Below are 288,358 nucleotides of genomic sequence, written 5' to 3' on the forward strand. Positions count from 1 at the left end.
AACAGACTGGTGTGCTAGCCGACAATCACTTTGGACAATATACAGTGTTCTAATCAGATCTAAAATCGACTATGGTCATTTTATATATAGCTCAGCATCATTGTCATGAAAGAAAAAGATTGACATAATTCAGTAACAGGCATTAAGAATATGTTGCAATGCATTTAGATCATCACCAGTAGTATCATTACAAGTGGAAATGGGGGAATTACCATTAGAGTTTAGAAGAATGCAATTAAGAATGCTATACTGGACTTCAGTAAAAGGACATGGAAACAGTCACCCAGTAAAGAAAGTACTGGAGAAATGTTGGGAATATGAGTATTCAAAGTTGGAGAACTACGGAGGGATTGCTGCTAAAGTAGCACAGTGAATGGGTATAATTGATGTGGATGTTTGTCCAATGGCAACGCCTATTATACCAACTTGGTTATTTCCAATTCCTTCAGTCAATCTCCAGTTGAAGAACGTAATTATGGATAAACAAAGATGTATTTCGAAGCAGCTGGCAGTGATGCAATTCTTAGAACAGAAATACAATCAAAAGTGAGTTTGCAAATATATACTGATGGATCAAAAGATCCAGATACTGGGCGAACCGCTTCAGCAGTGGTCATTCCCCAGTTTAAATATAAAAGAAATAAAAGGATAACAAATCATTTATCTGTTTACGCAGCAGAAATGTATGCTCTTTACTCCATCTCAGTAGGTGGCAGAAATGCACAACAAGTTTGTTTGCCAACCGCCACAAAACCGAAAGAAGAAGAAGAAGAAGACGCAAATATAATATAGTAGATCAGAAATTAAAGCAATAACTAAAAAGAAAATAATGCAAAAGTGCCAATACTATTGGGATAATGAGGAAATGAGAAGACATTTATATTCAGTACAACCATTGGTCGGTAGAGGAAGGATACCAGGGGAAGAAGGAAAGAAGAATGTATTATATCAAGACACAGATCGGCCATATATGGTTAAATGAAACAATGCATTTAATAGGAAAACATCCAACAGGGTTATGCAGCTGGTGTGGGGTTAAGGAGTCAGGGGAGTCAATGTAATAGTACAGTGCAAAGAATATGCAGAAGAAAGAAACAAATTAGTAGAATAATTACAGAAGAAAGGAGAACAAATAACATTAAAGAACATTTTGAATCCAACAATAGGAAGTAATATACAGTTTCTTAAAAGTTCAAATCTGATTGAAAGAATATAGCCCCCCCTCCTAAACCCATTTTATCTCTCTCTCTGAAATATGAGGGGCTCGGAGCTAAAAATGGAGGAGCTGAACACACAGCGCCATTGGAAGCTTTTAGGCCTGAATAGAATGGGGAAGTATATATGTAGGAAAGTCTCTGATCCATAATTTCAAAATATTAATTGGGAAGAAACCTTTAAAATTACAAGACGATATTATGTGACCTGTAAGATTTGTGAGCTCTACAAAAATGTTCTGGTGTGATTTAGAATATTTGATTAAGATGAATACGGGTATTGATATGCATTTAAGGAAAGAGGATGTTTTGTTTTATTTTGATTGTAAAATTGAACATAAAGCATGATATATTCTAAATGTATTATTAATTTATGTAACATTTTTATTAATAAATGTAAATGGTCGTCACAGAAACCAAACTTCACACACTTCAAAATATAAGTAAAATATACCTTAAATATGTTAACAGGAGTAAAAAAAACAAAAAAAACATTTAAGCGCTAAAGAGTATTAACTTTTATAAAGCCTTGAATATTCCCTTTTGAATCTTAATATTATATGCATTGTATATTTTATAATTTATAGCCTTTTGAATTCTGTATATTGTCGATATACCTTTTTTGTTTTTGTTTATTTCTTATGCTTTCAGTTGGTTTGACTGTCATTTTATATTGATTAAAGCAAAAAAATAAATAAAAAAAAAATAAAAAAAGAGAGAGACAGAAAAAAGAACTGAACGGAGAAATCTCTGATCCAGCAGTAGATGGCAGTAATGCACTGTATAACAATGTGAACCGCCAATAAAATAAGAAGAAGAAGAAGAAGAAGAAGAAGAAGGCCATCATGAAAACGTGCTTTGTTTTCGCCACACTGCTAGAAAATATACTGAATCAGAAACATAATTACACAAGAACGTGTCTATAATTTGATGCGGGAGCTTTAAGCAGCTCGTATTGCAATCATGGACGAACAGCTCACTGTGAGTTTCCCTTGATAAAGTCTTGAACATGTGTTAGTTTGGCCCTTTTCATAGCGAAATGCATTGGTGTTTGGAAATATGAGCTAAACATGCTGCAGCTGATTTACCTGTTGAACTTTTCCTCTTACAGAGTGGCTACAGTGAGCCTTGTGGTCAGTGTGCTGTTGTTGACTGGGGAGTGTCAGATGGGGGTCATTTTTTCTGCAAGAACTGTCACAATGTGATCGAGGTTGGTCGATAGACACACATGATTAGATCTCATGACTTAGTGCTATGTTTACACGCTTAACCTCACAGATCTGACAGATCGTGAAGTTTATTATCAGTGTTGGGTAGATAACTTCTCAAATGTAACCATCTGGTACTCATCATCTACTGATAACAAATTGCACAATTAAGATTGTAATAATCAGTTAAAGGGATATTTGACCGAAAAATGAAAATGCCAATCCAGATGTGTGTCTTTTTTTTTTTTTTTTTTTGTAGAACACAAATGACGATTGTTTTAGAAGAATATCTCAGCTCTGTAGGTCCTTACTATGCAAGTGAATGGTGACCAGAACTTTGAAGATCCAAAAATCGCAAAGGTAGCATAAAAGTAATCCATATGACTCTTCTGAAGCAATCACTTTGGGTGAGAAACAGATCAATGTTTAAATCAATTTATTTATATTTATGTTTTCAAAATGTGAAAGTGGAGATTAATAGTAAAAAAAAAAGGACTTGTATATTGATCAGTTTCTCACCCACACCTATCATATCACTTAACTACTGGAGTCATATGGATTACTTTTATGCTGCCTTTGTGATTTTTGGATCTAAAGAATGTCTGGTCACCATTCACTTGCATTGTATGGACCTACAGAGCTGAAATATTCTTTAAAACTCTTCGTTTGTGTTCAGCAGAAGAAAAAGTCATTCACATCTGGGATGGCATGAGGGTGAGTAAATGATGAGAGAATTGTCATTTTTGGGTGAACTATCACTTTAACTTAATCTTTTATTTTACACTGTTTAGGTAATTTAATTACTCTTGTTGCATGTTTTGATATAAACTTGTTTTAAGATAAACAATTGTGAACATGAAATGAAACTTATTTACTATTTTGTCAGTCCCCAAGTCCATCTTGGCGATTGTTTTGAAAGTCATGTAGTTGCTGTAATCTGATCACACATATTTAAATATGTCATTTAATCTAGTAACAAATTCTTGATTTTTGTAATCTGATTGCATAATCCAGATTACTTCCCATCACTTCTATTATATTTTCTCTTCTGGACAAATGATGCAATTTTTCATAGAAAACAAGGGAAGTGGATGATAATTCCGCCCAACACATACGCGGCAAGATCTCAAGGATATCTAAACCGAAGAAGAGTGGAACGGGTCAGTCAAAAGCACTTTATATTACATATGTGGTGCAAGTGTTTTTTTGTTTTTTTTGTTGTAGTTGACCCATGGACATTTTTCTTTTAACATTTAGGATAAAATTTAAATGAATGTAGGGACAGAAAATGTTTACAGTGCATTTACTGGTCACTCACATTTATTTATTTTTTTGTTTACCGTTTTAAACACTTTTGCCTTTACTAATTCCTTTAAAATTGTCCTGTGGTGTGAAAAATTATTTTAGTACAGATATTCCATGTAGTATCTCACTTAATATGAGGTAAATCAATCTTTTTGCATACCCAACTAACAATTTTTGATTCCCAGTCTGTTGGAAACCTTTCTGCAATCATACTGCAACATAACATCTAAAATCCATCTGCAAGCATATTTTATCTGGATTTGATGTATTGCTGAAGAGAATCAGCAAAATGCTGTTAAAATTAGTTTTAGATGGAGTGTACTACAGTATGACATGTTAAAGGACATGTAAAATTCCCAAAAGTATTTTATGTCAGCTACCTGATTTATAAAACCCTTCTCTTTCTGTGATCTGATGGTTTCTTGTGTATGTTTTCAGAAGGAGCACGAGAGTGGGTGGTATGTGAGGGATTTCAATTCATCCTGAAACACCAGGCTGATGCTTTGGTTAATCTTGGGGTTTGCACACAGTTCAAGGTCAGTAACAATAGCTTCTTTATGATGGGTGTAGCTGTTTATTAGGTGTTACAGACCCCATTTACACCTGGTATTAAGATGCATATCGGATGATCCAATCACAAGCGGTCGTAGTTAAATGCAGGTTTAAACAGATTGCAAGACATTTTGTGATCGAATCACAAAAAACTCATTCGGAGATGGTCAAAAATGCATGTGACCACATAGCTTTTGAGGTGTAAACGTTTATCCATACTGAATGCTTGCTGGACAGCAGTGAAGCATCACCTGTTAATCTACTGCTGTGCTAAAACAAGAATTTAAACTGTTTCTGTTACAAGTGGCTTTAAAATGAAATAACCAGCTGATTGCAAAAAATTGAAAAAGGGGATACATGCACAAGAACTTTCACATCAGAAGATCACATTAAACTCTAATGATGATGCGTGTGAGAGCAGCACTGCAGCTTGCATCTGGATTGAGGAGAGGATGAACACACAGATCACAGTCCAGACGCACTCCAAACTTTCCAAACAGCTTCAGGTGATGTAGAACATATGAGGGAATTTTATAAAATACAAAATAAGTAAATACAGAAGCACTCTCGTTGTGAAATAAAGCGGAGCTGGAGCTGCCGTTCCACTTAAGCAAAACTTACGCATAACATTTTTAATTCATTCCTTTATTAAAGTTCAAATAATATGGAAGGATGTCATGTTAAAAAGAAACTCCAATACTGGTATTATTCTGTGCGGTCAGCGCCTCTTTGAGTCGCGTGAAGTGACCAGATCTAAGGAAAGATTGAAACTGCACCCGTCTGATGCACTGTCTGGCGCGTGGACGCTCATCCCTCGCACCCGCACTTGCTGCAGCTAGATTATAACGTGATGGCTCACGGCATAGTGAATCATAATACATGTGTGTTGCAGTGTTCTTATCGTGAAGAAATTCTGCGATACGCAGCTCTATTAAGAAGAGAGTTTGTTTTTCGTGAGTTAAAGAAGGATTGAAGTGACAAAATTGAGAGTATATAAAGTCCCATTTTCCCAAATAAATAACTAAAACCCCTTTAAAACAACATACATTTACTTCAGGAGCTATAATGCAGAACTAAATATTGAATGTTTAATATATTATAAAATATTTTTAAATATCTTTACATTTACCTGAAAAGCAACATATAAGATATTTAGACTTGCTTTCAGACTATATATCTTGAATGCAAGTATATTTTGTCTTTACTGCACTGGCAAAAGTGTGAACTAGGTATAGACATTCATCAATAATTTGGTATTTGAATATTTAAGCTAATTAAAAAATGAATACTCGAATATTCTATTATTTAAATGAAGGTAAAACAAAGTAACAAGTAATAAGTAATTTAAAAAAAAAAAATTGTCATGATGTTGCATTTAAAAAGAAAAGAAAAAGCTAAAATACATCCAAAACAAGCTTGTATGTCCTGTGTTTTTTGTTGAAAACATTTAAATAAGTAATGGGTGAAAACCGAAAAGAACAGAATTAATGTATTTAAGCTTGTGCAAAGCAAAGAAAAATGAACGAATAAAGTAGACTGATACAATTAACGTACAGGACTAATATAAATACTTGAGTTATGTTTGTATCATGTTTTTGTTGAGAAAAAAAAGCATATCCACGTGCTCAGTAAACTATATTCATTTATACACACCAGTTTAAATGATGGAATGTCCCTCCGCTAGCAAAGTATTTCTCGGATGCCATGTTTGTTTACAGTAGCGTTGTGGGATTAGGTTGCTGTGGGGAAGCTGCTTTCTGACCAGCTGCACATATATGTATAAAGTGTACACCGCTTATCCAGTACATTTAAGCAGGAACCCAGCCACATTCTCATAATAACCTGCTTTTTTGGTGTCTAAATGTACTGACAGAAAGGTAGAATCTTGTTTTTAATGATTTTTAGACATTTCTAAATGGAAAACAAGACCAAATACTTGATAAAAAAAATACCCCCCCATTCAGTGAATGTCGTTTAGATATATTTTTAAAAGGTGATTTTGTCCTCTATTGTTATTAAGCACGTTTAATAAAACCTTTAACTCGAGGCACAAGCTGAATGATCGGTTTAGAACTAATGATTAATCGTTAAAATAATCGCCCAAATAGTTGAATAATCATTCTGATTATCATAAGATTAGTCGATTATCCAGATAATCGTTAGTTGCTGTCCTAATGCAGTAACACACCGATGTATGCCAGAAACCCTTGCCTTGAAATCCGATCACAAGTGATCACAGGAGACTCATATATGCGACAAGGTGTAATCAGTGCTGTGTCTCGCCTGACCACGTGATCATATCAACCGTAACGCATTTTAAAGGAATAGTTCACCCATTTACTTGCCCTCATGCCATCCTAGTTATGTATGACTTTATTCGCCAACAAAGAAATATCACTTTAGTACCAGGTGTAAACAGGGTCATGTATTTCTTTTATAGACAGAGGTTCTGTGGAATTTCTGGAAGCGATATCTGCAGAACACAAGGCAAGCTTACACCAAAAATCCAATGGACACTCCAAAGATTACAGTGGTAAGTGAGCAAGTGTTTTGACTTTAGAACAAAAAAAGGGGCAACTCTCTTTCCATTGTCTTTTGAATTAATTGCAACCTTTGATTACCAGACATGAGCTTTAGTCTCTACTTCAAACCACCCAATGTGATTTTGAAACAAATAGATGGACTTTTGAAATGTGCACAGTTTAGAATGATCACCCTCAGTCACTCTCTCCCTTTCTCTAGTTTTCTGTCCTGTCTTTCCACCATCTTCCTACCTTCACCACAATGTCTCTTCCTCCAGGATCTGACCTCAGAGAGTGAGCCAGAGTCTATGGCTGCAAGTGAAAAGTCATTCCAGAGCAGGGTTACATCAGAGGCTGAAGCGATATCCGCCTCTGGTACAAACGTCACCACCTCCTTCCTTTTGTCAGCTGGCACATTTCCACCTTATTTGAAATATTAATTGAACTACATTTTGTTAGGTGACTAAACATGTTTTTCTGTTACAGGCAGCACCACTGATAGACGGGTATGTTCAGGCTCTCTGGATGCTTTGTCATACAAGAGGGAAAGTAGAAGCCGCAAACTTATGACCATGCCGCGGACACTGGCCCTGTGCTATCTGGCTTTGCTGTGGGTCAGAGAGGCCATCACTCTAGCTGACTTACTGAGGTTTGGAAGACAAGTGCTATTTACTACATAGATATGTTTAACCTTTTCGTCTCTTAAAGGGATGGTACACACACAAATGAGGATCCTGTCATTTGCTCACACTCATGTTGTTCCAAACTGTAATTAGTTTTTCTTCCATGGTACAAACAAGATGTTCTTGAGCTTTATACTCTGTATATTTGTTCTGGAATACTGATTTAGCAGTCTGTGATTTTTCTTTTGCAGGATGGTGTCAGAGAGACATGTTCCTTACTTGAACCTTCATGAAGATTTTCCCGCAGAGATGCGACTATTTGGAAGAGATACCCAGATCTTTCGAGTTGAAGTGAGCAACAAGCAGCCTGTGCACATTTGAGCGCATTTCTTTAGTCAAGAACTACTGCATCATGTTGTGAGGTGGATCAGTTGTGTTTCTGATACCTGTTACTTCTGCTCGTCTTTCACAGTCTCTTCCCTCGTACTCAGTGGTCCATCGAGAAGCTGTTTATCTGGCTACATTCATGAATTTGCCGTCTTTCCCAGCTGTTTCTCAGGACTGTCTTCTACAGCCGACTCTGCTCACTGTCCGCTATCTGCTGGAGTCAAACCTCCCTGGTGGGTATTTTTTCAAAGCTAATGGAGAGGTTGAGGCTTATGATGTCAAATAGGATTTAGATTTTTAATGAATTTGCCCAACATCTATAATCCTCTCTCACTGGTTGTTTTATATGCACTGACACTCACACTGCAAAAAAACATTTCTTAATCAGTTTTTTGGCTTGTTTTCCAGCAAAAATATCTAAATATTCTTAAAATAAGATACAATTACTTAAGCAAAAGATATTAAAGGAAAAGTTCACCCAAAAATGAAAATTCCCTCTTGCCAAACACAAAGATTCAAAAAGCACATAAAGGTAGCATAAAAGTAATCCATATGACTCCAGTGGTTAATTGGTTTTGGGTTAGAACAGACCAAAAGTGACTCGGTTTTCACTATAAATGTCATCTGATGTCTCCTTGGCGGTCATGATTTCAAGCTCGACTTACTAGCGCTCTGCACATGCATCAAGCTCAAGGAAATGTAATTGAGCTTTAAATCATGATCGTGCCTTGAGACTGCAATGGCAACATTTGCAGTGATAAAGGAGTTATATTTTGGTCCAAAACCGATTGTATCGCTTTCAGAAGACATTATTTGTAGAATTTATAGGATTGCTTTGCACATCACTCATATCACTGTGATTTGGATATGTGTGTTGTTTGTTTATTGTATAGGACTTACTTAATTTGATTACTTAAACTGGTGTAATGTTTTGTGGAAATGTTGGAACCGGACATTCTCATTCTCTTCTTCTTCTGTGTTTGTCTCTCTCTGATCCCACTCAGATTCCCTTCATGTTTGGGCCTGTAAGGTTATCGATCAGGCTGCTATGGGAATAGACTCATTCCTGACCTTTAACCCTGTCGGACAGAAGCCTCGTCTCATATGCTATGACATTCTGGCAGTAGCTGTTATCATTGTCACTATGAAGCTTCTTTTCAAGTTGGATGATCAGGAGGAGTGGTATGTCACTTCAAAGGCCAGAAATTTTTATAATTTGTATCTGGGGACTTTTCATTGTCTTAAAATTCTTCAAGTGCCACTTTTTTTTAAATTTATGTTCACTCGCTTTCTTGTAATGTTCCTACGGTTTAAATTTTATGTTGCATATATTTCCTTTTCTCTGTTTAATGTCTTAAGGAGGTTATCTGATGCAGTCTTGAAGAAGAAAAAGAAGAAAGGTAGTTGTGACGTCCTTTTAAGGATCAATCAATAGTTTTTTACTTTGATGCATATCATTTTTGTTAATTGTAATTTTTAGCTCACGACATGCTCTCATTTGGTTTTTACAGTCTTCAATTTGAGAAAGTGGTTTAATACTGTGCAGCCTGCCATAGAGCAAGCCAAACAGAAGAGGGAACGAGCAGAAGCCCGGTAAGACTCAAGCCTGAAGTCCTCTGACCTGTTCACTTCCAGAAGTTGTGCTACATATGCATACCCGTCACTTTGACGGACTGGTTTGTAAATTTCCTTTAATGATTCAATAGTATATGTCATTGTTTTAATTTACCCCAAAATTAAACAGATGTATGGTATGCCATAAGAACTTATGTGGAAAAAGCATTTTTAGTCTTTAGTTGTGAAAGGGCAGTGATGTGGATTTTTGGCTTTTTTATTTTATTTTTTTATATCATGAAAAAAATTATGACTATGACATTTTATATTACTTTGCTCCTTGCACATATTGTAGCAGTGCTGAGGTGAAATGTCCACTGTGACACTCAGAGCATGTTACATTTTCTCTTCGTTCAGAATCAACAAAACCTACCTCCCTGCCCTAAACATAACCGATAATGTCATCAAATGCAAATGTAATCTATACAATACCATAGCTGAAGCAACCGTGTCATTTTGTGGTGCTTCTATGACCCTTTTGTCTCATGTTTCGACTCAGGAAGTGTGCTTCAGGACTTGTGCCCTGTAGGTAGTGCAATGCTCTATCAGTTGAGTTACTGAGCAATTTGATCACATTTAGTACAGTCTTATAAATGCAGTTGGCAATGTTAAACGAATAGTTCACTCAAAATTTAAAATTCTCTCATTTACTCGCCCTCATGCCATCCCAGATGTGTATGAATTTCTTTCTTCTGCTGAACACAAAGATTTTTTCCTCCAGTGGTTAATGCATATCTTCAGAAGCTAAATGAATGGTGTGGGTGAGAAACAAATCAACTATTTAAGTCCTTTTGTTACTATAAATTCTCCTCCCTGCCCATTAGTTGGCGATATGCACAAAGTATATGAATTGCCAAAAACAAAAGAAGAATGTGAAAGTGGAGATTTATAGTAAAAAGAGGACTTAAATATTGATCTATTTCTCACCCACACCTATCGTATTGCTTATGAAGATATATATGTAACAAATGAAGTCATATGGATTACTTTTATGCTGCCTTTATATGCTTTTTGGACCTTCAAAGTTCTTGCCACCAGGTCCATGTATGAACCTATAGAGCTGAAATATTCTTCTCAAATCTTTGTTTGTTTTCAGTAGATGAAAAAGTCATAAACATCTGTGATGGCATGAGGGTGAGGAAATGAGAGAATACACATTTTTGGGTGAACTATCCCTTTAAAAATGTATCGCCTTGGGGGCATGTGTAGCTCACCAAGTATTGATACTGACTACCACCCCTGGAGTCACAAGTTCGAATCCAGGTTTGTGAGGAGTGGCTCCAGCCAGGTCTCCTAAGCAACCAAAATGGCCCGGTTGCTAGGGAGGGTAGGGTCACATGCTCGTGGTCGCCATTAGGGGTTCTCGCTCTCAAAGGGCATGTGGTAAGTTGTGCGTGGGTCGTGGAGAGTAGCATGAGCCTCCACATGCTGGGAGTCTACGTGGTGTCAGGCACAACGAGCCACGTGATAAGATGCTCGGATTGACGGTCTCAGAAGTGGAGGCAACTGAGACTTGTCCTCTGCCACCTGGATTGAGGTGTGTAACCGCACCACCACAAGGAACTACTAAGTAGTTGGAATTGGGCATTCCAAATTGGGAGAAAAGGGGATAAAAAGAAAAGATATGTATTATTTAAAAAGATGTATCTCCTTACAAGTCATGCACTACAGTAAAAGAGTTTTGATGTCATTCAGTAGCTTTGTGTGAGGAACAGGGCAATAAGTGTTTATGAGCTGATCATCTTCCCTTCTACTTGCGATTTAGAAAGGAAATTAAAGTTTTGGTTTTAGCGCTGGAAACTGCCGTGAATCTTATCATGAGCCACAGAAACTTATTTCACAAAAATAAAGGTATCGTAACGCAACTGAGAATAGCTAGTAGAAAATATCACATTAACTTTTACTGGAATATATACTATCAATTTATTTTTCTGTGTTTTTCAAAATGACAAATTCTGTAAATGATCAAATATTTGGTTAACTCAGCATCTCTTGCTCTGTCTTCTGCTGAAGATGTGAAGGTTCACTGTGTTGAATGTGAAGTGTCCTGCTCTTTTCAGACGACAGTGGAAAGCCGGCAAGCCTCTCATTCCATCTCTGAAAAACAAGAGTGTGGTCCTCAAAAAGAGACGTAAGCAGATCTGCTCAGTCAAACACTTTAATTATATAATTTTCTGGTAACAGTTATTAATAAGGTTGCCTGTTGACATGAACTAGCAATGAATAATATATTTTTACAGCATATTAATGTTGTGTAATGTAAATTAAAAAAAAAAGTATTTGTTCTTTATTTCTTAAGTTCATAATGCATATGCAATGTTAGTAACATACAACATTAAGTTTTAAAAAATTTATTAGTATATGTTGAATTTAACATTCAGCAAGATTAATGAAATGCTGAAAAGTATTGTTGATTGTAAGTTAATGTTAACTTATGTAGTTAGCTAGTGTTAACCAATAAAATCTTATTGTAAAATGTTACCCAGAATCTCAATATAACCAATGCTATCTCCAGGTGTGGTTGAACATTTGCAGCACAGATTTCAGAAATTAACTGACTCTGCACCGAAGCAATCGCCTTCCACCACAGACACCATCTCCAGCTTTCACTTCCACTGGGGCAAAGAGGAGTTTTCCGATGGACCCAGTATGCATCACCATCGGTTGAATTGTACCTTTAAGAAAGAAGGGGTCAAGTGCCTCGTCAACCGAAAATACTGGCATGCTGATCTTAAACCCTGCCCACCAAAGTGAGCCTTGTACATACACCAGTAATCTCACAGTGCCCAAATATCAGTCCAATAAGTGACCTGTCACTTGGTTAAATCACAAACTGTACAAAAATGTATAATCCTCCTTTTTTATGATTTGGAATAGCATCATGAATCACTGGTGAAGAAAAGTAATAATTTTTCCCACTGACCCAAAATCCAGCTTTCTTTTGACAATTTTTCAAGTTTTCTAGCTGAAGTTAATTTGGCCTATTATTAATTTCTCATAAAAAGAGTTGTTTAGAGACTTTCCTACTACATAGGGAAGGATATTACTGGTCTCTTGGCATTAAAAGATTGGAAGAATTATTTTGTAAATTATCTTTGTAAATATCACAAAAGGATACATGTTATATGTTAAAGGATATACTTATATGTTGTGGAGTGAAATTAAAGGAACATTGTTGCTGTAATCCAACCAGTACATGAATTGGATGGTTCACCCAAAAATGAAAATTCTCTCATTAACTTGCCCTCATGCCATCCCAGATGTGTATGACTGAATTTATGCAGAACACACATTTTTGTTTTAGAAGAATATCTCAGCTCTGTAGGCCCATACAATGCACTTGAATGGTGGCCAGAACTTTTGAAGGTTCAAAAAGCACATAAAGGCAGCATAAATGCATAATAACCCATACGACTCCAGTGGTTAAATCCATATGTTCAGAAGCTAAATTAAAGGTGTGGGTGAGAAACAGATCAATATTTTTTGTTTATTATAAATTCTCCTTGCCCAGTAGGTGTCAATATGCACAAGGAATGTGAATCGCCAAAAACAAAAGTGATGAAGATATGGATTATTTATAGATTAATACTACTGGAGTTTTATGGTTTACTTTTATGCTGCCTTTATGTGCTTTCTGGCCCTTATTCACTTTCATTGTATGAACCTACTGAGCTGAGAGATTTTTCCAAAAAAATCTTCGTTTGTGTTCTGCAGAAGAAAATCACACATCTTGATTGGCATGTGGGTGAGTTAATGATGAGAGAATTTCCATTTTTGGATGAACTATCCCTTTAACTACATGAAGCGGAAGCCTTGCATATTGCATATTCAACGTGGTCTGGTTTAGATGTTTTTCTATCTTACATAGATTTCTTCTTCTTGTTTTTCGAGGATGGACAATCACAAATTGTCCATGTTGACATCTGTCTAATTTGGCTAGCCTCTACCAAGAGACAGGTGAATTTGCGCCACAATACCATTGAATTTTAGTGGATGCAACATGGACCCAACACAAAAGAAAGGGGAAGAGTTTTCTCCCTTTTAAAAATGTATAAGCCTATTTTTTTTTTTCCTGCACACAATGCACAGTTTTATAGTTATTTGAATTTAGCTTTTTTTTTGTTTTTTGCCTGCTCTACACAGTCTAATCATAATAGATTGCATTTTGGGTCAGTGGAGTCCAGGGCACTATTGAAGATTCTACCTTATTTGGCACTCCCAAACAGCACAAGATTAAGTATGGATCTCTTTTTCTCACATAGGTTTTGTGGCGATCATTACTCAGAAATCGAGCCCAGCTTGCCCAGGATGTATGTGTGGCTGTTGGATTTCTTCTCATTTCTGCTGGGAGTCACTCAAGCTCAAGTGCACCAAGAGGTCCTCAATGTGGAGCGCCGCTTCCTGAAAAGATATCAGCCAAGTGACTATCTCCCCATGAAAATGTTCCCATAAAATGTAATGTCTCAAATTTACATTTGAGAGTATTTTGATTCATTCAAGTGGATTGATTCTTGCCAGTGGCAAGATCTGTGATTGTATGATCTTTGTAAGGTTTAAATAACTTGACATGATAAAATGTGTTTTTGCTAATTTACATTTTAGTCATAATGAACATGTTGGTTTAAAGCCTTAAGATAAAGCGGTCTTCTAATTTGACTTGCTTGCTGCTGTGAAACATCCACCTACCAACATTGCCACCGACAGTATGTCAAATACAATAATGTTGGCCGAAAGTGAAAATCTGTACATCAGTTTCCAAGATCTTGTTTTCCCCCCATCAAAATAACAGCACTGTGCAAAACATTTTTCTGATCTGTATGATGTTGTGATCGTAACAGCAGCTGTTTTGAGTCATTTGATGTAGCCAGGGAAATAAACGGCACCATAGTTTTAAAATTGTGAATTGGTGATATTTCCTACAATTTGTCTGACACAATTTTCATCTGAAATTAGATTTGAAATGAACTGGCTTTATTTTGATCAAAAGTGTGTTATTTCCTGTGCACATTTTGATTTAAGAAAATCCAGTTGAGTAATGGTTTTAGTAACAAGGTGAACCAACAGGTGGTGTTGGTTCATTTAAGATTTCTGATAGATTCCTTTATTTTAACAATGAGGTTCTGTCTTCTTTGCAAATAAGAGTAAACTTGATATTTGGGGAACATTTGAAAATTGTTTCACGAAATATCCCACTACTTCAGCTGTGCATTTCTGCTGTTTTAAGGTTGCTTATTTGTCTTTTGGGCATCTTTGTTCTTATAACCTTTGTCTTGAAGAAATCAGGTGTGAAGCTGTGTACAAAGATATCAGTCTGGTCTCACTATTGTGATTGATGTGGAATGAAACTTAGATATAGCACATCAAAATTATATAGCACATAAAATAGCACATAAAAATTATGTAGCACATAAAAATGATTGGACTCTTGATAATATGTCAATTACTTGATAAGCCATTTTCCCCCTTTAAGTCCAAAAAATGGCTAATGCAGGAGAAGATCTGCTAAAATCTGCTTACATTGTGACTAAAACTAATAATAGATATGCATACTTCCAACTGTCCTTTTTTTATTATTTACAGCTGCCTGCTTTTCTCAGATTGATGTAATTCATTGATCCCCAAAAGGCAATTGATCACAAAGGTTTTTATAAAACTACTCATCTTATGTAAATATCACCCATTGTTTTATGAAGAAGAAAAAATAATAATTTGATAAGTCTCAAAAATAAAAAAATCTTAATACTGTTGTGAGGCTGAACAAAGGAAAAAGTGGCAACAGATGTTGTCATCTGACGACAAGGGATTATAAGAGTGTGCATTGTTATACCTGGAATGGCTATGTTTGTATTTGTTTTGCATCTGTTTCAAATCAAATCTCTTTATTGTTATTCAACCATATACACAAGTGCAACAGTGGGTGAAAGTCTTGGGTGCGGTTCCAAGTAACATAGCAATATGACAATTACAATAAACATCTGATTTATACATAACACAGTTTACACTTCTTGTTACACAACACAGTATACTCCTAATAATATACAGTATACACAAAATAAGACTGTATACAATAAAAAATGATATACAGTTGGCACAAAATAAGAAGACTGTATACAATAAAAATACACTGTACCTCCTCCCATGTAATCAGTGGAAATAAATATGTGTGTTGTGTTGACATTCAGCTGTCGGTTGATAATCAGCTGCCAGTGTGTTATTAAGAGAAGTATAAAATGTGAGTCCAGTCTGAGGCTAATAAAATGCAGTGCTGATATATGTATCATGAGCGATCAAGAGTTCAAAAGTCTGATTGCTTGAGGGAAGAAGCTGTCATGTAGTCGGCTGGTGCGGTCCTGATGCTGCGATACCGCCTGCCTGATGGTAGTAGTGAGAGCAGCACATGGCTCAAGTGGCTGGAGTCTCTGATGATCCTCTGAGTTTTTTCACACACCGCCTGTTATAGATGTCCTGGAGGGAGGGAAGCTCACCTCCGATGATGTGTCTGGCAGTTCACACCAACCTTTGCATGGCTTTGCTTTTGAGGGCGGTCCTGTTGCCATACCAGGCGGTGATGCAGCCAGTCAGGATGCTCTCTACAGTGCTGGTGTACAACCATGTGAGTATGTGGTGGTTCATTCCAAACTTCCTCAGGCATCTCAGGATCTTCACAATAGCCTCAGTGTGGAAGAACCATGTGACTTCCTCAGTGATGTGGACACAAGGAACTTGTGATGGGGCTGTGTTCTCTGTCTTTTCTCCTGAAGTCCAAGATGGTTTGACCATCTAAAGATCATTTCTTTGTTTAAACCTAAGAAATTTTTACCCACACTTTTTGTTTGTTTCATAGATCAAAATCAAACAAAATTATTGCCATTACCAGGCTAATCTTAATTCACAAAAAAGAAACCCATGCGACTTTCAAATTATACTCTAAAAAACATAAAACAATAAAGTCTATGGTGAGAAGTACACAAAATAAGTATAATGTCATCGATAATACAATAAGCCCATCACACACTTCTCAAGCAAAGAGATAAATGTAAGTTACATATGGATGACACAAGAACATTTTAAAAGCCTCAGACACATGCAATGTTATTTTTATTTTTACCGCTTGGGATGTTTAGGTCATTTTAGGCCTGTTTTAGAGTTAAAAGAAGTGAAAAGCTACATATATGATCATATTTATGCAATGTCAGGCTGTTTTGGGTTGCTGCTAGGGCATTGCTAAATGTATTCTTCAGGCTTAAATAAAAACATATAAAAAAACAATTATATGCGATGATTTGATCTCTAGATATGTGTGGGGATGTTTGTATTCAGAAATAAATATATTTTAAAATATAAACCATGATTCTGTATTAGTTTTAAACAGACGTAATTCTGGTGCAAGTATTCCAATTTCCATCTTTTTTAACAAAAAATATATGAAGGGTAAACAGTATGTCCACTGTAAAAGAATAGTGCCACCACTTACATATAGGTGGCGCTCTTTCCAGATGACATTCTGCTTTAAAAGCTTGTGTTCAGTGTGAAGAATAAGACTATGTCAATGTTGATGTTTATAATCCTCTGGGTCTTTTTTGACCCAAACTGAAAAGTTGGTAGGAATTGTATCAGAAACTGTCATGAAAATGTCATTAAACTGTTAATCCTTGAAATACAATACAGAAAGTAAAACATTGGTGGCACACATTGGCACAGCAGGGTAGGAGTGTGTGTGTGTGTGTGTGTGTGTGTGTGTAGAGAGAGAGAGCCAGAGGTTAGGGCAAGAGGGAAATTGGGACAGAGAGAGCCTGTGTGTTGTCTTGGGTGTTTCTCTGGCACTTTTCCTAAAGCCCAACCAGCTGACTTTGTGTGCATGTAAACACTGGCCACATGCTTCCTGTTTGAAAAGCCCTGCCCTACTGTGATGTGTGTCATAGACATGTACAAACATATAAAAACAGAAATAAAATAAATATCCCAGGGCATGCAGGTTAACAATTTACCCAGCAAGCTTTTTAGGATTGTTTTCCCCTCTCACATGTAGAGGGCTATCCTCAGAACTTTCCTGGCGTGGTTTCTGTTTGACTTGGACTCGTCCAAACAGACAGCACTATTTTGAGCTGGTGGAAATTTTGTTGGAAACAACACTACGGCTTTAACGGTACATGGTGCCAAATGGAAAACACTCAATGTGGGTAGTGCACTGCAAGCATTATCAGCACGAGGCTTTAACCTCGACTATCTCACCTAGGGGTTGTGTACACAGAGATACGCAAACACACTAGGTACACTAGACAGCAAAGTCTCCATCATGATTTCATTGTAAACAATTTACGTCACAATACTATCTTTTGTTTTTATCCCACATATTTCCTCTCCTTCCCCCACCACTGTTTGTCTGTGTCAGTCTTTGTCTCTCAGCTGTGTTGTGTTCATGAGCAGTAAGGAAGTATTTCCTGCTGTAATGCTGAACTCTTTCTTGTTTTGTTTGATAGATAGAGACAGACAGATAAATGACAGACATGTCAAGTCTGAAAATGCTTCCAACCCTTCACTTGTTTCATAATGTAAAATTGTATTTTAAAAAGAAATCTTCAAAAAAAGAGAAGTTACAATGGACAGAGTGCCAAGTCCTGTCTTAATTTTTGAACAAAGCAGCTATAATTTAAATATATGACTGTGACACATATTTAATGTTTTTCTTTTTGCAGCCTTCTTAAAAGATATATGAGCTGCCAGTGGGAAACCATCTCAAATATAAATGTCTGTATGCTATTGAAATGGTTTATGGCTGTCTAGTCATAATAAAGTATTGTATTTAAAGAGATTGATCAATTATCACTGGTCAGGCAATGAGAATTCTAGTGAATTCTAATAAATGTGGATAGCAATGTTGTCATTACTCAACCAAAGGAGGAGTAGTTGACATGTTCTGCCACAAAGTCTTTCTAGCACAGTGTTTCCCAACCGTTTTTCTGCCACGGCACACTTTTTACAACTAAAATATTCTACGGCATACCACTATCCCACATAGGCTAACCATCGTCAATATTTTCAAGAACTTGTCCATGTTCTCTGTCCGTCTTAGCATGCGTGTTTACTTGTAATGTTTGAAATTTGGCTATGCAAAAAAAAAAAAACAAAAGTCACATAGGTATGCTGTGTGAGGTCACAGGTGGCAGGAGCGCTAAATGGGTAATGTAAAAACAACAAACTTGCTTATTTTCTAATTTGTAGATTTGTTCTTGCAATGCCACAACAAATTATAGGGATGCAAACTCACAAGGTGGCGAAAAAGGTAAGACAATCACTGGTCCACAAAACCTTTTTCTGGGGGTATATTTTTTTAAAGAATAAGCTAAAAGCACCAGTTCCAGCTATTTTAGTGATTCAAGTTTATTCAAGTTTACAATTGTGCAGAATTAGCTGCAAAATAAAGAGTATTCTGGTGAGGTTTGCTTCTGTTTCACAAATTAGTTAAATTTTATTAACTGATTTGTTCAGTTCACCCTTCTGGAAATGTCACTAGGTGGCGATGAGCAACTGAGCGTCTTATGTACTATGATTGAGTCATTGAATCATTTTGAGTCATTCATGACTGAAATCTACCAAGAGACTTTATAGTGTTCAAGCATTAAAAGAAAAAAGCAGATCTCTAGTCTTCCTTCATTCTGAGCATTATTTTTCATCCAAAAAGACAACAATAATAGTCTAATAATAGTGAGTTTCAAAAACATCCTTACCTTCTCCTTTATTAAAACTTGCATGGCTACAAATCTACTGACTTGAGTATAAGAATTATAAACCCAAACAGATCTACGGTATCATTTTCCTACAGTAGCCTATTTAAACTGCTGAATATTGCTTTAATCAGAAAATATCACAATAATAGACAAATAATAATCATTTTGAGTTTCAATAATTTTCTTTCATCATTGTAAAGCACAATTCACATGAGTTGAGTCGAGGCGTCAACGGTCCGTTCAACGACAGCGGCAAGCACGGCATTGCCCTCCACATGACAAGAGTTGCAGAAAGCATCACAGAGGTGTGATTTTACAAGTTTGCCATGTAAAAACGCAGGAGGTGTGCACAATAAACATTGAAAACCTGTATTTGGAAGAGAGAAAATAGCTTGCAGTTGATAGCAGAAAGTAATAAAAGTACTTGTTTATGTTTAGGTCTAAGCGTTTTCTTGGTGAATTTAAATTAGTTCAACAACTGGGGTCTCTGATATTAAACGATAAGGTAATATTTAATGAAAAGAAATTATGAGATATTCAAAGTCTCTTCACAAATTTGGACAGTTTTAAAAAATTTCTTGTTGCTTAGTACTCTCAAAGACATTATTGGTGAAGCAAAAACATATGTGTGAAAAACACGTTGGTGTATTCTGCAGCACCGACGCGAGTCTCGTGAAAGACCTTTAACGTGTATAAATATCAATCACTTTTGCACATCAATCATTGTTCTTGACAATCACAAAAGTGACTGATTATGGTTTCAAAATGGCAAATTTCTCCAAAAGGTGAGGAGTTTAGATTTAATAATTTTTTTTTCATGCATTTATTTATTTTGTGGAATTTGATAATTTTCCACGGCACACCTGACCATCTTTGCTGCGGCACAGTGGTTGGGAATCAAGTCAGTCCACTGGCGGCCATCTTTGGAATGCTCTCGGACAGATATTTTAATATGTAAGCAAGTGGCATAAACGTGCAGCTCCTATCTCCTTGAATGGGGAAAGACCAAAATCTCCAGAACAGTTGGTCAATATCATGATCAACACATTTCAAATAAGCAGTAAAATCTGACAACACTGGTATCATAAATTGTGATACCTTCATTATCTCAGATTACACTTAAACCTTTTTTTCGTGTGTGACTTGTGAGCTAATGCGCATGCATGTTCTCAAGTTGATTGACTTTCGATGTCTGTACCTAAAAGGTGATTAGCTCTTTTACCTGTAAAGCGTCCACATTGCCAGCGACACGCAGTGACAAAACAACCTAATCTCATTCATTTTAAATGAGAGCTGGTGACTTCTGGCAACACGTGGGTGTGTGTCCAGTGATGTGACAAAGTTGAGAAATGTGTTACTTTATGCAACTGAAAAGCGACATTCAGGAGCGACAGCCAATACGAGAGAAGATGGCAGAGCTCACGTGATCCTAATATTTTAATAATAATATTCATTGTAAAGAAACAGTGCTGTTTAGACTATCCATACACACCACTAGCGACCTGCTGCGACAAAGTAGCTGGTAGTGTGAATGCAGCTTAAGACGGGACTTCCTTTCTACATCCGTTGACCGTTCTGATTTCTCCCATTAATTTGAACAGAGGTGGCCCGTCTCTGCTAAATAGTCTCTGATCTGCCACATTGTGCCGACTCACTGTTAGACATTTTTGCATTGGCTTCATTGCTTGCTTTTCCCCTCTAACATTAGGCTAAATTGGTTAGGTTTAGGGAGTATAGTTTATAAAATATGCATTCCTCATTACTACTGTACAGTATATTACAGCTTTTACAACTGAAAACCACTCACTTCACAACTCACTTTTGGTGCCCCTATGTGGACATTTCACCCGGAAAATGGAGCTCACATGTGACCACACGCCCAACAACAAATACATTTTATTTCTTTTCTGCAACAATTATTTGCCAAAATTAAACATGAAACCGGAATATGTATCTTGTTGCTATATTTCTAGACAATGCATTTTTCAGACAGGATATGGGAATTGTCAAGATAGACAGTAAGTGTTTGTTCCAAATTCCCACACTTTAGATTATTTGGCTCTTTCTGTTTTTTCTTTTCCAAATATTTTAAAATGTATTAATTATTTTCATATAGGTAGAATTACAATAACAGCATTATATTATCTCATTAACATTTACATCATTCAAAAAAGTTGCTTCATGTGCTTAATCAGTTGATTTCAAATGGTTTGCAAACTCTTTTTGTATTTGCTATGCAGTGTGAGTAACTTTTGTTGTTCCATATTTATACTTGTGTAATTGTGAACAAAATACTGTGAATATTGTGAATTCTTTATCCTGCTTCACCAAGCTCTGTGAGTTGCTTGGGTGAGGAGGCAAGATGCTCTTACAGTCTGAACTCATGTGCCAGTGACAGTGGATGGGTCTTTGTAATTTAATTACTAAAAATGTTAAGTGATTTACTATATAAGTTCTGCACTGGAATAAGACAAACAAAGAAAAAATCTTAATTTATGATATTTAAAAAAGACTTGCAAAGTTCACAGAATTTTCTAACAGCCTAGATGGAAAAGATTTGGGAAAAACATGTTGCATCATAGTGATTAAAAGTAGGCCTGCCCTTTCTTGGATGACCTAATTCTTAGAACCCAACCTATCTGAGCATAAGTCATTCAGTTCAAACATGCTAAAGCACCACATTGGTTCCCCTTTTTCAAAGTTCTGCCCATGCTGCCACTGTGTTTTTTTCATCAGCAACCAAAAGTGGATAGCACATCTGTCACCCAGCCCTCCACATAGCTTGTGTGTTTGCACACCCTGTTTTCTCTCTCTTTACACACACAGAGACACACAATCTGTCTCCCCCACAAGGCCTCTTGAAAGATTCCACGTTCTCTGAGTTCAAAAAGCTCATACCACACATAAGGAGAAGCTCTGCTTGGCCGAAAACACAAGCTATGATGATGACTCTAAAAAGATGGTTGAAGTTCTTTACTGACATCTAAGATTGCAAAGTTTGATGACTTCAGGTCTGATTAAGGTTTAAAGATTTATATGATGTGGTATTTTCTCAGCTCCATTTAAAAGTATCTGTGTGTAAAGAAATCAAGGGTTAGGTTGGGTGTAAGACCTCCACAGTGCTGAAGATCTTTAAATTCATTTGATTTTGGTTTTGGAAGGTCCTCGTTAAATATCTTTTGACTTAATTGTGGAAATTTGCCATTATAGCAAGACCTTACCTTCCACACCCCTCAGAGCAGCCAACTGGCTTTATTCATTAGCAATTTAACATTAATTGCTGCTCATTGCTTATAAAAGTGATCAAAAGAGCACAATAATGCAGTGCAGAACAAAAGGAAGAACATTCAAAGTTACTGTTTAAAAGTTTTGCTGTCACTAAATGAAACCCTAAAAACATATGTAGTAATGTCTTGTGAAGCCTAAATGTCACTCAGATGTTATGATAACCATGTAGATTGTAAACAATATATAATACTTTGCATGAATTGTGTCAGTGACTGAGACAAAATGATTTATCCCACTTAAAGTACATTTTCACTATAAATAAATTACATTTCCACTACCTAATAATATAAATATCAATGTTGGATGTAATCCAATTACAAAGTAATTATTTCCTGTAATGTAATTTATTTTTAGTCAAAAGAGAAGTGTAATAAATTATATTTTAAATTCTTGTAATCAGATTACAGTTACTGACTTTCAATTAATCAAAATAGAGTTATGCTTCTTTCTAATATATAATTTATGTATAATACAGGAATTTTGGCCCCATAACGAGTCATTGTGAAGGAGAAATGCGAGGTGATGAGTGTATGACTTGTGTGTAACAATGAACAAGAAATATACACATTGTTATGAATTTGTTGAGCAGAAAAGGGTTTTAGAAAGTAACTTAAAAGTAAAGTAATTAGTAATACGATTACTTTCCAATGATTTAATTTATAAAGTAATCTGATTACAATTTTAGATAAATAATTAGTCATCTTTAGAAGATAACTATTTTAAAACACTGATAAATATAGATAATAAAATAATACATTATTAGAACATGTTGGCTTAAAAACCACAGTTCACTTCAGCACCAGTTAGCAATAAAGAAAAGATATTGGAATCTTTTAGACAGATTGTTTGTATTATATGCAGGAAGCAGTTTTCAAAAATGTTTCCCTAAATAAATACTTTTTAAATGTATGTGCTTTTAATATTTCTCACCTTCTTTAACAATTAATTAAGCCTGTTTCTTTTTGTTCCATCAACACAGGAGCTCTGTTCTTTTTCAGCCTCAACACTGTTTTAATGTTTGTAGCTTGTTCTAAATGGTGAAATTGTCCTTATTCACACCAAGTGCAGACCCTTGTCTTTTCTCTTTATACTGTATGTGACTCATACAAACCCTTTCCAAAAGATTACAAAAGAACCGAAAAATCTCTTGTCTGTATTGTAATTAGAATGTTAAAATGATGACACACACCCAGATGCTGCCTTTTAAACCAACCTCCTGCAGTAGCTTTAAAAGAGCAATAAAAGGTATTTTTCTGATTAAGGGAGTAGCCAATATTTTACAATTAATGTCCAGTTAGTAGTGAATTTGCACTGTGGAATCAGATTAGTGAGAAACTTGCAGTTTGTATTATCAGACATAATGACTGAAGCTCCTTAGTGTATCTTTATACAATAATAAATAATAAACTATTGATCTTTAGAAGAATATTAATGGAATATTCAGGGTTCAATACAAGTTAAGCTCAATCGACAGCATTTGTAGCATAATGCTGATTACAATTTTTTTTCTCAACAAAACAATCAAGGTTACAGTGAGGCACTTAAAATGAAAGTGTATGGGGCCATTTTATGGAGGGTTTAAATGTGAAAATGTGAAGCTTATAATTTTTATGAAACCACACACATTTATTCTTCTGTTAAAACTCATGCATTATTTGAACTCTAAAGTTTAAATAGTCATTTTAACAGTCATTTTAGGGGTTTTGGGTTTACATCAAGGCAAGGAGGCTTTAACATTGGCTATAACTTTACATAGAAAAGGTTAGTGAGTGATTTTATCACACTAAAATCATATTAACACATATTGTTCATGTCTTGTGGCTATAATTTTGAAATAATGAGTACTTTAACATTTACAGATTGGCCCCATTAACTTCCATTGTAAGTTCCTCACTGGAAAACAGATTTTTGCTCTTTTTGGGACAAATCAAAATGCCACATTTCTGTTGATTGAGCTTGAACCCAGAATATTCCTTTAATTGCCTTTGTTCCCATTATTTCTTATTTTATGAATATCAACCCATGAAATTATTTTATGTCTTTAATGTTTTTTGTGATTAATGTAAAAATAACATTTTGTAGGAAAAACAGATGTCTAATCTGCCTCAACTATTCAAAAGAAATCACAGACAAAGAAATATGATGTTTTCTGTCTTTTTCAGAGAATATCTGAATCTCTAAGGTGGAGGGAGGGACTGTTGATGCCTTTTGTCTACTCAGCTCTGCTATCCCAGACAGACCTACAAAAAACAAATCACAAATCCTCCAGTGGGGACACACAATTAGGACATTTATCCTTTCCATTGAAATGTGCTGAACATCTTAACCTGTTCTCACTGTTCTTTTTAGTGCAGGTAATTTTTATTATTAAAACACATTGAGCTTATTGTGAGTTAACTTGAGAGAATCGCATAAAGTGTAGCTCCAACAAAGAGATGCAGCATACTCGTTGGCTCCGCCCTGGGATTCTTTCAGACAAAACTGTTCACTGAGGTCCCTGAGTTCATTTTAGCTCAGTGAAACCCGCAAGTCTGTGTACCCACGTGATGTGGAAGATGCAACGATAACAACTGCAGTTTATAAAAGACATAAAATGATTTAAAAAAAAATTTGAACATGGTTGTCATATATAATATGTATAATTTTAACAATATTTTTTTATAGTTTTCTAAAAAGATAATTATATATGCAGGTTCATTATTTTAATCTATTGCTCTTGTTCTTACTGTTTTTATTGTTATTAGTAATACAGATTGTGTGTCTTGCATAAGCAGTATTTTTTCGTCATCTCACAATGTCCCCGTTTCCTCTTTGTGCAACAGTCGTAAGAGGACACTAAACATTTATAAACGTCCATCTTAAAATACGAACGTAATATAGACTACTTGTCTATATACTTGTCAATAAAAAAACAAGCAGTAAGCTTTTTACAACGCGCAATATTCTTGCGGTAAGTTATCGCTGTTTTTCTTTATTAAATTTTTGTTTTGTTTCCGTACCATACAGGCGTTGGCTCACTAATTTCCTGTGTGCGCTCGTCTGCGCATGCCACACGCTCAGACGCGCGCGAGTATCTCACGATTCCGCTCGTTCGCAGCACCGACCTTTCCCCCCGTTCTCGAGCACCGAGTTCACCGGGTTTACACTGACACCGCTGACTCCTCTGTAACGCCCCCCAACAGCCACGCACCCCGTTTCCGCCAATCGCAGAGCGATCACGTACTGATCACGCGCTATCTACGTACCCATTGGTCCATTCCCGTTACACCTTTGTTTTTGATTGGTGACACGTTACCACCGCCAGAGCGCTCTGAATTTTGTTTTTTTGTTTTTTTTCTTCTGTTTCTGTTTCTGTTTTTTTGTTTTTTTTTTGCGCCCCTGATTCACTCAGCTGAGGTTGGACCTTGCTGTAAAAAAGTGGTTAGACTTATGTGTCCAGGGTTTGCTGAACGGTCGTATCACAGCTGTCTTCCCGTTGCTGACTTTTGCATCGCTTTTTAGAGATTTACGCATGCTGAATTTTGCTTCAGACTCTCACCCGGTAAGTTTGTTTTCATTGACCTAATAGTTTATTAATTGTTACTTTTTTCTTCTTTTTGCGCATTGACCCACTTATAACGTATGCTCTTTGTGTTACAAAGTTGCGCCACAAAGTACATATTTCTTGCTCATTGTTGTAGTTATTGTACATAACTGTTGACCTATATCAGTATTTAGTATGTAATTGCCTAATGTACTTCATATTAACAGCTCCTAACTCTTGCAAGAAGCCACTTCTGTGTAAAATCTTATGTTTTATTGAATTATTAAAAGACATAATGAGCGATTTGCCGCAATCATTGTGCATTTCTCTCCTGTGCTCATTGTTGGTGAGCTGCAGAGCTACTTTAGGTTCAAACTATTGTCATAGGTTTTTTTTTTACGCGTTTGCGTCCTTTGCCCCATGGTTACATTCTCGTTTCACGTTTTGGCTAAACACAAGTACTCCTCATTAATGTATACATTTGATGGAATTATACTATTGTGTTATACATTGATTTGTTGTGTTATAACAACGTTAAGTACCCTTTAACAGTGCATTTTGCTTGGTGTAGTTGGCCTGTGCACGAGGCTTCATTATGTGAAAAACATGAACCTTAATGGAATATTTCTTGATTTGGTCAACCACCTATAGGTGATACTCATTGCATGGCATACTCACATGGCGCTTCGGTTGGGTGCACGTCACTCTTATATCTATATTTGGCGATGGGAGGTTCCCAGCAGCTCACGGTTAGGGGCTGTGTGGGTGTAGTCGCCCAACACTGATGCCCCTTTCTCTGCTCATGAATGGCAGCAGCTATTTACAGTTCAGAACAGTGCTAAGCCGTTTACGCTTTGATATTACGTCATGCAATCACATTGGGCATATTTTCTTATAATGGCTCTTGATATATACTTAGACTGTTTGAGATGTTATTGTGATCATAACGGGCCAGTTCTGCAGCTCATTTCCCACTGCGGCATCAACATTATAAATGTAAATTTTATCATCTTTTTATTTACTATAGTTCAATCTAGTGGACATCTGTGAGGTGATGATGGAGAGGAACAAGCATGACAGCCATATGTCCTGTTCATCCACTCTGGAATACAATGATCTGGAGGCTGCAGAGGCTTTGGTATGTATGAGCTCTTGGGTCCAAAGGACGCACAAGCCTCGCCCACTGACACCCTCCTCAGACTCCTGTGATTCCCTCGCATTGCAACCTGAAGTCACCGAGTCCCCTAAAGACCTGGTGTCTCTCTCATCACTGGTGAGTGACTGAATAAAATAATAAAATTAAAAAGTACTGTTTGACTGTACTGATCCTGATGTTTGATACTGTATCCTCATTGCAAAAGAGTGCAACATTTGGATTCCAGAAGTAAAAATCCCATTCATTTTCTCCATAGGCGAATAGATTTTTAATAACTTTTAAAGACAAACCTACTATGACTTCCGAGGTATATTCCTCTGTTGAAGCCATCTGTCCAAATTTATTCAACTTTATTGTTTGAAAATCATGTTTGATAAAACTAGATTATCTGTGATCCAGCAGAGAAAGATCCACCAATCAGAGAATCACGGCCAACAAAGTGCGCCAAATGAGCTCTGCAGCAAAAGCCCACTCCCATGACGCACTGTGAATGATGCAATTTAGTCCTTCTATAACATATGTGTTCTCCCTATCGGCCAATATGGGCTAGGACTGGGCAATATGTAAAAATATTTGATCGATAATCGCCTTAAAAAAATATTGCGATATACAATTATATCGTCAACTCATCACGCACGTTTCAGTCAATGACAACAGGTCAAAAATTACTAATAGTCTACATATTAAGAACTAAAGACAATTAGAAATGTAAAGATAATGTAATAAAGCCTAATAAAGCCTTATTGTTTACAAAAATGTGCTAGTGCAATAAGTGGTGTCAGAAAGCCGGCAAACTGTTGTCTTAGATTTGACAAATTAGACGATTAACAAAAGCATGACACAAAACCATAATGAATACATAAATGTTCTTGGCTATACAGTTATTATAATGAAGTAAGTTAATAACATACCTGTAATAATGTTTGCTATAAATGTTTGCTGCAAAGCAGTGAGTGTAAATTATCTCTCAGTCCATTCAGCTCATTGATGGCTTAAAGCCACAGCCGTCTACGAGAGCCCTTGAAATAATTAAAAAAAACGGTATCTGATAAAAGTTTAATGTTTGCAAATGGTTTCAGCCACCACTTCCGTGTGTGACTTAAGAGGTGACGTTGCCAAAAGATTGGTCTATAGTTTTATATTTTTCCAGCTTTTTAAATTCAATTACATAATTCTCAATGCTTCATAAGATAGTAGTTTGAGCCCTCATGAAAGACGGTCTTGTACCTTTGACTTTTTGTCTGATTTTCAAATTAAAGTTTGTAATCTTGTGATTCACTTTGGAACTGGTTGGTTGGGTTCATAGCTTAGAACTCTTTTATGAATATTTTTCTCTAATCCCTATGGAAAAAATGTATGGGAAAAATACTTTCAGGGCCTAGACAGCTGAAAAATGGTGAGTGATCCTGTGCTAAGAGAGCATTGCAAACAAACAAATAAGTAAATAATTTCAATAAAAAAAAGGCTTTGGGTCTTGGGGATCCTACGGAAGTGAAAGCTATCATGGTATACATCGTTTTGAAAGAGGAAGTGAAAAGTCACCAAAGCCAATTCTCTTCTCTCCCACCAGTGCATGACCCCTCCCCACAGCCCGATCTTTGCGGAAACTTCAGGCACAGCAATTCTCAGTACCTCAGTGGCAGGCTCAAGTCTCAAACCAGTCTTGTCACAGTCCAGACTATGCCCAGCCTTGACCAACAGGGCGACGTGTCAAGTCAGCCTGCATCCCAGTACCACAGTCATGTTCAACTCATCTCCACCGCAGACCACAGAAAAGCCCTCATTCCGTAGAGCCACCAGTGTTATACGGCACACCGCCGACAGATCTGTGGACCACAACATTCCATCACTGACCACAGAGCAAGAGAAGCCATGTTCTTCGGAAATCCCTCAACAGCACACAGAGCCCAGTGCCGACCCCCCAGCAGAACTGCAAATCTGCAATAGACCACGTGACACTGCAGATACTGAGAGAACTGCCCCTTCCCCTGACTCCACCAGCCCTGTTATACCCATATCTCAGGCTATTCCACAGTCTCCCATAGCAAGCTCCCCAGTGCTATGTCAAGTGTTTCCTGTTAATGGGCAGACTGGAATCATCTCTGCATTTGTTCAGACCCCGGTTCAGATGCAGGCCTCTGGGTCAAATAATATTCTTTCACAGGCTTCCACCCTCTCTCAACCTCTTCTGGTGAGCTCAACCGTGGCACAGGGCACTGTGATGTTTGTTGTCCCCCAGTCCCAGGCCCCCACCTGTCAACAAAGTGTTGTTACCCTTGGGAACACTAAGCTACTGCCGCTGGCTCCTGCGCCAGTCTACGTGCCCTCAGGTCAGAGTGGGGGAGTGACACAGTCAGATTTTTCTCGCCGGCGGAACTATGTCTGCAACTTCCAAGGGTGTAAGAAGACTTACTTTAAAAGTTCCCACCTGAAGGCTCATCTAAGAACACATACAGGTTTGTATTAATCTGATAGGACCCTTAAAGGTGGAGTAAGTAATTTTAATCCAATACACTTTTTGTCAAATTCCATGAAGATCTCTTCACGGTCTGCTAGCTGTCCGTTCTGTGTGTGCGCTGAAAAACAATCCAGTGTTTGTACACAGACCTGGCTCTGTAAATGGGAAAATAAACAAACACATATACACAACCCTATTGCATGTGCATGAATGGGGGTGTCTTTTGAAGGAGCACTGAAGAGAGGGGTACATTTGTTTGGCTGTTGAGTTCAAATATCAACAGTCTTTTTCAGGAATCGCTTACTCCACCTTTAATTAATAAATATTTGGTCTAAACAAATCTTTCTTCTGCATCTTAGGTGAGAAACCTTTCAGTTGCCATTGGGAAGGTTGTGTCAAAAAATTTGCCCGCTCCGATGAACTCTCCAGACATCGTCGGACACACACAGGTGAAAAGAAGTTTGTCTGTCCTGTGTGCGATCGCCGGTTCATGCGAAGTGACCACTTGACCAAGCATGCCCGACGTCATATGACAACCAAGAGGTCTACAGCATGGCCTAATGAAGTTCGTGATCTCAACAAAATGGCTTCTTCCTTGCCCCTTCTTCCTGCCTCAAACTAGACTAAAACTCAGACCACTCACCTCAGTCACCTCAGGACAACATCCCACTGACCATTTTACATTGGAAATACTGTAAGAAAACCAGGGCTGCTACACAACCATATACATAAAAAGTGACATTGCACTGGATTTTTTATTTTCATCATGGTTGTTAAAAGGAATTCTTGTTTACTTATATGTAAGTTATGTCTCCCAATGTATTTACTCCCTTTGCCAAAGTATTTGCATCAGTTCATCTGTTACTTACTCTTTACTATTGTATATTTGTACATAAATATCACTATATAAATTAATGTAATGTGTATTCAAACTTGCTTTTATTGTTGATATATGAATAAATGTTATTGATGTTACTTCAGTTAATTGGACAGTATTTCTGTATGTGATACTACCTGCAATATTCCATATTATTTAATAATAAACATTTGTTGTAATAATTACATGTATAATTAGTTTTATTTGTTGATATTTTTATTAGGCTGAAACAAAGCTAAAATGTACATAATTTACCACTAACAACAATCTTTTTCACATTGTTACGAAGTAAAAAAGACATTTGAAAACGATTGACTGAATATGTTTTTCATACACTCAAAATAAGATGACAACTATAAAAGAAAATGATCATAAAACTATTTAACATAAAACACAAAGGTGACATTTACTAAAATTTGACAAGTGTTACAGACCGTTTATAACGTCAAGAATGAAAACAGACAATAGAATAATTACAAAACCATGCATCGATGTGACGACACAGTTACGCAACACTAGCTCAATATACATTCTCACCCCAGAACACCCAGTAACAAATTTACTCCAATCACATTGCGCGTTTATGGAGCGTTAAGGGGGCGCGACCAATCACAGAGTTGTAAATATGGCAACGGCAGCTTGAGTGACAAGTCTTGTCTCCGCCCATTTGCCTTACTGACCGATATTTTCAAAAGGAAAAAGGAAACAGGAACAAAACAACTGTCACTGCATTAAAAGGCGACGTTAATCCCAATAATTTCCGTTTTAATTAGAATACACTAAATACAAATCGTATATTCGTATAAAGTTCAAATGTATAAATAAGGACAAATTGGAAAACTGGACGAAGGCCCATTACATGAACAACGGCCTTTATGATAATTTGAAGATTTCGTTTAATAGCAATAAGCGGTCGAATTAGACAGAATTTTTTCAGATATAGATTATGGAATCGTTATACCTTATAGAAAATGTATACAGGTCAAATCACACCTTTATTAACCCTGTTACGATACCAAATAGCTTGTGACGTAAGACTCAAGGTTGCGTTCTTACATAAGTCTGCCTTTCTCTGTTTTCCCACAGTGTAGTGCTAACTGTTCTTTGTGATACAGCCTAGGAAATACAAATAAATAATTATATTAATTTGGTGTATTGTAAAAATATTAGAATAGTTTTCTTTGTGTGTGTGAGGGAGGGAGAGAGAGAGAGAGAGAGAGAGAGAGAGAGAGAGTGTGTGTGTGTGTGTGTGTGTGTGTGTGTGTGTGTGTGTGAAAATATTCACCGAAAAAGAGCCTGGTTACTACCAGAAAATCTTGCATTTCTAACAAGATATGAGAAGTACATTTGAAGATATTGCATAATATCTATCCAGTGTGCATTCTGCAAAATGGAGGAGAAACAGACGATCTCTTTGAGAGTCTGTTTATAAACTGTGAATTAATATTAGTGAGTTGTAACAGCGCTGCTGATACAGTTCTACTCAGCGGCCATTGAGTCTTTCCTCTGCACAGCTTTTCTGGTTTGGTGCAGCTACGAAATCGGATATCAGAATACTACAAAGGACAGTTCGGACTGCTGAGAGGATTATTGGTTGCCCCCTGCTCACCCTTCAAGACATATACACTTCTTTCTTGTTTCTGTGTACTGGAAGCTCCTGTCACCAAGACAAATTCATTGTAAGCATACCTGGCAATTAAGCTGATTCGGATTCTTATTCAATCTGGTGAAGCGCGACACCTTGTGTATTCTAATTAACATTACAGGTGGGTTACCTGTGCCCAAACATGTTTTATATCTTTGTTTCCTTAAAGGGGATGTGCATAACAGAGTACATATTTGTTTATTTATTTACTTATTTATGTATTGCTGTATTGTTTGCTTGTATATTTGTTCGTCTTTTTTTTTTTACTTCACATTATTATTCACCGACAGCCAGTCAAATAAAGGGCACAATTAAAGTAATTTGAGAGAAAAGTAAATTTGCACGCTACTGAATAAAAAGTATGTTTCTTTGTTACAAGTATGATGAATTTCAACACATCCTGCCGCTAGAAGGCGGTATTCCTCAATCGTACTGTATTTTTATCCTTTGACCTTTTGGGCGTTTGTGTTGTTCCTTCTCCCGCGTTCTGAAAAGGTTTTCGTTATTTCGTAAGTTATATGAAGGCATTTTGCGTGTAATAATATACGTTTTGAAGTCACTAATTTGAGTTTTGTGTTAATGTTTTCTTTACATAAGAAAAGCTTCGAGCTGCTGGTTTCACAGCTGATTGTTGTGGCAAAGTACATATACTTTCTAAATATAAACTTACTTTTTAGAAAAGACAGTGTATTTAATATTAACGAATGACTCCCAATATGACCTTTATACTTGTAAACAAGAGAAGCGTAATCAACAACGTGAAAGCATTTGACGTCATGTCAAAGGGATGGTTTTATGGAGATATTAAATGTCGTGTTATAAGTTTATTGGGCGAGAGTAAGGCTTTACTGTTGATGAATGTTAAGGGTATTTGGATGTGTTGGGGGGTGTATGCTTGAATCGTAAAATAGGTCCGGTGGGGCACATATAAATTAACCCCCAAAAAGCAGTCCGGGTTTTCTTTGATCTTACATTGTTTATTGTTTGCTGTTTAATGTGACATCTGTATGTTAGCTGCAATTGCTAAATGCAGCGGTGCCTATAGGTCTATATATTTTTCTTTTAAACTTAGAACGGAATTACAAATAAAACAATTTCACAAATATAATTTGTAAATAGAATATCATAGCAAGTACATTTTAGTTTTTCATGTGAAGGCTGTTAACATGAAGATGCATTTGTAAAGTATTATTTATATATATATATATATATATATATATATATATATATATATATATATATATATATATATATATATAACATTTAATAAAAAAATTCGGTTGGTTCATATTCGCGCCTTTTTAAGCAACATTCTTGTATAACAGCATATTCCGTATTTATGTAACATTTCCATCCCCCACAAAAGCGTTTGAATTTCCCGCGAACCAAATTTCACACGTGATGTCTTCTAGAATTCTTATTGGTTCATTTCACGCAAAAATTAAAAGGACCAAACAAAGCAGTGAATTAGACCTTTTCCTATTGGCTGGTATTGAGCGCCAAGATCGAATATAAAAAAGGAAACACAAATATTCATACTTAGTTTTCTTCGCTCCAGGTGGACCTAGGAACCCTTGCAATATATTTTACTCATAGCTTTGTGTTTTACATTGTGCATTAGTTTTAACTAAATAATTTATCATCTTGTTCTATATTAGCAAACACTCTAAACTTCACAATGCAGTCAACTCGCTCTCCACTGAAAAGCAAGAATGAAAACACTCTTTCTTCAAAAGTGACTAGCATGTCTATTGTGGACAAAGAAAACACGGTAAGGTGGATGATTTGGGGCTGTTGGATAAAACGTGTTTACATGTTATTTGTTTCAAAGACGTGTACAGTGGTACTTTGGTTAAAATGTAAGTATGGTCAATACTAGTTATCGCGATAGACATATGACATCTGTTAGCAATTGAAAGCCGAATGTTGATTAATTACAATCTTGATCTAAATTGGTTTTGTAAAATGTCTTGTTTTTTCACCAGCCACCAAGCCTGAACTCTACAAAAGTCCTTGCGTCCAAAACGGCGCGTAAAATCTTCGACGATTCGGAGGTATGTTTTTCTTTTCATATATACATTTATTCATGATTGAAGATAATGATGGATGTTTATTAGGTAAACCTGTAAAGCGTAATTTATAGGACGATGTCTTAAAGACGCGTCAAGTCGGATTCGTATAACCTCACGATCTGGGCTTTTTAATGTTAACAAGGCCCGTAGTACTTTAAGGACCATATAGCGTTCCTTTAAAAAAATATTTTCTGTTGGATGGGTGTTTAAATTCTCTTGAGTAATATTAATTTAGCGGGTCAGTAGCTCGAGCGGATTACAGGTTGTGTAACCGACGCAGGCTTGATGACGATGCACGTTTTACCATGACCGCACAGCTTTAAATGTACATAATGGCGGAATTTGTATTTGTAAATTCGGTGGCTTGTAAGTTATTTTGCTTTAAAAGTCATGTGTGCTACTGAACTCGATCAACGTTGAACCATATACATTATAGTAATGGTACAATATATGGAATCTCCGTAAGCAGCGACTAACTCTTAGTGTAGGTTTAAAGGCAATTTTAATTATCGATGTTACAAGTAACATTTTTGTTTTTACTTTAAAGGAACCGACAAAAGCTATGAAAGTGGTTGCAGAGGAGGAGCCTCTTCTGAAGGAGAACTCTCATCGCTTTGTCATTTTCCCAATTCAGTACCATGACATCTGGCAGATGTATAAGAAAGCAGAGGCCTCTTTCTGGACTGCTGAGGAGGTATACTTTTAATTCAATGATTAGCTTGTAAGAAGGCTTGTCCCTGGTAAGTGTCTAGTGATTAATTCATCTGGACCGCATGAGTTTATTGTTAAGTGTTTGTTAATTGAAGTATAAAAAAACCAAACTGAATAATTGGAAACCCATTCACTCATAACTCCAGAACGAAAGATGAAAGTGACCTTTAATTTTAGCTTGAGACAAATGTAGGCAAAGTGGGATGTGCCTCAAATGTCTTTCAAATAAGACGTGTAACCAAGGTCCTGACTCTGGGCATTAAAAATCCCAGGGCAAAAGTAGAGGTATAACCCCTGTGCCCTGGCCAAATTACCCCCATTGGCCCTATCTATCATGGCCTGCTAATAATCTCCATCCATGAATTGGCTACTCTCCTCTCCACCAATTGTGTGTGTGTTCTGGCCCACTATGGCTGCCGTCGCATCATCCAGGTGGATGGTGCACACTTGTGGTGGAGACTATGTGGAGCACTTTGTGCGTAGAAAAACACTTTTATGAAATATAAGGAATTATTACTTTTCTTGGCACTTCAAATGCCACATAATCTGACATGCCTTTTTAATAAAAGGCTTCGTATGTTTCCTACATTGCTCACAAGCAAAAATGAAGATTCTCAATACTGACCCCTTTTGACATAATTTTTTTTTTTTTTCTTCTCCATGCAGTATTTAAGTCAGTGTGAACTTGTGAAAACTAAATTTGAATTGACATCATAAAATGGAAGTAACAAAATGAATAATCCCAGGCTATAGTCTGTTCCTTAAAGCTGCATGACCAATGGTTTAGACCAACTGTGTTTTTTCTTTCAAGGTGGATCTGTCCAAAGACCTTCAGCACTGGGATTCTCTGAAAGATGATGAGCGATATTTTATCTCCCATGTTTTGGCTTTCTTTGCTGCAAGTGATGGCATTGTCAATGAGAACTTGGTGAGTCCAGAGACGATCTTTCGCAAGCATGTTAACAAGCTTGCATAACTGGTCAACCCAGTTTTTAAATACAGTTATTCTGTGGTGTTCTAGGTGGAGCGATTCACTCAGGAAGTCCAAGTGACTGAAGCCCGTTGCTTCTACGGTTTCCAGATTGCCATGGAAAACATCCACTCTGAAATGTACAGCCTGTTGATTGACACGTACATCAAAGATCCCAAAGAGAGGTGGGTTATTAGAGATGTTATAAGAGTTTGAGAGCAATGATGAGACGCGCAGGGGTACGTACCTCAGCTGATAATGGGAGCTGAGTGTTGACTGCCTGGAGATCAGTGGACATGTGGTCCACTGGTTGTACAGTGTCAGCACGAAATAGTCGCTTAAACTGAGCTCTCGGAATATTTTTTTATTTATTTATTTTTTCCCCTGATATTTTGACTGATTTTATTAAATGTTTGCCCTTGTAGAGAATATCTTTTCAATGCCATTGAGACAATGCCATGTGTAAAGAAGAAGGCTGACTGGGCGATCAGCTGGATTGGGGACAAAAACGCACAATTCGGTATGTTGTTCATGTAGTTTTCACATTCTCTGTGATAATGGCTTGGGAAAGTTCTAAGTCTCCACTTTCTGTATACAGGGGAGAGAGTAGTGGCTTTTGCTGCTGTAGAAGGGATTTTTTTCTCTGGTTCTTTTGCTGCTATTTTCTGGCTGAAGAAGAGGGGGCTCATGCCTGGACTCACCTTCTCCAATGAACTTATCAGCAGAGATGAGGTAAATGTTAAGATGTGCACTAACATAAAATATTCTGAGAAATGTTGTGTAAAGGGTAAGGTTTTAATTTGTTCTTTTCAAACAGGGTCTTCATTGTGACTTTGCCTGCCTCATGTTCAAACACTTGACCAATAAGCCATCAGAAAAAACTGTACAGAAACTCATAACAAATGCAGTTGAAATTGAACAGGTTTGTGCACTTCGTATATATCACCAACAGGCTTAAGTTTATCTGCAAGTGAACTACCAGTTCAAGTGGAACAAATGCTATGTTAATGTATATTTAGAATCTCACTGAAAGTAGACTTTAGACAATGATATCTTGTGGTGGGGGGGGGGTACAATGAAAGTGAATGGTGACTGAGGCTGTTATTCTGCCTAACATCTCTTGTTTAAAGAAATTAATTCGTGGTTTGAACCATGTGAGTATTGGGGGGTTGATTGTGAAAGCTTAATATGTACCTCTACTGTGATTTTATGGGTTCAACCTGCAAATGGTGGTTTTTATGGTGACCGTTCACCATAAAACCACACCGTTCACAATTTGAACAAATTTGTATTTTTTGACTTAGGAGTTCCTGACCGTGGCTCTGCCAGTGAAGCTGATTGGCATGAACTGTGACCTGATGAAGCAATACATTGAATTTGTGGCTGACAGACTACTACTAGAGCTGGGATTTGACAAGGTAGAGGGTCATTTTTATTAAATTTTTATTGGGTACATTTATCACCAGTATTTTTTTTCAATACTTTTCAAATGGGCAATCTACAGATTATTGATTATTTCATGGGAAAGTTATGACATTACAAAAACTTTCAAAATGTTTCTAACATGTTCACATAATCCATCTTTAAAATGGTTTCTACATAAATATTATTTTTGAAATGTGCAAACTAAGTACTTGAGTAACTTAAGTCTTATCTTATTACAATTTAAAATGCCAATGTAATGTTACGCTACTTGTTGATCAGTTGCTAGTTTGTAATTGGTTTACACCATATTATGGAATTTTTATAAAGGCAAAGCTCCAGAATAAAGAAATGAGAATCTCTGCTATTTTGCCATTATCTGCATAGACCATACACTTGAAGCTGTGACATTTAAAACTTTCTGTGACTTGGTGGTTTTGTAGTTTTCAATATCAATTCATAATGGCAGGTGGTGTCTGGGTGACTTCAGATCAGTATCTGGTTAGTTACAGGTGACGCTTTGTGTATTTCTAATTTAACTGATGTAATTTGAGGTGTTATTGACCTTCCTGAATTTCTTTCTAGATCTACAAAGTGGAGAACCCTTTTGACTTCATGGAGAACATTTCCTTGGAGGGCAAGACTAACTTTTTTGAAAAGCGAGTTGGAGAGTATCAGAGAATGGGAGTCATGTCTGGAACTACAGATAACTCTTTCAGACTGGATGCTGATTTTTAAATCTCAATCTTGAGAATTAATGATACTTATAAGCTACAAACTTGCACTTTTCGTCTTCAGATTTCATTCTGGATGAACAGCAACACCCTTTTTATTATAGTTTACAAATGACTTGGGTTTTTAGTGTACTTATTGCTTTTTATTTTTTAATAAACAAATTATATTCTACTTTTCCTTGTTTTGCCTATAGAGAGTAGGGGTAATGAATGTCTTCCATCTTGCTACTGCATTCTGTACCCTAGTTGTCTTCAGAATTAATTTAGTCAGTGTTGTGGTATGTTTTATCTGATTGAATGTTGATGCGTATAGCTTTGATCAAATGTAAACTTATAAATTGTTTGGCAAGCCAATTTGACTAACACCTTAGATCCGTTTAAAACAAATGCAAAAATGGGCCTCCAATACTTTGGATGGTATGAGATACTTGGAAAATCTGAATTGAAATTGTTTTCCACTCTGTGAAATTGAGTGACTTCTAGATCTCTGCTTTTAAATATTTAATTTGCTGGGTATTTGCTCTTGTAGATTTTTATTTTCTCATTGAACCAGTCAAAACCTACTCTTTGAATTTGTTTAAAAACAAAATACTTGTTCAGTAATTGCAAACTAGATCGGTTAAATTCACAAATGCATTGTTCAAAAAGTACGAGCTCTGACTTAAAGGCCCATTGAGAGATTCCAAATACTTTTAGTTTGAAAACTGATGTTAAAATGGAAGATGTAGTGATTTTAGTGTACACTGACTAGGTTACATGGTTTCCTCAATGCATGTCTGTAATCACAACATTGCTAACATGGAAACTTCCAAAGTACTCGGTTTATTAATAGAACTAATTATCCAGGGCACTCCTGACATGAGCTGGGTCACCGCCCATTCTCTAAGTGCCATCAGAACATTACAAAACACTTTCTGCATTGGATGGCAAGAATTTTAAGTTGTCGAAGCAGTCTGTAACCCTTAAAAGGCAAGGAAAATGAATACCTCAGGAAATGAAATGTATTTATATGGTCCAAAAAGTACTCAATACAATTTAATCTTTCTTTAAAATATTGCTTTTTCAATTTTGTATCTACTAGAATAGAAGATCATTCCTCCATGGTCACACTTTTATATATATATTATCAGACATTTAATAAGTGAACGTTGAATGAGGTTAACATTCTGTAACATTTGTTAAAGGGCTAGTTAAAATGTATATAGCCCAATCACTCAAATGATTGTGCTTTTACGGTTGCCAGTGTCATTTTTCTTTTAAACGTAAATATTAAAACAGCATTGTAGACTGGTGTGTGTGTGTGTGTGTGTGTTAGTTTCTACTTTAGATTGGCAAAAATGTCTTGCCAGTCACATGTCAGAATTATGAATAGTGATGGATTTAGGAACATGCTGCTTATGCTGAGGATTGTTTCTTATTAGCATGCCTGTCAGCAGTCCATGATCCTGACTGTCAGTCTTTTGCTGACAACAGCTGCTTTATTTGCCACATCAACACACAATAGATTTGAACATTGTATCGTTGAGACGGCTCAGTATTACCACGTGGAATCTCATACCTTGGTTAATGAGATCTGTACATATAAGTTTAAATTTGGACAAGATTTTCTGGAAGATATTGCAGAAGTTCTAACTAACCAAACCATCTGCAAACACTATAGCCTTCCTCAGCCTGCTTTAGAGGAAGATCCCAGCATTTAGCAAAACTTTTTCCCTCTCTGGCATGGCCCAAGCAGGGTTTTGTCATGACCAGGTTGATCAACAAACCATTGTTCTTCATGCAATGAATGTTAAAAAGCATTTGCGGCTAACAGTTGTCACACTCCCAAGTAGGGGTCTTCTGGGAAGTGCAGCTGTCTGAAACAGGCAAATCCTGTCCCCTGTATGCCCTTTTAAGGAGACAAGGCCTTGTAAAATTACTTGTGCTGGTTGGCTGCTTTGTCTCACCATTACTGTAGACCCCCCATACAGCAGTGTTTCAGAAATGTTGCTAATAGATTACAAACCAGTAAATATTGCCACAGAAGAATTATGACTCATACTGTGCTTTAACAGTCTTATGGGACCATCCTAATTACTTTTTGCATTTATCTTTTAAGTATCTCACATTATAAGTTTCATGAATGCATATTATTCCATTGTTGTTTCATCAGACAGAACATTGCCCTACACAGTAACTACCAACACTGAAACAGAAAAATGGCTTTGAAGTTATTTGGTTTTAGTATTGAGCCAAATTACTGTAAAAAGTAGTAACCTGCAATCGCTGTATTTTATGACGGTGCATTAGTGTCACATTAAAATAAGAAAAATTTATTTCTTGTTCATTGTTACAAGTCATACACTCAGCACCTCACATTTCTCCTTCACAATGTTCACAATATTGACGCTATCTACCACCCCTGGAGTCACGAGTTCGAATCTAGGGAGTGCTGAGTGACTCCAGCCAGGTCTCTTAAGCAACCAAATTGGCCCGGTTGCTAAGGAGGGTAGAGTCACATGGGGTAACCTCCTTGTGGTCACGATTAAGTGGTTCTCGCTCTCAATAGGGGCATGTGGTATGTTGCGTGTGGATTGCGGGGAGTAGCATGATCCTCCACATGTTGGGATTCTCTGCGGTGTCAGGCACAACGAGCCAGGTGATAAGATCGACGGTCTCAGAAGTGGAGGCAACTGAGACTGTCCTCTGCCACCCGGATTGAGGTGAGTAACCATGCCACTACATGGACCTAGTAAGTAGTGGGAATTGGGCATCCCAAATTGGAAGAAAATGTGGATAGAAAAAAGAAATAAGCCTAACCCTATAATGTACCTAAAAGTAATGTAATTAATTAAAAATGTCACTAGCTGTAATCTGATTACAAGAATTTAAAATGTAATGATTACACGACTTATTTACTAAAAGTAATTTGATTACAGGAACTCATTAATTTGTAATTGGATTACACCCAACACTGATTACACCTTTTTCTCTTAAAAGGCCTATTTTGAGATTATTCTCAAAACTTTAACCTCATAAATTTACAAGTTTATTCTTAAAATCTTTGATTATTTTTCCTTTTATTTCAACATGGCACTAAAATTTAATTTCCACCTGATCTAACCCTTTTGTTGGTGTTGCCTAATGAATTCAGGTTCACTCAGACTTGTTAATTAATATTTTTGACTATAATCAAACCAGTAAATTTTGATTTTAGGATAACATTTTTGTCAGTGTAGACAAAGAGACCTGATTTCAGTCGTAACTCAATTTTGTGTAGTTACTGCTTTTTGGCTTTACACGGCAGTACAGTAGACTGTTACATATGCCTAAAATCTACTGCATTATTCCAAAGCAAATGATTAACAATGATCTCTTTTTGCACATAGGTCTGTAGACAGCATCATCACAGCTATAAAAAGATGCTAGTATAGGCCACCGATCATGCAGGTTCAAGGGAATCCTTAAGGATTGTGTTCTGTAGATATGCTATGAGCCTAGTGTGAAAAATACCTAATAATAGCTCATCTATCGGTGATGCTTAAACTTTACGGTGCTCAAAAATGCATACACATGATCCAACTTTGATGTTCATGATCCGACTGACCGAAGAACCAATAAGAAACTCTATACATTTGAAATGAAAAGAGACAACAAAAGGTTAGAAAATAGTATCCCACTGATATCACAGTCTTTTTCAGTCAGCCTTAAGCTATCAGGATCACAAATAGAACATTATCTCCTGTCCACCAAGCCTGAAAAAACACAAAGATAGCATCACACTAAGGCAGGAGACAAATGGTCCACTCTGATGGATGTACAAAAATGAACCATATGAAACAGGATATGCACATTTCATGTGTTTTGTACAGCAGTTTAATCCAAAGCATATGTGTAACATCAAACTACAAGCAATGTGCTTCATATGATTAAAGTACAGTACATCAACTTATTACAAAATCAATCTAAATCCCAACAAAAATCATTTGTAAGGGTCAGATCTGGTAGAACTACCACCTTTTAGGTGATAACTGCATGTTACAGTGTAACCCAGGCTATTTAGAGGGAAATGCTTTGTTTTCTCATAATGTTATGTGTGATAAAGGGAGAGAAGGTGACAAATAAGGAGATGAAGCTAAGCAACAAACACTGAGGAACAGCACTGATGTTTAGCTAGGAGCAGCTGTCACTCACCATGACCCTAAAAGGAGAGAGCTGAGCCAATCAGAAAACAGCAGTCCTAGACAGCAGTTGCAGAGAGACAGGCCTTTATACCCCCCACCCCCCATGGCATGCCAGGGCTCTGACTATTTGACAAAGGTGACATCCTTAGTTTCACCTCACACATCTAGTGTTACTTCTGTGTAGTCTAACTAGATGTTAAAATGTGACCTTCCACTCCACATATATTATTCTTTGTCAGAGATCATAAAGTGTTTGGGAAATGTGGGATTTATTGATTCCTTTTGGTGCAAGTGATAGCCAAAACCCCCAAAATAACATTTAAACACACAATTACTACAATTAGTTAAGTAGGCAATCACAAATTGTCTACTTTGGCTATTGTCTAATTTTGCATAACATGCACAACTTCTCTGATGAGTTAATTTAAATACAGGAAAGGCTTACAAAACATGTGTCTTTATCCATATGCAGTACATACACCCAAAACAAATATTTCAGTCTATTTGTAAGATTCAGGCAAAACAAAATCAAACTGAATTGAAACATCTTTTTAATTATTTAATTAACTATAATAATTTAATTGACAATAATTTGCATTACACACACACACACACACACACACACACACACACACACACACATATGGTCCACCTATCATTATGAGGACTTTCCATAGACATAATGATTTTTATACAGTATGAACTATAGATTCTATCCCCTAAACCTAACACAACCCCTAAACCTAACTCTCACAAATATGTTTTTTAAGTGATTTAAACTATGGAGACACTAGAAATATCCTCATAAACCACATTTATAGCATAAATTACCCTTGTAATTACCAGATTGTAATCTAAAAAATTGTCCTCATAAACCACATTAACATGCCCACACACACACACACACACACACACACACACACATATATATATATATATATATATATATATATATATATATATATATATATATACCTTTTTTAAGGGTTCAATTGGGTAGAAATAGATCCTTAATGTAACAATTGGAGGTTATGACTTTTTACAGTGTGTACATTTCTTTTCTTTATGAAGGAATTGTATCTCTGAGCATCCATCCATTCATCATAACAGTTTTGTGGATTTGTCACACATCAAAACAAAATATTCCATACATATGTAAACATCTAAATTAACTTCTAAATTAACTGGTTTTATTCAAGTCATCAGATCTAATCAATCTAATTTACATCACTGTATCAACCTAAATACATTAGGTCACACCAACAAAACTATTTTTAATGGATAGAATCAGGTAGGTATAGCTCCTTAAGGTAACAAATGCATTTTAACACTTTTCACAATGTACTAAAAAGCATCAGGGAATGATAAAAAAATAGTGCTTCAGTTTATTTGAACTCTCATCTGGCTCTGAAAGTATCTTGAATTGGGAATACTGACTGTTTATTTGTGTACCTAATAGATACTGTCATCTCCTGAGAAACATCTGTCCATTTATCTTATCCTGTCAGGACCATCACGCACAGGACATATTTACTATGGGCCATTTTTCTAGCAGTTCTTATTTGGTGTTGTGTGAACTCCTGAGCCCGCCCCTGAACCCTCACCCTCCCATCCAATACCATATTTTAGGGGCATCCTTCTCTCATAGCCTTCATCCCAGTGGAAACTCCAGTCTTGTGCTACAACTTGGTGAGTGTTTGCTTCTACAATCATATCTATGGACTACTGGATATTTGAGAAGAAATAGCCCTTTTGCAGTGTTAGGATACAACATTTTAGCTTCTACATGAGAAGGAACAATATTCTTTGGAATTCAACACTGGGCTGTTGATACAAATGAGGGATAATTGGTTACATTTACATTTATGGTCTAAGCAGATCCTTTCTTAATTAAGCTACTGCCTCCTAATGGAGACTGCAATTTATTTGTGCATATAATTGCCCATCCTTTAAAATTGTATCTGTAGCTATAACGGATGGTTGCCTATTCTAATAAAATATGAGGTTTTAATGATATGAGGTAATGAAGGAGATAGAGGTCAACCCGAGTGTATCCATAAAGTGTGATGTGGTAACTACTGCATTTGTAATTGATTGGCAAACTGTAAAACCAAATGTTGTCATAACTGGAAAAAAATTGAACATTACTTGAAATGTCAAGTTTTGTGCCAGTTTTTCATAAAAATCCATAGACTTAAGATTTTAAGTTTTAATAACTCAAATAATTGAGTACAAAACTGAGGCTATTGGGAAAACCCATAATGTCTTTCGCTTGAATTATTTAATTATGTTTCCTTGGTCAAAGGGAACATACAGTATGGGGGAATTTAAATAGTTGTTTTTAAAAATTCATAGAGGTTTGAGCTCTCTTTTGTAATATTATTTATGCTGTTTTGTTGCAAATTGTTGTTTTGTGTGATGTCACCATTAGGGAGATAATTTAAGCTGTGTTATTATATGACCTAAATTAGGTCCATTTAATTCAATTAAAAAAGTTGAAACAACAACATTCAAATAGCAAATCTGAGTTAAGTCTACTTGTATCTAGTTACCTTAACTTAAAATAGTAAAATTAATTCTATATGAACACCAAGTTAAGTGAACTTAATTATACAGGTTTAGGAGATACAATTAATTAAATTGAGGGAACACGTTTATTCAATCAATTGAGTAAAGTCAACATGTTAGGGTTTTCAGGGCAGTTCTGACATGCTGACAGTGAATTATTGAATCCTTGTTTAGGTCTTAAAGGGGTCACTTATGATGCGCTAATAGAGAAAGTCATCAACAGATGTAGTGAAGTGTTATATGCTGCCAGTAGATCCCTTACAGTTTCAGTTTGGACAGCTGAGACAAGCTTTAAGTCCTGCTGTCACTTGTCAACAGGCAACTGTGAAACAGCAGATAGAACACTTGGTCAGGGGCTTCTGTCTGGAATGGCAAGAGCTGATGTCTAAAATAGTTTAAAGGGGATCTGCTGTGCCCCTTTTGGCCGTTTGTTGGCCTTGTATGATAATATTTTTTTCTGTAGGCTCTTTTTTTACCACACTGGTTAATTAAGAGTTAAAAAAAAAATGTAAGCACTTTGCACCAGTATACTTCTTAACTGAGATTTGTAATGTAGCCCTACAAGATGAGGTTAAAACTACATAACTATGCATATATTATTTTATGTATTCAATTAATTGTAACTTAATTCATCATTGTAAGTCACCAAGAAACACATTCAGAGTTTTATGTGCTAAAGTAAAAAATAATAGTATCAGCTTTCTAATTAAAATAATTATTGTTTCTACTCCAAACTGTGATGCCAAGATATAATCATTTAAATGTTAAATTTAAATATTTTTTTAGTGCATAAAGCTAAAAATGTTTTTCAGGGTCAAAGTGAGTCTGGAGACACTGGAGCAGGTCATAACTGAACAATGATGGGCATTCAATCATTGAAATGAATGTTATTATATGGTATAATTAATTATAACCTAATTGTACCTAATACGCTCTCCTTATGCATGTTTTCCTCCTCTTAGGACCATCCTAGTCAAGACCAATCATGTGTGACGATGATGAGACCACCGCACTTGTATGCGACAATGGTTCTGGTTTGGTCAAGGCTGGGTTCGCCGGTGATGATGCTCCCCGTGCTGTCTTTCCCTCTATTGTGGGCAGACCCCGTCACCAGGTGGGCCTCCGAAACATTTGATGAATTTCTGGCTCCAGCTAGCATATAACATATTGCTTAATTGGAACTGGAAAACTTTTTATTGATGATCATTGTAACATTGTGTTAATCAAACTAATTGATTGTTATGTAACTGTTTGGTGATGTCTGAATCATGACTCCTTTTTCCCCCACAGGGTGTGATGGTTGGTATGGGTCAGAAGGACAGCTACGTTGGAGATGAGGCCCAGAGCAAGAGGGGTATCCTCACTCTGAAGTACCCCATCGAACATGGCATAATAACCAACTGGGATGACATGGAGAAGGTAGCATCTAAGACTTAAAACATAATGCGAAAAGATAAACCCAGAATAATCGTATGGATTACTGTAGTTGTAAACTATTCATTTAGTTCAATCCTTACAACATGAGAGGGATTTTATTCTTATTTGTTAACAAGTAACCCTACAGTCTATGGTCAGTCACCTACCATTAATTTGTCCATTCATTAGATCTGGCACCACACCTTCTACAACGAACTGCGTGTGGCCCCTGAGGAGCACCCCACACTGCTCACTGAGGCCCCTCTTAACCCCAAGGCCAACAGGGAAAAGATGACACAGGTACACACACCAGTATCTTGGGTTTTCATATACTGCTTGATCAAGGTTTATGCTATTGCTAAAACTGACCTTCTTCCTTTTTTTAGATCATGTTTGAGACCTTCAATGTCCCAGCCATGTATGTTGCCATTCAGGCTGTGCTTTCCCTGTATGCCTCTGGCCGTACCACTGGTCAGTGTCTTTCAGATTACAAGAAGCAATACATATATTACATACATACACATATTGTAATACAATTCATATAGGTTTCAGTAAATCTATTTATGAGCTATACTTGACATGCTAGTGCATTGATTTACAGGTATCGTGCTGGACTCCGGTGATGGTGTGACCCACAACGTCCCCATCTATGAGGGTTATGCTCTTCCTCACGCCATCATGCGTCTGGATCTGGCCGGTCGTGACCTGACTGACTACCTGATGAAGATCCTGACTGAGCGTGGTTACTCATTCGTGACCACAGGTGGGTGCTCAATTAAGAGTCGTACTTCAGTCTATCCTGTTGAATATGCAAAATTCAAACTAAATATGTTGCATAATATAAAACATTTAAACACAGTAGTTTTGTTGTTGTTTAACAGTATGTTTTAATAAAGTAAACAAACACTGTATGTTTTCAGTGACTGGGCCAGATGTATATACTGTATATTCATTGCATATACTTGCGCTCACTCTCAAAATATTTTCTATTCCATAGCTGAACGTGAGATTGTGCGTGATATTAAAGAGAAGCTGTGCTACGTTGCTCTGGACTTTGAGAATGAGATGGCAACTGCTGCCTCTTCCTCTTCTCTGGAGAAATCCTACGAGTTGCCCGATGGCCAGGTCATCACCATTGGAAACGAGCGTTTCCGCTGCCCCGAAACCCTCTTCCAGCCTTCCTTCATTGGTGTGTATTGTCCGTCCTGTTCAAGACCCCAAACCTCAGTACATCTCCCTTCATGCTGCTGTCCCCACAATACATTCAGAACAAAATTCTTCCTTGTGTAAATCTGTGTAAATATTCAAATGCAGCAGGTTAACCTAGCTACTTTATTCATTTGATCTTTCATCATGTGACTTTGCTCTATGCTTCTGACAGGTATGGAGTCTGCTGGTATCCATGAGACTGCCTATAACAGCATTATGAAGTGCGATATTGACATCCGCAAGGATCTGTATGCCAACAACGTCCTGTCCGGTGGTACGACCATGTACCCTGGTATTGCTGACCGCATGCAGAAGGAGATCACTGCTCTGGCCCCCAGCACAATGAAGATCAAGGTAAACATCAAACTCACTGAATGAGCTGTTGGTTCTTGTATAGTTCCAGAACTACAGATTGACTAAACTCATGTTCTCATGTTCGCTCTCTAGATCATTGCTCCCCCTGAGCGTAAATACTCTGTCTGGATCGGCGGTTCCATCCTGGCCTCCCTGTCCACCTTTCAGCAAATGTGGATCAGCAAGCAGGAATATGACGAGGCAGGTCCCTCCATTGTACACAGGAAATGCTTCTAAACCTCCAATCCTCTTCGATCCGATCACCCCTTTGTCTGTATTTGTACTGTGCCTTTTACTGTATATACATGTACTGTTGTAATAAAAGTTGTGACGTTTACCAATATTCTCAACCCTCATTGTGTTTTGTCTTCAAGTATTTTAGGTTTGAAGAAAATGCCACTAGTATGTGATCTGACAAAAGCAACCGTTTCTATAGGTTAATTCATTGAATGATCAAGGATCAATGTTTTTTTTCTTCCAAATGTATTAGTATCCATTTCATCCTACATTTTTAAATGTGGAATTTCTGCAATAAACTAGAATTCATAAGGAGTTTGACTTGGACAGTTAAAGGCACTAGATTTGAACTTAGTGGTGCCTGAAATTATTGGCTATATAGGTGCGCTCATATATAGGGAAGAAAAACATACATAACCATAATGTTGGTTTAAATTAGAATCATTCTAATATTTAATATGAACAAATACAATTGGAAATATCATATTTGTGTGAACACAATAAAACAACACTGAGAAATGTTAAAACAAGTGCCAACTATGAAGGTAGATTTGATCATCTTAGGACAAGGTTTTTTCTTAAATGTCAGGTTGGGGCAGATCTTTTAAACATTTTAGACAATTCATTAATTGTTAAATCAACTTTTTTTTCCTTGTTAATAACAGTGGACATGGTTAATAGTTTTGTTTTTAGCCAAGAATTTAAAGTCTGTGAGCAAAAATTGACATTCAAAAATAAACATACCTAGAGAAATATTCACTGCACTAGCGTAAAAGGTGTGACAACTAGCCCAAGTCTTTTAACTGCCATAAAAGGCAAATGGACGCTGATGAATAATGAATGAAAGGATGGTTATCAAGGAATCAAAAACAATTCACAGGAGCTCATGACAGAAATTTCCCCCACTGAAATCAACATGGAGGCTTAGCACACAATGCAGTGCCTATTCCAGAGAAAAGGCTACCAGAGAATTGTATTTTATGCTTAGTTGTTAGTTGTATTCATCAGGAGAGCTAAATTAATTATTTGCTGTATATGTGTCATAACATGACAAAAATATGATGTATTTAATTTTGTCCATAGTGAGTGTTAATTTGAATACACTGACAGGTGCATAACATGGACAGAATCAGACTATAATGACATACAGGCTATATTTAAACACATATGTACTGTGTTAAAACCCATGGTTTTCACTAATATTAAAAGTAACATTCTTTCCTGTACATACTGTATGCAACATATATTTCATTTAGGGTAAATGGAGCTAAAGGCACACCTTAAAAAAAACATATCAAGATTGAACAATTTTATTTTTATTGACTATTGATGGATCAACATAATTTGCGTGAAAAGAAAAAATAACAGAATGCTGTTTTGATTAAATGTCATAAAAAAAAGGTGGTGAGGGAGACTTATAACAAATGTTAAGGCAACATTTGTCAACTTAGGCAAATACTTTTGAGACATTAACCCTTATTTTGTATTCTGTACCCCCCCAAAGACACAATTTTAGATAATTAATAACACATGGCTATCTAAATTTTTACACATTTTTACCAACTGAAATAATTGTTGTGATTAAAATAATGAAAATATAAAATGTCTTATTTGTCAGCAAATTAAAAATAATTATTTAAGAATTGGTAGGATCAGCTATGTGCATTGTAAAGTCCGACTGGACGACTGTTATGTTTGAAAATCCCAGGAGATTCAGAAATACTCAATCACTGAGATCACATTTTCCCCATTCTGATGGTTGATGTGAACAATAACAAACTCCTGACCCATATCTGCATCATTTTATGCATTGCACTCCTGCCACACGATTGGATCATTACATAATCACGTAAATAAGTAGGTGTTCCTAATAAAGTGCTCTAGGCTTTGAACAATAATTTTATATAGGCTCTCGGATTTTGAAAGCAAGTGATTTATTTATTATAAGCTATGATGAACTTAGAAATTACATATGTTTATTGACGCCACAATATAATTATTGCTTCATTTAATACACCGGGATGTTTGTAAAGCGTTGTGTGCTAGTCACGTCAGCCAATGGTAATTATTTGTAAAGGTGAGATGATTTGCTGCTTGGCAACAGAGCAAATGAAGCGTGGAGGAAGACGGCATCTCTGTTGATACCGAAAACCTCTCTGAATCCAAATTTAAAGGTATGTTATCTCATTTTATATTTTCTCAACTATTTAATTTAGTTCTTATACCGTAGCATACCGTTTTTAGCTTCTTATAAATGCGAATACGATCTATTTTATTATGTGCGCATTTAATGTAGCCTACAATGTTTTTATCAAGCCTGTTTACTAGTGACGTAGCATGGATGCGTTTTTCTCTTCGAGCAGTTAAATGCTCAATAGCCTCTAAATTGTATATCTGATTTACAACAGAAATTATTTTATTTAGTGTATATTTTTTAAATGCTTTTTACATAACTGTCAGCACCCATTATTTATATAAAATTAATTTCTGTTTGTTGTCGGTGTAGTTAACGTCAGTGTTGAGTTCGGCTCCGAAAATGAAACACGCGGTTCTTTTGAGTGTTATGATAAGCTTGATGGCCGTCGTCTCCGGCCGCAGTCCACGCACGGTGGATCAGCTGTCGGAGGCTGATATCCAGCGTCTGCTTCATGGTGTGATGGAGCAGCTGGGTATCGCTCGGCCCCGAGTAGAGTATCCTGCGCACCAGGCCACCAACATAGTGGGTCCTCTCAGTATCCAGGGTAAGAGCTTTTGTGTACAACGTATAGCCTATAATATGTTTAAGCTTTCTTATTTCACGCGTTTTAAGATGTTTTATCAGTACATTTAAAGGGATAGTTCACCCCAAAATGAAAATTATTTAATTATATAGGGTGTGACTTCTTTTATTCTGCAGAACACAAACGAAGATTTTTAGAAGAATATCTCAGCTCTGTAGGTCCATACAATGCCAGTGAATAGTGACCAGAACTTTGAAGTTCCAAAAAGCCCATAAAGGCAGCATAAAAGAAAAGTATATGACTCCAATGGTTAAATCTCTTCAGAAGCAATATGATAGGTGTGGGTGAGAAACAGATAAATATTTAAGTCCTTTTTTTGACTATAAATCTCCACTTCACATTCTTTTCTTTTTGGTGATTTGCTTTGTTTGTGCATATCATCACCTACAGGGCAGGTAGGAGAATTTAAAACAAAAATTAAATATTGACATAATATTGATCTGTTTATCACTACACCTATTATATCACTTCTGAAGATATGGATTTAAAAACTGGAGCCTTATGGATTAATTTTATGCTGCCTTTATGTGTCTTTTGGAGCTTCAAAGCTCTGTCCACCATTGTATTGTTCATTGTATGGACCTACAGTGCTGAAATATTTTTCTAAAAATCTTTGTTTGTGTTCAGCAGAAGAAAGAAAGTCATACACATCTGGGAAGGCATGAGGTGAGTAAATGATTATATAATTTTCATTTTTGGTTGAACAATCCATTTTAGGCTAATGTTATTGCACACAATGTTTGGGTGTTATAGACTGTATAATCTGTGCCCAGTGCTCTTTGCAATTTACATTCATTTATCAATTTTATACAGTTATATTTGTCCTGAAAGAGTCTACATACCTATACACCTAATGTCATAAGAACTGGTCAATATTACGTTTTATCCTAAAATGAGCTTAATGGCTTGTCCTCATTATGGAATTGCCTAGGTGTTGCTTTTGTCTTTTACAATATGCCCACTAGGTGGTGCTCATGAGGGACTCCAGCATCTTGGACCGTATGGAAACATCCCTAACATTGTTGCAGAGTTAACTGGGGACAATGTTCCCAAAGACTTCAGTGAGGACCATGGTTACCCCGACCCTCCCAACCCTTGCCCCCTTGGAAAGACTGGTATGCAGATCATAGTGCAGCTATAGCAGAATCTGCAATTATAAAGCAGGCATTAATTCTGATCAAAGTGCTCAAACATAAACCAAGAAGAACTAATGAGCCTAAAAATATTTCTACCTTTCATTGAAGATGAAAGAAGCTTACGATATTTTTCCATAAGAAAGACACCTTAAAAATCGTGTATGATTTAAATATATCAGGGAATGTGGTGTATCTCTCTTTTTATTGTTTAAAAATGTGATTAATTTTTTTCATAGCTGCTGATGGATGTTTAGAGAATTCTCCAGACACTGCAGAGTTCAGTCGAGAATTCCAGAAACATCAGCACCTTTTTGACCCTGAGCATGACTACCCTGCACTAGCAAAATGGGTGAGTTCACACTTGGCACCTTGAAACTGACTGGAGACTCATTCAGATTGAAGGAAACTGCTTTTCAATTAAATGAAATTGAAACAAATTATTTAGTAATTGAATAAAGATAAGTGAAGTTATTTTAATTTTACTCAAAGGTCAGACAACTTTATTTGGTAGAATAATGGTAACTTATCAAAGCATACAGTATTTTTGAGTATTACCACATTATATATTTGATGATTCAGTCATGTAACTTCAGTCCTTCTCTAGAATTATATAAGATTCTAACATACTTATTGGCATATTAAATTATATAAAGTAAATGGAACTACAAGATAATTTGTAAACAACGTAGAAGGCCCTTAAATTTATCTCTGAAAAATATGTGTTAGTGCTGTAGTGGGTAGTTATCTTATTTAGTCATCACTTTGTCTATGTTATGGAGAAGTTTATATAATGTACAGATATGTAAATACACACAGCTGGACTAAAGATCTCTTTTTATTCTTACAGAACAAAGGACTGTTGTATGAAAAACTGAAGGGTGGGCCCAAAAGAAGAAAAAGGGTATGATATGAATATAACTAAAGTAATATTTAATAATTATTGTTGCATTCTGTTTTGTGTTTTCAGTGAGAATGTCACAAGACCTGTCACTGACTGTGTTTCAGAGTGCAAATCCATATCTGATGGGACAGAGGCTGGATAATGTGGTGGCCAAGAAATCAGTGCCACATTTCCCAGAGGAAGATGAGGCTGAAACTGCTACAAGCAATATCAAGACCTGAACATCATGTGGTTCTTTGATATATGTAAAATGAAAATGAATAGTCTCACAATAAAGTTAGCATTAAATTATGTGTGCTATTCAAATGAATCATTTTATAAAAAGAGAAGGAAAGGGTGATTGTAACATGAATGATTTGCCCCTTGGCATAAACTTTGTTTTAATACCATTTAATCAAATAAAATAATGTATATGTTCATGTGCAGATATATTGAAGCATGCTTTTAACTTTGTGATTCATGTGTTAGAATAACATGTCAAATTTCAATGTCACAATATGGATGCATAGCTACCATGAAGGACCTCACCCTATTGATGCACTGGAACATCCCCAAACTGCTGAGAATAATGTTAGGTTCAGAGTAGGCGTGGACTGCCCCTTGTTTTCTGCACCAGTCTCTTAAATGTCAGAGCTCAAAAATTCCATGCCTTATTTTGACTACACTCTGAGATCTGGATCATTTGAGTCAACCTATATTTATCATAGTTTGTTATAGCATGTACAGAGCTTATTGAAGAACCTAGCTGCAGTCCATGTGAAGAGGTACAAAATATTATTAATCTGAGGTAAGTTTACAAGATATGCTTTAAAAAATTGCCATATATTTAAATTCACATCTTTAATTAGAAAGAAAAATAATAATAATGGTAATCAGCAGTTAACCCTCAAAATTATGCAGGATTTTATCTTTTTGCCAATGAAAACAAAACCATTTCAGAGCTTCAAATATATACATATAAATATTTTTAAAAGGGAAAAATCTTCCCTAGGTGCCTGCTTGAAGCAAACTTGTGTTTATAGTCCGATGAATGCCATATATAATGTACAGAATATATATATATATAAATTATAGTTAATATATTTGTACATATTCAAATATGTCATATATCTACTATGATTTGGGAAAATATGTTACATATATGATTTTTTGGGGGGGTATTTTTAAATATGTTGCATATATGTAAAAGTAGGCCTATGTGACTTTTTATATTAGTGAAAACTATCAATAAACAATGTTGTATGTGTCTTCAGCCAAGTACTATGACATTTCTTTAAGAAATAATTTTTAAAACAGCATACATCTATAAATGACAACAAATGATGAATAATTATTTAAATAGTTCTTTCTTTTATGACCGAAAGGATGACTAAAGACGCATTTGCTGTCACTGTCGTGATCTTGTGGCTGCTCTACAATCCGGCGAAAAGCAGGGGAACCGGGGGATTTCAAGGCGCCATTCCTCACCCAAATAAATACAGCACCAACGAGACGGAACAGTCTCCGCAGACACCGCAGGGCAGTTTAAGGGGAATGGGGCCGTCTTCGGTCGTGGACGAGGTGCTGAACTCCAGCCAGGTGGCATTACACGTAACGAAGCGCCGTTATCTGAAGCTTGACTGGTGCAAAACTCAGCCGCTCAAACAGACGATCATCGAGGACGGGTGCCAGAAGCGCGACATCATCATTAGCTTCTGTTACGGACAGTGCAACTCCTTTTACATTCCTCACGTGTATCAAGAGGACAGTGTCTTCAAGTCGTGCTCAATGTGCAAGCCAAAGACTTTTACCACCGTTACATACACTCTCGTCTGTCCCGGGCAGATCCCATTCACCAAGACGAAGCGCGTGCGGCGCGTGAAGGAGTGCCGCTGTACATCTGTCGATTTGGATTAAAAGTGCTGACTTTTACTTGTGTGCTTTTGTCTCAAAGTTACGATTCAGTGCATTTCTAAAGCTGAAATGAATTATGTAGGAACATTGTTTATGTTTCCTCCATCATTAGCTGTTTAAGCCTGCTGAAAACATGCAAACAAATAGCTAAAACGAGCCTAAAAGATGGTCTCCCAGTCTGAGCAGTTAAAAGTATCAAAAACACCTCTAAAACCAGCTGGGCGACCAGCTAAGACCAGACAGCTAGCTTAGGCTGGTTTTAGCAATTTTTTTTTCAGCAGGGAAAATCAAAATGTGGCATATATGTTGTGAAGAAATACAATCTATGCAATTAAATGTACTTTAAAAACATATAATAAGTTATAATACTATACAAAGAGTGACATACAATAGATTCTATTTTTCTCCACTGTGTGGAGCAAGATTTGCACATTGACACAAATAGCTTACTCTGTGGCTTTTTTTGTAATGTAGAATAGGCCTGTTTTCATACATATTGTGGTTGTAATCTAATAAGTAATTTTGTAAAAAGAAAACAAGACCCAGTCCAGTGCATTTATCATGGTGCTAATACAAGCATTTAATACATGGGTTGCAAATGGAAACATTAATGCTTGCCTACAAGGCCAAAACGCAGCAAATACGCCAGCACTGAAAATGTGAAAATTGTTTATTGATTATCCAGCCAAATGTGGATTATAAAAAAGTTGGACTTTTTTTTTCTCTGAATAGGAGCATCTTTGAGTCATAATTGCTTGTCACAGGACAAATCATTGTCTACTATAGATTTCAGTCTTAACGATTTGGACAAAATGTGTAGTTACTGCGTTTTGACCTTTTAATCTTAAAGTTTTGAAATAGTCAAGTCAAGATGTTTTCAATGTTTAAGAAACATGAATGAAATCCCAATGAGTTGCATTGAAGCAGCATACTGTTATCAATAAAAAAAATTATGTTCATCAAGATAAAATCGAAAGTTATAGTTCCTCATAAAGAATATTTAAAATGCATTTTATATTATTTTCCAGGTACATTGTCATTGGAACAGGACATTTTATTTTTCTGATAATCTGTAATGATTCAATGTGGCCACAAAAGTCACTGCATTGCTACTCAATATGCAAAATACATTTTCTGCCTTTTCTAAACACCCAAAAATGAAAATTCTATCATCATTTACTCACCCTCATGCCATCCCAGATGTGTATGACTTTCTTTCTTCTGCTGATTAGAAACAAAGTTTTTTATAAGGATATTTCAGTTCTGTAGGTCCATACATGCAAGTGAATGGTGGCCAGATTCCAGTGGTTAAATCCAGGTCTTCAGAAGTGATATGATAAGTGTGGGTGAGAAACATATCAACAATTAAGTAATTTTTTATTATAAATCTCCACTTTCACTTAAACATTCTTTTTGCTTTTGGCCATTTGCATTCTTGTAGGGAGAAGCATTTAGAGTAAAAAAACGTACAAATATTGATCTGTTTCTCACCCATACTTTTGAGTTGAAATATTCTTCTAAAAACCTTAATTTCTGTTCAGCATAAGAAAGTAAGGCATTTACATTGGGAAAGCATGAGGGTGAGTTAATGATAAGAGAATTTTCATTTTTGGGTGAACTATCCCTTTAATTGTTTAGACTGGTCATGGTCCCGGAGCAAGTACACCAGATCTTTGATTCTTAAATGTGTAAGTGAGCGATATGTTGTTGGGTTACACCCAGGACCCAGGAGGCTGGAGGTCTTGCATACAAATGTATCTGGCCCTCTTTGGGAATGGAGAGTTTTAGCTGGTGGTCAGACTTTCTTCTTTCAGTCGTACTCTCTCTTTCTGTCATTAAAAAACAGAAACATACATATTTCACACAGGAGTGTAGTAAACATTACAACTTGGGGGTTGCACAATTTTGCATCAACAGAACAAACCCATGCAAGAAATATTCCTACTAAGTATTCCTACAACCCTCCTGCCTTTCAGAATGTTATGGCACCTGATTAATATTGTGTTACTGTATATATGTAGGCCTACTGATTAACTGTTTATAATATGATCCTCCCTATTCGATGAATTTTCAACTTATTCAGATTGTTTCTACGCACCTGATTGAACATTATAATAAAGACTCATTCAGCTTTGTTGAATTGCACTATGCTGTTTAAAAACCTAATTTATGAAAGCAATGTAAGTGCAGCGTAGTTCCAGCGGGAAGACTAGCAGTACATCATCGTACCATTAGCTAGGTAACTCTTAGCCAATCACATGTAAGCCATTGCTTTATAAGTCTGCTCACAATCTATCACATTGCTGTTCCAGTGTGCTAACACGGCAACCTCCACCACCCCACCACCACCAGTTGAGGGGGTAGGCTCCTCGCCTCTGCCTCCTTTCTCCGGCAGGATATGACGGTTCCGAGTACAACTTCTTCGAACCGCCAGACGGGGCTTACCCCAAAGAGAGACATTTCTGTTTTATATTCATAAAATAAATGTCATCTTAAATTTCACTCAAGTCTGCAAGTCTTCCTGATAGAACAATAGTTACTAGTGTTTGGTCTGAATCACTATAAATCAGCTACCCACACTTGTCAGCAAGGACAAAAGCATGACTCTTACCAGTCCACTTGCATGGGCCCTTCTGGTCTCAATCTTCTTCTCTTCTGTGATGTTGCGCACTGACTGTTGTGCCTCTTTGAGTCTTAAGTCAAAAAGGACACAGATTGCATTAAATTGTACTGAAGGCTGAATTTAATCAAAAGTTTACTTTCATTAATATAATGTTTGCATTCCAACAACTTCTAATACTAAAATATAATACCTGGCAGTGATAATATTACCTTAGTTAGCGCATTAGACATACTCTTATATTCTCACCTCTGTTTGGATATGGTCTTGTTTTCTCTCTTCCATCTCATCTTGAAGTCATTACAGAATTCAAACCAAAGTGTGAAAACATGGCCAGGCACAGTCTCTTGCTCCCCAGAACGTGGCTTTAACCCAAAGTACTCCACCAGGTAACAGAAGCTGAGGAGGGAAAGACATAAACTCATGGGGATAATGGAAAGTTACCAAGAAGAAACCATTTTTGTTGGAGCTCAGTTAAAAATTGTGACCATCACCCTAAATTTATGGACAGTTCACAAAAAAGAAAAAGAAAAAGAAAAGAAAATTATGACCATTTACTTATCCTCATGTCATTCCAAACCTGTATGACTTTCTTTATTATGTGGAATATAAGAAAAATACAAATAAAAAATTAATACAATGACAGTGGATACTGCCTCACTTTGAAGCTTAAAAGGACCCAAAAGTATCATTAAAGTGGCATGCATTGTTTTTAGCACTAATTAAAAATTATTGCGAGAACTTGTGAGCCACTGTGAACGAGCTTCTCTCGTATGCTCATGAACGTGCAGCGTTTGTCATGATTTGCACTGAAAACTGACATAAACCTCAGGTTGTTTCTCACCAAATCCTATTGTATGGCTGCAAAAGACTTGGAATATACAGTATGACATATTAATTGCATGGTCAACTTTTATGATACTTCTGGGTTCTTTTGAAGTGTTATAGTGAGTCATTATTAACTGCCATTGTATTGAAAAGAGGAACCAAGATATTCATTCAAATTTTGTCTTCCACATACAAAAGAAAGTCATATGGGTTTGAAACGACATGAAGGTGAGTAAATTATGACATCACTTTACCTTTAATGCAACTGTTGCAAATGTTTTTAAAGTTTGCATTTAAAAATAATGTTTAGAGTATTTTAAACAAGGATGATTCACTTGTACCTTTTACGTGCTGATATCACTTGGTGTTCCATAGAAATTACCTCTTTTTGTGCTGTAAAATGAAAATATGTAGATCAACAATTAGCTCTAAGCCAATCAGGGCGTGTGTATAATGTATGGTAATCAACATGCATTCTCAACATAATCAGTAATAAGTCTGTGGACACTTTTATTTTCATAAAGACTCCTGCAAATGTTCCAGCAAGATCTCTTCTAATAGGGACCTTCTTCAGAAGCCTAACAATTTTGCTTCTTTAGCAGCTATATTCCTCTGCTCTGACAGCCACTATTGTACCAAAGTCCCAACTTTTCACCCAGGGCCTGAAAAACAGTGTTAAACTTGTGTTTCTCCTGTACTAGCAACTAGAAATCTGCTTCATTCCCAAAGGCTCCCTGATTCCTATCTCTGTGTCTGCTTTCTGAGTCTGACCAACTGTCTCGTACAGGTATGGAGTCACAGACACTTATCAAGTCCCCAAAAGGGCACATAGCTGATATTCTTCATGTCTGCAGGATGAATGCTTCCTTATCTATGTAGCAAAGACAATCAAATAATTGTAGAAAGAATGAGCAAAAGAAAATCTTTGTTTTAAACTCAGATGTCTCTTTTGCTGCTCTATACATAAACTACCAACAGAACAACATTAATTTTTTTTCTCTCACTATCGCTTGCATTGTCTCATCCAAGCCTGTAGTAAATGACGATCAGTTTATATCTCTATGTATCTGACTTTATGATCTGCAAAGCAAAAGAGAACAAAGCAGTCCTATTTAAAATCTAAGCAGAACTTTGTACTCCTCTCTTTCAATCATCTAGAGAGGCTGGCCATCTTAGAAATCAACCTGACCTCATATCTGAACAAGATGCACAGAAGGGATTGAATGATGAGACAGTGCACATACATTTAAGAATTAGAAACCTTAACAGAAGTTCTTCTAATGGTACAGGAAATTTGGTCTAATCTCCTACATCATAGCATAGCTCACCAGTAGCAATAAAAATGTCCATTTTCTCCTTGAAGGGATGCATGTGCTCTTGAGATGAGTTAGTACAGACAGTGAGGACTTCCTTCTCACAAACTGTGGGCAAAATAAACAATAATACAGAGTTAAGGGATACTTTTAAAGGGATAGTTCGTCCAAAGATTCTGTCATCATTTTCTCACCCTAATGTTGTTCCAAGTCTGCATGACTTTCATTTTTGGAAAACAAAATGATGCTAGACAGAATGTTAGCCTGAGTCACCATTCACTTTAATTACATCTTTTTTCACACATTGAAAGTGAATGGTGACTGAGGCAAAAATTCTGCCTTGCATTTTGTTTTATGTTCCACATAGAAAAGAAAGTCATATAGTTTTGGAACACCATAAAGGTGAATAAATGACAGAATTTAAAATTTTGGGTGATTCATCACTTTAATTCCCTATCCAGGACCAACTTGCCAAAGGCAGTCCTAAGAAAATATTTTTTTCCCCTAACTTTAAAATAGTACTCACTAATCAATAATTTACCTTTTTATTTCAATATCACATAATTTATAGGGTTCAGAACTTGAAAAATAATGCCAAAATCTATTGCCTCATTACATTTATGTTCAGTAAAGTAAAGTGTATGTGTAACAATAAAGTAAATACGTTAATACATAATACAACAATGGCAATATCTGATGTTGAGAATACACAGCACCTGTTATGGTAGGCCTCAAAAGACAAGAAGCCCACAACAACTGTGAATACAGTGAAATTCAAATCATGTCAGTAACCTGTTTATATACTAATACATAGCAAAGATACTGTTACAAGAACACAGTTGATATAGATGAGTCTCTAAAGGTCATGTTTGAACTTGTTTGTAAGAACAATGGAAAAGCAAAGGAAAAAAGGCAAAAAAAAAAATAAGCTAGCAAATTATAAAGTCAAAGATTTACTCACAGAAGTAGAGATTTGAGAAAAAAAGAAAAGAAAAGAAAAGAACAGAGTGACTATTTGCACTAGGTGCAAATAGCACCTGCCACACAGCATGGCTATTTGTACTCCAATAGTTTAATAGAAAAAGAAATACATTAAAGACAAAAATTGGCCTCCAAATGTTGTTGCAATGGCGTAGTCCAAGGGTCTTCAACAGGGTGTATGCGACCCTCAGGGTGTCTGGAACTTATTGTTTGATCTATCATTGGCACTTGTAATAATCACTCACATGTGAGCAATAGCTGGAGATAAATGTACAAATGTTATATCGCTATGCTGAAGTTCCTCGTACCTGCATGCCAAAACTTCCTTTCTTCTTAATCCTTGCTGATATTCACACATCCTGTTGTATTTAGTTATGAACTGATTGGAACACTAAACACTATTAAGGAGTGACGAATCTGAGCTAGTCAAACCATTCACGCGCCGAAGTTCATCATCACGCGCTGCACATAGCGCGACACATATCAGGTTCAGGGTCTGTCTGTGTCTATATGTCTACTTGAGATTCTTTTTATTAAGGAGGGTATATGAAACCAAGGAAAATGAAAAATGTCACTTCATGTCAGAAAAGTAGCAGAGCCCTTCTGTACATTATTTAATGATTTCAAAAGCTTTGCAATATAAACGTCATAAAGTATGTACATACAATAACATAGTATTCTATCATACAATTTTTTTATAGGCATAAAACACAACACTCAATTTTATACAGAATGTAACAGGGGCCCTGCTCTGTCTCTCTACCCACCAAGGATCCGAAAATTGTTGAATACCATTGGCGTAGTGTGTTAAGATGGTGTGGATTTACTTTTTCCATGCGGATGACCCAGGCTCGATTCCCCCTTTTGTCCCACTTTTTCCCGTTCTGTTTCTTGTCACCACTCCTCATATTTTCTTTTAATACTAATTATAATAATAATAAATACAGTTAATATAAAGGTGGATTTCCTCGCATTGATATAGTCATGGTGAATGACGGGTAGTTGAGACAAAGGTTTGATCTGGGTAAAATTAACCATGTTTTTACTATAGTAATACTGTAATAAACATGTTTTTTTTTGTCAGAACCCATAGTTTTAATGCAATTACTATGGTGTAACTACATTAATATGGTGTTAATACACTAACCATGTTTAATTTTGTGGTTGCTCTGATTTTTCTACAAAATACCATGGTAATAATATGGTTACTGTGTTAAACCATGGTTTGTTTTTGTAAGGGAATGTTAGGATTGGGGGTTAATTAAGGTGTATGTGGGACTCTAAATAAACACAATAAACACACTGCTGTAATACTGTATGTTAGTATATAATTTGGGGTGAAAACAGTATCTGCCACTATTTACACCAGGGTGTAAACAGCATCTAACACTATTTAGTGCAAAGTGCAAAGAAGATGCTTTTTGTTGCTATTTACACTTAATAGAAATAGCATCTTCCACTATTTGAACTTAGTAAGAATAGACTCTGCCAAAAAAATAAATAAAACGTATTTTGCTAGTCGGTGTGTGTGTGCGTGTGTGTTTTATAAAGGAGTGAATGCTGAGTGGCAGCATGTTATAGGGCCTGTCAGCGCAACTATTTCAGTTACTGACAAGAATAAAACAGATCAAATCTTAAAGGGCTAGTTTACCCAAAAATGAACATTCTGTCATCATTTACTCACTTTCATCTCTTAAACTTGTATGCCTTTCTTTTTTCAATGGAACAGAAAAGGAGATGTTTAGGACAAGGCCGTCACCATGCCCTGAACATTGGAGGGGGCCAAACCATTTTGGGGGTGGGGGGGGTCACGGGTGTTGAGATCACAAATATAATGGTCCCCTTTGGTCCTTTAATATAGTAAAGGAGCTGAATGCAATAATTTTCTGAATAAAGGCTTGAAATGTGATAAAGGCCCAAAAGTTTATAATATTTGGTTTTAAAAGATACGTGTATATTTAAAGTTCACAGAGTACAAGACAAACACTGTGTCTGCATTTATAGCAGTTTGCCTGCATTGATAGCAGTATGACATGAATGTGTCAGCTGGCTAGCAAAAAGAAAATACACAAAATTATTTACTGTCCTCAAATTGGCCCTCATTGTTTTCTCCTCCCAGTAGAATCTTAACATAACATTTTCTTCAAGAATCCTAACGCTTCTCTTTTCCATACAAATATTGCTGTCAAGGTCCAAAGAATACCATTGAAAATAACATAAAAGTAGTCCATACAACACATAGCTGTTTTATGACTCCAGAAAGCTTGGAATATAGTGTACTTGTCATATGGACTACTGTAATGATGTCTTAATACTGAACCTTTAATAGCCTAACCTTTATAGTATTTGTCCTTTTTTAAGCTTCACAGCTCCTGCTCAATATAAACTTCGATTCTATGGAATAGAGCTACTTAAAATATCAATATTTATGTTCCAAGAAAAAAACAGCATTTGGGTTTTGAACAACATATGGGTGAGTAAATGAGAACGTAAATGTACATTTTCCATTTTTAGTTGAACTACTCCTTTAACTTGTGGCTCATTTTTTGAGCGCAAACCTGACAAGACATACACAAAATAAAATGGTCTCTCTTATAAAAGAAGACACTTAGGAGATGCTGTACAAAATTCAGAATTAATTAAAGACATCTAAGAACAATTTTAAAGAAATCTAAAATTGATTTTAAATTATTACCTAATAATATTTGCATTAAGAATATCTGACACTGTCCATGCTAAAACCTAAAAGCACAACAGAAGTCACAAGTCACAGGTCTCACCATGTTCTAATTCTGATAATGGTGATTACACTCTACTTTATTTTTTAACATCAATAGAATTTTCTAAAAAGCTACTTTAAAAGCCTGCCAGTGTTAGGCATACCTCGCCTTGTTTCACCGTTGCCCTTTGTTTACCATTTTTGTCACTTTTGTAATTCCTTAGTTTTCACTTTTGTCCCTTTTGTAGCTCCACAGTCTCCCTGTTAGCGTTCGTGTTCTCCATTCATTGTTTTCACCTGCCCTTGTTAATTTGCCACTGGTTTCTGTTTATCCCCTTGTTATCTTGTTTGAGTTCTGTTTGTTCATTGGTTCCTGTCTTCCTATGTCCATGTATTTAAACCCTGTTTGTTTATTTCGTCGCTGTCAATCGTTGAATGTTGTCATGCCTGGTATGTGTTCCCTGCCCGAGTTCCCAGTTTTATGTTTATTTCCCCATTGAGGGTTTTCCTTTGTGTTTATTGGTTTGTCTGTTCCAATAAAGTAAGTCTGCACTTAGATCCGCTCTCCTCGTCTGCCTTCGCTGCCTCCATTCGTAACAGCCAGATTACCCCATGCATTCAATTTCTTTACAATATACACAAATTCACTCTTTGTCTTAAGCCTGATTCGCTGAAAACTGCTCCATCATTGTTTTCACATTCACAGTTATGAATGACAAATCATGTAGGCCTACTGTACATGAAATATTTTAAATTCAAAATGCAGAATTTCACCAAATGGTGAATAGTTTGCACCCTTGGAAAATACTGTCAATCAGTACAACATTTCAATCATAAAACAGTGGCCAAATATTGCATGTTTAGTTAGATACTTACATATCACAGCACACAAACACTCTTAACCTGAACTGTCTGCTGATGCCCGCTTAGCATCTTAAACTTGAGTCCCGTCTTCATTGATTTGATTGGCTATCTCATATGACATTGACGAGCGGTGTTAGACAACTGAGCACGGTATAACATTTTTTTTAAGGGGACTTGTCCACCTCAAAGCATATTGTGGTTACTGCCCTGGTTTAGGATAAAATGTAAACCTCAGTCACCATTAACTTTAACTGAATTGAAAAAAGATGCAATGAAAGAAATGGTGACTGATGATAACATGTTACCTAAAATAAAATGTTATGTTCCATGAATGAAAATAAATGTTTACAAGTTAGGATCAATTTAGGCGAGTTAATGATGACAAAATGTTCATTTTTGGGTCAACTATCCCTTTTGTTTACACTTGTTCTTGACCTTCTTCCTTTAGGCAAAGAGCCAGGTGGTATAAACACCATAGATCTGAAGCTCCACCTGTGGCCGAGTCAGAGGTTATCAAAAGTCTTTGTCTCGCTAAGCTCTGTTTGGAGGCACCTCCGATTGCATCCTCAGATAGTCATTGTACCACCCGTGGACCTAAACAGCTCTATTTGTTCACCGCCAGCCCTCCATCCAATCAGAGAATCAGAGGAGCCAGTCTCCTGCCACAGACATAATACACCCTGATGGGAACCCAGCAATGTTGGACATGCTCCATCTGTATCTTACCCCAGATAACGTTACACACACTACTGTTTTCATTGAGTATTTGTGTAAACTGTGAAGATGGCTGGCAATGAGGGACCAGAGTTTAGGCATCTTACCACAGCTTATCTAAACGAATTATTGACTAAACTAGAGTAATTATAGCTTAGATTGGCTTAGTCTTCATATGTCCCACAGACATTGTTTATTTGGAGGCATATTCCATGAAGGCAGTATATATTCAGGTTTTCTCAACTGTGCATCTTGATGTGCCAAACCACTGACATAATGATTACAAAGAGATCAAAAACATGTCTCAAATGCAAACCATATGAATCAGCTGTGGAGACGTATGAAAGCATTAGATGTGCTTTGTAATGTTTTCATAGTTATCTTTGGAAAAAATATTACAGGGACATTCCGTTCTCCGTAGACACACGGTGACTAATTTGATTAGTGCAGCACTTTCTTGCTCCACAAAATATCACAAATGTGGTCACCTTGAGCAGCCAAAACTTCAGAGGGGCCATAAGTGATGTTCCCAAGATGCCCAAAATCGAACAAACAGCAAAAAACAAAAACAAAGTCATGGTTCTTTCAGTCATGAGGGGAGTTCAAACAACAGGAAAAAAGGGAGAGCATGATGGGCCAGATTTGGCAGTCTCTCCGTCGCCCGATAAGAAAGGCTTGTTGAGAGGTAAAGAAAAGAATCTCTGAAACACATCTGTGAGGCCACACTGAACTCTGACTTATACAGTGTAGCAGGAGAACGGTAGTGCATCTCTGCAGAGATAAACCTTGTCCTGTCGGAGATAAGCCGCTCTTCTCTCAGATTACATAAGCGCCAAGGCACTGTAGCCTTTGGCCCCTCAGACGACATGAGCAACAAAGCTAAAGAATCACACAATGCCAGAAGCATCTGATGGGCAGGATTAAAGTCATATCTAAAAGGCGCCAGGACAAAATTACACAGACTGCACTGCGTCTCCACATGTGTGCGTGCACATACTGTACATATGAAAACATACAGCAAAAAGTATGTAGGTTTATATCACCTGATCAAATGAGTTGTTGCTAAGAGATGCAGTAACATCTGCTGTATGTTCCAAAGTCTAAGAGCCTAGTCCACGTGAATTAGTGATAGAGTTACAGTCAGCCGCTGGAGGTTTATAGCCATCCATCCATCCAAACACATCTAATCTGGCTCCTTTGAAGTTATAGTAAATGAGCTGTGCTCTAAAATAGTTTTTGAAGCCATTGAGAGTGTTTTTGGTTATTCCTACCTGCCAAGTCTCTGCTCAACTTTCTGAGATCCTTTGAGAGGTCTTCAAACTTTATTTGAGAGGCAAGAAAAACATCTTGAGGTTCGGGCAATGGAAAGATACTCTTTTCCGTCCCAGCATTCTGAAGAGTGATTAAAAGCAAGTTGAATGCATGAAGATCTGGTGTTCTTCCTAAAAATACCAGCTTAGAACAGTATGAATTTCCATGCTGTTAAGATTTATGGCATTTAAAAAGTCTGGCGAGGATACCAGCACACTAGCATCCAAAACACAACATATGCTGTTCTTTTCAGATGGGATGTCATGACCTTGCAAAGGTAACATTTGAAAGATATTTCATGCTTTACCTCATCAAGGTGATGCAGATAGTAGGAAACAATGTAATCCAACAGGCTTATGCAATTGTCCTGTAGATTTATAGAGAATTATGTAAATAACTAACATCATACTCAAGGGGAGACTTGGGCTAGTTGTCACAATTTTTTATTGAACATTTCTGTTCTTTCATGAAAAATACCTTCCTCCTAAGAACACATTTAAAGTAATAGTTTGTTTACCCAAAAATAAAATTCTCTCATCATTTACTCGCCCTCATGCCATCACAGATGTGTATAACTTTTTTTCTTCTGCTAAACACAAACAATAAAAAACCAACAAAACAACAAAACATCTAAGCACTGAAGGCATATCAGAACTCCAAAAGCTCCAAAAAGGAGATCAAATCAGCATAAGAGTAATCCATAGAAGACATGGATGGTTTTTGGATGAGAACAGGCTAAAATATAACTAATTTTTCACTGTACATCTTGACAGCAGTCTCTTTGGCAATCGAGATTTCAAGCTCGATTACACTTCCTATAGCACCATCTAGCGCTCTGTATGCATCAAGCACTAGCGTAATCAAGGTTAAAATCAAGATCATGCCAAGAGACTGCAATGACAAGATGTAAAGTGAAAAAGGAGTTACATTTTGGCCTGTTCTCACCAAAAACCAAATGGATAGCTTCAGAAGACATTGGTTAAACCACAGGTGTCTGATGGATAAATGTTATGCTGCATTTGTGCTTTTTTGGAGATATTCTTCTAAAAATCCTTCTTTGTGTTCAGCAGAAGAAAGAAAGTTATACACATCTGGGATGGCATGAGGGTGAGGAAATGGTGAGAGAATTTTCATTTTTGGGTGAACTACTGTATCTCTTTAAACCTTTTGGTAGAAATCTGCCCTGATGATTCAGTCGACACTTGCTTTAATGTATGCCAGTGTAGTTTCATTATGTTCACTTGTTTACCCAACAGCTATAACAAATATATTCAGAAAATTTACTTTGAAGGGCAGAATTCACAAAAGATTATTATACTTAAAAAGGGTTTTGAAGTAAGCATTTGAAACAAACATATATAACCTCTGCTAGAGAAAACACACAATTAGCCCCGGTCTCCCATCATACTGTTAGCAAACAGAAAGACAAATCAAAGTTAATGAACCATTCAGGTCCTATCGCACATGCTAGGGGACTTTACATTGTAAAACATGTAGACTCACAAGGTTGTTTTAGTTTAATACACAATGTGTTAGCGTCATTGCTCAATGTATGGAGAAAAACCTTACCCTGCTCTTGACATCTTTAAGCTTGGGAAGAATCTCAAGCCCAAAGCCATCTGCCTGACCACGAGCTCTGCTCCCTCCATTCATGTAGTTTCCTAGAGCAAGCACCAGTCCCATCACCTCCCTCACACAGTCTTTCTCCAACAGATACTGGAACAGTTTGGCACATAAATTACATATCACTATTTGTTTGTGTACAGGAATGCATCGTTATATCATTTACATTTATGCATTTGGCAGATGCTTTTATCCAAAGCAACTTACAGAGCCCTTATTACAGGGACAATTCCCTCAGAGCAACCTGGAGTTAAGTGCCTTGCTCAAGGACACAATGGTGGTGGCTGTGGGGATCGAACCACCAACCTTCGGTAATCACCAGTTATGTGCTTTAGACCACTACGCCACCACCACTCCACATATCGGCCACAGATATTTATTAGCCAACTATTGGATATGAAAAAAACTATGGTTTATTCATAATAAATTACATTATATATTACAAATTACTGTGTAATATAAAGGAATATCCATGAAAATACATACAGAAAATATAAAGCATGTCATGTACAGTATATAATATGCATAATGTCACACATGTATATTATACACTCACTGAGCACTTTATTAGGAATGTTGATGAGAGAGGTCAACAGAGAATGGCCAGACTAGTTTGAGCTGACAGAAAGGCTAAAGTAACTCAGATAACCACTCTGTAGAATTGTAGTGAGAAGAATATCATCTCTGAATGCAAAACATGTCAAACCTTGAGGCGGATGAGCTACAACACTAGATTACTACATCTGGCACTTTATCAGGACCATAGTGTTCCTAATAAAATGCTCAGTGAGTGTATTTGCAATTAACATGCATAATATGAATTTGTAATGTTCTATAATATAATGTAAAATGTGAGAATAATTTTAAAGTGTAACAACCACAAGCAGATCCAATCCATGTTTAATGGAAATTATTTATTAGGAGAACAAAATAAGGTCAGTAAGTGTCAAAATATCAGTATCAGTATAGGCAGCCTATAGTTCGTATATATAGTTCATATCGGGGCATCTATTTATGTAAATAACAGTCTGCATAATGGAGATACTGGAGACAAAGCAAGTCCTTTTCAAGCTCTTAGATTTCACTTGAATAAATGGAAACTGATTGAAGGGTTGTTTGTTTAAAGAGGTAAGAGTGCCAGCATGGATACTTTATCAAATGTTTGATAGTATCTGAGGTCTGACCCATTTGAAAGTGCCTTTGTACCTTGCAGACGTGCAGAATAATCTCAGTCTTGCGCTGGATGGAGGCAATGGCGTCAGTAAACTTTGACTGCAAAATGAAACAGTGAACTCGACTGGAGAATTCAGGAATCTGGGAGAGTTCATAAAGGAACCTGTGAGGAAAAATCAGTGTAACATCAGTGCAAACTGTCACATTAATGTGAGCAGTGTTGAGAAGGTTTGTCTTCACCTGTTCTCAAGTGGAGAAATACTGGCTAGTAGTTTTGGACTAAGAATAATATATAATTTTATCTGGCATGTTTCTGGAATATCTCACTGTTCAGGCTTGTCCAGTAGTTTGACATTCTCCTCGTCTGAAGTTTCAAAGTGTTTCTTAATGTTCTCTAGCTCTTCAGGCTGAGCTCTCTGAGAGAAACAGTAGAGATGCATACATATGAAAACTAACCCAACTATAAACACATAAACACACAGTTATTTTATAACTGGAACTAAAGAGAAAAGACTGAAACATTGCAGGATACTTACATTTTCATACAGAGCTTCAATTGCATCCAAGTCAACCACTGAGTTGTCCAGAGTCAAAACAGCTGATAAGAAAACTGGCTATATGAGTGTCTTGACTGTGAGGCGTACCTAAACATTTTGCCTATAAGATTTCTTATTAATAAGGCTAACTATATTGCTCTCTAGAAATATGCATAATTATTTAATTGTTGTCTCTTTGCATACCTTTTGCTATCCAGATGGCACAAATATGTATCCTTATTACATGTCTGTTTATTTTTAGTGGTGACAAAATTAGTATTGACATGCATATACAGTAATTGAAAAGGAACAAAAAGAAACTCTATTGATATGGTGGTGGAATATTTTTTAGAGGCTGTTTCAGTGTGGTTTACCTTGCTGGATATCCTTCATCTCCAGGTGGAGACTTGAGATTAAGATGCCCACTGCTTGAGACCGCTTGCCATCTAGTAGCTTGATGACCTAAAAAGTTCAATAGCCAAGCATTTTCATTTATAAATAAATTACAACATATTTCAAGTGTCCACTCTACCATATGAAATGAAGACCACAATGAGTTTTAAATGTAATACTTGTACTGTATTATGCAAAGAGGGAATGAATGTATTGCAATAAAACCTTTGGATAATTCCAACATTCCATCATAAAATTTGCCGGCCAACAGTAATAGCAACACAATCACATTTCATAAACAGTAGCAAATGTACTGGATGGAGGGTGTTTCATAAGGTTAATTTATTTCCAATTGTTCTCATATCCTACATATGTATACCAATTATTCCAGGCACTTATGGGATCCTGTTTTGATTGCTTTTGCCCACTCTTTAAAGTGACAGCCCCTAATAATCTGTTTAGACCTACCTTACAGTAACAAAATTACAAATGACTGCCAGAGTAATCTGAAATATAATCAGCATAGCTTTCAATCATTTTCAAAAAGTATTCTCTAATTTCACTGTTTGGAAATGTTGAAAACGGCTCTATCTAGTGGACATTTTTCTGTACTTTCATTTACTCATAAATACATATAATGAATGGTACAATCATAGATAGACCTTCTAGATGCCATATAATTTTTGTCTTGGCATACAGAAAAATCTGTACCTTCTTAGCTTTGCCTTTCTTCTCATAGGCCTCGGAGAGGGGCTTTCTCTTGGTGGGCGCTGTGGCTTTAGCAAACAGTTCTGCAAACTCTTTGGTGTTTATTATGTCTGGCTCTTCCAATGAGCTCCACAGCATATTATTTCTAAGAAAAAATACAGAAAGATTGAGATGAAGACAGATGTGTAGGTATGGCTAATTCACTGTGACTGTTTCTGCTTTTCAAATATTAAAAAATTTGCTCACTCAAACATTTTTACTCACTATGTATAAGCTTATTGAGATTTAATCCTCACAAAAGTCACAGTGTAGGCCGCCAACCAAAGCAATTACTAATACTGGCATTTGTGAAAACCAAAGTAACATGAGGTATTTATTGTTGCTGGGCAACCAAGTCTGAAAGCAGGAAAAAGAAAATCAATAGGGGCTCACTGCGAGTAATCTGACTTGCTACATTTTCTCTCCCATAAAAATAATTAAGGAGCCAGGACGACGGCGCACAGCTAAGCTTGACTGGGTTAAGCTTTGGTTTGACTAAATGCTCACAGAGAGAGAAGAAAGCTTTCATGAGGAGTCAAATAACAGTGCAACAGCAAAAAGGTGGCCTGGGAGCAGAATCCCACAGAAATCCACACCGCCACTAGAGGTCCTGGAAAGACTGCTGCTCAGCCTGTGGCTGGCCTCTCATTCAGACTAACGTCTGCAGTGGTCTGTCTTTAACTTCACATGAGGTCTAATGAGGGTGGAAAATGTCAGCTTTACTTGCGAAAGAACATTGTGTGTTTTTAGGATTGTTATGATTGATGAACAATGGTAATGCTGTTTATATGGGAAATGCCATTGTTTGTCTATTAAAGACACTCAGTAACATTTGTCTTTGTGTCATTTTGGACTTTTCAGTTTCAGATGCCATTGTAGAAATTTAGGATTCACAGTCAGCCATGATTACTTTAATGAATGAGTGAAAGTGTCAAATAACAGGACGGTTGCTGAGATTAAGTATTCGACTGGTCATGTGATTCTAACATGGCAGCCCCCATGTGCGGACCCTCTCCATGTAGAATAAAACAGCTTTTAGAAGATTACTGATAAGACTGGAGTCTTCATTTTAATGTGAGTGGTCATGATTTCCTACATATATTGGAAAATTACAAGTCTGTAGGACTTTTTTAATGAGGAAAAAATTACAGAGTGCACCTTTAAAGCTACTAATGTCACCAAATGGAATTGCAAATAATGATTGCTTGCAAACCAGTTTTCCCGAACACTCCCCCTGTCTTCCATTGGCCCCCCAAAAAACCTGTTAATTGAGCCATTCTTTCTATTCTTTACATTCAGTTGTTGATAAGAAAAAAAATAAACTTTATTATAATAAACAAGTTGTGCAACTCCTCTTGTTAATATGCGCTTAACTTTAAGAACCATTTTAGCACTTGTTATATCAGTGTAAATTCCTTGAAAATAGTACACATTTTGCACAACAATAAACCTTTAGGCCAAACAAAATAAATATATATACTGTATATATCAGTCAAATGCTTTGAAACACTTGACTGAAATGTTTCTCATGATCTTAATAATCTTTTGATCTGAAGGTGTATGCTTAAATGTTTGAAATTAGTTTTGTAGACAAAAATATATTTGATGTATTGGACCAAATAATAAAGAAAAGTAGCCAATAAGTGCCCAAGATTAATAGGAACTCCTTCAGTACTGTTTAAAAAGCATCCCAGGGTGATTCCTCAAGAAGTTGGCTGAAAAATTTCAAAAGTACATTAGTGAAAGTACAAAAAGTAAAAGTGCAAACGGTGACTAATTTGAAGATGCTAAAATATAACAACGGTTTTTATTTATTTTGGATTTTGTTTAGTCACAAAATAAATCCCATAGTTCCATTTATGTTATTCCATAGTTTTGATGACTTTATTATTATTCTAAAATGTAAAAAAAATAAAATTATTTATAATAAAGAATGAGTAAGTGTTTAAAAACTTTTGACCCATAGTGTATTTATATATATAGGTTTGTGAGGGTTACTTTTGAAATGTATTCCACTATAGATTACAGAATACATGCTGTAAAATGTAATTTGTAACATATTCCGTTAGATTACTCAAGGTCAGTGACGTTATCTAAATACTTTGGATTTTTTCACTTGTTTTGACTATTAAAAACTCTGCCAGTACAGTAAGTACACATTTTAAAAATACATTCTCTGAAAAACCTAAATATCTTATGCAGTGTTGTTTCTAAAACAAGATAAATCAAATTGATGTTGTTTTAAGGATTTTTAGATTTTGTTTTTTTTACAGTAAAACAATAACAAAATTATTATACAGAATACGATTTTTGCCCTAATATCAAAGGTTTTACTAGAAAAAGACATGATGATCCAACGTGAATTTTCTTTATAAAATAATATGTCTCGTAACACATGCACGTAAAATGGCTAGAAATAGCATTTTAGCTTAGCGTAAAGCTGACAATTTACACAAGGTTATTTCTTCTGCTCCAAACTTACTTCAAACTTACTTCTCTGTCTGCTCGTATAAATGTAACACATCATAAGAAAGTGTTTCATCGCTGTTCAAATGCACTTTGGATATGTGTTTTTAAAAGTTTTCCACCTGAAAGGACTACATTTTAAATGAAACAAATGACAAGAAAATGCAAAGTAATCTCTTCAGTAATCAAAATACTTTTTGAATGTAGCTGTATTCTAATTACCAATGGTTTAAATTGTAACTGTAGTGAAATAAAGTTACTAATTTTTTGTATTTTAAATACTTAATCCCATTACATGTATTCCATTACTATACTGTGTACATACTGTATATATACTGTATGTGTGTATATATATATGTGTGTGTGTGTATATATATATATATATATATATATATATATATACATATATATATATATATATATATATACATCACACACACACACACACACACATGTTGTGTTTCCATGTTTTATGGGGACTTTCCATAGACATAATGGCTTTTATACTGTACAAACTTTATATTCTATCCCCTAAACCTAACCCTACCCCTAAACCTAACCCTCACAGAAAACTTTCTGCATTTTTACATTTTCAAAAACATAATTTAGTATGATTTATAAGCTGTTTTCCTCATGGGGACCGACAAAATGTCCCCACAAGGTCAAAACATTTCGGGTTTTACTATCCTTATGGGGACATTTGGTCCCCACAAAGTGATAAATACACACTCACACACACACACACACACACACACACACACACACACACACACACTGGTGGCAAATTATGGAATAATGTACAGATTTTGCTGTTTTGGAAGGAAATTGGTACTTTAATTCACCAAAGTGGCATTCAACTGATCACAAAGTATAGTCAGGACAATACTGACAATACTTACAATACTGATGTAAAAAACAGCACCATCACTATTTAAAAAAACTAATTTTTGATCAAATCTAGACAGGTCCCAGTTCCAGCATCCATCACTCCAACACCTTTTCCTTCTTTATTTTTTTGTCCCCTTTTCTCCCCAATTTGACATGCCCAATTCCCGCTACTTACTAGGTCCTCATGGTGTCACAGTTACTCACCTCAATCTGGGTGGCGGAGGAAAAATCTCAATTGCCTCCACTTCTGAGACAGTCAATCCGTGCATCTTATCACGTCAATTGCTGTGCATGACACCGTGGAGACTCACAGCATGTGGAGATTTATGCTATTCTCCGTGATCCACGCACAACTTACCACATGCCCCACTGAGAGCGAGAACCACTAATCGTGACCACGAAGAGGTTACCCCATGTGACTCTACCCTGCCTAGCAACTGGGCCAATTTGGTTACCTGGCTGGAGTCACTCAGTACGCCCTAGATTCGAACTTACAACTCCAGGGGTGGTAGTCAGTGTCAATACTCGCTGAGCTACACAGGGCCCATTGTAACAACTTATCCTTGAGTAATCATTCTAAATTGCTAATTTGATACTAGAAAATCACTTGCCATTATATCAAAAACAGTTGAAAACTATTTGGTTCATTAAATAAAGCTTAACATTGTCTTTGTGTTTGTTTTTGAGTTGCCACAGTATACAATAGACAAGGTCAATATTAGTTAAAAATGTCAAAAAAGAAAAAGCTTTCTCTAGAAACTCGTCAGTCAATCATTGTTTTGAGGAATACAAAGCTATACAATGCTTGAAATTGCAAAAATCAACTGAAGATTTTATATAAAGGTGTACACTACAGTCTTTAAAGACAAAGGATGACTGGCTCTAACCAGGACAGAAGAGATGTGGAAGACCAGATGTACAACTAAACAAGAAGTTCATCAGAATCTCTAGTTTGAGAAATAGACGCTTCACATGTCCTCAGCTAACAGCTTCATTGAATTCTACAAGCTCAACATCAGTTTAATGTACAACAGTAAAGAGAAGACTAAGGGGTGCAGGTCTTATGGGAAGAATTGCAAAGAAAAAGTCACTTTTGAAACAGAAAAACAAAAAGAAGAGGTTCGAGTAAGCAAAGAAAACAGACATTGGACAACAGATAATTGGAAAAGAGTGTTATGGATCTTAATCCCATTGAGCTTTTGTGGGATCAGCTAGAATGTAAGCAGCATGAGAAGTGCCCGACAAGACAGCTAGATCTACGGCAAGTGCTTCAGGAAGTGTGGGGTGAAATGTCATCTGAGTATCTGGATAAACTGACAGCTAGAATGCAAAGGATCTGCAAAGCTGTCATTGCTGCACATGGAGGATTTTTTGATGAGAACTATTTGAAGTAGTTTAAGAAGTTCAGATTTTGTTTTCAAATTGTAATAGTAATTTTTCACGTTATTAATGTCCTGACTATACATTGTGATCAGATGAATGCCACTTTGGTGAATAAAAGTACCAATTAAATTACAAAATCTGTATATTATTCCAAACTTTTGGCAGCCAGTGTAAATACTAATATACTAATATAATATATATATATATGTACACCTATTTAATGCATAAAATCATGCAGATATGGATCAGAAGCTTCAACCATCAGAAATGTTAAAAAAAAATTCTCAGTGGTTTGGCCCGTGGCATGATTGTTGGTGCCAGATGGGCTGGTTTGTGTATTTCTGTAACTGCTGATCTCCTGGGATTTTCAAGCACTACAGTCTCTGAACTTTACTCAGAATGGTGCCAAAAACAAAAAACATCCAGTGAGTGGGAATTCTGCAAATGGAGATGCCTTGTTGATGAGAGAGGTCAACGGAGAATGGCCAGACTGGTTCGAGCAGACAAAAAGACTATGGTAACTCACTCTACAATTGTAGTGAGAAGAATAGCATCTCAAAATGCACAACATGTCGAACCTTGAGGCAGATGGGCTACAACAGTAGATGTAGGCAGTAACTAAACTACTAAATGACCAACAACTAAAATGACCAAGATGATGAAAATCTAATGAAATTATATTAATGCATTGAAAAATAACATGTGTATAATGTATATTTTGCAATGTACCAAGTTAGATGGTCCCTTGTATAGTTAACAGCATTAGTGTGTTCTAATTGCATTTCAAGGCTCATTTGGCCGGTTTGTTTTTGTTGTTGTTGATTAATAATTGCCATAACTTGCAACTTCTTCAGTCTTTTCATATTTTACATCTGGGATATTACAATATTAATGATAATGTTAAATTAAATTATATTATAATTATATTTAGCCTTTGATACACATCTTTGGTTTTGTGTCAATGAAAGGGTACTGAAGCCTTACTGATGGTGCTATGGGGATACTTATGGCAAAAATAAAACCACAGTCTTTGCACTTTTTTGGAAAATCATTCTACAAATGACTTACTTGTATTGCCCTGCAAAAGAAAAACACAGAAACTTAATTTTGTCAAAATTGCGTTATGAGTGAAATCATGTCTTTTAGCCTTTGATCTGCTCTGTGACAGGTTTGACTTAACTATGCTCATATTAAATGAAAATGATTAAAGCTATTTTATAAATGTTACTTTATAATATTTGGCTGGGCAATCAAAAAACTTTTAAACAATTATTCTAAGTTTCAGTGTTGGCGTAGATACTGTGTTTTGGCTTTGTACAACAAGTTTTTTTGTTTGTTTTTTTTCTTCAGAATTTTGACAAACACTTTAGCTTTAAGGAGATAAGAGATACCTGATATCTTGAATCTGTATTCGAACCCAGTAGAGTGGCTTCATAGGACAGACAGGCTCCACTGATGGCTTGCGAGGAGTGTTCTCTGTCACTCCACTGAAGAAGATACCAACTCCAGAGGGAGGAGGGGGGACAGCGTTGAGAATTGGTGGAGGGGGTGGTGGACCAAATCCTGTCATGGGTGGAGGTGGTGGAGGAGGTGAAGGCACACAACCTGGTACATCTACTGGCTGAGCAGGAAGTGGACATACAGATGAAGCAGGAGGGCAAGTTGGAGGAGCTGGAGGAGGAGGTAATACAGGTGGTGGAGGTGGAAGAGGTGACACCGGTGGGGGAGGTGGAGGTGGAACTATCCTCTCTTTATCAATGAGGTTAAGGTTTTTTGTTGAGATGAGATCAACATTTTTAGGCACACTGGGTTTAAGACTCCTGCTCTGGGCTTCCTTGGCCTCTTCAGGGTCTGTCTGAATGCACACCGAGTGAAAGGCCCGTTGTTTGATATAGTCTTCAGTGGACACAGCAACATCCCTATGATGATCTTTGACCCCTTCTCTTTGTAAGCTTGCAATGGTTGCCCCAAGTTCATCATTCTTCTCATGTATCCGGAAGAGCTGAACTTTGAAGTCTGCCTGCATTCAAGATATTAATGTTTAAATATAAGTGATTAATGTTTTTTTATGGCTTACAACAAGGTTTATAAAGCAAACATAATACATACTTCTACATGGCAAACAATCTCACTCATCCATATTCCTGCTTTACTAATGCACCAAATATGTGACTTTACACTCACTTAGCACTTTAGGTACACTATGGTCATAATAAAGTGCCAGACGTGGTCTTCTGCTTTTGTATCACAACCACCTCAAGGTTCAATATGTTGTGCAATCTGAGATGCTATTCTGCTCACTATTTGTTTATTTGAGTTGCCGTGGCCGAACATCAGCTCAAACCAGTCTGGCCATTCTCTGTTGACCTCTCACATCAACAAGGCGTTTTCATCCACAGAACTGCCTCTCACTGGATGTTTTTGTTTTTGCCACCATTATGAGTAAACTATAGAGACTGTTGTGCGTGAAAATCCCAGGAGATCAGCAGTTAAAGAAATGCTCAAAACAGCCCATCAGGCACAAACAATCATACAATGGTCGAAAACACAGATCACATTTTTTGTGAACATTAACTGAAGCTCTTGGCCCATATCTAATTTTATGCAAATGCATGATTAGATTATTAGCATGAATAAGTAGGTGTACAGGTAAATAGTTCCTTTTTAACCTTAGTGGTATTCAAAGTGCTTTATTCTGCATCTCATTCACCCATTCACACCAAAAAGCTGCTATGCAAGGCACTAGCCTGAAATTGGGAGCTACTTGGGTTTCAGTGTCTTGCCCAAGGACACTTCAGCATGTGGAGTTGTGGGGGCTGGGAATTGAACCACCAACCCTGCGATTAGTGGACAACCCGCTCTACCACCTGAGCCACAGCCGCTCTTGTTAGATGTTGCTAACAAAGTTCAGAGAAGCTAAAACTTTAAGAGGGAAGACCCTAGAAAAACAGAGTTTTCCTTCTCGAAATAGTATTGCAAAAACAATGATGTTTTAAAAAAGTTTCTCTGGAACACTCTCCTAGTCTTCGCCAAAAAAAAAAAAAGCAAATAGTCCAACCCCAAACTCACGCTCTTGCTTGAGTCAATAATGTGCCGAAGTAGTTGGGATACTCAAACATTTCGTACACAAGTGTTTTGGGAGAAAACCAACAAATGGCTGACTTAGAGTTGTCTCTGCATATTAAGATGGGACAGGAGAAAGTATTTTAACATAGAAAAAGATTACACATGAGTTTCTCACCTGTAATTTCTCCACTTCTTCATTGCATTCTCTTTTCAACTGCAGAAGAGCTGCCTGGTGCTCTGAGAAAATAATTTGATTTTTATTCCATGAGATTTTAAATGCAACACAAAACCTGTAAAATCATGCCAGCCTTATATAAGCTCTTATAACAGTTCTCTACCACTTACAAAACATATAGAAATTAATTCCATATCCAAATGATGCACACAACTTGATATTTACTATATATTGCAGATGTAAAACTTCCCAATAGATGGCAGTGGTGGGATTGTTTTATAGGGATAAGCATTGCCTTGTTTGGGGAACAGTGGAAAACTGTCTGACTATATATGTTAGATAACTAATAAACTAAAACAATATGTAAATATTCTAGAGTTGCTATAATCAAATTAAGCCATATGGCATATGACATTATGACATTAAGTGTGTGCTATGGTGCGTCTGTGGACACCACACCCTGTAAACATACAGTAAAAAAAACAACATGATAATATGGGTGATGCAACCGAAGGTCAAGTGTAATTCTAAAACAGACCTCTGATAATGAATATAATCACAAAAAAAGTATGCATTTTCAAGGTAGCAAGCTGGGCCTTTCCAATTATTTTTGCTCAGCATTGGTGGGAATACGTATAGTCTTTGAGTGACAAATATAAAATAAATATTCTGACATTGCATAATGAGTTATCTTAAATGCAGAACTGCCCTTTAGGAATACATTGAGGGTGGAGGTGAATTGGAATTTGTTTGGAGAGTGTTATGTCATCAGATAGAAGGCACATGTTTGAATCAAGGCAAACATTTAGATGTACTGCTCATGTTTCTAAATATACAAAAAGCCCTTACCAGCTTCTGTGTATTTTAGACCTATCTTTTCCTCCTTATCTTTGGATTTCGGTGGAGGCCAGATTGCCTGAAGTCTTCTTGGTGTGAAATCACTCGCCTCAGTCTAAGGGAAAAAACAATGTGCTCTGTGCATATACAATATACTGTATATTACTTAATGTTAGCACATGGTGTAAAATGTGTGGTGGATGAAAAAACCTATGAAAGGTTGTTAGTTTTTAAACAAATTAAAGCACTAAAAAAACACATCCTACGCATACATAATAGCAAAATAGACCAACTTTAGGCTGTTTGTGGTTGCCAAGCTATGTAGCAACTTGGTATGTTAATATACTATGTGCTGTCAAAGTTGCGTGTTTATAGTAATTTCACATCAGCTTTAAACGTGGCTCGTCCAAGCAGAATTTAGATATGGAACTATAAACTTTTTAGAACAATACATTCATAAAAACAATCCTGTCAAATTTATAAGAATAATGCTTGGGTTTATGATATGATTAGATATTGTGAGGTGAGGTGTAACAGTGCAACAATTAGAGGAATAGTTGACCCAAAATGAAAATTCCAGCATTATTTACTCACACACATTTAGTTCCAAACCCGTATTAATTACTTCTGTGCAACACAAAAAGAGGTGTTTATCAGAATGTTAGCCTAAGTCACCATTAATTTTCATCGTATGGCAAAAAGATGCAATGACAGTGAATGGTGACTGAGGCAATCATTCGCCAAACATAAATTTACATTTATGCATTTGGCAGACACTTTTATCCAAAGCAAATTACAGTGCACTTAATACAGGAACAATCCAACAGAGATACCTGGAGTTACTAAGTGCCTTGGTCAGTGAATCAATGGTGGTGGCTGTGGGGATCAAACCGGCAATTACCAGTTCTGTACTTTAGCCCACTACGTCAACACCACTACATATCCTTTTGTTGTTTACGGAAGCAAGTAAGTCATATGGGTTTGGGACAACACGAAGGAGAGTGGATGATGACAGAATTTTCCTTTTTGGGTAACTACACCCTTAACCCTTGTGTGCTGTTCGGGATGTTTTCAGCCACTAGGGGGTGCTGTTGAGTCGTAATTTGGCCATAACTTTCTCTGTGTTTCAGCAAATGGAATGATTTTTGGTGACAAATCTTATTTTCACACATATTTTAGGAAAATGCTTTGAAAATTTTCAAAAACTCAACAGTACACTGTGGGAAAATTCACTACCCTTTCGTTATGTTCGTGGCTGAAAACAGCCACTACTTTAAACTGCTGTAAAAATGTATCAGATAAATATTTTTTTCAATTTTTTTTTGCATAAGTCTATTAATCAACCTCAGTCCTGTTCAAAACTACTAAATGTTTAAAAAAAAAAAAAAAAAAAAATCAGGATTTTAACTCTTTAATTGCCAAATTCATAAATGATGTCACTGATTTGGGGGAAAAAACACAAAATGACGTATTTTCAATATAAAATGTGATTGTGGACTGGATTTTTTTTTACCTTTTATCACAGTCTTGGACATGTCAAAGATTAGAAACAACATTGGTTTCGATGCATAGTTAGTTTTTGTGCAGCATCAGAGTTTAACTTTTTCTCCCTTATTTACTGTTCGTGGCTGTTTTTGCCCCATTGACTTCCATTATAACCACATTTTTTGATTGCAAAGCCATGACACCATATAATCATGCATTTCTGATTGTTTGTGGTTTTCCCTGTTGGGACGAGGTAAAATTTGTAATTTTTACTGTTGATAACCACGTGGCACCATTAACCCTTTAGATAGGCCTGTGCAAAAAAAAGCTTAGTTTCTGGCTTTTACATGGAGTTATATGGAGAATAATAGCATATTAAAAAATAAGGTCTGTGGCCACCGATTGGTCCTCCTTCTGCAGCTGTAGGTGCCGACAACCTACAAAAATAAAAGAACAAGAAAAGAATAAGTACAGATTTCATAATAAGTATTTTTGAAGCTGCACATGACAATGACAATAATCATGCAAACATTGTCAAAACACAAACAGTATCTCCTAAATTTATCTCTAACAAGCACATGAATTCAAGTAAAAATTAACAGGAATAGGATGCATGTAGTAACAAATGTGTAATGGCACATACCTTGTCTAGATTGTCAACACCTCCCTTGCAGCGGCTGTAATCTGCGATTATCTCTGGCTTCTTTTTTGGTCCCTCTGTCACCACTGCTTTGCTGACAATGAGGTCAATCATCTCCTCTGTGAAAAACAGATTAAACACAGAATCCATGTTCTGGACCCTTGCGATGGCATAGCACGTCGGCCCTGGAGTCACGCCTCTGGCAGGCTGAAGAAAGGGAGTTCCGCGTTGGTGGAAAACCACACTTCGCCGTTTCTTCCAATCCACCCAGATCCAGGATCCTCCGAATCCTCCTCGCCTTCAGTGGAAGCTAGAGAGGATGATGAGGGTGCCACATCCAAATCAGGATCTGACTCTGCTGAGTCTGTGGTGTCAGAGGGAGAAGACAATACATCCTGCAGCTCGCTGGAGGGGTCAGGCTGCATTATCATCTCTAAAACTTCACTACAAGTCAAGCCCTTTCTCATGTTGCTTGCTGCTCTTCTCACCATCAAATGACCAGCAGGCTTGCATGCAAGTGTTTAAATCCACTTGCTTTGTTTTTGATTACTCTGCATTTCTCACCATCAAAAGGCACTTTGTTTTTGTTTACTCCATGTAGTTGTGAGAGCTGAGGTGCATGTTTTGATTTTCTCAGACAACAAGGTGAGTTCTCACTCTCTCTCTCTCTCTCTCTCTCTCTCTCTCACACACACACACACACACACACACACACACACACACACACACACACACACACACACACACACACACACACACACACACACACACACACACACACACACACACACACACACTTTAATATGCTATTATTCTCCATATAACTCCATGTAAAAGCCAGAAACTAAGCTTTTTTTTGCACAGGCCTATCTAAAGGGTTAATGGTGCCACGTGGTTATCAACAGTAAAAATTACAAATTTTACCTCTTCCCAACAGGGAAAACCACAAACAATCAAAAATGCATGATTATATGGTGTCATGGCTTTGCAATCAAAAAATGTGGTTATAATGGAAGTCAATGGGGCAAAAACAGCCACGAACAGTAAATGAGGGAGAAAAAGTTAAAATCTGATGCTGCACAAAAACTAACAATGCATCGAAACCAATGTTGTTTCTAATCTTTGACATGTCCAAGACTGTGATAAAAGGTAAAAAAAAATCCAGTCCACAATCACATTTTATATTGAAAATACGTCATTTTGTGTTTTTTCCCCCAAATCAGTGACATCATTTATGAACTTGGCAATTAAAGAGTTAAAATCCTGATTTTTTTTTTAAACCTTTAGTAGTTTTGAACAGGACTGAGGTTGATTAATAGATTTATGCAAACAAATTTGAAAAAAATATTCATCTGATACATTTTTACAGCAGTTTAAAGTAGTGGCAGTTTTCAGCCACGAACATAACGAAAGGGTAGTGAATTTGAACAATGCACAAGGGTTAACTGCAACCTTCTGTGAACTGTTTACTTCATACTTTAAAATCACAAGTTCCTTTGTTCTCTGGAGACTTGCTTGAGTTCCTATCAAAGAAAGCTCGGAGAACGTCTTTGTCCCTATTGATCTTCCTCTTTGCAGCATCCGAATCCAAGCAATTAGAAGTATCCTTCTTGGCAGCCTTAATTGTAAAGAAAGCCTTAAAGGCATCTAAGGGTGACTCTGTATTTGTCATTTTTTTAGTTTCCTCAGCTTGGGAAATAACTGGCTCCTCTACAGTTGGACATGTCTCTGTCTCTTCTGCAGGGTTCTGACTGATTGGAGACAATGGATGACTTGACATGCTCTCTTGCTTTCTCTTGCCTTCCCCCTTGCTGCTGTCCAAGCTAAGGAATTGGGTTAACTGTTCCAGGAAGTCTGCCCTGGCCTCTTTCTTGTTAGACTGATCAGTGAAAAGCCCTTGTTTGGCAGGTCTTGTCTGATCAGGGCTTTGGGGTTGATCTAGGGTTTCTTTTTTCTCATGTGCTTCCTTTTTGGGGCTAAGCAGGCCTGAGAAGAGGACTGATAGTTGGAGTGGTTTCTCTTTTACCTCAGTAGGGGAGAGGACACCAGATTTGAGATGAGGATCTGTGGTCTTCTCAGATGGACATGAATCCTCTAAGCTTTTCAACACAGAGACTATTTCTACAAGATCTACCATAGTATCTTCTTGTATAATCTTTACACCGTATTTCTCTTTCTCCATCTTTAAACTAGCCATTTCTCCTTCGGTATGCGGAAGCCTATCGGTTTCATTCAGCATCTGTGTCTCCCAGTCTATTTCTCTAATTTCTTCCTGAGGTCCATTTATTTCCTTTTCTAAATGTACCCTTGCATTGGGAAATTTCCTGCATTTTTATTTCATTCTGTTCTTCCAGATGGACTACTGAAGGTATTGGTTCCAATGAGTTTGGGTCAGAATTAGTCTTTTGGATTTTTTCTAGCTTTGTTGATCTGGAACTGTGAGCTTCAGTGCCACACAGGTCAGAACAATCTAAAAACTCCCATTCGCCACCACTCATCTCAGAATGTCCACTTTGGACCTCTATCTTCTGGTTTGTGGTGGGTGCACGGACTGATTCTGCACTGCCTTCATTGCATGCAGTTTGAAAGAGGCTACCACATGCAATCTCATCTCTCTGTTGGATCGTTTTAGTATCAATACCTGATTGTTCAGAAAGAGCTTTGACATGTGAATGGGTGATAACTACATTGGTGTTCATTGGTGAGAATGAAGAAAGAACAAATTGATCAGTGGGACTATGAAGTTCACACTGTGTTGATACAGTCTGAATGGCCATGTTTATAGATTCCTTGTTGTCATCCAGAGTTGAATGTTCATTTATTGCAGCAGTAGCTCTAATTACCTCTGGAACAATGTCTGCAGTGTTTTGAAGATCTCCATTCGACATTACAATTTTACTTACAACAGCAGATACTTCCAGCTGACTTTGCAATGAAATGTCAAAATTCGATGGTTCTTCATCACAGTTCTCTCTGAAAACATCTATTGTTTCTTTACAGTCTGTGGTCAGTTCTTCTGTGCTACTGCTATTATTGTATATACTGGTTATAAGGCCTTCTCGACCAAGTCCCTCATTTTGCACAGCACAAAAAGTATCCTCATTGATTATATCTGATTCCATAACAGCTGCCTTATTTTCAGATATGTCCTGGCTGAGTCTGTGTTTGTACACATCCTTATGATCACTGTGGTTTCTCATGTTCAAAGATTCCTCTGTACAGTCTCGTAAAACAGCCTCTTTAATATCTACAGTACCAATTTCTGGATCCTCAAGTTGTTTGTCCTGACTTCTAACACTGACATTGGCTGAGACCTCACTAAGTGATTTAGACAGCGTGTCAGCTTGCCCATCTGTTACATCCTGGTTAGCTTGGCATGCTGCTGATGTTTCATTGAAATGACACCTCTGGTGCACAGCATTCAGGTCTAAGCCCTTGTTCTCCTTTTCTAAATCCATTTTAAATATGTAATTTACTTCCTGACGATCTGATCTGAGGCTCTCGTTTGTCATATTTTCCTCTGCATCAATAGGTTCAGTCTGAACATCTGTGCAAACATATTTCCTAGCGTTGCAAAATCATGACATTATATTTTATGTTAACTCTGAACATCTCCCAAAGAGTGACAAGTAGTCACATTTGAACTCTCCTCAGTTAGGGTTTGGAGTTTATATTTTTCGTAGTGATAAAAAAAGGTTTGTTAGCTTGACAAAAAATGTATTGATTGAATCATTCTCAGTTTCCTTCCACTGTTGTCTACAGCCTCTTCAAGATAACATTTAATCACACTGGCATATTCCAAACAAAACATAAAGCACAGTCAAAACTGATGTATCTATATTTGCAGTTTCAAAATATCCAGGTCCAATGAAGCTGTCCAACCCTACATTTTAGGGTTTCCTTGTGCTGAATGTACTTTACAAATTACAAAAATTATACTTGCTTTTATACTTGATTTTATACTTAAAATCTACTTGCCATATCTACTTAAAATGTTAAAAATCACAGACTCTTTCATCAAGATAACTTAAGAGTTCAATTTAAGTCTTATGTGTTATTGTAATGTGTTGTCCTTACATGACATCTCCAGAAAAAAGGTTGCCAGGAATATTTTCAAGTAAGATGCCCAAAGAAACTGTTCTCAGGCATCATTGCAGAAGTGCTGAAGGAATGGAAAAAATTATTCCTCAATGAGCCAAAGCTGGTCCATTTATCCCTCCTTTTGATCCTTTTCACTTCTTGTTCTTGTTGCAATGTCCACTTGCTCCTAATCCACAATATAAAACAAGAGTGAGTTCACACCAAAACTTCCAGAATAAGCATATACAAAATTAGAGCTCCACCCATCTACTTTCTGCCACATAACAGGATTTTTGTACACTCGCAGTCATCCATGGGCAGAGGCAGAACCTCAGACAGAGCCACACCCAGGTAGAAGAGCACACAGAGCTCCAGTCAGGACTCTACTGTGACTTTAAAGAGCTGGATATCTCCTTCTGTCCACATTACACTTAATCACTGTGAATAACCTGTTAACCTTATCCCACCCACATCCTTGTATTGCCAAACTGCCTTCCATTCAGCATTGAAAGACTTTGGTGTTGAATTTAGAGATCAGCTCTTGAATATAGATTTTCAAGTGTGTTGTTTTTTTACAGTAATCATAAGGATTTTTTAGCATTTAAAAATAAAAGATATACATTCTGAATGCATCATAAAACTGTGAAGCTGTCTGGTATATAAGCAGGAGCAAAAACACCATTTCTCAGAATTTTCTTCCTTCAAGAAAGTGATTCATCTCTTGTAATCTCTACATTTGGCGCCGCTGAAATGCACAAGTCAGCGGACAGAATCTTCGCAAGCTTAGAAGACTCTCCGCTCCCCTGCAGTGTTCCGGGAGACATTCTAAACCTTGTTGTTAGACGCTTCATTGCTGAACGGGTCCTCACTTCAGCAATACTCATACATGTTCTGTAAGTGTTCCTTATGCAAGGGGCACATCCCGCCTTCAGATCAACATGAGAGTTGTGTCCACTGTCTGGGCCACGCCCATGCTCTCATGGAGACAGACTGCCCCCCACTGCGAGGGCATGAGTCTCGCGCTTTTCTCGCGAATTGGCCTCATTCTGAGGGACGACGTTGGGGATGATGTTATCTCACTGCATCTGACACTGGCAAGTGGTCAATGGAGGATGTCGCCACCCAATACTGCCGCTCCCTATAAGCAGACAACGCAGTCCCTAGGGGGGTACCATCTTACCCTAGGAGGGCACCAGAAAATCCACCGGCTGCCCTTACTCGCACGTTATACGTTATTCAAAGTCCCGAAAGAAGTTGCGGAACACAGATGATCGCTTCACGCTCATTTCATGCGAACCTCACCCCCGTGTAGAGCATCTCACATTTGGTCAGCGGCGGCCATGTCGCCACCCCTTCTCCTAGCAAGGGCAAGGGGCATGCATGCGCCACTGACAAGGAGATGCTTTGCATCCTTTCAAGGGTGGTCGAAGAGCTTGGACTTGAGTGGTCCCCTCCAGAGAAACTGGAAAAATCCCGCCTTGATGAATGGTTCCTGTAGTCCGGATGTCATCAAGCAACCGAGTCCTGCAGAGCTGCCCTTTCTTCCATGAGGTTCATAACGAATAGACAAAAACCTGGCGTGTGCCCTATTCAGCTTGCTAGCACAGCGATTCCACTCTCCTCAATAAATTGGACCACGGGGAAGACAAAGGTTATGCCCAACTGCCCCCTGTGGAAGAGGCGGTAGCGGCACATCTCTGCCCCGCAAATAGCAGGGCATGGAAATCACACCCCTCTCATCCTTCCAAGCCATGTCAACTAACATCCAAACTGGCTGGAAAAGCATACTCAGCAGCATGCCAAGCTGGTTTAGCACTCCATGTGATGGTGGTGCTCCAAGTTTTCCAAGCTAAGCTCCTCAAGCAAATGGACGAGCAAGGCTATGATCCAGAGACATTTAAAGAGCTCCACACCGCTATGGACTTAGAGCTGCGGGCCACTAAAGTAACTACACAGTTCACTGGCAAAACATGGGCAACCTGGTAGAACTGGATCGTCACATCTGGCTGACCCTCACAGAAATGCGTGACCTGGAAAAAGCCGCCCTCTTTGATGCTCCGGTGTCTCCAGCCGGCCTATTTGGCAGCTCTGTGGATGGGTTTGCTGAGCCAAGATGTAGCGCTCAGCAAACCACACTCGCTGGCTTTGAGACATTTTATGCCAAAATAAAGCAGTGCTTCATCCCAACCGGCTTGCTCCCGCTTGTCTCGGGTCAGCAACTGAAAACCCTACACCTGCTGCTTCAGCGCTGCCAAAAGTCACTGCCAAACTGCTGGTAAAGTCACGCAAGCCGCGGCCCAAACCTAAGCAGCTGCCTCAGTCTGAGTCACGCACCGATGGGAAAAAAACCCTGTATTTACTACATCAGACGCAAACTGACATGAGCAAATGTCAGCCAATCGGTTGACATACAAAGTAACACAAACCAGTACTCATTGAAATTTAAAGAAATTTACAGTAAAATATAAGAAGGTAAAAAATAGAAAGTGAAAATAAATGGAAAGTGAAAGTATAAAAACATTAAAAGAAGATGGTAACATTTGAAACCATTAAGTAATAACATTTTGGAAAATTGGAAATTTCTTTATACATTGTGAATAATGGTTATTGTGGTTTATGCAAAAGGAGATTGTATTAAAGAGTTATACAGAAAGTGGGTTCACATAGGTCTGATTTATTGTTACTGTGATCAGCAAGTCTGTGGATCCAAGGCTTCTATAAGAAACATGTTTTGGTAGTAAAACAATTATAAATCCTGGGGGAAAGTACATGACTTAAAGACATATTTAGATCTTAAAAGAGGCTATATACTCAGAATAACTGGAAGCCAAAGCAATAACATCATACAGAACTGGTGTGTGCTCTTTTTCCTGTTTAACCTAACAGTAGTACACATTTTGTCATTTTGCACTCTTTATTTAATGTACCTGCAGATGGTGTTGCAGGTTGTGGCCCTAGACCTGCTGGTGTTGTGCTGATCAGGGTCTGAAAAAAATAAACAAAATAATGTCAAGATTGAAAAAGTAAAGGGCATAGCATTAATGTAGATCCCCTAATATGATAATGTTTTAAACACTGACATATTTTATTAAAAGGATATCAGCCTATTCATAGAATGCACAATTAATTGGCAGCTGCCCCAAACAGAGGCAGGTCAGTGGCAGCATTGTCCTTTGTCAGTGGCTGACAACCATCACAATAAGGCTCAAACCATGGGCAGAATATTAACTGATGTCCAGAAGCACAAGTACAGCGGGCTTAGCTTTTATAGTTGTGTGGCTGGGCAGAGGGCGGGGCCGGGTTGTGATTCTACACACCTGGTCCCTTATCAGGCTAATCAAGCCTCTGAGAGGGATAAAGGCCGACTGCGGAGGATGGTGCGGGAGAGAGAGATCATTTACCGACATGTCCGTCATGTGTGTGTGTTTGTCTTTGGTTTAAGTTAATCATTCCTCGAAAACGAGATGGTACATCTCAAGGGGCTATCCTTCAAATAATTAAATTTCAATTTCAATTAAAATATTATTTATGTCGTCAAGCTGGTTCTCGCCTCCTCATGAAGACGTGAGTATCAGAGATACTTCATGCATTCTGGTGAATTTTGAATGCATTTGAATCATAATGAACAGCAAATCAAATTTTAGGACAAATATTCTTAGAAAAAAAGAATTGGTTGTGGTATTGAAAATGTTTGTAATATTTTGTACCTGCATGTAGGAACATCATCCTATAAATATAGCAATGAAAACTTCTTAAAAATAATATTAAGTGTGCCAATAGAAAAAGGCCTTTTTAATATGATCATTATATTATAGGTATGATACATTCAAAATACTACTGTTAGGCCTAATCATTTTTATCATAATTGCTTGATAGTCCCTTACAGTGAGTTCTTAAAATTAACGTATCACAGACGTTATTCTCTCATTTCTGGGAATTCTCAGTATTCATGTATAGCGGCAGATGCAGTGTAAATTCAGTGGCATAATTCATAAATAGCAGCATCTTCCCCATAAATTCACTGGTATCATTCACATACAGCGCATCTACCTCGTAAATTCACTGGTATCATTCAAATACAGCGCATCTTCCTCGTAAATTCACTGGTATCATTCACATACAGCTCATCTTCCTCGTAAATTCACTGGTATCATTCAAATACAGCCCATCTACCTCGTAAATTCACTGGTATCATTCACATACAGCTCATCTTCCTCGTAAATTCACTGGTATCATTCACATACAGCTCATCTTCCTCGTAAATTCACTGGTATCATTCACATACAGCTCATCTTCCTCGTAAATTCACTGGTATCATTCAAATACAGCCCATCTACCTCATAAATTCACTGGTATCATTCACATACAGCGGCAGATGCCGAGTAAATTCAGTGGCATCCTTCATATGCAGCGGCATATGCTTCGTAAATTTACTGGCATCATTCATATACAGCGGCATCTGCCTCGTAAATTCACTGACATCATTCATATTCTATGCTGTAGAATTTCACTGGCATCATCCACAAACAGAGGCATATGCCGTAAAGTCAGCAGCATCTGAGCATGACACTGGAAGTGCCGCTGCTAGATGCCAATGCCACGATTTGAGTCTACTGTCTCTCCGCCAGTTCAGATATGCCCTCCTCTATCATTTTACTCAACCATCTGCATTCAGATAGTTGTAATTTCCTATAAATTCACAAGCACTTTTATTGTAAATAAAACTTCCTTACCAACTGGGTTCGTGAAGGGTTTAATTCATACTATATGATTATAGTTCATATAACCATTCTAAGTGCGCCCCTCCTAGCTTAACCATGAGGGTTATTCACTTGCGGCATACTTGTGTCGGTCGCCATCCCGCAGGACTGCAGCGTCACATTCTTTAGAGTATTATGCTTTGGTATCCCTCTCTGGAGGGTTATGTTGTGTAGTGCGGCGTGATGGGACTCTGTTCCCCATATGCATCAGCTTGACGCAATGTAGAGTGAACTGTAATCATAAGGGAATGTCTCAGTTATGTATGTAACCTCGGTTCCCTGAGATGAAGGGAATGAGACATTGCATAAGCTGGCCGCACTACAAGACTCTTTTTTGTTTTTTGTTTTTTTTTAAGAGTTTTGTTTAGGTGAGAGCAATGCACTCTTTGTCCCTCAGTCAGAAACTTCTGAGAAATTGTGTTTTCATGCCCGCTTATATACCAGACAGCTTTGCGCCTAAAGGGCAGGGCTTAAACACAATGGCCAATCTTAGAATTGCCGTTATTGTAGAAGGGTTTCAACTAGGTTGTCGGAAAAGGAATTTCCCATATGCGTCAGCCTGACAATGTCTCCATCTCCATGTCCCTTCATCTCAGGGGACCAAGGTTACATACGTAACCGAGACTTTTCTGTGACATTACTACACAATAATGGTTCACTGCTAATTTGTCACAAATAAATAATAATATATTGGCATCAAGATATTCACTGCAGGGTCATGGTCAAGAGATAAATGTGGTTCACTGATGACGCCATCCTTAGCAGGGGAGATCTTAAAGAAGTCACTTTGTTTGTGTTTGGAGTTGCAGGCCACACTGGAGGGGGACAAATGCTCATCTTGGACACAGGACCACTTTGACACGTGCAACATTCTCTCATTCACCTCTGAGGAAAAACAAAAGAAAATGTATTCATACTCAAAGTTTGCTCTCAGTAAATATCTCTGAAGTCAATCATCAGAAAAATTGCTTTGGATTTACATTATGCAACACAGATTATCATGAATATTTTAAAAAGAATGAGCCAAAGGTTGTACTGTCAGCTGCAGTACATGAAGAACAGAGAAAATTGAAGAATGCGATAAAATAGGGTACATATGTATTATGATTATGATATAACATGACAATTGCATGTTATTTTAAGACTCATTTGTTAACACATCAATAGGAATTGCGAGAGTTACTAACAATTCAAAATTTTTTTTTAACTATTTCAGTACAGCCTGATCTCACAATGAAATCGGAAAGAGTAGACTGACTTTTCTTTCATCAAAATTGGTATACGTTGAACGAAATTTAGAAACACTGCCCCTAGTGGCCAATGCGGTAAGTGTTGTAGGACATATGGGCACATGTAAGCTCCATTTATGTCCAGGAGAGGTCGGAAAAAGCTAGTAGTGAAGCAAGTTGTTTTCAGCTTTACAGGATGTTATACAATTAAAAGAAAAGTATATATTTATAGATTCTATCCCCCAACCCAAACCTTACCTTATCCATATGTGTAGTAAAAATTTCATATCAGCGGGAAAACTGAAACCTCCGAATCATGCTCGTAATAGATTATTCAAATGTTGTTTCTGTCTGGCTTTGAACCCTATAATCTCCCACAGCGCTGATGCAACGCATTGTCAATCGTGCCAGGTGGAAAGGCAAATACTTTGAAACTAATGCAATCATGTCTGATAAGAATGCTGCATGTCAGTAGGTCGGCATACAGTCGCCATTCCTAGGGAACCGAAACTATCGGAAACATCATGCCTACTTCACGTGCAATCATGTTGTTCAGAAATATCTAGAGTGCCACAATCAGAGTCGACAATTAAGTGTACTGCAATTGAAAAGCATTATATCAAGACACTCTATAGTCTCTTTTTGTTTCTTTTGGCTCATATAGTCCTTTAAAAAAATCTTACATTTCTATAAAGTAAAGTGACAAAAATGCAGGTCACAATGAATTTAGACATCCTACAAGAGAACATCTCTAAGTCATTAAATCAGACCAACAAATGGAAAATCTCTACATGCAATTGATGCGATCACAGCATGATACCAACTCCAAGAATCAATAAACCTTTTCTGTTTTAAATAAACAGCTCAGGTTCAAAGTGTTTTACACAGTGAGAGTAAAGGGGACCTCGGCTCCGCTCCTCAACCCAGGGATCCCTGCTGAAGCTCTGCAGTGCAGGAAACAACGAACAGAGAACCAATCAATGGGCAGAGCTAACTGAATATTCAGTGAGAGGTCAGGAGGGTGCTGTGCAATTGACAGCAGTTAAATAATTTTAGAAATGCTTGATTGCATTTCTAAAGGAGAAACAAACACCCCTAAAAGGCACGGGACACTGACTACTTGAGTGATAAAGGAAAACAGATTATCTTTTGTTCTATCAATAAAATGCTGCATAATCTGGAGGATTATGATTGCTTTTGTTTTCCCACACAATTATCATTTAAAGTATGTTACAAACACACTTTATAGGAACTTGTTAGCATTTGGCAGATGCTTTTATTCAAAGCAACTTCTAGTGCATTCAAGGTATACATTTTATAAACACATGATCCCTGGGAACACTGCAACACCATACAGTGACAAGAAGACTGTTGGGTGTTAAATTCCTGTAAATCGTTTATTTAAACCATAACAATGCTTTATAGGAGTATCTTGAGAGTTTTGTCCATTTTGATTAAACCATTAATCTTAGACACCTCACCAATAAGAGACATTAATGCAGAGGCAATGCTATTAGCTTCATGGTGTGAGCTATTTTTACAAACAGTGGGCAGACCTGAAGGGGAGTGGTGAGTGATTGCTGTGTCCAGATAACAGATATTATATATTAAAAATCTGAGGTTCAAGTTGAGTGAGGCACACTGTCCTCATTTAAACTTAATTCTACTCTACTGATCATTGAAAACAGAGAAAACAAGGAGAGGCACAAATTCAATAACTCAATCAGACGCTCAAAACAGTTGTGCACACACACACGCGCGCAGGCACGCACGCACGCACATCCCACACACACACACACACACACACACACACACACACACACACACACACACACACACACACACACACACACACACACCGAGAAAGACAGACAAGCCTTCTGTCACGCTATCTAATCTTTTTGTGTGCATCTAATCTCATTTGAGGGGATACAGGCTTGACTCATCTCCAGGATTTCATTTCCTGTAATGCTCCAGAGATTGGAACACTAACAGCTGGCTGTTGGGCTAAAACAGCTGCTGCTGTGATGCGTGAGCCTCTTAACACAAAGCAGCAGGTAGCCACCATCACACAGCAGTCTGTAAAACAGGTGACTCAGCACATAAAACTGCAACTTGAAAGAATTTATATTCTTATGGGCACAATCCATTGCAGACATGCTGAAGGAAATTTTAAGTGTAAAGATTTCAATCTGTGCCACTAGCATCACCAAACAGGTTTATTTATTTTTTTCAAACAGGTTTCCCAAACATTTCCTTGTTTATCACTGGTCAGGCAAATAGATAGTCCTGCTCTTAATTCATGCCATTGATTGAGCCAATGGGGCTGTGTCGGGCTGGTCGGCATGTTCAAACAGAGCAGTGTTTTGAAAATGTGAATTTGAAAACATTTTCAACCTAAGAACCTTACAGTTCTTACAGTTGTCTCTGCACATTAAAGGAACATTTCACCAAAAAAGTATAATTCTCTCATCATTTAATCACCTTTATGCCATCTCTAACACTTGTGACTTTCTATCTTTATTCTCTTGATGGATGTGTAGAGCACTGTATGCGTCGTGTAAGAAAGTGCAATCAAACTTTTCTCATAAACATGCTAATGAGACCCAAAACAGATAGTATTTTTCATAAGACATGGTTTAAACCACTCGAGTCATATAGATTACCTTTATGCTGCTTTAATGTCCTTTTTGTAGCTTGGAAGTTTTGGACCCCATTGACTTGTATGCATCTATGAAAATATCTAAATTTGTGTTCCGCTGAAGAAGAAAACAATCTTTTGAGTTTGAGATGGCAAAAGGGAGAGTAAATGATGAAAGAATAATAATTTTTGAGTGAAGTATTTACATTTTTGACACACTTCAGCTTTAAATAAGTTTAATTTAGAATAGTCACCACATTAAATCAGCACACTGGTCACACTTTGTGAAATTAAATTAATATTCTGGTTTAATACAAGTTAATTTCAATTGACAGAATTTGATGCATAATCGTGATTACTACAAAAATTTATTTTGACCTTTTCTTTAAAAATTTAATTAAATCTGGGTTATAGTGAGGCACTTACAAGTGAATGGGGCCAATCCATAAACATAAAAATACTCAATATCACAAAAGTATAGCCCCAAGTTGTAAACAATATGTGTGTTAAAGGAATAATTCACCCAAAAATGAAAATTCTCTCTTCATTTACTCACCCTCATGTCATCCAAGATGTGCATGACTTTCTTCTGCAGAGCACAAATTAAGATTTTTAGAAGAATATTTCAGCTCTGTAGGTCCATACACTGCAAGTGAATGGGTGCCAAATTTGTATGCTCCAAAAAGCACATAAATGCAGCATAAGAGTAATCCATAAGATTCCAGTGGTTAAATCCATATCTCCAGAAGCAATATGATAGGTGTGGGTGAGAATGAGATCAATATTTATGTGTTCTTCTCCATGCCCAGTAGTGGGCGTATGCTCAAAGAATGTGAATCACCAAAAACACAAGAAGAAAAATGTGAAAGTGAAAGTTAAAGTGGAGATTGACTGAGCAGGGAGGAGAATTTATAGTAAAAATGTACTGATATTCTTCTGTTTCTCACAACTATCAAATCACTTCTGAAGACATTAATTGAACCACTGGAATCTTATGGATTACTTTTTTGCTGCCTTTATGTGCATTTTTGGAACATACAAACAGCTGGGAGTAAAAAATACCTTCTGTGGGAAAATACACATTTGGAAATCACTCATGCAAAAAGGTTAAAAATTTCAAGTGGTCTGAAGCATCTGTCATTTTTTCAGGCGAGGCAAAAGACAAATGTTTCATATTTAAAAACCTATATGTTTGGAGATACACATCCAGCAGGGGAAATTAATGATCAAAACAGCATGTCACGGCAGGCTGTTGGCACACAAGCCACTGGGCCATTACTCTATTGAAGATTTTTTCCAAACAAAATGATAAATCAAATACTCCAACTGACATCTCATATGATAAATCAAATACTCCAACTGACATCTCAAATGATAAATCAAATACTCCAACTGACATCTCAAATGATAAATCAAATACTCCAACTGACATCTCAAATGATAAATCAAATACTCCAACTGACATCTCAAATGATAAATCAAATACTCCAACTGACATCTCAAATGATAAATCAAATACTCCAACTGACATCTCATATGATCCAACTGACATCTCATATGATAAATCAAATACTCCAACTGACATCTCAAATGATAAATCAAATACTCCAACTGACATCTCATATGATCCAACTGACATCTCATATGATAAATCAAATACTCCAACTGACATCTCAAATGATAAATCAAATACTCCAACTGACATCTCAAATGATAAATCAAATACTCCAACTGACATCTCATATGATAAATCAAATACTCCAACTGACATCTCAAATGATAAATCAAATACTCCAACTGACAACTCAAATTATAAATGTAATACTCAAACTGACATCTCAAATGATAAATCAAACACTCAAACCAGAGATTATTTAGCAGAGATGGTCCACTTTTATTAAAGTGAATGGGAGAAATTGGAATGCTCAACCAAGGGGCCCTGAGCAAAGTCTTTCTAAGTCAGTCCACTCATGGCCATCTTTGAAATGCTCTTGGGAGGCTATTTGCAGTCATTTTAGTGCAGCTCTTATCCAGAGATGGGTAGTAACTCGTTATATTTACTCCGATTCATTTACTTGAGTATCATTTTGGGGAAAATTTTACTTTTAGAGTTTAAAAGTGGGTACTCTCACTCAAGTAAATTTCTAATGCATTATTTTTACTTTAACTTCTTTACAATGTATGGCGTTACTGTCGTTGCATTACTGTGTTTCATTTGAATTAATGTGTAATTTATTGAGAGATTATTGAATGGGACTTTTACGAGAGCGGAAGTTCACAGCTGCACACGATGAGACGCTCCCACTTGAGTGATGAAATTGTCACTCAAGTCATCAGTGCAGCAGCATCAAACTCTTCAAAGTGAAACACTTTCTGCACTCCACACAGTGAAATAAAAGAATAGTTTCGTCATGCAATGCCTTCATTTAACACCAAGACAAGTTGATATTTCAAGATTAAAGTCACAGCTCCAACTTCAGGCAGCACGCTGAGGTAAATTTTGGCTCTTATTCTAACGCGGGCTTTTTTGTGTAATGAGATGGTCATTTTTAGGGTGATTCTGTAACTGAGCTCTTATGACATCAGTTTTTAAGTGTACATTTTTAAATCAGTGCAGCAATATATCAGTGTGCTTTGTCCCGCATGTCATAAGCAGTATTTATGCATTTACTCTGCGCCCTTGTGGGGGTACTGGAAACCATCGCAGCTACTTTAGGCAGATGAACTGTATAAATCCATTTCAACATCCAAGTTGAGTGTAATTCACTGCCATTCGATTGAACGACAACTGGAGCGCGAACAGACAGCATTTCTGCGCGTGCACAGCGTGGTGCGCGGAGCGCGCGCGTGTGATGTGTATGTGCACAAGGCAATCGTCGCGACGAGAGTGGCAGTGTACGCAGTCGTAACTATTTCCTATACAGCGAATGGCATTTAGGGCGACATTGACAACAAATGTTCTTTTTGTAATGTAAATGAGGAAGACTTGGCTCATTTGTTTTATAAATGTGATTTATCTCAAAAACTTTGGTCTGATGTTAGTCATTTTCTTTTTGCCCCAAGAAAAGTGAATTATAAATTATCTCTAAAAGATGTTATATGTTCTTACACAAACAGAAGCAAATTGTATGAATATGTGGTGAATTTCTACATTTTGCATGGTAAATATTATGTCCATAAACAAAAATTTGCAAAATGCATACCTAAATGTAGCCTATTCTTGATAGAGATTGAATCGAGGAAGTCATTAAAATTAATTAAAAATAAAAAGAATGAAATGTTGTTAAACTTTATAGAGGAATTCTTTAAATTGTAATTAATGCCCCCAATATGTTTACCAAATTCTATGAACATTGAACTTGTAAAAAGGAAAAAGGAAGAAATATTTATTTATTTATTTATTTATTTTTTCTCTCTTGTTGTTGTTCCTTTTTGTTTTGTTTAAATTGTTTCAGAACATGTGATATTTGTCATGTGAAGCATTCTTGGTGTATGCTGAATTCTGTCATTTGAATTATTTGTCAATAAAAAAAATAAAAAAATGGCATTTAGGGCACTATATCTCAGCAGTAAGTGAACAAAATGAGTGAATTCGGATGAGAGTGTCGGAGCTCTGGGGCTGGTGCAGAAACGTCACATATGACATTTTAAAATACTTGGGCCTTATTTGTTATTCTAATTAAATAATATATTAATACAATAAATCTTCATTCTGTTTGTCATTTTTTTACTGTGTGTTAATATAAAGAGTAAACGCATTTGATCAAATAAAGAGTACATTTTAAAATGTATCTGTGTGTTTTATCCCTCTATATGTTGTTATTTTAATCCAGTAATGATTTGTCAAAAAGATATTTACTACATTCAGCATGAAATAAAACATTGCAGGAGTGAAGGAAGTCGTAAACACCTCACTTTAAAAGCTATGAAATAGCAAAAGAAGGCATTATATTTCTGCATAATATAAAATGTCCTTGGACATTTTCACGTTTTCACTGTAATAATTACTTACACGTGTTTTCAAACCTCTCTTATTGACAAAGTCATCCAGATCTGACAAGAGCCCTTAAAGGGATAGTTCACCCAAAAATTACAATTCTCATTATTTACTCACCCTCATGCAACCCCAGATGTATATGACTTTCTTTCTTCTGCTGAACTTAAATGAAGATTTTTAGAAGAATTTCTCAGCTCTGTAGGTCCATACGATGCAAGTGAAAGGGTGGCAACATTTTAAAGCTAAACAAACAAACAAACACAAGTCAGCATAAAAGTAATCCATAAGACTCTAGTGGTTAAATCAATATCTTCAGAAGCGATGTGATAGGTGTGGATGAGAAACAGAGAAACTGATCACTTTCACATTCTTCTTGTGTTTCTGGTGATTCACATTCTTCTCTGCATACACCCCCTGCTGTCTAGCAAAAAATTACAAATATTGAACTGTTTCTCACACACGCCTATCATATCACTTCTGAAGGCATGGATTTAACCACTAGAGACTTATGGATTACTTTTATACTGCCTTTATGTGCTTTTTGGAGCATCAAAAATTTGGCCTACAGAGCTAAAATAATCTTTTAAAAATCTTCATTTGTGTTCTTCAGAAGAAAAAAAGAATTTTCATTTTTGGGTAAACTATCTCTTTAAAGTGATAGCTCAGCCATAATTTAATATTCTGTGATAATTTCTCTACCCTCACGTTGTTCCAAACCAGTGTTAGGCTTTGTATTATGTGGAACACCAAATATTTTAGACAGAATGTTAGTGACTGACAGTCTCGGTCACCATTCACTTTCAAAATATAAATATAAAAAAAACATTCACTGAAAGTAAATAGTATGGAGCCCCCGAAGTGACCTGTGCAAAAAAAAAAATCTAAGAGGCTTTCGCGTGCGCACGAGATACTTTCGCGTGCGCACGAGAAACAATCGCGTGCGCACGCGTTACAGTTTCCCGGTGTGTGTATAGCTCTTTTCCGATTGCGTCATTGCCATCATTCATTTACTCAAAGATACTGAGAGCATGGATGCGCATGAATTAATAGAGATATATTTTAAACTTGGCCTTCAATACAAAGACATTACTGTCTATGACATTTGTAATACTGTCATGGCTGAGACACGCTTTGATCTTCCAAAGGACACTAATCAAGCAATAGACTTGTAGCCTACTTGCATTTAACACTAGAACTACCGGAATTCTATAACTACTAGAATGGCCATAGCGGTCATTCTGACCGTTCATACTAGACTGGACCAAATGTCATGTCATATTTACATTCGAAACTTCTATTGAGGTTTTAGAATGAAGCTTCTAATGTCTGTCGTCATATTTTATGGCGTCATCACCATAAAAATGTATTGAATAAAATAGAATAATATGGATTAAATGGCGCCAAGCGAACGCAGATAGTCCAACATAATACGATCTTTTTTTGTAATATATAATAGTGCTAGACTATACACATACATAGGCCTATATATATTATATATTAGCTGCTAGACTGCCCCGGAAGGTCTGTAATAATGATCTCCGTAAAATAGTGACTCAGGCAAACATTCTGTCTAATATCCCCTTATTGTGTTGCATGGAAGAAGGTTTGGAACGACATGATGGTGAATGATGACAGAATTTCCATTATTAATAATAATAATAATAATAATTCTGTAATACATGTTAAATGTGTATTATGTAATGGAATATAGGGGAGTAAACATCTATTATGTCATTTGTGAAAGTAACGAGTTACTCACTACTTGAGTACTGTTTTAATTGGATACTTTCTTTCTCTTACTCAAGAAATTATTTATGTTAGTACTTTTACTTCTACTTGAGTAATAATTTTTTTGAAGTAATTGTGCTTTTACTTGAGTACAGTTTTTGGCTACTCTATCCACCTCTGCTCTTATCTACTTTGATCACCAAAATCAAAAAAATGGTTGGCCAAGATTACAGTAAAAGATTATTTCAAATCCGCAATAAAATTGTATAATATTGGAATCATAAATTGTGCTTCTTTGCCTCAGATTACTTTAAAACGCTAAATTTTTATAATGTTTAAGATTGTTCGAAGCTATCTACAGTCATGAAGTTGCTGCTCTCAACTAAAATCTGACAACACCGGATTGATAAATGTGCATCGTAACCTCATATTACGCTAAAACACAATTTTCCCGGCTTGTTTAACTAATGCGCATGTGCTTTCTAGAGTTGATTGACAGGAGATGTCTGTATCTAAAAGGTGATTGGCTCTTTTAACTGTAAGGCAGGACTTCCTTTCTACATCCGTTTTATGATTCCAGTATTGTCATATTTTATTGCTGATTTGAAATATGTTATTTGATTGTAATGTTGACCAACCATTTTTGAGAGTTTGGTCTTTATTCATTCAAATAGATAAGCATGGCATGACTGGAAATAGCCAAAAGATGGCTGAAAGTGGACTGACTTGCTAGAAAGACTGATAAATCAAATGCAAATGGCATGCTATATCAACAGTGTCAATAAAGACCAATGGGCGGAGTTTAACAGCGCAAGGTAGATGACTGGAGCATGAGGTTAATTTCTGTGCCAATCTTTCAATTAAAATCTGCTCCATGGACTCAAACCCAATTTTAGAACTTTTAAAAGATGCTGCAGCAGCACTGGAACAGAGTTCCAATCGAATGGTTTCCCAGCATCAGACATAAGCACCAGACTGTCAGGGAACTGTGACGTCACTATATGGCCGTGCCGCCATGTTTGGGACTAAAATTCCATAAAGCATCACTGTGTTGTGCTGTGAGATGTGACGAAAGATGCCGAAATTGTTGTTTCTATTTATAAATCTTGATAATCATATAAATCTTGATAAGGTGATAGTACTGTTTACTTACCAGAGATTTTTTTTCTTTCTTTCAATAAAGTTATATATGAAGGGGAGATCCCGGATTAACAGTTCTTGGTTTTTGCTCATTTATTCAGGAATGTAGTCATTACATGTGTGATGCTCCTGTTCTACCCGCTCCATACGGGACTCAAACTGGCATTTCCGGCATGGGAGGAGGGTACACTAACAAGGAGGCTAAAGGCTACAGCCACTAGCATCAGTCGCTAGTGCACCTCTTGAGGTCAGGAGAGTGAGGTTTATACACATTGCACAGTTATCAGCTGGCCACCATTGCACTCACCACCCTAAACCTCACTACCATACGGCACCATTGTGACACTCCTGTTCTACATGCTCCATACGGGACTCGAACCAGTGTCTCCTGCATGGGATGAGGGTGCGCTAACAAGGAGGCTAAATTCTCTAGCATCAGTCGCTAGTGCACCTCTTGAGGTCTAGCAGCTGGCCTCCATTACACATGTGTCAGTAAAATGTATAACATAAACGAGTCATATACAATTAAACTGAAAATGCACATAAGACGATGTTAAATTCAGAACACCCAGACTGCTTAAAACTATGTCATAATTGTAACACATTGAAATAAATAAAAAGCACTATAATGTAAATATACAGTCCTATATCTTTGATATGTATTATTAATAAATAAACAACACATCATAAGATTATGAAGCACAGACTTTAGTCATACCACCAAACCACAGTGTAAACATAGTCATATTTTACACTAATATGCTTCAGTTGCTTTCTGTGTATTCATGAGTTTAAAGCAGCTCTTACATTCATACAGACGGGATCCTCACAGACGTTTTGTAATATTTAGTGCAAATCAGACCAAAAACAACACAAAAACATTTGTAAATTTTGAGATGTTTATTTTGTATCGCTGGGCATGCGTACTTGCCGGTCACGCATCACACTCGGTCACACATCACACTCGCTGGCATACGGAGATGAATCATGGAATATATGTCATATATGTCAGCATATGTCACATTTGGAAGTATTTATGCAGACTTCATACCTGTATACTTTTTGTCAGAGACTTGACATGGATCAAAAGCATTTTTTTATGCCCCGCCTTATTTTTCAGCAAAACTCAAGTACTCTAGAGTGCAGTCTGGATAATGGGGCATGACGACACTTCCGATTTCATTGGTTTATACGAGATGGACCTGGCTGCAGCCCGCAGAATGAGGTGGGGCTACACATGGGGTGGAGCTACATGTATTGCTCTGCCCATAACCTACTATCATTGGCTCGTTCATCTTTCATAGACATGCAAGATAGGAGACGTTGTCATCATTGCCGGTGTTATCATTGTTTGAAAGAAATTTAATAGTTGAGCCAAACAATTTGATTATATTTTGTCCCTGTAATAAGTGCACTGTAAGTCGCTTTGGATAAAAGCATCTGCCAAATGCATAAAATGTAATTGTTTGGAGCAGAAAAAATATAAATAAACCTTGTGTAAATTGTCAGTGTAAAGGTATTCAATGGAAAGGTGGAGGCGAGAACCGGCTTTTCAATATAAATAATAATTTAATAATAAACTTAAAAGAAGACACAGACACACACATGACGGACATGTCCGTTAACGATCTTTCTCTCCCGCACGATCCCCTGCAGTCGACATTTATCCCTCACGGAGGCATAATTAGCCTAATACAGGACCGGGTGTGTAGGATCACGACCCAGCCCCGCCCTCCGCCCTGCCACAGTCAGCTTTACACTAATCTAAAATGCTATTTCTAGCCATTTTACATACACGTTACCAGACACGATCATATATTTTTTTTAATCAAGAAAATTCACATTGGATCATAGTTTCTTTTTTCTAGTAAGACCTTTGATATTAGGGCAAAAGTCACATTCTTGATAATAATTTTTGTATTGTTTTCTGGTAAAATATCTAAAAATAGGTTTTTCAGATAATGTATTTTTAACATGTGTATTTTGTCTTACTGTATGGCAGAGTTTTTATAGTCAAAATCTACCAGTGTTGAAGAAGTAATCGAAAGTGGTGTATAGTAAACAGACATGCAGATCACACATTCAGCATGGCTTTTGAAACATCGCCTTTCTAAATAAATGAATAAAGGCATCATCTAAGGTAATGCAGGTACATATGATTGATGGAAGTTTACATGGAGACAAGAGAGCCTGCATCGTCATAATCTCAGTAAAGAAAGAAGCATATTTTATTACCATCTCTTCAATACAACAACACATAGCAACAAGTGAATGATTTACTTACTCATTTACTAGAAATGCTGATGGTAGAAAATGATCTGACATTGGCAAATAATTCTGCTGTACATCCTGTGAATGTGTGATAGTTTATAAGTCCAGATCTCTAACTCTGGTATTATAACCTTCTAGTTATTTCCACTGTGGTTAATGCCAGTGGTACTTTCTCAGTGGAATTCAAAATCGGAAAAACAAAAAATAACTTTTTATTTCATTATTCGTTTACAAAACCAATATGAAAAAACTAATTATTAATTGTTTTTTGTAAATTCTATTTAATGCTCAAGTTAAAATAGGAAATTGGAAAAATAGCCACGGGACACTGTGCGTTTTGATTATTTGATTTCACTAATGTATGGCTTGAATATTTTATTCGCACATATTGGTGACCTGAAAGGCCCCTTTCTTCTGTTTGGTCAACCTGCACCGTCGTCTTCCTCAATGCTGTGAGACAGAATAAAAGTTCTCTGCTGTTTAATTGTTCAGCTGAATTCGTCTCAGTTAATATTACATTTATTCACAAACTTTTATTGCAGCTGAGCTATCTCTCTCATCAAATAGTCAAATAGTGCCTACACGTAACCGGCAAATGTTCACTGAATGCAGACAGGATTTAGTTGCCACATGAAGCAATTGATAAGAGCGACACACACACACACACACACACACACACACACACACACACACACACACACACACACACACACACACACACACACACACACACACACACACACACACACATATGTTGGTGCAGCTATCATTATGAGGACACTCCATAGACATAATGATTTTTATACTGTATGAATTATAGATTCTATACCCTAACCCTATCCCTAAACCTAATCCTCACAAAAAACTTTCTGCATTTTTACATTTTCAATAAAACATCATTTAGTATGTTTTTTTTAAACACACACACACACACACACACACACACACACACACACACACACACACACACACACACACACACAACAACAACAACCGCCATTCACCACTAAGTGGCTATGTGCATGTTTAGGTCACGTGAAGTGTCGAACGCCCACTGGCAGGAGGTCACGGGACAGATCCAACAGGTGACATGGGTCGACTGACTGAGATGACTGGCTGATGCACCACCTGTGCCCCCTACTGTGCCAACTAGTTGTGCTTTAACCACCCGGCGCTCTGATCGTTGTTGTGAGCGTCGCTCCTCTGCCCTCCGTTGTTGTTGGAAGATGACTGCTTCCAACTGGCCAGTAGCATCCTTCACAAGCCTCCTCCAAAGAGGCCGATCTTGACACTGCTGGTTAAACCCAGGATGGATCTTAGGCAGGCCAGCCTAAATGTTTATAGAGAAGGGAAGGAATGACCGTGGCTGAGAATACCTGAAGCTTCGTGCGGAGTTACAAACCGGGTAGCTTCCACACAGCGTTACGCAACAGATGGAAATTCCTCCGGTACAGCCATCGAAGGCTTCACGAACCATGTAGTCGAAATAGATATTAAATAATGTGGGAGCCAGAGGACATCCCTGTCGCACTCCAAGGTGAACAGGGAACGGCTCCAACTCCCGGCCACGTAGTTTTACCCGGGCCTGCTCGCCATTGTGAAGGTCCTTAATGATCTCGAGCAGTGGGTCTGGGACTCCGAAAGCACGAAGAACAACCCAGAGCCCAGGCCTACTGATGGTATCATAGGCCTTGACCAGGTCAATAAAGCAGAGATGTGGGTCTTGCTGGAAGACCGCCCTTTCCTGAAACCACATTGGGGCTCCGCAAGCCTCTCCTCAGCTTGCCTGGCAAGGTGATGTTGACTAATCCTTGCCAGGACCTTTCCCAGCACACTGAGGAGCGATTTGTGATCGTTGGCCATTGAGGCAGACTCCATCTCCTCAGCAACCAGCGAACACCAAACCATCCTTGCAGCGCCTCACGGCTCTCCGAACCTCCGAGCGAAGGCTGTAGACGATGAGAGTGGGCCAGTCGCTTTTTCTCAGCCAGCCTGAACACCTCCTCTGTCAGCCAGGGTTTCTGAGGAGGTCTGGACCGTGTCCCCAAAACTGCCGTTGCAGTTACATGAGCCACAGTCCTAAACCTAGCCCATTCCCCATCGACATCCGGAGGAGTCGGGGATGATGCCAACCCCAGTTGCAAGCGATGCTGAAATTCTCGTTTGCAACTTTCATCAGCTAGCCTGGGCACTATGGGTTTGAGAGGGGTCCTGGGTTTACACCCACCACGGAGTGGAAGAATGGCAGGCGCATCTTACAAATTACAAATCGATGGTCAGTGGGCAGATCAGCTCCACAGTAGGTCCTGGTGTCAAGGACGTTGGCCCGCATCCGCTGTTTCATCACTATGTAGTCCAGCAGGTGTTCCTGCTTGGACCCGGCATGCATCCTTGATGTTGTGTGGATGCACCGATGCTGGAACAGTGTGTTGGTAATTACAAGCCCATGGACACAAAAATCTAGCAGCCTCCTACTGTTGTTATCGAGCTGATCTGGCCCATGTCTTCCAATCACTCCTGACCAGGTGCTAGCATCATGACCAACTCGGGCATTGAATCCCCCAACATGATGATTCTATCCTGAGGGGCCAATTTAGCCAGCACCTGTGATAGGCGGTCATAGAAGGCATCTGACTCATCGGCCCTTCCCGCATCCCTCCACAGATGTTCATCTTCGGTGGGGGCATAAGTAACCACGACCACCACTCCTCGCCTCTGGTTGATGGAAAGGCGCAGCTTCCCACACCTCACCGCCATGCTCGCAAGCTCCCTTCATTCTTTTGTTCAGAAGAAGAGCCACTCCCTGTTGTTTGGTAGTCTCCTGCCCCGAGTAGAGGACAGTCCACCCCTCATATTGGCAAGAGCCAGAGCCGGTCCACCAGACCTCCTGAACACCACAGAGATCCAGGCGGTACCGGTCCAGCTCCCGACAGAGTGGCAGCCTCTCCTCCAATGTGAACGTTCGAACATTCCATGTGGCCATCCGTAGTGACTTTTTGTTGTTTCTGGAGGAGCCCCGAGGGTGAGGATTCAGTCTGCTGGCTCTGCCAGATGGAGTTTGGCCAGAAGACGTCATAGACGCCTGTCCCCCCAGGGCCTCTGGCACTAGCTTACTTAAAGTTTTAATTTGTGGTTTAGTGGTAATCAGTTGAAGGTGAAGGGGTTACCAGCCCCTCGCACCCGTCCAGAGCCCCCATTTGGCCGCTGTGGTGGCTACAAAGCACCATGACAAAAAAAGCGGGGAGGGAACAGTCTCTATTGGCCATCCCCCCCATGGTGCTGCCCACGACGTTGCCCGTCTGGCGAGGTAGGAGGTTGTTTTGCCAAACACACACACACATAATTTGTTTATCAGTTTGAGTATTTGATTTATCATTTGAGATGTCAGTTGGAGTATTTGATTTATTATTTGAGATGTCAGTTGGAGTATTTGATTCATCATTTGAGATGTCAGTTGGAGTATCAGTGAGTATTTGATTTATTATTTGAGATGTCAGTTGGAGTATTTGATTCATCATTTGAAATGTCAGTTGGAGTATTTGATATATCATTTGAAATGTCAGTTTGAGTATTTGATTTATCATTTGAGATTTCAGTTGGAGTATTTTATTTATCATTTGAGATGTCAGTTGGATTGTTTGATGTATCATTTGAGATGTCAGTTGGATTGTTTGATTGATCATTTGAGATGTCAGTTTGAGTGTTTGATTTATCGTTTGAGATATCAGTTGGAGTATTTTATTTATCGTTTGAGATATCAGTTTGAGAATTTTATTTTTCATTTGACCAATTTAGCATCATTTAAAATCAATAGTTTTCAGTGTTGGTTACCATTGTAGAAATGTAGCATTTACAGTCAGCCATGATTACTTTAATGAATGAGTGAAAGTGTCAAATAACAGGACGGTTACTGAGATTAAGCGATTTGAGATGACAGTTGGAGTATTTGATTCATCATTTGAGATGTCAGTTGGAGTATCAGTGAGTATTTGATTCATCATTTGAGATGTCAGTTGGAGTGTTAGATTGATCATTTGTGATGTCAGTTGGAGTATCAGTTTCAGTGTTTGATTTATCATTTGAGATGTCAATTTGAGTATTTGATTTATCATTTGAGATTTCAGTTGGAGTATTTGATTTATCATTTGAGATGTCAGTTGGAGTGTTAGATTGATCATTTGTGATGTCAGTTGGAGTGTTAGATTGATCATTTGTGATGTCAGTTGGAGTATCAGTTTCAGTGTTTGATTTATCATTTGAGATGTCAATTTGAGTATTTGATTTATCATTTGAGATTTCAGTTGGAGTATTTGATTTATCATTTGAGATGTCAGTTGGAGTATCAGTTTGAGTATTTGATTTATCATTTGAGATGTCAGTTGGAGTATTTGATTTATCATTTGAGATGTCAGTTGGAAAATTTTATTTATCATTTGAGATGTCAATTTGAGTATTTCATTTATCATTTGAGATGTCAGTTGGAAAATTTTATTTATCATTTGAGATGTCAATTTGAGTATTTGATTCATCATTTGAGATGTCAGTTGGAGTATTTGATTTATAATTTGAGATTTCAGTTGGAGTATTTTATTTATCATTTGAGATGTCAGTTTGAGTATTTGATTCATTATTTGAGATGTCAGTTGGAGTATCAGTTTGAGTATTTGATTTATCATTTGAAATGTCAGTTGGAGTATTTGATGTATCATTTGAGATGTCAGTTTGTTTATTTATCATTTGAGATGTCAGTTGGATTGTTTGATGTATCATTTGAGATGTCAGTTTGAGTGTTTGATTGATCATTTGAGATGTCAGTTTGAGTGTTTGATTGATCATTTGAGATGTCAGTTTGAGTGTTTGATTTATCATTTGAGATATCAATTGGAGTATTTTATTTATCATTTGAGATATCAGTTTGAGTATTTGATTTATCATTTGAGATGTCAGTTAGAGAATTTTATTTTTCATTTGACCAATTTAGAATCGAAAAACTGATTTTGGCCGCCAGATGGTGCTGTTTGTACAGAATAGCCTGCAATCGAGCGCTGACCTGAAACTTTTGCCCTTTCCATTGGCAAGACAAGCATTTGAATTAACAGCCATAAAATGTATAGATAAAACATTACATGCGTTGTACACCTGCATCTTTCAGCGATCAAAGAGATCATTCCTTGTTTTTATACAGTGTTAGAAACATGTCTTTAGATCCATTGTCTTCTGTCAATGTCTTATCTGCATAGACCTCTTGGTAATGTTTAACCAAGTAACATATAATTCCTTACAAGTGTTTTTTTTTGTTGTTTTTTTATACAGGTGGGGTTTGTATAAATGTACCATTAATTAAGAAAAAATTTTAAAAGTACAATTCCAGCTTTTTGAAACAATCAACCTGTTTAAACTATGATAATTTTGCTCCCTTACATCTAAAGGGATAGTTCACACAAAAATGAAAATTCTGTCATAATTAAAGGTGCACTCAGTAACTTTTGTCTTTGTGTCACATTGGACTTACACTGACATCTAGCAGCTTAGATGGAGCATCATTTAAAATCAATAGTTTTCAGTGTTGGTTACCATTGTAGAAATGTAGCATTTACAGTCAGCCATGATTACTTTAATGAATGAGTGGAAGTGTCAAATAACAGGACGGTTACTGAGATTAAGCGAGTTGTATTCGGCTGGTCATGTGATTCTAACATGACAGCCCCCATATGTGGACTCTCTCCATGTAGAACAAAACAGCTTTTATAAGTTTACTGATATGACTGGATTCTTGATTTGAATGTGAGTGGCTATTATTTCCTACATACAGTATATTGCAAAATAACAAGTCATGTCTTTAAGAGAAAATATTACTGAGTGCACCTTTAGCTCACCCTCATGCCATTCCAGATGTGTATGACTTTCTTTCTTCTGCAAAAAACAGAGATATATATTTCAGCTCTGTAGGTCCTTACAATGCAAATGCATGGGGTCCAGATCTTTCAAGCACCAAAAATCACATATATAGCAGCATAAAAGTAATCCATACGACTCCACTGGTTTAATCCATGTCTTCTGAAGCGATGCAATCATTTTGGATGAGAAACAGATCAATATTTCAATATTTTTTCACTATAAATCTCCACTTTCATTTTTTCAGAATGTGAAAGTAAAAGGGAAAGTAGAGATTTATTGTAAAAATATCTTAAATATTGATCAGTTTCTCATCCACACCTATCATATCGCTTTTAAGACATGGATGTAACTGTTGGAGTCTTATGGATGACTGTTATGCTGCCTTTATGTTCTTTTTGGACCTTCAAATATCTGGCCACCATTCGTTTGCATTGTATGAACCTACAGAACTTATATATTGTTCTAAAAATATTTGTATTAAGCAGAAGAAAGTCAAACGCATCTGGGATCTTAGTACATTTTTTGGTTTTTATTTTTTTTGGGTGAACTATCCCTTTAATGGTATGTATAGAAGGATTTTTGCACAGTATTTTATAGCTTTATTTTAATAAGAGCATCGCAAAGGTGATGCAGATGAGCTCGCCCTCGTGAAACTGTTGGTATTGGGAGTGCGAGCGCTAGTGACACTGACTGACAGCTGCGCGCGATAGTGGGCTTGTCCAATCTCCCCTATATGGCTTTGGATGGAGCTCTATGCTAATATCGGCAGGACAGGGACGCGTCGCTCCGCTGCTTGCTGTCAGTGGTGGCTTTCGGAGTCTAGGCTCTTCTACAGCCATGGCCGAAGGTGGTGAAGGGGAAGATGAAATTCAGTTCTTACGAACTGTGAGTAAAACACATCTGTTTATTTTGCAAATGAAATCGCTTGATTTCGTTTTTTTGTTGTCTTGTTACGCATTCTTGAGGGGTAGGCTATTTTTTGTTGTCTTGTTACGCATTCTTGAGGGGTAGGCTAATTGCGATAAAGACATCCTAATGCTGAGACATCAAAAATGTTGGTCAAATGCCGGGTTGAAAGCAACGCTGTTGGATTTTTCTCAGTGGTCGTATTGGTTTATTTACATTCCTTACGCTTTTATTTCATATTATTTTTCATAATATATTTCCTTATTTGGAACTTGACTCAGGTCCGTGTTTGCGCTCGCGACGCACCTGTAGGCAGGTGCAAGGACAAATTCGGTTTCTGTCACTTTTTTCTGTCAGTTTTGATATGTAGGTCTGTCTCAGAGCAAATATTTTTTATTTGTTAGTTATTTGTTGTGATTTCCAATAACGCGCCACAGGAGTTAATGTGCGCGCGATTTGTAAATAAATCAAATTTACGCTCGCGCGCAGTGTTTGCCAAAGAATTCCCCAGTACATTCCATAAAAAAGTGCACTGTTTTATGTTCATAAAGTCCTCTCAGATGCGATTACATTTAATACGATCCCTTCACCTTCTTTAGGACTTTTCTATTTCTGTGGTTCGACGCAGATTGGTTACAGAGATGCCATGGCGCATGGCAGTTACCTGCGTAAACGACATAACGGGATACCACACCGTGGTGTAAATTACCGTCACAGTTGAGTTAGTTATGAAAACGTAAATGTGTGCTGTATTGACTGCTTACGACATTTTAAAGGTTGTTATCTACAATCATTTATAATCAGAAGTGTTTCTAATGAGGCTCTGGCAATGTGCCTGAATGGGAGTGCTGCAGTGACACACAGCATTCAGATGCCATGAGGATATGCACTGAAAAGAAAAAATAGAATTTAAGATTCACAGATTTTTTTTTTTTTGCAAATTTTTGCACACAAGTATATTTTAATGAAATACAATTAAGTAAAATCTACTTCATGAAATAATATTGAGTAAATGTATCTTACACATTTCAGTTAATAATGCAGTAACGCTTTATTCGCTTTATATAACGGCGTAATCAGAATTTAATAGGTTTATTAAAACAAAACAAAAATATATCACATTGTCAACTTTTCTTAAATGTACGTTTCATCATGTAATCACATGGCATGGATGCTTTCCACAGGAAAGTTATATGTATTTTATTCAATTCCACCTGGCATTATTGTAATAGTCTGCATGCAGACCTCATCACTTGATGCACAAGAGACATTGATGGCAGCAATCAACCATTTAATTTATTTATTTTTTTATCACAAACAGGTAATGTTGTGTAGAAAACAAGCTTCAGACATCACAAAACGTTACCAAATGTAACAAAATCAACAATAAAAAATGGTATAAAGCAACTGGCAAAAATTTAAAATATGCAAGCACATCAAGTATTCAAGCCTCGAGGCATGCTGGGAACACCAAAACTTTACTTATTTTATTTACCTGTGAAATTTACTCAAATTAGCAAATTAATATGTCCGTGTTTTCTACTTCAGGAGTGATACATGATCATGCATCGTTAAAAAAAAAACAAACAATCATAAATATTAAGCTAGAGCATTATTTTTTATGTTTGAACTGAGTATAATCAAAGTCTTTCTAGCAAGTCAGTCCACCGGCGGCCATCTTTAGAATGTTCCTGGGAAGCTATCTACAGTCATGAAAGTGCTACTCCTATCTACTTGACCAAAATCTACAAATTGATTGGTTAAGATTATTATCAAAGAACATTTTTCAAATCAGCAGTAAAATCTGACAACACGGGACTCATAATTGTGCATTGTAACCTCAAATTACACAAAACAAATGCCATTCTTCCAGTTTGGATAGCTAATGCTCATACATGTTAATGAGTTGATTGACAGAAGATGCCGTATACTAAAAGGTGATTGGCTCTTTTACCTGTAAGGCTGGGCTTCCTTATACATCCGTTGACTGTTGAGCATTCCAATTTCTCATTCATTTTAATTGAAGTGGCTAAATAGCGAAATAGTCTCTGGTATAAATGTAGCATTTACTTAATAGTTTCAAGTTTAGGTTTAAAAATAACTTATTTAATATAGAAAGTACTATAAAAAATTAAGAAAATGTAATTCAGTGTAGCATGTGAATTATCTAATGACATATTTATAGATTATATGACTATATATCAGGAGTAATTGGATAAATCAAAGGTTAGTAGACATGTCATTTTTATGACTTTTACAATATTTTAGGCTACACACATGAACCAAAATAATTGGGGTGCCCAATTAGCAAATGTCTAATAGAAGTATTGTTGTTTTGACTTAATTAATTGAGAATCAACAATTTATCATTTATGATTAGTTTAAGGATTAGGTTTGTATTTGCATTAGCATGGTTGACATTTTCTTATCTTTTTCATTTGTATTTGAAACATCTATCAAATCACTCACTTTGCTGTTAAAGCACTAGATTGAAGGCAGTGATGGTTACAGTCTCCCTATATAGCAGTGCCTATTGGACATTAATGCTCCTTGTAGACCTCTGTGAAACGTGCCCTAGTTCAGTATTTGCTGAGTGGGTGGTTACTTCCACTGCACACAAAAATACAGCAGATACATGGTGGGTTTTCTCACTCCAGTTACTGGCCATTTAATATGCAACAACCGTAAGTTAATCTTTTGATATGGCTGGTTTTTGCATTTGCTGTAGGAACATTGTACATTTTTATGCAATCAGAAAGGCTCAAGTAATGCAATATACTCTGCTGGACATCAATAATGGAAAGCATAAAATCCAGTTAAGGTTTAATCAGTGAGTGGAGGGTAAAAAATATTAATTTGCAGTAAAAGTAAATACTACAACAAAAATCAGAAGACATTTCACCAGTATCAATAGTGGTTCCTCAGGTTACTAAATATCATAAATTTAAGCAAGAAATACTGTGTCAAATTTGTAAAGTAGGCTATTTATTAGTGTTGGGTTCGAGTCCACCTTAGTCAAGTCCAAGTCTTTAAACAATCGAGTCCAAAAGTGGCCGAGTCAGACTCAAGACCGAGTCCGTAACAGGGCGAGTCTGAGTCAGTATGAATCTGTTCAAGAATCGTAAGAACCGTAAACTCCACATCAATATTTATATCAATAAAACATTTGTCAATATAAATGCAAAAAAAAAAAAAGATTAGTATCCTGCTGAAATTTTTAAAAAGTGGTTTCAGAATGAAAGCATATGCTTTAGGTGTATGAAGACAAAACTGTCCTTATGTCCTTAACAGAACTTATTGGGTTCTGTTGACATTTAAATTATTTGTTGCTTTTCCCCTCTACTCAATAGACTAAAGAAAGTGAACGCTGTGTTGGTCATTACAACCAGAGTTATTATTATTTAAAATTTTAATTTAGTTTTTATTTCTTCTTCATTTTCAATTTGTCCATTCAATTCAGTTTAGTTTTTAGATCAGATACCTTAAAACACTTCACACTTTTCCGTCCTCCTGCTGTGTCCAGGTGTAGCCTACTTCCATCATCCAGTCATTTTGTCCAGGGCAGACATTTTGTTCTTTTCACATTATATTTAGTATGGATAATAGTTGAATTGAGACTTCTCCCCTCACTTGTGTTCTTCATTATATTTTCTGACTTTTTTGGCATTAAAATGCAAGTGCCAGTGTTACAGGTAACACACAGAGGTTGCGCTACAATTATGTGACGGACTTGTACAATTTCCATCGTGGTCTATTTTATATATCATATTAGTTTAAATGTCCCTGATTCGCATAGGTGAATTACGGACCGGGCCAATGGGGCCAGTGCCCAGGGGCCCTTGACTCGGGAGGGCCCTGGGCTGCCAAGTCTCAGGGCCCGTCTACTTTGAAAACAAATATTTAATATAATCATGAATATGTGGGCCCCACAGCTTGTACAAGGTCCCCTCAATAGGCCCCTGTGACAATGAGGGACCTCAGTCCTCTTATAGAACCCTTTTTCCTTTCTGTTTCTAATACAAATAAATTCTAGAGCCTCTGCATCATCAACATGGTTAAAACCTAGCTGAAAAACCTGTTGTATGGTGTGTACTAGATGTTTACTGCCTCCTGGTGAAAGTTTCCTTGCTCTTCTGGAAGAAGATGACCTAGTAATGTATTTTCCAAAACGGCTACCTTCACATTGTGACGCATTCATCTTTTTGATGTGAAATCTTTGCTGATTTTGATCAAGTAAAATGAACAATAATGTTTATATTTTTACTGATAATTCAAAATGAGTATTTATTGAATTGAAACAGCGTGTGCTCACTTAAAATGTCATTATTTTATAGACAAATCGTGTTGAAAACGTGTGTATCAAAAAAGATATTACAGGCTTTTGAGGTATATCTCTCAATCATCATACCATTCCATTCATGTCCATCACAATAAAAAGCTTTTAAAATACTGAAATATAATTTTTTTATATATATTTGAAGTCTTTTGCATATGCAGCTTGCTCTGTTATTATATAGATTTTGTGGTTTTTATACATATCTCATGGTTTGTTATTATAATGTGATCTTACTATAAAATAAATAGGTTTTACAATTTAGGGATATAGTGTTTGGTGTATATAAACATGATACTTAGGAATACATGTAACAGGATTCCGTATTTAAAATACAAAATACAAGTAACTGTATTCCACTACAGTTACAATTTAAATAATAGGTAATTAGAATACAGTTACATTCAAAAGTATTTTGATTACTGAAGAGATTACTTTGCATTTTATTGTCATTTGTTTTATTTAATATTTTGTCCTTTCAGATGGAAAACATTTCTACATATAAATGATGTGATCCCAAGTGCATTTGAACAGCGGTGAAACACTTTCCTATGATGTGTTACATTCATACGAGCAGACAGAGAAGAAAGTTTGAAGTCATTTTGAAGCAGAAGAAATAGCTATATAGCTAAGAGAGAAATTGTCATGGCTAAATCCGAAACATTTGGTAACACAAACTATATACTTTTCATTGCTGTAACTGCATGTCAATATGAAGACAAAGCCAAATACCGGACATTTAGAGGCAATTTTGAAATCCCAGAGTTCAAACTCGTGTACCCCAATTCTACTATTTATTGTTCAAGTGAGATTTGACAGAATTGTTTGGACAGACTTCTCTAAATCCAGATGTAGAGTTCGTCAGTACAGTAGCAGTGGGCTTATTTGGAGTTTATGTTGTTCTGAAAGCCTTTTGCATTCCTGGGTTTAAATTTAGCCTCTTAAAAGTTAATACTTCCACCCCACATACGCACACAGTTCTCAGGCACCACCTCCATAAGTCATTGAATCAGATAGTTTAACAAGCCAGACCACTAATGTTTCAACACCATTTTTATAAGCACAGTATCGCATTTTAAAGTTAACAAACACCACAACGTGCTAAGAAATAAAAAAAAATACTGCAAAGCGATTCTGCAAACCTGGAGTAGTATAACATAGCCTCACCTTAACTATCCTTAGATTTCCTAAAGACAAATCTTGGTGGGAGTTTGAGTATGAAGAATAGCACACTTTGATGTCAAATAGAATTGTGTGGTTCAAAGTTCTTTAGCATAACACGCCTATAAGAACTGTTTCATAGGTCTTCTTTATAACTTTTGTAATTGTTTGAATGTTTTTTGTTTTATTCTGTAATGTGCATCTTTAGTCCACTCCAAACCTAATTTTATAATATTAGCATAATTTCTTATAAGCTTGAAATTTGTCAAGTTTATTGATTCCCAACAGAACAAATCACCACATATTATAGTTTGTCTTCTAATAAAAAACTAACATGGGCAGCTTTTTACATGTATTGAAGTGTAAGGAGCTGTGTGATGACATATGACAGTTGTTCGTGCATCTTGAATTTCATGCAAAGGAACTACATGGAGCCCCATGTTATAACAGCAGTCATGAGAGCCATGATGCCACTCTGCAGAGAACTGACTGTGGCATATATAGTTCACCCATGCATGAAGAGTACAGGGATAATGTCCCTCTCCTTAAAGTGATGTGTGTAATTTATTTTTTATGTTAAAATATTTTCTCATATCCCAGTTTAATATGTAGGGACAGCTGCAAGTAAGCCAGTAGTAGGCTGATTAACTTCTGTGTCTCTGTGGTGCTGTCAAAACGTTGTTCAAGCATTACAACTAGCCTGACACTGCAAAATGGGCTCAATGAATGATAGATGGGGGAGTGTTTGGGAAACCTGTTTGAAAACAGTCAATTTCAACTAGTCACTTTTGTGGCTCAAAAATCACACATTACAACTTTAACTAATGTACAGATGCAAAAGGATTTTTTTAGGAAATGCTTCTGCTACATTTAATTATTACAGTTGTACATTTGCAGCACACCAAACCCTTTTTACAGCCCTTATGTTGTGTATCTTTGATAAGCAATTGTGTTGGAGACGGGGGAGATTTTAAAGTATTTTGTGCTTATCTGCTTTCAATTTTCCACCTTCAACGTGGCGGTGCTGAGTGTTAAAAGCTCTCTGACTGTGATTAAGGAGAGGCGCACAGGTAAAAGGTAAACCACAGCGCTTTGGGCCAGAGCTGAAACATGCAGTGTACATGAATTGACTATGTGCCCCTCTGTGGTCTGAATCAGGCAGCTGACGAGTGACTTGTATGCCCTCTATGAGCTTCACGTGGCAGGCTTAGTTAATTGAGCTTCTTTCAGGTAAATTAAACAGACTTGATGCCACAGCTCTTGCTGTGCCCTCTGGCATTGGTTTGTCCCAAAATGATACAAGCCATCTGTCCTGAAGGACAACACAACTGCTCAGACTTAAGTGTGTTGTGGATGTGTTTACTGAGCATTTGTAAAGCATGTTTAGTGACAGTATTACATTGCAGACTGATACACAACATGTCCTAAAGTATGTGGACATACAAACATTAGCATTGTAGGAATAGTTCACCCAAAAATGAAGGTTCAATCATAATTTACTCACACTTGTGCCATTCCAAACCCATATGACTTTGTCTAATGCAGGATACAAAAGAATAATTTTTATTGAATAGCCCAGCTCTGTAAAGTTGCAGTTGATAGTGACACACTTTAAAGCTTAAAGCAATATTCCAGGTTCTATGCAAGTTAAGTTCATTTAACAGCATTTGTGGCATTATGTTGATTAACATTAAATTAATCTGTCTTTTAAAACTCATGGATTGTTTAAATTGTTGTTTTTTACCATCATTTTAGGGTTTACAGCGTTATGTTGTCATGTCAATAAAGTTGTAATATTGGATATAACTTGACACAGAAAAGTATAGTAAGTGATTCTGTTACTCCAAAGCCATGTTAAAATGCATATTGTGTACGTATTGTGGCTGTACTTTTGAAACAGTGAGTAGCCTATTTTAACATTTATGGATTTGCCCCATTAATTTCCTGAGTAAGTTCCTTACATTTACCTAGATTGTTATTTTTTAAAAGAAAAGGAGAGACAAGTCAAATAAATTTTTGTGGTAATCAACATTATGCCACAACCCATGATATTCCTTTAACCCTTTAAACTGTAAAGATGTTTTTAAAGATTTCCTGTTCCCTATCTGTCACTCACTCGATGTTGTGTCGATGAAGTGACACTAGGGGTCACTCTTGGGAGTGAGTGGGTATTTGCATGCCACTTCCCTGAACAAATGGGTATAAAGGATCTGGCGTGCAAACAGGTCATTCAGATTTTCTCTTTGGAGCCGAGCGGTAGATGTTCACTGAGCTGAATTCCCACGGCTTCTCATTCACCTCTGCTGGATTTCTGATGGTGCATACAGCGGCTTCTCCCCCCTCTGCACTGGTGCACTGCAGAGATCGCCCCTGGGTGCTTCGGCAGAACAAACTGAACCGAGTATATTCTAAAAGAGCGGCACACACAGAAACATCTTTTTATTGTGCTCTCCAACACGTCACGATGGCTGGCCCGGACCGTCTTACTCGGCTAGGCGATTCAGTTCGCTAGGCGCCCGCCCAGGATCAGCGGCGTCCACTTCACCTCAGTGAAGAGCGAGAATGGCGCTACCTTGTGCACTGAAATCGCGACCCTCCTACAGAAGGGGGCGATAGAGCCTGTCCCTCCGGCCGAGATGAAGAAGGGGTTTTACAGCCCCTACTTCATTGTACTGAAGAAAGGCGGTGGGTTGCGGCCAATCCTGGACTTACGAGAACTGAACAGGGCTTTACACAGACTCCGTTCAAGATGCTGATGCAAGAACACATTCTAGTGAGCGTCCGGCATCAAGATTGGTTCACGGCGGTAGACCTGAAGGACGTGTACTTCCACGTCTCGATTCTACCTCGGCACAGACCCGTGCTGCAGTTTGCATTTGAGGGGCGGCGTACCAGTACAAGGTCCTCCCTTTTTGCTGTCCTCGCTTTCCCTTCCCCTCCCTATGACTGTTCTAGCCTGTCACTATTTTTTGGACAGTCTAATTGTCCCCGAAGGGCCGTTCGACACTCATAACAGCGTTGGGGGAGGTTACGTGTCGACCTGGTGGGCTGGCTACGAGGCACACAGTAGTCTGCCCGTCTTGCACCGCCATTTCACGTAACACATTTCAGCTAGTTGTGGCGTTTTGTATAGGGACCCCTTGTGTCACTTCATCGACAAAACGTTGAGTGAGTGACAGATAGGGAACATCCTGGTTACTTCCGTAACCTCCGTTCTCTGATGGAGGGAGAGAGACGTTGTGTCCCTCCTGCCACAATGCTGGACTACCCGCTGAAATAGCTGGGACCTTCTCGCACACCAGCTCCTTTATACCCGTATGTTTGGGGGATACATGCAAATACCATTGTCCAATTCCCATTGGCCTTTTATCAAAGATCAGAGGTGTCTCGAGCTCCCAAGAGTGACCCCTAGTGTCACTTCATTGACACAACGTCTCGTTCCCTTCATCAGGGAATGGAGGATACGGATTTAAGGATACTTTTAGAGGCATGTCCAAAATGTAAGGCGAATAACTCTATATACGCCTTAAATCAAATATCTATCATATATCTCAGGGTGTAAATAAAGTAGCTCAGAGAAACTGCTTTTGTTTTATTCCTAATTATGTAACCTGTAACATTTTGAAAGCAATAAAAAGTCATAGCATTACAAAAATAATTTATCCTAGTTTCTGAAAAATTTCTCCATGTGTCTAAAAGCCTCTTCAAACAAATACAACATAATATTTGTACATTAGAACTAATTACACATGCAAATTTTGCAATAAATAAAGGTTTGCTCTCTCTCCAAAGCATGCAGGCACGAGTAGAGATCAAATTCAGTTCCACTCTGTGTCACTTGAGCCATCATTGAGTCTGTGTCATGTACTTGGTGCCATCTCCTGGTGGCCATTTGTAAGTAGAGTCAACGATCCTCTCTGCCGATATTTTAATGACTTCCACCTCTGGTTGCAATGATGTGAATCCTAATAAGATTAGTTTAGCATTCCATGACACTGGACAACACACTACATAATTTTTGATGAAGTCATCTGATCCAGGAAAGCTAATGTTTTTAGCCAGATAGCACATTATGTGCTGTGTGCACATTGTGCTTAATGTGGATTATCTAATGATCTGTGCATTCAGGAATCCTCTCCTCTAAGAAATGTTGTGTGATATTTTATGTTCTGTTCTTTTTTGGGAAGTTATAAGCAAAAACGCAGCATATAACACCTGTACATTTAACATGTATTTCAAAGACATATACTTGTGAGTAAAACAAATATGCTGCTTGTTTTCTAGAGCTTTCCAAGGACATATGATACATGACTATTTGATCAGTTTGATGTGAAATTATTCATAAATTATCAAAACGGAACACTTTTGATTTGTCTGCAAATTTCAAAGCACATGTTAAATTTTGGTTATAATGCCTACATGCATTGTAAAGTACAGCTTCTAAGTTTTAAAACAATACCTAATCTGTTTTGGTTAAGACTGTATTTATTGATATATTGATAACAATTTTTTTCTCAGCAGGCCTGCTGGCAGTTTATAGGGTTAAAAAGGACCCAAAACTATCATAAAAGTAGTTTTGAATGTTGTCGTCAAAATTTACATTGACAAAATGACTTACATTTCAGGTTGTTTTCTGACCAAATTTATCGCATGCCTTTAGAATACTTGGAAAATGATGCATGAGCTGCAGGGACTACATTTATGATACTTTTGGTTCATTTTGCTATGCTTTAATGTGAGTAACTATCAATTGGCATTGTACTTTTAAAACAGCCCGGCATATATATATATATATATATATATATATATATATATATATATATATATATATATATATATATATATATATATATATATATATATATATATATATATATACATACACAGTATATATATACATACACAGTATATATAAATAGGTTGACATCCTTAAGCCCGTTATCTTCAAGCAATTAGCTATACCAAGATTATGCATGCACCAAGGAATTCTTGTCTCAGCCAAGTCGCAACATATCTGTCATAGCTTTTGCTTGTATGACACACAGGCCTCATGCACCAAGGCGGACCTGGAGTCACATGCTTACTCAAAGGCACAACAGGAAATATTGAAAACAAGATTTGAACCTGAAAATTGCTCTTGCAGCCTTACAAGTTGGTGAAATCAGTATTAGGCCTTCTATCCTGACCAAACCCAATTTGATGCAGCAGTATTTTAATCCACATCCACAGATATCTCTTTACCGGGAGCCTGTCTGAATTCATTTGTTTGTGTAGATGGAGGTCACACAGGCATGCTTGCGAGACATTTTCAATTGTGTTAGGCTATTTTTCAAACAGTATGCTTGCAAAGTAAGCCTAGACAGAAGAGTAATTAAATTTGTTTTTGGCTGTAGTGGAAGGCATAGTACTAACTGTCTGTGAACCTCTATCTCTCACATACACACACACCCTTAAGTTTGTCACCCCGACTAGATCAAATTTTTAGCAGTGCTCTCAGACTCCTTTCAAGGCATCACAGTATGGCCTTTGCTGTGTCCCTCATGGAGTTGAGAGTGAAATGTCTCTGTAAGGATGCTTGACAGCACTGGTGAAATAGCTTTTGCATTTTTAATAGATTTTCTCTGGATTCTGTCTCGCTGTGTAATACCTTTTCTGTGGGATCATCTTGTGTGAAAGGTGCTGGCTTTTTAAGAGGCTTATCACAACAGAGATGGCCTATATCAAAGAAGAGTGTCACTTACAGTTGTAGGCGTGTATATTGTGTGATTATATATAGAAAGTAAATAAATTCGACTTTTGTCTTAATCACTAACCACCCATAATCCAGTTTTAACCTGGTGCTTAATGTGTTGATATTGCACTGAACTTTCTCTATTCCAGTTAAAGGGATAGTTCACCCAAAAATGATAAATCTCTCATCATTTAATCACCCACATGCCATTTTAAACTTGGATGATTTTCTTTCTTCTGCAGAACACAAAGATTTTTTAAAGGATGAATGATGTGTTTTTAACTCGCCACTGACTTTTCTACCTGCATTTAGTGGATGTTAATGTCAAGCCTTGGATGTATGATGTGCTTATATCCATTCAATGCAAGTCAATAGGGTCCAAAACTGTCAAACTCCGAAATGGACATAAAAAGGCAGCATTCTGTAAAAGTAATCCATACTTCTCAAGTGGTTTAATTCATATATTCTGAAGCGATATGCTTTGGGTGAGAATCAAAGCAAAAATTCAGTCCTTCTTAATCAAAAAGCTTCACTTCTGCCCAGCTCTCCTATGCACATTCATGGAAGTATCATGCTGATGTCTCCTTGCACTTAACGCATGCGCGTTCACGTTTACTTGAGGTCTAATGTGTGCGTGATAGAACCGTAAGTCCTCACGTGAACATGCGATTGTGCATGCGTAAAGATTTGGACCGCTTTGACTTACATTGTTTCCTCGAGCGACCCCGCGAACACTTGTTGACGTTGTATTTTGGCTTCGCTATGCCCAACGCATAATTGAATTTAATTTCATTTAAACATACTGGTCTCAGTGTAGGAGACTCTGGGATGTCAGTAAAGGGTTAAACTTTCGATAGACAGAGTCATGTGACAAAACAACATGGTGCCGACCACAGCAGAGTTTGTTTTTGGGAGAAATGGCAACAAAACTGCATCTGGTAAGAAACCTAATTAAAGGGGTCATGACATGGTTTTTTTATTGTATTATTATGTTCCCTTAGGTGCAATTATAGTATTAATATATTTTTTTTTTAAGAAAAACTTTTAAAATCTAGTGATTTATGACCTTTTCCCACCCTGTTTCTCATCCTCTGATTCAAACAGTCTGTTTTGGGGGCGTTTTCCATTTAAGACTTCAGTGTTAACGCCCACTGTTATGATTGGCTAACGTCAGTGCCTATGTATCAATTATTGACGCCCCCAGCCAGAACAATATGCAAGTAAACTAAGTAAAAACACTGTGATTATTCATAATGAATGAAATTGCGCTTTAAAAAGTAGTTTAAATTTTAAAATAGATTACTTACAGTTTGCGTCGTCGTTGTTCCCAGAATAGTCGGCACGGACTTATCTTTGAGCAACAGTTTTCTGGCAAAGCCAGCATCATATTGAGATTTGTTCTCAAAACAGTCATCCTTAAAATGTACAGAACAAACGCTTAAGTTAACCTTGCTGTGACTGGGACGTCCGCAAAAAATAAACTGCATCCATTTTTCCCTGACGTCTGGATCTTTCGGCAGCTTATTCTGAGATTTTGTTTGACCGCAGCCAGGAACAGCACATCTGTGTGGCATCGTAATTTTTTCTGTTCACAAGTAGTCTCTGTCAGAGCTCGCTGTCCATCGACTGAACACTTGTGAGGCGCACGGCGATACGAAATGAGCGTAGTTGTCTTGCGCTTAAAGCGTAGTTATCTTGCGCTGGAGGCGGTCATATGCAAACGCTGTTACGTCACTTCTAACCTACACGTCACTTCTAACCATGAATCCAGAACGAGCTGTATTTTGAGCTTGATTAAATAAATGATTCGTTTAGAATGGGGAGGACGTCTTAAAATATTAAACTTGCAGGACGTTTTAATGATACAAAGACCTCTTATATACCAAAAGATCAAGGCAAATTTGGTTTCTCATGTCATGACCCCTTTAAGTTTTTACATTGAAACTGGTTTGTGTCAAAAGATTAGTCTCTAATTTCATCCGATATGTCATTTTAAAGATTTGAGCGATTTATTGTGAAACGGCACACTGCTGAACACCATGTACAATATGTAGCAGCCCGGTTGAATAAAGGAAATTCGCTCTCTCACTGATGCTGTCAGTTTATTGTCTTTAATACCTCCACAATGCCATCACAACACCATCACAACACCGTAAGAGCTAGAACAGATTAATTAACATTATTGTAATTTGAAAAATAATAAATGAAACAAACAGTAGACTAGATAGCAACAAAATTACAAGATTAATACTAACATTTATCATAAACAACCTTAAACAACATAAATTACTTAGAAATTAAACAAGCACATATAAAAACAATTATAAAAGACCAGATATGCTATGTAACATTATACAAGTGCATAAATATACATGTTTACCTTGTACTCCCTTCCAACCAGGTGCTAAAAAATATACACAAAAAACATACTACAAAATAAAAACAAACAGCAAATCGATGCCTAAATTCACTTAAAGGTGACATTAATGCTATAATTCAAATCCGTGAATCCGTGACCGCATGGTTCCGTGTCTCCGTCTATCAGCAATCTATCTGTATGCACGCTCTGTGCGCGAGCGATCTGTTCATCTTTCCGGCAAGCGGCGTTTCAAAATAAAGGTCTCTATAGGTTAACTAAGAGTGCAAAGTAAACTTCCAAAATATAATAAACACAATATTAAACTAAAATTAAGAAATATAGAAATATGATAACATCAGAACATAATAATAATGCCCAAAACTAATTTAAATAACTGAGGGTTATTTACACAATAGCACAAGGTTTTCATTAGAAATCCTGTATTTACTTTATATGGAGTAAGGATGAAAATATGGTGCATTTCAAACTTTTCTGAGACCAGTGCAGACAGACAACACACTGGAGATTAAAGGTGCTGTAAGCGATTTTAGCGTTCTGAAGCTTTCACGTGACTGAGCAATTGAATTAGCCAAGCCTCCTCATTCTAAAACCTTGCCCTCCAAAGATAATTTTAAGACAAAAACCATGCAAAACAGCAGCATTGTTTGTTCCTGTGGCTGTCAAATTCCAGAGTGGCACAATAGCGCACTCAACTGACAAATATTATGAATCATAGCCTCAAAGATCTGCTTCAAATGAGAACAAGCAAAATGATTGACAGGTGAAAAGCGTCAATGTCCGTGGTTCGCGGATACATATTTGTTTGTTGTTTACAAAGTCTAGAACTGTCATAGAGACCAGTGAGATATCTCAGGACCCTTATTTCATTAATATATTTAAGGGTGTAGGAACATTTATGACATACTTTTCAATGAAAAATTGCTAACAGCCCCTTTAAGTTATTCACTAAATAGGGAGCAAGGGAGCATCCTATAGCTTTCCTATGAAGCCAAGTGCAATCAATCCAAATATCCTATCAAAAGTTCAGTTTCAAGCTGCAGATGATGTTTGAAGCACTCAACATGGTTGGCAGACATGGTACAATGGTAAACAGTACTTAAATTCAGAATGTATAATATATAACTTTATAAATAAAGTTATTACTTGTTTCAGAATTAATTAATGCTTCAGCACTGGCTATCACTTGTATGTTTGACAGTGTAAAGAGAGAACATTGAGATTTTGTTGCCAAAGTAGGAAAAAACATTGTAACATAAAAGTCAAATCAAGTAAATCATTTTTATTTGTTCAGTTTTTTAGATGTTTTTATTCATTTTTCCAATACACATTGTTCTAAAGTAGCTTTACAGAAAATCAGCTGTGACGTCTGAAACATCTCAAACACATGAATAACACAATTATTTTATATTATTTTTATAAAAAAAAAAAAGCACGGAGACATAGCGCGTGTGGAGGCTTCACGCTATTCTCCGCACCATCCACCCGCACAACTCACCACACACCCCACCGAGAGCAAGAACCACACATTATAGTGACCACGAGGAGGTTACCCCATGTGACTCTACCCTCCCTAGCTAGTGGGCCAATTTGGATGCTTAAGAGACCTGGCTGGAGTCACTCAGCACGCCCTGGATTCGAACTCGCCACTCCAGGGTTGATAGTCAGTGCCTTTACTCACTGAGCTACCCAGGCCCCCAGCTTGATTATTTAAAAGTTCACAACTTGGTCCCATTGTGCACATATGTGGACATATTGTGCATTTTTAGGATAACTATTTGCTCTAGATTCTTTTGTTGCATGTTTATTAGGTGCTACTAGTTACAAATCAAAAAGGGAAAAGAAAAATGTGCGCAGCTGTCACGCTGTTTTCTCAGGAGGTTAAACACAAAAACACATCGCACATCCTTTAAAAAATCCTTGTTTGTGTTCCATGGAAGAAAGATTGTCATACAAGTTTGAGACAATTATTTGAGTATTTGATGAGATAATTATGAGATTTTTGGCTGAACTATTCCTTTAAGTCAATGTCATTTTTTTCCGTGTAAATAGTCCTACTTTTTATAATAAATCCTTGAGTGCACTTTTGCCATTTTAAAAGGCCAATTCAAGTATCTGGAATGCAGTGGTGGAGTGATGCTCAGCAGTCCCTGTAAAGTGTGCTGAATTGCTGTAGTCTGCTTCAACCTTTACAATCGAGCACTCAGAGCCGGCCCGAAAGATCAGAAAACGCACCTTGCATTTTTGACCGTGTTTGAACCACTAACTGATTTGCATAATTGATTCAGTGAACTAGGTGCGAAAACAATGCAGACAGTTTTTGCAAATAAACAATGCTATCATTCTTAGTGAATTCTACCCACTATATTTTAAATTAACATTCTATGTTATTAATTTAATATAAATGTCTCTGCAAATAAATCTATTTAGAGTGTGAAGACACAGTAAAATTATGGACTTTTGAATGGCATATGTTAGGGACAAGTGCTTGTCTCTCAGTTCAAGGATAACTTATTACTCTCAAGGAGCATTGTGCATTAAGGACCTTGCAACTTAGCCGAATACAGATAAATAGGTGATAGAGATATGAGCACAGTGCATTCAACCATCTCATTAAGCTGTCAGATACAGGGGCATGAGCCACCTGCTTGGTAAAGTGCAGTAGCTGGCAATGAATTTGAGTTATTTAGGGAATGCGAATGAGAGTTCAGCTGAGATAAGTGATCCTGAACCATCTCATTAAATCCTTACTTAGATCAGAGCATAATGAAATACTAAATTTTTCTCAAAAGTATTCCTTTTTTTTTTGTAATGTGCTCCACAAATGTCTTGAATGTTCAACAGTATCAGTTTACATGATTGCACCAGCATTAATACACCAGGGCTCGATGAAATTATTGGACTGAAATTATGCAAAATTATTTGACTAATAATTAAATAGTTTGTTTTATTCATGTCAGTTACAGTGTAAGTTTAATACACATAAACCAAATATAACATATACAAACAGCATAAATACAATTTGTAATTTTGTCTATAAGTCTTTGTACACAAATAATAATATAATATTTGAAATGTTATTAAAATAATCATATTTAATGTATTATAAGTCTTCTATTCATACTGTTGTTTTTGTCGAACCCTGAATATTATATTATGATATTGATTATTATTTTAATTACTATATCTATTTTATTATATATTATAATTCTTTATATTATTGTTTACTTTTTACAAAATCTGAAAATAAACCTGTATTGAAGACTTAAAGCAAAGCTCACTCAGAACACTTGAAAGAAAGATGTACAAAATATTTATTTCATATTTCTATATTTGGCTTGATAGAATGCACAATGATCACAGTTATCTCAAATAACTATGATTGGATCAAATAGTCACGTTTTGTGATCAGGTGATTACAGTACTGTATGTAATAACAGAGACAGGCCTTCTAATATCATATAAGTGATTCTGAAACATACTTGGAAGTATTTTGAGCAAACTATTTATGGTATGATGTTTGTTTGGATAAAAACAAATAATATTTTTCAGAAGATTGGGTGATTCTACAGTGTTTGAGACAGTGGCTTACTGAGCATGCACGCACATTTCAAAATAGCATTGTGGGAGGGCAAATTAGTATATTCACCTTTTCTTAAGTTCATATCTGGCAGGGCCGGGTGAGTTGTGAGCATTTATTTGGCACCAGAGCACTTCAGGACCTCTCGGGTTACACCCTGTGAAGTCTTCAGGCCACACACCCACACCTGTTCATGTCCTTAAAGACAGACACTAAGCTTGGAGAAGGAGAGAGTGGAGAAGCCCTTTTTTCCACTGTTGCACCTGTGTTTAAACCCACAGGCGTGATGGCATATGTAAAACAGGGAGCAGGTTGGTTTGGTCTGTCTGCAAGGCACTGGTTGGGTTGGGCAGAAGTTCTGGGCACACATGGGTATGGTATATGGACAGACGACTGAGAATTGGGGCCTGGTTCTTGCCCTTGAGATTTGGAGAGGACCTGCCCCACCCTCAAGTGTCCCTAAACATGCAATACCCCTATAGATAGACTGTGATTCTGCCCCTTAGCTGTTTTGCAGATGGCTGTGCTGTGCTCCCCTAGATCACTTTGCTGCAGATTCACCAGATTCCTTGGCAAGGGATCTAGGTGGGACTTAAGCAAGGGGAGAAAGGGAAGATCTCCTCTTTTAGCTAAGGAGTAGTGTGAAAATTGAAACCCAAAATTGAAAATTATTTCATTATTTACTCACCCTCATGTCGTTCTAAGCCTGCATGACTTTCTTTTTTTTTTGGAACACAAAAATGAGAAATGTACAAAATCTTTTTGACAAAAATTAAAGTGAATAGTCCCTCCGGCCTGTCAGGCTATTTAAAGGACAAAAAAAAAACAAAAAAAAAAACATAGTAAAACCACAGTAAATGTTGTCTACATGACTTTGCACTTTTTTCCCAAGTCTTCTCAAGCCAAGCAATTGCTTTGTATGATGAACAGACTGAAATTTAAGTTGCTATTCATATTTGGTCAACCTCTGTATACAGTGCGCTAATCAAAAACTGCAATACATCAGTAACATTAAACCTTAATGGTTCTTGTGTCATGACAAAAAACCAATGAGTTTTGATGTTATTGTCGTATTGGCATTTTTGTTTTGGGGGCTGAATTTTCAGTTTTGGGTGAACTAGGGAACATAGTATACAATGTAGGTACATCTGTTAATCTGTCACTTATACAGATGCTGTGTAATAATGAAAAGTAGACGTCTCCTTTACGTACACAACCTCGGTTCCCTGAGAGGAATGATACATTACATTCTGCTAACGCATATGGGGAGTGTACTTCTACACAACCTAGTTGAAACCTCTCTACAATAATGCCAATATTCTAATATTGGCTATGGTGTTTGAGCCATGCCCTTTTAGGGGCGAAGCTGCCCATTATAAAAGCAGGCGTGCAAAGATCATTCCTCAGAATTTTCTGACTGAGGAACAAAGAGAATATCGCTCGCACCTCAAAGAACTCTCGAAGAGTCTTGTAGTGCGTCCTGAGAGAACGAGGGAGGAATGTGACAGGGCGGAGGGCTGGGCCGGGTGGGGATTCTACACACCCAGTCCCTTTACAGACACACTGTTCGTCCATGCCCATGAAGAGGCCAGGCCTCTAGTTGACTGTATTTTGACACCAATTGGGCAATTTGCACCCTATGACTCGTAAGCCAGGGTGACCGTATCAACAATCCAGTGAGAAAGTCTTTGCTTGGAGACGGACATTCCTTTCGTGCATCCCCCGTAGAACACAAAGAGATGGTCAGACATTCTGAACTAGCATGCACGCTCAACGTACGTGTGTAGCTCAAATCACCAAACCATATTACTGAGGCCAAAGCCTATTATCTCTAGGCAGTTGGCATGTCACGGCCGTTTCGCACTTGTCCACGTGTTGAAAATCAGGCATCCATTACACACCGCGCCCCCAACCTGTGTTAGATGCATTTGTGGTCAGCACTTTTGACACCATATGGTCAGTTTGAATGCAGCTTGTCAGCAAACTTGACCCAGGCCAGCATAACACACTATTTGGTAGAAGGCTGGCACTGTCCATGGTGCTAGAGTAGCCAGACAGTGGTGAGTCGCCGCGATGCACATGAAAATGAAATTACTTAAGTGGTAATGCTTTTTACAGTTTGAACTGAAACAGACACTTGTTCATGAGGTACGCACGCATAAACTCCTAAAAAGGAGATTTACTGACTGGGGAAATGTACGCTTTTGCCCAGTTGACATTTAGACCAGATTTTCCATATGGCAAAGCAGCATGTCTGGGTTTTTTTTTGTGGGCTTTGAAGTGGGAAAGCCCTTTATTCAAAAAGTGTGCTAAAATTGGAAAAAAAATCTTGTGCAAGCGCTGTACTCTTTTTGTAATCTTTGTATGTTCGATATAATGTTCCGCTCACCATTGGGAAGCGGTTGTGCATAATGTGCAAACTTTATTGAACAACATTTTGAACAACAGTATTCCTTTCCCAACAAACAGCAGTGGGGAAGAGGGGAAAAGTATTGTGTGTCAGGAACGCCTTGCTCTGCGGGGTGGTTTTTCATGTCGGCGTGGGGCTTGTGCTGAGGCTGCTGCCTTCATTTGGTCCACGGCTTGCGTGGCTTAACAAGCAGCTCCGTGGTGACATTTGGCAGTGCTGAGGCAGCTGGTGTGGGGATTTAGCCGGGCAGAGTGGGAGTGAGCCGGTTGTGATGAAGTACTGCTCCGTTTTGGCACAAAATGTCTCATAGCCTGTGATTGTCATGATGTATTGCTCAGCAAATCTATCCACAGAGCCTCTGAAAAGGCCGGCTGGAGACACCGGAGCATCAAATAGAGCAGCTTTTCCCACATCACGCATTTCCGTGAGGGTCAGCCAGATGTGACTATCCAAAACCACCAGGTTGCTTATTGACTTGCCAATGGCCTGTGCAGTGACTTTTGTGGCTCACAGCATTTAGTCCGTAGCGTTGCAGAGCTCTTTGAACGTCTCTTGGTCATAGCCTTGCTCGTCCATTTGTTTGAGGAGCTTAGCTTGGAAAACTTGGAGCACCGTCATCGCGTGGAGTACTGAACCAGTTCGGCCCGCCACTGAGTATGCTCATCCAGCCAGTGTGGACATTAAACGACACGGCTTAGAAAGATGAATGGGCTTCTCGGTGGGCAAAGAACCACTGAACGTGAAGAGGCGGTGCGCTCCTACAGAGGGCCGAAGCTCGTCACGCACATACTATATCGGCATAGATGCAGTACATAGAGATTGAGGGGCTTGCGGGGCATGTGCCTGCACAAAGTCCACCTCAAATTTATCCTACTCGGCCTCATGGCCCTTCGTGCCTCATCGTGTGATCCCTTGGGTGTCACAGAAGAGGCAGTTGTGAGGGCGCGTGAGGTTGAACAGTCGCTCAGAATGAGGGCGATTCATGAGCGAAGCATCTTGAGACTCATGCCCCCACAGTGAGGGCAGTGTCTATATGTCTTATGCTGATCTGACGGTGGGATTTGTCCCTCGCATAAGAAAACACTTACAGAACGACATCTTTAAAAAGACACGAACACATAAGCGTCCCTTTTAGTTTTATATATACACACACACACACGCACGCATATACACAATAACACAATTTAGCTTATAAGGATACAAAACTTTATACAGTATGGTGTTTCCAAAGTGATGTGGGGAATCAGGAAGCTGAAGCTGCCCATTCACCAGCGAAGCGTCAAGGTAAATGTTTGCCGGAACACTGTAGGGGAGCAGAGAGTCTTCTCGTTGGTGTGAAGATCCCACCTGTTGACTTGTGTATGTCGACAGCGAAGTAGTAGAGGGCTTCTAGTCAAGAGATGAATCGCTGTCTTGAAGGAAGAAAATTCGTAGGAATGGTGTTTGTGCACCTGTTTCACAGCAGACAGCTTTGCGCCTAAAAGGCAATACAATATTGGCGTTATTGTAGAGAGGTTTTAACAAAGTCATGTAGAAGGACACTCCTCATATGCGTTAGCAGAACGCAATGTCAAGTGTACTGAGTCGTAAGGGAACAGGTGGATTTGCTTAGAGGTGAATTGTTTCATTTGTTCTGTTAAAATATTTTCTCATATCCCAAGTAAATGTTCAAAGACAACTATAAGTAAGTAATTTGTAGGTTGATTTCCCAGAAAAGTTTAAACACTGTGGTGCTAATAAAACATCTGTTTGTTTAAGCACCCTGACCAGCCCGACATAGCAACATTGGCTCAACCAGTGCTGTTTATCTCATTAGGTGAGATTAACAGCAACAACAACACAAATATCTGCGTTATCGGAGTTATCAATTGGACTGTGTGATTGGATTAAACCATCTTTAATATAATCCACTGTAGAAAGATCCACTGTGTAAACTGAAGTTCAATTATAATATCAGATATTTGGAAAGCTTTCCTTGCTTGTCACTGTTTATTGAAGTTTTGATTATTTTTTTTAAGACAAAAGCTTATTAGTTTGTATCAGATGTTGTTTGTGCATCTAGATTTAATACTAAGTGCCACACTCCCTTACTGTCACAGTAACATTCCTGTTGTCATAATGTACCCCAACTTTAGAATAGCCTTTATAGCAGAGAAAGACAACCCATTTCAATGAGCTCAACTCAAGCCCAAATATACCAACACACTCTCATGGCAAAATCGTCAGGATTTGTACGACTTTTCTAAATTTGGCAATTTCGTATGGTATTGTGCGACTGCACTCGTTTGAGTTCCTACAACTTTCACTACAGCGTAGTGAGTGGAGTGGTGGTGGCGTAGTGGACTAAAGCACATAACTGGTAATCAGAAGGTCACTGGTTCGATCCCCACAGCCACCACCATTGTGTCCTTGAGCAAGACACTTAATCCAGGTTGCTCCGGGGGGATTGTCCTTGTAATAAGTGCACTGTAAGTCGCTTTGGATAAAAGCGTCTGCCAAATGCATAAATGCAAATGTAAATGTACAGCCAATGACATGGCTGGACATCATTTCCATCTAAAACGTAACAATTACAACAACTTCCTATCACGTTTACTCACTCTACTGATTGGTTAAGTTTAGATGATTTAGGGGTTTGGGTAAGTGCATAATATTAATAAGGATGTCCTTAACGCCTCGTGCGCGGAACTCATGCTTACATCCACCTTAGACAACTGGGAATTTGCTTGTGATGAAGTCATACAAGTTTATGCGAACAACTTCATGCGAGACCATACGAAACTCATAAACTGTAAGAATTTTCATGAGATCGGTTAGAATATACACAGGTTATTATGCTTTAAACATGCATTCAGAATGTTGGATGTTCCTGCTCGCTCTCATCTCATTCATGCATCCTGAACTTGATGAAAGAAATTTTAAGTATGAACTTCTACACCGTGACTGTTAAATAATTGTTACTGCCCTGATGGTGTTCATCAGAGCCATGGCAACCATCAGCTTGGATTAATGTGGTATGTGAGCTGGCAGACAAGAAAAGGACAGAGTGAGACCGAAATCAATATATTCCTCCTCAGAGAGAGAGAGATGCCAGAGTATCTACAGAGATTCATTTTGGATTCTGATGACATCAGTATCTCCACTATTCTTTTCCCTCAATGGCAATCTTAAGAAATAATTTAGCAGTTGTTTCATCCATAAAATCAACTAATTAACTCTGATTTCCCAGAAGTCAGGGCCTTGACATAAACCATACACTTAATTTTCAGGGACATAAGGAGTTCAGAATATCTTTATAATAGTTTTTTTTCCCTAAAGGTATTCCTGAATTATGAACTTAAGTAGTTACAAAATAATAAAATATTCAGCTATTCAGTACAGCACTATGATCATGAGGGTGATATTGCATTTATACCACAGTTCTATAAACAATAAGTTAATATGGAGTAACATATATTTTAGACTCCATATGGTCAGTTTGAATGCAGCTTGTCCAACCAGATTAGAGGGCCAGAACTAACTGTTGTAAATAACTGTATACTATTACAGTTTAGTTTCACTATTAAAGGGAAAGTTCACCCAAAAATTATAATTCTCTCATCGTTTACTCACCTTCATGCCATCCCAGATGTGTATTAGTTTCTTTCTTCTGCTGAACAAAAACAAATATTTTTGAAGAATATTTTAGCTCTGTAGATCCATACAATATAATAACTAATATAAAGGTGACCAGACCTTTCAAACTTCAAATATAAAAAAAAGCAGCGGTGAAGCATTAAATCTATGTCTTTTGAAGTGGTGCAATCACTTTGGGTTAAAAACAAATCAATATTTCAATACCTCTTTACTATAAATCTCCACTTTCACTTTCAGAATGTGAAAGTGATAGTGAAGATTTAAAGGAAAAAGGGACTTAAATATTGATCTGTTTCTCTCCCAAATCTATTATATTGCCTCCAAAGACATATATTTTACCACTGGAGTCATATGAATTACTTTTATGCTAATGTTATGTGATTTTTGAAGCTGGAAACCATTCACTTGCATTGTATGGACCTACAGAGCTGAAATATTCTTCTAAAAATGTGTGTTTGTGTTCAGTAGACAAAAGAAAGTCATTCACATCTGGGATGACATGAGGGTGAGTAAATGATGAGAATTAAATTTTTTGGGTGAACTATCCCTATAAGCTCTTTGAACTATATTAAGAAGCATTGAACAATCTTTTCAGGTGTTTAGAGTGCTTTTGCTTTCAAGCTTGAGTTAAATTCCTTATTTTTGTGCTGACAGGATGATGAGGTGGTGCTGCAGTGTGTCGCTGCCATTGAGAAGGAGAATCGCAAATTCTGCCTTTCAGCAGAGGGACTCGGCAACCGCCTGTGCTATCTAGAGCCCACATCAGAGGCGAAGGTAAAGCTACATGTGTTCTGAGAAACGTATTACCCCTTCAGTGTGTGCCTGAATGTCCCACACAAACCACAATTCAGGTTAAAATTTTTATAAAAAACAGCTTCAATGTAGTGGCAAGACAACTTAAATATACATTAATAATATATTACATTAATATTACATAATAGGTTTTGCTCTTAAGTATTTGTTCACCCAAAATGTTTTATTATGTCGTCATTTACTCCCCCTCATACTGATCTAAAATCTGTGGAACACAAGAGAGAAGATCTGAAGAATGTTGATGCTGCTAATTTTTTTCATGAAATGTAAGTGAATGGTGACTGAAGCAATTAGTCCCTAGTATTCTGCCTAACATCTCCTCTTGTGTTTCACAAAAGAAAGAAAGTCATTTGGATTTGGAACAACATAAGAGTGAGTAAATGAAGGAATTTCATTTTTGGGTGAACTATCCCTTTAAGAAATACTTTAAACAATGAATAAAAGTGCCATAGAAGGAAAATCGTATGGTTAAAATATACATGAAAGAGTTAGAATTAATCAGGTTCGAAGATATTTGCCTTTTATATACTGTCCTCTAGTAATACATCAAATTAATGGGAAGAGATTCATGTAGTTGAAAACCATGGCAACAGCAATTGATCCTAGTGCACTGCACCATATTTTCTATGCATCAGGAGGCAAGGCAGTAGAATATGTGTCTGACCTTATACATACATTGAAAAAATGAAGGTGGATGATGATGAAAGCATCCATCAACACAAGTACTGGTCTTCATGTTGATAAATTACTGGTACTGATACATGTCCATAAAGTAATCCCTATAGATTCACTTGCAGTGCCTATATGTAATGGATGACACACAGTCACCCTGAGAAAAAGAGGATAAAACTGTCAATCTTTACCATCATGCTATACCATCACCTTGGCCTCTCTAACTGATCACATATGCATATATAACTAAAAATGGAAGCACATATGAAACAACATATCCATAAAGGTCATTACATTTTTATTCTCAAGTTCTAGTCTCATGTTGCAGCTTATAAAGATCATCAATATACTGTACAGTGTTCCCACGGTCATGGAAAACATGGAAATAACAGGGAATTGTGATTCAAAAGGCCTAATAAAGTCTTTAAAAGTCAGATCTTATAAAGTGAATATAGATTTTTCTAGTTTGGCTCTAAAATATTTAATCATCTAGATTGCTTTTTGTGTTTGCAAAATCTAGAAAATGCATTTTTAAAAATCCTTATCCAATAAACACAGGAAAAGTCATGGAAATTCATTTTTGAAAAGATGTGGGACCCTGAATATACTTACAAATGCATATTTAAAGAAAAACAAATAAATTGCAGAAATGTATATATATAAAAAAGAAATTGTCAGTTTGGCTCATGTAACATAAATTGTTAAAATAGGCCTACTTGGCCATTTCTGTACAATGTTTTGGCTTTCAGTTTATGTATGAGTTATGATGCTTATAAAATGTGTTTATATACTTTCACTACATAATCAAACAGAGAGCTGTAACACATAATACCTCCATAGAGTGTTCTTTTTTTATGGCTACAGATGGGTTTCCCTCCAAAGCATCTGTCCATCTGGTTTGCACATTCTCCCCACTCAAATTTCACATTAAGACCTGAGAGATCACAGGTCACAATAATTCACAACACATTTTTCCACTTAGAAGAAGACCTTGGGAAGAAAATGGTTTATAAAGTAAATGCTCAGCTATGATCCATTAGGGATTCAAACTCTAGTTATCAGAAGGTGACAGAATGTTCACTTTCTCAGGATAGCTGAACTAGACAGTCAACGGGCTTTAAATAGCAGCCTGATAAACAGATGCTGGGTCGGATATGACTTCTCTAGACCAAGGGTGGAGCTCCCCACTAGCCCATGTTAATCCCCGCTGGCCTGCCAAGCTAATCCTAATTAATACATACTGTATCTAAAAAATATCTGTTTTGCTTTAATGAACAGGAAAGACTTTAATTACGAAGACTGACAGGTTTAGTACCCTTGATAACATTGCCACTCTCCCAGTAACATGATTTTATTCATTATCAATAGAAGAGTAAGTAAAAACTCCCTCACAATCTCTTTCTCTATCTGCAGTATATTCCTCCTGACCTATGCATCTGTAACTTTGTGTTGGAGCAATCGCTCTCAGTGCGGGCTCTACAGGAGATGCTAGCCGGGCAGAACGGAGAAGGAGTAAGTAAGCACAACACAGAAATAGCAGGGTTAACATACTGTATATATTTTTGACTTTCTAGTGCAAATGCTACATTTAAAACCCTATAATTGTGTGCACAGTTAATATTAACCATGTCAATTAGGACATACTGTATAATGCAGCCTAAATGTAAATAAAAGTATACCTTAGGAAAATAACACTGCACAGACCTTAGTTTGTGTAGACTTAATATTTAATTTTACACTAATGGGAACAACACTGTGAGGGATAGACGTATATTCCGTGTGTAAGGGGGTTAAGGGAATGGAGGAGGCGAGAACCGGCTAGGTACCAAAAAAACTGAACCAGAAACACACAAACATAAACACACAACGCATCTTTCGAACTGTTGTCACCGGCCGCCTTTATCCCTCGCGGCCCCATCAGGCTGATTGCCCCACCCTCCTCTACTCTACACCGTGTAATGTAGTATGTTGGACAAGTAGTTGTATCTTTGTCCTATATCACAAAATATATCTAAGTTTATATAATACAGTATAACTTATGTATAATATAAGTCTTTTGTCCTCTGGAAATTTTGTGTAAATCCATTTTTTCCATTTTTGTTTTTTCTGTGTTTTTTGAGAGTTCATGCTCTCATTGTAGAATAGATTTAGCTCTTTTTCCATGAGCGCGCAAAGCACAATACTGCGTGCAGAGACCGTGTGCTACGTCTTATCCAGTTTTGATGAGAGCGCTAATTCTAAGTGCAATTTTCGTGCCAGCGCAAAACGCAAGTGGCAGTGTTTGCGCGCAAACTGTGGGTGTTTTGTATAGTAATGAAGTGGCACAAAGCGCAATTTGCTTTTTTCCTTAGAAATAGGTAATTGCGCAAAGACATTTCAAAACAACGTCTGTTTTCTGCGCAAAGTCCAAAATCAATTCCTGCATTTGCAGTTTGGAGATTCCACTAGCAGGTAGTGATAAAGTTAATGTCCAAACTCTGACAATAAAGTGGAACATAAAATTATGTCGATGTCGATTACTGTTGTAGATGTTTTAATGAAACAAATATTTATGAGATTTGTGTTCAACTATTTATAGGTCATGGTTTATTTTTCAATTATTATTATTATTATGTTTATATTTACAATTGTATTTATGATCTAATTTATGATATATTTTGATATATAAATTGTATAGTATTTTTAAGTCACTGCAAAAGTGGCCGGTGGAAGAAGTTGAAGAGATAAAATGTTTGGATTTGGTATGGCTTCGTTATATTGGTTATATTTTAATTTTGTTAGTGTAATTTGAATTTAGAAATATTTTTGTTTTAATTTTAATTTTCAATAAATTAATGTAATTTTTCAAAATCAAAATCGACCGCCAGAAGTGCATTCCGATGCAATAACTGTTAATACTAGCCATGATTTGTGTGGCAGTAGATGAAAATTATTAATAATACTTACATTCTCTATAATTTTATGGAGTCTACAAATAAAAGGAGTGTGTCACATTTAACAAGGATGCAGTTGATGCACAAATTAATGTAAGTCCATATGTCTATTCATTGTATACAGACTTTTTACACGACCAACTTCTTATGAATGTGCTGTTTTTGTTTACATTGCTGGTGCTTGAGGGAATGGACTATATGTAGGACAAAGACAGTGCCGGAGAAGAACCTATGTATTAAATTGCACTTGACGCAGCCCATTAGCGCTTCGCTCGTCCAACCTGCTTGCGCCTAGACTTAGCACATGCTTGCACAAAAATAACAAAACTTCATGGCCATATTCATTGACTTTGCACTTATAACTTATGGAATAGCACTTTGCTTAGCACTAGTGCTCTTAAATTAGGGACCTTAATCTTGTTTAATTCTATGACACATACTGCTATTTAGGTAAATACAGTATTTAGTTACATTTTTATTTTAGCCATCCAAATAAAAACAGAAAAAACAAATCTGATTCTTGGTAGGGACAGAATGTTTTTGTTTTTTTTTAAAATTATTATTACATGTGGATTACAAGCTAGCAGTCATCTGGCAGCATTCAATTCATGTCTATATTATGTATTTAATTAATGTCTATACTATATAGCTAAAAAAGGTACCCCATCATATGTAGTTCTTCTTGCTTCTGTATGACCTAGGGTATGTAATCCTTAATGATGATCAGTCACCACAGCTACATCATCTATATAAACACTGTTCATTTCCACTAAAATTCACACTGGCAGATTCAATTTTGATTGTTTTGAATTAGTCTATCTGAAGACATAAATTCATAAATTCAAACATCTATTTACGAGCAAAAATGCAAGTGAGGTATGTACTGTCATAGTATTTACTTAAATTGATATAGTATTGGCATGAATTCAAAACACATTCTTTTACTCTTTATGATGTATGGTACCTCACCTTCTGCTTTGCATAGACTAATCACACTTCTGCATACGTGTCTTATGCTTTTATTCATCTGCAAAAAAGTGAAAGAAAAGTTATTTTATCTGTTCTATAATCACTATGTTTTTTTTAAATAGAACACACTTCACAATTAAATATAAAACTTTACAATTAAATACAACACACTTAACCATTTTAATTGTAGTTATTTGAAATGTTTTTATTTGCTTATGGATTGACTTGCCATTTGACAACATTCAGTTTCATCATATCTATATCCAGAGCTTTACCAACATCAATGTTTGATATAAATTTCCAGAGCAAGAGGAAAACCTCTAAAGAACAAGTGGAATATGGGGGATATTTTAAAACCTCTCTTGTTAAAAACAAGATATTTTGTGCTTCTGCATAATTTGAAACTGGTACACAGAGAAATAATGAACTGAATGTGTTGAAGTGACGAGAGTATTCCAACTGCCTACTTTAATCATATCTGTATCTTTGTTCAACGTTGCTAGAATCCTGATCATGAACAATGGGTATGTTCACAATTTATTCAACAACATGCATGAATGTTAATCCAACTTTTGAAAAAAATTAAATAAATAAAATGTAATTACACCTTCAGAAAAGAGTCCTCTAAATATGTATGGTTGTCGTTCAATTGTCATTAACTAAACTGTATTTTTAAATGTGACACAATAGTGTGATTTTCACTTATCACATAACCCAACTAATGTTTTAGTTTACAAAGCTAACCCCGTCAGCTACTCAATATCTTTCTCCTTTATTGTAGATGTTGCTCTTTCTCTCTCTGTCCTCAATCTTTATGTTTGAGAATGTGAAAATGTGGTCCAAAGAAGATAAATGATCTTGTCAAATCTAGTGGCCATTTTTGAAGCCCTGAATGATTCAAATCCAAATATAAAATCTATTGGCTAAGCATGTTCTGCACAGGGCTATTGGAATGCTTTATTCACCTACTTTTCAGCACAAAATGGCATGCCAGATTTTTATTTCATGTTGATTTTTTACAGCAGCATTTTGAAATGACAGCAGATATTTTATTTGCTCAGTGCTGCATAGCTGTTGTGCTAACATTACTGAAGACAAAGAGTTCTGTTGGAAAGCCATTATGCAGCAGAGATTGTACAAACATCTCTATAGCGATCCCTTTCATAAAGATTTGTGGTGTATATTAAATGAGCACTATACATGGAAATAATGCAGTATTTGATACACACTTATAATCTAGAGATGGCTCATATTTTATTATCTTTATTTTGTTGATTATTTGTTGTTGGAGATGCTGTTTTTCTACTTGCATTTGGCTCTAACACGGTCAAATTTCAGGGGTACCAATGACGAGGAAATGATCTGGAATGCTGATTCCAGAATGTATGTTTTGATGTGCCATGATTTTTTTTTATTCACAGTCCATTTCTTTTTTAATTATTATCTATTTTTTGGTTTTTGCCTACACCATCTTCTTGTTGAGTGACTATGATTTTGCCAAGTATGAAATATTACTGCATAAATTGGTCCAGGAACAACATTCACAAGCTTAGTCCAAACCTTGTCCCGAAACCCAAGCTTATCGCTAACCATACACTACCCCTGAAGTCAGAGGGAAATGATAGGTCGGTAAGAGTGTTAGGTTTGATTTCTTAGACTGAACCTGTGTTTGTTTCCTCCCTTTGCACTGGTTTCTGTTCACATTGTATTATTTGAGTCCGAATCACAGTCTGATTACGTCAACAATGTGAGTACAATTGACAGCAGTTTATCACTGTATCTAGGTAACAACTCAAGAAGACGTTAACTTCACTGAGTTAAGTGCAGGGGTGTATATTCTGTGGGAATGGGGGTAGGTAAAACAATACAACACCCCCCTCCAATGTTCAAACCAAATCTACACCCTTGGTTAAGTGAAGAATTAAGGTTTGTCTCTTTGGATATATCCCCAATACTTTGCATGAACAGACCAACACTTGAATTTGTCTTCCATGGTTGCATTGAACATGTAGTGATTTGATTAATGTTAGTGTTTGATTGCTCTCTGAAGGGATGCTCTTTGAAGGGGATGTGAAATGCATTATACCACAATAATTGCAATCACAAGCATGCAATAAAGTCATAAAATGTATAAAATTCTTCATAAAAGTGTTCTAAGCCAAGAACCAAACCAACCAGCACTGAGGTGAATCACAACATTACAGAGAGAGAATGAACTACATTGAATTAAAATGATAGAAACATTTTAAACTATTGATTTAAAGTCGTTGGTTAGGTATAGAAGCAATATATCTAAATATACAAAATATTCAGATATATACAAATAGTCTTATTTTTATTTTTACTTTTTACAACATATATCATTTCAAAGCAGCTTTCTAGAAAATTATGCTTTAACAGAAATAGCTGTAATAAGCTGTAAAATATCTGAAACATGATTTTAAATTGGGCCTTAAAATAAATAATAGAAAATATTTATATTTGGACCTCCAGTGAGCAAGCTTAAGGTGACTGTGGCAAGGAACACAAAACTCCATAAGATGTTGATTAATGGAGAAAAATTACCTTGGAGTATACCAGGCTCACTGTAGGGGCCAGTTCCCCTCTGGCTAAACAGCATGGATATACTGTAATGCCAATAATTAAAATGAGTATATTAATTAAGGGTTAGAGGCCAATGCTTCGTAACTGTAAGATTAATGACTAAAGTCTTAGAATACATTTTCTAATTAACTGCAGAAGTGCAAACAGATGCATTGTCCTTCGTTATTGGGCAGATGAAGGCTGCAATTAATTTATTATCTATGTATTCCAATTTAAGAGTGTAGTCCATCCTTTGACCAAGGTGATGCAGGCAGAGGTCAGTAAGGTGCGTTGCAGTTCGACTGCAAGCTTTTTTTGGATTCATTTCTGGTTTAGTCCAAGTTTCAGGCGTGCTCCGTGAAGTATCCCATTTGTGATGGTTGGTGCTGGCATCAGTTCATCCTCTGTGAAGTCCATCGTAGTAGACTGAAGTGATATATGGCCAGCCGGCACAGGCTGCAGTTAGTTGTCATCACTCAGCAACACGTAGTAGTGTTCGCAGTCCAGGGCGCCGCTCTTTCACTTCCCAATCTGTCGCGCTGGCTGGCCAGGACCATCCGACTCGGCTACGTGATTCAGTTCGCCCGGCTTCCGCCTCGTTTCAGTGGTGTTCGCTGCACTTCCGTGCGTGCCGAGAAAGCCAGCGCCTTACGAGCAGAGATCATGACCCTGCTCCTCAAGGATGTGATAGAGCCCGTCTCTCCAGCCTAGATGGAGAAGGGTTTCTACAGCCCTTACTTCATCGTAACCAAAAAAGCGGTGGGTTCGACCAATCTTGGACCTGCAAGTTCTCAACCGGGCCTTACACTGACTCCCGTTCAAAAAGCTCATGCAGAAACAGATTCTTACCTGCGTTCGACAGCTAGATTGGTTCGCTGCGGTAGACCTGAAGGACGCGTACTTCCACGTCTCGACACCGGCCGTTCTGATGGTTCGCGTTCGATGGCCAGGCATATCAGTACAAGATCCTCCCCTTCGGCCTGTCCCCTTGCATCTTCACGAAGATCGCAGGTGGAGCTCTTGCCCCGCTAAGGGAAGTGGGCATCCGCATACTCAACTACCTCAACAACTAGCTCATCCTGGCTCACTCTCGAGAGTTACTGTGTGCTCACAGGGACCAGGTGCTCAGGCACCTCAGCCGTCTAGGGCTTCAGGTCAACTGGGAAAAGAGCAAGCTCAGTCTCAATGACATCGCGTTGCACCAATGAACGCATTTCCCCCAGTGAGCCTTCTTGCACCGGTGCTGTGCAAGATCAGGGAGGACGTGGAACAGGTCATCCTGGTGGCCCCTTACTGGCCCACCCGGGCCTGGTTCACGGATCTTACACTCCTCGTGACAGCACCTCCCTGGAAAATTACCCTGAGGAAGGACCTTCTTTCTCAGGGACGGGGTACCCTCTGGCACCCGCACCCAGACCTCTGGAACATCCATGTCTGGCCCCTGGACAGGATGCGGAAGATCTAGTGGATCTACCACGTGCAGTCATAGGCATGATCAACCAAGCCAGAGCTCCCTTCACTAGGCAACTTTACGCCCTAAAGTGGTGCTTGTTTGTAAATTGGTGTTCTTCCCGAGCCGAAGACCCACAAAGGTGCGCAGTTCGGTCAGTGCTTTCATTCCTGCGGTAGAGGCTGGGGTGGAGGCTGTCCCCCTCCACCTTGAAGGTGTATTTAGCTGCTATCGCAGCCCATCACGACACAGTAGATGGCAAGTCCCTAGGTAAGCACGACTTGATTATCAGGTTCCTGAAATGTGCCCGGAAACTGAACCCTCCCCGGCCTAGCCTATTCCCCTCCTGGGATTTCTCAGTGGTCCTCTCGGGCCTCAGAGACCCCCCTTCGAGCTGCTTGATTCAGTTGAGCTCAAGGCCCTGTCCTGAAGACGGCCCTCCTGATCGTGTTAGCCTCCATCAAGAGGGTTGGGGACCTGCAAGCGTACTCTGTCAGCGACACCTGCCTGGAGTTCGGTCCGGCACATTTTCACGTTATCCTGAGGCCGCGACCGGGCTACGTGCCCAAGGTTCCTACAACCCCCTTCAGGGACCAGGTCGTGAACCTGCAAGCATTGCCCTGGAGGAGGCAGACCCAGCCCTTTCGTTGCTGTGTCCGGTACATGCTTTTCGTATCTATTTGGACCGCACACAGAGCTTTACGGCGGAAAACGAACGCCGTCTCCAAACAGAGGTTAGCTCACTGGGTCATTGATGCTATTTCTTTAGCTTATCACACTCAGGCCGTGCCCGCCCCCTTGCGGGTTCGAGCACACTCTACGAGAAGTGTGGCATCCTCGTGGGCAGTGGCCCATGGTACCTCCTTAGCAGACATCTGCAGAGCAGCGGGCTGGGCAACACCCAATACCTTTGCCAGATTTTACAATCTCAGGGTTGAGTTGGTCTCGTCCCGTGTTTTGTCAGGTCCGAGCCGGTAGAACTCGGTAACGCTGCCCAAACGACCGGGTGTCTGCTTGCACACAGCGCCCTTCACCAAGTTGATCCAGTGCGCCTTCTATCCCAGGTTAGCCACTAAGTGCCGCTCCCTGGATATTCTCCTCCCTAGCTTTCTGGAATTCAGCGGAGCAATTCATGTCCAGACCCTTAACGAGTCACAGGTGCTCTGTACTGGGGTCGGGCTCCACGGGCTTAGTTTCCTTTTCAGGCAAACTCCCCGTGATGTATTTCCCACGATGCGGTCCCTCTGTCGGTGGACCCGTGTTTCCCTTGGGCAGCCCTGCTGCCCCGGTCGCCGTGCTTGTAGAGTCCCCCCTCATTAGGCTGGACCTATCACCGCGCCATTTCCCACGTACGGTTTCACAACCCTCGTGGCGTATTTGCCACATGTTACCTCCCCCTAGACTTGGCAGGATGTGGGCTTCGCAGGGTCTTTCCCCCCTGAAAGAATAGGACTGGGAAAGACCGCCTTCCCCGATGCATTTCATAGCGTTAAGATAGCCCCAGCCTCTTCACGTCCTATGTGAGAGACATAGGGCTTGCTCCCATGCTAGTCATGTAGCACCTGTTCCCCCCTCAGGGGTGCAGGAAATCTAAGGTCTTTATGTGACATCTTTTTGGGGCCGACACAGGTGTCTCTAGCACGCAGTAGCCTGCTTGCACCTGTCTCGACAGTTCTCAGCATTTTTATATGGGACTCCTTGTGTCAATTCATTTGACACAACGTTGAGTGAGTGACTGAAGGAGAACGTCATGGTTACTGTTGTAACCTCTGTTCCCCGAGGGAAGGAACGTGACGTTGTGTCCCTCCTGCCGCAGCACTATACCTTCCAGTGTAAACGGCCGTACTTTATTTTCAGCTCCTCAGTGCAAAATCCTGACTGGCACTCGCTGCCCCGCTTCCCTTTATACCCGTATGTCCGGGGCGGGGCATGCAAATTCTGTCTACCAACTTGACATTGGCCTTTTCTCAGGTTCAGAGGTACATTTGGCGTCCCAGGAAGACCATGTACAACAGTAACCATGATGTTATTTTTCTTACTCCATTGGCAAACAGTTTTTTCTGATTTTAAGCATAATTCTCACAAAATGTTATTAGATTTCTCTCAAAACAAGACTTAAAATCGTATACAAATTTGCTCGTCAAGTAAATAAATCACGTTTTAATAATGTTTAGATATTTTTACTGGAAAACAAGACAAAAATACTTCAGGATATGTATACCGAGGTTAAGACAGGGAAACAAATAGAATAATATTAGCATAGATGCCATTCACTTAAAAACAGCATTATAGAATATGAGAAGTGTTTCTGGTTCCGGTAGACCTAATTTAATGCAGCATAACTATGAGTTGATTGGGTGTTGATTAGGTGTATGCCTGGCTGAAAACCATCTTTGGAAGACTATTCCATAGTTTAGGAGCCAAATAGGAAAAGGATCTACCTCTTTTTGTGGATTTTGATATTTTAGGTATTATTAACAGGCCAGAATTTTTTAATCTTCGTAAACATGATGGAATATAGTGTGATAGAAGGGTTATATACAGTCTTCTTATTTTGTGCATACTGTATACTGTATATTGTGTTTTGTAACAAGATGTGGAAACTGTGTTATGTGTAAATCATATGTTTTATTGTAATGGTCATACTGCTGTGTTACTTGGAACCGTACTCACGACTTTCACCCACTGTTGCACTTGTGTATATGGTTGAGTGACAATAAAGGGATTTTATTTGATTTGATTGAAGATTGGGCTGATATAATCATATTTCTTGGTTCGAGTCAGCACTCTGGCTGCTACATTTTCAACTAACTGAAGTTTATTTATGGAACCTGCAGGACATCCTCCCAGTTATACATTACAATAATCTAATCTTGAGGTCATGAATGCATGAGTTAGTTTTCCGGCATAAGAAACAGAGAGCATGTCGTAACTTAGCATATTTCTAAGATGGTGTTCTACAAACATTGGAAATGTGGTTTTCAAAGGACAAATTACTATAAAATTTAACACCTAAGTTCTTTGCTGTAGAAGATGACATGAGAGTACATCCATAGAAAGTCAAATTATATTTAGTCTTATTTTTAGAGTTTTTGTTTCAATAATTTGTACTTCTGTTTTGTCAGAGTTGCGTTGAAGGAAATTTCTTGCCATGCGATCTTTGATATCATTGATAAACTTTGCTAACATGGGAAATTGTTAAATTTAATTTGGTTTTGTGGAAATAAAAAGTTGGATATCGTCTGCTTTATAGTGAAAACTGTTATGCCAGCAATAACATTATTCACAGGGCTTTTTGAGTGGGCAGTCGCTGAATAGCTCTTTTGTCGTGCTTTGCTGGCTGTGATTCTCTAATTAGTGAATCTTTCCCTGCTGGATCATGGGTAGTGTAGTTCTTTACCACAAATTCAGTTTTTTTTTTTAAACACTATTTTTTAAAACCAAAGTTGAAACTACATGGACTAATGGCTTCAACAGAACTGATTAACAACCTTCGAAGCTCACGGTATGTTTGTCTTTAAAGGTTTTGTTAAAAATCTATTTCCCGTGGTCCTGGATAGCTTGACAACCACCCCTGGAATCACGAGGTTGAATCCAGGTGTGCTGAGTTATTCCAGCCAAACAACTGAAGCAACCATTTGGCCCTGTTGATAGAAAGGGTAGAGTCACATGGATTACCTTCCTTGTGGTCACTATGTGGTGGTTCTACATCTCATTGGGGCTTGTGGTGAGTTGTACATGCATGCCGCAGTGAATAGCGTGAGCCTCCACATGAACTAAGGTATTCCTGGTAAGGCACATGAATGCACAGGCTGATGGTCTCAGAAGTGGAGGCAACTGAGATTCATCCTCCACCACCTGGATTGAGGCGGTCTTCTGCACCACTACGTGGAACTAGAGAAAGTATTGGGAATTGGGCATGCCAGACTGGGAGAAAAATAAAAATATATAAATAAATTCCCCCGCCATGAAGTGAACACACCATAAGCCTAACCCTGTTTATTCAAGGCCCAAAAAGGTTGTTGATCCAGGAACAAGTCATACATGGCAAAACCATGGTTATACATAAGGTTCAAAATATCCCTTTTTTCAGTTAAAATCCTCAGTTTTGACAAATGCAGGGATCTCTTATCATGTTATGCAGTTACCTATAAAAACACTTTTTACATCCTTTTTACCATTGATTCAGAGATCCTGACAACTTTATTAGACTGACATAGTACATATAAGTTAGATCAATTTTTTTTACTTGAAACTGTCTTGAAGGTGCAGTTTATGGTTAAATGCAGAGCTAAATAGCAATATCACAGTGACATTCAGCCAAGGACTGATAAACAAAAGTTTTTCCTCTTTGTCAAACTCATTAGTTTTTGTGGACTGCCAGTGATAGTTTCAAATGGTGGTCAAAATTCAAACACATAGATAAAAAAGTGTGTGGCAATACAGTACTTATTGTAGTCAGTCTACAAATAAATGAACATGATTTATAGTTACGTTGAACAATATCAGTGACTACAAACTTTTCACCTGAACATCTACATCATAAAAATCATATTTAACTAAACAAAACATATTTTTTCCCAATGATTTCAGAGGTTTATAAGACGGGTAAGTATGCTTTCTCTATTCCTTCATATTTATTATTTTTGTTAATTTCTTAAAGGTCTTGGGGGGGCTATTTGTACTTTTTCAGGATATTTTTTCCCTACCCTTTTCACATTTCCTCATCTACGGTACAACAACGAAATTTTGTTCTTGTTCAAACAACTGAACTAGACATTTTATTTTAACATCCGTCTAGCATGCACTACTTTCCAGTTTCAAAGTTGTCTTTTCCATTCATTTTTAAGAGTTTTAATCACAGAAGAGTGACCGTTCCTTTCACGTGTTTAAACCCCTGTTTTAAGATTGCTCACACCATTCTACTCTCTTCCTCTGTAGGCTGCACAGGGGGGAGGACATCGGACACTGCTCTACGGTCATGCCATCCTCCTTAGGCATTCCTTAAGTGGAATGGTGAGAATGTACCACACAAATGAAGCCAATGGGGAGGGGGATTAGGCGGCCTATCGCTGGTTACAGCTACCATACATCAACTGCATGATCAATGAGTCCCTACAGTATTTTGGGAAAGATGGGGCTTACTGAAATTTTTTAATATCATGAATGACATGATGGCTTATAATTGTTATGGGATAATTATATGTTTATATTATTGATAGACAGTAGCAGAACAGATTGGGACTTCCTAAAGTTGACCTTCAGGTTGCATTTATCCACAATGCAGTGCTGCTTAATCTTTATGTTTGTCTTGTTTTCCTGTAAAGAGAGAAAAATGCTTATTTTATACACTTTCATTTTCTCAATTAAAGGTATCTTGTTTTTAGCATGTTTAGATATTTTTACTAAAAAAGAACAATAATGTTTAAGATTTTTTTATTTTTTTTGCAGTGTGCAATGTATGGGAACCTTATTTGCAGTGAAGAGTCAAATTCACACACATTTCTTTGTTTTCCCACAGTATCTGACTTGTTTGAAGACATCCAGGTCCCAAACAGACAAGCTGTCTTTTGATGTTGGCCTAGAAGAAAATTCAACAGGTATATATGAACACATATAGGTGTACAATTTATAGATTTCCTTCAGGCCTGTTTGGAAATTAAGGCCTCTTTCCAGTGGGTGTGACATTTGAACCACAAATAACAGATGCAGATTCCCAAGCTTTGAGAAGAGATCCAAAATGAAACATAGATGTCTTACTATTTTTGTGTATTGTACCACTTAAAATAGAGGAACATAAATAGCTTCTATAAATCAACAACTAAGTTGGAAAAACACCTGAAAGGTCATTTATCTGATAATTCTTGTTTATGTCCAGTATCTCAGGCCATCAAGTTCAAAGGTTGATTTTATCATGATTTATCTAAATTATTTAAAACTGTAAGACAATAATGAGCTTATAATAAAGTCTTTTTTTTCCAACTGCCCAGTACAGTAACTGACATTTTGTATAATTCCTAAAAGGGGAAGCTTGTTGGTGGACAATTCACCCTGCATCAAAACAGAGGTCAGAAGGTGAAAAGGTCCGCATTGGAGATGACCTTATCTTGGTCAGTGTGTCCTCTGAGAGGTTCCTGGTGAGTACCTGCTACATTTCAAGTTAAAAAGTTAGATTCCATTTAAAAAACCCAGTATTCATGGCGTGAGACTCAAAAAAAGCTTTGACACATTACAGCGGTCAAAAATGCCTGCCTAGCACATGTAAATAGGCCAATAATGAAAAAAGTGTATCCTTTGTGAATACCTTACACATTTATCCTTTGTTACTTCAAATCTATTTTCAGACTCTTGCATCCATATAATTTTATTGAATAATTAGGTCTGAAGGCTCTTTAATGTACCATTTAATGGACTCTTGTGCCACACTGGTCCGATTCACAGATAAACTTTTAACCTTAAACTATGCATATATGTGGAACATAGATTGATAGTCTGTGGCAGAGAAAGAAAACTTATTACTTCCAAAATTTCTCATTATAATTTTATTTGTGTCTAGCAAGATGGTTTTTCCAGATGATCTGACAGTTAATATACCTCTTTCATTCAGAGGGAGACCATCAGGTTTAATCAAGTTCTGTAAGTTGTCATGGTGATGTGCTCAGCATAACAACAGTGAGCAGAGTACTCCCAGATCTACAGAAGGCGATTCAGTGCTCAGAGAGTGAGATAGAGATTGTTTTTTACCCCCTACTTATATCTCACTTTTGTCTAGTTTAGGAATTAGATGGTGTTTTCCGTCTTTGATCAGGTTCGTGGCACTGTTAAGGGCCAAATATCGGCTCAGAGTGTTAGTGCCAAGAGAAAGCAGTCACTGTTATTTGTGTTTTCTGGAAAGCAATCTTTTAAAAACAGATTTGTTACTCAGCCAGCAGACGACCAAGACAGGCTGGCAGCATCAAGGCTGTGCTAGACAGTTATGTCTTTTCCTGTTCTCTTTCTCTCTACACAACGTCTCTCTCACTGTGTCCCTCAATCTTAAGGTCAAAGTGTACTCCGAATTTACACATGCTGATATGTCTCGTGCATAGTGCATGTGACGCAAATTTTGTCATCAGCACAGAATGCGCAAACAAATATTTTTTTTTATTCGAGGACAGTCTGCGTCATAGTGCATGTGACGCAAATTTACTAAGACTGTAATAAAAGACTTTTGCAAAGCAGTCGTAGTGCGCTTAGGTCAAATACATCCATATGGGCTCATGATCGAAAGAGTGTACTTTGGAAGGGTGGCGAGGCTTAATATGATTTTATGACTTTACGTAAGTTCCGGGAGTAAGGGAATAAAGGATCTTTTATTTTCATCAGTCCACCTGGAAACAAAGTCATGTTTACAAGGTTCTTGGTTGATACAACGTGCACTCTTGAGAATTAAATAATCACTGGATCTGCCAAAATTTGCTTGATAAGTGGGTAAACTTTGGCAAATCCAAATTTACCTGGGTATGATATTCCGAGTACAAGATACACAGGGTTTTGTTTGTGGCACTTAGTAGCAAAACAGTGTATTCTGTTTTGTTTTCGGAGTTAAGTCTGTGAAATAGTTTGTATTTATTACTCTACATGTTAGGGAGGCAGTCTCTTCCTCTTCCTCTTAAGCTTCAATATGGGCCAGATATTATGCCTTTTTGTCAAAGGTCTGGCTAAGTTAAACTCTAAGCACAAACAGAAACATATTGTTGGTTTAGTAAAATCACTAGTCTCTATCTTTTGCAGCACCTCTCTATGTCCAATGGAAGCATTCAAGTGGATGCTTCTTTCATGCAAACACTGTGGAATGTTCAGCCTACTTGCTCTAGAAGCAGTGTGGCTGTAGGTAAGTTCACATTTAGCACACCGAATGCTGTGTATTTTTTAATATATTTTGTCTTGCTGTATTGAAATCGCCCATTATTCATTTTTGTTCCTCTAGGATTTCTTCTGGGTGGACATGTGATGCGTTTGTTCCATGGGCACGATGAAAGTCTCACTATACCAGGATCCGATCAAAGCGAAGAACAACAGAGGCAAGATATAACTATCTGTCTGTCTGTCGGTCTGTCTGTCTATCTTGTCTGTCTTCTGTTCTGTCTTCTGTTCTGTCTTGTCTTTTCCCTTGAGATGACAGTCTACTATTCTAATTTGTTCTTATAGGGTGGTGAATTATGAGGCTGGTAAAGGAGGGTCTAAGGCCAGGTCTTTATGGAGACTGGAGCCTCTTCGGATAAGGTAAAATCAAACACATACATACACTATTGGCCTGAAAAAACTCACACTCTGGTGTGAATCTGTGGTAAATTTAACACAGACTAGTTGTTCCTCTGCTGTCTCTTCTAATTATAATCATCAAAATGTGTAGTTCAAAGTCAGGTCAGTGAGCAGTGTGTCCATCACTGTGGGTGGACACCTGCATCTTGATTTGAGCCACATAGACTAACAGAATACACTGGATTTTTTTATTGAATTCTAGCTGGAGTGGGAGCCACATCAGATGGGGACAGCCCTTCCGTCTACGTCATCTCTCCACCGGTCACTACCTGGGCCGTACAGAGGACAGTGGCCTGGTACTTCTTGACCGAGAGAGGTCTGACACTGCTGCAACTGCCTTCTGTTTCAAGTCAAGCAAGGTTTGATTCATATATTTTAAAGTTATCTATTGATAAATGTTGTGTCGCAATGAAAATGTACAGTTTTACTTTAAAATTATATAAACCCCCAAACCTATGGACCCCATCATGACATTATAAGCCATAATTTTAATAGAAGCTGCATCAAAGCATAAAAGACTTTGTAATGCTTAGCAGAGTCTGATTTAAATGTATTAACACAATTATGAATTACATAAACAGAAAACAATGTATCACACCCTCAAATGTAGTTTGTTGATTTGCTGAAGAAGATGCTGTAGGAGCGTCTGCTAGTCCAATTGCTTTCCTGTGATACGAAGGAAAGTTTTAAGATTGGAAATTTAGCCAAGAATTGCTTCCCTCTCATTTAAGTCAGAGTCAAATGTTTAATGATTGGTTATTTGTCACTATTGGGCGAATCACATCTCATGGTTCACGGGGACCCCCCAAGATTTCCAGGACACCACTGAGGCAGATCAATGATATTCAGAGCCAAGCAGCTTCAGCTGTCAGACAAATTATTTTACTATTAAATATGTTTAATTAAGTGTAACCCTGCCAGTACTGTAAATGACTCTGTCACTGCTACGTACTTCGCCCATTACAATCCATCACAGTGCATGAATTCATCATTATATTTGAGATTCATTAGCCTCGCTTTGCTGTATCCAACTGTTTAAACAGAGGTCACAAACCCAGCTGCACTACTGCCTATTTTTTCCCAATAAAGCTTAACATTTGTCCACATTAAATTATTGACTGTGACTGTCCCAGCTGAACAGATGACTATGAGTTGGCACAGTAAATGCAGGGCTCATGCGATTTTTCTTTTCTTGGCAGGAAAAGGGTGACTCCAGCCCAAAGCGAGATATAGACGGTATGGGGATGGCGGAGATCAAATATGGCGATTCATTCTGTTTTATCATGCACGTGTCCACTGGCCTGTGGCTATCCTACCAGGCACCTGATGCAAAATCATCTCGTCTGGGGCCACTGAAGAGAAGGGTGAGAAGACAAAGTGTCCTTGTACATTTTTAATATAACAACACTCACTCTCATCTTAAAGGGATAGTTCACCCAAAAATTTAAATTCAGTTGTCTGTCTGTCTGAACGATATGAGAGTGAGTAATTTCATTTAGATTTTTGTGTAAACTAAGCCTTTAAGAAGCTGAGAATGCAACCAAGCTCCCTCTTCAGATCACACTTACATCATTTCGATATTCAACTTTGAATGACAAATATGCTGTGTCTATGACATCATGTCCCATCAGTTATGATCCCATTAAATATTATGGGGCTCACAGCATGGGCTCATATTGGCACAAGTTTAACCGCAGGAGCTTCTGTGTAGAGTGTAGGATATACGAGGCCATGGTTTAAATGTGATAATGAGGTAGGCATGGTGACAGTGTATTTTGAGGGAGTGGTCAGGATTACACATTCAAATAGACAACACCTCTCTCCAACGCAGTGCTAGGCAGCTTAACTAAAGGCCAGCAAAAAACATAACCACCTTTGCACACAGCCCAGAGAGCCACAGTCCTCGCTTTGGTGACACTCGATTTGATTTTTACTTGGAAAATATTGAACCACATTTTAGTTTTGTGTGTCATATTAAGTCTGCTGGACAGACTTCTTCTATGCCCTTTTCCTGTGAGGACAGAGGTGCGAGGTTGAAGATAACACTCATAGATGTGACTTGCCACAGTCATTTATCAATAAACACAGTTTTTTTTTCCAGTGTGACCACTGAAAATCGCACAGCCAATGGCATGAACCAAAACACTAATGTTCACATGCAAAAGTGGCTTGTACAATGGAGCACTGTGTGCAAGTGCTACATTTGATAAGAACTCTTAAATATGACAGCTGTCTTCAACAAGTCAATTTCAAGTCAAGTCAATTTTATTTGTAACGCCTTTCACAACACACATCGTTTCAAAGCAGCTTTACAGAAGATCAGCTTTCACAAACGATAAAACTGTAATGTCTATAATGTCAATGAATCATCATTGTGTAATTTAGATAAAATACGATTATAATCGTGTTTAAAAATAAGTAATTCAATAATAAATGTATTAATAACACCAGTGAGCAAGCTGTAGGTGACTGTGGCAAGGAACACAAAACTCCATAAGATGTTGATTAATGGAGAAAAATAACCTTGGGAGAAACCAGACTCACTGTGGGGGTTCCCCTCTGGCTAACATCATGAATATAATGTAAATATTAATTATGTATAGTTAAAGTCATGGTTTAAAATTATTTAACTAAGTAAGTGTTAAGGGTCAGTGTTTAAACATCGATTTTGTTTGAACTGAAGATTAATGAATTAATGAACTAATGTCTTTGAAGTCCATCTTGATTAACTGCAGAAGTTCACATAGATGCAATTGTCCTTGTTAATTGGCTGATGAAGGCTTTTGTTGGCAATTTTTAGTCTATGCATTCCATTTCAAGATCGTAGTCCATCAATAGACCGAGGTGATGCAGAGGTCAGGGATGTGAAACGCAGTTCAATCTGGCTGGTAATTTCGGTGAGGTTCAATGTGGTCCATCCTAAATCCAAGGTTCAGAGAATGGCATATGAAGTATCCCATGTCTTATGGTTGGATTTAGCATCAGTTCATCCTAATGAAGTCCATCATAATAGACTGAAGTGATGTTTGGCTGGCACCGGCTGCATTTAGTCATCATCATTCAGCGACACATAGCAGTGGAGTCCAACATGAAGCAGGAATGGTGCTGGATCCAGCCGGTTCTGATGACCTCAAGATAGGAGTCCCGAGGTTGAGACAGGGAAACAAATAAACAATTTGTTCTCTTTTAAGATGTACATTTAGTATGTAACATGTTTTCTACATGCTTGTCGGCAAGGAGGTAAGTGTTTGGCCTTTGACAATTTTCTGGTTCATTAAAGGGATCGTTTACCCAAAAATGAAATTCTCTCATCATTTGCTCACCCTCATTTGTCATCCCAGATATGTATGACTTTCTTTCTTCTGCTGAATACAAATTAAGATTTTTAGAAGAATATCTCATACAATGGAAGTTAATGGGTACCAAAATGTTGAAGCTTCGAAACGACATGAAGGCAGCATATAAGTAATCCATATGACTCCACTGAATAAATCCATATCTTTAAAAGTGATATGATAGGTGTGGGAGAGAAACAGGTCAAAGTAATTGTCCAGTAGATGGCAAAATACACAAAGAATGCAAATTGCCAAAAGCAAAAGAAGGAGAATGTGAAGGTGAAAGTGGATAATTATAGTTAAAAAAAGACATAAATATTGATCTGTTTCTCACCCACATCAATCAAATCACTTCTAAAGATATGGATTAAAGCACTGGAGTCCTATGGATTACTTTTATGCTGCATTTATTGTATGTGCTTTTGGAGCTTTAAAATTATGGTACCCAATCACTTGCGTTGTGAGAACCTACAGAGCAGAGACATTCTTCTAAAAATCTTTGTTTGTGTTCAGGAGAAAAAAGAAAGTCATACACATACAGAAAGGCATGAGGGTGAGTAATTGATGATAGAATTGTCATTTTTGGTTGAACTATTGGTATGGACTAGTGGTATGGCTAACTGATATCTGTTTTTAAATGGCTGATGGCAAATCCATAAGAGGTAGGTGTACAATGCCTAATATTCTGTAATACTATTATATACTAAATGGAAGTAATCTTATAATTTAATACAGTTAAAAGAGACATAAACAAATTGTAAAATTACAGTATGGCCAAATATTGACCAATCAATTGGACTGTTCAATATATCTTTCTGTTGCTAATTAGGATTTTTTTATGCTACAATAATACTGTAGATTATAATGTAATCATATATATCTGAATGAGTTTACAGCTGTGATGATTCCATTGGAGACATTTTACTGTCAGTCAGTTTTAATCTCAGTTTCTGGTGTGTGCAGGCCGTTTTGTCTCTTGAGGGCCATATGGATGATGGACTGATTTTGCAGCTCTGTCAGCACGAGGAGTCCCGGGCTGCACGCATCATTCGGAACACCACGCTCCTCTTCACTCAGTTCATCAAGTACGACAGACTCAAACTCAACTTTAGGTTAAATTACAGTCTAGTACAATAGAAACTTTTTTCTCCTCATAACTGTGAATGCCAAGAGTACATTAATTATGATGAGTGCATTATTAAATTCCATGTTTAATATTAAAATATTTTACAATATGTAGATTTTTAATATGATTTTTCTGGCCTCAGGGGTCTGGATGGTTTGAATGGGGAAAAGGCGGCAGATGTCTGTCTGCCTGTGAGTGAAGTGCTGCAGACCCTCAATGACCTCATCGATTACTTTCAGCAGCCTGACACTGAGCTGGAACATGAGGAGAAACAGAGACAGCTCCGATTCCTCATCAAGCGCCAGGATCTCTTCAAAGAGGAGGTAAAGGAACCTAGATTTAAAACCACTCCCAATTGATTTCTTACCAAACCAAGCAAATTTATAGGTGACTGTGGCAGGGCGGAGGGCGGGGCCGGGTCATGATCCTACACACCTGGTCCCGTATTAGGCTAATTATGCCTCCGTGAGGGATAAAGGTAGACTGCAGGGGATCATGCGGGAGAGAGAGATCGTTTACGGACATGTCCGTCGTGTGTGTTTATGTTGTCTTTTAAGTTTATCATTAAATTATTATTTATATCGTCAAGCCGGTTCTCGCCTCCTCCTTTCCATTGATCCCTTTACAGTGATATTTAAGATACCTAATATGTAAACTTTAGTTCTCTGCAAGCTTTTTTGAGGCACTTATACTAGGAATGCACTGAAATGAACATTCTTGTCTGAAACCAAAAATTCTGGACACGCTAGGCCGAAAAACAAAAATGCTAATTTTAAATTAATTTTATATTCCTAATTGTTTGGAATAACTACCTAATTTTACTATCATATCATATCATAAAGTGATTAGACATTGTGTTTATCTACATTTACTACAATTCAGGATAATTTCACATGCAAGTCAAAGATTCTGTTTATGCTCACATTTTGTCCAAGATTTTTTCGGCTTGTTTTCTCTTTCATTTCGGTGCATCCCTAATGTCGTGAACTGCATAGATACATTGCAAAAATGTTGGCCTTTATTTGTTTACATAAACATGGATAACTCTCTCCTGCAAGCCTCAAAGATTATAGAGATGCTTTAGAGTTTTGGACCAGGGTGTGGCATACCATTGATTTTTTTCTTCTAATATGTTAGGGAATGCTAAGCCTGGTCTCACACTGCATCGATCGGCTGAATGTGTACAACAGTGCGGCTGAGTTTGAGGAGTTAGCAGGCGAGGAGGCAGGAGATGCCTGGAAGGACATTCTCAACCTCCTCTATGAGCTCCTGGGTAAGAACTCTATCACAAATCTGCAGCCTCTAGCTCTTAGCCCAGGATGATAGTGAAGAGATGTGACATTTATTAGTGGCGCTTAAATAACAATTTTATTTTCTTGTATCACCTTGTTGTTGACTCTCAGCCTGATTTATTTATAAAACAGCTAAAACCAGATTGAGTTGCTGGTTGGCTTTAATAAGGTTTAAGCTGGTCTAGCAGGTCTAGAAGCCTGGTCAAGCTGGTGCTTAGTTAGTTTACCTGGACGGTCAGCTGGTCTCCCAGCTTGACTAGCTAAAATCTTCCCAAAACTGCCCTAAAATCAGCTAAGACCAGCTAACCATCTTAAACTGGTTTTAACAAGGACGAAAAATATACACAATGTACAGGCTAAATAATACACAAATATGCACATTATACACATAATATATAATAAGATTCTCATATTATGCACGTAATACACAGAAAAGTACATGGGACATTAAAACATAATACAATTTGCAATACAATAAAATGTGCAAAATACTGGATAAACAGTTGAGACAGATAATATAGAGATACTGACAATATACAGTTGTTGAAGTTGGCATTTTGGCAAATTGCACTATGAGATTAAATAAATGTCTGTTCCTTTTTCAACTCTATAACTTACGCATAGTGTTCCCTCAAGCATTTCAATACTTCTATACTGTATATAGTACAGTAGAGCTTGATATTAAGCATTGTCATGTGCTTGTCCTTTGGACAAGTAAATGGGTCATTCACACAAAAAGTTACTTGTCCGGGACAAAAACAAAAGAATGGATGTAAGAAAGAAAAAAAGAAATGCCTCCATCATCATCATTTACACCTAATAGGGGTTAAGAACACAGTGCAGAAAGATGGTAAATCAATAGTCACCCTTAGGCCTGTATGAATTTCTTTCTTCAGAGGAACCTAAAATTCGATTTTTGGCAGAATGTTAGTCACAGTCACTATTTACTGTCACTGAATCTTTTTTTTTCTCCATAAAACAAAAGTGAATAGAGACTGAAACTAACTTTCTCCCTAACATCTCCTTTTGAGTTCCACGGAAGATAGAAAGTCAGACAGGTTTGGAAAAACATAAAGGCGAGTAATGAAGACATACTGTATGTTTCTGTAACACTTTACAATAAGTTTCCATTCATTAACATTAGATAATGCATTAGTTATCATGAACTAACTATGAACAATATATTATATCCTTTATCAGTCTTAGTTAATGTTAGTTACTACAAATAAAATAAAATACAATTGTTCATTGTTAGTTCAAAGTGCATGAACTAATGTTAACATAAAAAATATAAAAAATGTAATGTACGAAAATATTTATATACTGCATGTTGGAATTAACATTAACTTTATGTTAACTTTAATTAAGATCGATAAATTATATAAAAGTTGTGTTTATTGTTAGTTCATGTTAACTTATGTAGTTAACTAACATTAACAAATCTTTGAGAGTACAAGTCAGTTCTCTCCAGTTTCATTAAAAACGTCTGTTTAATATTGACAAAATGCATTGAAAATATTAACAGATAAAATCCTTAGAGAACCTTGCTGCTAAATCAGTAATATTTTATATTCAAAACAGATATGCAATTAAAGAAATATAATGTTTGCATTGTATGAAATGCATTAATGTTATAGTATTAATATTATTATAATGTATATTGTTATATACTTCTTAAAATTGACTGATTCACATGGCAGAGATGAGAGATGTAATGGGTGCGTAAGTCTGTTTTAAGCATTTCTCTTCACTCTGCAGATGGTATTATTACACAAATTGTTTTGTAATTTCTGCCTTTCTTGCTGTATTATGAAGGAGCACCACAATATGATGAGACAAAATTAGATCTCCAATGATACACGTTTGCGATGAAGACAGTTTTGTTGATTATAAAATGGAGCCATAGTTTTATTGCATCTCTGGCAATAAATATTCCACTTCTCCCGGACAAGTGTTAATGTCGAGCCCTGTACAGACTTTTTTGGCCAGACCAATGTCTTAACCTGTTGATACACCTCCCTTTTTGATCACAAACCATGAAAATGACATACCCAAACTTAAATGGTTGTCTTTTCTGAACCCTTTGGAGTATAGGCACATTTGTGGTATCATTTGAAAGAAGACACTTGAGGCTTTATTTCTTTTATATCTTTTAAAATATAAAACTTAAGTGAATCTGAAGTATATAGTCATGGAAATATTTTGTGTCGAATTTTTATTTATAATAAAAAAAAGAAAGAAAAAGTGCCAGAGCAACCCAAAAATACAATGCACTCAAATCCACAAGTCTAAAGACATTATGATTCAAATTTGAGGATGATCTAGCAAATAATGAGGTTCCTGCAAGCTTTTTATCTGACTAGGGACAAAACCTAAAACATCCACTTTCCAAAGGGTGACTTGGTAACAAACTGATCAGAGGGCTAGTAAAAAGCTATTATAGTTACTATTACATATACCACATCTATTAAACCATCATCAGTCAATCATTGTTTTGAGAAATGAAGGCAATACACTGCTTGAAATTGTCAAAAACCTACACCTTTGTATGAAAGAAGATTTCATACAAAGGTGTACACTACAGTCTTAGTGGATAACTGGCTCTAACAAGGACAGAAAGAGATGTGGAAGGCCAGGTGTACAACTAAACAAGAGGATAAGTACACCAGAGTCTCTAGTTTGAGAAATAGATGCCTCACATGTCTTCAGCTGACAGCTTCATTGAATTCTACAAGCTCAACACCAGTTTCATGTACAACAGTAAAGAGAAGACTAAGGGGTGCAGGCCTTATGGGAAGAATTGCAAAGAAAAAGTCACTTTTGTAACAGAAAAACAAAAAGAAGAGGTTCGAGTAAGCAAAGAAAACCGACATTGGACAACAGATAATTGGAAAAGAGTGTTATGGATCTTAATCCCATTGAGCTTTTGTGGGATCAGTTAGAATGTAAGCAGCATGAGAAGTGCCCGACAAGACAGCTAGATCTACGGCAAGTGCTTCAGGAAGTGTGGGGTGAAATGTCATCTGAGTATCTGGATAAACTGACAGCTTGAATGCCAAGGATCTGCAAAGCTGTCATTGCTGCACATGGAGGATTTTTTGATGAGAACTATTTGAAGTAGTTTAAGTGGTTGTTAAATTTTTTTTCCAAATTGTAATAGTAATTTTTCACATTATTAATGTCCTGACTATTCATTGTGATCAGTTGAATGCCAATTTGGTGAATAAAAGTACCAATTTCTTTCCATAATAGCAAAATCTTTCCAATCTACATTTGGCTGCCAGTGTATGTACTATAATACTCTACATTTAAGCATATAACATACAGCATTATCTCATCGTTTTGTATTTTCCACTGTTATAAACAAGCAAAAATGAAATGTGTAGAAACTCACTGAGTTAGAATTGACTTTTCATCGTCTGCTGAATCATCGCTCAGTTCATTCTCCGAGGCATTCTCCTCCTCACTGCCTCGAGTGAGCTCCTTTAGAATGTCCTCTGGAAAAAATTAACTTTTTTGGCCTATGAGGATCCGTATAGAACAACAAAGACAGCAACATTGTTGGAAGCAGAAGCAACTTCTGTGTTGAATGACAGGTGCGTCACAAAATGCATCACAGGATGGCCTGCTGGTGAATGGTGGGTTGCACCATTCACCAGCAGGCCATCCTGTGATGCATTTTTTAAGAATTCTGTTGAAGAATTGAAAGGAACTCAAGCCAACCAACGCAATATTTACATCATGCACATCGTTGGAATTGTCTTCTCATTGGCAAAACATTCTGTCCATCAACAATTTACCACAAGGCCAGTGGGTGGTTGTGTACAGAGAAAATGATAGGCTGTGATGATAGCCTTTCATGACATCACATTATATGGATAATAATAATAAGATTATGGATGGTAAATTGTATTGTAGATGTAAGCAGAGTGACATCAAGCCTGTGGGCAGGTACAACACGTATCAACAGGTTTTTAAGCTGTTGAGATTTATTTGATATTTTAACATCATTGAAGGATTCAGTCAGTGTGAAGGTAGTCTTCAGTTCACCCTGATCGGCTCGACATTTATCAGAGCCCCCATCGAGACTCGCTCAGAATTTTGCTCACTCAGAGTCACCCTTGTGCTGAGTCTGTCTGCAGAACAGTAGGTGCGATACATTACTCAGCTGACAACAGCTAGTTTTATGACCCCATACGGATGCACTTACTGCCTCAGGAAGCAGTGTTTTTGGGCTTCAAAACCGCTTAAACAAATTACAACAGTGCCTCCAATCTCTTATGAAACTGGGCTTTGGCTGTGGTGTTGGGTTTGATGGATTTCTCCCTGGGAAAAATGGGTTTATTTAAGATTACTCACATTTAGTATTTTATTCACACCAAAGCTTCAGATCAGGGTGAATGTTTTTCAGAATATCACCTGTTAGGTTGGGTCACCCTTAAAGAAACAAATATTTTGGTTTTGATGTTTTTCATTCAGCTAAATAATCAGAAAAAAATTTCATAAATATCTGTTCTTTCAGAGGTCATGTGTGCTTATCTGTGCATTGTGTTTGGGGTAATGGTCATAAGCTCTTGAACCAGAATATTTAATTATGTAGGCAAGGGCCGAGGGATATGACGATATTTATCATGGTGACGATATAAAGTGACAATCGAAAGAGATTTTGCTATATAGTGTATAGCACGATATGTAAATATCCATGTGTGTGGCATGTGCGTATCTATGAGTGTGCAGGGCTTCACATGAGGCAGAACTGAAAAGACATGTACAGGGTTTATCTGGAAAACATTTTTTTTATTGAAATTCAGCAAATTCAATGAGATTCATCTCACGTGCGGCACTTCATAAGCGCTAAATATGCTTCTCATCTGACACGTGCTGTGAAAAAGCAAACTGACTCAGGATATAAAGAAAACCAAAACACTGGGAACCAAGCACAGAACATTCAAGCAAAAAACTAAACATGCAAGAACTGACACAGGAAACAGGAAAACCAAGGGCTTAAATACACAAGGGAACAAACAAGGGAACAAGGAACCCCTGGGGAAACAATCAGGGAATGAGAAATAATCAGGGAGAACCAATCAAGGAATAAAACTACAAAGGACTTAAAAACCAACAGGAAACAGGAACTAAACAAGAATTTCAACATAAAAGTACAAAAACAAAAGACAACAGGGAATATGACACGCGCATCTCTGTTTAACTATCTCTGGTGTTTAGCAGGCTTCCAGATATTTGTGCTCCAGAGATAGGAAAGCGCAGAGCGGGATCACTCACACTACTCAATCTGGCTTCTCTTGATATTGCACCACAGACCACAAAGCTTACATGACCCATTTCAATTATACTGCGTTTTTTTTTACCATAAAGTGCTGTGGAGGAATTCAGACATCCTAAATGGGTAGACACTTGACATTCTAACCACCAATGAGAAAAACAGCTACAACACTGTTTCATGTGGCAAAATAAAGGGTTTATAATCTACCTGTACACATCATCAGTGATGTTTGATGTTAGGAAACAAACTGTCAGTGTTTTCCTTCAGATATTCTTATATTCTCTATAGAGATGGCATAAATCATTAAGAGCCTAATTAATTTGTTATTTTCATTAGATATTTTTTACTTAGTTGCATTGCTTTGAGAAGATGTTAAGTTTCTTGAGGAAAGTTTATAATAATATTGGTCAATAACATATCAGACTGAAATGTGGCATAATGTGAAATTAAACATTATGGTAAGGTTTATTTAAAACCAAGTTGTGTGTGTTTTTTTAACTTTGAATGTGTTTGTCAAGTTCTGAAAAAAGAAAATATTTTCATTTTATCCAAAAATAGGCATTACAGTATGGTTATTTAATAGCATAACAAATGTTATAGATTTTTTTAGAAACATTTTACTTTATCGTGATAATTACACTTATCGTGGTATAAGATTTTTATATCTCATATTGCCCACCCCTAATGTAGGCCTGGGCAAGGAATGGGGGCTTAAGAGGACTCTAAATAGTTGTTGTTGGTATTTAAAAGGGGTTATATTTGTGTTTAGGTATGGAAGGTGTTACGTATGCTGTTTTTGTGTTAAATTATGGTGTTTTATTTATGTCATCAGAATGGAAATTAGTGTTTCCTCTAACTAAGGAGAGTCCTTAGTTGTTTTTCTCAAACTGAAAATATATGCAGTACTTAAGTGCAGATAATCTAGCTCTGTCTGAGAAAAGGAAGGTCAAGAAAGACTAAGTTTGTGTGAAGTTTAAGTAAAGGGATTTACAGGTGTTAGTCTGAGGTATGTAAGGAATAAAAGTCTAACAGTGAGTTTGTTGTCATTGATTTTTGTCCATTAGCTGCTCTGATTCGAGGAAACAGGACCAACTGCACACAGTTCTCTCGCAAGCTGGATTGGCTAGTCAGCAAGCTTGAGCGATTGGAGTCCTCATCAGGTAAATACTGCTATACGTCAACTTGGACACATGCATTAGCATTAATTACAGAGGAGTTCTTAATGAACCAGTCTGTCTAACATAGCCATAAACTCGCTCAACTTGATCAACCATCGGCATCAATGGTTCTTAGAAAATCTAGCTCCATGTCACAGCAATATTACACTGGATCTAAAGCAGTGGTTCTCAGACACAGGTTTTACATGGCACAAAAAAATTAGTTTATTGGACATTTATTGTACACTTTGTATGTTTATTGTAATTTAATTTCCATATTTAATGTTGTCTGGATTATATTTTCTTTTGATTTCCCATAGTTTTTGAGGATGAGCGCTTGTCATACAGCTTGTCCATGTTGATATCTGTCTAGCTTCTGCCAAGTATCAAATTAATTTACTGACAGATGAAAACACAGTAGAGTTTGATTGGACACACAGACTTTGGTGCTTTTAAAAAATAATAAGCCTATTTATTTTGCTATATTAACAATGTAAAATTGTATGATTAGTTACATTTTATAATTAAGCATAATTTTCCCTGCTGTCCACGACCTAATCAGAACAGAGCTTCGACCCATTTTGGGGTTGTGACCCAACAGTTGAAACCACTGATCTAAAGTCTATAGCAATATGTAGACAACTGTCATTGCAAGGTCAATTGTAGTTTGCAGTATGCTGTTGTAATTTATGGTTTACAATTACTGTAGTGCATTATTAATAACGCAATCCTCTGCAGGCATTTTAGAGGTGCTTCATTGTATCCTAATCGAGAGTCCGGAATCTCTAAACATCATTCAAAAGGCTCACATCAAATCCATTATTTCCCTCCTGTACAAGCATGGACGCAACCACAAGGTCAGCATTTGTTGTTTCCACAAACACACACACACACAGATGAGAATGAAATATAAAGGATGTTGCAGACTGCATCCTTATGTTAACACTACAAAGAATCATTAGCTTCCTCAGCATCCTGAATACTATGAATAATATACTGTATGAAGAGCTGAAAACACAGCATTTTGTTCATATCCATATGTAAACCCCTCTGATCTACCTTCTTTTTTGAGTAAATCTGTACATTTCGGTATTATACGGAGTTACAAATGTCAGAATAAGAATGAACTTAGGCTTCACAAGGTGTTGGATGCAATGTCTGGAGCAGACATTTAGACATTTTAACAAGAAGCAGGTGGGAATTTCACGGCCTTATAAAATGTGGGTCATGTAAACTCGTAAATACATTCTAGGGGCTGCACAGCATGTTAAGTGAGCAAACATGCCCAAGTATGCACTGGAAAATATGTAGACACAAGGCGGTAAAGTCGCAAGTGTGCGCAATGAAATGTGGTAAAAGCAAAAGAGGAAAACATTCTTCAAAATGTTCTTGGTTTCACATAATCCACCAGATTCTAGACGTTCTCTGTTCCCTTTGTGTCTGCAATGGTGTGGCTGTGAGAGCCAATCAGAATTTCATCTGTGACCACCTTCTTCCCAAGAGAGACCTGCTGCTCCAGACTCGATTGGTCAATGATGTTCAGAGGTAAGCAATTCATCCTGAAAGTCACTGTCAACATACAGTACAAATGTCCTCAAAGGACCTTTTAATATTTAAGCACATAATATGACATACAGTGGCCACAAAAGTATTTGGACAATTTTGGACACTCAAGTCAAACTTAATTATAAGTTTATATCATATATATATGAATTTCATTGCATTAGATACAAAATTGTGTTTTAGTGAATGTATGAAGTCAGTTTCACTTCAGTTTACACAGGTGCCCTTCTGTAACCTCAGGTGTAAACATCTGTTTACCCTATGTGTTCAAATGCTTTCATCTTAATTTTTATATGGCTATTGTTTAAACATTTGAACCCTTACAAACTTCTTTTTGTAAAACATTTTTCTGGAAAAATGTGCTTGTGCCATCTTTCTTATATATAAATACAATTAATGCAAAATAAATGCAACTTGGTTAGATATTTTGTTTTATTAAGCAATTTCTATTCAGACAGTTTTAATTCTGCTTAAGAGTTCAAATACATTTGGGTACACATTATTTAAACCTGCATTTAGACTTTAGATCTTTGGATTTGTTTACAGTATGAGACCCAACATCTTCCTGGGCATGAGTGAAGGCTCAGCACAGTATAAGAAGTGGTACTTTGAGCTGATCATTGATCAAGTGGACCACTATGTGACCAGTGAGCCCACCCACCTTCGTGTTGGCTGGGCCACCACCAAAGGCTACGCCCCCTATCCTGGGGGTGGAGAGGGCTGGGGAGGAAATGGTGTGGGTGACGACCTTTACTCTTATGGGTTTGATGGGCTTCATCTGTGGTCAGGTACATTCAAGGCTGTGTTAGCCATGTTCTGCAATAGATTGAATGTTCATCATTGGCTAATATGACATTATGAAAAATCAGCCTTAAACTCCTGAGAAACGAGCATGACTGCTGTGTGCATTTTTAATTTGCCTCTTTAAATTGTAGGTTGCAAAAAACTATATAAAAAAAACTAGAGCAAATAGTTTTCCTAAACATTGATGTCCACATATGTGGACAGTGGGACTAAGTTTAAATAATACCAAGCTATAGAAAGTCAGATTTAGTTAATTAAATTGATTATTATGTCTCCAGGAGTGTTGGTTATTCATTTTTTGGAGACATTTCAGACATTACATCAAATTAGCATTATTAATTCTGATTCAAAGCAATTGCCAGCATCATCCAATCACTGCCAACAATGTTAAAATAAAATTGTACATTATAAATTCTGAATCTATGTACTGATTACCATTGTCCCATGTCTGCCAAACATTGAGTTGAGTTGCCCAAACATCATCTGCAGCCTAAAATTGAACTTTTGTTTGGACTTTAGGAGTGAATGCACTTAACTGAATAGAGAGCTATAGGATGCTCCCTTACTCGCTTGCTCCTTATTTAGTGAATGACTTAACTTCCAGTGTGATGTCTGTCTGCACTGGTCTCAGAACAGTTCGAAATGTACCTTATTTTCATCCTAACTCAATACAAAGCCTCTAAAAGCAACATTTTCAGCTTTTGGATGAACCCATTGATTAAAAATGTGCAGTAAATATGTAAATGCACAGTAAATATAGGAATGTATTTTACTATGTTATGTTAATGAATAGAACCATATAGTACAGTGATAACAAAATAACAACATTTATATTAAAATGAAGCAAAATTACCCACAGTTGTGTTAAAGTTGAAAATTATTCAAAATAACTATCAACTCGACTATCAACGAAATATTCATTCCATGTCTGATAGGGCGCATTCCACGGGGCGTGGCCTCTATTAACCAGCACTTGCTGAACTCAGACGATGTGGTGAGCTGCTGTCTGGATCTCGGAGCACCAAGCATGTCTTTCAGAATCAACGGCCAGCCGGTGCAAGGCATGTTTGAAGACTTCAATGTAGATGGCTTCTTCTTTCCTGTCGTCAGTTTCTCTGCAGGGGTGAAGTGAGTTTCTCAATATGTAATACCCTACACTGCTGACCTGTCAGGCCGAGTTAGAGTTTAATATAAATGGAAAGACAGAATGTGGTAATATTTATACATACATTTTCTTGAACTAAGTGCAAGCCAGGACTTCGCTCAAGCACCAGTGAAATTCTACTGTGTACAGTAAAATCTTACTTATAAATCATTGTTTATCGAGGGAGATTACTGTATACTAATAATAATGCCATGAATGGGATAGTTCAACCCAAAACATTTGTTGTGTCATCATTTACTCACCCTTATGTTTCAAACCCGAATGACATACTTTCTTCTGTGGAACACAAAAGGAGATGTTAGGCAGAATGGTTACCTCAGACACCTTTCACTTTCATTGTATGGAAAAAATTTATTCAGTGAAAGTTAATGGCGACTAAAGCTAATATTTTTCCTAACATATCGTTTTATGGTGCATTGAAAAAGTCATACAGATTTGGAACATCAAGAGTGAATGATGACAGAAGTTACATTTTTTTGTGAAATGTCCCTTTAAAGTCAAACACTAGTACTTAAGAACATGAAAAAAGCTTCTCCTGATGTCACCAGAATTAAAAACATTAGTGCTGTTTTTGCAAACAAATTTCTCCCAAAGGTGCGAGTCCCCAGACACCCCTAGAAAATGGGTACATTTTTATGACTTGATGGGCTCCGGTACTGATGAAAGACTAGAAACACCACTGCAACTTACTAGGATAACATTTTAATATTAATGAAGACAAAAATCCTGTCACAATAGACCATATTTTATTTATTTATTTAATTCCTTTTCTCCCCAATATGGAATGCCCAATTCCCAATGCACTCTAAGTCCTTATGGTGCCGTAGTGACTCGCCTCAATCTGGGAGGCAGAGGACAAATCTCAATTGCCTCTGCTTCTGTAACGCTTGAGCAGAGAGGCAGACGAGGAGATGCGGATCCAAGTGCAGTTAAGAATTTATTAAATAAACGAACAAGTAAACACAAAGGGAAAAACCCTCAATGGGGAAATAAAACATAAAACTGAAAACTAAACACGATGAACACAAACAGAGAACTCAGGCAGGGAACACATACCAGGCTAACAACATACCTCCATTAACAAACAACGACTGACAGAGACTGAACAAACAGACAGGGTTTAAATACAAGAATGTGAGACAAAGGGGCCAATGAACAACCAGAACACAAACTAGATGACAAGGAGATTAACAGAAGCAAATGACAAATTAACAAGGGCAGGTGAAAACAATGAACAGTGAACACGAGGGAAAACAAGACTATGGAGTTACAAGGGTGCCAAAAGTGAAAACTAAGGAGCTACAAAGGTGACAAAAATGACAAACAAAGGGCAACGAAAAAACAAGACAGGGTATACATAACAGAGCCCCCCCCTCAAAGGATCGGCTTCCAGACGATCCTAAAAACCCAAGACAAAAGACAGAAAACCCACAGAGAACAAAATGATGGCACCGGGGGCAGACAGGCAGACCAGGGGGGGCACAAGAACAAGGAGGCAGTCCAAGGGGCACAGAGGGCAGGCAGGAAGTCCAAGGGGGCACAAAGGGCAGGCAGGAAGTCCAAGGGGGGCCACGAGGGGAAATGAGACAGTCCACGGGGGCACAAAGGGAGATGAGAGTCCATGGGGGCACAAGGGGCAATAAGGCAGTCCACGGGGGCACAAAGGGACAGGTTTAGGAGGCCGGGGTGGTATTGACCGGGCAGGGACAGGTTTAGATGGCCCGGGGGCTGGCCATAAGGCAAGGGCCGGTTCATGGGGCCTGGGAGGAGGCCGTGGGCCAAGGGCCGGTTTGGGGAACCTGGGAGGTGGCCACAGGACAGAGGCCGGTCTTGGTGGCCTAGGAGATGGCCGAGGTGCAAGGACCGGTTCAGGGGGCCTGGGAGGAGGAGTGGCCACTGGGGAGGCCGGCGGAGCCGCGAGGGGCGGAGCCAAAGGGGACTTCTGAGGCGGAGCCAAGGGAGGCTCGAGAGGCGAAGCCGAGGGGAGTGATGGCTTGGAAGGCTCAGAAGGCGGAGCTGAGGGAGGCGGCGCCGTGGGAGGCTTTAGGAGCGGGGACCTGGAAGGCTCTGGAGTCTCTGGGGGCAGAGCCGTAGGGGGCTCTGGAGGTGGAGCCGTAGGAGGCTCGGGAGGCAGAGCCATAGAAGGCTCGGGAGGCAGAGCCGTGGGAGGTTCTGGAGGCGGAGCCGTAGGAGGCTTAAGAGGCTCTGGAGGTGGAGCCGTCGGAGGCTCAAGGAGAAGAGCCGCAGGAGGCTGAGCTGAAGGAGGCTCGGGAGGCGGAGCCGTGGGAGGCTCGGGAGATTCTGGAGGCGGAGCCCTGGAAGAGCTAGGAGACGGGGCTGAGGAAGGCGGAGCCGATGCTGGCTCAGGAGGCCCAGGAGGCGGAGCCATGGGAGGCTCTGGAGGTTGCACCGAGGAAGGCTCAGGAGGCGGGGCCAAGGAAGGTGGCGCCGTAAGAGGCTGAAGAGGCGGAGACCTAGAAGTCTCTGGAGGCGGGGCCGAAGGGGGTGGCGCCGTAGGAGGTTTCAGAGGAGGAGCCCTAGAAGGCTCGAGAGGCTTGAGGGGCGGAGCCCTGGAAGGCTCGAGAGGCGGAGCCCTGGGTGGCTCGAGAGGCCTGGGAGGTGGAGCCCTGGCAGGCTCGAGAGGCTTGAGGGTGGAGCCCTGGAAGGCTCGAGAGGCGGAGCCCTGGGTGGCTCGAGAGGCCTGGGAGGTGGAGCCCTGGCAGGCTCGAGAGGCTTGAGGGGCGGAGCCCTGGAAGGCTCGAGAGGCTTGAGAGGCGGAGCCCTGGAAGGCTCGAGAGACTGGAGAGGCGGAGCCCTGGAAGGCTCGGGAGGCGGAGCTCTGGAAAGCTCGGGAGGCGGAGCTCTGGAAAGCTCGGGAGGCGGAGCTCTGGAAAGCTCAGGAAGCTCGGAATGCGGGGCTCTGGAAAGCCCGGAAGGCGGAGCTCTGGAAAGCCTGGAAGGCGGAGCTCTGGAAAGCTTGGGTAACTCGGAAGGCGGAGCTCTGGAAAGCTCGGGAAACTCGGAAGGCGGGGCTCTGGAAAGCCTGGAAGGCGGAGCTCTGGAAAGCTTGGGTAACTCGGAAGGCGGAGCTCTGTAAAGCTCGGGTAACTTGGAAGGCGGAGCTCTGGAAAGCTCGGGAAACTCGGAAGGCGGGGCTCTGGAATGCCCGGAAGGCGGAGCTCTGGAAAGCTCAGAAGGCGGAGCTCTGGAAAGCTCGGAAGGCGGAGATCTGGAAAGCTCGGAAGGCGGAGCTCTGGAAAGCTCGGGTAACTCGGAAGGCGGAGCTCTGGAAAGCTCGGGTAACTCGGAAGGCGGAGCTCTGGAAAGCTCGGGTAACTCGGAAGGCGGAGCTCTGGAAGACTCGGGAGGCGCTGGCTCTAGGACGGTCCTGGCTACTGGCGCTGGCTCTTGGACGGTCACGGCCACTGGCGCTGGCTCTTGGACGGTCACGGCTACTTGCGCTGGCTCTTGGACGGTCACGGCTACTGGCACTGGCTCTTGGACGGTCACGGCTACTGGCACTGGCTCTTGGATGGTCACGGCTACTGGCGCTGGCTCTTGGACGGTCGAGGCTTCAGGCACTGGCTCTGGGACGGTCGAGGCTTCAGGCACTGGCTCTTGGACGGTCACGGCTACTGGCGCTGGCTCTTGGACGGTCGAGGCTTCAGGCACTGGCTCTGGGACGGTCGAGGCTTCAGGCACTGGCTCTTGGATGGTTACGGCTACTGGCACTGGCTCTTGGACGGTCGAGGCTTCAGGCGCTGGCTCAGGGACGGTCGAGGCTACAGGCGCTGGCTCAGGGACGGTCGAGGCTACAGGCGCTGGCTCAGGGACGGTCGAGGCTACAGGTGCTGGCTCACTGACCTCTGAGGCGACAGGCACTGGCTCACTGACCTCTGAGGCGACAGGCACTGGCTGGGTTACCATGGTATGCGCCAGTTTGGGTTCGCTGTGCGCTGAGAGCAGAGCCAAGAGGGGTTTAGGGCACGGGGCTGCGGCAGGCGGAGGCTGGAGAGCAGAGACCTTTCCCCTTCTCCTCTTCCTCCGGGCTGATGCGACTGGCGAAGCTGGGACACTGTTCCTGGTCAGCGTGGCCTCAGGCTCGCTGGCCGTGGCTGGCGTGGGCGCAGGCTCGCTCACCGTGACATGCGTAGGCTCTGGCTCGCTCACGGTGACAGGCGTAGGCTCTGGCTCACTCACGGTGACAGGCGTAGGCTCTGGCTCGCTCACGGTGACAGGCGTAGGCTCTGGCTCGCAGACCGGGGCAGGCGCGGGCCGGGAGGCGGAAACCCGTCTTCTTTTCCTCCTCTGGGCAGACGAAGTTGACCGTGCTGGCTCATGGACGACGACAGGCGTGGGGGCGAGCTCGCTGACCGGTGGGGCAGGTGGAAGAGGACGAGCCAAGGACGACTGAAGGGTCACCGCGGTGGGAGTAGAGGCAGGATCCTCAACCACACCCACAGTAAGCAGCGAGCCGCATACCAGAAGTGTCTCCTCCATGAACTCGCCGAGCGTCCAGCCAGGCGTCGTCGTGGGCAACCGCTCTTGGAGCGAACCGGTCAGGCTAGCCTGGAAAAACACCACCAGGGAGGAGTCAGGAAAGTCGGTGGCGCCCGCCAGGTACAGGAAGTCCCTAATGTGATCCTCCACCGGGCGGCTTCCTTGCTTCAGGTCCAGGAGGCGGCAGCTTGCTCGGAGAACCGCTGGATCCATTGTTGGGTCAGTCGTTCTGTAACGCTTGAGCAGAGAGGCAGACGTGGAGATGCGGATCCAAGTGCAGTTAAGAATTTATTAAATAAACGAACAAGTAAACACAAAGGAAAAAACCCTCAATGGGGAAATAAAACATAAAACTGAAAACTAAACACGATGAACACAAACAGAGAACTCAGGCAGGGAACACATACCAGGCTAACAACATACCTCCATTAACAAACAACGACTGACAGAGACTGAACAAACAGACAGGGTTTAAATACAAGAATGTGAGACAAAGGGGCCAATGAACAACCAGAACACAAACTAGATGACAAGGAGATTAACAGAAGCAAATGACAAATTAACAAGGGCAGGTGAAAACAATGAACAGTGAACACGAGGGAAAACAAGACTATGGAGTTACAAGGGTGCCAAAAGTGAAAACTAAGGAGCTACAAAGGTGACAAAAATGACAAACAAAGGGCAACGAAAAAACAAGACAGGGTATACATAACAGCGTCTGAGACCGTCAATCCGCGCATCTTATCACATGGCATATTGAGCGCGTTACTGCAGAGATGTAGTGCGTGTAGAGTCTTCACGCTATTCTCCGTGGCATGAACGCACAATGCACAACTCATCACGCGCCCCACCGAGAGCGAGAACCACATTATAGCGACCACGAGGAGGTTACCCCAATGTGACTCTGCCCTCCCTTGCAACCGGCCCAATTTGGATGCTTAGGAGACCTGGCTGGAGTCACTCAGCACGCTCTGGATTCGAACTTGCGACTCCAGGAGTGGTAGTCAGTGTCTTTACACGACTTTATTTGTTTTTGACGTAAATGAAAACAAGGTTGTGAGAAATATATTTACCATCTCTTCAGTGGCATCCACTGTATAAAGCTGTATAAAGTTCCTCAATGACATATTATTTTCCACAACACTGAGATGTTTTTTCAATGTTTGTCAGCGGAACTATCTAAAACACTTTAAAAACCATATAACCCATTGAAGACACTGTAAGTCTCTCCCTCACAGCCTGATTGTCATTCTCTTCAAAAATCAAAGATGGTACTACTGTGAATGAGGTCAGTTGTTCAGCATGTCTGTCCATATTTTTTGGCCCTTTAAATTATTCTATATAAAGTGATGTTGTTTGGCAAATGAACTTTTTCTACTTTTGCCTTGTATCTAAGGCACTGTTTGTTCAATCAAGGACAGACAGGCCATTACTCACTTGGCTTCTCAACCAACTCCAAACAAATTAAGTACAACCAAGACATTTTGTATAAGTCAGAGTTGCTAATGAGATAAATCAAGTAATTGATCACTAGGTTAAATGCTTACTTTTTGATTTTCTCAAGGGTCCGTTTCTTGTTGGGTGGTCGCCATGGAGACTTTAAATTCCTGCCTCCAGCAGGCTATGCACCATGTTACGAAGCACTACTTCCCAAAGAAAAGATGCGTATGGAGCCTGTGAAAGAGTATAAAAGAGACCTGGAGGGAGTGAGAGATCTCCTGGGCACAACCAAGTTCCTGTCCCAGGCTTCCTTCATTCCTGTTCCTGTCGACACCAGCGAAGTGAGATCAGCAATTCAGTGTCTTCATTGTTTTCCACATGTTTTTGCACACTTATCTATAAACTTAGTTCACTGTTGTTTTATCTGCTCTGCGTAAATGTAAATTTTGCTTTTTGTTGTTTTGTGATCCAGATTGTCCTGCCTCCACATCTTGAAAATGTAAGGGACAAGTTGGCTGAAAACATCCATGAGCTCTGGGGCATGAACAAAATAGAGCTTGGCTGGATGTACGGCAAGGTAGGAGCACTTTTTAGAAGACACAATAACAATTACAGAATACCAAATACCATCATCAGAATTCCTTGGCAGAAGCAAGATCATCTTTGTGATTTGTCCATAAGCTCTAGGTTTAAGTATTAAGTATTTAGTATTCTGAGTAGCTACACAGCAGATGGGCATGCAGCACTAATTTGCAGATAGTAATGGAAAATGGAAAGCAATGGAGGACTTAGATCCAGTTTTATTCCCTCCACCATTCACTGCAGGAGTCTTTCTACAGAAATGCAGAACACAGTAAAAAAAAAAAACACACTGACGTCAGAGCTTTGCAGCATTACAGTAGTTAAGACAATCTTATTGAGCACAATGCTGTCCAGGAGTGTGGCAGAAAAAAATAATTATGGTTAAGCACTGCCATTACTCCAGAGACCAGATCGTATCATTTATTAAAGGAATATTCGTGGTTCAACACAAGTTAAGCTCAATCGACAGTATTTGTGGCATAATACTGATTACCACAGTAATTATTTTAATAAAAAAAAAAAATTCTGGGTTACAGTGAGACACTTACAATGGAAGTGAATGGGGCCAAACAGTAAACATAAAAAACTCAAAAGTATAGCCTCAATACACAAACAATATGTGTGTTAACATGATTTTGGTGTGAAAAAAAATGCTTACTGACCTCTTCTTTGTAAAGTTATAGCCAATGTTAAAATTAAAACACTAAAATGATTAAAAAAAAATTATGATTTAAACAACTTTACAGCTCAGATGATACATGAGATTTAGCAGAAGAAATAATGTGAGTACTTTTATAAAATTACAAGCTTCACATTTCTGCCTTTAAACCTTTCAAAATTGGCCCCATTCACTTGCATTGTAAGTGCCTCACTGTAATATTTTGTAATATATACATATGTTTTGGAGGCCAAGCTGTTCACGGATTAATCTGATTTTAATACGAATTTGTTGGCTCGAAGTGGCATTGTCGTGTCTTGTGAGTAGAGTGAGGTCGCAGGATTAGAAGTAGCAGCTTGGCAAGCACAATGGCTTTTTAATTCAGACACCATTATTTAATCCTTAATGCTTTTGCATTCTCTGTTCCATCACATCGATCTAAAGAGCTTTGAAAGTCGGGACTTAGAAAGTGCTATTATTTTTAGATCTTGGAATTACAGTGAATATATCACTGCCTTTCCTGATTCATTCATCCAGTCACTGCGCTGAATCATTATTTCACTGACTAATTCATTCAATTATGGTGCAGAAATAATGAGAATAGAAGCACAAGTACAAGAAGAATAAGTTTTCTTTAGCCCTATGCGCAAGTCTAGTTTTACTAGAGAATGTTATATTTGTTTCACATACGTTTTTGTGATTTTAATTCTGTCAGAATTGACCGCATCTGTGTTTTTCTTACACAAGCTTAGTGTGAATTAAGGAGCAGATTGCCTACTATTTTTCTGCAAACTCAGGCATCCTCTGAGAAATCTAATCCTGTCTGGACGAGAATGTTTGTGATTGCGCTTCTCATTTTGACCATCACTGAATATAGTTGCACTGTAGTTGCATTGTCAAGTATGATCCTCACCTAAATCAAGTTCCATAATAATACATATGTGCAGTACATATTATTTTATTTAATATTTTAATTCTATAATTAATCACATAATTGAAGTCTTGTTATGTTAATGGTTTTTGTGATGCATGCATCTAGAGAACTTGACCTTCCACATCCAAACATTAGACACTCCCACCTGTGTAATAACTACAGAGATCCCAATTCAGTCTAAATCAGTACATGAAATCACAGACATTCTATGATAATAATTCTAATATAATGTCCGGGTTCAGCTTGAGTAAAAAGAAGTACAGAATAAAAGATAAAAGGCAAATATTTCCTCCTCTATTACATTTTCTAGTTTGTTTGTGGTGTTTTATTTGAATTTTTTTCTTTGTTTATAAATATATAATATACAATATGTGCACCATTGTATGCTATCGTCTCCTTGACACTTATTTATAGATCATTTTGCTTTTTTCTTTAGGTCCGAGATGACAACAAGAGACAGCACCCTTGTCTTGTTGACTTCTCTAAACTGCCAGAAACGGAAAAGAATTATAACCTACAAATGTCAACGGAAACTTTGAAGTGAGTATAACCACAATGCTGGTGTGAAGCTTCTAGATATAGACTTCAATTTAGTTTTCTAAATGCTTAAGAGTGTATGCCAGTAAAGATTGATAGGCTGTGGCCACAAATAATGTTCTTCCCAGTCTCTAGATCAGCAGTATCATTACATTTTGATCAAACACAATAACCAGCTTAACGATGTGTTGAAAATATTATTTTCTTTTTTGATAAGTATTATGCAGCATACTTGCTTGTCTTGACACATTCATTTGCACATTAAAAGTGTAGCCTATATTGTTTTGTTGATCCAGAGTTATTCTCTTTCAGGACTTTACTTGCATTGGGCTGCCATGTTGTACAAGTCAATGTAAATGCTGAAGAAGACTTGAAAAAAATGAAACTCCCCAAGAAGTAAGATCAACATACATATTAAACACCAGAACCATAAAGTTTATATTGCAACTAGCTTTTTAAATGAAGCCTATTTACATGCAAATATGATTGACAGGAGTATTAACCTTGTGAGAAATTTAGCCATTATGAGTTTTTTGTCTTAATTCTTTTGCCATTGTATTCTGATTGTTTTAAAGCTACATGATGGCAAATGGTTATAAACCCACACCACTGGAACTTTCTGATGTCAAACTGACATCTGGGCAGGAGGTTCTAGTTGATAAACTGGCTGAAAATGCTCATAATGTTTGGGCCAAAGATCGCATTAAACAAGGATGGACCTATGGTATTCAGCAGGTAACGTTGTCCTATGCATTATTCATTAGATATGACATTGGATTTGTCAGCTTGCCTGAGGCACATCAATAAAGCTGTGATTAATGATTGAATTAGAAATAACAGACATCACTGATAGGTCCTTTTAAACCTAATATCACTGTTTTTCATTAAAGGGATAGTTCACCCAAAAATGAAAATTCTCTCATCATTTACTCACCCTCATACCATCCGAGATGTTTATGACTTTCTTTCTTCTGCAGAACACAAACAAAGATTTTTTGAAAAATATCTCCGCTCTGTAGGTCCATTCAATGGAAGTGTATAGTGGCCAGAACATTGTAGGTCTAAAAAGCACATAAAGGCCATTATAAAGGAAATCAATATGACTACAATGGTTAAATCCATGTCTTCAGAAGCGATATGATAGGTGTGGGTGAGAAACGGATATTATTTATATCAATATTTAAATCCTTTTTTACTCCCCCCTACCCAGTTGGTGGTGATATGCATAAAGAATGTGATTCACTAAATACAAGAGAAGAATAATGTGCAAGTGAAAGTGGAGATTGAAAATCTAATCAAAAAGGACTAAAATATTGAACTGTTTCTAACCCACACCATAATATCGCTTCTGAAGATATGGATTTAACCACTGGAGTCATATGGATACATTTTATGCTGCCTTTATGTGCTTTTTGAAGCTTCAAATTTCTGGTCAACATTCACTTGCACTGCTAAGATATTTTTCTTAAAAATCTTTGTTTGTGTTCAACAGAAGAAAGAAAGTCATACACATCTGGGAGGGTGTTAGGGTGAGCAAATGATGAGATAATTTACATTTTTTGGTGAACTCTCCCTTTGAGATGTCTGTTATCTTCTCATTTGCCTTTTTAAAAGGATTTGAAAAACCGACGCAATCCACGGCTGGTGCCATATGCTTTATTAGATGAACGTACTAAGAAATCGAACAGAGACAGTCTCCGAGAGGCCATCCGGACTCTGGTTGGATATGGATATTACATAGACCCACCAGATCAAGAGAGTGAGTTTTAATTTAGATGCTCTTACACGGTGTCCTAACCAGGCACATAGTTTCCAGTGGAAAGTAATATGTCACCCAGTGGCGAAAGGTGCCCCTGATGAGGATCTAACTCCGACACTATTCGGAGATCCATCAAGCAGCTTTAATGTATTATCAATAATTTTTATTTGTTAATAGTTTTCCCTTTCCTCATGTTACACTTATTGTTTTCTTTAGCTGTTCACAAAGCGGATGAGGGCATTGAATCCATCCGTGTCTTCCGTGTGGAGAAGACCTATGCTGTGAAGACAGGGAAGTGGTATTTTGAATTTGAGGCTCTCACTGGAGGTGACATGCGTGTTGGCTGGGCACGGCCTGGCTGCAGACCTGATATGGTGCTTGGAGTAGATGACCAAGCCTACGTCTTTGATGGCTACAGGGTAATTATCAAATAAAAAGATAGTGAGGAAATTAATGTATAGACTATTCATGTATTTTTATGACTTTGCATAAAATTGTCCATCTGATAACCCATAGACAAAATAAACTGCATTTGCTAATTATGTATGAATGGTTTAAGGATGATGCATCATTTTAATGGTTTCGTTCTTATCCAAAAATGGGTCCCAGGGCCGTCGGGTGCATATGGGCAGTCATTTCTTTGGAAGGACGTGGAATAAAGGAGATGTGGTGGGCTGCATGATTAACATGGAGGACAAGTCCATAATATTCACTCTAAATGGAGAGATCCTAATCGCCAACAATGGCTCTGAGCTTTGCTTTGCTGACTTTGAAACTGAAGATGGTAAACAGACAATGATCTTCATAATCACAAAACATCTGTGAAACACATTATAGATATAATGGAAAAGTCACATAATTGTTAAAATGAACGAAAAGGAAGGAGGCCTTAAAGGTTTAGTTCAACCAAAAATGAAAGTTCTATTATAATTTACTCACCCTCATGTTGTTCCAAACATGTATTTCTTTCTTCTGTGGAACACAAAAGGAGATGTTAGGCAGAATGTTAGGGTCAGTCACCAATTACTTTCATTGCATCTTTTTTCCATGCAATGGAAGTGAATGGTGACTGAGGCTAACATTCTGTTCAATCTCATTGACCTTGAACAACCTACATTGACCTTACACTGACTTTGGTTAACCCTAGGGTTCATCCCAGTGTGCAGCCTGGGTCTTTCCCAAATTGGCCGCATGAACTTGGGGAAGGATGCTAGCACTTTTAAATACTACACTATGTGTGGCCTTCAGGAGGGCTTTGAACCCTTTGCCGTCAACATGAATCGAGAGGTCACCATGTGGTTCAGCAAACGCCTGCCTACATTTGTTAATGTGCCAGAGGAACATCCCCATATTGAGGTACAGTTAGACATTGTCCTAGGACTATATGACACTAAATGTAGGCATAATACATTCTCAGTGCAACCTCATAAAATCTTCAAATTTGTAAATATGATACAAAGCAATAAGGCAATGAAGATTCTCATTCATCCAATTCACCCTTGAAAAGTTTAACAATTTCAATCTGGAATAAGTTTTAGAGTTTTTATAAAAAATTTAGCTTTAGCATCTGATTTAGAGCTTTAGTTGTTATATCCTGATTTCACCATAATAATAGCCATAGAACCTGGCATGGTGTAAAAAAATAAAATAAAAATAAATACTGACATCCAAGTGATTTAGTCTTGTAGAATTAATTCTAGAACATTTTGGATGGATCCACCTCTGTTGTGTCCTGTCTTTAATTGACATCCTTTTGTGTTTAGGTTACTAGAATAGATGGGACTGTGGACACTCCTCCATGTCTAAAGGTAACACACAAGACATATGGTACTCAAACAAGCAACGACGACATGATCTGCTGTCGTCTGAGCATGCCGGTTGATTTCCACTCCGGCCCTTGGAAGATCACTGATATCAATGAGGTGATTACTGAAGACCAAAGACCCAAGAAAGACGATGGAGGCAAGATTGATTATGGCAGCATTACGAAGGTATAAAAGCAAAAACAACAATTGTCTAACACTGAAGGCTGGCACAAGGTTTAAATTCACGCCTTGCAAACTTTAACCATTTTTTTATTTTTATTTTTGTTGCTTTTATGAAAAGGGCAAATACTTTTATCAAAATCATCTTAATACATTCAAGCTATACATATTATCTGTATGTGTGTTCCCTGGGAATCAAACCCATGACCTTAGCAATGCTTGTGCCTTGCTCTATTAGTCGAGCTACAGAAGTACTTCTTCTTTTACTTTTTATTTATTTATTTGAGAAAAATAAAGTCCTTCTTATCATGCTCATTTTGCACTTTTATATATTTGTTATTTAGTACTTCTACTCTGTGAAAGTGTTTGCCGGACAGGACCCATCGTCAGTATGGGTGGGATGGGTGACACCAGATTACCACTACTACAGCAAACACTTTGGCCTCAGCAAAGTTCGCACTGTCACCGTAACTTTGGGAGATGAGCGGGGACGTGTTCATGAGAGGTTGATTATTAGACACACTACCTCCACTAAACCTCAACATCTGATATTCTAATATATTCTGATAGACCAGAAATATTGGTCATATCGATATTCTTGGTTGTGTCTTGGTTATTATCTTTGTTGACTTTTTTTGTCATCTCTTCTAATTCAGTGTGAGGAGGAGTAACTGTTACATGGTGTGTGCTGGCGACATTGTCAGCAACTCAACAGGTCGTAGTAATACTGATCTGAAGATTGGCTGCTTCATTGATCTGGCCTCTGGCCTGGTCTCCTTCACTGCGAATGGCAGAGAGCTACCTACCGTATTCCAGGTAATCTCTCCTCTTAACCTGTAACAAAATAAAACATCCATTTCAGTTTGGAGATGGAATGTTTACAAAATCCAATGTGTGCCGAATCAGAGATAATTACAATGCTTGCAAGGCAGCACTGTTTTGATATTCCTCAAACATTCTGGTTAGGGATTTGTTTTAAGCCTCTAAGCCTCAAAGTATGAAACTACTGCAGTTAATTCACTTAACATACAGACACCATTAAAAACCTTTCTTTTGTAGGTCATTTCAGTCTACAGTGTGTTATCTATTTTTGATTTTGTAAATTTTTTTTACAAATTAAAGATTACAATTTGAAAATCTCTCTATTTTCAAAATGGTTCTGTCTATAATTATATAGGTATAGGTATTCTTTCTGTCTATTAATTTGCACACTGAATTCTGTTTGGACAATTATTCCTTCTTCCATCTATTTAACCATTTGTAACAACCTTTACAATGAATATATGGTGTCGTATTGTCTGTTGATTCTCATACACAGCTGACTGAAAACAAACCATGCACTGAATGTTATGACAATGGCAAAGCAATGTTTTATTTTTATGGATGCTTAGCCTAAAACCTAAGCTTACCTAAAACTTCAACACAATCATTTTGCTTCCACACAAGCAGTGGTATTTCCTTCAGGAAATGCACATCTTTTAAAAGTTGGCAAGATTATTTAAAAGACCATTTGATTGAAAGTAAAACTTTCTAGAGAGCTTCCAATACCAGTAATGGGTAGTGCAATGTAAATTTAATGAGGCTCTGTGATGATTCTTGTCTTAGTTTGCCTGAGGCTCTTATTTTGAAACACTGCCAGAACCAGACAATAACAAGTATCTAGAGGTTGTATCATGACTGAGCATTGCTTGTAGAGCAAGTAAGCTACAGAACTGCTGATCAGAACAGACTTAACCTCACATGCTTTCCTCTGCTTTCTCTTAGGTTGAACCTAACACAAAGCTGTTTCCTGCTGTATTTGTGCAACCCACAAGTCCCAACCTGTTCCAATTTGAGTTTCCAAAAAACCCAGTAAGTAAACACTGTTAAGATGTATTATATAAAAAAAATGTTTATAGCGTGGTTGGTATTGCAACGCATGCAATCGGGTATAATTTTCCGGGTCCCTTCTGAGTGCTGCTTTAGGTGGTGGAGGATGCAGCAGACTACCACTATCTAGTACACTTCAGTAGGACTGTAAACTATTGCTAAATCTCAGCAATCCAAACACCTGAATCATCTCTTTAAAATGGCAAAAGTGTGCTTGACTGCTCTGGATATTTGCCCAGTTATAGCATTCTTCTTCATCATTTGATCATAGTTTGATATATTACGGCTGCCATGATCAATAGAAAATGTATGCACATATTTCTTTTTAATACAGTTTTGTGTACTGTCTGCTTTACAGTAATAACCTATATTAACTGCTGCAGCCAAATAGTGCTTTATGATTAAGAAACAATTTATTATGATAATCCTTATTTATGTAGAAACGAGGACTGTTTGCACTCTAAAGAATGACAATTACTTAATTTAAATACTTATAGTGCAGTGCTATTTCAGTACATTTAGTGTCTGATTAAACTGGATTGTGAGTGGTTAATGAAATAGATTCAAAAGTGAAATAACACAAAAGTGGTGAAACTGTTTAGTGAACCCACCCCCAAGTTTAACTGACTGACATGATCTGCATCAATCCACACACAGGATGCAATGCCCCTGTCTTCAGCCATTTTTAAGAGCTTGCAAAGAAACCCAGAGCCCCAGTGTCCTCCTCGGCTGGATGTGCAGACAATTGTGTCTGTGCTGTGGAGTAGGATGCCCAACACTTTCCTGTCGGTGGAGACGGCCCGGGTGAGTGAGAGGCATGGCTGGGTGGTGCAGTGTCTGGATCCCCTGCAGATGATGGCCGTGCATATCCCTGAGGAAAACAGGTGATGCATTACTCCAACACAAACACACACACATGTTCCATTGTTTTTTATTGTTGTTATACTGCGCTAATTATATTTTTTATCCTCTAACCCTAGCCCTAAACCTAACCCCCGCAAAAACATTGTAGCAGTTTTATATTTTCATTAAAGGCATAGTTCATCCAAAAATTATGTCATTATTTTAATAATTTACTTACCTTCATGTTGTTCCAAACCTGTATGACTTTTTTTCTTCCATGGAACAAAAAAGGAGACGTAAGGCAGAATGTTAGCCTCAGTCATCTTTGGCTCCTTTGCCAAATTATTTGAATGAAGACCCTAACCCAAAGCCTCAAAAGAAGATAAAACCATTTCCCTTTTGTCTTACTGTAGATGTATAGACATCATGGAGCTATCAGAACATGAGGAACTGCGGCAGTTCCACTATCACACTTTAAAGCTATTCTGTGCCCTGTGTGCATTGGGCAACACCCGTGTAGCTCATGCCCTCTGTAGCCATCTTGACCAGTCACAGCTCCTGTACACCATTGACAACCAATTCCTGACTGGTCAGCTCCGTGAAGGCTTCTACGATGTTCTCATCAGCATTCACTTGGAGACAGCTAAAGAGGCCCATCTCATGATGAACAACGAGTTTATAATCCCGGTTACAGACGAGACTCGCAGCATTCGCCTCTTCCCTGATGATTCTAAGCGTCATTCTCTCCCTGGAGTGGGCCTAAGCACCTCGATCACCCCCCGTCTGAACTTCTCCCCAGCGTGTTTCATTACCACCAAGCGTGAACAGCCTCTTTTCAGCCCACAGATTCCTTTGGTTATCTTGAAGGAGAAAGCCATCAGCATGCTCACGGAGGCAGTGCAGGGTGGAGGTACCCATATTCGTGATCCTGTGGGTGGAAGTGTGGAGTATCAGTTTGTGCCGATTCTCAGACTGATTGGCACTCTGCTGATCATGGGGGCGATGACCAGTGAGGAGGTGAGGACCATCCTGCTCCTTATCGACCGTAGTGTGTTTGGAGATGGTAAGGAGGAGGAGGAGCAGCAGCAGCTAGCAGTGACGGAACAGGGGGGGGGGAAAGAGGAGGCCAGCAGTAATGAGGAAAAAGCGGTGGAGGCAGGGGAGGAAGAGAGTAAAGAATCCAAGCAGCTTCCCAAAGGCCTCCTGGAGAAGAGTTTGCCTGAATCGGTCAAACGGCAGGTGGGTAATGTCCTGTGATCTCGTTACACACTGAGGCCTTGTCCACCCATATATGCATATTTCTGAAAATGCTGTTTTTACCCTCCATTTAAAAATATCCTGTTCACACCAACAGCATTTTAGGAAATCTCTCCATCCATTTAAAAATGCAAAATTGCTTTAAAGCACTCACATAGCCATGTCAGGCCAGGACTTGATGATATTGTGTGACAGTGCTTTGGACAAAACACGAGGAAAGGGGATGCTTATTGAAGTTCGTTTTTTCCTGATGTCAAACAGGACAAACACTGAAAGATAAACATATCATCAAACCTATTACAGTTGTAGAAGTAGAAGCCAGCTAGAAGCCAGATGGTTTGTTGTTGGTGGGCCAGTCAATCCATGTTGTTCACTAGCAAAACTGAGCTGGTGATGCTGGTTGACCAGCTTAGTCATTCTGGTGAAGCTTATTGATCAAGGTAGTTTTGCTGGTTTAAATGGATTAGACCTGCATCCAAAACACAACAAATGCTGCTCTTTTTTGTTACTATTTGATTGTTTCTTTGTTTTGCAGATGTGTGAACTACTGCACTACTTCTGTGACTGCGAGCTGAAGCAGCGAATTGAGGCCATCGTTGCCTTCTCAGATGGTTTTGTGTCCAAGCTCCAGTTCAACCAGAAGTTCCGCTACAACGAGTTGATGCTAGCCCTCAACATGTCAGCCGCTGTCACTGCCAAGAAGACTAAGGAGTTTCGCTCACCTCCCCAAGAGCAGGTAAACATCTACATAGACCCACACCTCTTCTGGGGTAACTCTGACTACCTCAGGCCCAGGGGTTCCTCAAAGTTTTTTCCTAATTAAAGTGACAATATACTTCAGAATGAATGCACTTGAGCTCAGAATTTCTAAAGATAACCTAATTTCTGAATACATACATACATGGGATGGGAACAAGAGATTAAACAACCTGGCATTAGAATCGACTTTCATTGGAGGATGTGAGGAAAAAGAGCTGAACAGTGCTACCAATAATCCATGCCAAGGTCTTGACTTCATTTTAATTTTATTTGTGCTTAGCACAGCTCTGGTGGTCAGAATGGATTTTTTTTTTAGAATGATTAATTTTACTTTTTTAATTACACCTCCCTACAACTTCTGTGCCTACTTTATTATTCTCTAAGTCACTGATTACTACTGCTTGGCAGAACCCTGTTCAAATAACACCATTTCTTGCTATGAAAAACCCTTGTACTTTAGCCTTTGTGCTTATCTCAGCGAAAAGAGAAATGCATATATCATGTCCCATCATATTTCAAATCAGAAAAGATTTTTCAGATATGTTTTAGTTTTTGGTTGATTTTGGTTCCCCAAATCAAATCTAATGTACAAACACATACTTTTTCACTGCAGATAAATATGCTGCTGAACTTCAGTGTTGGTGATGATTGTGCCTGCCCTGAGGAGCTGCAAGATGAGCTCCAATGCTTGCATGATGATCTGCGACTACATTGTGGTATATTAATCCATTCTCTCTATTCTTCACTGGACCTCCATTCCCACCTCGACAACTTTTTTTGTACATGAGAGTAAAAAAGTTTTTTACAAATTGTATCTTATTGGTACTACTATTCAATTTAGTTTAAACCAACATCAAGATTTTTGATAAAAATGTATATGAGGATAAATTTGCATTAGGGAAAGTGCATAATTTAGGTGTTGTAACTGTTCACCATTTCTCTAGTTTTACATTGTCTTGTGGTGTTACAGTAATTTTAAAAAGTAAAAATATTACATGTAGTCTCTCAATTGGTCATAAAACTGTATGCATAATAATTCTCACAACACAGTATATGTTACCTTCCCAAAAGTATTTAATATGAACTACCATATGTGTTCTTATAGAAATACCAGTGGCAGCACAGTTAATTTGAAAAGGCACATAAATAGTGTTTATCTTTGTTTGTTTGTGTGTATGTGTGTGTGTGTGTGTGCAGGCATTCCTATGGAAGAGGAGGAGGAGGAGCAGGACACATCTCTTAAAGGCCGTTTGATGGCTATAATATACAAGATTAAAGGTCGTCCTCAAAAAACTGAGGAACAACCAACTGAGCAAGAACAGGCTGCTCCGAGTATGGCTCTTATCATTACCAAATTCTTCAAACATTTTCCTTTTCTTACAGATGTTTGTCTGTATATCCTGTGTTTTGTTGCATCCGTTACAAAGTCTGCCTGCTGAGGGTCAGGGCATTCTAAGCTAATCTGCTATTTCTTTTAAGCAACTTGTTAAGCAGTGCATACATTATTTGATTTGTACCGAATATACTTCAAGGTACATGTCAGAGCTAAATTCTATAAGTGTGTCAAACTTAGTATTTATAGGGTAGTCCACTCAAAATGTTTTATATTGTCATAATTTACCCTCAAGCTTTTCCATACCTGTATGACTCTCTTTCTTCCGTGGAACATAAAAGGAGATTTTAGGCAGAATGACAGCCTCAGTCACCATCAGTGTTGGGTATTATGCATTACTAAGTAATTAATTACTGTAATTAAATTACTTTTTCATTTAAAAAGTAAAGGATTACTCTTATTTTTTCAGTAATTTAATTTAATACAATTACTTCTATTGTAACTGTGTTTAATACTGTATAGACTATAGAACAATTCTGTATAAAACTATAGTGAATTTAATCTAATGTTAAAATATATGTTTTCTAATTTAATGCAGCCCCCTTACATTCTTTGACCAGTTCATTAATAATTTATTTTATATGCTCGAAAAGAACAATTTCACGTCTATCCTTATATTTTTCATCTGGACGAGGTTGATAAGGGTTTTAGAAAGTAATTAGTAATAAGCAATGAAATTACTTTTCAGACAGATTAATTAGTACAGTAATCTAATTACACTATAGAAGATGTAATTAGTAGTTAGTAATTAATTACTTTTTTAGAGTAACTTACCCAATGCTGGTCACCATTCACTTTCATTGCATAGAAGAATGATGCAATGGAAGTGAATAGTGACTGAGATTAACGTATTGCCTAACGTCTCCTTTTGTGTTCCATGGAATAAAGTTGTGAGTAAACAATGACACCAAATTCATTTTGGGGTATTACCTTTAAGTTACTAAAAAATGCAATGCCAGATGATGTTTGCTGTACAGTGTGAACTAGAAATGATGCTGTGTAGATGTTAAGTGATTAACTGTCATCAAAAAGTCAGCAAATCTGATCAGTAGAGCCATTTCTGCTGTATACTGTATTTGCTTTATAGCCTCCCAAATTAAATGTAGCCAGCACTTAGCAGCAAATGTGCATGAAAGGGCATTTGCTTTAAAGACACCAAGAATATTAACACTAAATCATATTACCAGAGATAGGCGGACAGGTACATATTAAAATGAATGTAATTTGCTGATGTTGGACAAAAAGCACCAGCAGTGCTATCTCTTGTGATGAGAGGAGTATATGATTAGAGCAGCTATTCTAAGAACTGCATGGAGGGGCAATATATGAATAGAAAATATTAATAGACTACATAAACTAATGGTCTTAACATATTGTGCACAGACTAGAGTATAGCATTTATAGATCTCTCTGGGTAAAATGTGTTAACTGTGTTAGGCCTTGGCTTGAACCAACAGTGCTGGTCTGTTGATGAAGCAAAAATGTGTAGCACTTTGAAAACTGACTCACAAGAAGCTATTTTGGCCCTCTTATGCAAGGTGTGACAATTTTGCACAAACTAACCCACCCCATACTGACCTAAACATAGATGCTTTTGTTCTGAGGCTTTTTAAGATCATGAGAAACAAAAATTCTGTCAAGTTTTTCTAAACCATTGACTAGTAGTGCATATCATACAGTATATGGCAAGTTATGATTTGAAACACATGAAGACTAAAGCCGCTATACACTGTAGGATTTTTACTGTTCTTTAAGATTATTGCTTGTCAGATTGTACTATATGAATGCATTGATATTGCCATGGCACACTGTGCGACAATATGTCAGACTGCACAATACACATCATAGTTACGGGAGCGTTGTGGAATAGAAGCGAAAACGGCGAGATTTGTTCACCCCGGAGGAGTATTTTCTGCAAGTCAGGTCATCAGCATTTCCGTTGCTCCAATTCCATTCCGTCATGAACATATGCTAACATATAAATAGAAATATGGATTTTGTCAAATAGGCCTTATAAGCCTAATCACAAATACAACAAAATTACAGATGTTGAGAATGAACGTGAGTGCGGGAGGTAGCCTACAGTAATAATGAGCTAGCACAAGACAATATTCATTGTGGAAATAAAAAGACTATGGTGCAGACGCTGAGCAGTTTTCTTTCCAATTGAATTGGGGTGCAAGAGAGGTGTGGAATTTCTCATCTGGCCATTGTAATAGCAGTCATACTTTACAGCTGCAATGTAAAATTTCTGACACTACCAGAACTTCGTCGGAGGCTAAAGATCATTGTAAAGGCCAGTAGTGTAGTCTCTAGGGCATATGCAGGCATGCACCGCATGCCCACCTATCTTTCTTAGGATTTTGTGTATGCCCACCTAAAATAAGTTATGATACATATGGTTGCCTGAAGCACTGTTGAGTGAATTGTCTTATTTAAAAAAAAAATTATTTAAGTGTGCAGATCTCTACTCTATAAACATGCACGGAGCAGCAAGAGGTGGGAGTGCAACTGATGGCACTGGCAAGACATACAGTCTGATCCAACAATCAGACATTATTGGATATTGGCTAACCAATAATATTTTCAGTTTCAGTAAGGGGCGGGACATTTCCAGGTCTGATGCACAAGCATCCCTGTAGTAGGCCTAACCATAAGTTCCCGTAATTCCCTATATAAATATATGAATTTTATAGAGCGGCTGCATGTTTTATTTATTTTATTTTGGGGATAAGTGATGGAAATTAATAAAGTCATGGGCAAATCATGGAAACTTATTTAGTGAATATAAATTTTTCTAGTTTTGCTCTGCTCTAAAATATTTACTCACCTACTGTAGATATTGTTCTTGTGTAGAGCTTCTGAGTAAACTTTCTTGCAAGACATTGTGATATTCTTATCTACTGAAGTTTTCTTTTGAGTTGCATCTTTTCAATGATTTGGTCAAAATCATTCACAAATCGGTCAATCAGAGTTAAAAGGATTTTAAAAAATCTATTTCCAGTAATCAGTAACACCTGAAAAGGTCATGGAAAATTCATGAAAATTCATTGGTTAAAAAGGGTGGGAACCCTATGAAATGACAGCGGATTATTATAATACAAAGCATTTGTTTGTAGTGCACCAATTACAGTTTGAATCTACATTCATTGTTAAATTAATAAAATATTTCACAAGAAAACAAAGCAAAATGAACAGATTCTTCAACACTGTCTTACTTTTTCTGTCTTTTTCAGCCAACCTGAAGGAGTTGATATCTCAGACAATGGTCAGCTGGGCACAGGAGTGCAAGATCCAAGACCCGGCACTGGTACGCAGCATGTTCAGCCTTCTGAGGAGGCAATATGATGGGATCGGTGAGTTGCTCAGGGCCTTGAGGAAGAGCTACACCATCAGTGCAAAGTCTGTTGGGGATGCAATCAACCTACTGGCCTCACTGGGTCAGATCCGCTCACTACTGAGCGTCCGCATGGGGGAAGAGGAGGGCCAGCTCATGATTGATGGCCTGGGGTAAGAGAGTCACGTGCTGAGCTCTGCATTCTGTCGTTCTAGATCACATCATTCTTTGATAGCAAAATTCCTTTTTGTTGGTTTTACATTCCACCTTTCTACATACCCATCCTATAAAATATTACTCATTCACTTACTCTCTTTCACCTAGGGACATCATGAACAACAAAGTGTTCTACCAGCATCCAAATCTGATGCGTGTTCTTGGCATGCACGAGACGGTAATGGAGGTCATGGTCAATGTGCTGGGCGGAGACAAGAATAAGGTGAGTTGTGGGTGGCCTTAAAATTAATGGCTGTTTAGCTATGAAAAAAAACAGTTGTGTTACAAATTTCAAGACAATTACTTTCGAACTTTAAATCGCATCCTATAATCGTGAGCAATGGATATGCCATTATTATGCATAATATATTGGTCTGATTTTTTAAGTTGACTGAAAACTTTTGTCAATTAATGGATTCAGTCTGTGCTGTTTTTTATGTTGTTTTATCTACACGTTCAGACGGCCATCTTTAGCCGTTGCATTGTGTCTTGCACAGTTTTTTTTCAGCATCTCACACCATGAGCATTGCATTACAAGAGGCCATGTATAGTTAATACGTTTTAAAATCATGTCTTTAGACTAGGATTGGGAACCAAAAATTGGTTCTTATTCAGAACTGGTTCCATTGATTTTCAGGATTTTCGGTTCTATTTACAGCTCTCGTAACCTGTATTAATATGCTCAAACATGTATTATTCTGGACGCAACATGGACGCAACACCCTGCTAAAACACCAAGAGTATTTAGTAGCAACACTGCTACTAAAGTAACGCGAAACTTACTGCATGACCAGTGTAGTCCGATTCCTGAATGAATAGCTCTAATGAGCTGTTTTTTTTTAATCTATAACATGAACAGAGTTGCCCAATTCTGCCCGTCTGTGGTCGATTCTGCCCGTCTGTGGTCTGCCCGTTCTGAATAAGTAAATACTAAAATCTCCAAAATGGCTGATCAAGATTACAATGAAAGAACACATTTAAAATCAGTAGTGAAATCTGACAACACTTGAATCATAAACTGTGCTTTTTTTACCTCAGATTACACTATAAAAATGCAATCTCCCGCTTGTATAGCTAATGCAATGCGCATGCACATTCTCGAGTTAATTGACAGGTGATGGACATTCCAATTTCTCCCATTAATTTTAATAGAAGTGGCCCATCTCTGCTAAATAATCTCTGACCGGAATCATTTAAAGGAATTGGAACCTGAATCAGTAGATTCCTTTTGACCTACTTTAGACTCCTTTAGTTTGTTCCACTCTTCCTTGCTTTATACAGCTGTTTTAAACACAAGAACTTGTCCTGTGTGAAGGACCCCTAAGAAAAGTGTCTGATTGGTGGTGAACACGACCTGACCCTACATCAGCTAGTCGATTTTTATAAAATAAATTTTGTTGTGGTTGTAAATTCTAAGTGGAACTGTAATGTTATGTTTGTGTTATTTGCTGATTTGATATATTATGATCATGTGACTTTAGTTTTTGTTTCATCTGTCAGTTTAATCAAAATACGACAAGACTGTAGACTTTAGATCCTAATGCTTTAACCAAATGTTCCATCTGGTCATCCAATTTATTCAATGATAAAAACATCATTACCATGAGTCAGTTGGACCAAACCCATCTCAACCAGACTTCTGTAAACTAAACATGATATCTTTACTGAAGGATAGCTGAGTACATGGGCAGATACAGCACCTACAGTGCCCCATGTCTACCAGCTTAATACCTCCTTATGGCTTAGGTGTGGTAGTCAGGCCAAAGCTAAGACAAGAAGAGGTGTAAAAGACTGCTTTTCATGCCAGTCCTTTTTGGGGTTTATCAGGAGTCTGGACTATGCATTAATACTTCTGACTATGCCAAACATGAAGGTTGGGTTGGGGTGTACTGTATAGACCACAGTGTCTCTCATTTCTGTTTGGCAGCCTCATTAAGGAGGCCTCGTGTCAAGAGACATAGGTTCCAGACATTTAGGGTGACTAGATACCTTTGGTTCATTTATCCTGTACTGTACATGTGGGGGAGCTGAGCATCTCAAATTTCAGTCTGGATTAGATGTCTGGGGTAATGTATTGATATCTCAAGTATGTTACATTGCAGGCTTATATTTAGATGCCACACAGGACACACATGCAAAAAAGATGAAAGATTAATTTGTGAAGGTGTGAAGGAAATGATCTTGTTCTGCCCAGAGCTGAAATAAATGTTGTTTTTAACTCTCAGGAGATTGCCTTCCCCAAAATGGTGGCCAGCTGTTGTCGCTTCCTGTGCTACTTCTGCCGTATCAGCCGACAGAATCAGAAGGCTATGTTTGACCACCTGAGCTACCTCCTGGAGAACAGCAGCGTGGGGCTGGGTAATCACACACACAATTCTTTCACTATATTGTGAGGACATCTCATCGTCACAATGGTTTTTATGATATTTTCTATATCCTAACCCTAACATAAACCTGTTAATATCAATCATTCCCTTCTGTCACTCACTCGACGTTGTGTCGAATGTAGTGACACAAGGGGTCTTTCTTGAGAGCCTCGAGTACCTCTGAACTTGAGAAAAGGCCAATGAGAAATTGGCAGACAGAATTTGCATGTACTCACAGACATACGGGTATAAAGGGAAGCGGGCATGCGTCTGTCAGTCAGATGTTTTCTTCGGAGCCGAGTGGTTGTGCATCAGCCAGCTGAATTTCACTACTGTTTTACTACGACAGCGCTTCTGTCTGAAAGAGTGTTCTCTCCTTAAAGAGTATTTTCCTCTAAAAGAGTTTTATTCTCACTCACAAAAGAACAATACACAGCAGGCATTGAACGCGTCTTTTTAAAGATACCTTTCCGCCTCTGTGTAGTTCCTGGATGCGGTCAATATTTCTCCAAGACTGAAAGTCATAGATGCTGCCTTGTGTGCCTGGGTAGTGATCACAATGAGGCAGCGTTTGTGGATGGTTCATGTACTCACTGCGAGAACATGATCATGGCAGCGTTGCAGTTGCTGCTTTCATTTTTTAAAGTCAAGTGGTTTTTATTGTCGTTTCAACCATATACAGTTAGTACATTACACAGCAAAACAAGACAACGTTCCTCCAGGACAGACAGACCCAGGACCACATGAGACTACACAGACTAAATAACATACCTACTACATTACTAACAATGAACAGGACAATAGACACAGTAAGAGACAGTGCAGCACAAAAGATGACAGTTTCTAAAAATGCCAAATGTAAACATAACATACTATGAGATAGTGTTCTATGCACATAGCAGTTATTGCGGTAGCAGCCAGGTATAAAGTGACAAAATTAAAGTGCAACTCAGGGCATGTGTGTGCGTGTCAAACCAGTCTCTGAGTATTGAGGAGTCTGATTGCTTGGGGGAAGAAGCTGTTACACAGTCTGGCCGTGAGGGCCCGAGGTACCTCAATAACTGCTATGTGTATAGAACACTATCTCATAGTATGTTATGTTTACATTTGGCATTTTTAGAAACTGTAATCTTTTGCACTACTGTGTACTGGTCGGCGCTGCACTGTCTCTTACTGTGTCTATTGTCCTGTTCATTGTTAGTAATTTTTTGTACTGTCCCGTACTTTTTGCACATGTTTGCATGTGCACTTTATATAGGTATGTTATTTAGTCTGAGTAGTCTCATGTGGTTCTGGGTTTGTCCTGTGTTGTTTTATGTAGCACCATGGTCCCGGAGGAACGTTGTCTCGTTTCTGTGTACTGTACTAACTGTATATGGTTGAAACGACAATAAAAACCACTTGACTTGTCCACCCCAATATTCATACCACGATCAATGGAAACATCAATGGAAATGCTTTACGCTGATTGTGGGGACATTTGATCCCCATATGATCCCCCCAATACACACATACTGTTGTTCAAGAATGCAGGTCAGGCAGAGCTGACTCACAGTGTGCTGTTTTGACTTTGTGACATTTCTTATAACACCATATTAATGAGCAGCTGAGAGCCTCCTCTTCACTTTATAGCTCCTTTCACACTCTGATTAATGAAACATCTGATGAAGATAAGGCCGCAAGCTGCAAACCATGGTGTCTCTTGAGTTTAGTACTCTTGCTATATACAGTATGTTATTTTGAAGCAGTCACTTATGTGTAATTTTACACATGTATGGTTTTACAATATCTTCATGTTGTATAGCTAGTGTTTATCACATTCTTAATTTCAGTAATGCAAGCTCCCTGATTGAGTTGTGCACAGCAGTTGAGCAAGACAATCAAATATGCTGCAAAAATGCTATGCTTTAGAGTTTTAAATGATAATGTTTGGAAATACAGAAATTATTAATATAACATACCACAATTTTAGTGGTTTTGAAGATTTAAAAGAGTAAATTTTATATTTTATAAATGTAGAAATTAATGGATAATACAACAATTTTCAGTGTAATTAGATTTTAAAATAAAATGTCTCTAATTCCTATGAAAAAATACTTTAGAAACTCTTCATATATATTCTTTATTAGCATATACTGATGGTCTGCACAAAACCAACAGAATGTTGTTGCTGTATTTCAGTTCTGAAAAAATACTGCCATCTGCTGGTAGTTTTTCCTTATTTAAAACGTTGCAGTCCCTGATGGCCAAATGCAAATAATCTCATTTTCTTTATCTCCTCAGCTTGCCCAGCCATGAGAGGCTCCACACCTTTAGATGTGGCTGCCTCCTCTGTGATGGACAATAACAGCCTGGCTCTGGCACTAGAAGAACCAGATCTAGAAAAGGTTTAATTTTTCATTCAAATTTACTACAGTGACATGGTTTTTTTTGTCTGGTTCCCTGCAAAGATAAATAGTAAATATAATTTAGCTAATGTACATTTAATATAGCATCCAATCACAAATGCATCTATGTTAGCTGTTCCTGTTCCTGAAGCTTCTGCATTTGTCATGTCTATGCTTTCAGGTGGTGACATATCTGGCAGGCTGTGGGTTACAGAACTGCCCAATGCTCATTGCCAGGGGATATCCAGACATTGGCTGGAACCCAATAGAGGGAGAACGCTATTTGTCCTTCCTCCGGTTTGCTGTTTTTGTCAACGGTTAGTTAAGGCCCACGCTTTTTTCCAATAGTAATTAAGTCATTAGACGTGACAATAATTCTGTTTTCTATCTTGGTTAATAGGTTAATTTAATTACATTTAGATGCATTTAGATACTATTATCCATAATACTATCAATAATAACTTATACTGTATTCAAGGCATTCATTTTGTCGTTATGTATGTGTGTTCCCTGGGAATCAAACACATGACCTTGGCTTTGCTAGCACCATGTCCAACCAGCTAAGCTGCAGGAACACAGTATTTTGCAAAGGCTCATGATGTAAACTTTGCTTATGTTTCTTTGTGTGTGTGTGTCCTGGTCATCTCAGGTGAAAGTGTTGAAGAGAATGCTAATGTTGTGGTGAAGCTGTTGATTAGGCGTCCGGAGTGCTTTGGACCTGCTCTTAGAGGAGAGGGAGGGCAAGGTTTACTAGCTGCCATGAAGGAAGCCATTAAGATCTCAGAAGATCCTGCATTAGACCTGCCCAACCTACATGAGGGGGCAACACCCACGTAGGAAACATTATATTTCCCTCCATGTGCATTATTTTGGCATTGTTAGGTGTGAGTTGAAAAGTTAGCTTTTCTTATAGTTTTTGTTTGAAATGTCCTACCACTCCTGCTGGAAAAAAAAAACCTCAATTTAAACTAGCCTAAGCTGGTTTGCTTCCAGCTGAATCAGCTGAAAACCAGCTTGGCCAGGCTGGGAGACCAGCTTAGGCTAGTTTAAGCTAGTTTTCCCAGCAGGGACACTGTGCTTTGTCCTATGAATAATGCATGACTTACTGTAGAAAATGCAAATCCGCTCTCTGTTTTGACAGCATCGGGGAGGATGAAGAGGAGGTCGCACACATGGGCAACTCTATTATGTCCTTCTACTCAGCTCTTATTGATCTCCTGGGCCGTTGTGCACCTGAAATGCATGTGAGTGAATTTGTTCTGCCAGATTTCATTGATTTACAAAGACTTTGACAAAGATGGGGACAAAATGTACTGTTTCCCGGAGTATATACACTGTTGAAAAGACCAGCATTTCTGGTCACAAGCTTATGTTGTGTTTTGGATGCTGGTGTGTTGGTGTCCCTAGCAGGCTCCTTAACATACTTAATCAGCAAGCTTCGTTTGGTCACCCAGCCTCATCAGAAAGAAGCTGTTTTTGCTGCTGATTAACCAGCACAAATCATCTAAACTTGTCTTTTCAGCAGGGTGATGCTATCACACTGCTTATGGCCTCAGGAAAATGCTTACTTTAATGTCATATGAATGCTGTTTTACAGCTTATTAACAAAGGCAAAGGTGAAGCATTACGTATCCGTGCCATCCTTCGTTCACTGGTTCCCACTAAAGATTTGGTCGGAATTATCAGTATTCCACTCAAAATGCCAGTCGTGAATAAAGGTTTGTGCAGTTTACTTGATGTCTTGAAAGAATCTAATACATTTTTCATTGAGGTAATCTCTGAAAATCATTATAATGTACTTATGAATAATTGATGCTATTATTCAAAGTCATCTTCATCCTCTGGGTTTCATTATCTGTTATCTGTTCTTCATTTTCCACAGTCATTATAGCCCTAATGTATTTTTGTTTACCTCTGTCCTCTGCTTAGATGGCAGTGTAACTGAGTCAGACATGAATGCTAGCTTCTGGCCAGAGCACAAGGCACCCATGGTGCTTTTCCTGGAGCGTGTGTACGGTATTGATGACCAAAGCTTCTTGCTGCACCTGCTGGAGGTGGGCTTCCTGCCAGACCTGAGAGCATCAGCCTCCATGGACTCGGTAGGGTGCTCTGGAAAGCAACAAAGAAAAGTCACAGTCAAAAATGTATCACGCTTCGGGTTGATATTTCCCATCTAAGAGATGGATTCCTCCAAGTGCTTTTTGTCATTTAGCTCTGGACTGTAATACTGTATAAGCAGCAGGCTTATGCCCACACACATGCAAACCATTTATTAACACACCTTATTTTCTAAAAAGCCTGAGATATATATGAAGTATATATTGCAAAAAATAAATAGTTAGACCATGGCTAGTTTTGACACTTTTTACACTAATAAATATTTCTTAGGGTAGTTTTATTTCTGACAGTCAATTTCCGTGTAAGCACATACCTTAAATTCTTGCATACAAAGGAAAACCATTGAACATGTACCATTATTGGCAAGGAAAATATATAAAGTTCACTGAACACAAGTTGACCCCAATAGCAAGGCAATTTAAATAGTAATACAATAATAAAACACCCAAAAATATATTAAACTGAAAAATCACATGTAACGAACAAAAATATCAAACCATTTTATTGGGCAAAAAATTATTTTATTTAAACACATGTGACAACCCTGACCTAACATTTATGAAAAATTAATTTTCTCTGAGAACACTAACATTGTATAGTTGACCGTTGCCTGAATGTATGCCAGTTTGGTTTTATCTGCATTTACTTGTTAGCCCAAACAACATGCAAAGCTACTGCTAGAGAAAACACACATTTGTGTAATTGGACTTTTGAGATATAGGCCCTGTGACAATTTCCTAGTGTGAGAACTAGCCCCGTTCTCCTTTTAACTGGAAAATCCTGAAAATACACATTGTATAGATAACAGCCATTTAGAATAGTGACACAGCAAAAAGTAAATATAAATACTTTATTAAAATGAACCCATTTATTTTAGAACTTAACCAAATCGAGTATGTATTGTGTTATGTTGTATTATCACATTGTTTATACAAATTTGATATATTTCTTGTAAAAATCTAAATTTAACTCTCTGGAAATCGATGATTTGTCATGGAGAATATGTTGTTTTTGTGTCCACCAGGAGGTGCTGAGGACCACAGAGACAGCGCTGGCCATGAACAGGTACATTGCATCTGCAGTGCTTCCTCTGTTGACCCGCTGTGCTCATCTGTTTGCTCACACAGAGCACTATGCAGCTCTCATTGACACTACGCTGCACACCATATATCGCCTCTCCAAGGGCCGATCGCTCACCAAAGCCCAGAGAGATGCTATTGAGGAATGCCTAATGGCCATCTGCACGTAAGAGCTTACAAAGTCTACTCCGAAAAGCCTTTAGTTGGGAGGTTGGGATTGTTTCCTCACTGAAAATCATTCACATATTCTTCAGAAATCTTCGGCCATCAATGCTGCAGCAGCTTTTGCGTCGTCTTGTGTTTGATGTGCCACAGCTTACAGAGTACTGCAAGATGCCCATTAAGGTGAGTTTACTGGAAATACAAAAAATATTGGTTTCCAAACAGGTTTTTTGAACACTCACCCTGTATTCCATTGGTCGGTCATACATATAGTCCCACCCCAAACTTACAACATTGGTTGTGCCAATGTCAGGCTGGTCGGGATGCTTAAACAAAGCAATGTTTGATAGTCCCACAGAGCCACAGTGTTTATTCCAGGCCGTTTTTCCAAAAATCAACCTACAAAGGGGCCTGGGTAGCTCGGCGAGTATTGATGCTGACTACCACCCCTGGAGTCGTGAGTTCGAATCCAGGGTGTGCTGGGTGACTCTGGCCAGGTCTCCTAAGCAACCAAATTGTCCCAGTTTCTAGGGAGGGTAGAGTCACATGGGCTAACCACCTTGTGGTCTTGATTAGTGGTTCTCGCTCTCAATGGGGCGCATGGTAAGTTGTGCGTGGATCACGGAGAGTAGCATGAGCCTCTGCATACTGGGAGTCTCCGCGGTGCTGTGCACAGCGAGCGACGTGGTAAGATGCGTGAATTGACTGTCTCAGAAGTGGAGACAGATGGGACTTGTCCTCCGTCACCCGGATTGAGGTGAGTATCCGTGCCACCACGAGGACCTACTAAGTAGTGGGAATTGGGCATTCCAAATTGGGAGAAAAAGGGGAAAAATAAATACAAAAATCAACACACAGTAGCAAAAACACATTTATACTATACCTTTTATCATGTGTTCTGACAGCTTTTCACACCCTGCATACCCACCCACACATAGCATTTACCTGATGCAGCTGACAACATGAGTCAACACAAATCGTCCTACCCATGATCCTTTGGTAGCCAGGTGTGAGCAGGTCATACTCTCCTTACAATTTCAGCACATTGTCTTCCTGCTGGCCCACTGCTCTGATGGCAGCTGTCTTCCCAATCATAACTACTCTATCATTGGGCAGGCTAATCAGGAGAGGGCTTGGCAGACTACATATCTTTCAATTATTTATCAGACATGTGACTTTGAACTATCTCATATATATTATAATACAATGAAAAATACTTATATCTAACCTAGTAATAGAGCTGCTCAGTCATGATGATAATTAGAAGGGGACAATAATTAATTTTTACACTGGCTCCCAGTTACATTTAGGATTGAATTTAAAGTATTATTACTGGTATATAAATCACTCAATGGCTAGGACCTCAAAATATTGCAGATATGCTCACTGAATATAAACCCAACAGATCACTCAGATCATTAGGATCACATCAGCTAGAAATACCAAGGGTTCACTCTAAGCAAGGAGAGTCTGCTTTTAGCTATTATGCCAGCCGCAGCTGGAACCAGCTTCCAGAAGAGATCAGATGTGCTCCTACATTAGTCACATTCAAATCCAGACTTAAAACACATCTGTTTAGCTGTGCATTTACTGAATGAGCACTGTGCCACTGTGTGTCTGACTGTTTGTACTGTATTTTATTTTATTTTATATTCTAAACTGTTTCAATTATTTTTTATTCTTATTTTAATCTCTTCTTTGAATTACCATTGTGTATGAAATGTGCTATATAAATAAACTTGCCTTGCCTTGCCTAATTTTGATAAATGAATTCTCAGTTTTAAATGTATTACCCAAGATAATACTCACCTGAGTCTGAAAATGTCAGCCAAGTATCCTAAGTATTGAAGGACAATCCACATCCCTGTTTATCCTTGCAGCTTTTGACCAACCACTATGAGCAGAATTGGAAGTACTACTGTCTGCCAACAGGCCTGGGCAGCTCTGGTATGGCATCAGAGGAGGAACTCCATCTCACCAAGAAACTCTTCTGGGGACTTTTTGACGCTCTTTCCCAGAAGGTAAAATAGAAGCCACAAAAATTACTTCAGTTTTAATTGCATTTAATTGCAAAGTAATTGCATTTATTTTATCAGATCACAGTGGAACATTACACTAAACTGGTAAATGATCCACCCAATTTGAACGTGTTTCAATTCACATTGGATATTTTGTCTTGTTTTTCAGTAATAAAAAAGTATCTAAAAATCCATAAAACTATATAATGTTACTATAATGTAGGTAATTGTGTAAGATATTAAGAATTGTTTTCAGAGAATATATTTTGAATTACGTTTATCTCAACCCATTACCGTGGAGAATTATGTTTTGCTCCTCAAGTTAGTTTATCTTGGTTTAAGGACAGAGGTGGAAAGTAATGAATTACAACTGCTCTATTTACAGTACTTGAGTACAATTGAAAATAAATATTCAAGTGTTCTACTTTTATTACTTTTATATATTACAAAGCACAACAAATTACAAAACATTCCTGAATGTTCGGAAATGTATAGACATTAAACAGAAATGCGTGTCTGCTACATATTTTACATTTATGCATTTGGCAGACACTTTTATCCAAAGGACTTATGACAATTTTCCACTGCATGTAACGGTTTTATTCGCATCAACTCTACTCACTTTACTTTTCTGAGCTTGCATTACCACTGCAGTTTAGTGCCTCCTAAGTGTGGGTGGGATTATAGGCTGATCGTCATAGTTGTGCTGCCTCTACTGCTGTGACATCATCTTAAACACGATTAAAAACTGACCAAAACAATAACACAACTGCTAGCTGTTAGCTACTAGCTCATTGTGCAGCATAAAGCAGTTGTTGCATGGTGATTTTACACAAGTGTAACAGTTAAATTGGCCTGGTTGTTTAGAAGCAAGCTTCCAGTTGCTGTTGCCAGTCAACTAAATAAAGTGAAGCTTTCAAGCAGAGTATAGAGTTAACGTAACAGAACGTACCATCCTCCATCGTGGACTCCAGGGCACTCTCCCTCCCATTGCTCGCCAGTTTAGATAGCATCCATTTGGTCGAACCATTTCCATTTTTCCTTGATTGTTCTGTAGTCACTTAAAAACATTTTTTTTTTTACTTTTTCCTACACTGTTGGTTGGTCCGGTGGTAGCCGTGTGTGGCCAACAGACACGTCCTCAGATAATTTTTAGTTTCGCTAATCGCTAACTAGTGGACCGTCTGTACCTCGTTTATTTACCACGGTTATAGTTATTGCTGTTACTAACTTTAAAACTAGCAGATTGATGTCGCGTGTCGGAAATCCAGTGACGCTGGTAGTGACGATTCTCCCTGACCAATCAGTGATCTGCAGGATTTTTATGTCATATTTCGTATCGGCTCGGCTCGCTTGGAACCTCAACCGAGGTGGTATTAAAATAAGTATCAGGTACCAGGTGCTATCCACAGTGGAAAACCCCCAAAAAGGGAGCAGAGTCGAGTTGAGTCGAGATGTACCGTGCAGTGGAAAGCCACATTACAGAGCACGTATTACAGGGACAATCCCCCAGAGCAACCTGGAGTTAAGTGCCTTGCTCAAAGACACAATGGTGGTGGCTGTGGGGATTGACCTGACAACCTTCAGCTTAACAGTCTAGTGCTTTAGCCCACTACGCCACCACCACTCCACACTACACAAATGAAGCCTGCAGGGCACAGCAGTGCGACCGTGAAATTCACATTCTATGATAAGAAATGTTTTCAGTATCTTCTTTATTGTCACAAGATACAATAATATTTTACAGTAGATACTGCCACTGAAAGAAATACTGTAAGCTCTCAAAAGAAAAACTCCTCACAACTATGCAAAGTGTTCAGTTAGTATCACATGATGCGCTTTTCTTAAAGAGATGTAACCAAATTAGCAGTGTCCAGAGACAATAAATTAATAAAAAATAAATAAACTTAAATTGAATATTATATATACATACAATAAGCTGCTAAACAATATCATTAAAAAGTTTTAGAACACTAAGACATTTTACTTTTGAAAGAAATTGTCGCTTCTGTTCACCAAGGACGAAGAATTGCAGTAAAGACATCTATAATGTTACAAATGACTATTTCTATTTAAACAAATGCTAAATTCTTCAAACCTACTGATCATCCAAAAATCCTTCACTTGCAGCAATGCAATTATTTGGCCTGTACTGGTCATTGAAGCTGCCATTTAAGGACCTGTGAGGGGTCTTTTTTTCCATGATTTGTCTTATTGCTGTCATCCTCTTCTCTCTGTCCTGGTTAGATCCAGTGTGATTTTTTCTTTCAAAATAATAGTGCATGTAATAGCCTTCATCTCTTTAAAAATAAATAAATAAATAAAATAGACTGTTGAATTTCAGGAGAAATATTTATTTTTCTCAATTTTTAAAACCAAAATTTGACTTGCTAGTGTAAAGTGACTTGTAAAAACACAGTACCTCTGCAACTTTTAATTGTTGTAGTAATAAGAAAAAAATATAGAGTACCAAATTAGCACATTATAATGATTTCTTAAGGATTTATTGTGTGACTGTATTTTCCTAGTAGACTGGACTAATGACTGCTGAAAATATGGCTTTGACATCACTGGTAAAATACAATTATTTTAAACCATAATAATAATTTACAACTTTACTTATGTTTTGACAGTAGTTTTGATCAATGTAATGCATCCATTTCTTTCAAAAACTGTCTGGTATTATGTACAGTATATACAGTATATGATATATTTTCATAAAAGTACCTCACTTGAGAATTTTTTCAGCAAACATATTATTTACTCTTACTTACCAGTACTAGTGAATTTTTACTAAATTACTCTTTCCACCACTGTTTAAGGATTTTAAAATATTTTTTAATTGTAAAAAAAGACAATAATACTGATTGGGAAAATGTTTTTGACATGATTTAGCACACCTAGTCTGCAAGTATACAATGGTCTTTCAGACCCAAATGTTGTAATACAGAGTCGGGCTATCATAATGAACAAGTAGCTATTAGAGCTCATAATCGTTTGATTAAAACGTCATGATTCCTCATTTTCAGCAAAAGCATGATATAATCAAACCTTGGTTTTTAACTCCATTGTCTGTTTTGCAGAAATATGATGCAGAGCTTTTCAAAATGGCAATGCCATGTTTGAGTGCCATAGCCGGTGCCTTGCCACCTGACTATGTGGATTCCAGCCAAGATTCCACTTTAGTTAAGCAGGCCTCTGTGGATGCTCAAGGCAACTTTGACCCCCAGCCGATTAGCACTGCTAAGTATGTACCATTGCAACACAGGTCTCTGAAATAGCATATAGGCATCCTTTCACTGGAGGTTCTGTTTTATTCCTAATGATCGGTGAAACAAAAAGTACCAGCCACCAGATAGCACCAAGAAGCAAAGAGTGTTACAGATAAGCTGAAGAAATGTCATACAAATTAAATATTAAACTCACTGAAACTATGAAAAACTTCACTTAACAGTAAGCTGCATGAAAATAATACGAAAGAAAAATGGCCTATCCTTATTAACCAAGAAAGCAAAAGAGGCAGAGTGCTAAACTACAGCTGTGAATATACCTTTAGAGCTCAGCCCATATCACCACATGACTTTGTTGGTATATTCTCTCGACCTATCTTGCTGGTGCGGTGATGATCCACTAGTGCGTAACACTGCCTCTGGCGGTCATTAGGAATTCACACAACCAAAGAAACATATGTAACTAACATTTCTGTGATAATGTTTTCATGATTCATGATATACTGTTTTTTCCTTTTCAGCATCTCCCTGCCTGAAAAATTAGATTACATTGCAAACAAGTATGCTGAGTATTCCCATGAGAAATGGTTGTCTGAGAAGGTTGGACGATTTTAAAGCTCATCACATTAATTTTGCACATTTCGTTGTGCCACTAGAGTTCAACATTTCCACCTCTTTTTCTGTTGGATATCTCAAAGAGTGAGTACTTGTTTTTATCTTGTATGGTGATAGATCACTCTTGGCTGGACTGCAGGAGATAAAGTAGATGACAAAGCTAAAACTCACCCTCTTTTGAAACCATACAAAACACTGAGTGAAAAGGTAACCTCTTTAGTACATATTCTGTCACATAAACATCAAATAATATTTCAAGAGTTATTCAAGAGTGCAAAGATGTAATGTCTAAAATGTAATCAATGCAAATCCATGTTGTCTAGGAAAGGGAGACTTACCGCTATCCTGTGAAAGAGACTCTAAAGAGCATGTTGGCAATGGGATGGAACATTGAGAGGACCAAAGAAAGAGATGCCATGTTTCAGCAAAGAGAATCAGAAAAGCAGCGCAAGACATCAGTGTCTTCTCAGGTAAGGATTGGATAGCAAGAGGTAATTTAATAAATTCATTACTGTCAATACATCACAGAAAATCAAAGCATAAAGCACATTGTGTTGCTTCTTCATGGTTTTTACAGGGTGAGTTTAGCCCTGCTCCACAGGATCTGGATAATGTAATTCTGTCAAGAGAACTACAGGCAAGTCCACAATGAAAATCGGGGATGTTTTTAAAATGAAAAACAAAGAAACATTACAAAGAAACAAAGGTTTAAAAATAAATTCAAAATATTTAAGATGGCACCATTTCTAGATTTCTAATCGAATAAGCTTATTTTTGACAATGACCATGGTAACTCTGTAGAAAAGGCCAGATATCCTTGATATAGTTCCAAAAAGCAACTATCAGCTGTCAATCGGTAAAACCAATATATTTCTCTACCTCTAATTGATATGATCCATTATATTAGCTAAGATTAATCATTAGTTTTTACACACTTTTTCACGTCTGTGCCAGCTCAAGTGTATGTTGTCATTAAAGCAACTGGGACATACTAAATACTAAAATAAAATAAATTAGTAGTACAGTTTCATTTAGACTTTTCACTCTAATTGTTATGCTGATAAAATAATCTATGATGAAAAAACTTATTCAGTTAGAAAAATGCATAATTAAAAATGTTTTCAAGTGGTCATTTTGAACCCCACTTACATTACACTTACTTAAACCTTGTTTTCATTGCAATCATTTCAACAGGGGATGGTAGAAACAGTTGCAGAAAATTACCATAACATTTGGGCGAAGAAGAAGAAAATAGAACTTGATAGTAAAGGTGAAGCTCTTTTCCTGGAAAATGTCAGTTTGTCTAATCCTGCATAAACAGCCTCAGGGGAATTAGTTGTATGTGTGTTTACATTGACAGGAGGAGGAAATCATCCACTGTTGGTACCTTATGACACCCTGACAGCAAAGGAGAAGCACAGAGACAAAGAGAAGGCCCAAGAGCTCTTTAAATTTATTCAGGTCAATGGATACACCATTAGCAGGTTAGTGCCCTCACTAAGCATCCCCATATGTATGGATTGGCTATGTCACTCTCTATCTCCTCTCCACCAATAGCTGTTGTGTGGTGTGAGTGTTCTGGTGCACTATGGCTGCTGTAGCATCATCCAGCTGGATGTTTCAGAATTTTGGTGGAGATTCCCCTGCTCGTGTTGTAAAGTGCTTTTAGTGCAAAAACAATTGTAACAAATTAAACACTTTCTAATCGCTTTATTATTGTTTTTTTGTGCATATGAAGAGGTCTGAAGGACATGGAGCAAGACTCCTCCTCTATGGAGAAAAGAATTGCCTATAAGTTCCTTAAGAGGCTCCTGAGCTATGTCGATTCTGCACAGGAGTTTATTGCTCATCTTGGTTGGTGGAAATAAAGATGATGGATATAGACACTGAAAGATTGAGATGTTTAGAAACATAAGAATTTGATTACTTTATAATTTCCTCTATCTTTGCTTAAAATGTTCAGAGGCTATGGCCACAAGTGGAAAGACAGACAAATCTCCCCATGATCAAGAGATCAAGTTTTTTGCTAAGGTAAGATTCTGATTGCAAGCAAAAACTTTCTTACCATAAGCAGAAAAGTAACCAAATATTTTATGATTAAGGCTAGTTTTTAATGGTTGTTTTCCTAATCTCCTCCAACACAGATTCTGCTGCCCCTAATAGACCAATATTTCAAGAACCACTGCTTGCACTTCCTGTCATCCCCCAACATCAACCTGAGCAGCAGTGGCTATGCATCCAACAAAGAGAAGGAGATGATCACAAGGTGCTGCTGTTATAGTAAATCCAAATGCTTTTACTCTTCATGTTTACCTCATTTCTTTAATTATACTCATTCTAACTTGAATCATCCTTCTGGTCCCACCATAGTCTATTCTGTAAGCTGGCAGCACTTGTCAGACATAGGATTACTCTCTTTGGTAAGAGATATCTTGGCATTTATTTTCTTCTCAGAAATGGGCTTCATTTTGCCTGTTACACCTCACTTCACTGCTATAACCCTATCTGTTCGTTCAGGAAGTGACTCTACCACCATGGTGAGCTGCTTGCACATTTTGTCACGATCAATGGACTTCAGGTAGTGTGCAAAATCTTAGTCCAACTCATTTATATCTTGATCAACCAACAGTGGTTGATGTCTCAGTCTTTTTGGGGTCTGGCCTGTGTTACCTGTAGGACTGTCATGAAGTCTGGCACAGAGCTGGTGAAGGCTGGTGTCAGGACGTTCTTTGACAATGCAGCAGAAGATCTAGAGAAGACTCTGGAGAACTTGAAGCTGGGGAAGATGGGTCAGTCACGCACTCAGATGAAGGGCGTCACCCAGATCATCAGCTACACCTCAGTGGCCTTGCTGCCCATCCTGACTGTTCTCTTTCAGCATGTCATCCAGCACCAGTTTGGAGCAGAGCTCCTACGTGAGTGAGCTGGTCTTTTAGGGTTCAAATAAAGTTGCTAAGTCTGACTTTTGAAGTATTGAACTATAGTGAAAGCTTAGTTTTATCTCCCGGGTCCAACATGTGAGTAAACATTTTCTTTGGTGAGTAAATAAAACAAATTAACCTGCCAGCTGGCCGTTTCATTAGGAACTCTATAGTTGCTGATATAAGTGACATGATCCATTCAAATCAATGTGACTCAAAACTTCTGTCGAAATCCTTGTCTTGTAACAACTTGTGGAAAATGTATCATCAGAGGTTTATCTGTGAAGCCTAAAGCCTTTTTCTCCCTGCAAATCTGTGGCAACAAATATGTAGAATATTCCTTGCAATAATCCACCAAAAAATAGCTAAATAATTTAATTGTCATAGGGACAAATCTATATATAAGTTTAATCAAATTAACACAAAAACAGTTTATTTTCATGGCCAGCTAAATATAATCTTGGCCGGTAAATTTTCTCAATTCACCTGCCACTGGCAGGTGTTGCAATGACTTAATTTTGGACACTAGTGACATCCATTAGCTTTAATGACTTGGTATAATTGTACAAAACTTCCTTAACTAGTATGCAGCATCCTTGCTCAAAAATTATTTTTGTATTCCTCAAAGTAATTGCACTTGTATTTTCCAGTGGATGACATTCAGCTGTCCTGCTACCGTATCTTGACAAGCCTCTACTCTATAGGCACTGGCAAGAACATCTATGTTGAGAAGTAAAAAACATTACATTATTGCTTATGGAGCTGTTATTATTTTTTTGTTCTATATCAATATGGCTTTACATATTTGTTATTTGTTTACTTATTTTTATTGAGACCATTATGCTGGGTTTTTACAGACAGCTTCCTGTACTGGGTGAATGTTTGTCTACTTTGGTTGGAGCCATGCCTGTTGCCTTCCTAGAGCCTCACCTGAATATGCACAACCCTCAATCTGTCTTCAACACCAAGACACCAAGAGAAAGAGCTAGTGGGTATCTTTGGCATGATCGGAGAGTATTTTAAACCTTTTGAGTCCACCGAGAAACCATATTATGAATGGATTTTTTAATTTTACCATATCACAAAATGTCACTTATGGTGGCAGTGACATGTTTGACTGTAGAAAAACCACAAATTGTTAAAATGCTGTCTTAACATTGAACTATTTGCAGTTTTGAGCATGCCAGACACAGTGGATGAGATGTGTCCTGAGATGCCCCACCTGGAAGGCCTTATGAAGGATATTAGTGACATTTCTGAAACTGGAGCACGCTACACAGAGATGCCACATGTCATCGAGGTCATCCTACCCATGTTGTGTAGCTACCTGTCTTACTGGTGGGCCAAAGGCCCAGATAACTCCCAAAGTGATTCCAATTGTTGCACAACCGTCACGTCTGAGCATCTTAGCTTTATCCTGGGCAATGTCCTCAAGATTCTGAATAACAACCTTGGTATTGATAATGCCCCCTGGATGAAAAGACTTGCAGGTGAGGGCCACTTCTTCAAGTTCTTGAAAGATGTTCAGGGTTTTTCCATCATTTACATTTTATTACGCCATAAAGGTTATCGCCAACCTTACTACAATTTAAATATCACTATTTTACAGCAGTAACATTAACTGTGATATTTTAAGAAAAATTAGTTTTATTTTAAATAATCTATTAGGTAGAATCTAATAGCTGTTTTATTTTTTTTTTACAAAGTCTGGCTGCATTGCCTTTAACTACAGTAATGAGGAGCCATCCATGCTCTAGCCTATGCTAATGCTATGGCACTGTAAATATATCGGCACAGATATGGGCAACACATTTTTATAGAAAAAGATGTTAATTAAATAGTTTAGTTGAATTTCATTTATTTTTGTGAATCAACGTCACAAAAAATTCAAAACAGCGCCACGATATGCAGAAAAGGACAGTGAACTTTTGGGCCAGTTGCAATGTAAAATCCTAGGCCAATTTCTATTCCCAGTCCAGCCCTGTGTAAAGCGTACTGTTGGCAAGTTAGTGTGAGTTAAAAAAACAATGGGAATTGCGTACATTGGCTCCAGTATGTTTATTATGAAATCCCTTGCAGTGTAGTTGTATGGAGAATCTGTGTGGACATCCTTACAAATAAAACAAATTATAGACATAGCATATTCTGAGTTTGGAATTTTGTTCAAATATAAATAATTGAGTCTTTGATTACCTAATACTGAAGTACATTTTGTCTTCTCACACATTTTATATTTTTTTCAAAAAATATGAATGTGGAAAACTGCTACTAAAATTTACCTCACAATGCAATGAATACTGTATTGTGATGTAAATATTGTGATACTTTAAAATATGTATTTTGCCCCACTTCCCAATTGCAATGCCTTCTCAACTCTTTCCTATGTAGTATACACCCAGCCTATCATTAGCAAGGCTAGTGCAGATCTCTTGAGGGCTCACTTCCTGCCAACCTTGGAGAAGCTAAAGAAGAAGACAGTGAAAGTGGTGACTGAGGAAGAGCTGTTGAGGGCTGAAAGCAGGGCAGACACTCAAGAAGCTGAACTGCAGATTCTAGATGAGTTTGCTGTTCTCTGCAGGGATCTGTATGCCTTCTATCCCATGCTCATTCGTTATGTGGACAATAATAGGTATGTATGACTTGAGTGGGAGTGGCTAACCCTAAACAAAAAGACAATTTTAACACAGCTTTGACATTTTGGTGTTTTTTTTTAACTAGCCAAGTACTTTTTTGTAATATAGAGATAAAAACAAGATATTACCATCTCTCTTTTTTTTTTCTGATCAAGATCCAAATGGCTGAAGGAACCAGATTTAGATTCAACTGAACTTTTCAATATGGTTTCTGAGATTTTCATCCTTTGGTGCAAATCTCATGTAGGTTCTCTGCATAGCTCCAAAGAATACTTTAAAGAAGTTTAAAAAATGTTACGATTTCCAAAAGATGTCTTTGTTTTTTGTTCACAGAACTTTAAAAGGGAAGAGCAAAATTTTGTGGTGCAAAATGAGATCAACAACCTGGCATTCCTCACCGGAGACAGCAAGACAAAGATGTCAAAAGTACGTGTATATAACTGCAAATAATATTATATGTAAATAACTGCAAGACAATATTAATTGGACCCAAAAACTGAGGTCTGAGCTAATGATCAAATTATGTTAAAAAGCAAGTATTCTATGGGTTTGGAACCAAGGAGCTCTAAAAAATCCCATTCTTCTCTAATGTGGTGCTCAGTTGGCGCAGGGTCCCCACGATTCCCCCGGAAGTATGCACGATTTTGTCAGCAGTTGTCATGTGATTTGCTCTGCAACTGCAGAAAAATGACATCCTCACAACACTCATAACACTAATGGTAGGCTACAGTATTATAAGTCTGGCCTGGCCAATCAAATTAGGCAAAAACAATTATTAAATAACTATAAATAAATTACAAATGGATTTTACAACAGAAGACAAGTGGTAATTAGCACAATCAAAAGCTGTTTAAAAATGGCATCATGATGTGTCATGAATTCATTCTGTGGCTTTAGCGTGTTGCTTTAATAAATATTATTTAAATAACCATTAATCAAGACTGTAAAATCAAGAGTTCCCGTTTGTTTATTAGTTTACTCTCTCAAATGCATAAAATATGCACATGAAGTGTAGGAAAAAAGGAACCTTATCGTCGTCTCCTCCTGTGTGCCAAACAAAGATGTTTGAGTTAAGTTTGTTTTCAACCTCATTAGCTTGGTGCTTTATGCTTCAGGTTTGTACATGAGCTGTGACATCAATAGTTTGAGTCGGGGAAAAACAATTAGTCAATTCATGCTTTTAGTAGCCCACCAAAAACAATCGCCGGAAAATGATGTAGTACAATGTAATGAAATGATTGTGATCAAACATTTTCATTAAAACAAATTATTTTTTCCGAATACATGGTTGTTTTTGAATGGTCATTAATGGGGAAACATGCTCTTCAAGGGATAGTTCACCCAAAATTTTATTTTAATTCTCTCATAATTTATTCATCATGCCATCCCAGATGTGTATGACTCTCTTCTGCTAAACACAAACAAAGATTTTTAGAAAAATATCTCAGCTATGTGCCAACATTTTAAGCTCCAAAAATCACATAAAGGTAGCTTAAAACTAATCCACAAGACTCCAGTGGTTAAATTCATGTCTTCTGAAGCGATATGATAGGTGTGGATGAGAAATAGACAATATTTAAGTCAATATTTTTTTTTTACTACAAATTCTCCTCCCTGTGATATGCATGAAGAATGTGAATTGCCAAAAACAAATGAATATGAAAGTGGAGATTGATAGTAAAATAGGACTTTTGGTCACCATTCATTTCCATTTTATAGACCTACAGAGCTGAGATATTCTTCTAAAAATCTTTGTTTGTGTTCAGCAGAAGAAAGTAAGTCATACACATTTGGGATGGCATGCGGGTGAGTAAATGATGAGAGAATTTTCATTTTGGGGTGAACTATCCCTTTAAGCACTGGAGGGTATAGTTCCTCCATACTCCAGCAGGGGTGAACTGGGGACCTGTTACCAGCCAATTCCTTCCCCTTGGTTGGAGCCACCTGCCATGTCCACATTTGTCATATTTTACACTCATGTGTTGGCAGCTGGCTCCTTTATTGCTGGATTGTTCTAAGCAGTAAAAGATTTAGGCATATGTTTTCTTACATTTATTGCTTTGTGAAACCAGTCTGGAGGTCAGGATCAAGAGAGAAGAGAAAAAAGAAGAAAAGGAGAGTTATACTCTGTCCAGACTTCCCTCATTGTAGCGGCTCACAAGAAGATGCTGCCCATTGGCCTGAACATGTGCACTCCTGGAGACCAGGAGCTCATTTCCCTCGCCAAGATCCGCTACAGTCTGGTGAGTATATTTCTTGTAGTCTTACTCTCTAACACACATAAATCTCTCTAACAAGTCTGTATTTTGCCCTCTAACAGAAAGACACAGATGATGAGGTCAAGGATTACCTGAGAAAGAACCTCCATCTCCAAGAGAAGGTCTAGAGAAGAAAATCATAATCTAACATACATGCTGAGATATTTTCAATGGCTAATATGTTTTTTCTGGTCACATCATAGTCTGCAGACCCAGCAGTACAGTGGCAGTTAAACCTCTATAAAGATGTTGTGGTGAAGAATGAGGGACCTCCAGACTCTGAGCAAAATGTGGAGAGAATTCAGGCCCTCTCAGCTGCCGTGTTCCATTTGGAACAGGTACAATGGATTTAAAGATGCCGCCGGTTTGTGTGGCTTTCCATCTGTTGCCATGATGGTATTGTCCCTGTTAATACAAAATACTACTTCTTTGCTGGGACCTGGTCTTGTCCCTTGGTTTGTCGATTTGTGATATTTAAATATGTGACAGTAGTTTTGCTGGTCATAAGCATGTCTTGTTTTCTGTCCCTCTTTCATACCAACCTGTGAAATTCTACTCTTCTATTAGCTGGTTGTTGTATATTTAGCTCTACTTCAAATGGAGATTTTACTGCTGCATTTAAAGAGGCACTACAATCCTCAGAATTTTTTTTTTTTCATCTCACCAAAGTTTCGAGGAGCATGTTAATGTTTTTAGCTCCACATGTACAAAGATCTTGAACTCTGTTGCTCCCTTGAGGATGGAACATGCTAAACCCAAATTAGCCCCTTAGGTTAAATGATGGCATCCACACTTTAAGGCGGTTATGCAGAAGATCAGAACGTAAATGGAATTAGGACAAACTTAAGGTGTCATATGGAATCCTAAGAAATTCTCTATCAAAGTTACAGAAAGCTGTGAAAGCAGCAAGGTCTAAATATTTCTCTGATGTTATTGCCAATAATTGTCATAGACCTAGAGTGCTTTTTCAACCATAAGTGATATTATCAGTCCTTCTGTAAATATGTCTCTTGATATGTCCCCAAAACTATGTGACTGCTTCCTTAACTTTTTTTGTTGATAGGATAGCAGAGGTCAGATCTAACATCCAGCAACCTGTGTTTGATCCATCGGTTACTCTTTTGGGTTTGGCAACTCTATCGCAATTTGAACACATCTTTTTTCATACACTTAAGAGATTGTTTTACATCTTAAGCCTCAAGATGTTATTCTGACTCACTTCCTGAAACAAATTATAGACACTGTTGGTCCTAGTATATTGTCCATAATGAATGAAAGCTTGGTCACAGGGACTGTACCAGAGTATTTTAAACATGCAGTTGTGTAGCCTCTCCTTAAAAAACCTAATCTTGATAGGACAGTTCTTTCTAATTTTAGACCTATTTGGAGAAAGTGGTACTTGCTCAGTTACAGACTTTTTTTTTTAGATAAAAATAATATTCTTGTAGTTTTTCAGTCAGGTTTTAGAACTTATCATAGTTCTGAATCAGCACTTAAAACTTACTTTAGTTTTTAACAATATTTTTTTAACTGTTGATGCAGGAAATCTGGCGATTCTGGTGCTGTTTGATCCTAGCTCAGCCTTTGATACTTTAGATCATAGTGTTCTAATTTTTCGCGTTGAGCGGTGAATGGGTATTTGTGGAAATGCTCTTAACTGGGTCAAATCATATCTCTCAAATAGAAGTTTCTCAGTTCATCTTGGAGAATTCTCATCTGTCTCAGCCCCTTTTATTTGTGGCATTCCTCATGGCTCTACTCTGGCCCCTGTCTTATTCTCTCTGTACATGCTTCCTTTAGGAAGTGTATTTAAGAAACATGGGGTCTCATTTCACTTTTAGGCAGATGATATCCAAATGTACTTGCCATTGAAAATGAATAACATTAATGCATTAGAACTCCTGCTGGCCTGTCTAAATGATGGGACATCGGGGATGTCTTTAAACTTTTTACACCTCAATGACTCGAAAACAGAGATGGTTATGTTTGGCCCTTCTGATATGGCTGGCTCTGGCAATGTTAATTTGGGACATTTGGCCCCATTCCTTAAATCGTCAGTTAAAAATGTAGGCTTTGTATGTGACAGTGCACTTAATTTGATAAACAGATAAATTAAGTTGTTGAAATGTTTTTTGCAATTGAAAATTTTATCTAAGGTAAAGACTTTCCTGTCTCTTAAGGATTTTGAAAAGGTTGTCCATGCTTTTATTTTTGCTAGCCTGGATTATTGCAATTCCCTCTAAATACCAACACTTCCCTTGCAAGACTGCAAATGGTCCAGAATGCTGCAGACTTATGCAAGTTTCAATTGAAGTAGTCTTACCAAACTCTAGAATGAAACATTCACCAAATGTATTTCACTCTCAGGTAGAGCTGCCTCTGAGAAACAAGAAGATGGTGTTTCAGAAGCTCCTGTCAAAGCAACGTAAGCGTGCTGTGGTGGCTTGTTTCCGTATGGCACCACTCTACAATCTACCAAGGTATGTCCTTAGAAGCCCTTGTATTTGCTAGCAACTTTGGAATATTATTTTGATATAATCAGCTCAAACTGTTCTAACTCAATTTATATTTGCTTGGCTGACCAGTACACTCCCACATACTTATGAGGAAAGTTTCCTTGATAGCTAGTCCTTTTTCCCCCAAGTGCATCTGAATGCATTCTGTACTCTATTCCCTGTAGTGTCAAAAATATCCTATCTTTTTAAACTAATGTGTGTAATTTTGTTCTTTCTTGGATCTCAGCTTAATATGCAGTCAACTATAAGTAAGCTATTTGTAAAATTCTCTTATCATTTACGCTCCCTCTTGCCAGATCTATGACTTTCTTTCTTCTGCCGAACACAAAACAAACGTTTTTTAGAAGAATATCTCAGCACTGTTGGTCCTTTCAGTGCAAGTAAATGGTGGCCAGACAGTTGGAGCTCCAAAAATCACATAAAGGTAGCATAAATGTAATCCATCCAACTTCAGTGGTTTAATTTAAGTCTTCTGAAGCAATACAATCACTTTGGATGAAGAACAGATCAATATTTCAATACTTTTTTAACCATAAATCTCCACTTTCATTTTAACAATAATGTAAAAGTGAAAGTAGAGATTTATCGTAAAAAAAACAACCCCTATTAAATCACTTCTAAAGAGATATATTTAACCACTGGAGTCATATGGATTACTTTTATCCTGCCTTTTATGTGATTTTTGAAGCTTGAAATGTCTGGTCAACATTCACTTGAATTGTATAGACCTAAAGAGCTGAAATTTTCTTCTAAAATATTTTTTTTGTGTTCTGCAGAAGAAAGAGAGTCATACACATCTGGGATGACATGAGGCTGAGTAAATGAGAGAGTTTTCATTTTTGAGTGAACTCTCCCTTTAATCTAAAACTGTAACAACAGTGGCTCTGTGGTGCTATCAGTCATTCCTCCTGTATTTTCAGTGGCCCATTAAGCCTGACACAGCAATATTGTTTTATACAATGGTGTGAGTTTAGGGTGGGTTGTTTTGTTTGTACAACCAATGGAAAACAGTGGAGTTTTCTGGAATCTGTTTGAAAATAGCTTTCATTTTTTCGAATTCCATTCCGAAATTACACATATCAGTTTTAAGTGTGATGCAGTGTTTTAATTGAAGTCTTAATTGAAAGTGGAATTTCAACCTGGTGTTTCCATGCTCCTATTTTCCTCCTCCTAAAACCTATCCCTTTTTGTTGTCTCCATAACACACTTCAGATACAAAAATAATAATTACTTCCTGAACGGCTATCGGTATGTTTGGCTGGAAAAGGTGTACCAAACCTCCAGCTTTGACCGTCTGTTCTCCATGCTAACGGTAATGTGAGACTAAAAGAACTCATGTTCCCAACCACCTCCTCCTCCATTCTCCAAGCTAAGGACTGAGCACAAGCATACAGTTACTGCCGCAATTCTGAATGGTCACCTTGCGTTTCTACTGGTGCTCTTCACTTTAATGTAGGGATGTACATTTTCAGAGAGGGTGGAAGGTTCTTCACCTGAGATACTTTGAAACTATATACAGTGGCCCCTAAAAGTTTTTGGATACTTAAGCCACATGCATTATCTAACAAAATATCAAACCAAGTTGTATTTATTTTTAAGAAATGTAATACTTTCCATGCAAAACATTTCTTAAAAATAAGTTTGTATGGTTTCAAGCTTTAACCAAAATTGAATAATACTGTACATTTTCCAAAATTAAGACAAAAATATTTTGACACTTAGTTGGTTAAAAGTCATTTTAAAAATGGCTAAGAAATGTGTTTCTCTGTGAAAAGTTCTTGCATTATTTGTTTTGCTGATGCTAATTAGTTTGATATTTAGTATCTAATGCAGTGCAATTCTGACATTTTAGTTGTGTGACCAAATATTTTTAGGGGCGACTGTAAGACATTTTATAAGGTAAGGTGACTTTAAGTTGTTTAAAGAATTTGGTATCAAATGAAAAAGATTTGTTTCTGTTTCACAACGAACATATATATTGTAGCTGTGCTTTCATGGATTTCCTCATTAAGGTGACCAGTCAGATGAGGCCAAGGACTGTACATCTTCCTCTCACACCACAGAATGCACCTCCTTCCCTCATCTGCCTCTCCCTCCTGTCCTCTTAACCTCCCTCTCCCCCCCCCACTCCTCAGGCATCGCTCAATTAACCTGTTCCTCAATGGCTATCAGAGACTTTGGATAGAGACAGAGGAGAACTCCTTTGAGGAGAAGCTAGTGCAGGATCTGGCAGTAAGTACCGGGCTGGCATCAACACTGCCTCGTGTGCTGTGTGTGCCCGCTGGTGCCTTCTCGGCAGCCGAATGCTCTGCGGCCAGCACCATGCCCGCTCAAGTGTGGGAGCACGTCTCTGCCCGCCTCATGTACTCACCCTGGCCTGTGTTCAGCTCTGCTGGTTGCGTGACACACTACAGACCGAGGCACAGCAGGCAAGGCATGCATGAGTTTCGGCTGAGCCTCAGTCCTCACCATCTCACTAGAAAAGCGGTCTGTTTCAGCGCAGCCGTGGTAAGAGGGGCGGACGTTCCCTGCGACGCTCTGCTTTTGTCTTTGGGTGTCGTCTTTCTTTCGTAAGTCTCGTATGTTGTGAGAGTCGGTGGCATGTTCACCTCATCTAGAGATCATGTCTTTTAGAATCGACAAGTCGGTGGTTCTGAACAAATAGCGACTAATCAGTCTTAAGGAAGCCTTGTAAAATTAGACTGTTTTCATGTACACCTGGCACCGATTGGACACATTTCTTAGAGGGCTTTACATACGTTGTATTTTTGCGTTCAAAATTAGATAGACACTCGTGGCGAGACACTCAGTGCAAAACAGTGTGAGGCTAGATCCAACACAAAAACCAAATACGTCTGTTTGGTTGTAACTTTTCTAGTATTGTTTTACTATAAATCTGAAAAATCAAGACAAACAAGTCAACCTCACCAGTCAACTAGTCAGCTGATGGAAGTGACCCATTGTTACTGTAACCTTGTGCAAGCAGGTGAAATTTAAGATGCTCAAACAAGATGGACATTCTTTGAACTAAAAGTTGGTCAGTTTATAGCACAGACTGAATAAGTATATTTATATTTCCTTACTAAGTAAACCAAATATTACATGTAATTGGGTGCTCAGTGGAAAAATCCAGTGGAAAAACCTTTTAAATATGAAATATTTGTTAATGAATTTCATTACTTGCATCGATATATAAACTTAACACACACTGCAAAACCATTTCCATTGCCATGTTTCTGTGTGAATTTGCATGTATATCCTGAGCTGGTCATTGGTCTCTAAAGCACCTTCTCAGACCCCAGTGACCATGCTCAGTGAGAACACTGTGTCATCCAAACAAGTGTTTCTCAGCTGAGGCCCAGTGGATGTAAAGGATCCAAAAAAATGTAACCTAGTTATTGCAACACTTTTAATCCAACTTCCAATACATGTCACAGAGCAATATTTTTTTACCAGTTTTGTTGTTTAAAATTGGTTTCACAGGACCTGAACAGAGAGACACTGACCTTGATTACATTTAAGTGTGTCTTTGTGTAGAATAACTGCATGTCTCATTTGAATTTCAAGCCCCTTGTCTCAAAATTTTAGAGACGTAATGCTGAAAAATTACTTGAATGCATTGAAATGAAATGTGTTTATTTCATATAACCAAAGAGAACAACTTTAAAGGAATAGTTCACCCAAAAATGAAAATTCTCTTATCATTTACTCATCATTATGCCATCCCAAATGTGTATGACTTTCTTTCTTCAGCAGAACACAAATAATTTTTTTTAGAAGAATATCTCAGCTCCTTAGGTCCATACAATGCAAGTGAATGGGGTCCAACACTTTCAAGCTACAAAATGCACTTAAAGTCAGCATAAAAGTTGACTCTAGCAAGGTTTCCAGAGCAAGCAAATTGGCCCGGTTGCTAGGGAGGGTAGAGTCATATGGGGTAACCTCCTCGTGGTCACTATATTGTTGTTTGCTCTCGGTGGTGGTGAGTTGTGCGTGGATGCCGCAGAGAATAGCGCGAAGCCTCCACATGCGCTATGTCTCCTCGGTAACGCACTCAACAAGCCATGTGTTAAAATGCGCAGATTGACTGTCTCAAACATAGTTTCGTCCTCTGCCACCCGGATCGAGGCAGTCACTATGCCTCCACGAGGACTGAGCGCGCATTGGGAATAGGGCATTCCAAATTGGGGAGAAAAAGTTAGCAAAAAAGTAATCCATAAGACTCCAGTGGTTAAATCCATGTCTTCTGAAGTGATCCAATCAGTTTGGGGTGAGAACAGACCAAAATGTTGCTAAAATGTCACTATAAATCTTGACATATGCTGTATATTTTGTGATCATGATTTCAAGCTCGATTACACTTCTTAGTGCCATCTAGCACTCTAGCACATGCACCTGGACTAGGAAGTGTAATCGAGCTTGAAATCATGATCGTGCCAAGATATTGCAATGGCAAGATGTACAGTAAAAAAAAAAATGTAATACATTTTGGTCTGTTCTCATACAAAACCAACTGGATCACTTTAGAAGACATGGATTAAACCACTGGAATCTTATGGATTACTTTAATGCTGCCTGTATGTGCTTTTTGGAGCTTGAAAGTGTTGGACCACATTCACTTGCATTGTATAGACCCACAGAGCTGCAATATTCTTCTAAAACCTTAATTTGTGTTCTGCAGAAAAAAGAAAGTCATACACATCTGGGATAGCATGAGAGTGAGAGAATTTTCATTTTTGGGTGAACTACTGTATTCCTATAAGTGTTTTATGAGGTTGTGTAATAAATGTGATCTAATGTTTTGGTATGTGTCATGAAAGAGTTATAATGACAATGAGCATGGTTTGTGAGTGAGTGGGTTATTAAAGTGTGGCATTTATTACATATGCAAGATAACATGGTTTATTTTGATGTGAGAAAGGTAGTAAGTGTGCTTATAAGATGTTTACAAAGGATAACTACAAAACTACAGGACAATTGTTAAAGTAACTTTTTATAAACATTTTATAAAATTAAGAACAATTGTTCACCTTTGCTTGTACGAATGCTCATATGAGCAGAGTTAGAGAGAAAAAGAATGCTGGTGATAGAGAAGTGATTTCTTTATAACTTTAATGGCTCGTCCTGCAGAAAACACCCATGACTGTGGTAGATGAAGACGAGGAAGAGGAAGCTGATGTTCAGCCAGACCCTCTTCATCAGCTTATCCTTCACTTCAGTCACAATGCACTGACTGAGAGAAGGTGATGCATACATACATACATACATATAAGATGAAAAATTTTGAAGTAACCAAGACATTTTGTTTATAATAATAAATAGCTGACTTTTGTTTGTCTCATTGCCTTTCTAGTTTCCAAGAAGAGGATTCTCTGTATATAGCATATGCTGATATGATGGCAAAGGTATTTACTAATTTAAATCTTTACATTTATGTTGTAAATGTGATCTGAAGAGTCAGACATTAATAAAACTGCAAAGGATTGAAGAGGGTAAATATTTTACATTACAGAGCTGTGCTGAGAGTGAAGAAGAAGAAGAAGAAGAAGAAGAGGGAAAAGAAAAAACTTTTGAGGTATGATTGTGACGTACAGTAGGTACAGATTTAAATGTGATTTTTCTGTGCTTTTGTACTATCAAAATATTTTAGAACTATCAGTTTAAAGTTTTTGTCTTTTCTCACAGGAAAAAGAAATGGAGAAGCAGAAGATTCTGTACCAGCAGGCCAGACTTCATGCTCGTGGGGCTGCTGAAATGGTATTACAGATGATCAGTGCCAGTAAAGGTACATGTCTCTATTTCTGTTCCCCTTTTTATCTCTCTTCAGTCTAGAGTCATTGTCTTATATACATTCAGTATATAAATATTGCATTGCAGCACAACATGAAACTTGTTTGATTGCAGGCCGACTTGGTCCCATGGTGACTGGTACCCTTAAATTGGGCATTTCTATCCTAAATGGAGGCAATGTTCGTGTACAGCAGGTACAGCAGCTTGACATTTCTGTGATTTTTATTTTTCTCACACAGGTTATTGACACTTAGTTAATATGCTAATAATGCTTTATGTCTTTAGAAAATGCTGGATTATTTGAAAGAAAAACGAGATGCTGGCTTCTTTAAAAGTCTATCTGGACTAATGCAGTCTTGCAGGTGGGTGTAAATACGGACCTGCACTGATCACCCATTTTTTCCTGCAGCAATCATTACTTGAAACGCTATACCACTTACTTAGCACTTTATTACGTACTCTTATACACCTACTTATTCATGCATTATCTAATCAGCCAATCATGTGGCAGCAGTCCAATGCATAAAATCAGGCAGATACTGGTCAGGAACTTCAGTTAATACTCACAACAACCATCAGAATGGTGGAAAAATTCATCTTTGTGATTTCGACTTTGGTATGATTGTTGGTGCCAGACGAGCTGGTGTATTTCTGTAACTGCTGATCTCCTAGGATTTTCACGCACAACAGTCTGAAGAATTTACTCAGATCATTAAATTTACGCATTTAATGATGCCAAAAACACATCCAGTGAGTGCCAGTTCTGTGGACGGAAAGGCCTTGTTGATGAGAGAGGTCAACGGAGAATGGCCAGACTGGTTCGAGCTGACAGAAAGGCAGTAACAGTAACTCAGATAACCACTCTGTACAATTTGTTATGAGCAGAATAGCATCTCAGAATGCACAACACATCAAGCCTTGAGGTGGATGGGCTACAACAGCAGAAGACCATGTTGAGTTCCACTTCTGTCAGCCAAGATCTGAAAGCTGAGGCTGCTGTTGGCACAGGCTCACCAAAACTCAACAGTTGAAGACTAGAAAAAGCAGCCTGGTCTGATGAATCTTGAATTCTGCTGAGGCACACAGATGGTAGGGTCAGAATTTGGTGCCAACAGCATGAATCCATGGACCTAACCTGCCTAGGGTCAACAGTCCAGGCTGCTGGCTGTGGTGTAATGTGTGAGAAATATTTTCTTGGCCCGTAAATACCAATCAATCATCGCATGAATGCCACAGCCTATTTGAGTATTGTATCTGACAGTGCATTCCCTTCATGGCCAAAAATCTTCTAATGGCTACTTCCAGCATGATTATGCACCTTGTCACAAAGCAAAAGTCATCTCAAACTGGTTTCATGATCATAATGAGTTCACTGTTCTTCAGTGGCTTTCCAGTCACCGAATCTGAATCCAATAGAACACCTTTGAGATATGGTAGAATGGGAGATTCGCAGCATGGATGTGCAGCTGACAAATCTGCAAAAATTACATGATGCAATCATGTCAACAAAGACCAGAATCTCAAAGGAATATTTCCAACATTTTGTGGAATCCATGCCATGAAGAATTGAGTCTGTTTTGAGAGCAAAGGGAGGCCCTACCCAGTATTAGTAAAGTGTTTTTAATAAAGTGCTCAGTGAGTGTAAATGTTAATGTGACTGTTTCTCTGTATCTCTCGCAGTGTGCTGGATTTGAATGCATTTGAAAGGCAAAATAAGGCAGAGAGTCTTGGAATGGTGACTGAAGAGGGGTCAGGTAAGCCAACAACTTATTCTGTTATTTTTCTATCTGCATTGATAATGAACAGAAAGTCTTTTTGACAATATCTGCATCATCCTTCCCCCACCCTTACACTTAATTAAAGACTTAAAGTTGAAGTGTGTAATTTCTGCATCACCAAACAAATTACAAAAAATAATGACTTTTGCAATAAAATTTTAAATAAAGATGTTTATCATTGGCTGAACAGATAGTTCATTCAGACAAACTTACACTATTGTTTGAGCTAATATTGCTTTGTCGGGGAGGTTGGGATGCTCAAACAAACAGAAGAATGTTTTGATTGCACCACAGAGCCAGTGTTTATGCATTTTTGAGAAACATCCAATGAATGGCTTACTTGTAGGATAGAAGTATTTTAATATTGAATAAATTACACACATCACCTTTCATTTTTGTGTTTAAACATAAGAGAATTTGCTTCTTTTCAGTACTGTTTGAAATTTGTATAGATTTTTCCATGGTATTGTGGTTCCTGTGCCATAATATCTTATTGAACGGCACAATTAATGCGTGTGTATGGAGTTACTGGAACAATAGAAGCTGCAGTATTCTAATCATGCAATATCAAGTCTATTAGTTTCATCTGCAGTTTTTGTTGTCAGTTGGTGTCTATGTGTTGTCTAACATTTAGTTTTGTTGTCCAGTCGTTAAAAGGCTTAATCTTAAAGGTGAAATTAAGTGACTGGTGTTATGATGAAGTCACTTAATTGAAGATACATGAATATAAATGTCTAAAGAGTAATGTTTTCTTTTTCATTCAAACCATAAATTAAGCTTAATTTCACACTCTTTATTAAGGGTGAACAAAGTAAAATATCCTGACCTTGTTGAAAATGTGCATCGCTGTTGAAAGTAGAAGGTAGACGTGACTAAGTTGAAACATAATTCGTATTTTTTTTGGGGGGGGGGGTTATTTTATTAGTTTTGTGATTCAACCCACTGTTTTGGTATCAGTACTAATATCTTTAATTACTTAAGCCTTGCCCAATTCCTATGAATACTATGCTATACACCGATCAGCCACAACATTAAAACCACCTGCCCAATATTGTGTAGGTCCCCCTCGTGCTGCTAAATCAGTGCCAACCTGCATCTCAGAATAGCATTCAGAGATGATATTCTTCTCACCACAATTGTACAGAGTGATTATCTGAGTTATCATAGACTTTGTCAGTTCGAACTAGTCTGGCCATTTTTTGTTGACCTCTCTCATCAACAAGGCATTTCCGTCCACAGAACTGACTCTCACTGTTTTTTTGTTTTTGTTTCTGGCACCATTCTAAGTAAACTTTAGAGACTGTTGTGTGTGAAAATCCCAGGATTTTTTACAGAAATACACATACCAGCTAATCTGGCACCAACAATGATACTACGGTAAAAATATCAAATTTTTCCTCATTCCGATGGATGATGTGAACATTAACTGAAGCTCCTGACCTGTATCTGAATGATTTTATTCACTGCACTGCTGCCACATGATTGGCAGATTAGATTATCACATGGATGATTGTTGGTGCCTGACGGGCTGGTTTGAGTATTTCTGTAACTGCTGATCTCTTGGGATTTTCACATAATAGTCTCTAGAATTTACTCCGAATGTTACCATAAAAACCCCAAAACATCTAGTAAGCGGCAGTTCTGCAGATTGAAACTCCTTGTTGATGAGAGATGTCAACAGAGAATGGCCAGACTGGTTCAAACTGACAAAGTCTACGGTAACTCTAAGATAAGATCCCACTGTCTAAGATAACTTCTCTGTACAATTGTGGTGAGAAGAATAGCATCTCAGAACAGAAAAACAGAACTGTTTTGGCGGCATGAGGGGGACCTACACAATATTAGGCAGGTGGTTTTAATGCTGTGGCTGATCAGTGTATATGTGGTCCAGTCACAATGTTGTTGTAATGTATTGCATTAATCTAATGAAAAACTAAAGGTCTTACATTCCATTTAACATGCCTGAAATCTGTCTGTCTACACCTTGTAACTGCATGTCCATTCTCTCACTAAAAGACTAGTCTTATTTCTTTCTGAAATTCAGTCTCTTTCCATTTGCTTATGTCTGCTCTCTTTGTTTGTCTTCTATCATTTTAAACTGGATTGCAGTCAACATGCGTGATCGGGGTAAATACAGTTTAGCTACTCCTCATATCGCAATGCTATCCCATGGCATGTCGCCATTCCTAGAAACATTGTTCCCTCTCCCCTGCTACTAACGTTACGAATGCACTATCCTCAGTGCTGGCTTGTAGAGACTAATGCATGCTGACACACAGAATTAAGACAGAACTACTAACTAAGCCAGGCTCATTTACCTCATTCCCTTTACTAAACTAAATCTTGTTCACTGAATGGGAAGATTTTGTTTTCCGTGTGAACGTTACAAAGCATCTGTAGTCAAACTTTGTTGAAAAATATTAATATATGTTAAACGAGGTGTACATTGAGCTAAAGACCAGCCTACAGCTACAAAATGAGTAAAGAGCTTTGCCATGCTGTGAAGCTATTTCACAAAGCTGGTTCCTTACATGACTAACTTTCACAAGTATGTATGAATTATGAAAGTATAATTTCTGAATATATGATTCTATTACAGTCAGTTGTAATAGAATTACACAGTTTTGTAACAGTCAGTTACACAGTTTTTATATCCTGCATATAATATACACAGTCCTTGTGAAAGTTACCTTTGCTAACCCAGCTTCTTGAAATCTCTGTCATTCTGTGTAATAATCTTAAAGCTTTTCTTTTTCCAGTCAGCTCTTGGGATGCAGTTGTGAGCCTTCCTCATCCTAAGTGAAGCAAGCTCCCAAAATATGTGCTAGTCACCTGCTTGCTTGAGACTGATGAAAATAAGTTGCTTAGCTCTACAAAATTATCCATAAATAGGTTGATCACATTCCACTTTAATGTTTTAAGGTTCCAAAGTACTTCAAAATGATGACTTCACAAAGGATCTATTCAGGTTTTTGCAACTTCTGTGTGAGGGCCACAATAATGGTAAGACTCTTTGTCAGAATCAAGATTTGCAAAGGAAAACTCGCCATTTAAAAATGCTTTTAGTGACTCTTTAACTTGTGCATTTTAAATGCCCTCAACAGATTTCCAAAACTTCCTGCGAACCCAGACTGGGAACACTACTACAGTCAACATCATCATAAGCACTGTGGACTACCTATTACGCCTTCAAGTAACACATAAACTAAATGCATACATGCATTTGGAATCAACCAAAACATTGAATACACATGAATCTTCTCAACATCAGTCTTAGGAAATGGAAATATTTTTTTTCATCACCAGGAATCCATAAGCGATTTTTACTGGTATTACTCTGGGAAAGATGTCATGGATGAGGCTGGGCAACTTAACTTCTCCAAAGCTTTAGCAGTAGCCAAACAAATCTTTAACTCACTCACTGAGTATATCCAGGTAATGAATGTGCTCTATTCTCCAGCTATACATTGTATGACGCACTAGTGCACTATATTAGAGATCTATGGGCCTCATTGCATTTCATAATAGTTGTATTAACTTTTTCAAATACAATATTTCCTTTTTTTAGGGCCCTTGCATTGGGAATCAGCAAAGTTTGGCACACAGCAGGTTGTGGGATGCAGTGGTTGGGTTCCTGCATGTTTTTGCCAATATGCAAATGAAACTGTCTCAGGTAACCAGTGATGACACTTTTAATGTCTAGCTTTTATCAAAGATGATGTCTCTGAAGACACTGAAGTTCAATCAAAATGCATTACTTTTCTTATGCAGGATTCTAGTCAAATCGAGCTGTTGAAGGAACTGATGGACTTGCAGAAGGACATGGTGGTCATGATGTTATCTCTTCTAGAGGGTAAGAGTTTTTTGTCTTTTAAATATCAGAGAGGAAATAGTAATGGTTTCAGTTAACTGCATGTTATTCTTTGCACACAGGTAATGTGGTGAATGGAACTATCGGTAAGCAGATGGTGGACACATTAGTGGAGTCCTCAGGCAATGTGGAAATGATCCTTAAGTTCTTCGACATGTTCCTCAAACTGAAGAACTTAACTACATCTGATAACTTCAAGGAGTATGACCCAGACTGTAAAGGCGTTATATCCAAGAAGGATTTCCATAAGTCTATGGAGAGCCAAAAGCAATACACACAGTCTGAGATTGAGTTTCTTCTCTCCTGCGTTGAGGCAGATGAAAATGACATGTTTAATTATGCTGAGTTTGTGGAACGCTTCCATGAACCGGCCAAGGACATTGGCTTTAATGTGGCTGTGCTGCTCACAAACCTATCAGAACACATGCCCAACGACTCACGCCTATCCACTTTCTTAGACCTGGCTGAAAGTGTCCTCATCTACTTTGAACCATTCCTGGGCCGTATTGAAATCATGGGTGGTGCTAAGAGGATTGAAAGGGTTTACTTTGAGATCAGTGAGTCGAGCAGAACCCAATGGGAGAAGCCTCAAGTCAAAGAATCCAAAAGACAGTTCATCTTCGATGTGGTCAATGAGGGTGGTGAGAGCGAGAAGATGGAGTTATTTGTGAACTTCTGTGAAGACACAATCTTTGAAATGCAGCTCGCTTCTCAGATATCTGAGCCAGACATTGTAGAACGACCTGAGGAGGATGAAGACGAAGAATTGCAAAGCTTTCTTGAAGGATTGACTGAGGAGGAAGATGCCTCTCTCGAGTCTGCATCGGCATTTACAGCAGCTTGTGCCTCTGTCAAGAAGAGCGTGGCTAATTTCCGTCAAATGCTGACTTTGAAGAGCATGCGCAAACAGTTTAAAAAATTCAGAAAACTGACCATCAGGGAAATGATCACAGGGTTCTTTCTGTTCTTCTGGAGGCTCTTTACCGGGTTCTTCAAAGGCATTTTCAGCATTATCTTTGGATTCTTCCATATTATTTGGTCCTCCATGTTTGGAGGAGGTCTTGTAGAGGGGGCTAAGAACATAAAAGTGACAGATATTTTGGGTAATATGCCTGATCCTACACAATTCGGAATCCATTGCGATGTACTGGAAGCAGAAAAAACAGAAAGCAACGAGCTAGTGGTGTCTCCAGATATGGTACAAATCACTGGTGCTGTTCCTGAGAAGCTGGAGACTGATGTGATCATGGATCTCATGACAACAGCTGGGAAGAAAGAGGGGAAGCATGGGGCAGAACCTGGTCTAGGTGATGTCTGTGAGGTTATGACTGAGGCCTGTGCCCCAGTTGAGAAAAAGAAGAGCCAGGTTTGTGTCTATAAGGGGTTGCAACGACTTGCCGATAAACATGGCGACTATTGGATTAGCCACTAGTTTTACTAATTGAATGCGCTAAATATCACATCATCCGCGAAAACATATGCTGATGCATAGGGGTGGGTAAAAATACAGATTTTCTGATACATCAAGATCTTCATTTGAATTTGACCTTGATTATTAAATCCCAAAATCTATCTTGCATTAGCAACCAAATTTACAATTACAATTATATTTAATTCTAATAATGCATGGCACAGATTAGATAAAACCATCTGAGTCCTCTCTTGTTAACATGCTCTCATCTACAGATGCTCTATATAGAAATGCTGGTTTTGTTAATGAGTACCGGTTATAGCTTGTTCAACAAATCAATGTAAATACATGTAAATAGTACAAATTATGCAAATAAACAATAAACATGTAGCAAAAAATTATATATAAGCCAAAATGTGACCAAAATGATGAAAAATGAATAAAGTATAATTAGTCAAATTATAATTTTTGTAATGTAACTTGTTAGAAGGCCTGAATCGAGACCTTGTGTACTGGAATCTAATTTAGAAATCTGTATCAATACCCAGCCCTACTGATGCAAGTGAATACACTGGACACCGGAAAATGAAAACAGACTTCCGTTATAAATCATGGAACACATCTGTGTTCAGGAAAAAGGTGGATACATGACAGCATGAGGAAAATTAATCCATAGAGAAACTGCATCCCATAAATGGCAAGCAAAATTTGTGTAGCCGCACATTCAGTAAAACATTTAAGTGAAAACTGGTGTGCTATTTTTCTTTCTTGCATTTACACAATTTCGTCAAGAAAATGCAACAATGGCAGACATCATTTGGAATTATCTGTCAATGCCTTTTAAAATTCAGTAAAAAAACATTTTTTAACGCAACCTCTGATTTCTTCACATTTTGACCCATCGGCTAGCTGACTATTTTTCTGGATGACTAGTCAACTAGTAACAACAAGTTGTCATGCATGCCCTATTATCTTTCCTTGTTATATTTTATTAGATGTCATAGACGTTTCATGTAATTTTGTACTGTTTTAAGGGGAAAAGGCAATAGATTTCAAACAGTAAATCGTTTATTTTTATTACACAGAAAGTAGCTGCTGAGAAGCCAGAGTCAGAGACAGAGAAAGCAGAGTAAGTTATGTCTGTTGTATTTAGATGTTGTTTTTGGTCATTTCTTTGTCAGTTTGTGATGATATACCGATGATTTATAGCACAGAGAATCAGGAGAAAGAAGACAAGGCTAAAGAGGAAACACCTGAGGAATCAGCAGAAGCAAAACCCTCTCCAAGATCCAAACGTGGATCACCAAAAGAACAATCTCAAGCATACATGGCTAGCTTCTTTGCTGGACTTGAAGTCTATAAAACCAAAATGCTTGTGAGTTTTAGTTACATTTTGGCCTGTAGGAAAGTCATTTGTTTAATTGGAAAGATGAATATCATTTTATCACCAAAAACGTATTATTATTATTATTATTTTTTTTTTTTCAGAACTACCTGGCTCGTAATTTCTACAACCTTCGTTTTCTGGCTCTGTTTGTGGCCTTTGCCATCAACTTCATCCTGCTCTTTTACAAGGTGTCTTGTAGATATATCCATTTTCTATCAAATTTAAGGCCACGTCCACACTAATGTTTTTGAAAATGCATTGACTTTGCTACATTTACACTTCTCATCCACACTGGAACGGTGATTTCCTCCACTAAAACAGACCTGAAAACATTCACCATAACCATCGATGACCGTTTTCACACATTTTGAATCACCTATTTTGTAAAAAATACTTTCTAACAAGTTTAAATATTGGCATTCTCTAAAGGTCACTGGAGAATATGATGACGAGGAGGAGGAGGGATCCTGGGGTGGTGAAGATGATGAGGGTGATGAAGATGATGATGAAAGCATGGAATACTTCGTTCTTCAGGAGAGCACTGGCTATATGGCACCCACTTTGACTTTCTTGGCTATAATGCACACGGTCATCTCCTTTCTCTGTGTCATTGGATATTACTGCCTCAAGGTTTATCGTGATTACATTCCTAGTTTATTTATCTGGATTAACGGTGTGTCAAAGCCAGCTGCTGCTTAACAGTGTTGCTAATGTAACCTTGTCCTCTCCTCTCTGCAGGTTCCTTTAGTCGTTTTTAAGCGAGAGAAAGAGATCGCTAGGAAGCTTGAGTTTGATGGTTTGTATATCACTGAGCAGCCGTCCGATGATGACATCAAAGGACAGTGGGATCGTTTGGTTATTGCAACACCGTAAGAAGCCCTTCATATTCTATTTCATTCATTCTCACTTCTTAATGCTGGAATCACATTACATTAAAGGAATTGTTTATGGAAAATATTGACCTAATTTTGGTGTTCATGAGCAAGGTCAGAAATTGAGGAGTGCTCTGGTCAAAAAAGCCACAGAAAGTGACAAAAATGGCTCCAAAATTCTAAATGTAGGAGTAAAATCTTTTATTTGTAATATCTGGTCTAGTCTTATTATAAGCCTAGTTATACACATTATCAAATAAATTATGTTTTGATGTTGATTTAATTTTATGGCTATGAGGTAATATATTCTCAATCTAATTATTAAGATTGAGAAATTGTGTTGATGAAATAATAAAAATCAAATATTTAAATAAAAGATGGACACTTTAAATGTATATAATAGTGTTAAATAAATTTAAAAGATATAATATGAAACTTAATATTAATATTATATATATATATATATATATATATATATATATATATATATATATATATATATATATATATATATATATATAAATGTTTAAACAAAATGTCCCAGATAAATATTTTCCTGAAAGGTTCCTTATTTAAAAAGTTTTACTTCTAAAAAAAATGTATAATTATTTTGAAATGTGTATAAAATGTGAGATGAAGAGTCATATCAGTAATCTTATAAAAGCTCTTTTATTCTACATGGGGCAGGGAGCCTCATGGGAGCAGCCATGTTAGCATCACATGACCAGCTGAATACTACTCGCTTAATCTCAGTAACTGTGCTGTTATAATCAAATTAGTTAACATGATTAAATAATTCCTGGCTAACTGTGCATAGTGAATTTCTACAATGGCATTGGTAACTGAAAACTACTGTTTGAATGATGCAGCATCCAGGCCACTAGGTGTCAGTGTAAGACAATGTAAGCCACTTAACGTACTTAAAAAAGAAAAAATTACTGAGTGCACCTTTAATGTAAAAGTTCGTTTATAACACTGTTATGAGAGATGGTTTTTCTAAATTGGCTCACAAGCAAGTCACATAGACTACTTTTATAATATGTTTGGGTCCTTTTTTAAAAACTATTAAAAAAATGTAAATAGATGTAAAATGTAGTTTCCTGTCATCATTCTTTGAATGCATCCATTATTTCAATATCATGGGCTTTTAGTACTTAGAAATAATTTTGCCGATCTTGCAGGTCCTTCCCTAACAATTACTGGGACAAATTTGTGAAGAGGAAGGTAAGCAAAATCCCAGTAAACTCTACCTGTTACCAATTGATGGCACTTCTATTCAGTGGAATGTCCATTCTCCTCTTTAGGTCATTAATAAATATGGTGACTTGTATGGGGCTGAGCGCATAGCTGAACTTCTGGGTTTGGATAAGAGTGCTCTGGACTTTGATCCAACTGAGGAGGCTGTGGTGAAGGAAGCCTCCCTGCTGTCCTGGTGAGTCAAAGTAACCTGAAAGCATTTACTTAGAGCCTTACAAACCCCATGAAATCAAGATTGGAGTTTTGTGGCTTTTAGTCAATGTCTGTTAGCATTTATGCCATCTATATTCTAGTATACTCCTAAAATTTTACTTTTAGCAAATACACAAGCATTTAAAATGTACAGGCTTTCCTACAGGGAAAAAGGACCAAAAATATGTATTTAGTCTTGCTGTCATGGCCATATTCAAATTTTTGTTTAATAAAAGGCTTTTTGTGGGAATGAATATGCCCCTTCCCCTAATACCACCTTAAAACAATGAACAAGAACTCTTCATTATGTACCTCCCCAAATTCATGTTTCAAAAGAAAATACATCAGCACAGGGATCATGACTATTTTGTTTTTTAATTCCAGGTTGAGCTCTATTGATACCAAGTACCACATCTGGAAAATGGGAGTGGTGCTAACTGACAATGTGAGTACGCTCAGATTCAAATATATTAGGAAGATTGTCTTTTAGATGAACACTGTTCTGGACAATGCAACCTTTTGTCTTTCATTTCAGTCTTTCCTCTACCTGATCTGGTACACCACTATGTCTATTCTTGGACATTACAATAACTTCTTCTTTGCTGCTCATTTGCTGGATATAGCCATGGGCTTCAAGACTTTGAGAACCATTCTCTCTTCTGTAACTCACAATGGCAAGCAGGCAAGTCTCATCCACCAGGGGGTGACTGTAGCACAGTTTTACCACAAAGCGCTGTTCCTTGTAATTTTAGTATAATTTAATACTGTCAACATTTGAATAGTTGGTGTTGACCGTGGGCCTCCTGGCAGTCGTGGTCTACCTGTACACCGTGGTGGCCTTTAACTTTTTCCGCAAGTTCTACAACAAGAGTGAGGATGAGGATGCGCCTGACATGAAGTGTGATGATATGATGACTGTGAGTTCAGCTTCTCATTTTGAAAATAATCTCTTGGCTTAAATCAGAATGTTTAAAGACAACATATATTTTTTTACATAAATTGCAAAAAAGAATTACTGTTCTCAAAAATTCTTCCATTTTTTGACCAAACAGATATTCTTGACCCAAACTCATACCACTGGTTGAGCCAATGGATGCATTTAGATGCACAATCTTACACTGATTATGCTTTATAAAATGACAATGTGGATTGTCATGTAAACACCTTTTTTGTATGCTTTTATTGGAAAAAGGTCATAAATGGCTTACTGTTATGTCCATCCCAAGAGTCACCTAAACTGATCACAGTCCCATTTGGGGTCACAGAAATGACACACTTTAACTTATTGTTAAGAAACAGTATAAAGCAATGGCTAATTCAGTAAACAAATACAAACAAAATATAAAATCAAATAATTTCCATTTCTCCACAGTGCTACCTTTTCCACATGTACGTGGGTGTAAGAGCTGGTGGTGGCATCGGTGATGAAATCGAGGACCCAGCCGGTGACCCATCCGAGCTCTACCGTATTCTGTTTGATATCACCTTCTTTTTCTTCGTCATCGTCATTCTGTTGGCCATCATTCAGGGTACTGCACTGATTAACATGCCCAATTAAACTCTATATCAATACTGGTCTTACATAGCAACAAGAACCAACAAGTAACAAGTATACCCAACTATACATAACCTCATAGCCAATAACTTCTATGTTTAGAATACAAACAAAATGGTCAAGGGTCTTTATCTGTACTCTGTATGCTTTTATTTACAAACCAGGTTTGATCATTGATGCCTTTGGCGAGTTGAGAGACCAGCAGGAGCAGGTGAAAGAGGACATGGAGGTAAGTGATTGTTGCCACATGTTCTCCAAGGAGGTCTAAAAAGAGCACAGTTTGTTCATGTTGAAACTGTATGTCTTTTCATCCAGACAAAATGCTTCATCTGTGGAATCGGGAATGACTATTTTGACAGAACCCCGCATGGATTTGAGACCCATACCTTACAAGAGCACAATCTGGCCAACTATTTGTGAGTAAACATTCTATCTAACTTGCTGTAAGTAACAAAAAAGGTTTTATATTATTTTAATGCATCTGAATGTTCAAATATTCTTTTTAAACAGATTCTTCCTGATGTATCTTATCAACAAAGATGAGACTGAACACACTGGTCAGGTAATCTATGAACACACCCCCAAAAATAATGACTGAGAATTTTAGGGAAGGAATTGTAAATAATTAAACATTTCCAGTTCAGGGGCTGTATTAATGGAAATGCTCTTTAAATATTTTTTTTCAATTTTTAGAATATAAGAAGTTTAAAAAGAATGTTACTAAGGGAAATTCATGAAGATCATTAATCAGAAGCCGATAAAATAATAATTTGAAAGTAGTAGTTAAGTCTTTTCATTAATGACATGGATTTTTTTTTTTAAATGTTCCGTAAGGTTCACTTATAAAATTAGTAAAGTCATATATTTGTAAAACATGATCATTTTCCACCCTCATTCTGAATGCTGTCAAAAGTTTTTGGGGTTCTTAAAGTCCTTTAAGACTTGACAGTAAACGCCCACTGTTGTGACTGGCTCTCTGCTCTTAACTGATGTGGGTAGGGTTGCACAAGTTCTCATGTTAGGTGGGACGTAAAGTTCACACTAAGGGCTTAGTAACTACTAGTTAGATTGTAAATAAGTCAGTGCTTAATTAGACAAAAAAATAGACATTTATTCATTTTAATATCTTATATCATACAAGTTGAAACTTGACACCATACACCGAAAAGTGCAACGTTAGATTGGGTTCATGCTGAAGAGGTACGTTTTTGACATAATGCATTCTCCATAAATGTAAACGAGTATAGATGCCAACCTCATCATTGATGTCATTAAATGTCTGCTTTTTTATTCCATTTGTTACTCCTGGTCGGAGGCTTCCATAAATACTGTATTTAGTTCATTCGTAGTAGGGTTACATCCTACCTAAGTTTAATGGTGCAATGCTCTAATATTTAGTAGTGTGTAAATTGTGACTTAGTGCCCATTTACACCAAAACTAGGCTAAGTTGTAACATACGTATAGCTGGTGCAACTGGCCCCTGCTCTCTTTACTTGCCATCTTACTACTCACCGCTACTGGGTGGGCTACAGAAGTGATTAAAGGTAAAGCAGGCATTGATGTGGTGTGTATGGGGGTCAGATGCACATTTCTACCACAGTGTGACATTTGGAGGAAGTAGAGAATGAGTCGTTCTGGCAGCTTGGTTTCAACAAATGCTCTGTTTGCAGTGAGGAGGAATTTTTGAGTTTTGGAACTTACAGTATGTTTTTATAGTACAACGACCTGTTATTTGTCAAAAGGTCATGAAAAATTGTATTCCTCATGTCATGACCCCTGTAAGAAGGATTTTATTCATAGGAATGTTTCGTGAATCAGGCCTGTTTTTGATTCTATTTAAAGATGCCCCCCACCAAAAATTGGTCTCATTGTTGTTACTTGTCACCTCTGAATAGCAGTGCAGGAAACACCGTCAGAGTATTGTATTCACACAAATAGAGGAAGAATTAACAAACATCATGAAAATTGTTCAGTTCTAATCTGTAGATTTTTTTATGAAAGCAGTTCTAGATTCCAACCCTAAAAAAATTGTTGGCTGATTATTTACTGTGTGATCTAATACACTTCACAAACTTTGTCTACTGTCCTGTTTTTTTACAGGAGTCGTTTGTCTGGAAGATGTATCAGGAAAGGTGTTGGGATTTCTTCCCTGCTGGAGACTGTTTCCGGAAGCAATATGAGGACCTGCTGGGCTAGATGACATGTTGTTGCTCTCAGTCCGAATATAAGAGAAATTACAATCACCATCCTGCACAAAATTCTAAAATGTACACGACTTGTTTAGGCTAGACACAACATCCTAAACTAGCACTCATCAAATGCTGCATTACCAGTTTATCCAATCACTCGAAACCTCAGCTGTTTCTACACCAGATATGACAGCAACATATCGAGAACTCATTGTTATCAAACCAAAAATGTGAACTTAAGTACAACATTAAAAACATTAAAACCTGCCAAAACACCATGCTTGATCCTTAAAACAAAAAAACATAGTAAATTGACATATTGCCTCATTTGCTTATCTCACAAATGCACATTAAGTTGTGAGATGAGATGTTACCTTATGTATGTTTTTAATGCATTGAATGAATGTCTACACAAATATGCACAAGAATACCTTCTCAGTATTCAGTGCCAAACAAGATTTATGCCTGTCTGATTATAAAATGACTATAACGAATGTGCAATGCCTTCAAGGACGGTAATATGACTGGTGGAATGAGAACTAACATCGATCATCTTCTAGACCACTAGATGTTTCTCATACATAAAAGTGCCTTATGACGAGAAACTATGCAAACATTTTGTTCCTTCCTGTATGTTTTGCAAGTTATCATTTTAGTTTTGATTGGATTTCACTAAGAGTCTCACCATGGTTAATAGTTTTGTAGCTTTAGTTGATGTTAATACGAGAATAGAGATTATCACTGCATAAGTTTGGATAAGGTTGTTGCGAAACCATGATTGCCTGCACATTTACGCAACACAATTGCTAATCAAAAGGAGCATCTACATTGGATGACAAAACAGTAAAAAAAATTTGAACTAAAGTCAATACTGTATTGCCATTTGTATGTATGTAATCGCTTTGGTGATTTGCATTTCTTTTGGGGAGGGGGGAAAGAAAATAAAGTAGCTAATGCAATAATTCCCAGCTGTCATTGACTGCATTTAATCTCAATCTAAAGAGTGAAATGATTGAGTGAGCATATGACGGATCCCTTTCATGGTAGGTTTTAACTGTTGCATTGCCTCACATCATCATTTTTAGAAGTAACCCATGCATGGAACATGTTTTTATACTTGATGACTGAAAATCACAATAATGGTGACAACCAAAAACAACATATTAAGTATAAGATGAGCTCTGAATAATCACAAAATGACAAATAACTGAAAGCTATAACAAATAAAATAACAGCAGCGTACATAAAATCTGCAAACAGTAAAGCTATGAGCAGTGCATAGTCATTTGCATCATTTATTCATAACGAAGGGAGCTGAAGTGTGGCTTGCTGAATAATGTTCATGCCTGATAAAAATTCAGAAAATAAGTCATTAAAAATATTACTTTGTGGCTATTTGAGACTTATTTTGACAAGTGCTTTTTCTGCTGTCCTTTAAACAAAGCATAAGGCTTTTGAGTTTTTTCAAGAATAATGTGGGGAAGGAGTTAAAACACTGCAGATATAAAGATGCAACAAACTCACATAGAGCGAAAATATGACAATCTGTAAAATATCTGCAAAGTTATACAGTGTATTTATATTTGTTTATATTTATTTCTGTACATATTCTGGCTAACTTAGTTTTCATTGATTTGTTTTTAAATAAACATTTACACACAGTTATGTGAGTAATTGACATGAAATTTTAAGCATTGTTATCGGTGTCCTACTGAGTGACACTTTCTTCATCTAACTATTTTAAACATCATTTTATGACCTTTCATAACAATATATACATACATAATATAGTATTATTATACTTGTTTCCACAACCTCATATTAACTAAGACTATAGTTTATTTCAAATTCTAGAAAAAAAGTTGAAAGTAGGTTAATATCTTTAAAAACTTTGAAGAAATGCTGACTCATCACAGCATATAAAATACACATTTTCCACTTTCATGTTCATTTTAACCTAACATCTGTATGCTGGGAAAGGTTTCAGACATGTCATTTGTCTGAGATATAAAAGTGCTTATTTTTAGTACATTCTCAAAAAAAAAAAAAAAAAAATAATCCAGTTTTATATGTTTTAAAGTTATGACAATTTTTACACTGGTGGGGTGCATTGTTATGACTAGCAGTCAATAGAAATTGTAACACAAACATTTGAAATTGGGCCGGAAAATGAAATTAATGAGCCAGTGTGTTATGGTGTGGTGTGTTGCAGGCTTGTTTTGGTGGGCCAGAAATACATATAACATAAATTCTCTCTCAGCTAATGCTCTTAATAATAAAGGAACCTTCAAGGCAACATCTAGGTACAATTCAAAAATATACATTTTACAAATTATTTTTTATCAATAGTTTTTCATAAAATTGGTCACATTTTAGCTTTTGATGTTCACATTCCATCAATTAATGTCTTGAAATTGCATATATTATGTTGCACATATATTGCAAAATTTGTACCACTTTACATTGAAATGTAGAACATGCGCTGTATCGGTACTGTCTCTTTAAGACTAGTGGCATCAGCCAGGTAGCGCATATAATGAGAGGAGACGTGCATGATTTCATTATTATCCATGTGTGATCAGAAATCAGAAAATTGACATTTTCACCCAGCCCTGTTTGAAACAGTGGGAATTTTAATATTTAAGAAAAGGAAGGACAAATAAATATTAATTATATATGGTAATCAACATTATGCCACAAATGCTGTCAATTGAGCTTAACTTGTATTGAATCTGTGATATTCCATGAGCATACAAAAAAGAACCAATGCAATCTATGTGAACACCTTGCACTGTGTTGCTTAGCACCTGATCCACTGTAGTGTTGGATTCGATTGGAGGATTCGATTGAAAAAGTCACAATCAACCATGAGAATCATTCATTGACTGATATTTCCTCAAACAGCCAACAGGATTTCAATAATTGAGTGTTAGCTCAATTATTGAACAAATTAGCTAAACAAATTAGCTAAAAATGATCCATAATACTTTAAATGACTGATAATTACCAATCAGTAACCAGTCCTTTTCATCAGAGAACCTGAACTATGTGATAGAGTTACCTAAAATAGATAGGAAGGTTGTACATCTATTGAAAAAATACATATTTCATCCAAACCTTAAACACAATACACACACTGAGTCACCAGCCACTGTTATATTAATAGAAACACATTTAGGAGAGCAGTGCATAATTCAAATTATGCTTACACTTCTGCACTCATTCACTGAATGAAAAGTCTAGTCACAGACATTCAAATGCTATGTACATTTGTTTTTAAATGTACTGTAATTTCTGATTCCAGTGAAATTATGAATGTGTGCTGCTTTTGGTAAAAATCCCAGGAGATCAGCGGTTATAGAAATACTCAAACCGTCCCATCTGACTGGTTCGAGCTGACAAAGTCTCCAATAACTCAGATAACCACTCTGTACATTGTAGTGAGCAGAATTGCATCTCAGAATGCACAACATCAAAACTTGAGGCAAATAGGCTACAACAGCAGAAGACCACATCTGGCACTTTATTCTATAGGATCATAGTGTTCCTAAAAAGTGCTAAGTGTGCATACACACACACACACACACACGTTAGGTTTCCATGTTTTATGGGGACTTTCCATAGACATAATGGTTTTTATACTATACAAACTTTATATTCTATCCCCTAAACCTAACCCTCACAGAAAACTTTCTGCATTTTTACATTTTCAAAAATATAATTTAGTATGAATTATAAGCTGTTTTCCTCATGGGGACTGACAAATTATCCCCACAACGTCAAAAATGTCAGGTTTTACTATCCTCAAGGGGACACTTGGTCCCCACAAAGTGATAAATACATGCTCACACACAAACACACACTAAATATATTTATAAATCAAATCCTGGAAAGATAAAATATCCAGTTTGCTGCAGCAAGAAATTGAAAGATACTTCTTCAATTTGTGAACACACTGACCATGTTAAAGAGCAGTTTTATTCAGATATATACCTTCTAGTTTGTTCTCAACAATAGTTCAATTATTACTGGTCTGGGTCTTTAGGACACTGCCAAGAAAAATAACACAAACATTTGGAGCTACATTATTTTAAAGCCTCAGTTCACTACACACCTTCACAGCAGCAGCTGAACACGTGTCATCTTTTGAAGTCATTTCTCTTTGGCACAGACAAGCAGCGTGAATTCTGAGGCAGCAGCAAGTTCAGACAGCTGAAGAAAGAAGACAAGGGTCTGTCATGCACAGCTGTCTCAGCCAGGGTGAGGCAGAATAGCAGGCCTAACACTTACAGCCCCCAGCATCAGAAAAGCTCTTTCAGTAAAGACACACTTGCCAAGTGCAGTTGGCCACATGGCAGCTGATGATACAGCGCAGGTCCACAAGGTCAATGGATGGAACCTTCTTCACAAAAGAGGATATGAGAACGATTCCAGCACCAAAACTTTGTGTTCATGTAACGGTGAGTATAGAATAACACCTCATTATGAACAAATAATATATATATATGTATTATTTATTAATATATATATATATATAATATATATATATATATATATATATATATATATATATATATATATATATATATATATATATATATATATATATATATATATATATATATATATTAATAAATAATACATATTTAACAGTTGCTCTAGTACAGCAGCTACAAATTGGTAAGATGCAGTTGATTTCACTGACTAAAGTCCAGAGGGGAAAAAAAAAACACCCCATTTTGTCTATGAACTAATGTGGCAAGCATGCTGAATGAGAAGTGAATGGATGTCACAGGAAACAAGATTCCTCCTAAAGCTGAGCAGACTGCCAAGTACGCAACGCTTAAAGTCATTACTGTGGAAAACATGGCTGTGGACAGGAGATGCCATCCAGGCTATTTTATCATGTTTCTTTCACTAGCAGTGACAGTGCCATGGAAACTGCTGCCATAATAATGAGCAAAGGTCCTGTCAGCATCTGAGGCAAGGACCAGCAAAGCTCTGAGCAAGTAGTGTAGCTAGAAAATATAACAAACGAAGTGCAAGAGACATGCTGTTGTGTTGCATTTGATTACGCTATAGAACAAAAATAAAGGCGACATTTTAGACAATACGAAAAGCTGATTTACATTTTTGCTAACCTATAAACAATATAACAGCCAATAATCAAAATCTCTGCTGTTTTGTTGGATTCATTAGCTGTCAAAATGAATGCCTAAGGCGTGCAATAAATGTAATTTATTGCATAACATTTTTGTTATTCGTAAATAACGCATTTACATTTAATACAGCATAAACCACCATAAACACTTGTTTGAAGGGTAGAACCTTTGTGATGTGTCTGTCCTGTCATTATACTGATGTACACTTCACAACATACACACAACATCACTTCCGTGTCAGTGATTAAATCATGGGGAAAGGACCTCTTAACACTATTTGTTGTACAAAGTAAGCCTAGATGGAACTTGTGACAGAAATCAAGTATTTTTCACCCTAAGAAAGTACCACAGAAGCACTTTAAGTCTTAACTATCATCAAAACGCAGAATGAGACGTTTTTGTCTGCAAGAGCTTTTCATGTGGAGTTAAAAAAGCGGTGCTTGGTGCTGGCGCAAATCATGAATGTGGCATTACCATTGCAATGAATATGCATCCTATGTGGGGACCAGTTCTTTCAACTATTCAAACTCCCACTTAGAGTTGGAAATGTTTAATCTTACTTGAATTGGTGGCATTTTTATCTTTATACTGTGGAAGGGTTGTTTGGAAAATGTAAATAAAGCATTATATTGTTAGATATTGTTTTGTTTTCTTTCCTAAGAAGGAAATAAATGCATTTTGACAGGAAAATTCAATTTTTAGAGTTACATTTCTGCACTTTCAAAATTAATCGTGACTTCAATAAATTATGTGATTAATCGTGATCAAACGTTTTTATTGAATGACAAAAATGTTTTGCTTATTACTAGAACTTTACATTTTTATATTATAATATAAAGAGGAAATGGTGGACAACAGTTTTTAAAACTTCGTTTCAATAGGGAAAAAATAGCTTTGATACGATCTGCTTCAAATATTGGCATAATCAGACCAATGTCGATAAAAAACACAAATATTGGCAGAGAGTGACAGCCAGTGCTGGGCGGATAACGAAATGCAATTAGTAATGTAATCTCATAGATTACATTTTTTGGGTAATCTAATCAGATTACTTTTGGATTACTTTCAACCTAATTCTGTTTTATGTTACATGCATTTGAGTAGGATAATTATGTTAACATAATAATGGATCAGGTGGTAGATCAGGTCAGCCACCAATCGCAGGGTTGGCGGTTTGATTCCCGGCCCACATGACTCCACATGCCGAAGTGTCCTTGGGCAAGACACTGAACCCTAAATTGCTCCCAATGGCAGGCTAGCGCCTTACATGGCAGTTCTGCTGCCATTTGTGTATGAATGGGTGAATGAGACGCAGTGTAAAGTGCTTTCAAAACCGTGAAGTTAAAAAGGTGCTATATAAGTGCAGACCATTTACCATTACTAACAAGAAGAGCCTCACAAAAAGTGCTCCTTATAAGATTTTTAAAAAGTGCAATAAACATTGCATGAATTAAATAAACATTAAGTCTAATAGCAATGACAGTGCATGGCCAAAGTTTAGAAATTCAAAACAATGAGACATCATGTTTATTTTAAGTGCATAAAACAAAAGCAGCATTACGAACATTAATGACCATAATATCATCATAAAGCTTACATCTAAAAACACTTAAACACTTTGAACCCTTACTACTCACTAATAGTCCATCGTCTATTCCAAAGAGTTCCACTGTGTCACTGAAGGAACAATTGTGTCAAGTTTTATGTCCAGTTTCATGCAGTGGACTCCACAGCATCAGCAGCAACAGTAGAGCGATGTGCTTTGTTCCATATTGCTGCACATTTTGCAATTGAACTATTGTGTACCCTGCGGGCAGGACCCTAAGAGATGGCAGCCACTAGATCCTTTAGAGCAAGTAAGTTCAATGTGTGAGCTGTACACATTTGCTAAGGTAGTAAGAAATAATAAACATATTTTTTAAAACATCTAGTTCATTTTAAGTGCATAAAACATTATATGAACAAACAGAAATGAACAGGAAATCAACAATTACATTGCTATTAAAGCTAACCCTTAATACTTAGTAATTGTCCATCATCTATTCCTGAGGTGCATATTTTACGTAAAATAAGCACATGCTCAAAATGTTTATCTGTGAGACTATTGCGCTTCCTTAATCCAATTACAAGTACTTGATTTTTGTAATCTGATTACTTAATTACCCAGCACTGGCAACAGCATATATCCCTACTGTTAACAGAAATTAAAGGAGGAAAAGTAAAATTCAGTGCTAAATATTAACTGATTACATATAATCTGGATTACGTAATCAGATTAGTTATTTTTATGGATTAGGTTTAGCGCATGTGCTCTCTTTCACAGGCATGCTGGTTACAGGCCATTTACACCAAACGTGTTTTTGAGCACGTCTGCTCTGTTTTTCTATTGTTTTTTGCGTAAATATGTGCTGGACGGATGTCTTAAAGTGACGCACAGCATCTCAAGTGTGAAGGTACAAACATACCGTATCATGTTAAAAAGAACTTTAAGTTTCAAAAACGCATGTTGAGACACCTGCATTCTGTTTCATTTGTTATGCTGCATCTAGCTTGTTTTTGGCGCAAGTGTCACAAAAATGTTATGTTCTGAAAGAGTTCTGGCTGCAAAGAGGTCTTCATGTGACTGTTACATTGTTACACATTATTCCAGATTGTTCTGTAAGAAGCAAAGACTCTAAGCTTGATGAATGGTGAGTCGTATTTTTTTTTTTTATCTTTTGCTCTGGTGTGCTGAGGGGCCACTGCGCCTTGTAGATTTTGCAGTAAAGTGCTAGGACGAGCGCAGTTCTTTTTGGCGTTTTAACGGCTCATCCCTTTTTAAAAAAACAGCCAATAGGCTTTAGTTTACAGCCACATACACACACACACACACACACACACACACATACACCCTTTCCACCATGCTGCTCATTTCAGTGCCAGTTATAGTGAAATCTGAGAACCAATCTCAATACAGGCCCTCTTTTTCACTGACAACATAAATACATAACCATCCCACAAACGCACACAACACATCACAGTCTTTTTTTAAAGACAAGGCTGGAGCCTTCGTGCAATACAGATGAATGAGAAACAAGCAAGTGAAAGTTCACAATATTACGTTTTAAAAACACAATACACTAAATATAAAAAATAAAGAACACTTACCCGTGCTGTACATGAAATAAAAATATAAATAAACTCCAGCCACATTCTCCCCATCTTTTTTTTATGACCCTTTAAGCACCTTTGTATTACTCAGTAACTGAGAGATATTAAGTTTGATTGATTGAATGTTTACTAATGTTTAATAAAAGGGGTGTTAATTGGTACTTAATATGTTACTGATTACAATTTAATTATGCAATTTGTAATCAGTACTGGATTACATTTCAGAAATAATCTACCCAGCACTGGTAATATTTGTGTTTATGTTGTGCTCGTGTTTCCTGCAACTTCACCACAACTGAATCTCCAGCACCAAGGCAAAATAATGATTTCCAAGATGCCACTGAATATGAATTGAAATTATCAATGAGATTAAAAAAAGAAAAAGTTTTTTTTTAAAAGATTAAAAAAGATAATTTGCCATGAAATAACAAAAACAACATGCCTTTCCCAAGGGCCATCCCAAGCCTGGTTTGGGCCAAGGGCGAATGCATAATTTAAATGTAAATTTAAAGGAATATTCTAGGTTCAACACAAGTTAAGCTCAGTCAACAGCTTTTGTGGCATAATGTTGATTACCAAAACAATTTTTTTTTAACATCTGGGTTCCAGTGAAGCACTTTAATGGAAGTGAATGGGGGCCAATTCGTAAATATTAAAATACTAACTTTTTCAAAAGTATAGCCACAAGACATAAGTCAGAAGTTTACATACACTTGAAGTCATTAAAACAAATATTTTAATATTAGCAAATTATAATTTTGGCAAGTCGTTTAGGACATCTACTTTGTGCATGAAATGAATATAAACAGAATGAAAGGGTTTATTTTTATAGTTTCATTGTCTTCCCTGAGTTCCACTGAAAATGTTATTAAAGTTTTTTTTTCTCACCAAAACAGTCATCATTTTGTATTATATGATAATTTTCCACCCTGTCTCTGACCATCTTTTTGAAAAGCTCGATTTTTGTCTAAGCTCCTCCTTTAAACTTCAATGTAAACACCCTCTGTTATGATTGGCTAACAGCATGCAGTCCATTTCCAAATTCAGCCATTTTTTATCTCAGTCGGAAAAGAATAAACAAGCACCAAAACATTAGAAATGTACATTTCACGGTTTACATATAATGTACATCCAACACATTGCATCCGAATATATTACACAATTAATCTCAAGCACAACTGTTAACACTCACACCCTGTCTACACCGGACGCTATAATCAATAATGCTGTCTACCATGGAAATGTCCATTGTGGTGTGTCATTCCAACAGTAAACAAACAGGTGTCCCGTTCCATTTTGCGCTGGCGCTACTTCTGCCAACAACACAAAGAAACGCTTCAGAAAGTTTGTCGGCACACCCGTTGTAGAGAGCCTCAAGCCGTTGAGTTGCGTCAACAGATGCACCCGGTGTAGACAGTGTGTCAGCATCATAAACAATCATGATATTTTAAATATTCATTCATATTTACAATTAAAAATAGCGCTGATAAGCAAACTAAGTTTGTTGAGCAGTTTAAACAACAAAACAACAGGAACCACAGCAGCTGATGAAATGCATCTTCTCTTCAGAGTTCAAACTTGACACTGCATCATTTAAAAGCATGCCAGAGAGATGACAACAAAGACATCTGTGAAGTACATGCTTGTATATAAAAATAATTCAAAATAGTCCAGATAGGTACCCTTTCGTGTTCAGGAGTAGTTAGGCCACATACAGTAGGCCTTTTGTCCTTTTCTCTGTCTCTGTTTACAAGCCAAGTGAGCACCAATGGGCGGGGCCATGGTTGCGATGATTTTAAAATAGGCGTTGATCCTGTTGCTGTAGAAGCTATCTTGAATTAATGAGCACCCCAAGTGACGTAGGGAAGCTGCGTAAGTAGAGAATGGGGCGTTTTGGCAGTTTGTTTTCAATAAATGCTTTTATTGCATGGGGGATTAATTCTGGAATTTACAGTAAGTTTTTATAGTAGAATGACCTTTTATGTGTCAAAATATCAAGGAAAATAGTATTCCTCATGACATGACCCCTTTAATGCAAGTGCTTTTATACAATTATAATCTTCACATTTTTGCATTTAAACCCTCCAAAAGTTGGCCCCTATTCACTTCCGTTGTCTCACATACAACGCAAATACAATTTTCGCCCCGCTTTGCTCGTGCAAGTTTGACCACTGAAGGTGTTCACATACAACGTCCCAGATACGTTGAAAAACCCAACGCCGTTGTGTCTGGGTGCGTGATATTATCCAATTATCCAGATTTTTTCGGCTACTATGTCAGTACGTCAGTGACATCCGGACAATCACAATGCTTATAGGCTTTCACGACAACACATCATGTGGATATTTCGCTTGAGTTGAAAAATTTCAACTCATGCGAATCAAGTACGGAAGCCCTGAACCGCAAGTTTAGTTTTTAAACAGTTTAGTGCTTTAGCCCACTACACTGACATAGAGCATTAAAAGCATTAAGTGGCACCTAGTGGCCAAGGTTGGTACCGCATTCCTTTTTTTAAAGAGAGAATTTTTTTTTTTACCTACACTGCTCATGTAGCCACAAGGACAGCATCTCTCCACTTTATGTAATTTTTTTACATTTTTATCTAAACATAAATTGCTCTTCAACTGCCATGGACCATTTTCAGGCATAAAGTGGAACATTTTTAAGAGAAATTTCTTTTTTTTTTCACCTTGCGGTTCAGGGCTTCTGTAATCAAGCGATTTCGCGTTTTCGCTTCGTGCCACTTGCTTCATTCGCGCCGCCCGTCTTACTGTACGTTAACACCAGAAGTGGCGAGAGCGTCAAAATTTGCTCTGGCTGCCCTGCCTTCGATGCTCAAGGACGCTCGTGGACGCTCTGACGTAGTTGAAATAGGTGGCAACGTTTGTTCAGAATGCTTTGTTTTGTGAACTATATTTAAAGGGGCCGCAATATAAACATCCAGACATGTCGACCATTTACTTTTTGCCGACCTATCACAAGTAGCGTATATCCTCATGAACTCTTTAAAATGTGAAAATAAGAAATTGATCGATGGCAGAAAGTAATTAAGATTATAGTTCTTTGTTATCAAAATAAAATACATTTGTAATAATAACTGTGGTCTTGGTCATATATTACAGGGAAACCCGTCACGGCAATAATTCGTTTCTCCTCCATTTTATCTTCGGAACGGATGTTTGGTGGGAACCAAAGTTTACACGGTTATGTTCTCTAGACTTCTATATTCCAATAGGTTGCCGCCGAACCGCGTCACAGCTCATTACCATAATGTTGACTGCACTTGAACTTTCATCTGACGCCCACGCCGCCCAAGACTCGCCGCGCTGCTTCTCGCCGCCGAGAGACGCTGGCTGTCATTGAAAATGCATGACTTCCGGTCGATTTGACGCTCTCGCCGCCTCTGGTGTGAACGTACGGTTAGCATTGACTTTGTATGTAATTACGCCGCGCGAAACGCTCGATTCGCATTGTATGTGAACGCACAAATGCAATCGATTAAAGCTTAAATTGTATTGAACCCAGAATATTCATTAAAAAGAGTCACAGAAACAGAATTTCACAGTAGCAAATCAGTTGTGCTCTATAGTCAGTGTGCTGCAGTGTTGGCAGAATGTCAGTGTGGCAGATGGGTCTCTCTCTGCAGGGTTCCGTCCTCTGACCGGCTCTCTGAATGAGTTAGGGCAGAGGCACAAGCAGCAGGACTACAACTACAGGTCATTCACTCCCAGAGATCGTCATCATCTATGCAGCCTGGCAACCCAAAAGCAGCAACGTTTCTTTGCTTTTTTAAGGGCCTGAATAACACTGGATGACACGATGACCATGAAATGGTGTGTGGACCTACAAGTTCAACACCATTTAACTAAACACACTGTTAGTCATTAAATGGCACTTTATTCGGGGAGGTTACAGCCCTTTCAAAAAAGCTGCTAATTTGCATTTATGACACGGCTCTTGAGCAAATCATGCCCAAGCCAATTAACACAACGCAACTGAACAGTCAAAATAAATCAGCCTGTGATGATTGCAATTAAAAAAGTTATGACGAACATTCAAAACAATAAGACAGCAATTTAATATGAGCATCAAAAGTAGCTGCCACTGAGCATGCCAACAGTTTTCCTATTAGTTATTAAACTTAAAAGGCAAGACTTTGTGCATGTCAGACAATTAATTAATTTTAAAACAAATCTTGAATAGTTATCTATTATACGATCACATAACACAGCTTGGATATGTGAAACAGGCCAACAGTCTAAAACAAAGTTTTTCTTCAGATCATTAAAAATCTGAACCCAGCTTTTTACATAACCATAGAAAAGAAATCATTAAGTTTATAAAGTGGGCTATGCTTCCTAAATATGAGATGGGGAAAAATAAGTCTCTGTTAAGAACTGACTGGAACTATAGCCTTGTATCTCACCATGTGGCATCGACAGTGCAGAATGAGAAAAATCATTCCTGTTTTGGAGTCAATACACTACCAAAAAATCATTAAAGCCTTAGTTGTCACAAAAATGAAAATTCTGTCATCATTTGCTCACCCTTACATTGTTACAAACTTGTATGACTTTCTCATTCTGTGGAAAACAAAAGGCAATGTTAAGCAGAATGTTACAGACTGACAGCCTCAAATCACAACACAATTTAATTGCATGTTTTTCATACAATGTGAATGGTGACTGAGGGTGTCAGTCACTAAAAATCTGCCTAACGTCTCTCTATGAGTTCCACATTAGAAAAGTCATAATGGGGTTAGTAAATGAGGATGCCATTTTAATTTTGGTGAATTATCCCTTAATAATAATAAATGAATGCTTTCTGTCTTACTTGCTCCATGTGTTCTCAACTTTGTCATTTTCCACTAGAGAATGTTCTTCAAAGCTTTGTTTTGTAGGGCAAATATGCTCCAGCAATTTCAATTAGACCAAAAACATTATAAGATGACATGCAAGATTGAAAAACAATAGCATTGCCATACTCTAGACCATTTAAACAAATGACTGAAGTCTCTCAGTTCTTAAAGGACTGAGTCTCATGAGAGTCTAACCTCTGCTAAGTTTTACATTTGCTCTGATTTCCACTGTTACAAAAGGGAAAACTAGTAACACTCATTAGATTCTGAACAAGCAAGACTTCCTACTGTCCTATATTTAAACTATTTATTGACTATTTACTCATGAATCCACTTCCCTATATGTCACCATCTCTCCAGACCTCCAATTCCATTCCACAGTCAGACTCCCAAGGGTTGGGGAACATGGGGAAGCCACAGTGCGAGGCACACCTCAAGTGAATGGGGCCTTCTCGCCACTGCCATTAATTGACACCGCCAATTGTCAGCACAACAAATTCTCAATGGTGACCTTGAGTTCCAGGAAAGTTGTGAATTAGCAGCTGAGCCATGATGACACAACCCCTGGAACTAGCGAAAGGTTGCAAAAGTGCATCTGAGCTATCCAGAGATGAGCCATCAGGTTACGTGCCCCTGGATTAGAAAAAGTACAGGTCATCCACCCCTCATGATCGACGAGCTCAGTCCTCCTCTGCACAACCTGACCTACACTGCTCACGGAGCCACAAGGACAGCATCTCTCCACTTTATGTATGTTTACATTTTTATCTAAACATAAATTCCTCTTCAACTGCCATGGACCATTTTCAGGCATAAAGTGGAAGAAATTTGGGATCTGCAATCCCTTGTGCTCCAACAGCAAAAGAAAAGAAATCTACTATTAAGTTTCCACAACTCTCCAAATGAGGAAAATAATAAATAGAAGGTGCTAAATTACCTGAACGGTTTACAGTGATGCTGTAAACATCCATTGCAGCAGTGACGACTGGATGGCTAGATTTAACCTTCTAAATTATTAGTCTTGATCTAAACTTAATTATGAAAAACTACACTTTTCAAATGAACAGATGAATCTGTGCATGCAGAGGGGTTTAAAGCAAACCCTGAGTGCTTTGCTGGGACACTGGGCTGGACTGATCATCAAGTTAGACAGCTGTGGCTCATCTTAATAAGAGATTTTGAAGAGTCATTTATTTCCATAGAGATGTACTACTTTTAATCAAAGAATGATGCTTTTCCAATGATAAACATGGAAGTAAAAAAATTCAGGCAGGAGGAGTACCTTCAGAAATCATAAAATTGTTAAAATGCATGCCAACATATAAAATATGTTATATTAATAAAATATTGCAGGCTCAAAACAGATCAAAGGTCAAAACAGATTCCAAAGAAATGTCATAATTTAATGATTATATAAACCAAGAATAAGACTGGACTGCTTTGTAAATTTAGTTACTAAAAGCTACTTGATGTTCTAATTTGAGAAGCACATTTACAGTACATGGCAGATGTGGAAAAAGCTGCTGCCGTTCCAAAATCAAATTTAATCGTCCTATAGATGTTAAAAAGTATAAAGATAATTTCCTGTTCATCTGCCACATTAAACCTACATAGTCACTTCCAAACAAATACCAAAGGACTTCATGCCCCAAATATGAATACTGGCCCAAATAATGCATTTTTGGACATAAATTAACTCTAGGAGAACATCTAGGGACCATTACTTGGCAGCATTATAAAATAGGTTCATTTGGGACATAACATTATTCATGCTATCAATAGTTAAAATGTATCATTATACAACCTTATTTCTGTAGAAATGGTACTTGAACCTTAAACTTGTAAAAACAGTTGGAAAGAAACTGTTAATGGGACAATAGGGAAAAATTATGCCTACGGTAACTCGTGAAGAGTTATGGTGGATGGATGAAAAGATACACAGCCAATATGGAAATAATCAGAAACAAACGGCAACTGTTGCTCTTCACAACATTTGTAAAGGTGCAAAATGGCTTTAAAATAATGAGTGGCCTCATGCAAATTGCACAGGTGTTACAGTAACAATAGCAGAGAGGGAAGAAGAGCTTGTGTAAAGACATGAAAGCAGTCATTAACACAGTGGTTGTTACTCTTACACATTATTACATAGATGCAGAGATGACATTCTGATACTCTGTGTAGGTGGAAAAGCACACTCCTGAATATTAATTACTGGTCATGTTTGATGCAGGGACTACAATCACTTTAACACATAGACTGAATGTGCATGATCCAAACCCAGGCAAATATTGCAGGTGGTGAGCATTTATGCAATAGCGAAGATAGCTGTAGTGCTCTTCAAAAATACCAGACCACACTGGAGAAATAAACATGGTTTGTGTGATCCTGCTGTAGACAAAATCCTTTAAAAAATACTCAAATCCTATTATAGTGAATTCTATACATAGTAAATTAATTATACTGTAAATAGTTAATTAATTTATTTCTTAAAGGTGCTGTATGCAATATTTTCATGGAAAGGTATGCAAAAAAGACTGGACTGCTGAAAGATATTAATGAAATAAGTGTTGTGAGATAACTCACCTGTCTCTGTGACAACTCAAGACTCTGTAAACAGCAAACAAAAATGTGTCTGCAGTCCACGGACAATGACGCGTCCTGTCTGTCCTTCATTATAGTATTGTAGTAGCATCAAATTATTGAGGCATAATGCATTTTTATACCATGTTGTTCAGAGCAGTTGTCAGTTGAGGGCGCTATTTTGCAGTTGATAAGCTTAGAAAAGAGTATTTTTGCTCGATATTAAAATGCTTTCTCCTGCCCCAACTATTCAACTATCCAACTACAAAGTCATTCGTAGGTTGATTTCCTGAAAAAGACATATGGAAAAATACCATATGTTTTGTATGATAATATTTCTATGTGTTATTCATAATGTTTCCTGTAGCTCAACAGGTAGAGAATGGCGGTAGCAATGCCTTGATTCCCAAGGAACACGCAAACTGATAAAATGTATACCTTGAATGCACTGCAAGTCCCTTTGGATAAAAGTGTCTGACAAATTCATAAATGTAAATGTGAAATATAAATGTATTACTAAATACCTACACCTAGGGCAGTTGTGTTTTTGAATATTTCATTCAAATTTAATTCTACCTCCTTAAATTTGAATTTGAATAATTCTGCATCCCATTTGCTAGCTGAATTCAAATTAAAAAATGCCAATCAAATACCTCTATTTAATTTAAAATGAGAAAAGGCATTCTCAATTCAGTTCTAAATGGCACAGTACCCTGTTGCTGACAGACTCTAAAAAAAAGACATCTGGCTTGTCCAATCTGGAGTGCTGTGGCCTGCCAGGGTGCAGTCGTTTTTGAAGGTCCAACAGGGTAATTGACAGAACCAGGGCCACAGGTGGAGGATCAAGCAACAGAGGGGAGGGGGTGTCCTACAGGTGCAATGTCACTGGTAATGAATTACTGTGTCTTTCCTTCTCTGCAGGGGCACAGCCACTCAACAGATCAGCCAAAAGCTAAACAAGGTCATGAAATTCATACATTTAGTTTCAATTCAGTGCTCTCATAGTGCAGTGTAACTCGAGTATACTACACCAGATCCAATGTGTAGGGCCGTGTTGTGTCTGCGGGCCATCTGAGACCCAGAGGAGACATACTATGTAAGGTCAGACAAGCTAACACAGCGAAGCTGTCACTTTATATTTATGCCTCTTATTGCTAGTCCTCTGGGGTACATGATATGGCTCATATCCTCCATTATGATCTCATTATGATCAATAAAATTGGAGGCCTGGAAATCCAGCCTTGCATGGCAATGCCTTACATTAGCCATTTCCCGTCAACATGGCAGTATGACATAAACATAAAAAGTAAACTTGTGATTTAGTGATACTCCAGCCTCTTGTTTCAACATTGCCTAAAACCAGGTGATCACTGACAAGAATGGGTATAGCTAGATATCAATGACCCCAAGGGCTTAACCCATAAGTGCCAAATTACAATGCAAAATTAACTACAGTTCATTGGTACGTTCATATATGGATTGTTGGTACAGAGGTATAGTATTTTGGCTTCTAGCAGATGAGCTTACTTACTTTTCAATGGATGAATTGAAAGAGCATGGTGAAGTACAGCAAAGGGAGCTGGTGAGAAAAAGTCAGATTGTGTTAGGTCACAATTAATTTTCAATGAGAGGGGCAGTCGGGTGAAATAAACGGACACTGGCAGCAATCCTGTGAAATTGTCATGATAAATCAGAAGGAATACTACCCCCCTTGTCTATATCATATATGCAAGTTTATGTGTTTATTTTGTGAAAACTTTAATGAATGATGAGAATGCATTTCACATTGTAGCTTGTTGATTAATACAATACATTACAAAAATGCAAGTCAATTTACAATTTACCTAGAAAATGTCCAATTAATTATTATGACACAAATGCAAGCAATTGAGCTTAACTAATATTAAACCCAGTATATTCCAGAAAGGGTGCTTACATAAGTGTGTATGCCAGTTTATTATGCTTTTTTCCATCACTTGTGTTTCTTTTTAATACAATTTAGTTTACCACCCAATTTCCTTGGGCTGCAATAACATGATGTAAATTGCACTGGGCAAACTGCACAGAGTTTGGTGAATGAAGTACAATATATAATGAGCCAAACATACATAGAAAGCAGGCATTTTACATGGAAAGGAATGACAATGACTTATTTAAAATTCTCAAGACGCAGTGCTATTTTTGCGCTGATTGTGCCTGCTTAAACTTGACTATGGGTAGTTAGTGAATAAGATGCAGATTTTTGTGCTTAAATACCAAGCGCAAAAGCGGCACAACGATTTAGTGAATTCACCCCTTAGGACTTTCCAAAAAAGACCCCTACTGGCAAGGGTGAAATGTGTAAAGAGAAATTACCCAAATTGGTTAGCACTCATTTGTACTCAATCCCCACTATGACACTTTTGTAAGGCCACATATCCAGACTTACCTGGGTTTGCAAGAACACTATAAAGAGATGACCCTTACCAATTGTTCACTATATGCCAACTCTTACAAATTACTTTGTGTTTGTACTGCCTTTAAACTCTGTGCAATGAATCGTTTTTTTCCCCATTGATCATTAAAGGTTCCTCTTTGATGCCCTGTGATGTAACTAATTACACCAATGCAGCTGTGAAAACAGAATTAGAAGGATCAAACCACACTTTTGTATGGGTAATTCAGACTTCTTCATATGAAAATGAAGGCTCCCCTCCTGTCTATCATGTATTAGAATAAGTGCAAAAAACATGTAATTGTCAAGGACATAAAAATAGTTCAAACAAATTAATGGGAAAAATGCTAGGCAACTGTAAGGTGAACATTCGAATGACCCCAGACAGACTAATATATGTTTTTGAAATAAAACAGATTTCCCACAACTTACAAAACATATTTCTAGCCAATGAAATATTTGAAAGCTAAACACAATAATTAACAACTTTACTAGAATGTATTATTTTAAAATGTCATGATATTTATTTCAAAATTTTCCATGAACATGGGAACCCTGTCCTTACCTTGTACACAAGACAAATAGTTGTATAGTCGTAGGAACATTACAAATCATTAACTTAGTGCCTCACAATTTTGTACCAATCCGTTTTACTTCAAATAAATGGTTCTCTGAAGTCACTTCAACAATTATAAAATGTTAATTAATGACCATCTGTCACAAATTTATTTCCACATAACCCACCTTTTTGTTCTGCTGTCTGTGTCAAAAGAGAGTAATCCTCTAATACCTCCATTATGTATCAGTAACCATCATACCAACCCCCCCACCCCACCCCCACCCCACTGTCTACAGCATAAGCACAAGTATTCTAACATTCATCCCCTCATTTCTGCTTCGGATCAGCCCCTTACTCTTTCTCCTCCCATCCTCTCAGCATCTGCCTGTTCACTGCCCCACATCATGATGATCATGCCAGCCCAGCAGGAATTACCTCCTCACAGCCATTCACATCTGTGTCTGTCAGAGCATCCACAACCAAAAGCACATATTAATCCAGAGAGCTGCACCATCATTTCTTCATCATCATCCACCGCTGCTGAAAAACAATGACTTCTTACATCAAGAGGAAACCATAGCTCCTTCTCTAAAGGACCACCTCAGAGGCTCAACAACAAATTGACTGGACTTTGATGTGGCTGTTACTTGAGACAGAGCTTTTTACTTTAGAATGTTCTTCGGCACTAGAAAAACAATTAATAACAAAGGAGAAGATATCTATCATCTATATTTTAAGATGAATGGACTTATCCAGACCATCTAGACTCTGTATTCAATAGAGTGATGGTGAGAGTTTCCTAAAAAGAAACAGTTTGGAATGTGCTCAGTGTGACTGTGTGACAGTACTGGATCTGTATATGGAGTTCAAGGCTTGGTGATGAGAGAACAGTGAGTATTGCAAATTTACGATATTTAAGTTAATAAAATAAAGCAATTAAGGTAATTACAAAAGGGCAAATTAACCGTCTGTGAATATTAGGTCAAGAATGCTTTTTCTAAGCATTTAAAAATAAAAATAAATATTTTAATGAGGCTGTTGGAGAGACTCCCCAGAGTGCAACTGAACTAATTTAAATGGACAGTAAACACTAGAATTCATTGCTGAAAATGAATGTTATGAAGATCATCTAAACACCAAAAATGATATCAATATAACGTAAATAAATCAACTCAAATCAATGTGCAAACATCTATAATCAGTATAATTAATATTGTAGTTTTGTTAACTACAAGTTTTTATATTTCCAGTGAAGTAACTTCAATATTTTGGACTTTGTCATTTGTAATTAATGCGAAGCTAAAAAACTCTTTAAATATTCAAACAAAACATTGTGCCCTTTTCAGAGGGAAATTACAAGCATCCTCTGCACCAATTTCCTCTAAAGGAGATCATTATTGCCTCATATAATGAGTGAATAATTATCATATTCTTCCTCGTCTTCTGTTTTCAAAGCAATGCAAGTTTGAGGTCTGCTCTGAGACATAAAAGACCCCCCCTAGCAACAAGTCCACTGCTACTGTGACATTGGGTAATGCCACCCTAATCCAAATGAGTTAGATACTGTTATTTAGAGGTTTTGGCAGTTTGATCTCTGATCAGCTGAGAGACAAGTAAAAATAAAATCAATGATTCGAGTAACAATAATCAATGTGAAAAAAATGCATCAGATTTTTTACTGCATGGATCCTCTCCATGAACAGATTTTCAGTTTTGTATGATCAATTTAAAATTACAGCCCAAAAGGTATACCTGTACCTTGGGGGACCACAACTGAGCATAGACATGACAGATCAGAACAAATCTGTTACTGTACGCCAATGAATAGTTAAAAAGACTATGTGTGTATGAGACAGGGAGAGAAGGAGCTTGTGATGAACTCAATTAAGACTTCACACACTGATAGATTGAGAATGCTAAAGTCTACACTATTTTGGCAAACAGGTGCAAGCACCTGCTATGCTGAAAACAGCTCATTTGTTTTATGTACCTGTTCCTTTTGTTATTTGCATAAGGCTATAAAGATGGAGGTGTATAAAAGTACAATTATATATTAAACGTAAGAATAAAATAAGGCCAGTTTGACCACAGCCTTGTTAAGGAATGCTTAAGATATGGTTTTGGGTAATTTGTGAGAAAGCTCAAGGGTAAGGGAAGGGTGTTCCTTCACTTTGTTCCACTCCCTGGTGAAAGCCGAATTAATTTAGTTCCTAATCAGTCTGTTAGCATCATACTCGCTAATCAGCACCTGCTGGCAGAATTAGAATTAGATAAAGCACAGGATTTCGAGGTCATGCAACTTTAAAAGTCACTTGTGGTGCTGTTTTATTTGCAATAAAAATAGAAACAACCATCTTTTTTTTATTATTAGCTTAACTGAATTACTGAATTAAGTCTTTACATTGTGATATGTGACCAATATTTTACTTTTAATTTTATTTAACTTCCATACTAATCAAACAAAAAACAAAGAAAATATTTTCCTGGACAAAATTTAAATCTGCAATTAGTTTAGCTAGATATGTAACAATCAGAGTTGAGGTTATGCTATGAATTAGTAAAAAGTGAAAAGATTATTGCTTCTTAAAGCAGTATCTTTAAAGCAGTCAGCATTAAACCATTTTAATGTCCAAAAATAGTCTCTTTTTTTTTCGTTGTCATTTGTCAACCAAGTTGTGTTGTACAACCTCATAATTTTGATGAAAGATATGTCATACATAATTCCTGAAGTCATGGATACAATTATTGCACTGGAGAACAGATACAAATTACACCCACATTCAAGAGGGTCAGTGCGTTCAAACCTCTGCGGATGACTAATCGGAAATGTGCAGAGAACAAAAAATAACAGAGAAACAAAACAAATTAATTGCTCTTATAGAAAGTGCTAGACCATAAATCTGTATGACCATGACAAACAGAAACATATTATAAATAAAATGTTATATTTTCTACTAAATGTATAAAAAAAAATTGCACAGATGCAAGAAGGATATCTAGACTCCAACAATCATACTAATGGAAACATGGTGACATATGATCTATGTCTAAGAAAGACAAAACATTTATAAATAAACAACTTGAAGGCCTGCAGACTTGCCCTTACCAATAGACCACAAGAGGAAGTGCAAACCTGCAGTACTTCACTTCACTGTTGTAAAATTAGATGACACAAATAGATCTCATGAATATCAATGTGGCTTTTGAGGAAGCAGATAAGGGAAATGAGAGGCAAATTGAGTAAAGAAAGATCCCTCAAGAGAGAACCACAATGGAAACAAGTTATGCAGTTACACCAGATTTAGGCTTATTAAATTTGATGAACAAATGCTTTAGAAAGGGGTTAAAGGGGTCATGATATGCCTTTTACATTTTTATTTTAACACTGTATTTTTCCAGAAATTCACTTATAAGATTTATATATTTTTATATATTAAATATATTTGTCATATATTTGTAAAACATGATAATTTTCGGTCCTCATTCTGACCCTCTTTCCGAAACACTCTGAAATAAAATGTTTTTATTAAATCTTACAATAACAAAGAAAAGAAAAACTCCCTCCCCATCTCCGCCCCCCCCAAAAAACAACCATGTGGTCACACATAAGTAAATATATAGAAAAAAGAAGAAAAAAACGGACACACGTACAAACAAAATAATAATAATAATAATAATAATAATAATAATAATAATAATAATAATAATATATATATATATATATATATATATATATATATATCCTCCCTATCTCTGTGCACCACTCCGGATATGGGGGCGAACCAGCTGACCTCCAAACCCTCAAAATAACCTGCCTGGCAATCATCACACTGGTCAGAACAAAGTTCTCTATATGACTATCTTGTCATATATCGATGACCGCCCAATCGCCCAGAACACAAAGTCTGGGGCAAAATGAAACCCGAGTGTCTACCACATCACACACAAAATTCTGAACTTTAAACCAGAATATCTGGATCTCAACACACCACCAAACATGGGCCATGTCTCCATCCTCCGATTGGCTTTAAGGTCTTTGGTCTTTAAGACCAAGCCTATACAATCTAGACGGGGTCCAAAAATCTATGCAAAACTTTGAATTGCATAAGATGCACCCTTTCATCTCTAGATGCAGACTTGACATTTTCGTAGCCCACACTCCCTCCTCCAATACCAAGTTGAAATCTTTCTCCCATACTCTCTTGAGAGAAGATAAAGATCTGTCCCCCAGACTCTGAATTAACAGAGAGAAATACACTGATGCCTCATGACGTTTTCCAAAAGCAGTAATCACCTCTTCCAGAGTATCTGCTGCTTTTTTTGGGCTGCTCCCAAAAACAGTACAAAACAGGTAGCGCAGTTGTAAATACCTATAAAAATATAGGTCATCGAGAGTAGCAACCCCTTTCACAATCAACTCTGACCAGCAGAAATGGGACATATCAATACATCTCGGGTTCTGCCATATGCTTGAGGCAACATTAAATAAATGTCTGATTTAAACATTCTGGATACTTTTGTCCATACCGAGTGTAAATGCGAAATAACGGGGTGTAACTTAACTTCTCTGTTTGGGCCACTGGAAGGCGCCCGGCTGGAAAGCCGTTACTGGACAGTAAGCCAAAGCTTCGGATTTAGACCAATTGACTTATTATCCTGAGAAATTGTAAAAGGAATGAATAATTCTGTGGAGGCAAGGCATAGATCTAGTAGGTTCAGAGACAAATAATAAAATATAATCTGCAGAAGCTTATGTGCCACACCTCTCGCCACCACCCCTGGAAAATCATCCTCCTTTCTTATCGTGGCTGCTAATGTTCCAGGGCAAGACATAACAATAATGGGGAAAGAGGGCAACCCTGCGAGTGCTCCTATTCAGAGTAAAATAATCTGAAATCAATCCTTTTTTTGTACTGCTACTACAATGTGTCTATAAAGTAACTTAATCCAACTAATAAATGTACTCCCGAACCCATACATTTCCAAAATCTTAAAAAGATAATCCCATACTACAATATCAAACGCCTTTCTGGCATCAAGTGAGATGGCAGCGACCGGAGACTGATCATTTGCCACCACATGATATTGATGAAACGCCTAATGTTATCAGAAGAGCTCCAGCCCTGGATAAACCCCACCTGATCAATATGTATAAGAGATGCCATATCTTTACTTAATCAGTTAGACAAAAATTTTGACAAAATGTTTACATCTAGCTGGATCAGGAAAATTGGACGGTAACTTTGTCCTTTTTAAGAATCAGACTGATCCGGGCTTGTGTCATGGTAGGGGGATGCTTTCCATTCTTTAATGATTCCATATAAACTTTTAACAAAAGTGGAGCCAATTCTGTAGCATAAGATCTAAAAAATTCAGTGGCAAAACCATCTGGCCCTGGAGCCTTGCCAGTAGGTAAGGACTTAATTACCTTGTCAAGCTCCTCCAAGGTTATCTCAGAATCAAGAGAGTTTATTTGCTCAGTCGTCAATTTAGGGAGTTCTAATGGTTCCACAAAGTTTCTAATATCTTCATCAGTAGAGGAAGACATGGAACTATAAAGATCAAGAACTCTTTAAAGGCATTATTAATATCAATGGCCGAGGTAAAAATGTAATCACCAGCAGATTTCACTGAGGGAATGGTAGAAAAATACTCTCTTTGCTTATATACCTAGCCAAAAGCTTCCCTGCTTTGTCCCCTGACTCAAAGTATTACTGTATTGCCCTGAATAACCAAAACTCCACTTTCTACAACAAAATAGTATTTTATCTGTATTTCCATCGGGTTAATTCTCTGAGGCCATCAGATGACATTCGGCGCTTCAGCTCTGCCTCTGCACTTTTAATTTTCCCTTTCAACTCCACGAGTTCTCGTGCTATGGATCTCTTGATGAATGAGGCATATTGTATGATCTGGCCCCTAAGAACCGCCTTAAGTGCCTCCCAAGCCATGCCCACAGAAGATTACAATGTTTTGCAAAAGGGATACATTAAAGCGCCAACTAATTTATTTTTCTCCATATGTGGCAACACTTCTAAACTCACCAGGGCATGATCTGAGACTTAGATGTTTTCAATTGAACAATCAACAAAAGATGAAATGAGGGACTTAGATATCAAAATTAAAAAAATTCTTGTGACAGGGCAGAGGGCGGGGCCGAGTGGTGATTCTACACACCCGGTCCCTTATCAGGCTAATCAAGCCTCCGAGACAGGGCGCAAGGCATGCCTACCCCCCCTCCCTAAAATGTATTTATGAAGGACAGTGCTTGTTTGGGACATGTAAATACTTTGCGGCCATCCTTCGTTTCTAGTCTCAATTTGGTCAGAATCATCAGTGCAAAAGTGATCTTCCGTTGATGCAAGAGTTTCTTACACTGAATACACTTGAATCTATTGCGTTTCTCTGTTGTCGAATTTGCAAAGTCCAGGAACAAGAAAATATTGTAATTCTTCCAAGAAAGCTTTCCTTTGCTCTTCGCCTCATGCAACATGAAATCTTCATCAAATGATCTCAGAAATTTGACCAGAAATGATAGGGGCTTGTCCATGATATCATCCTCTTCCTCTGTGATGATCCCATTTGCTTCTTCCACGATGGTCGCCACCGCTTCCGCGACCCCTGTGTTCCCCCGAGCAGCCGGTGTCACTTGCACCACCAGCTCCACCTACTCTTCTCTAATTACCACTACGTTCCCAACTTGGTCTGCTGTCCATAACAAACCTTTTTCACACTGAAACGCGGAAGTAAGCGTTTGCAGGATAAACTTCGACTGCTGTAATTGGGAGGTCACAACAAATATTATTTTCACTTACCCATTTGCTCCAAGACAAAATAAAAAATCCACTCTTATGTTTGAATGACTTTCCAGAAAAGGGAAAAAAATAGAGATTGGTGGATTAAGACAGTAAAATGGGAGACAATGTCAAATTTGCTCTCACTCTCTCAGCAGCAGTAATAGATCATGCTATCCTTCATGCCATCCCAGATGTGTGACTTTCTTTCTTCTGCTGAGCACAAACTAAGAATAAAGGCCCATACAGTGCAAGTGAATGGTAGCCAGATGTCCAAAAAGCACATGAAAGCAGGATAAACACCAGAGACTTAAGATTACTTTTATGCTGCCATTATGTGCTTTTTGGAGCTTCAAATGTTTGGTACCCATTCACTTCCATTGTATGGACCTACAGAGCAAAAATATTCTTCTAAAAATCCTTATTTGTTTACAGCAGAAGAAATAAATTCATACACATCTGAGATGGCATGAAGGTGAGTAAATGATGAGACAATTTTCATTTTTGGTAGAACTATTCCTTTAAGGAGCAAATTCTTTGCTGTGTTCAAAGTGATGCCACAGCTGTGGGGTATTTGTAAAAAAACAATATATATACATATATTAATATAAATCATTTTCACACAATAAATAGGCTATATAAATGTATACATTATAATCTTTCCTGTATCAAGTGTTGATTTTATTTTTTCTATGTTTTCAGACTATCCATTGTCAACTGAGCATGAAAAATAAGAGTTTGCTGCTAAAAGTCCTACACTGACAAGATGGACATGGATTCAAGTGGAAATTCAACTGCAAGTGGAAATGTTTCCACCATCTTGCCTGCCCCATACAGTCTGTTGGAGGTCATAACTATTGCAACTGTATCGGCTATAGTGAGCCTCATCACAATAGTGGGGAATGTTTTAGTGATACTCTCTTTCAAGGTGAACAGCCAACTGAAGACTGTAAACAACTATTACTTACTCAGTTTAGCTTTTGCAGACCTCATCATAGGTGTTTTCTCTATGAACCTGTACACATGTTACATTCTCATGGGATATTGGTATTTAGGAAATGCAGCATGTGATCTCTGGTTGGCACTTGACTATGTCGTAAGTAACGCATCAGTGATGAACTTGCTGGTCATCAGCTTCGACAGGTATTTCTCAATTACAAGGCCACTCACCTATAGGGCGAAACGAACACCGAAACGTGCAGGTATTATGATTGGCTTGGCATGGTTTATATCATTTATTCTGTGGGCTCCACCCATTCTGTGTTGGCAGTATTTTGTTGGTGAGAGGACAGTTCCACCTGACCAATGCCAGATCCAGTTTTTCTCAGAACCTACAATTACATTCGGGACAGCCATAGCGGCCTTTTATATCCCAGTCTCAATCATGACAATTTTATACTGCAAAATCTACAAAGAAACAGAGAAACGCACAAAAAGTTTAACAGAACTGCAAGGATATCCATCTTTGGACAGCCATGAAGATCCCAAAGTGCAAAAGCCAATACTAAGATGCTTTAGATTTAAAAGCAAGAGGGGCACGACTCAAGCATCATGGTCTTCATCCAACCAGAGTTATGTAACCAAGACAACATTGCAGTCTGAAGATTGGACAAAACTGGACCAGGTCACAACACTAAACAGTTATACATCATCAGAGGAAGAAGAGCGGTCTGTCACTGAGGCAATCCCACGAGAATCTTTAAAGAACCAAGAATCATTAAATAAGAATGGACAGCTGGACTGTTTTGAAGAAGGCAAATATTTAAGTGATCTCACAAAGCAATGCTTACAAACAAACAATACAAAATGTATGTCATATAAGTTCAAACCTATCATTAGCAACATTACTGCTTTGCAAGTTAGCAGTGAAGCTGAGGGAACAAGCACAGATCTCTGCCACTCATCAGCACCCAAGGCTCCCCCATCTATATCCTCATCCAGCAAACCAGAGGACCCAAACCTGAAGATCCAGATGACCAAACGGAAAAGAATGGTCCTCATCAAGGAGAGAAAGGCTGCTCAGACACTGAGTGCCATCCTTCTGGCGTTCCTCCTTACCTGGACCCCATACAACATCATGGTGCTCATCTCCACCTTCTGCTCTGACTGCATCCCTGTCTCCCTCTGGCATCTAGGCTACTGGCTCTGCTATGTCAATAGCACCATTAACCCTATGTGCTACGCCCTTTGTAACAAGACCTTCCAGAAGACCTTTTGGATGTTATTCCTCTGCAAGTGGAAGAAGAGTAAAAGAGAGGACAAACTATACTGGTGTGGTCAAAATCACTAATTCTGAAGTAGCTAAAGGACAGAAATGGCAGAATATTAGACCATTTGAATGATTAACATGTAATACAATTGTTATGTCAAAGTGTCATAAAGAAGCATCTCTTATTATCTTAGTGTATGTTATGCATACAATGTCAGAGGCCATATTCCTATATTATTCCTTTCCATATTCCTGGCCATGTTGTTTCTAGGGAGTGTGTACATATTTTTCATGTTGCCTGATTAAAAGAAAATGTTATAATTTATTATGAATAACATAATTTAACATGTAATCTGTTTTCATAGTTTTATATATATTTAAGTGCATTTAACATGTTTACACAACGTGTATTTTTAATATTGTGAAAAGATTAGGGAGGTGAGTAAAATAAAGATATGGAGGAATAACTTTTTTTATTATTTATTATAGATACCAAAAACGTAAAGCATTTGTACCATGGTTAACTATTTGAAAATCATGTATTGTATGCTTTGGTCATGTCAGTGACACTTCATGCATATAAACTAAAATATCCAAAAACTTCAGATGTGCAAAGCAATTTAAGGTTTCTCATTGTTATTAGTATTATTAATGTTTTCAACAGTGCCAGTTAAAGTCTCTGTATGCAGGACTGGAAAATCCAGATTGTCAGATTTTCAAGCAGCACTACAGATCACAGTAAACCAACACTTCTGTAGACAGCTCAAATGCAAAAGACGTTTCATTGTACCTTTACTCTAAACGTTATCTCCAAGAAAAGGCATCAAATCCTGATTAAACCATGTGAAGTAGAAGCACATTTTATTTTTCTACAACACCTAATTAATCCCAAATTACACAGGCCTATTTAAAAAAGAAATACATTTACACTAGATTTGCTGTGCCACAAATTAGAACTGAACTTCACTTGAATATTAACATACACTCACTGAGCATGTTATTAGGAACACTATGGTCCTAATAAAATGGTCTTCTGCTGTTGTAGCCCATCCGCCACAAAGTTTGATGTGTTGTGGATTCTGAAATGCTATTCTGCTCACTACAATTGTACAGAGTGGTTATCTGACTTAGAGTAGCCTTTCTGTCAGCTTGAACCAGTCTGACCATTCTCTGTTGACATCTCTCACCAACAAGGTGTTCCCGTCCGCAGAACTGCCATTCACTGGATGTTTTTGGCACCATTCTGAGTAAACTCTAGAGACTGTTGTGCATGAAAATCCCAGCAGTTACAGAAATACTCAAACCAGCCTGTCTGGCACCATACAATCATGCCATGGTCGAAATCAATTAATCAAATGTTTTCACCATTCTGATGGTTGATGTAAACATTAAATGAAACTCCTGACCGTATCTGCCTGATTTTATGCATTACACTGCTGCCACATGACTGGTTGATGAGATAATCACATAAATAAGTAGGTGTACAGGTGTTCATAATAAAGTGCTCAGTGAGTGTACATTTCAGACAAGTACATTCATGGATAGTGCCTTGCTGTTTTCAATTAAAGATGTTAAATTAAGAAATGCCTGCTTTTTGTGTTGTGAAAATGTGCCATATAATATGATGTTAAATAAATATTTTAAGATTAAAGTACCCCAGCCAATTGAAACACCAATGCAGGGGATCAATCTTCTTCTAAGATCAGACTAATGCTAATGATTTCTTTCAAACTATGGCTTTATTACAATTTTCCACTGCCATACTAGCAATTGCTTACCATTTCAGTCACCTATGACCAGATTTGGTCTTAAATATTTGCATCCACCCATCTTTCTATAAGCATCATGCTGAGAAAATCAAACAAATAAACAAGACATCAATACTGACCACCACAATTTATTTTAAATAAGATACTTCATAGCTTAAATCTTATGCATTTCTTATCTTCATTCACAGTCTTGTACAATCTCAACAAGATATAGTACATATTTCAACCTAGAAGCTTTGTTTCAAGTAGTTGTGACACAGAATTGGGGTCAACGTCACCTCCTTAGGGTGGCCTGAAGACACATGTCCCAAGATGGCCCCTCATTTTATCCATCCTAAAACTTGCAGCTTGTTAGCTTAATCTGAAATGTCCCAGAACAAATTTGATCAACTTAATTGAGAAAAAAAATAAAAATGTTTTTTATTACTTGTACTACATATAGCAAGTACAAATGTTAGCATCTAATGTCATCAGTGAAGCCATATTGCAGCTATTGCATCGACCCGCAGCGACTTTAAAAAAGCCAATCAAAAGCACATTGATGCTCCCAACCTTTTATATATAGTTCCTGTTTACTTATACTTCTCTCATATTAAGAATGTGCTAAAATTTGATTTATTAGAGTTTGAATTAAATTGTAATTCAAATCATAGTGGAGGTGAAACTGCATTGACCTCAATTCTGAGAAGCAATCATATATCTGTTTGATGAATCTTAGATGCAACAGCAGAAAAAGCATAGACTACCATCATAATGTTAAATATGTTAGAGAATATCGAAATGCTTAAGCAAAAGTAAAATCTTTGTCTAACACTCCTCTTTTGGCATAGGAACAGTGTTGCCAACTATTTTCAATGGAAAGTAGCTAAAGCCTGCTCGAAAAGTAGCTAAATGTCGCCAGATGACGTCATGCGTCATTAGCATATTAATGACGTCATCGCGTCGTATTTGCATTCTGCCTAATTTGTCGGTACTGTAGCCTACTTCAGTTTATAATAACGGTTATCTCCCCTAAACCGTGCTCATACTGTTTTTATATAAGTATATAGCCGAAAAACGGTCAAATTAAATGTTTTGAATTAAAACAGAGGAGAAGGCAGCTGCTATGTGATCACTGATTGGTTCCTGCTAACACAGCGTGCACATGCGCAGCTCATTCATGTCTATGTCCGCTGGCGTGCAGTCAACGGAATGTGCTGCTCCTATCAGCCGCTCACTGAACAGAGCAGACGCAGCGGGGAAGTAAGACCTCACGCTTGCAGTACTGGCGATATTTGGAATTTGGAAAGTTGCTAAGGTTTGTCCAAAAAGTCGCTAGATTTGTCGCTAGTCGCTTTTTTGAAAAAATGTCGCTAAAGGGGTCTGAAAAGTCGCTAAAAATAGCGACAAAGTCGCTAAGTTGGCATCAATGCATAGGAATCTTTTAACTCGACCAATCCGTGGTAACAGACCAATAATTTACTTCCCCACTCATTCTACTTTTAAAACAACTTAGTAAAGTTATATTTTAAAAAAATAAAATACAACAACAACAATGAATTCATGATTTAGTCCAGGTGTACCAGAAAAATGTTTTAAAATGTGTGAAGTTTTCAGTGTATCATTATAATGAGTAAAATGATCTGTTAACAACAATGCATCAAAAGCAAATGGGACAGTGGAGAGAAACAGTTCTGCTTTGTCAAGTTTCAGTTTAAAAAGAAACCATTCATATATACTGTATATACATATATATAAAAAACAAAAAAAACAACAGTGTTATGGAAAACTGAAAAAAAAAAAAAAAAAAAAAAAAAGATCACAGCACTACCTCCTCTTTGGTGCAATACTCCTGCTACCTTTGTTGCCTCCCCCAGACTTACTGGAGCCCTTGGAGAACAATTTAGTCATGAATTCAGAAACATCTGGCAATTCTGGGTTAGGGTTCAACATGTTCATAGACTGCTCCATTTCCTGCAGAAAACAAATTGCATAAATACAGCTATTTCCAGTGGATGAGGCGGTCACAAAACTTGCAATAAAATATTAGTTAATATGACCTGCTATGTTATGATTTACCTTTCTCATCTCAGGGTCATTAGTATTTACCACCTTAGGGAGCAGGACGATGATGAGTAAGGGAAGAACCATCATCATGACCTAAGCACAACAAATAGATTTTAAGAACAAGGGCACAACAGCTATTAGCAGCACATATTATTTCACTAAAACGTCAAGCATCTTGTGGCGAAGGTTGTCATACAACAATTTGAAAAAGGAAACATTTTGTAATACAAACTAACCCCAAGGTATGAAAATAAAAGTTAAATAATACCATTAAAATAAGTAAACGGATAACAGAAAGACTGTAAATATATGCATAAACACATATGCATACAAGACACTAATTAAGCTATGTAAACGTCAAATGACAAATGCATATCACAATGAATAAACGAGTACAATAGATAGTGGTTCCTGAGAAGCCATGATGTGATCTTACCATTGGGTTCATCAGAAAATCAGTCCACCCCCATGTCTCCCGCTTCATGAAGTACGTGTGTGGACCATTTGATCTGATCTGAAGGGGATACGGCTGTCGAATAACTTCAGAGGTTTTGATGTAATTCACCAAGCGTGCCCTGTCATTCACCAACAGATCCTGAAGTTAACTTTGGTGTTCATGTATCAATATATAGTACTGTGCAAAAGTCTTATAAGGCACACAAGATGCTTCACAAAAACATTTGTTTTAAAATGGTTATTTATATTTTCATCTTCAGTGTGTCAATAGGAAATATACATTTTAGAACTCCCAAATTTTTCTTTTGCAAATAGAATTGAATAGAATAACAGGGAGCCCTGCAACAGATTGCATAGTCCCCACACTGAATATAGAGTCAGTCTGGGATTACATGAAGAGACCAAAGCAAATAAAACAGCCGAAATAGATAGAAGAACTGTTGTGAATTCCCCAAGAAGCTTGGAACATCCTATCTGCCAACAACCAAGAAAAACCAGGTGTCCAGGTGCCCCTAGGAAAATTGGTGTGTTTTTGAAGACAAAGATGGTCACATCAAATATTGATTTATCTTATTTTTTTTAATGTTTACTGGAATTTGTATGATGCTCATTGACAAATTAAAATTATTTATTTATATTATTTTTGAAGACATCCTCACTATACAAGATTTTTCCCAAGTGCCTAAAACTTTTACACAGTACTGTATAGAAATGTTAAATTAGGTTTTGGTTAAAGAGTTACCTCATTTTCCCTTTAGATGTAATGTCAACACGGACAGGTTCAAATCTGAAAGATGGTGATACGATTTCAACCACATATGATCCAGAAGGCACATCGTTCACAGCAAAGCTTCCGTCAGTCCTGTAAAGTAAAACATGTGTGGCTAAAAGTGTCATCTAGGAAAACCTCGTTAACCTACTGGTTATATTTTATTTATTAAACACTGTGTGTGACCAACAACATTACTTACACCCTGACGATGACTTTTCACCTATAAGTTAGTTAACTAAACGGCAATGATAGAACATAAACCTATAAAATGACGCAAACATCATTATTCTTCAGATTATGTCAACAGTAAATCCAGCAGTTGCACACACAAATAGATAGACCCCTCTTTGAAGCTAACATTGCTGATGATCGACAGAAAACACCACACATTATTTTTAATAACTCACTTCAGAAAGCCAACATATTCCTCTCCTTCGACCAGGACTCGGGCTGAGGAGATCCAGTCCTGTGTTTTCACTCCAGGAACGATCGCGCGACCTTCGATTTTGAAACGATCTCCATTGGACTGAGAACCTGCTGCAGGCCCCGGCTCTGGTTCAGAAAAACACAATGACAACGCAAACAGAGCCTGCAGCGCCACAAATACATCTAATAGACGCTTAATGTACAGCATCGTGCTTGGTAACACGATAAATTTGACGTTTGAAAGTGTACAAATATCACAACGCGTCGATATTTAGACAGCCGTGTAGAGTATATGGAAACCGGAACTCATGAAAGGTAGAGACCGGAAGAACTGTTGCGGAATCTGTTATACCACGTGATGATTATCGTTTAGGCCGGGGTTTTGGACACTGGCACACACCGTTGCGTTGCGAACTATCTTTCTAAGCCAAATATATTCATATTTTCACACATACACACGTCTTCATTAGCTTGCGCTTTAAAATGTACTTAAAATCTCATTTTTATCACCTCGAAGTTTGACTGGGTCCTTATGGTATTAATCAGTGACTCCAGGTGGGTTTCTTATCTCTAACAATTCACAAAGGCTACCGTATCATTTCCTTCAAAGATTAGGGTTTTGGGTGGGGTCATTTTTGTTATCTTAAAAAGATAGTTCACACAAAAATGCAAATTCTCATAATTTACTCACCCTCATGCCATCCCAGATATGTATGAATTTCTTCTTCTGAACACAAACGAAGATTTTTAGAAGAATATTTCAGCTCTGTTGGTCCATATGCAAGTGAATGGTGACCAGGCTTTTGAAGCCCCAAAAAGCAGATAAAGTCAGCATAAAAGTAACTTCAGTGGTCCAGTCAATGTCTTCTGAAGTGATCCAGTTGGTTTTGGGTGAAAATAGAACTAAATATAACTTATTTTTTACTGTACATCTTGCCATTGCAGTCTATAGGTACACTCATATTTTCAAGCTCAATTGCACTTCCTAGTGCTTGAGGCATGAAAACTTTAAATGGCTTTATATTAATTGTAATCAAGCCTGAAAATATAATTGCCAAGCTGTTTATGCTGTTAAGATGTACAGTGAAAAAGGAGATACATTTTGCTCTGGATCGCTTTGGAACCAACTGGATCGCTTCAGAAGTCATTGATTAAACCACTGGTGTCTGATGGATTATGTTTATGCCGACTTTGTCTCTTTTTTGGAGCTTAAAAGGCCTGATCACCATTCACTTGTATTGTATGGTCTCACAGAGCTGAGCAATTTTTCTAAAAATCTTGTGTTCAGCAGTGAGTAAATGAGAGAATTTTTATTTTTGGGTGAACTAACCCTTTAATAGATAAAGTGTCAAATGAAAATATGCATATAAATGGAAACATGTAGATGTGAAAAAAAAAAGAAATGGATTTAGATTGTGTAAATTTATTTGAAAGGTGATTAAAAGAAATAACTACACACATTACATTCATGAAATATTCCATTCATGATCAGTCAATGGACAACAACATACTTATAACTTAAAACGCCTGGAATTCAAGTGCATGACTGAAAAAACATACAATAAAGGAACACATACATAATCACATCCACTTAAGCAGATTCTCACCATGGCACTACAAGTGCAACAGTTAAAATGTCTGCTTGGCACTTCAGTTAGTTGCCTGATTCCAGAGAGTCTCATGGAGTTGATTAGGTGCCCCTAAGCAAGTCCACTTCAATGTGAAGCAGTCATTCGATGCCTGCAGGAAGCGTTCCTCCTCCAGTGCTGAGAACGGGAGTGTGTGAATTGTTCAGTTCATCAATCCCCAATTCGCCACTAGTAAGCTCTAGATTCAATAGATCCAAACTGCTCAAAGAGCAGCTTAACATAATGCACCAAGAATATGTAGTGGTCATCTCCTTAGTGTGCTACACTAATGCATCAGCGCATTTGTGCCAGATATGATTCTATGACCTGAAGAAAACAAGCAATAGGTGACAAAAGAGGAAAAATGGGTGAGACCTAGTTTTGTGAACAGTAGTACTTTTTCTATTGATGAAAACATGAAAACACATTGCACCTTGGCGGTTTCTCCCACAGTTCCCGGAACTGAGCTTAACTGACTTTTTCCCTCCCACAGTTCAAACAGCAGCGTCGTCATTGCCTGAACATTCCTGAAAGATGCAGACATTTTTGGTTACACTTTCCAGCAAACAATTACAAGATAAGGTGCGTATATAATAAATTAAAAAGATAAAATTTTGCATCCCAAAAACAAGTATTTCTTCATGAATGAAGGACTGTGCAGCAAATCTGACCTCTATCCTGTCTAGAAACATCATGACCGGCTCATAGATGTTGGCAATGTGTGAACACAACCACCCTACAATGTTAAAAGTCCACCCACTCCTCTTTCTTATATTTCTATTAATGAAAAACATTGTGTCAAAATTAACGTTTTTCATTTCTGCCCGCCTCAACCACGATTAGTGAGGGACTCAACCCTATTATCATAGATCCTCCCCTGAGTGATCTACACACAGGCCGCCATTTTTTTCCATGCTGGAGCAGATGTAGTGAGAAGAATAATGTTTCAGCTTTGTAAGCATCATAAGTGTTCTTGTTGTTGGCTGTAAAAGTGAACATAAGAATCTTCATGTACTCCAGACATCAGTGCCACTGAAGACGCTGTGGACAAGTTTTGTTTTTGAAGGAAATGTGCCACAAAACACAAAAATGTGCGTATGTTTGTGCAAATTATTTTACACCAGACTGCTTTGTGAATGTGTCAATATAAAGCAGAATTTTCAAAAAAAATTGATTCTCAAGCATGGATCAGTACCAACTGTTTGTATTCCAGCTTTATATCCTGTAGATGTAAGTATCGCACTTTATATTTCGTGAATGTTTGCAAGTCGCCTTTTCGAATGTGCTTGTTATCCGATTCCACGGCTAATGCATCTAAAGATACCCTTGTCTCTGATTGTATTCACGGAGACCAGAGCTATGTCGGCGGGGAGCAGCAGCTCATTTGAATTTAATGAGACACACGAAAACAGCGCATTTTTGATTCCACCCAAAAAGAGGCATTTATAACATGGTATAATAAATGATCTGTGGGGTATTTTGAGCTGAAACTTCACAGACACATTCTGTGGACACCCGAGACTTATATTACATCTTGTAAAAAGGGGCATAATAGGTCTCCTTTAATAATTCCAGATATACATAAAAAAAAATGAAGCACCTGTCATTTGAACCTCCATCGTGCAAGCTTTTGTTTGTGGGGAGTTCAGGCCACCATTTCTTAATGACAGATTGAACCCAGTGTAAAGCTACAATGAGGTGTCTAGAAGAGATAAAACAAATTTTAATTTGGCCACAACTTAGCAATAAATTGAAAATCAATATAAAGGACATGCAGGGTACCCACTTACTCTTCATATTTAGTGTTAAGAATCACTTTCACTTGTGGTAAAAGGTCAACACAACAGCCAATCGAAATGCATGGCTCTTCTTCCTGAAGACTATAAAGGGAGAAATTAATACAAAAAAACATGTCTAATGTGTATGGCAAAACATATTCATGTGATTTGGAAAGGTTTTAAATAGACTACCTTTTTGTAATTATAGGCAAAAAGTCAACAAGCACACCTGTGTCTTGAATTCTACAAAAAAGAGAAAGAAATGAACTTTATTAGGTACAAAAGTATTAGCTTAAGTCTTCAAATTTTTTCCTCCAACATTTTCTATTCTTCACCAATATAAAACACATTGGGTGTAACTATTTTATTTGGCTTTTTCTAGCTTCAATATTCTAACATTTCAAGGACAAAAATGGGTTATACACATGTTACTGTAAAGAAAACCCCTTTACTTTTATTAAACAAAGTTAAAGATTTACTACTTTTTAAAATACTGCAGCATTTTATACGTTTCACCTTGAAATGAGCATCGTCTATGCCTTTACATAAGTGGTATTTTGAAGAAAAGCCAAACTTCTAACCTGTTCAAGTATGCCACTAGTTCGCTTGCATTTCTTCGCCACAGAGTCAAAGCAACATTCAGTCTAAGATTCCTTCCAAAGAGGACATGGGTCATTGCTTCATGATCCTTTGACAACTGTTCAAGGAATTCAACAAAACAGTAAGTTAGTACAGAGATTGTTAGATCACCCTTTATCATGACTGATTGGATTTCATTTAGAATGTCAAAAAATAAAGGGGTTAGATACATTATACCTTAAAGGGACAGCTCAATGTAGTCATCATTTACTCATCCTAATGTTATTATTACACTGCCAAATAATCCCCCTCCCCCCTTTCATAATGAAAGTGGATATTGACTAAGGCTGTCATTCTGCTTAACATTTCCTTTTGTGGTCCATGGAAGAAAGTCATATTGGTTATATGGAATAGGGATGTGCATGGACAGTTGCTATTTGATTAACTGTTTGACGCGCCTTTATCTGAATACCAAAATCACTATCTGGTTATTCTACACAAGCAATAGAGGTCTACAACCTGACCCAAGCCTGATGTGACCCGAGAAAAAATTGGTACCAATTTCGATACCACAGAAAATATTGGCTAATATGATAATGTGCTACTGAACACACTCCTTTAGCCCATTTAAATTTCAATGTAAATAATAAATTAAAAGATATGAATGCTTCAAGTGTTTCAAACAATTGTTTGTTTCTAAGCAGGTCCCTACTGAAATCTGTTTTATTTTTTCCCCAAAATTCTTTTTTTCTTTTTTATTATTATATTTGTTCCAGAATTCCATGTTTTAAAGTTTAATATAATTTAATGATCAAAATGTTGTCTAATCAAAACATTTCCTTAAACTTTTAACAAGTAAAATAGAACAATTATTAACATAACATTGCATTTTTTAACAAACTATTTTTATCAGTAACCAGTACAAAAGCACTCTTGCTTGTGATATATTGCTTAATTTTTATTATAATTACAATCTTTATGAATCACCATTTATTATTATATGCATTATTATTTCTACAGTGTGAATTACATTTTACATTTACATTTAGTTATAATATATTTATGTTGCAATTTCTTCAATTTCAGGCATTTAGCTTTTATTATGAATTGTGCTTTTATTTTGATGTGTATTTTTGATGGAAGTGTAACCTCTCCCGATGAACAGTTCGCTACACTGCTCAGTGTGATTGTTAAAGCGCAAATGCTGTGATTTAATTATATAAATCATGTAAAAATAATGTTTCAGAGTGGATTGGTGCTCTGGTCTGTCACCTCTCATACAACACGAATGGAAACTTTACAGACTATGAGAATCAGTGTATGAGCAGTCTGCTTCACACATTCATTTAAAGCTCATGCAGGTCATACAGACTAAGATTGCAGCATCTCACAGTTTAATAATCACACTAGGACATTTCATAATTTTAATTTGATTAGTTGTGCATTTCAGTGTAAAAGTAGTAACAGAGCACACTGTTTATAACCATTTGAAAGCAGTTGTGTGTCAGTAAGACAGTGTGCAAGACTGCAGTTACCGAATTAAGTCGGTGTTCGGCACTACTGGTACTGTAGAATCAATGGCATCATTACATCTTTTTTATTTTATAACTGACTTGGTACCGAAGTATCAGTGCTTTGGACAACACTACTGGCATGTATGAACCTGCTTGGGCAGAGCATCAGGTTTGGCACTACAATTATGTATTTTTCGTTGTTTAAGAATCCGTTGCAGACAGTGACAATTTGATTATTTTTGTTTGACTTTAATGTGAATGATTTTATCATGTGTATTTAAGCTCATAGCTCACTGTGGACTTTTCCCTGGTATTTTGAATAAGTATTTGACATCCATCCATTGCATGAAACGTTCTTTATTCCAGAGTCGCTAACTGTTCCAACTGTTCGTGAACCCTCACGGTTAACTGAATATTAAAAACGGTTACTGGTGTGCTAAGTGACTCCAGCCAGGTCTCCTAAGCAACCAAATTGGCCCGGTTGCTAGGGAGGGTAGAGTCACATGGGGTAACCTCCTCGTGGTCAGGATTAGTGGTTCTCGCTCTCAATGGGGTGCAAGTTGTGTGTGGATAGCGTGAGCCTCCACATGCTGGGAGTCTCTACTGTGTCATGCACAATGAGCCACATGATAAAATGCGCGGATTGACTGTCTCAGAAGTGAAGGCAACTGAGACTTGTCGTCCTCCACCACCCGGATTGAGGCGAGTAACCATGCCACCACGAGGACCTACTAAGTAGTGGGAATTAGGCATTCCAAATTGGGAAAAAAAATGGTTTTGAGCACACCCCTAGTTGAGTGAGAGTAAATGATGATTGAATTTTCATCCTTTAACTGGAATAGCTGGACAATCACAACAACCGGAAAACCCCCGTAGAATAAAAAGAATACAGTTGGGGTTCCCAAACTCGAGAGCTATCACTTAAGATAACTCACCTCAGTAAAACAATCACTACACTTGGAGCCAGCTGCTGCCATTTTTGAAGTCTCTATTGAGTTCACAGAGAACCCACAATCGTCACTGTAAAGAATAGCCTGGACGTCATCAGCGCAGGTTAGTTCATTTTCTTTGTTTGCCATGTCAGACGTCCTCCCTGCAGTGGAAGCTCTCCGACATACTCCTGATCCAACACCGAAGAGACGCGTTTTCTTCTTGCTAACCACCACTCGTTTTGCTTTGCTGTATTTGTGAACACAATGGCCCACTGGAAATCTGTAGGATAGAGGGATACAAATACCTTGAAATGGGTGACTGTAATTTTGCCAGTGTGGTTGCTGCAGCATGTTCCATTACAGTATAAACTGCAATAACACAAAATGTCATGGTGTTTGCATTGCTATGGCTCAAAAACATACCTCTCTTGATCGGTTTTGTCCTGGAGTAAATAATCCACCTAAACAACAGATAAAATTAGCATTCCTAAAATATTGAAAAACACTGTTAAGGCTCATAATATCACTTAGCACATATATTACAAACATTACTTGACTTTTGAATAGTTTCCACTCAGTATGGACTTTGAAACTCCCTCACCTCCCTCATGTTCTTCTCATCTCTAGAGCAAACCAAACGTTTGAGAAGATCATGGGGCTGGGCCTGCTTTAGTCTGTGGACTTCTGCATTGCTTCCAACATGACTTCCAGTGGCCATAATAAGCGACTCTGGAGAACAATGACAAACAACACATCAATTAATCAAATGCACACATGCATTAGGCTAAAAAGCTGTGATTACACAAATGATCAATGCATCGAATCTGTGACATCCCTTTACATGCATATAAATCAAAAGAAAGATCTAAAGCAAGTTATATTAAAATGTGTGGTTTTTACTACAGTAGTTGTATGTGGCTTCATAAGGTACTTAAGTGCGGTCTCAAAACCTACATTTGCTACCAAAATAGTGACATTTTAGAGCGATCTAGACGATAATTAAGACGTTATGCACAAGTTAAGCGATTCGTGTCATTCTGGTGACAAATGTGCACACATATTCCCCAGACCCACAACGCATTCAAATGCTACATACAAAAGAGTTGATTAGTAATTTTCAAACCAACGTAATTACCGCGGAGCACGTTGCGCTGGGGCAGAGGGAGAAAATACGTACCGTTTCAAACATAATTAAAGAGTCTCAGATTAAAAAACACATACACACATTAGTAATATACCTGGTAAATGTCTAGACATCTGTCAGACGGAGCTTTAGGCCTCCAATGATGTGACGTTGCTGTTTAGGTTTAGGGTCGGTTAGCACGAGCGAGCTAATTACTACATTTTCGCAAAAAGTCAATAATTAATCTTTGTCTAAATTGCAAAAGCCAAGTTTAGTGATTAGTCTGCTGTTCCACTAACCTGTACACACGAAAACGGGCGATAAAGACACTCTAGTTAGCTAGTCACGTAAACAAACAACTTAGGCCAATCAGTAGCTAGCAAACAAGGACTTAGCACGTACAAAACATGTAACTTGTGTTCATACAAAATGTCATAAGCACCTACCACAGCATTTTGTACAATCGTCTATGCATTCCAGAGCACATTTTATATCCGTCAACGTGTACGAGTAAATTCAGGAAGAAATGGAAATTATGGATTGCAGAGGGAAGGAAGAACCATTCAAACAAATACAAACTTCAAATGCTGCGACTGTGGGATGGGTGAAGCTCTAGAGGACTGTGTATTTAGCGACATCTGATGGGAGAGATGGAACTGCTGTTTATTCACCTTTAGAAAACAGTTCTGTACTACTTGATTAATAATACATATAGCTTTTTAGAAAACATATCTCAGCTCTGCAGGTCTAAAAAGCATATAAAGCAGCATAAAAGTAATCCACAAGACTCCAGTGGTTAAATTCATTTGAAAGCATTTGAAAGTCCCCAAGATACTTTTATTTTAGTAAAACACGTTGACACGACTGCTTGGCGCCACTCCGGTGAAGCTAACTTTAGCTAACAAATGGAGAACAATAAACTTCCACTAGCAGTCAGAAAAGAAAGCTTCTTACTGACTTTTTTGAGTGGTGTAATTTTTTATCTATATATATTTCTACTATATCTATCCACGCCATGTCGGGGCTTTTGTATTCCTGGCATAAATTGGAAACATTTAGGCGTACTCATTGTTCATTATTAATAGGCATGGTTCTACGGGGGGTGCTAGAGATTGCCATGAAGATGAGTGACAGTGGTTATAAGCGCTCATTGTGCGCTTTCTAATCCATTCAGAATTTGTATGAATCTTGTTTTTTATGCTGCTATGAGGATTTCCAATGGCCACGTATACGCATCAAATTTTCGGTAATTAAATCCACATATGAAACACATATGAAATGCTTGAAAAAGCAATGATTGACATATTGATAACCATAGTATTGTTTGTTCCTGAATAAAGCAGCCTTTTTGACTGAAATGGTTGAATAGTCTGCTGACTGACTCACTCACTCTGGCCGCCATCTACTGACGTAATAATGTAACTGCACTAAAATCGTTGAAAAATCCCCACCAACACTAAAGGTGCATACACACTGGCGCTAGATGTGGGCGTGTCCAGCGACGCAACAAAGTTGAGAAAAGTTCAACTTTGGAGCGACTAATGGAAGCGACAGCCAATAGGAGAGAAGACGGGAGAGCTCACGTGATCCTTTCTCTCTCTCTCAGCTCCTGCAGTAACAGAAAGGTGGATGAAAGGCTAATTCTTGCTGTTAGAAATTTTCCAGTGCTTTATATGTCTCTTCCCACGTACAAGGACATTTTTAAGAAAAATACTGCGTGGAAAGGTGTAGCTATCTGAGATCGCGGGGATTTTATGGACCCAGACAGAATGGCATTTGCATTTTCGCCGCAGATAAACAGCCGCTATGGCAAACAGCACGCCTTGTTTCTCATTCATCTTTGATATAAAGCATTTTATGTACTGATTCCATTTATATTTAGTCTTTTCCCTCCAAAATGTTTGTTTTTAGTGGCAAGAAAAGAGATTCGCTGTCAACAGCAATGGAGTGGCATCCGTGAATGTCATTTATAAACGTTACTAGGCAACCAGTAGTGGGAACACCCACTAGCGACTTCACCGCCAGCCACTGGCGACCTGCAGCGATAAAGTCGCTGGCAGTGTGTACGCACCTTAAAGGTGCGTGCACACTGCCAGCGACTCAATACCATTAATTTTCAATGCGAGCACAGCGACTTCCGGCGACACGAGCTGTCGCGACCGTTGGCGCTAGATGTGGGCGTGTCCAGCGACGCGACAAAGTTGAGAAAAGTTCAACTTTGGAGCGACTAACGGAAGCGACAGCCAATAGGAGAGACGACGGGAGAGCTCACGTGATCCTTCTCTCTCTCTCGCTCTCTCAGCTCCTGCAGTAACGGAAAGATGGATGAAAGGCTAATTCTTGCTGTTAGAAATTTTCCAGTGCTCTGTGATATGTCTCTTCCCACGTACAATGACATTTTTAAGAAAAATACTGCGTGGAAAGGTGTATCTGAGATCGCGGGGATTTTATGTACCCAGACAGAATGGCATTTGCATTTTCGCCGCAGATAAACAGCCGCTCTGGCAAACAGCACGCCTGGTTTCTCATTCATCTTTGATATAAAGCATTTTATGTACTGATTCCATTTATATTTAGTCTTTTCCCTCCAAAATGTTTGTTTTTAGTGGCAAGAAAAGAGATTCGCTGTCAACAGCAATGGAATGACATCTGTGAATGTCATTTATAAACGTTACTAGGCAACCAGTAGTGGGAACACCCACTAGCGACTTCACCGCCAGCCACTGGCGACCTGCAGCGATAAAGTCGCTGGCAGTGTGTACGCACCTTTAAGCTGCGTTCACACTGCCAGCGACATGCCGCCAACACGAGCGGCAGCGACCGTTGGCGACCGGATGTGGGTGTGTCCAGCGACGCCACAAAGTTGAGAAATGTTTGACGTTATGCAAATTAAGTGCGACTTTCGGAAGCGTCAGCCAATATGAGAGAAGATGGTAGGGCTCACGTGATCCATATATTTGAATAATAATATTAATTGTAAAGAAACAGTGCTGTTTAGACTCTCCATACACCACTAGCGACTTAACTACCAGCCACTGGCAACATGCTGGGACAAAGTAGCTGGCAGCGTAAACACAGCTTAACACACAGACTGATAGCCTGTCTTGTCACAATTTATATTTTTAATATCAAATAATCTAGTTTCATGTATTTAAACAAGTCTTTTGGGACAAGCATTATTATCACAAAGTGTCACATCAATTATCCAGTTGTTTTTAGGGTAGTAAATAATACATTGGTAAATAATGCTATAATTATTCTGTTGGATGTACAGTCTCTTCTGCTCAACAAGCCTGCATTGATTTGATCCAAAATACAGTAAAAACAGTAATATTGTGAAATCTCAGTGAGTCTGGAAGCCATCTGATTTTGACTGTTGTTGAGACATTTCAATGTATTTTGAAGTCACAATCCAGTATTACTTGGAGTAAGTCAGTTAAAAGAAAAATAGTAGCTTATTTCTCTTTGTTATATAACATTGGAATGAAAATTTATATATATTTGTATTCTATATTAACACAAAAGCCTGTTCTTTTATGTAAGCCTGTTTTAGTATACAGTTATGCATATTATGATCAAATAAATATATTGTATATTTTGTATTAATTGTATATTGCGAGACACAAATCAACACACACCACCACCACAACCACCAAAAAAAAGTCTTATGGTGGGGACCCCCCCATAACACTTGATTCAATTCGAGCACTGGTGAAGAGTAAAGCCTGAATTTACTGTGTGCAAAACGAAAGCCTGTCAAATAGTCACTAGTCAGCTAATGCAGACTGCACCATATGTAGACTTTTGGTGTGGACAGATAATATGAATAATGCAGTTTGTTTTTCACTTATTTTTTGTGACAATAGGAACTGAAATGCATTTGATTCAAAACTTTAATAAGTAAACAGCAGCAGACAGAGATATTTATTTCATTTTCAAATTTTTTGTTCAAAAAGTAAACCATTTCTGAAGTTAAGCTGAAGAAAATCAATATTGAAGAATGTATTAGGAAGGACAAATCTTACCACAGTTCAAATAATAAAACGCTGCTGAACTGACAGTGGAAATTTGATAAAATAGCCCACATTAGGCCATATATTCAGACGGCCACAAAAATTCACTGTGGCAGGGCGGAGGGCGGGACCGGGTGCGTAGGATCATGACCCGGCCCCGCCCTCCGCCCTGCCACATTCACCAACCAGTTCTTCACATTTTTTGGGTTGCTCAGACTTTTCATCAAAATAATAATAGTGACTCTTTCAAGAGTCACTATTAGAGTGCAATAATAGCTACTATTTCACAATTTGTCAAATAAAATTGTTTCACCAAAAATAAAATCGAAGAATAAACATACTTAACTTCCTCAGTTTTCATTGGAATGAAAACAGCTGTCTCGTGGGAACAAAATACATTATTTACTGTACGTTTTTAAAATAAATATTCTAAAATAGCATTTAATTCACAAAAACCTATGAGATATATTTAGAAGATATATTTGATCTCACATGTACATGTTTTACTCTTTTGCAACACAAAATTCAAGCAAAAGTTTAAATAGTAAGTTTGTTGTCAGTGTGTTGACACTTGTCAACATGGTTCTTCAATATCCATTTATAAATCATCCATATTTTATTCAGTTAAAACAAATATTGGCTTGGATGTTGTTCTTGTTGTCTTTTTTTAAATATATAATATAATCTATTATAATCTGGTTTAATCTATGTACCAATGAACCAACATGCACTTAAAATAAAAACCTATAGAATTTAAAATTGTTCTCAATTTTAGCATACAATGTAGGTTAAGAATATCAGGTAAAGTCTACCTAATATAACTATGATCGTAAATTTACCTTTGTAATATAGACAAAGTTTACTTTTAAAATTGGGTAAAATTAACCTGAAAAAATTTATTTTTTTATACTTTTTATTTTTATTATGCTTATTTCAGATTTTTTTGTCTACACTTAACTAAATATTTTTCATATACTCACAGGAAACACAAAAGTAATTGTTAATAATTTTTATTTACCAACATGTGCAAATGTTTACAGTACAGTGTTACAGCCCAATACAGTAACACATTACAGTACATAAAATAAATTCTGATCTGGCATCCAGTTCTAAAAAAAAATTATAATAATAATAAAAATCCTATTAACAGTGCACAAGCTTGTTGCTGCGTTTAATCAGTTGCCTACTTCATTGTCCTCAAAATGATAGTAAACATTATTCCTAATATTTTCAAAAGAAAGACTTAAAATATTTCCACATCACATGGTGCATAACAGCTAATTCTGTGTTCGGAGGTCAATTGGACCTGGCAGATCACACTCAGACACATTGCACTTTTTCATTATACATGCGATTAATTGTTATACATGTAATTCTGCTTAAATTTAGGTTTCAATTTGTTAATAATTTGTGTTAAAATGTGTAGTTGATATTAAATGTATAAGTGTCTGCTCATATTATTACACATTAAAGAAAATTACAGTTGTACTTTTTCAAAATTAATTTGTCACCCTATACATTTTTAGAGGCTTAAATATGATTAAAAGTGTTGTAAACCAAATATAAAATAAAACAACTGGGGTACGACACATGAGCCAGGGCTGGACTGGTAATCTGGCATACCGGCATTTTCCCGGTGGGCCGATACACTTTGGGACTGATCAGGGGCGGACTGGCCATCTGGAGAACCAAGCAGGCCAGTGGGTCGACAGCGAAATGTGCCTAATTGGCCGCGATGAGCTAAAATAAGCTGCCGCGTTATGCATAACGGACAACAAAACGGTGCTACGATAAGCAGAAAAGGACAGCGAGGACAGTTTTGGGCCAGTTGCCATGTAAAATCCCGGGCCGATTTTTCTTCCCAGTCCAGCCCTGATGTCAGCCCACAGTGTCATAGAAGCACTACAAAATGATGTGGTTGCTTCAGAATTTGAGTTTTTCATGTCACATGCTTTTTATGACACTATTGGTTAGGTTTAAGGTGTTGATTTAAATCTTGATATTTCACTTCTAAACTGCCCTGAGATGTGTAATGAACCACACAATTTTATTTTGCAAACCGCTTGTTTGGTGCCCACCAAGGTTTGGATGGGCATTCAGCATTCAGACTTGTTCAAATGAACCGTACTAACAGAGCACCAGAGTTCGTTTTAATCGATCCAAACCCGCCAAGTGTTAACACACCCTTGGCATGCTTGTCGGTTCAAGGCAGGCTGGTTTGTGCATTTCTGTAACTGCTGATCTCCTTGAATTTTCACGCACAACAGTCTCTAAAGTTTACTCAAAATGGTGCCAAAAACAAAAAACAAAACTGGTTTGAACTGACAGAAAGGCAACGGTAACTCAGATAATCACTCTGTACATTGTAGTGAGAAGAATAGCATCTCATAATGCACAATATGTCAAACCTTGAGGTGGATGGGCTACAACAGCATAGTGTTCCTTATAAAGTCCTCAGTGAGTGTATAAACAAACCAGGCTTGTTATATTTTTTTCTTTCAATGTGCAAAATATTACATATAATCGGACTATTGAAAATGTATTTGCATGACTAGGCAGCCTTCCACATGTGATGTAACTTCGGAGCAGGATAATTGGTAAAGAAGGGAATGTGTTTCACCATCTGTGCCTCTGAATCTCTCTTTATTTTTCTTCATCTGTTCTCCTCTTCAACAGACTGCTGAGATCACTGAGAATTTATGACAATGGCTTTCATTTAGCCTTTAATGACAAAACCTGAAATCAGGCAGATGGGCCAAAGGGTACTGATAATTCTGTGATATATACAAAAAATATGAAAGATTCAGCTGCACCATCACTTTTTTTATCATGAATTTACGGAAACATAGATAAAAAGGTAACTGAACCCTTATTATATCTTGAGACCTCAGAGAGAGTTTCATTTTAATTACTAATTTAGTCGGTTCAAAAGTAAGACATCCACTTTTCACTTATCCAGGATAGTTTTTGTGTGCAGACTTACAGGAGTGATGTTTACTAACATTCAAGAGTAATGAAAAATAAATATTAGTTCATAGTTTTTACATCTATGAACTTAATGTTTTTCTTATTGCCATGGGAAAATTAAATTGTTCTATAAATACATCAAAGACTGACTCTTTGTCCCCAGTCCAGCAGTTTGTATTGATTCAGAACAAAATATCTTAATCAAATACTCATACATAAGCATGCCTTCAATTAAATCGACTACTGGAAAGCAGTTAAAACATTTGGAAACAAAATTGGTGGCTAAAACTGTTTTGGTTGCCCTGGATCTATATAAATGACTAAATATGTGTATGGTGTAGAATTGCCTAATTGCTTTAATTTCATTGTTTGAAAGGGAAAAAAGTGTTTCATCTCTTACACAGAGTTTGTGACAAATTGATTGAGAATGTGGGTTTCATTCTCCAGCTTGAGTTGACAGTGTAGTTGACAAAACAGGCCAATACGATTTAGTATAATCATCTTCATGTCTCTTCTGGTCAGCTTCCAGAACGCCACATGTCCTACAACCACCAGATGGTGATATAAAGCTGTGGAAACTGAAGAGTATGTAGGCGAGCTGTATTTTTGTTGCTGCAGGGATCATTTAGTTAACTGTTAGGTTGCCCGATTCTTCTGCCCTAAAATTCATTGTTCAAGAACCTGTATATCATCTGTTATTGTACACATTTACAAGTTGAATGACTAGACATATTCCTCTCTTATTTAAATGTGCACATATTGCAATATCATATGTTCAAAAAGGGAAATGCATACTTTAAACAAGCATCAGTTATAGTTTAATTAGTCATCTGTCCTGTCTTTGCTAACCCTGAAATACACGTTGACCCACTTGATTTGTGAAATCAGTAACCTGGTTTTGTAACATTCTGACATTACTCGTGACTTGGAATAAACACATTGATGAAATCATGGTTGATTCAGTTCCCCAGTTTTCCTTTGTAATACCCATCCAAAGCCCAAATTAACTGTCCTAACATTAAAAAAAAAAAAAAAAAACACATTCATAATTAAAGAAGGCATGTTTCTCTGCCTGTAATATGAGTCAGGGTTAATTTTCCCATTAATGCCTAGTGTTGGACCACATAGCTGACCGTCCCTCTGGTGTCCATATATCAAGCACGCGATTGGCCAGCAATAAGGGCAATATTTACCTCAACTGGCATCCTGTCTGGCTCAATGGCCGTGCTTTGATTTCAAGTAGCCCCCTTGATCCAGCCGTTTTTATTTTGGACGTTCATGTTAATTGGATATCTGAAGAGTGCATAAATAGGATTTATGAAGAGTTCATTCAGTCCATAGTGGCATGTGGATAGACTTAGTTTACAGTATCAATATCCTAAAGCCCTGGGGCACTTGTAGACCTTTAGTTTCCAGACCGAAACATGTGCCTACAGACAAGTAAAAGAGCTAGAAGAAGGACTACTACGGCATAGTCTGTTTAGGTGCATTTTTTAGGTGCATTAAGTAGTTTTTATTTATATATGGCAGTAATTTTGGACTTATATTGAAATCTTGGGATGTGGATGCAGCATCATGCAAAAGCAGCGGAGGGCCTTGCATTTACAGTCTAGGCCTTCAGTGTGATTAATGCCATTAAGAAAACATAGTTTCACAATGACAAAGACATCCTATGCCTTTGGGCATCATACATTATGTCGCAGCTAACTAATAATACCAACTGACATTTTAAAAACACATCCATGCACGAAAGCAGAACTTAAAATGACACTTAATGCTCAAGCAAGTCTAATTTTAACTGCAGCATGACTGTTTGTAAAATTAACGTCTCCCGAACAGACATTCAAAAATCATAATTTTTCATATGAATCATATTAGGTCTATAATACCTGGAAAAATCTATCTAATAATATTTTTGATTGAAATGTTGCTTGCAATAAATTTCATTTCGTCAGTGTACACAGTTATGCTGAGTTCCATTCAAGTTGGATGTGGGATAATCCTGCAGTACTTGATATCTCCAACCATAAATGCATTCCATTCCCCGATATTCAGAAGATGACGTGTAAGGAAACAAAACTGCAACTCTCCCGTTAGCTTAGCAGGGGGTTGACTCTCATTAGAGATGTCTCCTAGCAACACAACAGATAAACAATGCTGCAGCGCTAGAATGTGTGCTTCAGGTGTACAATTATCAAAAGAGATTATAATGTTTTATACTCCTGTTTCTGCAGGCGTTTGTTAAACGAGCTTTAATATGTTATGTGGAAACAAACTCATTTATCGATATTACTTAATAAAGTGAATGTTTATCACTTACTTTGTATATCTCCCTGAGTTTCTACATGTTTGTGTGACTTCATGCCCAGCATCTCAGTGAAATCGGAGTTGAGAATTTCGGCACGAGCCTAAAAGCTGTAATTCTGCCTTAAAGATGCATTCCAAAGCACTTTTTATTACTTGAAGTGAAAATCCTGTTTAATAAATTAAGCAATCACACGGTCATGCTGAACATCTCCTGTTTTTAAATCAATAAGAATCTCTTTCTCAATGGTGATGTGGCAGTGTCAGCCGACTCGTCAGCTAGATTCACTCTTCACTTTCCGATTACATACATCACTTAAAGCGTGATTGCATCACACAAGGACAGCTAGAAGGCCTGGACATATACTAAAGATCACACCCACCAAGAACAAATACAAAATCTGATTGGCTGATGAATTGCTCTTTCATTTGCACTGCTGAGGGATTCTGTAGAAATTCTGAAAGCCTGAAGGAGTGGAGCGCAGAGTCATGAGCTGCTTCGGGCATGCCATTTGTGAAACAGTTGTTACACTTTGCATGTAAGCATCAAGGAATAAATTCTGACTGGATAAACGTTTCTTGTACTTGCTTGTTTTGATTGTTGGAGGGTTATTAATATCAATAAAAATGTATGGGCCAAATTTTCTTCTCTCCGCATTTTCCATAGCAACAGAAAGGTGGCACATTCAAACAATTCTTTCATACTTTCAGAAAGCAGAATCTACTATTTTATTAAAGTGCACCTATTATGGAATTTTGAATATTACCTTTCATGTAGTGTGTAACATAGATTTAAGTGAACAAAAACATCCTGCAAAGTTTTATATATGAAAGTTCACCGTAAAAAAAGTTATTGTCTCTCAAAAGTAGGAGTCGACTCTGAGTCAATTTAATGAATCGTTTTTCCAATGAGTCATTTTCCTTTTCGTTGTGACGTCAAGACGAAAAATTATCAAATTGGCCGCGCTCACTCATTGCGCGCGCAGACACCAGGGAAAACTTGAAAATATCATGTCGACAACAAGACGCTGTGTTCTGAAGTGCATATCAAAAGCAACCTTTTTTTCACTGCCCAGGGACGAGCATGTGAAGAATCAGTGGCTAGAGTTTATATTTACAACTATACCACACAAGAATAGCCCGAACCTTGTGCTGTGTTCACGTCATTTTAATGACGATTGCTTTACGAACATGAATGTTTTCAAGTGTGGATTCGCGAGCCGGTTGATACTGAAGGAAGGTTCAGTACCAAGTTTATTTGGATCAGCTTTGTCCTCCGAATCACAACCTGTAAGTATTATTAATAATTGTTGCTTTTATATGTTTTTTAGCATGCTTAATAAGTATTTGTGTGTGTTGTGTAAGTTACGCTCAGCGCAGCTTCTAGGTCTCCAATGTCAATTTTTTTTAAATATGTGAAATGTTTGTCGATGTTATTGGAGTTGTCATAAAGAATAGAGCAATAACTTGTAGTAATGCAGTGCTTTACCAATATGTTTAAGCATTGGGCTAACGCAAACAATAACTGATTGGGTGTTTACCACCGAACTTTGGGCTATGATCGCTAACATAAATCAACTCAAATTCCTTCTCTGATTTTGATTTTTTTACTACAAAGCGGTGATGGGCGTTCCGTTTCCGACAATCTCTGCACAGAGTATACCAATCACAACTGACTGGGTCATCTGACCAATCACCGCAGATTAGCGTCATGCAAAGGAGGGGTTTGGAAAAATTAGTCGTTGAACGAATCATTTGGGAGTCGGTGAGCAAATCAGGTAAACATAAATGCTTATAATAAGACAACAAAAGTGTTTTTTGTCTGTTGGGGACTCCCAAAACAATATTAGGAACAGTTTAAATGCCATAATAGGTGCCCTTTAATACATTTTTTAGAAAAAATATTCTGGGTGGGCCTGGGTTTAATTACACATCCTTGGATATGCCACTGCTCTGAGTTTCAAATGGAAGTAACAATTCTCTCAGAGGATGTGTTCAGCTCTTCCAAAAACATGCAACTCACTATGTTTTAATAAATAAATACTATGCAGGTTTTCTCCCTATATATATATATATATATATATATATATATATATATATATATATATACACACACACACACACACAGACACACACACACAGACACACACACACACACACACACACAGATGTTGTGTTTCCATGTTTTATGGGGACTTTCCATAGACATAATGGTTTTTATACTGTACAAACTTTATATTCTATCCCCTAAACCTAACCCTACCCCTAAACCTAACCCTCACAGAAAACTTTCTGCATTTTTAAATTTTCAAAAAACATAATTTAGTATGATTTATAAGCTGTTTTCCTCATGGGGACCAACAAAATGTCCCCACAAGGTCAAAAATTTCGGGTTTTACTATCCTTATGGGGACATTTGGTCCCCACAAAGTGATAAATACACGCTCACACACACACACACACACACACACACACACACACACACACACACACACACACACACATGTTGTGTTTCCATGTTTTATGGGGACTTTCCATAGACATAATGGTTTTTATACTGTACAAACTTTATATTCTATCCCCTAAACCTAACCCTACCCCTAAACCTAACCCTCACAGAAAACATTCTGCATTTTTATATTTTCAAAAAACATAATTTAGTGTGATTTATAAGCTGTTTTCCTCATGGGGACCAACAAAATGTCCCCACAAGGTCAAAAATTTCGGGTTTTACTATCCTTATGGGGACATTTGGTCCCCACAAAGTGATAAATACACGCTCACACACACACACACACACACACACACACACACACACACACACACACACACACACACACACACACACAGACACAGACACACACACACACACACACACACACACACACACACACACACACACACACACACACATACACATGTTGGTCTACCTATCATTATGAGGACTTTCCATAGACATAATGACTTTTATACTGTATAAACTATAGATTCTATCCTCTAAACCTAACACAACCCCTAAACCTAATCATCACAGAAAACTTTCTGCATTTTTACATTTTCAATAAAACATTGTTTAGTATGATTTTTAAGCGATTTGAATTATGGGGACACTAGAAATGTCCTCATAAATCACATTTATAGCATAATACCCTTGTAATTACTAATTTGTAACTTACAAAATTGTCCTCGTAAATCACAAAAACACGCACACACATACACATACACACACACACACACAGACAGACAGACAGACAGACAGACAGACACACACACACACACACCTATATACACACCACATATGTATATCCCAGACAATACAACTGTGTGATGAAATGAGAAGAAACAGCGCTGAATTTAGGAAAACAGGCCGTAGTTGTTTTTCAGCCAGTATTTGCTGTGCATAAGAGAGCATGAAAAGAGTAACAGGGCTGGGATTCCAGATCCTGACAGTCTGGCCATACTTTCTGTTCTCTGCAGGGAGGTAAGATGATACCTTGGGTGGTGTGTGGGACTTCACTGCAAATTTAGTAGTCTTCTGCAGCTGCCAACATGCAGCAGGGATATTCAGGTATTCGTAGTGGTGCCTCTGCATGGAAACCTGCCACTGTGAAAACCAGTGCCAGAACTTACCTTGCCCAAATCAGGCATTGTCAACATCCTGTAAATGTGCAGTCAAATATGCAATGAGATAATCTCATAAACAAGAAAAACTATTATTTCAAATTATCATGGTATGTCAACGTCAAGTTCGCATAAGGTTTGAGAATTTTTACACTACAAAAAATAATATTTCATTAAAATGTTAATAAATTTCTTATCCTCTTTTCCACAAGAAACGTCTAAACATCCATTAAAATTGAGAGATAAAATTGCATGAGATATTAAGATTATATTACATATTAGATATTAAATATTGATTTAGAAATCTTAAATTATGTTTATTTTCATATTCCATTGGGATTTGTTTCCTGTTTTATAATTGTCCACCTCACTCAATTTTATTTATTTATTTGCCTGAATTAATTTTTTTACTTAAATCTCCTCAACACGAGGATAAATAAATGATGGCGGAATAAGACTGACATGTCTTACTTGGTTGTGAAGCTGAAGGTTTAGAGAAATTTGTTTTACACGGATCTGATTGAACTGAGAAAAGCACAAAGAGTGCATGCAGAACGTTGAAAGCAGAGAAATAAAGAGCCTTACTTGAATGCATCACTGCTCCCTTTCTCCTCCCTTCCATCTCTGAGCTTGAACTCGTTACACAAATACTGTCCTGTTAAATGTACATTTCCCAGGTGTATTGATTCAGTAATGCACTGTAGATTTACACAAGATGGGATAAATGCTTCCTGACGGCCAAAATTCCTGACATCAAACAGCTTCGATTTTTCAAATGGTTGAGTGAATGTGTGCTTTTTCACAACAAATTGCCTTTACCACAAACATAGAGAAAATATTTTCCATTTGGATTTTCTCAGAGCACCATTGGACTTGTCTTTAGACTTAACAACTCCTTAGGAGTATGATTTCAGATGAGTTGTTAATGCTATTTTCAAATTCTTAACATTTATACATTTGGCATGTTTTTATCCAAAGCATTTATGCCTAAAATCTCAATTATTTTCCCCCAAGGATGAAATAAGGTCATACAGGTCTGGAACTATATGAGGGTGAGTAAATTATGACAATATTAATTTTTATTTAAATTATCTGTTTAAATCAAATTATATACATTTGTAATATTTCTAATTAATTTCTCACCTATCTGTGAATCAGTTGAGTAGTTTTTAGCTGGCCACCAAGACTGAAGCCTGACCACCCCACACGCAATTGCCATTTTTGAGCACAAGACTTAACATGTACTGCCTGAA

General features: G+C 37.7%; 11 protein-coding genes and 1 non-coding gene across 15 annotated transcripts; 9 read left to right on the forward strand and 3 right to left on the reverse strand.

Annotated features, from left to right (window-relative positions):
- Positions 1–2,041: 2,041 nt before the first annotated feature.
- taf1b (TATA box binding protein (Tbp)-associated factor, RNA polymerase I, B) lies at positions 2,042–15,757 on the forward strand. 2 transcript variants are annotated; one of them, XM_052095844.1, is made up of 15 exons: positions 2,042–2,195; positions 2,326–2,424; positions 3,498–3,582; positions 4,166–4,263; positions 6,720–6,812; positions 7,080–7,176; positions 7,288–7,450; positions 7,676–7,775; positions 7,897–8,044; positions 8,816–8,993; positions 9,171–9,211; positions 9,323–9,404; positions 11,486–11,556; positions 11,941–12,175; positions 13,688–15,741. In XM_052095844.1, the coding sequence occupies exons 1-15, from the start codon at positions 2,178–2,180 to the stop codon at positions 13,875–13,877; spliced, it is 1,698 nt and encodes a 565-aa protein (XP_051951804.1). In that variant the 5' UTR covers positions 2,042–2,177; the 3' UTR covers positions 13,878–15,741. The 2 variants fall into 2 exon arrangements, with proteins under 2 accessions (XP_051951804.1, XP_051951805.1); XM_052095845.1 differs by lacking the exons at positions 2,042–2,195; positions 2,326–2,424 and having other exon boundaries at positions 3,499–3,582; positions 7,022–7,176; positions 13,688–15,757.
- A 10,062-nt stretch (positions 15,758–25,819) lies between these two features.
- Positions 25,820–30,616, forward strand: klf11a (Kruppel-like factor 11a). Its single transcript, XM_052095726.1, has 4 exons — positions 25,820–25,982; positions 26,992–27,237; positions 28,691–29,576; positions 29,938–30,616. Exons 1-4 carry the CDS (start codon positions 25,953–25,955, stop codon positions 30,198–30,200), a joined length of 1,425 nt encoding a protein of 474 aa, XP_051951686.1. The 5' UTR covers positions 25,820–25,952; the 3' UTR covers positions 30,201–30,616.
- Positions 30,617–32,559: 1,943 nt separating this feature from the next.
- Positions 32,560–39,302, forward strand: LOC127621990 (ribonucleoside-diphosphate reductase subunit M2). Of its 2 annotated transcripts, XM_052095833.1 has the most exons (11): positions 32,560–32,609; positions 33,759–33,871; positions 34,086–34,154; positions 34,720–34,866; positions 35,695–35,811; positions 35,905–36,038; positions 36,279–36,373; positions 36,452–36,585; positions 36,671–36,775; positions 37,158–37,271; positions 37,861–39,302. In XM_052095833.1, the coding sequence occupies exons 2-11, from the start codon at positions 33,779–33,781 to the stop codon at positions 38,011–38,013; spliced, it is 1,161 nt and encodes a 386-aa protein (XP_051951793.1). In that variant the 5' UTR covers positions 32,560–32,609; positions 33,759–33,778; the 3' UTR covers positions 38,014–39,302. The 2 variants fall into 2 exon arrangements, with proteins under 2 accessions (XP_051951793.1, XP_051951794.1); XM_052095834.1 differs by lacking the exon at positions 33,759–33,871 and having other exon boundaries at positions 32,571–32,609.
- Positions 36,069–36,205, forward strand: LOC127622530 (small nucleolar RNA SNORD94). The gene has a single exon (XR_007967987.1). It is a non-coding gene; the product is annotated as a small nucleolar RNA SNORD94 (small nucleolar RNA).
- A 4,447-nt stretch (positions 39,303–43,749) lies between the features above and the next one.
- On the forward strand, positions 43,750–48,062 carry actc1a (actin alpha cardiac muscle 1a). Its single transcript, XM_052095218.1, has 9 exons — positions 43,750–43,861; positions 45,703–45,854; positions 46,031–46,159; positions 46,346–46,456; positions 46,543–46,627; positions 46,758–46,919; positions 47,154–47,345; positions 47,538–47,719; positions 47,813–48,062. The coding sequence occupies exons 2-9, from the start codon at positions 45,726–45,728 to the stop codon at positions 47,954–47,956; spliced, it is 1,134 nt and encodes a 377-aa protein (XP_051951178.1). The 5' UTR covers positions 43,750–43,861; positions 45,703–45,725; the 3' UTR covers positions 47,957–48,062.
- A 1,955-nt stretch (positions 48,063–50,017) lies between these two features.
- Positions 50,018–53,187, forward strand: LOC127622098 (neuroendocrine protein 7B2). Its single transcript, XM_052096030.1, has 6 exons — positions 50,018–50,130; positions 50,463–50,697; positions 51,702–51,851; positions 52,109–52,221; positions 52,720–52,773; positions 52,878–53,187. The coding sequence occupies exons 2-6, from the start codon at positions 50,493–50,495 to the stop codon at positions 52,992–52,994; spliced, it is 639 nt and encodes a 212-aa protein (XP_051951990.1). The 5' UTR covers positions 50,018–50,130; positions 50,463–50,492; the 3' UTR covers positions 52,995–53,187.
- Positions 53,188–53,282: 95 nt separating this feature from the next.
- On the forward strand, positions 53,283–57,070 carry grem1a (gremlin 1a, DAN family BMP antagonist). The gene is made up of 2 exons (XM_052096031.1): positions 53,283–53,560; positions 54,138–57,070. The coding sequence occupies exon 2, from the start codon at positions 54,139–54,141 to the stop codon at positions 54,667–54,669; it is 531 nt and encodes a 176-aa protein (XP_051951991.1). The 5' UTR covers positions 53,283–53,560; position 54,138; the 3' UTR covers positions 54,670–57,070.
- Positions 56,358–83,667, reverse strand: fmn1 (formin 1). The gene is made up of 17 exons (XM_052096029.1): positions 82,906–83,667; positions 79,316–79,418; positions 78,467–78,528; positions 76,617–77,245; positions 70,453–70,594; positions 69,723–69,810; positions 69,349–69,410; positions 69,140–69,228; positions 68,846–68,975; positions 67,586–67,732; positions 66,324–66,383; positions 65,977–66,097; positions 59,443–59,535; positions 58,456–58,507; positions 57,536–57,685; positions 57,278–57,359; positions 56,358–56,495 (listed from the first exon to the last, which is right to left on the reverse strand). Exons 1-17 carry the CDS (start codon positions 83,665–83,667, stop codon positions 56,451–56,453), a joined length of 2,817 nt encoding a protein of 938 aa, XP_051951989.1. The 3' UTR covers positions 56,358–56,450.
- Positions 83,668–109,978: 26,311 nt separating this feature from the next.
- Positions 109,979–234,395, forward strand: ryr3 (ryanodine receptor 3). 2 transcript variants are annotated; one of them, XM_052095391.1, is made up of 102 exons: positions 109,979–110,057; positions 133,961–134,080; positions 136,205–136,303; positions 147,668–147,742; positions 148,248–148,326; positions 148,751–148,863; positions 150,500–150,599; positions 150,696–150,789; positions 150,917–150,991; positions 151,233–151,389; positions 152,230–152,394; positions 155,329–155,450; positions 155,634–155,814; positions 156,629–156,764; positions 163,132–163,227; positions 163,963–164,081; positions 164,636–164,769; positions 165,334–165,575; positions 166,527–166,719; positions 172,821–173,037; positions 173,169–173,273; positions 175,307–175,410; positions 175,720–175,803; positions 175,983–176,142; positions 177,022–177,166; positions 177,383–177,585; positions 177,776–177,950; positions 178,314–178,522; positions 178,930–179,157; positions 179,496–179,656; positions 179,808–179,967; positions 180,916–181,002; positions 181,678–181,904; positions 182,277–183,102; positions 183,656–183,856; positions 184,493–184,595; positions 185,077–185,211; positions 188,509–188,782; positions 188,934–189,048; positions 191,051–191,183; positions 193,475–193,578; positions 193,760–193,895; positions 194,228–194,411; positions 194,720–194,822; positions 195,176–195,296; positions 195,508–195,677; positions 196,721–196,941; positions 197,030–197,120; positions 198,818–198,958; positions 202,039–202,202; positions 202,707–202,785; positions 202,918–203,007; positions 203,124–203,270; positions 203,378–203,437; positions 203,995–204,070; positions 204,161–204,284; positions 204,539–204,654; positions 204,764–204,831; positions 204,945–205,066; positions 205,171–205,220; positions 205,318–205,378; positions 205,477–205,715; positions 206,372–206,453; positions 206,579–206,709; positions 206,894–207,211; positions 208,110–208,350; positions 208,510–208,597; positions 208,688–208,780; positions 210,427–210,597; positions 210,675–210,734; positions 210,816–210,950; positions 212,980–213,092; positions 215,264–215,360; positions 218,259–218,371; positions 218,482–218,533; positions 218,641–218,703; positions 218,814–218,913; positions 219,033–219,112; positions 219,204–219,280; positions 220,599–220,672; positions 222,806–222,823; positions 223,619–223,699; positions 223,801–223,889; positions 224,003–224,131; positions 224,265–224,369; positions 224,468–224,549; positions 224,630–225,933; positions 227,064–227,107; positions 227,188–227,353; positions 227,467–227,553; positions 227,795–227,995; positions 228,104–228,234; positions 229,419–229,461; positions 229,542–229,669; positions 230,071–230,131; positions 230,222–230,368; positions 230,469–230,603; positions 231,059–231,215; positions 231,406–231,470; positions 231,557–231,657; positions 231,752–231,803; positions 233,343–234,395. In XM_052095391.1, exons 1-102 carry the CDS (start codon positions 110,010–110,012, stop codon positions 233,436–233,438), a joined length of 14,577 nt encoding a protein of 4,858 aa, XP_051951351.1. In that variant the 5' UTR covers positions 109,979–110,009; the 3' UTR covers positions 233,439–234,395. The 2 variants fall into 2 exon arrangements, with proteins under 2 accessions (XP_051951351.1, XP_051951352.1); XM_052095392.1 differs by lacking the exon at positions 222,806–222,823.
- Positions 234,396–259,740: 25,345 nt separating this feature from the next.
- On the forward strand, positions 259,741–261,258 carry LOC127622349 (muscarinic acetylcholine receptor M5-like). The gene has a single exon (XM_052096431.1). It carries the CDS (start codon positions 259,741–259,743, stop codon positions 261,256–261,258), a length of 1,518 nt encoding a protein of 505 aa, XP_051952391.1.
- Positions 261,259–263,347: 2,089 nt separating this feature from the next.
- emc7b (ER membrane protein complex subunit 7b) lies at positions 263,348–266,959 on the reverse strand. Its single transcript, XM_052095940.1, has 5 exons — positions 266,628–266,959; positions 266,191–266,310; positions 265,429–265,567; positions 265,005–265,085; positions 263,348–264,899 (listed from the first exon to the last, which is right to left on the reverse strand). The coding sequence occupies exons 1-5, from the start codon at positions 266,852–266,854 to the stop codon at positions 264,753–264,755; spliced, it is 714 nt and encodes a 237-aa protein (XP_051951900.1). The 5' UTR covers positions 266,855–266,959; the 3' UTR covers positions 263,348–264,752.
- Positions 266,960–268,061: 1,102 nt separating this feature from the next.
- Positions 268,062–274,794, reverse strand: katnbl1 (katanin p80 subunit B-like 1). Its single transcript, XM_052096158.1, has 10 exons — positions 274,647–274,794; positions 273,679–273,806; positions 273,501–273,538; positions 273,081–273,357; positions 270,634–270,749; positions 270,245–270,295; positions 270,065–270,154; positions 269,875–269,976; positions 268,708–268,801; positions 268,062–268,601 (listed from the first exon to the last, which is right to left on the reverse strand). Exons 2-10 carry the CDS (start codon positions 273,793–273,795, stop codon positions 268,569–268,571), a joined length of 918 nt encoding a protein of 305 aa, XP_051952118.1. The 5' UTR covers positions 273,796–273,806; positions 274,647–274,794; the 3' UTR covers positions 268,062–268,568.
- Positions 274,795–288,358: the final 13,564 nt, after the last annotated feature.

This window comes from Xyrauchen texanus, chromosome 28, assembly GCF_025860055.1.
Source record: "Xyrauchen texanus isolate HMW12.3.18 chromosome 28, RBS_HiC_50CHRs, whole genome shotgun sequence".
Classification (NCBI taxonomy): Eukaryota; Metazoa; Chordata; class Actinopteri; order Cypriniformes; family Catostomidae; genus Xyrauchen; species Xyrauchen texanus.

Coding starts and splice junctions, on each gene's coding strand:
- taf1b (XM_052095844.1), top strand. Junction 7,177..7,287: donor TGAAGCGATATCCGCCTCTG/GTACAAACGTCA, acceptor TTTCTGTTACAG/GCAGCACCACTGATAGACGG. Junction 9,405..11,485: donor AGGGAACGAGCAGAAGCCCG/GTAAGACTCAAG, acceptor TGCTCTTTTCAG/ACGACAGTGGAAAGCCGGCA.
- klf11a (XM_052095726.1), top strand. CDS start 25,953: ATGCTGAATTTTGCTTCAGACTCTCACCCG. Junction 27,238..28,690: donor TGGTGTCTCTCTCATCACTG/GTGAGTGACTGA, acceptor CTCTCCCACCAG/TGCATGACCCCTCCCCACAG. Junction 29,577..29,937: donor TCATCTAAGAACACATACAG/GTTTGTATTAAT, acceptor TCTGCATCTTAG/GTGAGAAACCTTTCAGTTGC.
- LOC127621990 (XM_052095833.1), top strand. CDS start 33,779: ATGCAGTCAACTCGCTCTCCACTGAAAAGCAAGAATGAAAACACTCTT. Junction 36,374..36,451: donor GGACAAAAACGCACAATTCG/GTATGTTGTTCA, acceptor TTCTGTATACAG/GGGAGAGAGTAGTGGCTTTT. Junction 36,586..36,670: donor AACTTATCAGCAGAGATGAG/GTAAATGTTAAG, acceptor CTTTTCAAACAG/GGTCTTCATTGTGACTTTGC.
- actc1a (XM_052095218.1), top strand. CDS start 45,726: ATGTGTGACGATGATGAGACCACCGCACTTGTATGCGACAATGGTTCT. Junction 46,628..46,757: donor TGCCTCTGGCCGTACCACTG/GTCAGTGTCTTT, acceptor ATTGATTTACAG/GTATCGTGCTGGACTCCGGT. Junction 47,720..47,812: donor CCAGCACAATGAAGATCAAG/GTAAACATCAAA, acceptor TTCGCTCTCTAG/ATCATTGCTCCCCCTGAGCG.
- LOC127622098 (XM_052096030.1), top strand. CDS start 50,493: ATGAAACACGCGGTTCTTTTGAGTGTTATGATAAGCTTGATGGCCGTC. Junction 51,852..52,108: donor TTGCCCCCTTGGAAAGACTG/GTATGCAGATCA, acceptor TTTTTTTCATAG/CTGCTGATGGATGTTTAGAG. Junction 52,222..52,719: donor ACCCTGCACTAGCAAAATGG/GTGAGTTCACAC, acceptor TTATTCTTACAG/AACAAAGGACTGTTGTATGA.
- grem1a (XM_052096031.1), top strand. CDS start 54,139: ATGACTAAAGACGCATTTGCTGTCACTGTCGTGATCTTGTGGCTGCTC.
- fmn1 (XM_052096029.1), bottom strand. CDS start 83,667: ATGCTGAATGAAACCGATAGGCTTCCGCATACCGAAGGAGAAATGGCT. Junction 59,536..65,976: donor GTTGAGCAGAGACTTGGCAG/GTAGGAATAACC, acceptor TTTTGCCCACAG/TTTGTGAGAAGGAAGTCCTC. Junction 56,496..57,277: donor GGGCCCATGCAAGTGGACTG/GTAAGAGTCATG, acceptor TTTTAATGACAG/AAAGAGAGAGTACGACTGAA.
- ryr3 (XM_052095391.1), top strand. CDS start 110,010: ATGGCCGAAGGTGGTGAAGGGGAAGATGAAATTCAGTTCTTACGAACT. Junction 166,720..172,820: donor AGTTTCTCTGCAGGGGTGAA/GTGAGTTTCTCA, acceptor GATTTTCTCAAG/GGTCCGTTTCTTGTTGGGTG. Junction 202,786..202,917: donor AGAAATGGTTGTCTGAGAAG/GTTGGACGATTT, acceptor GTATGGTGATAG/ATCACTCTTGGCTGGACTGC.
- LOC127622349 (XM_052096431.1), top strand. CDS start 259,741: ATGGATTCAAGTGGAAATTCAACTGCAAGTGGAAATGTTTCCACCATC.
- emc7b (XM_052095940.1), bottom strand. CDS start 266,854: ATGCTGTACATTAAGCGTCTATTAGATGTATTTGTGGCGCTGCAGGCT. Junction 266,311..266,627: donor GAATATGTTGGCTTTCTGAA/GTGAGTTATTAA, acceptor TTTACTTTACAG/GACTGACGGAAGCTTTGCTG. Junction 265,568..266,190: donor ACATCTAAAGGGAAAATGAG/GTAACTCTTTAA, acceptor GGTGAATGACAG/GGCACGCTTGGTGAATTACA.
- katnbl1 (XM_052096158.1), bottom strand. CDS start 273,795: ATGGCCACTGGAAGTCATGTTGGAAGCAATGCAGAAGTCCACAGACTA. Junction 270,155..270,244: donor TTGCCTATAATTACAAAAAG/GTAGTCTATTTA, acceptor CTCCCTTTATAG/TCTTCAGGAAGAAGAGCCAT. Junction 269,977..270,064: donor CTTAACACTAAATATGAAGA/GTAAGTGGGTAC, acceptor TATCTCTTCTAG/ACACCTCATTGTAGCTTTAC.